The sequence below is a fragment of the Nelumbo lutea genome, chromosome 1, assembly GCF_056320005.1.
Source record: "Nelumbo lutea isolate HS-2025 chromosome 1, American lotus-T2T, whole genome shotgun sequence".
In the NCBI taxonomy this organism is placed as follows: Eukaryota; Viridiplantae; Streptophyta; class Magnoliopsida; order Proteales; family Nelumbonaceae; genus Nelumbo; species Nelumbo lutea.
In genome coordinates this window covers 105,799,351-106,063,206 of record NC_142684.1, presented here as the reverse complement: position 1 = coordinate 106,063,206, position 263,856 = coordinate 105,799,351, and the positions used below count along the sequence as shown (strand labels likewise).

At 38.4% G+C, this 263,856-nt stretch overlaps 10 protein-coding genes and 3 pseudogenes across 23 annotated transcripts; 7 read left to right on the top strand and 6 right to left on the bottom strand.

Annotated features, from left to right (window-relative positions):
- The first annotated feature begins 675 nt into the window (after positions 1-675).
- Positions 676-12,359, top strand: LOC148876613 (MADS-box protein SVP-like). Of its 10 annotated transcripts, none has more exons than XM_088975046.1 (10): positions 676-1,053; positions 1,177-1,387; positions 1,635-1,843; positions 8,748-8,826; positions 9,752-9,813; positions 9,892-9,991; positions 10,120-10,161; positions 11,156-11,197; positions 11,390-11,550; positions 12,075-12,359. In XM_088975046.1, exons 3-10 carry the CDS (start codon positions 1,662-1,664, stop codon positions 12,091-12,093), a joined length of 687 nt encoding a protein of 228 aa, XP_088831172.1. In that variant the 5' UTR covers positions 676-1,053; positions 1,177-1,387; positions 1,635-1,661; the 3' UTR covers positions 12,094-12,359. The 10 variants fall into 10 exon arrangements, with proteins under 10 accessions (XP_088831172.1, XP_088831365.1, XP_088830966.1 ...); XM_088975239.1 differs by having other exon boundaries at positions 750-1,053; positions 11,396-11,550; XM_088974840.1 differs by having other exon boundaries at positions 750-1,053; positions 11,156-11,224.
- Positions 12,360-21,743: 9,384 nt separating this feature from the next.
- Positions 21,744-29,797, top strand: LOC148876612 (guanosine nucleotide diphosphate dissociation inhibitor At5g09550-like). Its single transcript, XM_088974678.1, has 12 exons — positions 21,744-21,944; positions 23,135-23,197; positions 23,286-23,369; positions 24,444-24,551; positions 24,694-24,866; positions 25,540-25,651; positions 26,655-26,735; positions 26,804-26,866; positions 27,316-27,417; positions 27,523-27,852; positions 28,070-28,144; positions 29,465-29,797. Exons 1-12 carry the CDS (start codon positions 21,858-21,860, stop codon positions 29,516-29,518), a joined length of 1,332 nt encoding a protein of 443 aa, XP_088830804.1. The 5' UTR covers positions 21,744-21,857; the 3' UTR covers positions 29,519-29,797.
- Positions 29,798-35,325: 5,528 nt separating this feature from the next.
- On the bottom strand, positions 35,326-43,587 carry LOC148876611 (very-long-chain (3R)-3-hydroxyacyl-CoA dehydratase PASTICCINO 2A-like). The gene is made up of 9 exons (XM_088969810.1): positions 43,028-43,587; positions 42,811-42,922; positions 42,678-42,696; positions 42,495-42,583; positions 42,365-42,418; positions 41,531-41,601; positions 41,371-41,452; positions 35,731-35,827; positions 35,326-35,627 (listed from the first exon to the last, which is right to left on the bottom strand). The coding sequence occupies exons 1-9, from the start codon at positions 43,096-43,098 to the stop codon at positions 35,557-35,559; spliced, it is 666 nt and encodes a 221-aa protein (XP_088825936.1). The 5' UTR covers positions 43,099-43,587; the 3' UTR covers positions 35,326-35,556.
- Positions 43,588-53,718: 10,131 nt separating this feature from the next.
- On the top strand, positions 53,719-97,461 carry LOC148876609 (putative ubiquitin-like-specific protease 2B). 2 transcript variants are annotated; one of them, XM_088974499.1, is made up of 16 exons: positions 53,719-54,393; positions 58,465-58,805; positions 58,899-58,986; positions 59,101-59,150; positions 63,841-64,023; positions 64,119-64,194; positions 76,523-76,631; positions 79,942-80,013; positions 80,150-80,281; positions 87,532-87,732; positions 87,837-87,892; positions 87,969-88,062; positions 89,333-89,420; positions 94,259-94,378; positions 95,326-95,757; positions 96,530-97,461. In XM_088974499.1, exons 1-16 carry the CDS (start codon positions 54,237-54,239, stop codon positions 97,145-97,147), a joined length of 2,817 nt encoding a protein of 938 aa, XP_088830625.1. In that variant the 5' UTR covers positions 53,719-54,236; the 3' UTR covers positions 97,148-97,461. The 2 variants fall into 2 exon arrangements, with proteins under 2 accessions (XP_088830625.1, XP_088830697.1); XM_088974571.1 differs by having other exon boundaries at positions 53,772-54,393; positions 58,471-58,805.
- On the bottom strand, positions 84,755-86,999 carry LOC148876610 (putative UDP-glucuronate:xylan alpha-glucuronosyltransferase 4; annotated as a pseudogene).
- Positions 97,462-107,352: 9,891 nt separating the features above from the next.
- LOC148876608 (O-fucosyltransferase 31-like) lies at positions 107,353-113,378 on the top strand. The gene is made up of 10 exons (XM_088974404.1): positions 107,353-107,732; positions 108,766-108,828; positions 108,964-109,045; positions 109,182-109,252; positions 109,440-109,528; positions 109,682-109,885; positions 111,629-111,899; positions 112,023-112,250; positions 112,370-112,567; positions 113,015-113,378. The coding sequence occupies exons 1-10, from the start codon at positions 107,604-107,606 to the stop codon at positions 113,222-113,224; spliced, it is 1,545 nt and encodes a 514-aa protein (XP_088830530.1). The 5' UTR covers positions 107,353-107,603; the 3' UTR covers positions 113,225-113,378.
- A 1,429-nt stretch (positions 113,379-114,807) lies between these two features.
- LOC148876607 (mechanosensitive ion channel protein 2, chloroplastic-like) lies at positions 114,808-138,856 on the bottom strand. 2 transcript variants are annotated; one of them, XM_088974155.1, is made up of 14 exons: positions 138,561-138,856; positions 137,272-137,506; positions 137,104-137,163; positions 128,086-128,237; positions 121,682-121,805; positions 121,363-121,460; positions 121,164-121,277; positions 120,725-120,785; positions 119,237-119,386; positions 119,015-119,125; positions 118,596-118,763; positions 118,363-118,476; positions 117,691-117,747; positions 114,808-115,991 (listed from the first exon to the last, which is right to left on the bottom strand). In XM_088974155.1, the coding sequence occupies exons 2-14, from the start codon at positions 137,350-137,352 to the stop codon at positions 115,014-115,016; spliced, it is 2,268 nt and encodes a 755-aa protein (XP_088830281.1). In that variant the 5' UTR covers positions 137,353-137,506; positions 138,561-138,856; the 3' UTR covers positions 114,808-115,013. The 2 variants fall into 2 exon arrangements, with proteins under 2 accessions (XP_088830281.1, XP_088830284.1); XM_088974158.1 differs by lacking the exon at positions 138,561-138,856 and adding an exon at positions 137,807-138,255.
- A 43,734-nt stretch (positions 138,857-182,590) lies between these two features.
- On the top strand, positions 182,591-188,631 carry LOC148876606 (Haloacid dehalogenase-like hydrolase (HAD) superfamily protein). Its single transcript, XM_088973811.1, has 5 exons — positions 182,591-183,125; positions 183,711-184,327; positions 185,516-185,687; positions 188,096-188,212; positions 188,347-188,631. Exons 2-5 carry the CDS (start codon positions 184,218-184,220, stop codon positions 188,473-188,475), a joined length of 528 nt encoding a protein of 175 aa, XP_088829937.1. The 5' UTR covers positions 182,591-183,125; positions 183,711-184,217; the 3' UTR covers positions 188,476-188,631.
- Positions 188,632-190,372: 1,741 nt separating this feature from the next.
- LOC148876605 (uncharacterized) lies at positions 190,373-237,747 on the bottom strand (annotated as a pseudogene). Its single transcript, XR_016106627.1, has 17 exons — positions 237,451-237,747; positions 237,274-237,360; positions 229,204-229,301; positions 228,924-228,984; positions 225,082-225,169; positions 217,116-217,276; positions 201,896-202,012; positions 201,328-201,455; positions 199,913-199,955; positions 198,870-198,953; positions 195,155-195,196; positions 192,760-192,830; positions 192,316-192,369; positions 192,098-192,203; positions 191,907-191,975; positions 191,221-191,364; positions 190,373-190,790 (listed from the first exon to the last, which is right to left on the bottom strand). The product of XR_016106627.1 is annotated as an uncharacterized LOC148876605 (transcript).
- A 2,224-nt stretch (positions 237,748-239,971) lies between these two features.
- On the bottom strand, positions 239,972-241,357 carry LOC148876604 (putative glutathione S-transferase). The gene is made up of 2 exons (XM_088961832.1): positions 240,811-241,357; positions 239,972-240,447 (listed from the first exon to the last, which is right to left on the bottom strand). Exons 1-2 carry the CDS (start codon positions 241,117-241,119, stop codon positions 240,091-240,093), a joined length of 666 nt encoding a protein of 221 aa, XP_088817958.1. The 5' UTR covers positions 241,120-241,357; the 3' UTR covers positions 239,972-240,090.
- Positions 241,358-244,814: 3,457 nt separating this feature from the next.
- LOC148876603 (putative glutathione S-transferase) lies at positions 244,815-246,527 on the bottom strand (annotated as a pseudogene). Its single transcript, XR_016104424.1, has 2 exons — positions 246,182-246,527; positions 244,815-245,284 (listed from the first exon to the last, which is right to left on the bottom strand). The product of XR_016104424.1 is annotated as a putative glutathione S-transferase (transcript).
- A 6,667-nt stretch (positions 246,528-253,194) lies between these two features.
- Positions 253,195-254,206, top strand: LOC148876602 (glutathione transferase GST 23-like). The gene is made up of 2 exons (XM_088973610.1): positions 253,195-253,616; positions 253,732-254,206. Exons 1-2 carry the CDS (start codon positions 253,305-253,307, stop codon positions 254,083-254,085), a joined length of 666 nt encoding a protein of 221 aa, XP_088829736.1. The 5' UTR covers positions 253,195-253,304; the 3' UTR covers positions 254,086-254,206.
- A 5,101-nt stretch (positions 254,207-259,307) lies between these two features.
- LOC148876601 (glutathione transferase GST 23-like) lies at positions 259,308-260,429 on the top strand. The gene is made up of 2 exons (XM_088973716.1): positions 259,308-259,907; positions 260,028-260,429. Exons 1-2 carry the CDS (start codon positions 259,596-259,598, stop codon positions 260,352-260,354), a joined length of 639 nt encoding a protein of 212 aa, XP_088829842.1. The 5' UTR covers positions 259,308-259,595; the 3' UTR covers positions 260,355-260,429.
- Positions 260,430-263,856: the final 3,427 nt, after the last annotated feature.

Genomic DNA, 263,856 nt, shown 5'->3' with positions numbered 1-263,856 from the left:
TATCGATTAACGAAACCAAACCGATACCTTTAATTTTTTAAAACATTAAACTAAAACCGAATTATTGAACCGATGGCCTGTTGACCTAGAAGAAAAAACGGGTTTGGAGTTTTCATTAATCACCCTCGTCCATAAGAAATATCGTGGTTGAAATGGCAAAACTTTGAAAGTTTGAATCACAAAATCGTGTTACTTATTCACCATTTTTCATTTTGTTTTCAAAACTTACTTTAGAAAATTAGAACATTACTAAATGTCCATCGTTTCTGAAAATGTTGTTGCTGCAAGGGGCTCATAATGCCTAATGGGGCTCGCATGCATTCTTACGAAGTTATCCGTATTATTATTACCTGACCACCTTTGAGACTTTGACTGTTTTTGTTCCACATTGTCTCGAAATCTCCGAACACTCTGATCTTCTCTTTTATTTGTCTGGATTTTGGAGAAATAAAGTCTGTTCTCTTGTTGTTCACTGGGCGAAGGAGAATAGCATTCTTCTTTTTCTTTTGTTTTGTTGAGCGAAGGGAACGTAAAATTCTCTTAGTATATTCTTTATGCTGTTAAATCACATTAATCCAACTTGCCTAAAAGAAGAGGCGCTGTTAAATCACATTAATCCAGCGGCATGATTACAACCAGAGTGATTAATGTGCTTCACCTCCCGATTAGCTTACCAAACATCAACTGCTCAAATACCTGCTTTTTTGACCAGAAAAAGAAAAGCGGGAGAAGTCGAGAAGTTCATTCTGGTTTCTGATTTCAGAGCAAGAATTGCATCAATAATCAAATCTCCCGTGATTACAAACAATTTTGAGTAATGCTTTTGCTTTAATTGGGATTACAGAAAGAATTGTATCAAAATCATCGCCACCCCTCAAAAGCAATTTATCAGATCACAGTATTTTGGAGCACATTTTTCGCGAGAAATTTGCTCTGGGGAGCAAGATGCGTGTGGTGGTGAGGGGTACAAAATATAATAATAATTGCTTTGCACTTATGGCGGCATGGCTATACGTACGGAAAGCAAACGTCCACACACAGGAAAAAAACACAGTAAAATCGTTTCTGATAAGTTAAAAAATCCTTTTTCTTTTATTTTTTTTCTTCTGTTTCCAAATTCCAATTCAGTCTGCTTCTCCCTCACTCGCAGAGATTTTTTCCTCAACTTTTCTGCAGAGAAAGTAGAAGAGAAGAAAGTCTGTCTTGCTATAAAAAGGATTTTCTTTTCCGCCTCACTTCTCCCCTCCGGTTTGTTCATCGTCAATCAACTCCAATCCTTTCACCAAAACCAACAAGGCAACAACCCACACTGATAAACCAGAAAACCAGCCAATCTGCATCTCTCTCTCTCTCCTGTACAATAAACACATTCACAGAGCTGGTATAGGTGAGTTTTTCGTTTTTTCTTTCTTTTTTTTTTTTCCTGGGTTTCTCTGTTTAAAGAAACTAGGGTTTTGCAAGATTCTTCGCTTAATTTGGAAAAATGCCGCTCCTTTTACTCTTTTCGCTCAATACCCACTTATGTTTTATTCTTCTATGCCGCTCTGTGTACTCAACGTGTATGTTTATATATAGAGCTATGTGCATATCTTTTTCGTCAAATCTCATGCTGGTTCGGTTCATCTTGTGCGAAGGATCGTCAGATTATTCGGCGGAAGATAATGGCGAGAGAGAAAATTCAGATCAGGAAGATCGATAATGCAACTGCGAGGCAGGTGACCTTCTCGAAGAGAAGAAGAGGGCTTTTCAAGAAGGCCGAAGAGCTCTCCATCCTCTGTGACGCTGAGGTTGCTCTCATCATTTTCTCTTCTACTGGAAAGCTTTTCGAGTATTCCAGCTCAAGGTCTCTTTCTGTCCCCTTTCTGATTTTCTCTCTTCTTTGTTCAGCTCCAGTAGAGATCTAAGTGAAACGCATGTCACTCCCATGGAAGCATTTTCTATATCTGCTCCGCCGGGGGGGGGGGGTGTTGAGCTTGTGAAGTTAAACAGTCTCACCAAGTTTTGGTCTCCCAACGTTTGCTCATTTTCCGAAGCTGAAACGAGTATTTTCTCTTGTGAAGAGATCTTAATAACAGGAATAAAACAAATATCAGAAACAACGGAATTGTAGTGCACCGAATCCAACCATTATCCGACTATCCAGAACCACGAAATCTCAAAAGATCGAACTGGCTTTCGATTCTCTCATGTCGCTACTGTTAGAATAGTCTGAAGTCTGATCTGGGTTCTCTCTAACCGATGAGATGAGCTCTCTCTATATCTCTTGGCCTAAGATCGGGTACGATCCTTGCTCTATGTGGAGTAGGTAATAGCGTAGGCTCGAATGACGCATTGACGAGTGGGAAAACTGTCTCTCTCAGCTGCATTTCGTGTCGGAGCCGAAGATCCTGGGTCGCTTATGTAGAACTCTAAGTATCTTATTTGGCCGTACAGCTTTCCGTCCTTGTTATTTTTTTTCCTGGTGTCTCGCGATGTTTTGCTCTCATAATTTCATATATGTTCCTCTCGCTGTGCTGCTTTTCTCATCCATGAGATCAGGAATTCTGAGTTTTTAATTAAGGATGCTGTCGTGGTTTCACTGGAAACAGAAGAAGACCCATCAGTTTGGTCTTGTTTTCGATTCGATTACAGTAGTACTACAGTAACAGTTATTAATGTCTTTTCTACGTAATTTAATTCTATTTTATTGTCATTCATTTATTGTTAGTTCTGCTATACGTCGTCTGTTCCTTATCTGTTCCAAATACATGGAAAGGAAGAAGAGAACACGAAAAAAAAAAAAGTAATTAACATCAAGAATCAAGTGCGACTGATCCATTGAAATTCATTTGGGCTCTTCTGGCATTAACGTGTTTGTATTGGAACCTTGATCATATCTAGCTTCCTTTCTTCTTCGTGCATGAAAGCTTTCACAGTTCCTGGGAACTAACTACCATTACTTAGCATTGGAGCTGGGTAACCCATTAGCCACCTGAGTCCCTACTAAATGCAAGGCTTCTGGCCATGTTTCATACTTTCAGTCGCTACATGCTGCCACTGTACAGGTCTAGTTAACTGGAGGTGAGTTTTGAAATTGTTTCGAATTCTGATCAGGAGCTTTCATGGTCCAAATAAAGTGGATTAATTCATGCACGAGTCTGGTTATACCCAGAAGTAAAGCCATAGCTAGAACAATACCCAGGATCGTATTTTTCCCTACCTTGTTAACTATATCGAGAAGTTTCAAATTGGATTAGCCACTGGGTATGCTTTAATTTTCGAACTGAAACTTCAGGTGCTGTCATCCTTGAAGTTGCTAGCAATGATCTGTTTGTTTCAGAGATAAAGAAGTATTTTAAGTGTTTCTTTTAAAAATATAATCTAAAGTAAAACCACTTTTAAGCCCCCAAACATGGGGCTTTGAAAATGCATATCCTGAGTCTTATCCAAACGCAACCTTAATTAGTTAGACTAAATTCATAAAAAATAAAAAATAAAGGATTTTGAACACATGGAGGGCAAAAGGGGATCCAAAGAGAATTTAATCATTTAGTGATTCCGTATCGGATCATACAGGGAGATGCTTTTATATAGAGTACTGATCATATGTTTAGTTCTTATCGTGCTTTAAACATTTATTAGTACAAGCTTTACATATTTTACAATGGCTGTTGTTGAAGGTAATTATAAATTGAGCTACCTTAATGAACTAATTGATGAGGATTATTATACTATATTTTTCTCTTATTCCAATTCATTAATCAAACTTATCAAGACAACTATTGAATTAAATGCATGCGACTTCTTGTCAGGTAAATTTCTAACTTTCTAAGAAATTGAGATTAAATGCATGGAATTGCATTTCCATTGAAATTTTCTTAGTGTTCCCATTCTAAGTTCCTTAACTATATTTCTAATGGAATATGATTCAAGGATTTCCGAGGGTACTGACTACTGACATGGTATCTAAAGCATAATTGGAGTTGGTGTGTGATAATAGAATGGGGACCCCCGGCCAATTTTATTATTATTTTTAATCTTCAATCTACCCTAGGTGGGGGCTGGTCATCATTGAACTTTTGACCCCTTGTATTATGATTTCTTTTCTTTCCTGTCACGTGTTGCTTTAAGCTTTTAAATCAACTAATGGGGAAGGTGACTTTTGGAACTAATTAGGCTGTGTTTGGTTTGATAGAAAATAAGAGGAAAAAAACTGAGGGAAAGGTCCTAGTATATTTCATATTTTAACAACCTTATTTCAACTTATTGTTTCTACCCCTATTTACTAAATTACTATCACACCAAATATAGCCTTAAAAAGTTTTAAGGACCTGAAAATTCTTTTTTTTTTTTTAATGCTTTGATCGGCTGTGTTTGGTTGCAGTGCAATTTTATTTTTACTAGTACAAATGCATAGGAGCGCAAATGAAAAGACTGTAAACAAAATGACATCAGAATTTGCACCCAAAACATTTTCACTACCATAGTTCTGCATCTATTTGCACTGCAACCAAACATAGTGTATCAGTGCATTTGAAAATTAAAACCTACCCAAGCCTAATATATAGTGTATCAGTGCTTCTTGGAAACAATACTTAGCGTAGGATACACACCAATATGTTTTGATACTTTGAACCTTGATTTTATCTTTCTTTTGTGAAACATTCCCATTGAAATTTAGAACATTGAACAAATAGCGAATCATTATAGGAGTGTGGATTCCTTCCACCTTTCTCCGAAACCTTCCCACCCTGGATTTCTTCTTCTCGGTTTTCAAATATATATATTTGTTTTTTCTGATATTTCTTTCAGAATTATAGGTCCCAAAGGGTGCTCCCTGGATGTTGAATGTTGTGATATCCCATTCGGTAATGGTAAGATGGAAAGCCTTACTGCTTATATTTCAAATGCTTCTTCTTTTACCTACAATACATAACTTTCCATATCCACATCTGTGGATAACATAATGAAGGCTCATTGCATGATCCAAATTGGACGAGAAAATATTGCTTGTTATACTGGAAGGTCAGGTCCTACTTGATTACTTCCTTGGGCTGGTATGAAAATTAAAATTGACTTATCTAGTTTAGTCATCCAAGAAGATGATATGGAGATGGGCCAGGTCCTACTTGATTACTTCCTTGGGCTGGTATGAAAATTAAAATTGACTTATCTAGTTTAGTCATCCAAGAAGATGATATGGAGATGGGCCTTGAATGATCTATTAATAGCCCTCAAGTGAGTCCATGATTTATACGGGCTTACCACTGGGAACATGAGTGAATGTAGACTCCATTAGGTTGTGTTTGGTTGTGCTAGTGGAAGTTAGCAGAAATGAAGTGACAAGCCTCTAGGTGTCATTTTTCACTTTTTCTAACATGCAAATTTAGACGGTGGGAGTTTCTTGTTGAATTCTGTTATGCTGAAAAATGGATCCTTGGATGGACTTCAATGATTGGGAGAATTGCCTCTCCAACTTCTCCATGTCTAAACCATCCTCCCAAAAAAGTCTTGCATAATATAGTGTTCTAGCTCTTGTTCTAGTTATTGACTTAATGAGAATTTTTAGGAATATTCTGTACTTGAAAGAGCTACCTTCTTCGTCCTATATGAATTTTGGAGTATTTGTGTCAAGAATATTGTTGGTGCGTATCGATTGTTTCAGTACCATTATGATCACGGTAAAACAGGCGTACCGGCCACCTGCCTGCTGACACAATATTATTTGATATGCCCGATATGGGTCGTATCGTGTCAAAATTTTGAACCTTTATATTGTTGTTATGGCTGCATCCATTTGGTATGTGTGCTTGTGTATCTTTGCATATATTGCCATTTTTTTCAATTTATATTTATGTTGACTTTTTTATTGGTATTAGAAACTAATAGCCTAGAATTTAGTCTTTCTTTTTCTTACAAAATTTTATCATTGCTCTACTATTACCATTAATTGTTTATGTTGCCTTGGCAACTATATTCTCATGATTTGTACCTATTTCAGTGTTTTCTTTTTACTTAAGAATTGAAGTCTTGATTGAAGGTATCTCTGCAATAACAGTGTAGAGGGCGGGTTTATGGAGAAGAAAGTGGGTTACCCAAACTTGGGCGAGTCGTGAAGATCCATTGACTTTGGCAAAAACTATCAACCAAGATGGTCGAACCATTAAATTGTTTGAACCACTGTTATTACTTTTGACTTTTGAGACCCCAATAAAGTTTTGAAACACATTAAAACAACAACCAAGATGGTCGAACCATTAAATTGTTTGAACCACTGTTATTACTTTTGACTTTTGAGACCCCAATAAAGTTTTGAAACACATTAAAACAACAACCAAGATGGTCGAACCATTAAATTGTTTGAACCACTGTTATTACTTTTGACTTTTGAGACCTCAATAAAGTTTTGAAACACATTAAAACAAGTGTTATATACAAATTTTAGCCAATGAATTAAAAAAGAAAGGAGTGAGTACAAGCTCAAGTCCCCAACCCAACTCAGGAAATTCTTCATTATAGCAGGCACTGGCATTTGTCTTTTTTTTTTTTTTTGATAATTAACTGTGAGTTTATTAATTAAGGAAAAGAAAAATACGTTTACAACCACTTTACATGCAAATCTGTTTTTTGTTAGTCAACTTAGTCTAGAATCTTCTACCTAACGCCATCGGCCCATCTAAACACATGCCTAGCAATCATTACATGGTATGGGATGACCAGACTGTTTTCTGGGTCTTTGAGCCCATTTGAAGCTTCTACCAACTTCTCTCTCTAGTCATTTTGTTGTTCTTTTTGTGACGTGTTGACAATTTAATATTGTGACAAAATTTGACCAATATTCTTGAAATGTATAAATCAAGGGAAGAGACCAATTAATATTGTGACAGAAATGAATCAGTTTTTTTTTTTTTTTTCATTCCTACATGAATTTCAGAAATTTTGGGTGATTAGATATTGGTACTGATTCCTTTTTTTTTGTATTTTTTAGTTATAGGTGTCTTGGGAATAGAGTTTTCAAGTGTTTCAGAGATTTACTATTATTTTAAAATTACTATTTATTAGTAACTTTGATGCTTACTATTTATAGTAATTCTCGTAATTACTATTTGTAGTAAATTCATAGTTTACAGTATTTATTATTTTTTGGTTTGTTTAGATTAAGTTGGTTTATGTGGGATTTGGAAAGTGTAAAGGGACATTTCAGTTTATAAATTAATGTTGATTTGGGCCAGTTTCTTATTCCAAGTTTGGAGTTTGTAAAGGGACATTTTAGTTTATAAATTGAGTCAATAAATTGGGTCATTGCAATTGATTTGTTGAAAGTAAAGTATGGTTTAGTGAAGTTGGGTTTGAATTCTCAACTCCCACGGAGCCTTTGTTGAACCATGAACTGCTTTTGATTAAAGATTATGGCTATTATGTCACCATAGCTACTCTTGAATCCTGTACTCCAATGCAGCCATGCATACTCAATTCTTTTAACTAAGATCATAAATTTTGGCCAGAATAAACCACCAAATATTTTTTATATTGTGTCAGTTACTCTATCAAAATTTGTACGCAAGCAAAATGAAAGAATTGACTGGACATATTCCAGAGCATGTCCCCTGGTGCTTGTTGTCGAATGTTGACATATATCAGTTAATAGATAAAGAAGGATTAGATTTAAAAGAATTAGATTTATGGACACATATTGAAAATAGAGGTTTTGAATTAAGTAGGACTAGATTTGAATATATGCAATGTATACAATCTAATAAGAATTAGGGAGGAATTCTGGCTACACTTGAGACCAAGGGATGTCTCAATATGACCTCTTTATTGGTTTGAAGGAAGAGATTGAGCAGGATGTCTCCCACAGAATTAAAATAAGGATAAGAGAAAAATGGGAGTGTGCATCTAGGGTATAATGTCACAAGTGAATACCACTTAGGCTGTGAGTAAATTTCATAAAACAATTACAAGAACAAGAATGTATTATGATGCAAAGTCTTGGACAATCAAGACGTGTCTGAAAACAAATGTGGCTGAAATGCAAATGTTGAAACAAGTGAGTGGTGAAACTAGGAAGGATAGAATCAGAAACCTAGAAATTGTTCCAATAGGTGACAGAATGGGGCAAGAAGATCATCTCGAGCACTAGTAAGGAGTACTATCACATGTTGAAGGGGATAGAAGAGCTAGGGGCAGAGATCATGGATGTGCTGAGTAGTGAGAAATGATTTAGGGGATTGAACATAATAGCAGAACATGGTTCTTGTGCTTGACTCGATATGGATTGGACAAGGCTTATATGATGATGATGATGACAACTTTTTCAACAAATTTAATTTTACAAAATTCTCAAATCTTAAAAGCCATGCTTTTAACTAACCCACCCACCCCCCAACAAACAAAAAATAAAAAATAAAAGAAAAGAAAAAGAAGAAACTCTTTGGTTTGGATTTCTTCCTGATTTTGACACTTGTAACATTAACCCTCCATTTATTTTTTATGCAGTTGTGTAGGCATTTTACATCTTGTAACCACTTAAATTCGGTATTCTATAAAAATGTGTTTTTTGATCATATTGGTCGCTCTGAATTTGGCATGATGCACGGATCCTGGTGCTACTTGAATTTATTTTGTCATATATTTAATATCTCTCGTTATTTCCCTCAAAAAAAAATTATAATAGTTGGTTCCTGTTTAAAATTGTGATGTAAAAGTGATTTGTCATCTTTGCACCATTACGGCCAATAACTTTGTCATTGGTTTGTCTTCTGAAGTATGAAGGAGATACTTGAAAGACATAATCTACACTCAAAGAACCTTCACAAACTGGATCAACCTTCTCTTGAGCTACAGGTATCCTGATCTAAGTTATCTTAATCTGGTGTTTTATACATCAAAATGGAACAAAATATGCATGGAAAGTTGACCTCCTTGTAGTATTATATCCGGGAGAGAAATAATATCATTCTTAGGTGCATGGAAATGGGTGGTAGATGCATCTCTTGACAGGATATTAGTGTAGCTTGATCTTTGTCTTCGAATAATTCTGCCAATTATGGATTCTAGCAGATGAAAATGCATGATAATTTTCCATTTTGAATAGCAATTACTTAGACTGACTCTCAACTCTCCCTGAACCATTAACCTAGAAGCTTAAGCTGTTAGTTGAGGTCCCTGAACAGGTTTTCATCCCTTCACGGGACACAAGCCCATCCATACCTTGTGCTGAAATTTAATTGTTATGGGGGTGATGAGGATCTAACACTAGCCATTTGGTCTAAAAAGGTCAGATACCATCTCAAGGAAACCGCTCAACCTAAACGCTTAAGCTATCAGGTGAGGTCCCTGAAATGTGTCTAAAAGCCTAACCGATTTCTGGCACGTGTAGATGCAGTGCAGAGATCTAGGCCCAGTAATTTGTAATTTGCTCCTTCTTAGGGGGAACTAGACATTTTTTCGTGTGTCGCCGCTGGAAACTTCTTGGCCAGAAATGTGCTTGAAACATGAAACATGCAAGCATCTATGTACATAGAAAATTCAGGGAAAGAATAACATGAAGAAGATGGCTGTAAGCTATGCAAGCATGCTTTGCCTATAGTAGCTGGAATCGATAAGTCTTGGTAGGAGAGGACTGTTCTCTGATTGGATTTGTCATATTGGTTATTCCTTATCACTGAAGCATGGTGCAATAACATTCTCGTTATAGCTCCCCACTTCTATCATAAACCATAAATATGAAATGTAAGATTTAATTGGCTGTTTCATTTCGTTCTTTTAGCTAGAGAACAACAACTATGCGAGATTGAGCAAGGAAGTTGCAGAGAAAAGCCATCAACTGAGGTGCTAATCTTTCTCTGTTGATTTAACCTCCTTGGCTATTCATGTTCAAATGTTGATTGATCACCTTTTACATGTTAGGCAAATGAGGGGAGAAAACCTGCAAGGGTTAAATATAGAAAAACTTCAGCAACTAGAGAAGTCCCTGGAAACTGGTTTGAGCCGTGTGCTAGAAACAAAGGTTTCTATTTTTCTACCTGTAGATTGTAGTATTACCATCAAGTCAAATACAATTTTAGCTGTAATTTTTCGTAAACAATGCAATTTAAGCTATTCTCATGATGCATGCTTTATTTTATTGGTTTTCAGGGTGAACGAATTATGAAAGAGATCAGTACACTACAGAGAAAGGTTAAATGACTGAACTTCAACTTCAATATTACGAGGATTTACAAATTACTAGTAATTTCTACTCCTAGGCATGTTTCAAAGTACCGATATGCATTATAAGTAATTTTTGCCTGTCTGCCCCCTGAACCAGGTCAGAGCCCGACACACCCCCTGTAGGGGTGTATCGGGAAGCCACCGAAGTCGAAATTTTGATCCTTGCCCACAATTTCAAGGGGTGATACCCATCATAAAATCCTTGTTGCAACTATATGGGATCGCGTGCATGAATCCTTTTTCACCATTCTGTTCTGTTTAGTGTTATTTCCATTGGTTACATTACGAGTGCTTAAATCTTTTTTTTTTGGCTACTTGCATCCAAGTCATTCTTGGTCTGCCTTCTTCTCCCTGAATGGGCAATGCTCTCTCTGGTTACAAATTGTTTCCGAATTAAGAATTGAGGCAGGCAATCTCTAGGAAGGATATTGAGTTATTGACTATTGAAAATGTTCTTTCCTCCTAAATCCTAAGTCCAGATCTGCTACCAACACTGTTCCGACAAACCGCGGCAGTCACACATCGGGAACATCTCCCCATGAATGATAAGGGAGATATTCCGAATGTGCAGCTGCAGTGGCATGTTGGGAACGTTTTGTTGGTTGCAGATCCCTAAACCTTGAATCCTAATATTTGGAGTCTCTGTGGGTTACAAAACTGATGTGAAACACTGCAACATCTTGAACGTACAGATATCCTATGATACTACAGCTGCAGATTGGGAACATCTCCCCTTCCCGCACTTGTACGTACGTTGTCAATTGTCATTCATGGGGAGATGTGTTCCTCCTGATTTGCGGCTGTGGTGTCCTGTGGGAGTGATATTGTGAACCTTACTTGAATGGAATGGCTGAGTTTTCTTTTAATTTCTCTAGGAAAATACCTAAAATCATAATTGTACCTTGTCTATATAGCTTTTTATCAATCATATCTTACACCTAAAATATTAATAAACTTGCAGGGGATGGAATTGTTGGAGGAGAATGAGCGATTGAAACAGCAAGTGAGAGCTTCCAGTACAGTTTCCCTTGTACTTTTTCTTTGCTTCTTAGACTCAGTTTGGAAAGAGTAGAGAATACAGATGCATACAAAATAATACAAAATTAAAGGTTTTGCACTCTACATATTTGTATCGGTACTCCTTCCAAACAGAGCCTAATATATATGCTATATTATTGGTTGGTGAAATTTTTAGTTGCAGATTATGGAGATGTCCAAGGGACAAAGACATATTAGTGCTGAATCTGAGAACTTGGTATATGAAGATGGCCAGTCATCCGACTCCGTCACCAATGTCTGCAGCTCCATTGGTCCGCCTCAAGATTATGACAGCTCTGATACCTCACTTAAGTTGGGGTAAGCATCTGCTTTGTTTCTCTCCGAGATTTCTGATGGCAATTTGACTCGTCCCAGTGCCGCCTTGCCCTTCCCCAGTTGGTGTGGAATTATTTACTGCTGATTGGGGTTCAAGGCAAGTGTCGAGAAACCCGAAACTCCCGGGTTTGGGGATGGTATTTGTTCACCCGGCCCCAACTATATTATAAAACATAATAAATAAATTTGTAAATATACAAACAGGAATGACGGGGGTGGGGAAAATTTGGGGGATCCCTAATCTACAGGGATGGAGATGGGGATGGGGTTGGGATTTGTAGCCCCGATGTGGTTTGGGATATGATATGTATCACATTTAGAACCATGTGCGTCATTTTTTAGTTTTTTATTTAACAGCAAGGTTATTTTTATGTTATTTAATTAAAAATGAGTCTTTTCTAGTAAGGCCTTAAAAAAAGTATGGGTGCCATAAAATACAATACAATAATCGTATCGATACTTTCAATCTTGCTAATAACGTATTTTTTATTTGTATTTCCTCGCAGTCTACCCTATTCAAGCTGAAGGTTAAGGGACGGATGGTAGAAGAGATGATTAGCTGCAAAGAAGAGGAAGTTTTAAATTATTATATATCATATATTGGAATATGTCACCTTATAAAATTCAGATACAAAACTGTCCCAAATTGTACCTACGGTGTTATAAGTTCAGTTGAGGAGCTCAAAATACTCCTGGACAAACATCTCTATGGGCGGGCCCTTTTGTTCTTCTAAATTTCTAATCTCTCTGCATTAATCAGTTCAATCAATATATTGAGCTTAACTTGGGAATTTCGTGTGTTAAATATTCCTGAGTTCCTAAATTATATAGTTTTATATTCTAAAATCTAAGCTAATGTCTACAGATGAATAGTGACCCAAAATAAAGATGTACTTATTATTATATGACATAACTATGTTGACGCGCATGATGCATCCAAAATTAAATAAATATATTATGCCATGAATTGAAAAACATTTTTAAATTAATATATAGTTATCGTGCATTTAATTTGTGGTTGGAATTGGAAACCCATTGATCAATTGAGTTTGCTATATATGGTTATTATTTCTTTTACGAGGATCATATATCAATAGATAATTTTGTAACTGGCTTTATAATATATATATGAATGATATCTTACCCATTTATAAAAATGAAGAAACAGATGAATGGGTTTCCAACACACTCTGATTTTGTATTTCTTGGATTATCCTCTTAAAATGGCTAAAATTGTCAAGACATCTTATTTTATATTTCTAGGTTTTGCCTTTGTTGAAATTGCCCCTCACATGCCTTGTCAGCACCCTTTGTATTGGGAAGAGTGTACAATTATATTTTCAGGTTCGAGTCCAATTATATTTTGACATGTTACTGGGTGCTTTCAACCAGGAGTTCTAAAACCCCCCATTGAAAATGGCATCTGAAAATTGAAGTGCTAATAACGAAGAACACTCAATGCTCTTTACAAATATCGTTAGATTCTGCAATAATAAAGCTCATATGTTGGTTCTTCTTGGTCAAGTTTATCATTCCTGTGCAGGTGTTGACGAAGTTATTCAAATTTTGAGGGTAATCAGGGACAGAGCTAGGATTTTCTTTTGGGGTGGCCAAAAAGCAATAAACATTGAAAGGGGGAGCCAAAAGTTAGTAAATATAGGTAGGAGGACCAAAATATAGGTAAGGTTAAAATGGATATTGTAGAGATTTTCAAGACATAGGGGGGGCATGACCTCCATCCGCCCCTAGCTCCGCCTCTGAGGGTAATTTAACTTTTATTTCATGTTTTGTTTTCTCTTTTTTTTTTAATTTTTATTTTTGTTAAAGATCAAGCTGAAATGCATTAATCACTTCAAGGGGATTGTCCATTACATAATCAGAGATATTAAGGGGGAAGCTATTAACTAGACTCATTAAAAAGGAAAAGGCCTGCTTTCGTTTTGCATGTCACCTCATGAGCTCTGCTATTGAACCTTCTTGGGAATGAAGGAAAGTTGAGTCTTTGAAATGGCTGCTTTCGGTCAAACACTTCATGCCAATAACAAAGAAAAGGATGAACAATGTCTGCTCCATGTGGAAAATGGGTTCAATGGCATGTTTGGCATCTGATTTTACCCAAGTTCTTGTTGTGGTTACTCACCATATTGACCAACTTCCTATTGTAGTCACAACTCAAGCCATGGCAAGAGCTCTAGTGTATTACTGTAGCACGAATTGTAGTTGGCCTTAAGCCACCGGGAAGGAGGAAGAATCCAACTCCAATTACCATCATTATGATCACTCTGGAATCCAGGATGAGGATGGCGTACTGCATTGTTTCTCCAAAGTAGCTATTTTGAGATTGCTCTGGTTGCCCTTGTTCTATTTGTTTTTTCTTCTTTTAAATGTACATTTTTTTTTCATAGAAAATGGGTTTTCATTTAGCCAGTTGCAGATTTACTCCAACTCAGAACCTAATGACGTGTCAAAATATGATTGAATTCAAAGAGAAAATCCATTCGAGTCTAAATGTTTTGGATTCGGAGTGGAAAGTGATTCTTTAAACAGATCTAATAGAAAAATCTTTGTATTTTTTGACACTTGGTAGAGATGAAGTGCAAAGTGTTCATCTAGTTTGAGTTCAATGATTGTGAGAGGACGGGAAATGTTCAGAGTAATCAAACGAATTTGGTTTTCTATAAAAAAAAAAAAAAAAAAAAAAAAAAAAAAAAAAAAAAACCTTGTTCTCTCTCACATCCTCATGTTCTCGTTGTTGGAGAATACATCCCATAAGACAAATCAAAGACCATTGAGATTGTTAAATCTTAGTTCAACACTTGTCTATATATAGAAGACGACTATGGGGCCTTTCGTGATAAGGAAGATGGAAAAGCTTCTCCTAGTGCTCTTCTTTGCTAGCTTCTTGCATTTTCTAGTCTTCTGCATAATGGAATTGAATCACCCAAATTCATAGTGGTCCGTTCTGAATCCAATTTTGAGACCAGATTGTACAGGGAGTCTTCGTGGATTTCAGCTCCCATTCGAGGAATTTCTTTCGAGAAGACGACCAAAGAAGGCTTTCACATGTTATTTTGAATGCTATTTGAGTCTATTATTTTGGTTTACTATTCTGTGATAATCCGTAGTTGTGTCTATTTTTAAATATATTGTTATGTTGGGAAATTCATGGTTAGATTTCTTATTGTTATCATGGACACTTAATTCAGGTTAAAATTGACCATTATTACTAGATTGAGTAGGTTATGTGGGGACTCAATTACTAATTTTATATAATTTTCTTTACAGAGATTGTGTGGGATCATTTCCACGTTCTTGATGTGCTTATTTGAAAATTTTTCTCTTTTCTTTTATTCAGTTTTGTATGATTACTTTCTATTGGTGGAATGATTTGATGGGATTCTTTTGGTTTTATTTTGGGGTCTTAAAAATATGAAGTTTGGTCGGGTTAGAAGAATTCGTTGACCCTTTTGTGGTGTCTGAAAACATTTCCTTGGGACCAAAGAAATGGCAATAGTTACATTAAATTTTTTGTCATTTTTGTTTTCTTTTATTATTTTAATTTATTGTTAGTTGTTTTCTCTTTATTTTATCTGATAGTGAAAATCTAATGCAAATTGTTTTAAGTGGAACATACCAAAACAATCAAAATTAGTTCCATACAACTATAGTCTCTTCTATTTAGAGATGAGTTGAAGTGCTCAACCTCTTGTGCTACCAAATTTAATTGCTTTACTTCCTATTATGTTGAGCTAAAGGGAAAAAAGAATATGCCTTGTAGATATAATTATAAGACTATTTTCAAACTTACTCCTTCACTTATTAGATTCTTGTATTCTTGATTTATTATTGTATGCCTATTTTGTTATAATATTTCATTACAGAACTTTTCTCTTCTTGTAGTAAATAGAATTTCTGGATTCTAATTAATTAATTATTTTTTAAGAAGTTTCCATGAGAATATTTTTTCTTGGATCTTATTAGGGAAATTTCCACTTACTAGCTCATGACAAAGATGTTGCATGTTGCTACTTCAATGTCAATTACTTGTCATTGCCTCATTATATGTATATTTTTCTTTCTTGATGAAAAGAATATATGCTTAAGGTCTTTGAAAACCTTTTCTAATACTGTAACCAATGAATGGTCTCCATATACTGCTTTTGTACCTTATAATGATGAGAAAACACAACTGTAAATCATTTTAAAGGTTTTGAAATCGAGCTTTATTATGTGTGGTGCAAAAATTGGTAATGGATGGTTAACATGTGTGATGAAATTTAGATAAACTATATCTATGTAGTCTATGGTGTCCAAGGAGTTGTTTGATAATAGTTGAAGTTGTTGATCTCCCGAAAATCTTATTCACTAAAAGGCACAAGTATAAGCTTTTCAGTTCAACCACTTCAATTGTTGTTGAATGGGCCCTAAGCTAGGGAATGAAATCTATTATTTGAAAATTGGTGGATAGGCTTTCTGAATCAGTTTGTAATCTATTATAGGTGTCTTTCTGATCCACTCTCCCAAGACCTTAGATAGATGGAACCAACATTTGGTAAGCTATCGGATGGAATTTTTTTTTTTTAAAAACCAATCTAAGCTTGAGAATGATGTTTGAGTCTGAGAGTGGCCACTTTTTGTCAGAAAATTTGCCAAATGTTAGTTCCATATCTAATCCACCCTCCCAAGACCTCAGATAAATGGGATCAACATTAGGTAATGGCCATTTTTAATGCTTTGTGTTTTAGGACTGATGCACTAAAATTATGTAGTCTTTTTGCAATGCATGTTGAGGATTGAATTCTGTCACTTGTCAAATGTTGAAAAAAAATGGATTATCCAATGTTCTGGATAATCTGCCTTTATTTTAAACAAGTGGTGGTTCCTTTTGAATATGCCCTATCAGCCCCTTCCCTTGAATGATAGTCTATCTGTTTATTTATCCATGGTTCAAATATCCCATGCATTGCAAAGGCCATTCTATTAGTATCTACAAAAGTAAAAATGTATAATACAAGGTAAAACCACATTTTTACTGGAAATTGTGTCATAAGATCAAGGTTCAAAATATGAGGGCGTATCAGTATTGTTTTTTATATGTTTTTTTTATAATGGATTTAGAGGGATTGGTTTAAGATTGGTCTATTCTCTGAACCACTTGCTGACCCGAAACACCCCCTATAGGGGTGTATTGAGAAGGTTTTGATATACATTTTGGCCAATATGAACCGATACATGACAAAATTTTGATCCTTGCATAAGACTTAACTTCCTAGTGGAACCTATTAAATTGGTGGTTCTTAACATGCAAGCCCATAATGGCAATATAGTATCAAGGTTTTAATTGGTTAAAACTTAAAAGGTCTCAATCTCATACAATAATTTGAAGCCCAACCTTCATTAAAATCAGCCATCTAGGACCTAGTTTCAAAGTGTTTTATACGTGCTTATAGTGTTTTCTATATTAAGATTTTCACTTTTATCCAATGAAATGAGGGTGATTTCCCAACATCATGAGTGACAGTAAAAGACAAAAGACACCCATTTACATGGATAAATTTATTTTTAAACATACTAGTGTAGGAACATATACTATACACGCATGTGTACAAGTAAATATTAACCATATATGCTACATTATATGATATATGATATTAGTTGGATAAGGCAAAGGCTTGAATGATGATGATGATGACCTGCATGAAATCCAAGACAAATATCTACTTTATATATTATAAATATTTTTTACCAACTAATTAGAAGACATGATTCATCTTAGGTTTCACTTCTTCAAAAGTTTTATATACATTTTATTTTTGGAATAGACTAGCCCATGGGCTATCTCGCTAAATGGAGTCTTCCTTTGAGGCTTGAGAGAGAGAGAGAGAGAGAGACATTGGATCTATTGAATCATATGTGATTCAAGTGCCAAAATTTAAGGTATTGTTTTGTCAAATTCTTACTTAACGTCGATATGCTTAGTATTCCATGTATCACCTTAGAGTAGTGTAGGTGAGTTTGGATTTGTTGAGCACAATGTGCCAATCACATGCGGGCCACAAGGTACTATAACCGCACATGCTTTAGAATCCTAATTTGTGCAAATAGTTAACGACTGTTATTGCCCTTCCATTAGACATCTTTTCCTAAAAAATTCTTTTTTTGTGCATGATTTTTTTGTAATTCCTCTCACCCCCTCCTTTCTGGTGTTACCGGAATTTGCTATATTCATTTGACAACAAATTTTTGTCACCTAACATCATAATTTTTCTCAGTGCAATCATCTCATTATATATATGCTAATCAGGACGATCCCGACTCAAATGCCCTATAAACCTCTCAAAAGCCTTCAAACATAAGTCAATCTCTTATTCAAGATGTAAGGAAATCCCAGCTCTAATTCATGTTGAATATGCACCAATCTTGTTAACAACTTGTTTTGAACATGTTAGAAAAGGTAGACATCTCCTTATTTTTCTTGCTTTTACTTCCATTTTCATCCACTTTGCTTTTGCAACTCAGTCGAGTATAAACACTACTGCTCTATTTTCTACAACTGAAACAAGGCAAACTAGTTCCTTGTCAATCATCCCAAACTTCACTCCTCCTTTGAATGGAAATCTACCGCTGTATATGGAGGCTAGTAGACAACTGATTCCAAGCCTATAATGCAAACCAGAACAGTTCTATTATGAGACTTGTTTTACTCACTTTTAGACCAAAACCTCCCTTAATCGATCTTTGATGGTGGTTTGCCTTTCCATTGAGTAGATCTTGGAATGCAATTATGATTCCATTGAGTTCACAATTAGGTCAAGAACACCCATATTCACTTTAGTTTTGTCCTTAGTATACCATGGGCCGAAGATAACACCGAGCAGAGAAGAGAGAGGTAAAATCATGCAAATTTTTTTAAGAATACATGTAACACAGTCTATGTTACTTGCAAAGTTAAAGATTCAAAAGGTGTTTAGGTACAGGTGTTTGTTTTATTGGGCTAGTAGAGAAGATTGTAGAATTGAGTTAGTAGGAAATCCGGACTGGAAAAACTTATGATCAATCAACCGATATCATAAAGATAGGAACCAATCAGGTAGGTTTTAACCAAAATTCATGGGGGTTGTAATTAGTCAAAATCTTTTCGGTATTATGTCTTTTCGGCATCATAGATTTTTGCCAAATCTTTTGATAGTCACCATGTAAAGAAGATTTACTTGCTAGTAATTACCACACCAATACATTTTTCAAATTGTCATACCTTTTTGCATATCCTGTTTAACAATTTCTTTTTTATTTTATAATTTATAATAAATATATCTGTATTGATATTAATGTCTAAATCCAATCTTTGTATTAAACCATTGAGCAAGGTAGTCCAAAATAGGGCATGGATTAAGTTATGAAAATTGATTCATAGGTCATAATTCAAGAACTCGACAATTGATACAACACCAAAAAAAGTATATTGGTTAACCTAATTATAAGGGAAAATCTTTTATACCAAAAAGACATAGCACCAAAAGAGCTTTATCCAATCAAAGCATCCCAGCCATGAATTTTCATGAATACCATTTGATTGGTCACCTCTTTTATGATATTGGTTAAGTTGTTCTTGTAAATCAAGCGCTAATTATCAATACAACTTCCATCCCAAAGGATTTAGAGTTTATTTTCTTTTTCTTTTTTGCTTTTTGGGTCGTACTACCCCCCCCCCTCCCCCTCCTTCTCCCGGCTTGTGTAGCACCTTTTTGTTTTTATCAAAAAAAAGGGGGGGGGGGGGGGGGGAAATACTTTGAGCTCACTATAGAATTCTGAATTATAGCCCCCCATAGTCTACTAATAACCCCCCTCCCCAATAAACCATATCACGCCCGTGGATTTGGCATCATTCCATGGTCAAGATTCATCCCCCTTTAAGGTAGGGCTAAAGTATTCTAAGCTAGGTTGATCAGTCATTCTCCCCCAAAAAAAATCACATGAAAACTAAGAAGTAAAATAAAGCAAAGCACAACTATGAAAGGGGAAGGTATGATACTGAAAAGTTTATAATTCAAAAACCCAAGCCATGTGAATTTGGTTGAATAATAGTTGATTTGTAGCTAGTTGTTGATGTTGGACATACCTTTTGGGTTTCAACTCCAAATCACCTGCCAAGAAAATATGTTCCAACATGATCTAACACCACACATCTCAGAATGGTGGGTCACACTTTTATGATGGGTCCCAGTTTCATGGCATGATGTGCAATGTAAAATTATGTTAAGAAGGTGTTGGAATGTGTTTTGTTGGCAGGTGATCAATTGGATTCTAGGGTTTGACTATGATGTTGGAAAGACATGATATTGGAAAAAGCTTGCAACCAATCAACATGCATCATAAAAGTGGTAAACCAATCAAGTGGATTATCATCAAAATTTATGGAGTTTTGATTGGTCAAAGCCTTTCCGGAATCATTATCATGTCTTTTTGCCATCTAGATTTTTCTTTTTACCAATAATAAACCTATATTTCATTCAAAAATGCCTACTCTACCTTTTTGCGAAAATTGAAATTGCCCTACAAAATCATCATCATCTCCATGCCTTATCCCAAATATATGGGGTCAGCTACATGAATCCTATTTCAACAATCCATTCTATTTAAAATTTTGTCCACGGTTAAACTATTAGTGTTCAAATCATTTCTTACCACTTTTACCCATGTTTTTGTAGTCTACCACTAACTTTTTAGCCTCTTCCGCTTGTAACAAACGACGTCTTCCAATCTTCCAATTGGAGCTGCTGGTGTCTTCTATGCATTTGACTAAACTATCTTATTCTATTCTTTTTCATTTTATTAAAATTTCTTTTTTATTTTTCTTATTGTTTTATTTTTAGAATTAAAAAATAAATAATAATTAATTATATTTTATTATATAGTCACAAAATTTTAATATATTATAATTCTATGGATAATTTATCATATCCATAGACCAATTGAAATTTCTTCTTTAATAATATTTTATTTTTATATTTTTAGAATTAAAAATTAACTAATTAATTAATTAATTAGTTATATTTTATCATTGATCACAATGATTGAATATATTATAATTCTATGGATGATCTATCATATCCACAAAGCAATTGAAATTTCTTCTTTAATAACTATTTTTTGAATATATTATATAATATTTATTTATTTTTTATAATTTTTTAAATGAATAATAAATAATTATTAATTATATTTTCACATAGAAGTGTCAATGCATGTTTTATGGTTGGATAGGAGAGTTGGGTTTTTATCATCCCATAAAACAATTAAAATTTAAGAATTATAATTTATAAATTATAGTTAAGCATAGGATTTTTAATGAAATTATAATTAAGTATAATATATTTCTTCATAAAACTATTAAAATATATTAATTTAATGTATATACACCTCATTGAGGTCTTATATTTAGTGTTGTTGATGTATTTATATGATTTATTAAAGTATTTATAGTGTTTCCAGTGTATGTATGCGTATCTTAGTTTTTCTCCAATACGCATGCATATCCAAGATGTATCCTAATATCTTTCTTAAAATTGTCTTTTTGATATACTTGATACTTTGAACCTTGGTTGTTAACTTAGGGGTGGATTTAAGCCGAGCCGAGCCGAATAGTTTGAGGCTCGAGCTCGGATCGCCTAGGAAGTATAAGGCTCAAGCTCGGTTCGAGCTAAAACCTTGAGTCGAGTTCGGCTCGAGTTGAAATCTCATAAACTCAAGCTCGGCTCGGCTAAGCTCGATTTCAAAAAAAAATATATTTCATAAAAATTAAAAATTATATATAAAAAATATTTTTTTATTTGATATTTAAAAAATAAGAATTATAATATTTTTATTATATATTTATTTTCTATAATTATATATATATTCGAGTTAGCTTGCGAGCCTCATGAATCGAGCTTTATTAAGTTCGAGTTCAGCTCATTTATTAATCGAACCTATAATATGGGCTCGAATTAGATGGTAAAGAGTTCTTCTCGTAGCCATCCCTACTTGCCGTAGATAAAAAATCCGGACTCAACACTTGGATGTGGGTACTAATATCATCATTTTATGTAGGCGTGCCACGTGTAATTTGTTGAAAATGAGAGCGGTAAGCTCGCTACGTCCCGCTAGAGACCTGTTCTCACTTAAAAAGGAGTCTCGTTTCTCGCACTGTTCTCGTTTCTTCCATCATCTCTCTCGCTTGTTATACCTGCTTCTCTTATTTCACTTTCGAGCTCTGAACCTCTCTCTTTCTCTGTACAGCTTGTGCCACCATGGATGAAGAATACGATGTTATTGTTCTCGGAACAGGTCTCAAGGAATGCATTCTCAGTGGTCTTCTCTCTGTCAATGGACTCAAAGTAAGCCCCCCTCTCTCTCTCTCTGTTTATTATTGTCTTCTTGTGTTCATAGATTTGCAGTCTCGAATCCGAAATCTTCATTGATCAATGATGAAGGATATAAGTCACTTGTGCCAGAACATTGCTGGAGCAGGTCTCAAGGAATGCATTCTAACGTCTTTTTTATTCTTTGGTGTTTATTGCTCTGAACATTAATTGCTGGAGCAAGATTTGAATGATCATGTTATAAAGACCTACCTCTTGTTCTTGGTTTTGACTTTGTTTCTTAATTGCTTGACGTATTGCCTTCCTGCAATGAGGTGACATTCATGAGTCCAGCTTCTCCACTAAAAGAAATGTTGCAATAAGGACGCCTTTCGTTCATTGTTTTTAACTTGCTTTCCTTAGTGGTCATCATTCTTTTATTTTCTCTGTTTCGAATATGCATTCCATGGTTTTATAAGTGTTTCCGTGTTTGAATTTAGAAATTGACAGGGTTTCATCATGGCTCTAAATTAAAAAGATTAATTGCTCAGTTATTGCAATAGACATCCTCACAACAAAGCCCATATCCCACAACCAACCCAAACCAACAATTCCAAAAATAAACTCAATATATCACACTTCAGCCCAGCAAACTCAAAAAACAACCTCAACCAGTTAGAGCAAGTACAACATAAACAACCCCACCCCCTAAAAGGCTAAAACTATGACCTCCAAACTGGTTACTTCTTCTTTGAGGCTTTCTTAAGCTTCATCATCTTCTTGTTTGATCCTAACCCAAATAGACCTCCATTCCATCGAGGCAAAATGCATTTTGAATATGATAAACCATCTTTTAATGGATGTGATTCTTTTTTTAATGAAATTTTTCTTTTTACTCTTCAAAAATAAATGGATGTGATTCTTTTCCTTTTTCTTTTTTCCATTATTTGGTTGCATGATACATTATTAACAGGGATATAGCTAAATTTTTCATACGTAACAGAAAACCTTCACTAAAAGAAGATAGATTAAATTGTCTGCGAGAGAGGAAGGGGGCAGGGGAAGGAGAGAGGAACCTAGTGAGGATTTATCATAAAGCACTATTAACCAAAATCTATTTGGAGTCAATCTTTATCTGCATCTAAGTTGTACCAGTTATCTTTTTTTTTTGGAGGTTCATATGATATAAATGGTTTAACCCTTTATATCCTATTCATTTGAAACAGGTATTGCACATGGACAGGAATGACTACTATGGAGGAGAATCAACCTCACTTAATCTCATCCAGGCAAATTTTAATGTTTTTATGTAAAAGTTACCTGAGAAATACAACTATCTGTGTATTCATATCATTTTTCTTTTGGTTGGTTTTGTAGCTTTGGAAGCGATTCAGGGGTAATGACAAGCCACCAGAACATCTGGGCTCAAGCAGAGAGTACAATGTTGATATGATTCCTAAGGTATTCAGAGATTTTCGTAATTTATATTATATGAATAAGATAATTTCCTGAATTTTTTGTGCTACAATTATGTTTTTTATATTACACAAATTTTCATATACTTTCCTCGTAAACATTAAAAACTTAATCAGATATCTTACACCTCCCATCCTATGGCTTCTGAAGTGACGTTGTAGGAAATAAAATTTGGGCTAAATCTAGGAAAAATGGAACACAGCAATGACCTTAAATTTTGAGGAAAATATCTCAATCTTCTTCCACTGAACGTTTTATGAGGTAATTGTAGCCTGTTAAATATTTTCTCTACAGTGATGCAATAAATGTGAAGTACTCAAAATAAGTATATGAAATACTTTTAGTAGAGTAATTTGTAATTAATTAATTAATTAATCAATCTCTGGGAGGAACTATGTAGTTGATGAAGGATGTCTGAACCACAGATCTTAGCGGTAAAAGCTGGAGTCTTTTTTCCTTGTATTCATTCATCCGATGATTTGATTAATATGGGAAAAGTTGGACCCTTTGTGATAAAGATTCTCAAAGCACAACATCTTTGTTTGGTGACAAATTTATCGACCTATAAAATTATTATAAATTGAGAACGTGAGGAGTCAACAAAGTCAAAAGTCTCAGGATATCAGTGAAAATCTAATGGTCTGTTAACAATCTCGAGCTCATCCGGATCACACACAACTTTTCCCTCTGATGTTATGATTTCAATGAAACACATCCATTTGGGCAAACCACTAGGTATAGACTCTAGACTTTCCTCAAAAACTTGTCTTTTGTGTTCTTGCATGCAATTAAATTTTTCTGAACATTTACTCTTGTTCAGGAATTGCATGTCAAATGAAATGCAAAAGAAAATTATATTACTGATTGCTGGATTATCCTTTCCATTTTCTAGCAATAGGCTACTCTACAAAATGCTACAATCCAATAATATGTTATGAAACCAATTATTATCAAGTCCACAAACTTGATGCAGTGAAACTTCTGGAACTTGGTCTGGATTTGTCTCCAATTAGTTCCATGCTTTCTTCTGAAAAAAAGTAACTCTGTCTGTTTTGGCAGTTTATGATGGCCAATGGTGCTTTGGTACGAGTCCTCATCCACACTGATGTCACTAAATATCTAAACTTTAAGGCTGTTGATGGTAGTTTTGTGTACAATAAAGGACAGGTATGTTGCCCTGTTTCTAAATTTTTTTTCTTTTAAATTGTCTTCAGTTGAACATTTGATCTGTCATTCAGATATTTTGCAATTTACCACTTTCTCTTTTATAGATCCACCTTACAAAATAAAACTTCCTTGTAATTTCCAGATTCATAAAGTACCAGCTACTGACGTGGAAGCATTGAAATCCCAACTCATGGGATTATTTGAAAAGCGTCGGGCACGGAAGTTCTTTATTTATGTGCAAGATTATGAAGAGAATGATCCAAAGTCTCATGAAGGGCTGGACCTCAACAAAGTTACAGCAAGAGATGTTATTTCGTAACTATCTCATTCTAATGTCTCTTTCAGTTTTATGTTGATTCAGTAGCCACTTAACCTAAACTCTGATGTTCCTATGCTTTGTTCCTGCCTTGGTCAATCTTGCAACATTTGATTCATGATAAGTATTTTTCTTTTTGCATTATTTAGAAATATTTACTTATCCTAGAAATCTCTCAACCCTGATGGATTTAAATGTAAGACAGGAAATCACAGGCTGATTTCTACTGATTATGTAGTGGAATTTCAGTTTATGTTTATGAACTGATTTATCCTCCTCTCTTTGTCAGAGTGGATTATAGTCAGTTATTATAAAGTAATACAGGATTTGGACCTCATTAGGGAATTAATACCTACAAACTTTTCCAACTACTGTTTTTTTGCATCAAGTAACTTGCAACCCTAAACATAGGCTGCATGGTTCCTTTTGGTGCACTAGAGCAAGTAGGATGGATTTAAAGTTGGTTAACCAATTTTTAAAACTAAATACATGCTCCATTGATTGGTTTTCCTTTTCAACTGTTATCCCTTGTTATTTTAACAATATTGGCATGCAACCCTTCTAAAGAAATTCATTGCAAATACATCTTACAGCCATTTGTTCTTTCCTCTGAGTGTGAAACTGTGGATTGCAGGATCTATTATTTGACATTTAAATGTTCCTTTTATGTAGAAAATATGGACTAGAAGACAATACGGTTGACTTTATTGGTCATGCTTTGGCATTGCATATAGATGATAAATACTTGGATGAGCCTGCAATGGATTTTGTAAAGAGAATTAGGGTAATGATCTTCCCACACTTCCCTTTCATCCTAGTAATGTTCTTTAATAGTTTCTCATTTATTTAGTGCATTATTCAATTCAACTTTTGATGCTTGTAGTGTCCATGTATTTTATTCCAATACAAATATTTTATCATAGCCAACAATTGGTAGGATAGAAAATATTCAGGAAACAAAGACCAAATTTTGAATTACTATAATCAAGAAATTATGGCCTTTCTGGTCATAGAATTGTGTTCACTTGGAGTAGTTCATCTCTTGAGGGACTGAAGGGAAATGCATATTTGATTTTGTAAAGCAATTGATTTTCATGTATCTCCAAAGTTGACAACAAAGACCCAAAGCATTTCTATTTTAGAAATGGATACAGAAAATATATTGGGCTTTTAAAAATCTCATCAGATGATTATGAAATGGTAATTCTGATATGCATCATAGGACCATTTTACAACAGTACTCATGGTCTATGGCTAGTGGACCACAGAAAGGATCCATAATAGGTATTGTGGCAGAAGATATCACCCCATTTTGTCCCTCTTATTATTTGACATTATGTTTTAAAGATGATTATAGAATATTTATCTTCTTGCTTTTTTCTAATTAAGAAAGCTTAGGGGGAGAAAATTCCAGCAAAAGAATTTCTTACATAAAAATTATCCCTAATTATATAGCCAAGGAAAATCAGCCAGCTCGTTTCCATTTTTTAGGCCGTGGAGAAAGCAGCAGAAATTAGGATATGATAAATGGGCCTGCAATATGATACTGAGTGAACCTAAATTATTTTACCCAAAAAATGAACCTTAAATAGGGACATAAAATTATTTATACCAAAAAAACAATACCATCAAAGCTTCAAAAAGACATGAATTTATCCTCAATCAGAACCTTTTGGCCATTGGACTGGATATTTTGAGAAGCCAACTTTAAAGATGTTGTTTCACTTCTTTGTTGCTGGGCAGTTGGATTCTGTTCATCTTACTCTTTTTTTTTTTTTTTTGAAAAGCTGTATGCAGAGTCTCTGGCACGCTTTCAAGGAGGATCCCCATATATCTATCCGCTATATGGATTAGGAGAACTGCCCCAGGTTAGTTTTCATCTGTAACTGTTTGAATCTTCTCAGTTTCTTTGACACAGTGTGTGTCACATTTGCAGGCTTTTGCTCGATTAAGTGCTGTATATGGTGGCACCTACATGCTCAACAAGCCAGAATGCAAGGTAACATAAAGCTCTAGAATAAAGCAACTCTTTCATTGTATATTCAGGAATGCATTCCCTTTTCTGGTAAAATTATAATTGCTCCCTATCATTTCAAATTTAATGTCACTTAACTCAGATAAAGGGCTGAAAAGTGGCACAATACTGTATTCATTTGTGCCAGAATATGTTTCACTGAAGATCTAGGGCAAGGTTATGATAATGCAGGCTCTTTTTTGGCTACTAATTTAGAGACCTTATAAATAGTTTAACTACATGATTTCAACTCCGAATAACTCTAAGTTGAACGAACTACTTGTAGTTTGTTGCTGGTTTAAATATCCTTGTGTGTCATTTCTACTTTTGCTAATGAGACCAAAATTGTGACTTTAGCATTGGCTGCCCTGTTATGGAGTCATAAGTTATTATTCTACTAGGATCAGGTCAATATCTAATACTTGGGCTGGCAGGTAGAGTTTGATGAAAATGGAAAAGCATTTGGTGTCACATCTGAAGGAGAAACTGCTAGATGTAAGAAGGTTGTCTGTGATCCTTCTTATTTGCCTGACAAGGTAGATATGACCAGTCTATTATCTACAAGCACTGATACTTTAAGGTTGGATTTTACAAGTCTTTTATAACATATTTTTGAGTTGCAAATCCCCTCATTGCAACAGGTTCAAAAGGTTGGAAGAGTTGCTCGTGCTATATGTATTATGAGCCATCCTATCCCAAACACCAGTGACTCTCACTCAGTTCAGGTTATCTTGCCACAAAAACAACTTGGGCGTAAATCAGATATGTACTGCTGCTCCTATGCGCACAATGTAGCTCCAAAAGGGAAATACATTGCTTTTGTTTTAGCAGAAGCAGAAACTAACGAACCAGAAGTAGAATTGAAGCCTGGCATAGAACTACTCGGGCCTGTAGAGGAGATGTTTTTTGATATTTATGACCGATATGAACCCATCAACAAGCAAGATGTTGACAATTGTTACATATCCACTGTAAGTATAAACTTGTATGGCATAGTGATGATGACTGTCCTTTTATTTTTTTCCTAGTTGAGATTGATTGAACACTGAAGATTCAAATAACATGTGTCACAAGTTTGATAGATGACTTGCCATTCTAATGCACTAAATAAGCAAAACCACCTCTCTTTCTATTTCCTTTTTGAGACTTTAGCATTGTAATCAAACATTGAATGGGGATTCATTGCAGAGTTATGATGCCACAACGCACTTTGAGTCTACAGTAAAAGATGTAATTTCCATGTACAGCCGGATAACTGGAAAGGTAATCCTTTAACTCTACAGTTACACATTATCTAAATATGTGGGTGCCTATTCTCTTTTAAGAAAAACAAAATAAATAGAGGTACATTACAGCTAAAGTTGCATGTATATTTTAAAGTAGTTCTCTTTGGGGATAATTGAAAATGATAGTTGAACATAATTGTGATGAGAAAGGCTCCTTAGACTGTTAACGGGGAAGATCCCTACATCAAATATTGGTCTGAGTATTTCTTTTTTATTGATAATTGATTATAAGAATTATATTCAGTACGTAAAAAAAGAGCCTTAAACCATTATGTGGTTCATGTGACAGAACCATGAATACCATATACGTATGCATGTTTTGTAAACATCAGTAGGATCATCAAGAAATATCTTCTCCCAATTTTTGCAGAAGTTCTCAAACTTGAGGCAATGAAAATCCTTCAATATCTGGTCAATATGGAGAATATAAAGTGGTGACTTCTGATGGGGATAAAAGGCTGATCAGTTGTACTTGAATTAGGATTTTCTTTAGATAATATCTTGGTACTTGATAATCAAGCTTTTTCTATAAGTAAGAAAATGAAGTCTTGTCTATAAATTTACTTTCATCAGCCTTGTTGCCTAGAAATGTACAATGGACCAACCAAAGCAATAGTAGTTGGGTCTATTATCTTGAATGGAATTAAGTTCTATTCCTCCTTAAAGATGGTATTGCTGATCACACAGGTTTTCTTAAGAGCTCTGTAGATCTTCTATAGTCACTCTTGAATATCTTCACATGAAGTATGGCTTTAGTTTATTAACAAGTTTACTCCTCAATCTACTTTAGAGGAACAACAATTACAGGAGGTTTAGCAAAATATGAATCACATTAGAAGTCTTTCATACAACAAAAACCATAGGCCAAAGATGCTCCAAAACATTTGGCTTCCTTTTAACATTTGTTGTTAACCATGGGAAGCAAAAGGTTTAACATGCAGAGGAGATTGAATGCATCAGAAACTTTAATACCTTCAAAATATGTGAAACCCGTCATCATAATTTGACACAATCATACTTTTTAGAAAATATAGCTCTAAATATAAACATTTATCTCAGGTATTGTTTTCATGGAAGTCCAAGAAAGTACATGTCCAGTGTAATGGTTCTCCTAGTTTAGTTCCAATTTGGTTGAATGTTGCTCTTTGGATAACTAATTTACCATTGTCAGACCGTCCAAGTAGACACAGTATTTCCAATCCCCAATTCTTGATTACCAAAAGTAAATTAATCATGGCATGATCCAAGTTTCCATCAAGTGAAATATTTTATCAATTTCCACTGCCTCATGTTTCAGGATCTTGATCTTTCTGTGGATCTGAGTGCTGCCAGTGCTGCTGCTGAAGAATGAAAGTTGATGTCTTTCTTACATCCTAGAAGCATTACTGGAGGAGCTCTAAAGGCTTTTTTTGTTGCTTTTTCTTTTATTTAAGTTTTGATTCTTCACTGCATTGCCCTTGAATTGATTTATCATTTCCTATGTTCAAGAACGGATACCTTATTTGGCAATGTAATTATGAGATCTCTGTAGTTGATTCAACAGATTTCTATTTCCAGCTCCTGCTGGAAGTTTGTCAGTACAGAAAACAAGTGGCAGATAAAAGTTCATGTGGGTGTTTTTGTCTCAAAATTGATCTTCTCCGGAAACTCATGTCTTTAAATTGCCAATGCTGTCTTCTGAGCACTGTAGTTTTCTTTATAAACCTTCTTTTTATTTTTTGCAGAGAAAAATACATTATTTATTTTTCCTTTTGATTTCTGGGCTTATTTTCTACAACTTCTAGCCAAATTAATTATTGAATAAAACAGTTTTATAGGAAAACGCCTTTGTTGCCCATAAGAACAGTTTTACTTGGATATTTGTCTTTTGCAAATTTCAATACATTCAAATGCATGTATTATGATATTAATATTCTTTGAATTCAGTGCTTGAGTTAAAGATTCCCAGAATAAGAGATCCACTAGTTTCATGGATGGAATCCTTATGTTTAATTGAATAAAAATAAGGTAATGCTTTTGCTGATGTACTAGCAAGCAAGGGGTGGGAAGAAATAAAATATTTTGGGCAAAATTGTAATCTGTAATATATTTATTTATTTTTGGTGAGGAAAGGTAAGGTAAGAAAGGTTACCTCTCCTCTATTGTGTATTTTTTTTCCTAAATTAATGAAATTCTGTTATTGATAAAAAAAGGTAATGCTTAAACGGTAGTGGTGATTGAGATGCCAATGGTAATAAACAGTCTTCAATGGTTTTTGGAAAAGCATTTGATGAGGAGAATTCAAGCAAAGAAAATAAAAGGAAAAAAAAAAAAAGCTCTAGGCTGTTTGGATGCAGTGCAAATGTAAAAAATGCAAATTCTTGTTTAATTTTGTTTTGGATTTTACTTTATTCTACTCCATGTCTTAATTTACTTCATTTGTACTGCAATCGAACAAAATAAGTTAAATTTTGAAATGAAAATAGGTCAAAATTTACACACAAACCATTTGCACTTCTATGGTTTTGCATCAGTGCAAATTTATTTGCATTGCAACCAAACACAACCTTAAGATAGAAGTGTGCTTTTGTACACCACGATCGACTTTAATGAAAACACGTAAAAGTAATAATAAAAGTGTTTTCATAAAAGTGCTTTCGTAAAAGTAATAATGTTTCTAAAAAGTAATAATATTGAAAGAGTATAATTGATATCCTAAAAATTTACTGAGAGGACCTATGGGAGAAAAGTTGGAAATTTGGACTTAAAAAATAAGTCCTTATTTTTAAAATAAGCACTTATTTTTAGGCACTCCCAAACATGACCTTAGCGTCAAATATAAATAAATTATACTTAAGAGAGAGAGAGAGAGAGAGAGAGAGAGAGAGAGAGAGTAGTAATAATATAAATAGGTTGAGATTAAACAATTTAAAAATCCACTAAACTTTCACTAAAAATAAATATTAACAAAATTTAGTAAATATTAAAAATTTTTTCAATTCCACTTAAAAATCAAACTTAAATAAATGCTAATAAAAATAAGAAATTTAAATATAAAAATATCAATTGATAGTTTTTAACTTTTAATAATAATATTAGATAACTTATGAGTTGAGACCTTTATTGTGCATAAAGAACTCATTAAAAGTGAAGATTAATGAAAATTTAAAATGCATAACAAATTTTATTGCAAAAATTATTGAATAATAATGAAAAAATACCAACAATTAATTAAAAATAAGAAATTTAAATATAAAAAATATTAATTGATAGTTTTAATAATATTATTAGATAACATTGTATAAATGAATTTTTAATTAATTAATAATTTCTATGAGTTGAGACCTTTATTGTGCATAATGAACTCATTACAAATGATAAAAATTAAAGAAAATTTAAAATGTATAACATGTTTTGTTAACGGTATTTCATTGCAAAATTACTCATATGAAAAAATTACAGAATAATAATGAAAAAATACCAATAATTAATTAAAAATCTAAAAAATTCTGAAAAACCTAAACATAATTAAAATACTAAAAATAATTAAAAATATTGAAAATTAACAATATATTATATTAATAAGGGTATTTAATGAAAATACTTAAAAAGTACGATTAATAGTATTTTATTGAAAATTAGTTGTATTTTTTATTAACTATGGTATTTATTTAGTTATTTATTTTATTTTTACTGAAAGCAAATGCAAATTAATTTTGTAGTGACTAATATGCAAAAATAAATGCTGAAAATACTGAAAATTATTAAAAAATACTCATATGCAAAAATTACTGAATAATAATGAAAAAACACCAAAAATTAATTAAAAATCCTAAAATTCTGAAAAACCTAAAGCTTAATTAAAATACTAAAAATAATTAAAAAATTAAATTAATTGTATTTTATTGCAAAAAATTACTGAATACTAATGAAAAAAATAATGCATTTTAATTATTGATATGAATATAATTAACAATAATTATTTTTACATTGTAATTAATAGTAATTACAATTTAAGATATAAATAGTAGAAAATTACATTTAATTACCAAAAAATTGTATTTAATTACAAGAAAGTTATAGTTAATTAGAATTAGCCAAGAAATTAGCACTATTTATGAAAATATGATAATTTCCATAAATTATTGTATTTTAAATAAATACAATAATTTAATAGTTACAATATTTTAATAGCTAACAATATTTTAATAATTAATAAAAAATAACAAATCGTTTATAACTCAAGCAACTATTAGATCTATAAATTTTCAAGCTCAAGCAACTATTTTCTTTTGAGTTAGGTCCAACTAAGATATGCACCATGCCCACACATTATCAGGGATAATCAGATTCAAAGTTTAATTAGGTATCAAACTTTTGGAGTCCAATGATGGCTTTAGTGGACATGACCCAAGCTAAATAACTCCTAATAAGCTCAACTCGGAAGCTATATGCATATATGGTAAATTTTATTATATAATATTTAAATAACAAATTTTATATTAATATATACAATTTTAATTTATAAAAAATCATAGTTTTATAATTAACATGGGTCTCTTTATCAACAGAAAATGTGCAAGCCCAAGCTCGAGCCCAGCCCGACCATCGGGTCTAAGATCTTGAGCCCAAGCCCAACCCTTATATAAAGCCCGAAGCTCGAGCTCGAGCCCGAGCCCGATCTATACACAAAATGTCTTATTTTCAATATACTTTTATAAACTAAAATTATATTAATTTAGTAATAATTTAATAAACTAAAAACTAATTTATATTTCCTAATAGTAAATTAATATTTACTAATAATTTAAGAAGCATATATATATTATATTTATTATATATAACATAAGTACTTTTTTTATATATGTAATAGTATCAGGCCGTACTTATTTAAGAAAGCTCAAACTCAAGCCCACGGGCTTGAAATTTTGTCCAAGCTTGAAAATAATGGGTCAGGCTAGGCCTAGCCGTCGGGCTACTCGGCCCATGAATAGGTCTAATTGTATATATAAACAATTGTATACATCAAAGATCATATGAAATAAAAATTTAAGCATCTTTTTCACTTTTTTTTAAATGGACCTCTCATAGCTTGGCCTGGTCTGCGGACTGGCTTGGCCCAAAGCTCGGCACATGAATAGGTCTAATTGCATATATAAACAATTGTATACATCAAAGATCATATGAAATAAAAATTTAAGCATCTTTTTCACTGTTTTTTTAAATGAACCTCTCATAGCTTGCCCTGATCTGCGGTCTGGCCTGGCCCAAAGCTCGGCACATGAACCAACTCGACCCACGGCACGGCACGGGCCTGTGCGGGCTCGAGTCGTGGGCTGTGACAAACCGACCCCACAAATTAACCTAAGGGAGGAAGGCATGGTCGAGGACGCCCCGTGGGCTAGCACGACATAGCCGACACTTTGTGCGAGCCTCATGCAGGTCGTGTTGTGCCGACCCAGCATGACCTGATTTATACCTCTACTTGAACCCACCCAATACTAGGGACGGGGCGAGAAAATTCGAGGATTCCCAATCTTTGATGAAGATTGGGGTGCCTTGCCCCTAAACTCGCCCAACATTGGAGAGTGGCTGCCTTGCCCTAAACCCGCCTGACACTGAGGATGGGGCGGGGATGGAGTAGAGTGTCTTGACTATGGGGCAAGGACAAGGATGGGGTGCCCCGCCCTGAACCTAGCGGTGGCAATTGGGCGAGTTGGGTTGGGTTTGGTTTGGTTTGGTTTGGGTTGAGCTTCAATCCAACCCATCTAACCCGCCAACCCATTAATGACCCAATTATATAAAATTAAATGGATTGGGTTCAACCCAAACCCGCTTTAACCTAATCCAATATGCCCAAACCCATTAATCTTATATTTATGTACTTAAAAAAACTTTCTCTTAACAAATAAGTTTGTCATAGCTTAGTGGTAATGGTAGTTGCTATTTACACAAGTGGTGAAGGTTCAAATCACATTACATGTTGTTTTTACACAAATGGAGAAGCCATGTAACTATGTTCGGGTTTCAAGTTTGACTAAATCACTTAGGTTCAAACCGATCAAACCAACTTGAACTATCTAATTGGATTGTCTTCGAGCTATCACATCAAGGGTGGTTGAACCGTTTATATCTAGATTAGATTGGTTGGACCATACCAAACCGATTCAGTCAATCGCAAAAACGGCATATATTGGGTTAGGTCAATTATGGTCGAGCTGAACGACCAAGACAAACCGAATCAAGGTGATCGGTTCTATTCATATTTAGACCAAGTTGAGCTGGTCCAGACTCGAGTCAAGTTTATTTGGATTTATGTTGAATTGGGTGAAGTGTGTTGATTCAAGACAAAACTAATTTTAGTCAATAATTAATAAAAAATTAATGCATTAGTTATAAATTATTTCATTCAAATGAAGAAAATTAAAAAAAAAAAAAAACTAAGGAATTAATACTTATATTTGTAGTGGTTAACCCAATGGTTATCCACAACCCAACCCAATCCAACCCATTTAAATAGACCCAATGGGTGATCAACCCATTTCCAACCTGCCAAGTATATGAGCGAGTTGGGTGGATTCAGCGGGTTGAGTGAAAAATTGCCACCCCTATCTGAACCCACCCCGTTGTCATTCCCATATAATTATTAATTATTAATGAAATTAATAAAAATATTAGCTTCTGTAATTATTTTTATTTATATAAAGTTAATCAAAATTTCATTTAAAAATAATAACAATTATTAAAATTACTACAAATTATTAAGAAAACTAAATTTATTATAATATATTTATTCATTTTAAATTAACAATAATTATTTTTTGTAAATCAACATTAAATGAAAAATACAATTATTAAAATTTTAAATATTAACAGTAACGTTGAATACTTAATTGATAATATATTTTAATTATTAATTTAATATTAATTAATAGTAAATAAAATATTAAATCTTTCAAATTCACGGGTCCCCGCTAGTAATAGTAGGTCAGTTGTGGGAACAACTGAATGGTGCATTGAGATCATCCCATGCTAGGTCCTAACTCAAATCATATGGAATCCCAACCATGCTAAAATTTCTCATGTAGATTTTATGACAATTGGATGCAAGCGCATTCTCTGCAGATATGATTAGATGGCTGCCAAGATTTGACTTTTATGCACTTTTAGACTTTAGCATTTGATGGTCTAGTTGTGTATTCAAACATCACTTCGGAGAAAAAAGATGGCAGCTGTCAATCTAACAGGCTAGATGTTGGAGCATCTGATGCTCATAATGAACTCAGATAGGTAAATAATTTTTGAAACCTTATATCCTTTAGATGGGGGAGAAGATTACAACAACAACAACAACTAGAAAAAGGGAAAGGAAAAGGAAAAAAAAAAAAAAAAGTCCTACTAGATTTCATTCTATTCTCTCTTAGACTTGGAGAGAGCTTTATTCCTCTGCCCAAGCATATGTCGGTACATGTGTGGGCTGCCTGCATTAAGGTCATGACAAAAAGCAGTTAACAAACCAGCAAAACAGTAAGACAATTAAGAAGTTAACATGTCGATGTGTCAAAGAGGAAAGAAAGTCCATGCCTGGGACATAGATTCCAAGGGCAATGATGGCAGCATAGAAGTAATCAAAAGAGAAATTCCATTTGTTTGGCATTCTTATGCAATATTTCTCAGATGCCTGCAAGATTTGGAATGGAAGGTCAGATCCATCTTCAGAAAAAGAGAACAGCATACACTCCTTGGGAACCTAGCAAACAATTGATTACCACATGAAATCCATGAATAGCAAGTGCTAACCCCCTTAACAGGTGCCAATCTAAGTTTCTTTCATATACCATAGGGAAAAAAAGCAAGCTTTCTTATTTACCCACTCTAAACTGAGTAGGGGTAGGGGTGTTCACGGTGGGTTTTTTTTTGTGAACCGAACCGGTAGTACCGGTTTTTGGAAAACCAGTAACCGAAACCAGTCGGTTAACCATTGGTTCGTTTCGTGGTTTTTCGGTTTTTTAGTTTTTATAATATTTATTATAAAAATATATATAAATATATAATAAAATTATAAATATATAAAATATTATATTTTAAATAATATATAATATATTATATATTATAAACATATATTTATATATAATGCATATTTATTAATTTATAATATACATAAACATATAGAAAATATATAGAAAAACATGTATACCGGTCGGTTCATTTAACCACCGGTTTTTTATATTGGTTAACCAAAACCGAACCAGTACCTTCGGTTTTTTAAAAACACCGAACTGACTGGTTCAGCTAACCGATTTTTCGGTTCAGTTTCAGTCGGTTTTGTTTTGCTCGGCCCTAAAACTGAGTAGTTCCCTATCTGTAATATTAATCTGTGCAAATGATTTTTCCTTTTTTTTTCTTGAACCTGTTAATCCATGCAAACGATAGATTCATGTAACTGGCTTAATCTTATTTTTCTTTTTATTTTCTTCTCTTTTCTCCTTTTTATGGATACAAGATCAAAAGAAATTCATTACCAGAGAAGATACAAGTCTACAAGAACATAATTTTTGGACCCCCAAAACAACGGAGAAGTCCCAAAATATCCTCTAAAAGAGACCAGAGAAGTAGCAAACAACATTGCCAATACTGCAGACCGTAGCAAGGGAAAGGATTACAAGGATTCACTTGTTTTGGGGGGCACCTGGTCCAGGGACTAACTTGTAAGATTTTAGATTGCTATGCCAGTATGGGTAGCAAAGCACTATTTGTGCTTTTCACTCATTCCTTATCACTTTTGAAAGAGGGATTTTTATATTTCCAACTCAATGAAATCTCCAGTTCACTGTTGCTGATTAAAAAACAGATGTAGTCTTTTTTTGATAGTAAATGTAAAAGAAATTTATTAAAGAAAAAAATGGAACAAGCTGATTGCAATCATCTCCAAGGTGTCAAGATACTACCCAATCAACAAAATAAAACAACACAAATCAACAAAGACAACACAGACCAAGAAAAACAACCACAACCCCCTTCTTGATAGCATCATAAATAATCTCCTTCGGAAATCTCTTCCTGCCCGTCTCCATCCTCATTCCAAGCCTCTCTTCCTTCCCCAACTATGGTCTTCTTCATTTTCTCTTTCTTCAGGTGAAGTCAACAGCTGAAGCTCTGTCCCAAACTGGAGCTTGAGATTCAAATCCCTGCCCTTCAGCACTCTCCTTCGAAACCTTGATCTTTTTACCCTTATTCTTATAAACTCTCTTGTTTTTACTAGTTGGACCAGCGCCAACCAAACCTTCTTTCAACCTAGAAAAAATTTTAAAAACATGAATCACATGAGACTTACATACGCCTCAGGCTTTCTTCAATGCCCCTGAGCCACCATCGTCTCCTTCCTTAATTGTACTTTTTCTCTTCTTGCCTTGATCCACTCCGAGTCTAACAGCTGACACTTTGACTTTCAGGAACTCCGCATAACCTTCCACTTAAGGGTGTCAATGGATCGGTCCAGTCCAAAACCAATTTCAATGAATTGGATGGACCAAAAAGACAGTGGATTAGACCAATCCGGTCCAAAATATTTATTAGATTGGACCGGACCTGGTCCGTCCATAATAAATTTATATTGGATTTGGTCGGATTAAGCCAATATCCGGTCCATTGATATAAGATAAGAATATAGGTGTCAATGGACTGGGTTTGGGTTGAAACCAATCTAAATTAAAATGAATTTGAACAAATTGGACGGTCCGAACGTTGAATTGGACCGGTCCAAATTATTCATTGGATTGGATTGAACCTGGTCCATTTGTAATGGACTCACATTGGACCAAATCCAGTGCAATCAACATCCCTACTTCCACTGAGCCATTCTCACCCTCCTTGCCCATATCCTTTGAAAAGACAGTGACTTCCAAGATTTTGTCTTCACCCTTTTTAGTGAGCTCCCCTCCTCCTCTTCCCTTCTCGATGCCCCTGTCCCCCCTAACCACTTCCTCCACTCCAGCTCCCAATCGTGTCTCCTTCTCCTCCTCCCTCCCCTCTAACCTTACAACAACCAGGTCATTCGAAGCTAAGTACCCCTCCTGTACCACACTACCACTTCCTTTTGAATTTCGACCAGAAAGGACCCAAAATAAATAACTTTACCTTCCTGCCAATCGGATTCCTCCCTTTCCTTCTCACAATTCTCATTGCACTGGTTACCTGAATAATACTCACAACAATTGGATCTTCAAAGTTTCCATCTCAATCTTCTACAACCTTTGAAACCAGGCTCTTCTTTCCATTACTATCATATCCTGCCACCACCCAAACCCAATCTTCAACCTCTCCTCCATTTTTCAAACCACCTTTTCTTCTTCTCCTTGGGACTAAAGGCTTAGATTTAATGCCTCTTCCTTTAATGACCTTTGATTTTTTAAGACAACCATCATTCTTAAAAACCTTTTTTTTTCAAAAACAACAAGTGGACCCCACTACCAATGCCTTTATCACCTAATATCAATTGTGACCCATCAAAAGCCTCTCTTAATCTCCCCATCTTCTAAAACACAATCATCTGAACTTTCCTCACCATCTTCATCCACGTATCTCATACTTAACACCCCAATCCCTCTCAAAATTACCTCTTTACCCCTTGCCATTTCCTTTCCATCATTTTCAACCTTTGAGCGATTGTTTGCTTCCCCCAACTCGCTAGGCCTGAGAAACTGTGACTTCACCCCCTATCAACTCTCTTCTCTCCCCTACCATCACCTCTTTGCTCACCACTGTGCTCTACCCTGAAAAAATGCATGTCCACTCCCTCTACTTAGATTCTTAGCTCATATTCTTCTCCTGCAAATAGGAGACTAACAAACTTGGAATAGCAGAAATCTCCTCTACTTCCACTAAGATTCTTGCAACATCAACTTTCTCCCACCTTCTGTTCCTAACATCAGAGCTCAGATACTTACCACAGTACTCCCCAATCATCATTTTAAAAAAGAATAGGCACCACGTATGCAGGGGAATTCCCAGAACTCTGATCCAAATTGCTCTCCTTCTCCAACATTCTTGAATCAGACCAGCCGCCAGAAGCCACCTACTAAATCTAAGATCCCAGGATCTTCTCTCTTTTCTTCCAACTTCTGTGGAACATGAACAAAAACAAGCCGCCATTCAACTTTCTTGCTCCCAAGACTCTCCTTTCCCCATTTGAAGGTCACCCAGGCTTGCACATCCTCCTCCAAATCTGCCCCACTCCATTTCAATCATCCTGTGTCTCCAACTCGGTTTTCATCTTTACGCAGCCTTCTGAGATGTATCATTACTTGAATGATGCAGATGAATAACTGTAGAAGCAACAATTTGGATGCCAAAACAAGGTTAAAGTAGTATCTACAACGATAAGGGAAAATACACCACTGCATGGTGTATTAGAAAGCTGATGCAGAGACCACGAAAATAAAACTTCTTAAATGGAGAGTATAGATTAAACATCCATGGTAAATTGTTAGAAATATCCTCTCGATATTAGCAACAACATTTGCAATTTTCATGTGAACTTTCCTTTTTGGTAAATCAAAGAGTTAGTTTCCCATTCCTCAATAAATATAAGACTTTGCCAAGTACAAAATCACCCTGACAATGCTGTCTACAAGTACAGTTGCTGAGTTGCACAATGGCATGAAACTGCAAAATCAGCAACAGTGCCAAGGACAATGTGAGAACGAAGTCACTGGGTGAGATTAAGAACATCAAATAACCACCACATTCCATCCAAGTACTTTGCCCAGTCCTAAAAGCGTGCGCCCTATAATCTATGTTTACCAGACACTTTAATTCTTTAAAGTGGGTTCAGTATTGATGAGAGATACTTCAATGTTCAGCATAAAATCCAAACAACCATCACTATGGGATGTTCATGCAGTACATGGGTAAAATAGACTGCAATTTCTGGTCTTTGAGCCAGACTCATAAGAAACCAAAAACCTCATTGGTTATGGACCAGCTAATTGCCTCATTCAAGATCAGTATTTTAGGATCCATGGCATTGGATCCTGTCAGATAATCTAAAATGATGTCTAGAAAACTAAAATATCAGGCATTTTGACTGTAGCAATTTGATTAATTGAAAAATTGATGAATAATTACTTCTTCCACAATTCCACTTATGATTTTCTGAAAATTGTTGTTTTAAGATAGTTTCAGAAACTTAAGAAATTTCCAGTTGCGACATGCATTTAGGGGGCGTTCTTTTTTGGGATTTTGAGATGGGAAAAGTTGGTCAATGGGATTGTTGTTCTTTTTCCAGATTTATGTGGGGACCATCTCCTAGGTGGGTAAATTAACTTTCTCATCTAAGGGAAAGTTGCCAACACTTGGATGGGACAAAAATGCCCCTTTTGATGATGGAACTTTTATGGCTAAAATGGTCATTATTTTATTTACCTGGGAAATAAAAGAATATGGGTAAGTAACTTACCAAAAAGTGAACGGGGCCTTAGTGGTAAATAACTAATAATTAGAAACATTTTTTTATGAAACCTAACGAGGTAAAGGAAAACAGAATTTGGGACCAAACCACCTTCAATAAGAGTTCGCTCAATCAATACATAGCTCTAAAATATCCTAGACTATAGAGGTTCTTCCCTTCCAACGGCATTATTATGAACCAATCTTTTGAATTGAAAAACAAGGTGGATGCCTTTTCTTGTCCGTACACTTGAGGGAGCCTAATATTGGTTATAAGACTGCATTTGTGTGCTTGGAAGGAAGAAGCTGAGCATCTTGGTAAGTTCTTGCTACAATTCTTTAAATATACAGTTCATCCATCCAAATCCTATCCAATTGAGAAGATTTGGAGGAACCCCATTTTTCCAAGCGTTGAGAAGTATTTTGGTTAGTGGGGCTTGTTAGGGCACTTATATTAGACCATCCATAGAGCACCTGGCTAACTGATTCCTTGTGCTTAAGATGGGGAACCATGTGCAGTCATCATTTCCTTCATTATGACTTGTCTCTGGATATGTGGAGTTTCTTTCTTTCTTCTTGGTTTAGTGGTGGCTCTTAAAGAGTTTATGAGATCTTGGCCTCACGGTATTGTGTGAAGATGAGTGGATGCCTCCACCTACCATTTTTGTGGGGATTATGGAAAGAGAAGAATAGGCAAACTTCTGATAAAAAGATGCAAAAAACAGAACAGTTAATAGCAAAATAGAACATAGTCTTTTGCCTCACTAACTTCATTACCTTGATGTATGGCAGAGCAATATATATTAGACCAACTTCACTGGAAATACCAGTTGGATACAATATCAAAAAGGTGCTGTACCTGCAAATTATCAATTTGACTTTAACAAGAGAGCTTCTAGGAATTCAATCACTACAATGTCAATTGAACAAGTTATACCTGAGCCACAAGAGCCAGGATGGTGCATAACCGAATGCTTCCTTCATGCCAAAGAAAGAATATCGAATAATCTGCAAGAACAAGAAATACAAAACTATTATCATGTTGAGAACCACAGGCATGAAACCAGAAAAAAAATGTTAGGCTTCTATAATTATGAAAGATGACATGTAAAAGCAAAACTAAAATATGGACTTCATGAGCAAATTATTGTAGTTATCCTATATCTCTTCAGCTTTGTACCCTGAACATAGAAATGTCAAAAAATAACTATATGTAACCAAGGGCCAACTTGATTTTGATGTTCACACTATTCCATAAGAAATGGTACTATGTTATTGATATGCTTTCCCCTGTCAGGCTCCCAATATTTTCCTATGCAAGGATATGTGAAAAAAAATGGATATTTTGCATAAGACACAATATAGGGAATCATATCCCCCTGAGTCACGATAATAAATAGTAAACCAATCTCTCACCATCTTATGGATTAGTTAAACACTACTACCATCTTAGTTTTGAATTACATAAAAGAAAAAAGAATAGAAGGTAGGAAATAAAACAGTAAAAGAAACAAAAATAAGAAGGAATATAATTTTCAATGTATGTGGAAGGAAAAACACAAATGGGCACACATAAGCTTAAACTCAATAGCATGATCTTACATAAGTAACTTAACAGGCAGCGGAATTTAATGCTATTTTTGAAGTAATTCAACCTCAATACCTCGGACTATACAAAGAGTCACAAGAGACTATATTACAAGATAATTTTTCAAAAAAAATAAAAAGTAATTGAATTTATAAATGAAATAAAATCAGTAAACACTGGTACCTCCGTGACCGACCAGCTGATGACCAGAGAGCTAACAAGAATATGAGTCCGAGTCTGTGAACAGAAGACTCACATTGTTGGTGAAAACTCTCGTATTGTCGAACATAAACTAAATGGCAGTAGTAATTACCTCGGGAAAACTATATAAGATACCCCAAGTCAAATACAACCTTGAACCAATCTGCGGCAATGTTGCCGTAATTGGAGATCTCACCAACCCTTTTTCAGAGCAAAAAGAAAAGGGGGAAAGAAGATCATTTCTCAGATCAAAACAGCATTATGAAAAGAAGATAAGATATGATAGACTTCATACCTATGAGACCATGAAAAATCTGTGTAAAAATTAAAAGCACAAGCAAAAAAGGAAAAAATATATATATATTAGTCACAGAAAATATGGAACAATCACTTACAAACCACTACGTTGAAAGGTGGATTTACAGTACCTCCAAAATTGCCGCCGTTTGAGCGAGCTGAAGAGGCCTTTCAACTGCATCATAGACACGTTCATGGCCAGACTCCCTCAAAGTCTTCAAAGCAAAATACAGAACTTGGCACCTAAATCCATATAGAGAAATGCAAATAAATAGGCAAATCATGCAGAGATTCAACAATTCAGAAGCACACAGGAGAACTCTGAAAACTGGTAAGAATTGAACTTGCCATCCAACGCAGACAGCCCAGTTGTAGGCAGTAAAGTAGAGGCGTCTGAGGACTGATAAGAACCCCGCCATATAGCTCTCTCTTTAAGCCTAAACACTCCTTCCGCCGCGAACGCGAGAAACTGAAGACCTAGGGTTATATAGAGATCGAAACTGGACTTTCTGATGACCTTACAAATCGTAGGCGATTACTGAGTAGATCAACCAGCAGTAGCAGCTTGTGCGCTCAACGGTTTTCTGATAAACAACAACAGAGAAGTGTGATGCAACCATGCAAGTGCAATTGAACACGGAAGAGCACACTTCAGAATTCGCAGTCGTATAGTTCGTCGGAAAAAAAATTACCGGTACCTCTAAAATTACACATTCCCCCTTCTTGACTATAAACGTCACAAGATCAGTTGATGTCCGTGGAGGCCTCAATTCGAACCGGGTTGGCTCGGGTTGAGCCCAACCTGGTGTGTAAAAACCCTCAGCTCTAACCCTTCATCAACTTTATTACCAAAAAAACCTTCATCAACCCAATCATGATTTATTTTTAGGTAAAGGCCCAATCATGATGTTGGAACCTCGTCAACAAAACAAAATTTATAAGGGAAATACTTTGGTTGGAGTGATAATTTGGTTCTTTACTTTAAAATGCGACAAAATAGCCAAGCTTTAAAATATGACAATTCATTGTCCGAACTTTTAAAATGTAACAATTTAGTATCTGCCATTAATTAATCTATTAATCAGTCATTAAGTGACATTTTAAAATTCAAAAATGTCTTTCGAATGCCATCTAATTCTTTTTATCAACCATGAACATTGACAAAAGGTTGAACATTCCCAAATTCTAGCTTCTTCTATTCAAAAATGTTGGTGACTATACATAGTGGTCACTAAGGCCACCATAGTAAAGAAGGTGTCAAACTATCACTACACGGATGCCTGCAATGGATCCATAACCCATTGCACGTTTGCGATGAGTTCACCCATCGCAAATCTGCGATGAACTCTTACCCAAAGCAGGTTGTGATGAGCTTTGGCCTATACAAATCTATGTTGAATCTTAGACACGTGAATTTGCGATGAGCTTTAGACACGTGCAGACCCATGATGAACTTTGAACAGGTACGAAATTACTGTAGATGGGGAATAAATATCAGAAACACGTGTGTCTTTTAAATACATGCATGATAGGACGCCCTGTGGGCCTAGTAAAGGCAAGCAATACAAACAATGACGTCGCCCACACCGCGTTAGTATAAAAGAATAAAAAATAGCATACATAGAGAGTCTTTAAAGGAAATATCTCATTTCCTAACAAGAAAGATATACTTTCCTAATAGAAAAGATTTCCTTTTAAATCCTTTTCTTTATAGCTTTGGCTTTCTCTCTATAAAAGGGGAGAACAACTCTTCCCTAGGGAGACATGAAGATCATAACTTCGACCTAGGGTTTTTCATAAGGAGACTCTCCCTTCTCTCCTCTCTCATTCTCTCTTCCTCGCGTCCTCTCTCTTTTTGCCGCCATCTCCGGACCTTTGGATATTGGAACAACCTCCCTAGCCTTAACTCCCTACTTACATTAAAATCTTTGGTTTTGATTTTCGATCTCCGATTTTGGCATGAAAGGTAATTTAGCATCAAAAGTAGTAGCAACAGCAACAGGGTACATAGAGGTTTCTAGGTATACGAAGAAGACCATTGGGATGACACAACAGCAGAGCAACAGAACCAACGGCGATCTCCTCTCCCCCACCTCTCCCGCTCATACCCTGTTTCACTTCCGTCATCCGGGTTCGAGATAAGGCTCCTTGTTCCTTACCTCGCCAACGACATTCTGGTTTATCTCACCCTTCGCTGCCTCTGACATAGGACTGGGGTTTCCCATGAAATTAATACTCTCACATCCCTGCTTCTGAAATGGTTCCTCTCATGCTCTGTTGTAGTCGTCTTGATGAGGAATCATCGAAGGATACCAGCAACATTTAAGCCAGGTGCATAGGTACAACTCATGAGCTTCGGACCTGATGTGATGGAGAAAGTTTAGGCTTTGGATAAGGCCCCATGGCATTATTGGCAGCAATGTTCTTGATTTGACTGACGGTAGCCATAAGGGGATGCTAATGAAAGTTGTCTATGGTTTGGCAGAAGGGGATCCTGCACTTCACCATTAAGATATCTACTGTTTGGGGGATGATCGGAGACACAAGTTCAATAGTTTTCTAGGTCTTCTCCATTGCATTTATGTATGGAAAGTTTTGGGGAAGCCGATATGTATCCCCATGGAATTGAACTGCACAAGTTTTAGAACCCAGCTATGTATCCTTCGGTATTGATAAGTTTGATTGTGTGTTTGCACGTTATTTTACGAATTATGAAGTTGAATGGTGACTTCTTCCTTTTGCAATTTCTATAAATAAATATTCAATTTCCTATAACTACTTTATTTGATTTGTTGTTTATCGTTGTGATCCTGGTGGGGTTTTTTGTCATACCGATACATGAAACAATTAAGTTTAAGCCTTGTTAAGATTCTCCTTTGTTCCCTTGTTTTAGTGGGTCCAGTAGGCACACACACCTTTGGCATATCTCTAAAGATAATTGCCTGAACGATCAAATCTAATTTCCGTTTTGGTTTTACCCTTCAATCCTACAATCAAATTACAAACAAACCACATACATCAGTTCTTCCTCTTTGATAATTTTGATAACCTTGCCTAGAATCCTTTTTCGGTTCTATTTAGAGCATAGTCTATGTATTCTGTTTGTTTTCATAATAAATGTGAAAAAAAACTATGATCATCTGAGGCTAGCCTTTAGATGAATCACCAATGAATAACAAAAGTATTGAGGAAACTGGTTAATTTAAAAAAAAAAAAAAAGAAAGAAAAAAAGAAAAAAAAAAGAAAACTAACATGTTGATTTAAGAAGTTGGGTATAGGGTTCAGTTTAGAATTTTTGTTCAAAACTTGATCACGAACTTCCCTAGTCGTAATTGTAGCCATAGAGGTATCTGAACCCAAGTTGACCATTGCTTTACTATTGATTCAATATTTTGTATGGTGTTACTGGTTAACTTTTAGAATGCTTAATGGGTGTGTAATGTTGTTGGAATTCCCTTATGGGATAATTTAACCAGTATGACGTGTTCGAATTATTCTTTTGACCTCAGACTTTATCACTCATTCTAATTAAATCAACTTGTTAAATTTGGCAGGATAGTACACACATATATAATTTAGTCTTTGATAAACCACCTCATGTTCTTCTTTCTTTGATTAACTTAAACCTACTTTGACTAATTTGAGGTTCAGATCAATCCATAATAAATGAGGGTAGTTTCATAGCTTCATGCACCCAAATAACCTCAAACATTGCTGAGATTATCTCTTGGAGTGTGTTTTTTGGGGCTCCCTTCAACCTCATCAGTTCCCAAGTCGGATTTCCAGCAAATAACGATGAGACCTTACAATTACACGACATCAGTTCTCTAGGAACCATTCTCCTAGCTCCTTATTTGTTTTCTTGTTCTTCATACTCATGTGATATCTAACTTGATCCTTGGCTCCAATTAATAGCAAAATTTGGATATGTAGTGAATAGTGGTGGTTTCACTTAATGTCATGTTGCTTAGCACTAGAGTTGAAAGGGGAAGAAGGAAATCAATAAAGATACCAAAATCAATAAGGGCACATCCGAGCATCTCACATCATAACCATGTTTATTTTCTTTGGATTTCTCTTGAACACCACTTACCGAATATAGCCTTGTCTACTCGCGCATGCCAACAATATTATACTCAAAAGGGTAAGTCCTAAAATCTTTTTGTCTATTTTAATTTTCTTTGTAAAATCTGCTATATTTAATTTTACTTTATAATATTCATGCTACGGTAGTGTGGTCAAGATTCATCACATGATAAGAAAATTTTGCAATTACATGGGCAACCCTATTACCTATATGATGGATAAAGGAGATTCAAACATAATGAAATTCTTGTAAAAGATTCCTACAATCAGCACAAACTGTGTAAAGTCACAAAGGGACATCTTGAGAGGCATCCAACAAGATATCTGTTATCTTTTGCACATCTCCTTCAATGTGAATATGAGAGAGGTGGAGTTCCTTCACCATTTGGAGTCTAGCTCTGAAAGCTCACACCTCAGTAATGTTAGGATCTGTCCTTTCCATGCAAATGACTCTACTAAACACAAAACTTCCAATGTGATCTCTCAAAATAATGCCAAGCCCCAAAAAATAATCTGCATTTGCACCATCGACATTAATCTTTAAGAATGAGTGAGAGGGAGGAGACCATCTACAATGGTTGTTGATCATTTGGTTGTTTTGAGAGGCGAGAATGCTCCCCCTCCTTTTTAGTGAAGCCAACTCCTCAATCTATGCAAGGGCCGATGAAATAGTTTCAATTGGGTTGAAATCTTTATTCTCTATTGCCTTTTTGCATCTACTCTTCCAATAGTGCCAAAGGATTATAGGAAATTTATTGAAAAGACTAAGATCATCCGTTGGATTATCTCTAATCTATTCCCACTAAAAGGACATCCAATCGAGAAGAGGCTAGTCCAGTTTTTCCTCCGTGTGCATAGCTAAGCAAGATCCAAACCAAAGTGGTCTCACAGCAATTTATCATGCCAACTATAATTTGCCAAACTTATCTTTTTAATGTTTTGAATTATGGTTTAAGGGAAGAGTTGGAATAAGATGTCCAACCTCTGATTTTTGCTATATGCATCAATTAATCATCCACAAATTCCGCTTCATGGGATGTTAGCCAAGGACCCATAAGTTTAAAAACAAAATAAATAACACTTGACAACCATGAATCACTTCACACTCTAACTTCTTTCCACTCATTTTATAGCCTAACATCCTCGTTGTTTTAGAATCTCTTACTAGTTATCCCCCAATTTTTGCTTGGTCCCTTCACCCTACACATCTTTGTACTCCCCATTTCCACTCAAAAAACTTGAAACACAACTAGATCAATTTGCGACTTTTCAAACCTGAAAAAAACCCTCATTTGACACAATCTACAGGATAAACAAGAACATTGATTAGACATCATCCTCAGACTTGAAAAACTATAACTTAGTTATACATTAATTTTCAGGACTATATTCTAAAGATCCACTGTTCATCATGCCAACTTCCTTTCTAACAACCCCGATCTATGCGATATCCAAATACCAATTCCTCCAAAATTAAATCCAACTAAGAAATAATAAAGTAGAAAATCCTACCATGAGTCTCCAACAACCAACCGCAAAAACATCAAGATCCCGTTCAGATGGCATTGAATGATTACCAAGATCGACCATATATTTCTCAGATCAGAACCATCCATTTGACTCTTCACCCTAATCCATGCCTACCTATCAAATTATAGCTCGAAATTCCCTCATTTACCCCCCCCCCATCAAGCCTAAATCATATTCCAAATCTCATTAGTGAGAGCCTACCATCCACTATCCCAACTTCACATGACAAATCATACCTTACCACTGCATTCAGAGACATAGAAAACCATAGCATGTCAAATCTCACGACCAAACACCTCCATTTGACCATTGAAAAAGTAAGATTCCATTTTGAACCCTCTCGTTGATTGGAAAACCATAAGCTAAGACCGTGATCTGAACTAAATCAATCTGAAATCCTGATCAAAGATCCATCACTTCCATTAGATTCAGGATGATCAAAAGTGTCAACCCACCAAATTTCATCCCCAAATATCTCAATTTGACCCTTTATCAAATAAAGATTATATTTAAGCAAATCTCATAAATCCGAATTTGTCAACCATAGATTTCAATCATCCCTACCCCATTTGTCCGATCAGACCTCACCATTGTGTTCAAAGACCCCAAAACCCCAAGGCGCTAAATTTCATGACCAGACTCATTCATTTTACTATTAAACGAGAAAGACACCATTTTGACACACCAGATTAAATTGCCACATCATATGGCCCAACTTGAAGCCTTAAAAGGGTGATGGCTGGTTTCATTCTTGATTCATTAAAATACTCATACCAATCAACAGAGCCTAATAGACCCAAAAAGCTCAAAATACCAAACAAACCCCTACTTAAGACCAAGAAAAGACAAAACAGTTTTAAAAGTTCATCAAATTTATATTTTTTTGCCACTGATAGCCCCAAATACGAGACTGCAACATCTGACATGCCCTCAGCTCCCATTGGCCGCACAAAACCCATAAAACCACCCCTAAATCAAAGAAAACCTTTCACCAAACAGGAAAGCTTGACTGAATACTTATTTCTTTGAAGAATCTTTGCCTATTTCAGTGAAAGAACTTTGCTTAGTCGCAAACACTGTAGCTGAGCGAATTTCAGACCCATCTCCCTCCAGTTTCTCTATAAATAGAGGCCCAACTCGAGCTTGAAAGGGAGGACTGAAGAGAGGGAGGAAAGGAAACCTAAGGGAGGCCCGAGAAAAGAGAAGAAGATGATAGTTTTTCAACTTATGTAACCCACCTGCTCTACTTGAAATCTCGAAGTCCCTGAAGCCAAGCTGAAGCCTCGTTTCTTGTCTTCCAAACTTAACACCAAAAAGCTCAACTCAGTTCTATGCCTTACTCAAGTTTCGTTTGAAGTCCTTTTAGTTGTTGAAAATCTTTCGACAAGGTACATACAAAAAGGTGAGTCTTTTTTTTTCAGTTTTTTTGGGTTGCTTAAGGTTCTGAAATGTTGGAGAAACTTGGCTTGCAATTCCTTATTGATTAAGAGTAAAGGCATAGAGGTGAGGGTCTTAGGGAAATCAGTACCTAAGACCCAATAACATCCCCTCAAAACCAGTCATAGGAGAAATTAAAAGCATATTTATCTAGATTTAAGAAATTCTTGCAACCATTTTTGTTTTTCCCCAAAAGAAGTTGAGTTTGAATAACTCCCGTATCGGACTGTTACAATAGATTGGAGAGAGGGGTGCCTAATACCTTCCCTCTCCCAATCTTTAGAACCCGAAATCTCTTGGTTGTGTGCCTTTCCCATGGAAAACGGAGTCACTACTAAAGACTTAGATTGATTTTTCATAGTTGAAAATGATGGCTCATTTCCTCTAAAAAATAGGTGGCGACTCCAACTCTTTTAAGCCGCCATGAGCTTCCCAGAGCTCACACTAGCTATTAAACTTTTCCAACCTTAAGAACAATTTTTAGGGAGGAGAATAATCTAGGAACTCTTGGACCCTCTATGTTTAGCTATAAAGATCTCAACCTAGAGAGAGATAGTCTTTGAACAAAATATCTATTCAAGCATAGGCAAGGACAACCAAATTAAAGCAATGAATATCCCGAAAACCCAACCCTTCTTCAAGTTTGTTCATATTTAGTTGATCCCATCCCATCCAAGGGTTTTTCCTATTACCATTCCAAAATTTTCTCATAACTTTAGCCACGAAGCATGACATAGTATATGTAGGGATAGCAGACAAAACTACTTTAATTAAGGTATCCTTGCCAACAGGTGAAAAGAATAGTTCCTTCCACTTTTTATTATCAAAACTCCATTCTATTCCATAGGTAGGAGAAAGCCTTGTTCTTTTACCTTCCTATCTTTTAGGGGAGCCCTAGATACAATGAGGACATGCTCACCTTCTTTTATACCCAAAACTCTTACCACCAAATTTTGTAGCCTAAGGTGAAAATTCTTATTAAATTAAACTTTTGATTTCTGGAAGTTACCTATTGCCCAAATTCTTCCCCATACTCCAAAATAGCTTCCTTAATTTGACTAGCTTCAACCAGGTCATATTTTGACAAGACATAATAATCATCTTCAAAGAATAATTGAGTTACATAAGGACAACTATTAGCATACGAAACTTTAATGCATGTTATTCTACCTTTGCTTTGTCACTTTTTAAGCATTTTTCTGTAAAACATATGAATGGATTAGAAAAAAAACAAAAAAAAAGATAGGGGAGAGTGGATCTCTTTATCAAAATCCTATAGACATGGTAACTCTCTTAATGGAGCTTCCATTCACCAAAATTCAACTTTTGAGCCCATAAAACCTATTATCTCTTCATTTTTCTATTGGGATTATGCTCTAGCTCCACAGCCTTCTCATTATTAAGTTTTCTATTAGAACCCTCATTAGCCATTTCCATCCTATCTTGTAGCTTTCCAAAATCTTTTATATTCCATTTCTCAAGAACATGTTGAAGATTCCTACATTTTCCTTTTTTTTTTTTTGGGGGGGGGGATCTGTGTCTATAGCTATTGATAGATGATCAAACCCACCATAAGAGTAATGAGAAACTCTAGCCTATTCAAATCGAGAGCCATATGAATTTTCTTCATAAAATTATCATGACCATCGTTCTTATCTATACATGTAAATATTGGACCATAAAAGAGAAGACAACTAAGCTTTCAAAATCCACAAGATGCCTCTAATTAGAGAGAATTTGAACTCTACTAACAAATATACCTCTTTTTATCTTCACAAGATAATATAGACCCAAGGCTGTCTATAAGAGTCAACTAACCTTCTCCAATTGCTATAAAACATCTATCTTCTCCTTTATTAGGCTCTCCATAGATGAAAGTGCACAACCAATCTCCCTTGTTTGAATCTATGATTAAAGTATGGAGCCATCTCTTAGAAGCTTGAAGAACAGCTAAATTATAATTACTATCTCAAAAAAAGAGCAGAATTAGGCATGACTCCCCTATTCAATATGGGGTCACTAATATGAACTATTTTAAAATTTCAATTTTTTTAAATCATTTACATTAAAAATTTAGGTTAGGTTTTTCATTTATTGTTTTGATAGTTTTCTATTTGATTTAAGAAACTTACCATATTTTATCTAGTACGTGACCTTGTTATGGGGCAGTCACACATATTTATTATTTTGGTTTTTACTCTTTTTTTTTTATAGTAATATTATTTTATTTGAGTTTTTTTTGAGAAGATTTTATTTGAGCTTCACTATTTGTCTAATAATTATATTTATATTTGAAATTTAAATAAAACTAATTATTGAAATTGCAAGTGTAGACTGAAGTGGTTGTGGATAACCACTTACATTTCCTATATTTTTTTAGGAATGGATGAGAATGGGAGTTTCCCACCATCTCATGTATTTCTAAAGAACTATTATTGAATGTATGACACCTGTCTTATAATGCCACATGTTTGAGTTCAAAAATTTAAATGTGGTTAAAAGCAACTTATGTATATGAGGAGTGGGTTTTCTCTTTGAAAATGTGAACAACCAACTTCTGAGATGATTTTTCTATAAAGTTGAGGTTGCCACGTGTCTTAATGGTGGGGGCTATGGCCTTAAGTCCTTCCTTTAATATATCAAAGCTTTGACTATAAAGGGAGAGCCCATCCCTTAATAGTTTCAAGCTTTCAGCCTTGGATGATCATTGGTGGAGGCGGGGCTGTTGCGGAACAATCTCCTCAACTCATTTATTTGTTTGGGTTTTTGGGAGAAGGAACTTGATAGTGATGAACTGCCATCTTCATATTTCTTCTCTTCCAATTTCTAATTTTCAGTTTTCTTTTTCTTGGACATTATATCCTTTAAAATTGCCCATAGATTTTATAGAATGAGAGCAACAAATAAGTCAACTTGGACCAAAACCCTTGTTACCCCTTCCTTTAGTATTACCCTATAACAACTAATGCAAGGAATGCATTGTTTTCAGCATTTAACTTTTTGCCTCCAACCCCGTGAAGTTTTCCCACCCATTATCGTCAAAACTTTTCGATTTTAGGATTACAAATTTACAATGAACATAAGATAAATTTAAAGTGTTAGATAAAAGAGGATAAAAAGAAAAATTAACATGTATTACCTCCTTAATCGCACTAAAATCCTCAGAAAACTCGACGGCAATTGTGTCAATATCCTCAACACCCTCTATGTCAAGGTCACCATCTTCATTATTGTTTATGACGTAGTCCTTTACCATCTTGTTTGAGCACACTGGTTGTTGTTTTCTTGTACTTGTCAGGTTGTGACGGGGAGGTGTCCTATTGCATTGTTGGGATATGTTATGGGGCGCACGTTGGGCTCACTGTGTGGAGAGCCAATTTAAAAAAAGAAGAATTTTATTCTAGTTTTGTCAAGGTTTTAAAAAACGAATCAGTTAGGGGTATGATTTTCAGGTCAAACGATTTGATCACTCAAACAAAATAGATGGCCCGTTCTGACAGAACAATTTAAAAATAAAACTGATCAAATCGTTAAACGGTTCAAATGTCCGAATCAGCAATTTATTAACCAAATCAACGATTTTTGAAAAAATAACCGTACTAAAATAAAACTAAACCGATCCGATCCGGTTTTGAAAACCACGATTTTTGTAAATATATTATCTCATTATCCAAATAAAAATCATCAGACCTGATATAGTGATATCCATCGATCTTCGGATTCCACCGGCAGTCGTACTACCAAGTACCAAACAACCCTAAATTTTGTCGTTTTGTAATTTGTAATCGAAAAGTCGAAGGTCCGTATACTGCGCTGCTCCTTCGTAGCTTGTCCACTTCTACATATTCAGGAAGAGAGCCCAATCGACCCATCCAATCCCACCCGTGGGCCGTGGTTAGGCTATAGTAGTCATGGGCCTCATGGACTTGGGCCATCGACAGCCAAAGTCTTCAGGCTATTACCGAAAAAAGAAAGCCCAACCAAACGATTTCTTCGTTACTCGGTCATCATATAAATTAGGGCACACCAATGGGCTCGACCCCTCGCCGGGTTACCTTTCCCGTCACATCTGGGACTTCATTTCCGGTGATTTCGTATTTGTGGAACCTCCACAGTCTGGTCTGAATTTAATACAGATCGTCGATTTCCGGAGTGGAGGGGCACTTATAGGTGAACGACCAATCCTTTTTCAGTGGTTTAACAGCATAGTTTGATTCTATTATGCGTGATGAAAGGCTCTTCTAGTTCTCGCAAAGACCTTACGGTTCTTCGTTACTCGGTCATCATATAAATTAGGGCACACCAATGGGCTCGACCCGTCGCCGGGTTACCTTTCCCGTCACATCTGGGACTTCATTTCCGGTGATTTCGTATTTGTGGAACCTCCACAGTCTGGTCTGAATTTAATACAGATCGTCGATTTCCGGAGTGGAGGGGCACTTATAGGTGAACGACCAATCCTTTTCCAGTGGTTTAACAGCATAGTTTGATTCTATTATGCGTGATGAAAAGCTCTTCTAGTTCTCGCAAAGACCTTACGGTTTTCGATTTCAAAGAAGAAGACGAGGTCATTGAATCGTTATCTGGACGATTCATGGGGAAATTTAATAACTCCGACACCGTGACTCCTCCAGTTACGAAGTATCAGTTCCTCCAATGCTGTAAGTTCCAAATTCTAACCCCTTGTATTTCCACTGTATTTGGATTTTCGCTCCCATATTATGTTTCTATCCGCTTGTCATAATCGATCGGTTTCTGCTCCTCTTACCTTGAATAGGGGTAGGTTGTTCACCAATATATTTTTATGAATACATATAAAAGATCGTGGGTGTCTTATACATGTCCATTTGCCTTACTTTTGGGTTGTTGTTTGGAATACGATCGGAATACTGTCCCAAATCAGTTCAGATATCGTTCATTATAAAGAGAGTGCTTGTGGAAAACTTTATTGTATCCTTGAAGAAGCCCGCCAGCGGGGTTGGCTAACTCTTCAGGTATTTGTTACGATCCATTTGTCCCATGTTGGTAGTATGGGATGCTAATGTGAGGTATCCCACATCGGTGGAATGGGATGCTGTTGTGGGTATATATGTGCTTGGGTTCCCTCCCTCTAACAGCTAGCTTTTAGGGGTGAGTTCTCCTAAGGCAAATAACAGTATTATTCCCCACAGAACAAAAAGCAATACAGCTCCCGTTTGGAGAATAGAAGGAACTCAGAACGACTCACTTCTCCCAGGCTAACTTGGGTGTTTAGGATCCCCAATACAATTATCCTCTCGCACCAGCTAATCTTGGATTACAATTCAATATGTTCTTAATGTTTAGGCTAATGATTGATGAATGATGAAAAGTCCATAGGCTCTCTCCTCCACTCCTCATCCAACCTATCACCACTTTGAGAATCTCTTTCCACCTCAAAATCTCAAGCCTATAGGGAACATAAAAAGCTCAGAAATAAAAATATGTTCTTTACTATTATGAAGTCTCCTGTGCCTGTGGGGCATGAGTAAGCAAAAATAATGCCCCTGGTTTCTGAAGGTACCTTGTACTCTTGATGCTCCTAGATTCTCCATTGAGCATTTCTTGAGGTTCAGCTTTATTGTTCCTTGAGAGGGCAGAGACGAATTCCCAATCACCACTTCTCTCCTTGAGTCCTTGTATGCTGGTCTTTCTATAATCTTTCCAGTATCTTAAATGTAATGCCTAGGTTCATGTGTAAGGATGAATTACTGGGGTGCATCTCAGATCCTAGGTGCAACTCACCCAAGTTTCAAAATATCAATACACCCCGATACGCTGGAATGTGCGTATTGGGGGTTTTACCAACACACATGCTATTCTTTTTTAATTTGTTTTCAAGGTTCAAAATTTCATCACATATTTGGGTGTATCATATCTTATTGGCCTTGTCTTGATACTTGAAATATTAGCTCTTTTAAAATTTTAATGTTTTCAGGGGATAGGCTTTACTAAGACCGGCCCCTTGTAAAATTATAAAATTCTAAAAAGAAATAGCAAGAGTGTTGATCAAAACTCCATATATGCATGTTCTGGCATATCGGGGTGTATCGATATTTTGAGCCTTGTGTTTTTTTTTTTCTCAAAATTTTACAGGGGATGTGGTATTAGCAAGGCCTACCCCATGAAGACATTAATATTTTAAGATATTTAATATTTCACGTATTGAGGTGGGAGCTGATACAATACAATAAACCTGCTATGTTTTGTGAAATTTTGAACCGTGGACTCACCTGGCCTGTTGATATGTTTTGATGAATTGAGTCAATTGACCTTAAATTTGTTGTTGAATGGGTAATTTACTGTATTTTTTTTTGTTGTGCTCATGATGTTTAAACTTTAAATAATTCAGCCTATCTAGGGCTTATAGGGCTACAGCATTCATGTTGATAAGGCAATCATCTAACCTATAGTCTATGTTTATTGAATTCTAACATCATATACCCATAAAAATGGTCTAAAACGTTGTCTTTGTTACTAAAAAACATTTTATAGGAAAATGACATTCAACATGTACATTACATGTTCTTTTATTTCAAATAAATTTGAGAAAGAGGAAAATGTTATGTATAAGTGTCCTTTAATAATTTGATAAAAAAAGTGTCCTTTAATAAGCCATGGAGTGTCAGTATCTGATGTAGGCATGCAATCGAACTGAGCCAAGCCGAACTTCAGCTTGTATTGTCTCGGTTTGACTAAAATGCTCCTATCTTTGAGTTCAAGTTAGATTAAAACTATATTTTCCAGTTTGAGTTTGGTTCGACTAAATATTTGATAAGTTTGAGTTTGGTTCAAAAGCTTGAAAAACTAATATATTTTTATATTTTATAAAAACTAATATGTAATGTATTTTTACAATATATATATATTATAAGATATATTTTTATAGTCTATATATATATGTTCATGAGCTTTCGAGCCAAATATTTTATTGGCAGAATTCAAGTTCTAGTAACCAATTGAACTTACCCTAAGATTTGAACTCGGGTCTGCACTGTTTGTTAAAGCTTGATTCAATTGCACCCCTAATCTGATGTATGTCCATCAATCATGAACAATTAATTCCTTTAAGAGAGTCCATGTAACACTTGCCATGGGAAGAAATATAGGCACTAACGCTACTGCAGGAGCTGATGTTATTAGAGATGCAAGTGTTCAAATTGTAAGGGTGAAAGGAGAATAAATGGCCAGCCCAGTGCACAAGGGTGCCTAGGTGCCCGCTTAGGCGACTAGGTGCCCGCTTAGGCGACTAGGTGCCCGCTTAGGCGACTAGGCGCCCTTGGCTGGGCGCCTTGCCCAAACGTCTTGACTTTTAGCAACTAGGCGCCCTTCAAGGCGACTAAGCACCCACCTAGGTGACAAAAACGACAAGGCGGGCGCCTTGTATAATATCATTTGTATTGCTGTATCTTATTAATGTATGTGTTGATACATTTTATTATATGCTATATATCAATTATACTTTGTTTTAATGTTTTACTATTGGATTTTAAAAGATCAAAGGGTTTTGAGAAGAGAAAAAGAAGAAAGAAAAGAAAGAGGAAAGAAAGAATAGAATAATAAAGTTCTTTTTTTCTAGTCTCTCTCTCTAATTAAATAAAACAAAAACTCATGTTTTTTTTTTTCTATTTTGCTTTCCATCTTGAATATTTATCATATAAAGTTAATAACCTTCTTTAGCTGCTAATTAATATGAATTTGCTCTATTAAATACTTATTATAGTAGTATTATTTTTGAAAATAATGAAACTAATATATGTAAAATATTTCTCTCTTTTAGATGTGATGATTTGCCACATTTTTAGAGGAAATTTAATGTTCTTAATAAAGAGAATTGCTATTTTTTTTTTCAATTAACATACATGCTGAATGGTATATAAAACTAGGAAACTAGCCAAAAGTCAGTTTTTTTATATTATAAAATTTTTATTGCCTAGGCGACTAGGTGACTAGGCACCCCCAGTGTTGCCCAGAGTCGCCTAGACGCCTTGAAAACTATGCTGTAAGATAATAGTGGAGACTCTTAGGTGGTAATTGGCTGGGTGAGATATAATAGTGAAGGTCCATGGTGGTTTAAACACTGTGAGAGGTCAGACCATCAGAGTTCTGGCTTCTAATGTGAACATCTCATTCATGTGGATCTGGAGGTTGGCAAATTCCATAAGTGATGGCATTGCAAGATATGGTGTGGGGATTTGTATTGGAGTGCAACCTTCCCAGGTTAGATAAGCTGCATTGCATCTCTGTACATGTGTTATTAACCTTTCTCTTTGGAAGTTTTTGAGTCTAACAATGCTGATTCTTGGGTGATTGTACTTCTCTGCTTATTTTCTCCATTTGGTCCAATAAAGCTCTATTGATCTTGTTAATGATAAAAAAAGGTAAAATACAAAGTGCAGAAGAACATGCATACAGACCTTCCTACTGACATGATATGCCTCTGTATATACAGCCATGTCTACTTTTATAGATTTTGGGGGCTTGTTGTGGCCGACTCCCTGTGTCTGTATGTGTCGGAATGTGAAACCTGTATCCATGTCCAATCGTCCACTGAACATAGGTCTGAGTTATGTAAGAAGAGGTTACTCTTAGCTGTAAAGGAAGCAAAGCTTTATATCCATATGAGTATATTTTTTAATGCCAGCATCTTAATGTGTATCAGTTGTATGCTTTGTTCTTTTCTGATATTGTTATATCTATGAACCTTTCTTTAGTTGCAGGAGGAACTAATACCGAACAGACAGAAATCAGTAATGCTTCATGTGTAGAAGTTGATGCAAGTGATAGTGATCGAAAATGCAGCAATGGCATTTCACATGTTTTGGATGTAGCTGAAGTTGACTGTGCCATTGGAAGAGAAAGTTCTGGCTTGGATGGTCTTCTGGCGTCGAATTCTATGAATTATGAACCACCTAATTGCAATAATACAGATAATGATGAACCCAAAAGTCTTTCTGTTGGTTTAAACTCCCTTCCAGTGAGACCTTTGAGTCTGGGGTTACCTTCATCTGGAAACAAACTGTTTGATTCCACACATTTGAAGCCTTTATCCAATGTATTTGATTTTCCTTCTCTCCTTAGTTGTAAGATGAATCTAGATGTCAATTTTGGAGGTCCTCACTATCTAATCTATTTGGAACTTCTGCAGGGTGAGCCAGTTGATGTGTTATCAGATGATGATAATAGCATGAAATCTTGTTCACCACCAACTTCCCCTGATCTTGTTGAGAATGAAGGTTTTTATCTCTTTATTTTATCCCGGTTGACATTATTGCAGTTCGTTTGCTTATCCTTTGGTATGTATTTTACTGGATCTCATCATTCTTACTATACATATTTCTAAATTGCAGTTTCCTGTGAGGAGCCAGTTTCAGATCATTGTTCTGGTGGTTGGGAAATGGTAAATGTTTTCTTGTTTGCGTTTTTAGACGTAGAGAAAAGGGAAAATCTAATTAGCTTGTACCCAACATCAGTATACACCTGTTGTACCTTATATATGTATGTATGAGATAAACATTAGGCAATTTCTATGATTCTGAAAAGGTATGATACCAGAATTTTGACCAATCAAAGCTCCTTGAATTTTGATGAATATGACCTGATTTGTTACCACTTTTATGATTTCAGTTGATTTGGTTGTAACTTGTAAGTTTTTTGGATATCATGCCTTTTTGGTATCATAGTCAGACTCTAAACATTATTAACTAAAATGAGAGATAAACATTGTTCAGGTGAGTTGAGGACCTCGAATGGAAAGTTTCAAATCACAGTCCAGTGTGATATTTGCCTCCTTGTCTCACCTTTTATGCCACTATCTTTACTCTGTTTCCATGTCTCATTATATGGACGTATACATAAAAAAGGCCATTACCCAATGTTAGTCACAGCTATGTGTTAAGGGAACATGGTCATGCAGAAATGTGTTAAGGGTAGTTAATAAGCTGGCTGCAGAAATGATGGTCACATTCCAATGGGTGCCTAGGAATGCAAACAGCATGGCTGATGCTTTGGCTAGGCAAGGGGTTAATAGATCTCAAATGTTGTAGGGGAGGTTCCTAGGGAACCTACCATATAAAACAACTAGGGTATAGGTGTAGCTTTGCTATTCTACACAGATTTCTCTTATACCATACTTTATACACATTGTTTATAGAAATCAATAAAACTTTGATTGTTACTGATAAAAAGACAAAAAAAGAGTTGGTCCCAGCTATTTGAGGTCTTGGGAGGGGTGGAGTGGAGACAGACCTAACCTTTGACATTTTCTTTTTGCACAAAGTGGCTGCTCTCAGACTGAAATCCATGTTCTCTCTCTCTCTCTAAAAGGAAAAATACAATTCGAGAGGTGACAAGATGACACCTCACCAATACAAACCACAACATACTAAGGAATTTCAAGGACATTCCAAAATTTTCTCCATATCTGATTAACTACTTCGATCAAATTCTAAAAGCACTTATAGTTTGTTACCATATTCCAACCAGGGCTGCAAGCACCTCAAAACTTTTGACTTATCTTTGAAGCATCTTCTATTTCTTTCATTCCAAAAGACCCAGCATAGAAAATAGAGAAACCACTCCAACCTATCCTTCCTTTCCTGCTACCTTGATACCTCCTCACCATTGTCCTTACCTCCTCTTCCTAGTTCCTTTACAAAATTTGGGCTTCGACCCTTCACGATTCCTCACCCAGCACCTCTTCTCCCCCTTCTTCGTTCCAACCTCTACTCTTCTCAATTCGCTCCTCCCTTTTGTTTTTCTCTTCCCTTCTAACTTTCTCAAACTGCTCAAAAGCTTTCCTCGCAATATATTCTCCTCCCCAGAAGAAAAGCCCCAGGGATTTCCCCACTGTCACCTGTCTCTTTACCAACTTGCTTGCTTCCACTTATCCATTCTGGATTATGCCCATTTCTTCTTGTACCTTACTCCCTCTCTTCTTGTCCTCCTTCCTGCTCTAATTCTTTTCCTCTAGACACTTCTCCCGACCCCCTACCTCAACCCCACTAAAACCCATGTTCTCATTCTTGTCAGCCCAAGATTTACCATTGAACATATTGATAAAAAAAAAAGATTTATCATTGAACCAAGTAATGGCTCCTGTTATATGTGTGTCTATATATGTATAAGTATAATCAAGCATACCCTCTAAACCTTCTTGTGAATATCAGTGGTATATCTGAGCATGTGATAAGGGAAAAATTCTCATGCTTCATGTGTCGCAAGTTTTAATTGAAATGGGGATATGAATAAAACAATAAAAAAAGGGACATGAACAATGTTGAAACTTATAAAAAATTTTATAGTGAGACAAAGAAGGTTATTTTCGTTTTATGATCAATAACTGAGCATTTTATTAATATAGATTAGAAGGTACAGATTACGAGTATTTATGGGAGAGATAGCAAGCCTTTATCTCTCCCTGCAACTGTCCTTACAATTGTGCCAAAACCATGCTGTTGGCTACCCTTTGAACCCACTGAAATCTCACTTCCATCTCTCAAGTATTCCATTGGAACTTATTTAGCTCGTTTCTATACTGCAATAGTGCTGCCTTCCCACTCCTCAACCACTCCACCGCCAATTTAGAATCTCCCTCAATAATTAACTTATTTATATTCATCATTTTTGCTCTTCGTACCCCTTCCATAACAGCCATGACCTCCTCTCTTAAGGAATCGCCTACTCCAGTAGGAGCTGAGAAAAGTGCCACAATAGTGCCTCTCTCATCCCTAAAAATTCCTCCAATTCCTAAAGGTCCTGGATTTCCCCTACCACTACCATCAAAATTGAGCTTGATAAAAAGGACTGCAAATGGGATGGCCGTCTCATTAGCCAAGCAGGGGGTCTATAGACGGCAGTTACTTTAGGCTTTATTGTAATTCTCTCTTGGGCATTGGTTGTCAATGTTGCGCTTTACCTTTAACTCTGTAACTTGTTCTCAGTTCTCTCAATTATTAATAAAATTACTCTTTTCTTGCTGATGAAAAAAAGCTTGATAAAGCCTTCCATTGTCATGTCCTGATTTTGTTTCTTGATAAATTCTCTAATTAACTCCCTTTTCCTAGTGCTGCCAAGACCTCTAATATTCCAGCTTATTATTTTCATTTTCAACTTTTATTACAAGCCCTACTTCCCTTCTACCTTTCTTCACTCACTACCTATTCTCTCTCCTCTCCCACTGAATTCCTTGTGCCCATCTACATCTAGCTTCAATCTCTCCACCTCGCTCAATTTCCCTCTTTCTTTCTTTTACCTTCCCCACCACTTACATATACATTTGCTTGTTTGGGTGTGTTTACCTAAACCCCAATGCTTGCTGCAAACTCCTGGACTGCTTTACTTAGTTACTCTCATTATTCCCCTTTCTGCCAACCTGGGGCAGAACCTGACCAGCCTGATCCATTCCTTCTATGAATGCTCTCTCTTGTTCCTCCACAGCCTCCACTTCCTTACTCTTCAGTTCTTGAAAATGTGTCAAAATTAGTTGCCACAATCTCTCCCCCTCCTTGTTATTCTTTTGAATCTCTTTATTCTCTACATCCCCTCCAAACTCACACTTGGCCTTCCTAGGCAAATAGTGACATCAAGTGATTGGGATGCTGGATCGCACCAGGAAAGAGAAGGCAATCAGTACCCAAAAATGAAATCACATTCATACCTGACTGTAGAAGGGTTTGGATATTTGCAGACAACAGAACAGAGATGTTAAAGCACTCATCAAATCCCTGATCAGAACTTTGGTGTAGACCACTTTAAGATATAGCTTGTTGGGTGGGAGGTCCCAAAAGAAGCATAACACTGTGAGTATCAGAGGAACCTAGTTGTTTTTTGCTACTAAGTTTACTTCACTATGCAGTCTGCTCCTGGCGAGTAGATACTACTTTCTTGCCGACACCCTGTGTTTGTTCTCAATTTAGCATTGGGATTCCCACATCAGGTTTCAATTGATCTGCTTCCTCCTGCTTGTCTCGATCTCCATTGCAAAATGCATTACTGTTTTCCTTGCTGGTTGTTGAAGCTTTACCACATAGCTTGACAGTTTCAACTGCTTCATCCCCACTTTCTCCAATAAAAAGGACCTTCGTTCCCAACATTTCGTCACCATCTAGAAAATCCTTGCTATGTAGATCCACATTTCCAATACTTAAACTCTCATCTGAGTTGACATCAGAGTCATAATCACAGCTTACCCAGCCTTCATCACTTTTGGCATCCTAATCATGAATTCCTTGGGTTTTGTTTTTCAAAGATAATGGTACTCTGGTTTTGGTATGGAATCCAATGAAAGGTAGATGATCTCGTTCATCTCAACAAGGAAGATGATAGACTTGGATTTTGTTTTAAAGGCTTTTGATTCTCAGCCAAGATCACATGAGTGTTTAAGTTATCTTGCGCTGAGCTAATAGGGCCATGGTTTGAACTCGAGCCAGTAGGTTTAAAAGCCAGTTTGCAAACCCCAGGGTTTTGCATGCTTCTCAAGCCATTTAGAGTCAAATTCCTCTCTGATTGTTGCTGACTCTTCGACTTTTGTGCCACAACTTCTGCAAAGGATTTAAATTCAGCGCTCATAATTTGCACAACCATCTTTGCAGGGATGGGATATTGTCAGTGAGATAATAAAGCACTCTGCAAATTGAAGGTAGAATAGAGAGGCTGCCTATAAGAAATGCTCAAGTCAAATAGGGTGGCTACATGGTAATTAACATAAGAAAGGATCTATATCCCCAATGTACCAATGGTTGTGTTTACTGCTTTTATTGAATTGTGTTTTAGGCTCAGCTTGTGAAAAGTGTAAATACAAACATGTATTTGCACTCTTCCCAGACTGAGCCTTAGGTTTCATCCAGTACCAATGAGAATATAGGCTCCCATTTTCTCTAAGGGAATGGAATAAGCTAATTATAGTATATTAAAGTTAATATTTGATGTGCTTGTATAATGGTTTCCTTATTTTTTGCACTTGCTTTTGATTATTTTATTGCTATGCATTGTATTCTATAACCTTTTATGTCTATCCTTCCCATCTTGGAAAGGTTTAGATGGTGTTTTGATTTTCGTTTTTGTTTTCTCAATTCTGGTGTCATTTGCAGGATCCTATAAATATGGATGTTGTTATTTCCCCTGACTATGTTACATATGGGGATGCATATTGTACAGAATCTGTGTTAATTTTTTCTTGCAGTTGCATCAAGTTTGAGAGCTCAACTGCATATGGCAACAAAGAATGGGCAATTGATGACATCATTGATATTGAGTCTCATTGGTGTGGAAGGGTAGGTTTGAGACAATAAATTGGGAGTTCATTGTTCTGTTATGCTATGTATACTTACAGTAAATAATTTGTTGCTTCTTACATGGGTGGTTTCAGGTTGAAACAGCTATGGTTAAGCTCTGTCTAAAATCAACTGGTTCACTAGGAGATGAAAGTGGACGTGAAACTCCAGGTCAATCCAGCTTTACAGTTTCCACTTTGCCACCACTCCATTCAATTGAATGAAATAAAGTCTGCTCTATGTTCTTAGCTTTTTCTTGATTGACCTTTCTTTTTTGTTGAAGGATAAAGAAAAGCACTTTCGTTAAAATAAAATAAAGATACATTTTATAGCAGTTGTTTGTCAAGATGACACACCAAATTAGAAAAAAGCAACAACTCATACTGTATATAAATCCACATTGTTGCAGTTCGAGAACACTCCAGAAATTCTCTAACAAATCAGATCTGTTGGCTTGGCCAAAATCCAGAAGGGCTAAAACCCAATCTGTTACAAGTTTACCTACTTCTGCTACCAAAAGATCAATGCTCTTCGACTTATCCTTACAGTCTTATATTATTTATTCTCATTCCATAGGCATAGAGATCAGCAGGCCGCAAATGGGATGCAGCTCCACAAGATTCTGGTTTTCTTGCTTCCTCTAAGTTTTGGCCACCTGGAGAAAATTTCTGCCAGAAATGATGGTTGAAGAAAATTCACTCCAAAAAAGAAGGATTAGAACTTCCATATAAAGTACGCCACATTGCAAGAACAGAACAAGTGAAGAACTGTCTCCTCATCCATGTTGCACCAGTAACAGTAGCATGTCAAGTTGAAACCTCTGATCTTCAAGTGATCAGTGGTGAGAATACTGTCATGAGCAACCAGCCAAGCAAATGCTTCCACCTTTGGAGGTACCGGGTTACCCGCCACACCATTTATCTGCCCTGAACCCAGATTATCTCTAACTAACGCCGTGTAAAATGACTTCACTGAGAACATTCCATCTTTGCACTCTTTCTACCAGAGGCCATCACCTGTAGATATAGAAATGCTGGAACTTTCTAAATTTTCCGACAGAAAAATACACTCTTCCACTTCTTGATCAAGTAAAGGTCTTCTAAATTTTGGAGTCCAAACCAGCTGCGCTACTCTCCATTTCATAGCACTGATATATTTAAACTTGCTATTCAGGCAATCTATATAGTCTTGGGCAAATGTCACATAGTTTACCCACTCCAATCCATTCATCCTCCCAAAACCTTACTTTAGGTCCATCTCCCTCTTTGAACTTTATCAAGCCCCCAAATTCCTGATTAAACTTCATAATTCCTTTCCAAACACTTACCCCATAAGAGCTTCTTACTTTGCTTGATTCCCACTCAAGCCTCACCACTCCATATTTCACAACCACCACCCTCCTCCAAAGTTTAAAATGTTGATGTCGGTGGAAATGTCGGTCATCCAAATATAGGAAACATGTTGGAAATGTCAAAAGTATTGTATGGATATATTGTAAAAATTATAGGCATGGTGGAAACATTGTAAAATATGCAAAAATAAAGAATGATATTTTATAATAAAAGAAGTATATGCACACCTTTTTATCTTGTTCCAAATCCTTAAACAAAGCTAAGAAACTAAGGCTATAGATGAAAGATTTACGTTCTGAAGTTGTCCTCTAAACTTATAGACTCAAAACTTCATGATATAATGATTTAAAGCAAAAATTGAACTCATAGAAAATGTAAATGGTCATAATAGATCAATCAAATATCCATTACACTAATAAAGACTAATATATAACTTCATGTTTCATGTTCAAAACAAATATTGAGCTAGCTCAAAACTTCATGTTTCATGTTCAAAACAAATATTGAGCTAGCTCAAAGTGGTAGTCATGTAAGTTAGGCAGACAATAACATTGTTACTCCACATATTTACAATATTGAAACCAACTTGTATTATAAAACTATCTCTTGTTCTCTGCATAGTGCTGGTAGTGTTCACTAGGGAATATGTTAATTCCAGTAAAAATTTCATGTCACTACCCATGGAAGTGGAGATAGAAATTTGTCGTTGAAGCTATCTCTTATACTCTACATAGTTCTGGTAGTGTTCATTGGGGGATATGTCGATTCTGGTAAAACTTCGTGTCGCTATCCATGGAAATGGAAATATGTCGTGGAAATATTAGGGAAATTAGGGACATTTAAACCATGCCCTCCTCCATAGAGCTTCCCTTTCTCTCTCCTGTCCAAATCACCACAACCATTTCCCTAATAAAGCTTTGTTGAATTTTTTTTGAAAGGTAAGATAAAGATTTATTAGAACTAACAGGCAATAGTACAATATCTCCCTAGCCGCTCTGAGATTGGCCAGGAAAGCAGATCAGATTACAGACTTCAAAGGGAATGGGATCTTAACAACTCGGTTATATTCAGATTTTTGAACTCAGCTTTCACAGAGACCCAAGAAATCAGTTTATTAACAGAGTGTATAAGGTCCTCCGAAATCTTCACTTCGTTACAGAAGATTCTATTGTTTCTTGCAGTCCAGATAGACCAAAGAACAACAGCAAGGACAGACTTCCAGAACTTGCACATTCCAACAGCATAGCAATTCCTTGACTGATTTCGGCATTACCCAAGCTTTGTTGAATGTTTTTTATCCTTCTCAACCCCAAACCTCCCCTCTCCTTTGATCTACACACCTTAGACCCCCATCCCTTCCCATAAGAAATCCCTTTGAACCTTTTCAATTTTCCTAGTCACCTCCTTAGGAACCTTTAATAGTGAAAGGTAATAAGTTGGTGGGCTTGAAAGAACACTCCTTATAAGTGATTCTACCTCCCAATGAGAGGTACTTAGCCTCCCATCTATGCAACCTCGTTTCCACTCTCTCTAAAGGAGGCCCCCAAATGCTTTCAACAGATGGATTAGGCCCAACTGGAAGCCCAAGATAAAGAAAGGTAGCGCCCCAACCTTACAATCTAGCACGGCTGTAAACTGCTCCATATCCTCCCTACTCAAATCTCCAACTCCAATCAAGAGGCTTTTTCTAGATTCACTTTCATCCCTGTCTACATCTCAAAATTTGCCAAAATAGCTCTTGGATTTAACACCTGATTTATTAATTTATTCAGAAAAATGAGTTTATCATCTGCATATTGAAGGTGAGAAATATACAGACCAGCTAAACCCACTTTCGAGCCTTCTAACCAGCCTCTTTGAACTCCTTTCTTCATAAGAAGGTTCAGCACTTCCATTGCTAATACAAATAGCAAGGGGGGAAATTGGATCCCCTTGTTTGAACCCTCTAGAGGCTTGGAAATTCAGATGAGACTCCATTACGTAGAATGGAAAAGAATACTCTTATGATATAAACCCATACTTCCAGCTCCTTCGCTTCTCCCCAAACCTGATCAGCCTTTGTACTTTCCAGAAAACCCTCTCCCATCTCTGCCTTAGCTCTCCCAGTTCCTCTCAAAACTCCACTCTCTCTCTCCCTTCTCATTCGAACCATACACATTTGTTATACCCCACCTCTAGTCTCTGTTAACTTCTTGCAAGCACACTGACACCGAGTATACCCCAATCTCTTCCTCTACTTTCCTGGAAACTCCTGGATCCCAGAGAATTACTACACTCCCTGAGAGCCCCAACTCTTTAAGAACTACCCACTCTCCTCCCCCTTCTCCCCAAATTTCATTCTTCAGTTTTAAATCGAAGTTCTCCAGCTTTGTTTCCTGCAGCAAAACCACTTCTGGTTTATGGCTTCTAATCAAATTCCTGACCAGAGACCTTCTTCTCCCCTTCCTCAGATCTCTTATGTTCCAATTGAGTAACTTCATCTCCCTCCCCCTTGGTCTTACTATACACCTCCTTGCTTTAGAACCTCAATCGTTCTCTTCCAAAACTCTCCTTTCTTCTTTTCTCTCCTCCCCTTTTTTTTTTTTCAAACTTTTCAAAGGCTAACTCTACTGATTTTTTCCCTCCCCATAAATCCAGTTTTCCTGAGGTCCTTCTGAATTTCTTAATCTCCCCTCTTTACTTTATTTTTTCTGATTATACCCCTTTTTGTCACTCCTAAAGCTTTCAAACAAGACTTAGAATTAACACCTGTTTGACTCATGCTATGAGCCCCATTTTCTTTTAACGACAACTCACCACTTAAACCTTCCAACTTCATTCCACCTCCTCCTCCTCCCTTAATACGTGGTTTGTCCATTTTCCTTTTCCCTTCATCCTTATTCTCCATGTGTCCCCCTTTCCACCCTTTTCTTCCCACCACCCTAAAAAAATACTTTTTCTTACCCTTTTGAGTCTTCGTCTCCAACTCTCGATCCTCCTGATCTTGTTCTTTCATCTGCCTATCCTCTGTTCCAGTCCTCTCCTCCACTTGAAACTCTCCTCTCCTTGGTTTTTTTTGATCTCCCTCTTTTCTTATATCTTCCTGCACCATGGTCAGAAACGTAACATCTTCTCCCTCGACCACCAGCCTCAATTCGTATTTTTCTCCTGCAAAGATCATATTCAGCTTGGTTGGAATATTAACAGTTCCACCTCCACTAACAGCCTTGCCATGTCCAGTCTATCCCAAGCTCTATTTCTATCATCAAATTTCAAGAACTTTGGTTTCTGATTTCCTCAAATATGAGAATACTCCAACCATGTAGAGGTATTCCCACCACATCCACCCACACTGCTCTCTTCCTTTTATGCTCTATTAACACTCCTACTACCGGATACCACCAACCAATCCTCAGATCAAACTCCCTCTCTGTCTTCATTTCTGTTTTTAAAATCCTCTCTGCCATCTCCCAGCTATGAGACATAAACAAGAATAAACCTCCATTTAGCTTTCTCACTCCCATTACCTTCTCCTTTCTCCATTTGAGTGATGCTTACTTGACGTTGTCCACATCCAGTTTGATGCCCACGAATTGTCCTACCTGATTTTCCGTCAGTACTCTGATCCTTTCCTCCATCTTCCCTACCTTGTTTGCATTAACGCAGATTGATGACATCTCCATAAGTTTCAGTAGTTCAAACCTTGCCTACTTTCATATCCACCTGTTTCAATACTCGCCCTTCTATCAGATGACTACTATATATATATATTTGTTTTTTTAATAAGCAACAGTAAGTTTTGTTGATTATAAAACACGAGTACATCTGTACAGAAGGTGTCAAGCACCACCAAAATCCAAGTACCCCTGTAGCCCTGAAATCCACTGGTTCTACATTGGTTACCCCCGGTACAAATTAATTCTCTTTATCCCTTATTTAGCCAATGCATGGGCTATGTTTTTTTCCTCCCATGAGATCCACCACACCTGAATTCTCATCTCCCTGATGTCCCTCAATAAGTACCTGTACTTTCATGGACCTGGATTTCTGTTTGTTCAGCCCCCAACTGTTATTTGGAGATTGAAGGAGATCTCTGAATGCTTGGACCATAAGATTTTCTTTTGTAATTTCCACTTCTTTTCTAAATCATGACATAAAGATCTTTTATTATAGAGAAAATTGAATAGAAGAATGCAGGCCTCTCTATCCTGCAAAGGAGGATGAAATCCAAATGACCTGAAGACTACATTACATTGGTTTGGGTATGGGAGTTTGATCTGTCTAACCTCAAAGTCCTGGGTTCTTATCTGTTAACTGGTACTAATATATGGTCAAATTGTACATTGGTTGACAAATATTTAATTTCCAATAATGTAAATTAGTCATTTTTTGACTTGGGTCATGCTCCTCCTTTTGCCTGTTCGGCTATTTGAAAAGAAAGGAATAGAAGAGTCATGAGATGTGGAATTTGGTAGTCTGCTGATAAATTGGTTTGTATCCTACTTTTTTTTTTGATCAATTTGGTTTTGTATCTTACTGAGTACAAGGACTTCGCATGAAGAGATTTTGTTTATGATTGGCGTACCGTTTTGGGTGTAGAGGGTGGTATATTGCAAGAGATTCTGTTTATTTTTTCTTATACTCCTCTACACTGTAAAATTGGTGTCTGAGATCTCGGTGGGGGGTGGAAATGAAGAAGACTACTCTGGTGTGAGGGGACAAAACCGCAGATCAAATGGTCTTACACTGCTTCCTGGGGCTCCACAATCTCAGGAGGATTGAAATAAAGAAGTGAGCTCTCTTTTATGTAAGAACAGAGGTACACCAATAAGGGGTCCAAGTGTTTCTCAGGGTCAAGTTCCTCAAGTCTTTTTGCCCACTTCCAGTCCTTTGGGAAGTGGGAACTTAAGGTTGAAATTCAATCCAGGCTCTTCTGCCCCTAACATTCTTTCTGAAACCAACTCTCCAGGTATGAATTTCATTCGGTTTAAGGCTATTTATGGTCTCTCTGTGCCTGTGATAGATACTATACAGCTTCAACCATTGCCTATGACACACCCAGAAGATAAGTGGTTGGGAGTAGAGAGGAGGGGTGAGGGAAAAGACAGTGCTGATGAAGAGTGGGGTCAAGGGGTGAGGACTTGGAAGATGGTTTGTGAGTGGTTTGAAGATCTTAAGTGAAACGGAAAGGTATATGGAGAATGATAATGAATTTTTGACAGAATAAGAAGTTGTAGAAATTGTAGGGTTGAAATTGAAGGAAGTGGCAAATGTTAAAGTTCGCTAAAGGAAGGAGGGGGGAAGAAGAAAAAAAGAAAGAAAAAAAATGACAGAGGTAGAGAGATTGAAATATGATGTGGGGGAAAGTAGGGAGGGATTAAAATAGAAGTTCCAATTTTGGTTTGGGTTGACCAGATACTAAGCTGTCATGAAGATCATTAGTTGGAAATTGGAATGTTAAAGGACTGTGTAGTGCTAGGGAGAGACCAAATATAGTGTTGCTGTAAGCGACTAAATCGGAAGAAATGGATAGAAGGTAGGTGAGGAGTGTTTGGAGCTCCAAAGATATCAGTTGGACTGTGGTACTTTCTTGGGGAGCATTCGGGGGTGGGGGGGTAGTCACATTGTGGAGAAATGAAGTGGTGGCATCTATAGAAGAACTAATAGTCTACTGCTTGATTTTAGTGAAGTTTAAGAATGTCAGGGATGGCTTTACTTGGGTCTTGACCAATGTGTATGGGCCAAACAATTGTAGAGAGAAAGGATATGTGGGAGGAACTCTTTTACATAAAAGGTCTTTGGGATGATGCATGGTGCATAGGGGGGATTTTAATGTGATTAGGTTTACTTATGAAACAAAACACTCCAATCAACAGATCTTTAGCAATTACTAGCATAAGGAAGTTTAATGAGTTTGTTGACACTTGTGAGCTAAAAGAGATCCCACTTAAATAGAGCTTGTTTACTTGGTCCAATGTACAAGCCTCCTTTATTTGCTCAAAGTTGGATAGATTTATTTTTAGCACTAAATGAGAAGATTATTGGATGTTGATGGCTAGGGCTTTGCCAAGATTACTTCTGATCACTGCTCATTTAGGATTGGAACAAAGGATTTTTTAAGTGGTCCTACCTTGTTTAAATTTGAAAACATGTGGTTTACTCACCTGGAATTCTTTCATAAGGTGGAGATATGGTGGAGAGAGGATTTGTGAGGAGTATAGTGGAAAGGAGTTAGATTCCATAGGAAAGTACAAAGGCTAAAAGAAAGAATCAAGGCATGGAATAGAGATCACTTTGGAAGAATAGAGGAGAAAAACTGAGCATGACTTCTCTAATTAAGCAATGTGGCAACAAGGGAAGTTAGGGCCTTATAAATGAGGAGGATAGGAGGATGAGATGGAACCTATAGAAGGAGCTGGAAGAAATGCTTTTAAGGGAAGAGATCTGTTGGAGACAAAAATCAAGGCAGAAATGGATAAAGGAGGGGGTTGATAATTCTAAGTTCTTCGATGCGATTGCAAATGGTAGAAGGAGAAACAAAGGCCAACTATACTAGAACTTCGGTTATTTATCAAAAAGAATGGTAGAAGGAGAAAGAATTTTTTGACAAAATTGGTAGTGAATAAGGAAACTGTGATGGATCAGGAGGAGATTGCTATGTGTTTTGTGCATCATTTTATGGTAGTTTATAGAAGGTAGGAAGATAGTAGGATTAGTGTGGAGGGTTTGGAATGGATGAGGTTGGAGGACGAAGTGGCATGATGTCTAGAGAGGGATTTTGGTTTGGAAGAAATTAGGAGGGTTGTGTTCTCAATGAACAAACCAAAAGTTTCAGGCCCAAATGTATTTACTATGGACTTCTACCAAGATTGTTGGGAAATTATTAAATTTGATCTTTTGGTCAATGTTTGAGGAGTTTGCTGACGAGCATTTTATTAGCCCGGGTATTAATGCTACTTTCTTAGCCTTGATACCTAAGACGGAGGATGGCTCTTTGCCTAAAGACTTCAAACTCATTAGTTTGGTGATGAGCATTTATAAAATTTTGGCAAAAGTGCTTTCATTAAGATTGAAAGCAGCCCTTCCTCTCTTTGATTAGCCAGTTCCAAAGGGCTTTCATTCAAGGTAGACAGATCATTGATCAAATCTTAATAGCTAATGGGTGTGGGGAGGATTTGAAGAGGAGAAGAAAGAAAGGTTTTGTGTAAGATGGATCTTGAGAAAGCCTATGACATGGTAGATTCATCTTTCTTACTTTAGATAATTAGAAACTGTGGGTAGGTGGTGTGGATGGATTGAAGGATGTCTGGAAACCTATCACTACTTGGTTTTCGTGAATGTTGAATGGTGTGGTTTAGGATTTCTTTCGAGATAGCAGAGGGCTAAGGCAATGGGACCCCCTCTCACCTTTTCTTTATACCTTGGTGGCAGATGCACTTAGTAGGTTAATGATGAGAGCTGATAGGATGGGGTTGTGTAGAGGGTGCATGACTGGTTGGAACAACACAATAGTAACTCACATTCAGTTTGTGGATGATATGATCATTTTCTGTGAGGAGGGGACCCCAAAAAGCAAGAAATCTAAAATGGGTACTTGGGTAGTGAAACTGTTTTGAGTGTCTCTCAAAGTTGAAGATTAACTTTGAGAAAAGCTGTGTTGCTGGGATAAATCTAAATGAGGAAAAGTTGAGTGCAAAAATCGGACTCCTTAGGTTGCCCCACTTCAGGAAACCCACGAGCAGTATGGAAGAGAAGTTATATCTGTTTAGGAGGAAGAATAACCTTGACTACTCTGTGGCTTTGGCATGAGGTAGTGGAAAGTATACATTGAAGTGATAACAAGGGTTGGGATGCTGGTGTATCTTAGTGCACTACTTTGACTACTCTGTGGAAAGCTACATATGACATTCTTACTCAATTTCTAGCATTTTTAGGTATATGATGCATGTACTAGAGATAGTGAGTTTAGGGTTTGGACTCTTCACCCAAAGGACAACTTCTCTTGTGCTTCCATTTTTTTTTCCTCTTTGTGCTTGGCTTCCTCCCTTTGTTGTTCCCATCTAAAAAAGTTTGGTCAAAACCTGTCCCACCCAAGGTTGGTGCTCTTTGTTTGGAATTCCATCATGGAAAATTAAATGCGATAGACACTCTGCAAAAAAGAAGACTATTCCTTTGTCTCTCCCCAAATTGGTTTGTCCTTTGCAAAACTAATGCTGAGAGTTGTTACCAATTGCTAATCTCCTGCCTGATTGTTGCAAGCTTTTGGGAAAGGTTGTTTATTCTATTTGGTTGTAGGTGGTCTTTGCCTTTGTAGGTCAGTAGCCTTTTTAACCCTACAACCTTCAGATGATCTAAGAGGAGGGCAGGATCCTGTAGAGATGGGCTAGGGCTGCGATGGTGTGGACAGTATGGGAACAGAGATGCCAGAATTTTTAATGATAAGCATAGGAATGACTTGAGGAGGCTATTTGGGAATCCATCTTAACTCTTAAGTAGGGCTAGTGGGGTTATACACTAGGCTAAGACCTTGAATTTATTTTCCCAATTCTCCTTTGATGATATCTGGCAGAATTGGGAAGCTATAGCAAAAAGTTCAGAGGTCAAAGTTAGGCCTTGCTCTACTTGGGTACCTCCTGAAATAATGCTAAATTTTGACGGAAGCAGCCTTGGCAATTCAGGGCCTTAAGGAATAGGGGGTGTGTTTAGGAATGCATAAGGGCATATAATTGCATTATACTCAGGTCCTGTATTAGTCGGGGACTTCACCCATGCTGAGTTTCGAGTTGTATGACGGAGCACAGTTTGCCAGAGAGCTGAAGTGCTGAACATGGACAGCTTGATAATTGAGGGGGACCAAAGCTGGTAGTCGGGTGGCTGACAGATCAGGAAACTGTAATTTGGACTTATAGGGAAGCTGTAAAAAGGTTTAAATGGTTAACCACTAACATGACTATAAGGGTGAATTGGCAAAGGAGATCAGCCAATGGGATAGCTGATTACTTAGCTAAGAAAGGAGTGCATAGGGAACAATGGAGCATCTATTTTGGGCCGAATTGTAACTGAGGCTGCATCTTGTGCCTCTCTATGGGAAGCATCATTCTATAAGTTACTATTATGGTTATGTATTCTGATCTGTTGCAGATATAAATGAAAGAACTATAGTTTACCTTTTCAAAGGAGAAGAAAAACACTCTACCAGTCCCTGAAGAGCCCATGTTTACTAATGAACAACTGTTGAAGATGAGCTTGATCATTCTTTTTGGGGGAGCACTAGGGAGCAATGGAGCATCTATTTTGGGCTGAATTGTAACTGAGGCTGCATCTTGTGCCTCTCTATGGGAAGCATCATTCTATAAGTTACTATTATGGTTATGTATTCTGATCTGTTGCATATATAAATGAAAGAACTATAGTTTACCTTTTCAAAAGAGAAGAAAAACACTCTACGAATCCCTGAAGAGCCCATATTTCCTAATGAACAATTGTTGAAGATGAGCTTGATCATTTTTTTTGGGGGAGCACCCCTAATTTTAGTGGAATTACTCTTATGATAGTAGGAACCATCTCCCATTTACTAATCTCCTGCCCTTCTGTACGTTTTTTTTGGGAGTACTTTTGCTCTTTCTTTGGGTGCAGGTGGATCCCCCTTCAAGATGTGGTAAGTCTTCTTAGCTCAAGTTTTTTGAGGCAGCTGAAGAAAAGAGAGAGAATTATGTGGAAGGCAGTTAGGGCAGCAATGGTGTGAACTATATGGGAAGAAAGGAATGGAGGAATGTTTAATGAAATTAGTAGATCGAAGGAGAAAGTAATAGACATTATAAAGATCAAAGTGGCACAGTGGGTAAAGACAATGGAAAATCTTCAAGCTTTCCCGGTGAATGATATAATAACATGGGTTGAAGTGGTACAATCTTCTAAGGAATAAGACAGATTGGTTATGGAATGGAAATCTCCACTAAGCAATACATTAATGCTGAATTTTGATGGGAATTCTATGGGCAATTCAGGGCTGGCAGGTATAGGGGATGTATTCGGAGATTCCTCGGGAAGGGTGGTGGCTATGTAATCAGGACCTATTGGAGTGGGAGACTGTGAAAGCTGATTTGATGGTCTTTTTACAAAGCCTAAGATTAGCAAAGCAATCTGGCTTCCGCTTCTTGGCAGTAGAGGGGAACTCAAAACTGGTCATCACTTGGGAAAAAGGCATTTGCCAAGTCCCTTGGATGTACAGGCGTTCTTTTGGGGCAAATAAAATGTCTCTCAAAGGAATTAAACACCCAGAATTGGGTTAGAAGAATTGCAAATGGGTTGGCGGATTCATTAGTAAAGCAAGGGATTAATAGACATTTGGTTGTTTTTGGCTTTACTATGAATGTTTTGTATTTAGTGCTGTTGGAAAATCCCAAGCTGTTGTACTACACATTTTCATTGAACTAATAAAATCTTCTATGCTGATAAAAAGAAAGTAGATAAGTTCACAAAATTTTGATCTCTGACTGTATCTTCGATGCTGAAATTTCTAAACATCTCTAGTATGCATTTAATGTGGTGATAAGCTCTATTAATATGTTTGATTCCTTCTTTTTGTTGAGGAAGCTTCTCAATTCCCCTTCTTCCGAGGTCTACCTAGGAATTGCTACTTTCAAGCATCTTAGACTATCCTTTCCCTAACTGTTTTATGTTCAGACCAGGCTTGTTCTTTTTGAGGAAGACCAATTGTGACAGATACCATTCTAGGAACTTTCCTGGATCCCCCACCCAAAAAATAACAGTTTCTTTTGTGTTATTATATTGTTTCTACTGCCACATTGTATTGAGATTTTACTCTGTTTTCCTTATTATTGTTTAAAAAGTTCAACATCATTTTTCATGTATTACAAATTAGTGATTTCTTCTTACGTTCTAATTCTCCCTCCTTATTAGATACAAGGATTAGGACTATTTCCAAGTTGGTCTAAGCAACATTATGCTGTCATCATATTGGCTGAGTTGCTGCCACATTGATACGAAATTATGAAATATACTGATAAAAATATGAAATTATGATATGCTATTTTCAGGGTCCTATTAAGACCATTTTGGAACTTATTTCATTTCTTCTCATTCAGAATTTCACTTCTCAGTTAGTATTTGTCAAATACTAAATTTGTGCTATATGTTGCATCCAGACATCTTGGAGTTGGTTTTTGTGCTCTCTGACCCTAACTGGTCTGAGAAACAGGAAAAGATCACTTCATTAAATGAAAGATACAAGGCTATCTGGAACGTTGTGCTTGAGTGAGTTCTTTGTGTTGACTGGTTATTAATGTGCAAGTATGGTCTTGTTGCATTTTTCCACAAAGAACAACTTATAATTTGATTTGTTTTAACTCCTGTAAAGAACTAGCAAAGATAATTTGAAAATTAACATAACTTATACATAAAGGTTAAAATTTTGTATTAATATGCACTGAGAAAGGGAGCAAGTCCCTTTTGCATTTGTCTTTGTGGTCAAAATTTGTGATGATTTACAAGGATCTATAGATTATGCATGAAGAAGTGGACTAAAGAAATTTTTCTTTTTTCTTAAGTAGATTAAAGAATTTCTTTGCCCAATCATTATGAAAATTTGCTATGTTAATTCCTTTAAAAAGGAAGACCAAAGGAATTTACATGTGGACAATATGGATGAATTCTCTGGCTAAAGCTCTTCTTTGGCCATACTGGGATAAGGGAGGGCATACTTCCTAGAACAACTCAAATAAAATCTGTACTACTATTAAAAGTTCGAATGAGAGTGTGGAATTTTTGTTTGACTAAAATACCGCAATTTTTATTCATCCGAAAATACCCCAATTTTTTGAATTTGGTCTCTCTCTAATTGCAAGGACAGAATGTAATTTGAACAACCACTTTTCTCATTCAAATCTATCTCATTAAGTCTTATATTTGAGGTATTAACTCCCATTAACATAATTGTAGAAAAAATTGGGCACTTTTCTAATATCATATATTCATAATATTAAACAAAAATAAGTGTGAAAAATAAGAATAATTTTTATAGACATTGGAATATAAGAAATTGTAGAAAATTTTGGAAACATATTATTTACTATCATCATTAGGGGTGCAACTTGGGCAGCTCCAAGGGCGGGTCCAACTCGAGCCTGACTCGACCCAACTCGAGTTTTTTTTGCATGGGTTGGGCCTGAGTTTTCGGGCTACAGGGTGCACCTGGGCCATAAAACTTGGGCCCGACCCGACCTTAGTCCACCCGAAAAAAATACATACCTATATCTATTGTATTTATATAAAATCATTTTTTTTCTATTTATCTATGTGTGTATATGTATAAAATATGTAAATGCTCATTTGTAAATGAAATTTGTACATATTTTCAATTGATTATACTTTTAAATTGGGTCATAAAGCCCGTTAAAAGATGAATTGTAAAAATATGTACATAAATTCTTTCAAACCCGCCCAAGCCCAACTAACCCAACCCGGCCCAGCCTGAACCTAAGCCCAACCTAATGACTTGGGTTAAGCTCAGGTTGGGCCTGGGTTGATAAACATAGGCTTAACCTTGGGTTGGGCCTTGCCTGAGCCTGAGGTTTGCACTTTTAGGGTTGATCCTGGGTTGACCTTCAACCTGACCCAACCTGCTAAAGTTGCACCCCTAATCATCATCAGCATCCAAAATTGCCATGTGCAAAGCACGTGCACACTTACTAGTATGAGAAAAAAGCAGACAAAATGACATAATATACTCAGCAAGTAATCACACTGTAGCAATAAACAAGGGGGTGGCTTTTTATGAGATTTACATAAGGAGCATAAGTTCTGTATATTTCCTTGCCTGATTATTGCTCCACTTAAAGATATTTATATTCCGAGGATACTGTTCCAAATAGTAGATGCATTTCCAGTGATGGGTGCAGCTGCTAATCCTTCTCCAAACAATGGTAACTGCTTGCTATAAACTCTCCATAGTGTGTTTTATTCATTGTCAAACATCAACAACCACTTGATCACTGAAGCCTTGTTCATTAAAGAATGGCCTTCAAGCCACTCCATCCTTGTCCTTGGATGTAAAACTTTGACCTTAATGCACTTAATGAGGCACTCACTCCCACCCTCATTAGAGAAATACCCAAGAAAATCATTCCCAAGGCATTGCAGCTACTGACACTAGGATTGAGAACAAAGACAAATCAATCGGAAGGTTTTAATTAGAAATTCCTAGTAGATTTACTTATGTCCTTTGAATGGGTAAACCTTTTCTTTAACAGCCAGTTTCTTCCCAAACTTCTATGCAACTGAATTCCACATGGCCACAATGCTTGAGATGGAAAGATGTTAGCCCTATGCCCTTATAAAAATTGTGTTTCTTCTTTTTGAGCAATATGTTTCTTCTTTTGAACTTGGTTTTATATTCAGTTGCTACAGGCATAACATTTACACCCTGGAATTTACATGTGGACAATGCATAAAACAGATCATATTGTTGATCAATGTGTAATAGATCTTATTCCAATACCTGCACTCTATGAATGTCCTTTAAAGTTTTTTAGTCATTTATATCATGAAGTTATATTCTTAGTTTCAATCTTTCCTGCAGAATTCTGGCAACCAGTTGCTGAATAAAACTAGCTGGGTTATTATCTTTTTATGAATAATAATGTACAAAATAAGGGAAGAAGTATACAAGATGGCCAATGATTTAAAAGGCGTGCCTAGGCGCACAGGCGAGGCGCATTTTAGGGTAGGCGCCTCACTCAGGGCCTAGGCGCATCCCATTCAAAAGGCGCACGCCTGGTGCACCTTGCACCTTAACCTAGGCATGCACCTTTTGAAAATTTGCCGCTTTTTCCATTTTTTTGAGTCTGGCCGTTGGGCCAGGGGCTCCGCCTCTGGACCCCCGTGCCACGTCCCTCGAGGCCAGCCCAAACAAGGCCATGTTAGGGTCTTAAATTCTTAGTTTTTCGAGAATTCCCTATTTGGTAATGTTGTCCATTCATTCATCCTAATAAAATATCTTCTTAAGAGCAATTAAAACTATAAAATTATTATTTTTTTGTGTGAAAACTAAGAATTTAAGACCCTAACATGGCCTTGTTTGGGCTTGCCTCGAGGGGCGTGGCACAAAGGTGGCTCATAGAATTAGGAATGTAATATGTCACATTAGCTACTTGATGCAATTGAAAAAAAAAGTGTGGGTTTTATATGTTTGATTTCATTTTTAAATTCTCATTTGTATATGCTTTATATATTATATTTATGTATTTTAATTTTAGATAATATGTTTTTTAAAACATTTATTTTAAAACTTAAGTTTATATTTTTATTAATATTATGTTTTATAATTTTTTGATTTTTTTGCTTTTTTTTGCTTTTTAGCTTTTTTTTTTAATATCGCACCTTGCCTTGCGCCTTGTGCCTCAGGCGCAAAATGGCCTTTGCGCCTTGTGCTTTTAAAACACTGAAGATGGCACACAGGGATATTGTCTTTGCAATTCCTTGTTCCTTGTGCCAGAATTGTAATTCTTGAGCTACAGTTCTTTTGTCTATTTTTTAATTAATTTTGGTTAAATTAATTTCTTTGCAGTACTGATTTAGTGAGGGAAGAAGATTTTGCAGAGCAAAACAGCATGATATCTTCAAAACACTACTTTCCTAAGTAAGTGAAAGTATGACATTATTCTGCACTCTTCCTATACCAATGGCATTAAAATATGTGATGTTTAGTTGACTTTTTCTTAGATTGCTTTTATACTATTGTGTGAATGTATGTACTGATAGATCTGAATGTCCAGTTTTGATGAACCTTTTGAAGATGTTATCTATCCAAAAGGGGATCCTGATGCTGTTTCTATTAGTAAGAGAGATGTTGAACTATTACAACCAGAGACTTTCATCAATGATACTATAATCGACTTCTATATTAAGTGAGTACAAGTGTGTAATCTCCATTAGTTCATTTGTTTGATGCACACTATTTGTTTCAACCTGCAAATAATCCATTTCACCATAAAAGAAACCCCGTTATAGTTAATGTTGTTTGTTTCTTGCAGTATGATCCTTTTGATTCTGGGACATAATTGAAGTCTGCATTGAAACTTATTTGTGTTCTATACCATCTACTTCTTTCATATCAAGACATTAAATATTTCTTAGTAATGCTATGTTTCACTCTCTCTCTCTCTACATATTTCTTAGTAGGCTTTACTTTCAATGTCTCTCTATAATTGCAGTCATTGGTAAATTCTTGGTTTATTTATTGTCAGGAACTCCCAAGCACATGATTTATCATTTATCTATACATAAAAATAGATAATTGAAGAGTTATTATTGAACAATATATCACGACTTGTTTTGCTCATCAAAACAATATAATATGACTTACTAGGCAAATGGTACTGGAGATTTGGGTAACAAGGGAATAGTTTGTGGAAGAGTAATTCAAGCAAAATATGGTTTAAGAAATGAGGGATGTGAAGCAGGTGAAACAAATCTGGATAAGATTTTGGAAGGATTGTTGGTGCAGAAATGATCTCTTGAATGATGAATTCCTGGAGCTATTTGTGATCAGTGATTTAAAAGGCGCACAGGCAAGGCACATTTTAGGGTATGCACCTCACCTAGCTCCCAGGCGCAGCACTTTCAAGAGGCGCATGCCTGGTGCACTTGATGTGCCTACTGCTCTTTTCTATATAAGGATATTTTTAGAGGATAATTAAAATTGTAAAATCATTCTTTTGTAGGGTTTAAGAATTTAAGACCATTACATGAGCTTGCCTCAAGGGTCTTGGTTGGTACAAAGGTGGCTTGTAGAATTAGGAATGAAAGATGTTTAATATCACATTAGCTATTTGAAATAGTGTAATTGGGAAAGAAATAATGAAATTAAAGGTTTTGACATGCTTGAATATGTTTTGTATGCTATTTTTTATTTTATTTTTGCATTTTTTCACTTTGAACGTGTTTTATAGGTTATGTTTATGTATTTTAATTTGAGCTAACAGGCTTTTCAAAACATTTAGTTTAAAATTAAAGTTTGATTTTTTAATTAATACTATTTTTTCAATATTTCTTAATTTATTATATTTTTTTGCCTTTTTGCAATTTTGTTTGTTTTTTTAATATTTTGCACCTTGCTTCAAAAAGGAACACATCTCACCTTGCACCTTGTGCCTAGGATGCAAAATGGCCTTTGCGCTTTTTTCTCCCTGTGCTTTTAAAACATTGTTTGTGATAGCAGTTAATAAGGAAGTGAGAGTGGCGGACCATGCAGAATTCTAATGATGAATGTGTATGGATTCTGCTTCTCAGAAGATATTTGAATGATTGGGATATAGAACCATTCACAGGCTTGCTTCAGAAGCTTCGTAATATGCAAATTGATCCTAGCAGAAAGACATAAGACAGTGGTTGGAAGAGAGGTCCAGGAAGTTTACCGTAAAATCCTTTTATAACAAGTTGACCCAGGAAGAAGAGAAGTTTCCTATGGGTATAATATGATGCGAATAAATTCCCTCAAAGCTATCTTTTTTTGTTTGGTCTTCCTACTTAAATAAGATTGTCACTAAGGATAACCTGTTGAATAGAGGTGTGGGGATTGATTCAGCAGAATGTGTCCTTTGCAATAGGGTTCAAGAATCTGTGAATCACTTGTTGTTGCATTGCAGCTTCACTGTAACATCTGGGTGAAAGTGTTTAGGCTGTTTGCTTTTTGAAATGGTGGCACCTCCAGGGCCTGAGCAAAAGGGAAAGCCATTTGGAAAATTATTCAGGAACAATGTTTTTGGATATTATGGCCAGGGGGGAATTTAAGAGTCTTTCAGGACAATGTCTGTGAAATTGAGGATGTGCGGCCAAAAATGGTGGGCAAACTGTTTTCCTAGTGAGCAGCTTGGATAAGAATGGTTGGATCAGATTATAGCTCTCTATTTGATTATGAAAATCTTTTTGTAAACACGAAAGGGGTAGTAGTCCATTTTATTGATTATTGTAATTTCCTGTTGTACAGCCACCAGTTATGTGTGGGCCCTTCTATTTTAATGAAATTATACGTTACCACATATCTCCTATCATAAAAAAAGGAAAAATAATGACATACACTTGTGTGAACCAAGGTATCAACATCAATGGATGGATATTTATTATCTATATAGCTCGATCCAATGGAGTAATTTGCGAATGAAGTGAAATTCAACAAAGGAATGGAATACTATAAGACTAGAAATTAATAACTATTTAAGAATTCAAACTTAAAACTTTGAAAATGGAATTATTATCATTCATTTAAAATGAACCATTCTAAAAATTAAGTTAATTAACTCAAATTCAATATATTTATTTAACAATGGATATGACACTTTCATCTGAAATTGTCCACAACATCACATCTTTTAAGATCGGGGTAAATCAAAGAGTTAATCAATAACGTCTCCTTAAGGTGGTCCATTAGCTAAAAACCTTTGATCTGTTGAAGGATTTCTCCTTTCATGATTTTAGGAGGAATGATAAGAGATAAATTTTGATGGGACTTCTCAAGGCAATCGAGGCCCTTTGGGATAAGTGGAATGGTAAGAGATAGAGAAGGAAGGTTGTTGCTTTATAATTTGTGCCTATAAAAGAGGATGACTCTCTTAAGTGCTGAAGTGCTAGCTATTTATCAAAAAAAAAAAGGCTCAAGTGTTAGCCCTATTATAAGGGTTGAGATTGACAAGACAATTGTGCCTTTAGCGAATTGAAGTGGAAGGGAGCTCCAAATTGGTTATAGTGTGGCTTCAAAGTTCAAATAGGTAGCATGTGGATTTGGACTCATAGGCAAGCTATGAGGGAAATTAGATGTCTTTCAAGGGACTTGAGTGTAACTATTAGATAGGTGAGAAGATAAGCCAATAGTTTGGCAGGTGCTTTAAGCCAAACAAGGGGTTAATAGGAGTGGTGAAGCTGGTAGTCCTTGAACAATGTTCGTTTCACCGAAGACAATTAATGACAACAAAACATTGAAACAACAAGAGATGAAATAGTGCCAACACCAGCCTTTCGGTTTTACAACCCGCAAAGGAGATGACGTTGGACCTTTGCTCTAGAAGGAGGTGAAAGAATTTTGGGGGATCTGTGGCTTGAAACAAGCACAACAAGAGAAATGAAAAGAGGAAAAAGACAATAGGAATGCCAAGAGAGATTCTATTTGATTCAAAGCTTGTTTGTTACAATATTATAAATGAACAAACTCTGATGGTAGTCTCTGGGAAGAAACTTGTTTGTTACAAAGAGAAATTCTAACGGATCAAGTCAACAAGCATTGTAGGGTGAAGAAATCACAAGGCGAATGGAAGAGCTTCATGATTTGGTCTAGTAGGAGCCTCATAGATTAGTCTCGCGAACTCAAAGCTTAGAGTCTAGAATCTTGACCTAGCAACCTCACGAGGCAGTAGCCTCACAGGCTTTATGATCTCGCATGGTTGTTATGCTTTGAGTGAAATGAGGTCCTACAATCTGGCAGCTTCATGGGATGTGAATGTTCTGGCCTCACTTGTCTCTGTCTCGCCTCTTCCTGCCACGCAACACCAAGACTCATTCACCTGGACTTGGGTCAAACTCTTTTGGGCTGAATTTTAAGAATGAAGTCTTTTGGGGGTCAGTTTCCATTTTCTTGGGAACTAGAGCTATGTACTAATTCTTTATAAGTTGATTAAAGTTACCGTTCCTATACAAAAACAATGGATATGACATTGAACAAAATGGGTTAGCAAAATGGGATTCAACTAGCTAATCACATATAGTTGGGACAAGGCTTAGATGATGGTTGATGATGGTGTTTCTTTATTGAAATTTCATATTCCATATGATATAATAATTGGTTGCGTAGAACTCAATCCCATTCTCTTATCCCTCATTGAACTGCCATTTCTTTAAAGATGTTAAATTGGCTACCTTTTAATAAGGAAAAATTCTCGATAGGTACCATGTACTTTAGGCCGAGTGCCAATTTAGTACCCAAACTTTAAAACGCGACAGTCTAGTACCTGAACGTTCAGAATACGACAATCTAGTACCTGCTATTAACCAACCATTAAGTATCATGGGAAAAGACACAAATGCCCTTCAAGTGTAACCTAATTTTCTTTATCAACCATATGTTAAAAGGTGATCCCAGGTGTTCCATTACTGGTTGATAAAGCAACAACTGTGTAACAAATGCCCTTCAAGTTAAACGCATTTCAGCACTAATAAGTCTTCGAAGGGAAAACCAGGGGTCCTTTGTTAATAGACAAAGTGGTGTGGGTACCCTTTCACATGATTGATATTTCACCTGTTAATTACTTATGAGAAAAAATAATAATCCACCTATTAGGTGTTACTTTAAAAGTTAAGGGAAAAGCGAGCTTCTTCAATCTATCTATCCATCAATGGTGTTGCCTAGGATCCTTAACCTTGATCTTCCAGTGCCTATCGGGGAAATTGCCATTCTTCGCCCATTCTCCCCACTTGTTTATCTTTGCATTCATTTTCTTAGTGAGGCTGCAATAAGGTCGCAACCTCTTTGGCATTGCATTGAACACTTGCCACCACTTTCTGTAAGGCGAGTCACTCGCAAATATACGACATTTCCCCATATCCTAGTTACAGTCGTAGTCACTATAACACATCCATGGCTTCAACCCCAAATAATGAGCACGTACAGAGACTCCGACAGCTTCTCTCTTTCACTAGTTTTAGTCTCTTTGAAAACTTTTAGATAATTCAGTCGACGACCACCAGTGCCACCACGCAAACACTTCATTTAGAAAGCCCTGGTCTCCTCCATTTTATGAAGCCACATTTTGCTTCCTATCCATCAACTTCCTGAATGTACACTCCGATGGCTCAATCAACATGATCCCATAATTGAAGAGAACTTGGTTGTTTCCTATGGCCGATAACTGGGGGTATCAGAAAAATTCATCGATGTTCCTGAGTGTGACCAAATTAGATTCTATGAAGATGAACTTGCCATACTCGGTAAGCTGCCATATCAGTAGCTTACTATGGTTCCACTCATTGTAGGCATTTCTCCTGGCGTTGGGGCTTCAAATGCGATTGATTTGCTTGATCTTCCATCTGGTAGCCTGGAGGGCTTGCCGACTTGTCTTCGTTATGGATTCGTTGGCAAGTAAGACCAAATCTTTGGTAGAGTTTGACTGAATTATGCTCTAGGCCAAGACTATGGCACCACAGATGTAAGCTTCTGAAGAGTGGAGGATTGTTACGTAAGCTTCTGAAGTTTGGATTTTAAAAACATGGGTTTGTAGCTTCCTTTATTTTGGGCACTTGGAGGATAGCGAGCGGCGAGCCCTTTATTTTGAGCTCTTGGGTTTTCGTCATGAAATGATGGTCTGGACTGTTGAGAGCTTGGGCTCTGCTTAATTTTCTTGAGAAAGAAGATGATGAACAATGTGTTTTATTTCCAAGGGTAATTTTGACATTTTCAAAAGTTTTAAATCACACGAGGTCACATGATATATATAATTGATGGTCCATTAATGGTAGGTACTAGATTGTCGCATTTCGAAAGTTCGGGTACTAGATTGTCGCGTTTCAAAGTTCGAGTACTAAATTGGCACTCGACCTAAAGTACTGGGTACCTATCGGGAATTTTCCCTTTTAATAATTATTATTAACTTTTTTTGTGTATGTTTTGGCCTTGGGGGAGGAGGCATCTCCTTGGATTTTTTTTTTTATTTTTTATGAATAACTAGAGCATTTTATTCATGAAAATCAGAAAAAGTGGAAATATTACAAACAACCCTACGGTAGGGTAGTTTCTCTTTGGACTCTTCATATGCATTCTTTGGTCCCGTAGTTGTCAAGGTGACTAGGTGAGGCTGGGCGACCATATGGCGCCCAGGCGATGGAATCTATAACTGTAAAATCTATAGATTTCAGCCATATAATCATATTCATATATATTAATGATAGGTTCGTCTGTTAGAAACTGAAGTGAGAAGTGAGAACAATGACTGAATAGTGAAGGGAGGAGAGGAGCTGATTTGAAAAAAAAAGGAAAAAATGTCTGAATCATGAAGTAGCTGAGGTGCGATGGAGTTGGGCTGGGGCTTGAAGTCTTCGGTTCTCCTCCCTCTCCAATCGAACCAAAAAAAACCCTTATGACATAAAGAAAAAAAAGGCTGTATACTTGGTCTTAATACTAAAATGATATCATGTAACCAGATTTATTTTAAAAGAATAAAACATCCAATAAAAATAATAAATTAAAAAAACATTTTTTTAGATGAATGTAGGCGCTCGCCCAGGCGCTTAGTCTATAACTCTTCTGTCACAAGTTCCAACCAGGGTGGGCTATAAATGATCGCCGCTAGTTGTATTGTGAGACATCAAGGACTTCAAACCCAAGTTTTTGTGACTCAACTCTACCCTTTGTCTCTCTGAGTTCTTCTTAACAACCTTTGAATCTATGCTGTTTACTTTGTGCCTTTGTGTACACTAGATCTGTTTGGCATGATATCTTTTGTCTCATTGTATCTTGTGCATAAGGCCAAATTATCTTATTATACCTTCTGATTTTATCATATATTGGGTCTATTCTTAAGTTCTGAAAGATTTATTCATTTGTAATTGTTTGTTTGTATTCCTTTGAGTCTTACCGCTCATTCATATGAAAACCTTTGTTTCTACTACCCTCATTTTAGGATGTGTTGTGTCTTGATTACTCAAGATTTCTACTGCACTCATTTTAGGATGTGTTGTGTTTTGATTACTCAAGACCCTGATTCATACAAAGCTCCCAGTCTTATAGCTGTTTTTCATTTTAGTATTCTTGATATTGTAATGACACAGCTGTAATTGTATTTCTAACAAAAATGGTAGAAATAGACAATAACCACTGATATGAACGCCTTTGGTATTTGTTTTGATTTATAGAACCTGTCTTTGGATTGTATATTACGTTGAAATTGATGCACTTAGGATTATTTTGTTTGTTCAATGAATATTAACATTATAAATTTAACAAATTTGATTGATTAGTTATACCTTTTTTGTTACTATTTTAGCAACTTCTGCAGTCACATTGTTTTCTTGTAATGCATGTTATTACATTTATCTATGCTTTTTTTTGTGGCTTTAGCTTCAACTTTTAGGTTTGGAAAGTACATTTCTTAACAACTTTGTAAATTACTTGCAGATATTTGAAGAATAAAATCAAACCTGAGAGCAAACATAGGTTCCACTTTTTTAATAGTTTTTTCTTTCGAAAGCTGGCTGATATGGACAAAGATCCATCTAGTGCTTCTGAAGGCAGGGCAGCTTTTCAACGTGTTCGTAAATGGACAAGGAAAGTGAATCTCTTTGAAAAAGATTACATCTTCATTCCTGTAAACTTCAAGTAAGAAATTAGTAGTGCATATCTTTTTCTTGCCATAAAAGTGATTTCAACTGTAAAAAAGTTTTGCCATTGATGTAACATATTTATTGCATCTTGATCAACAGTCTTCATTGGAGCTTGATAGTCATCTGCCATCCTGGTGAAATAGTCAATTTTGAAGGCAAGTTCATTTGAAGTTGCAATATGAATTTTAGTAAACCAAGGTTTATGCTTCATGACCTTGTTTTTCCCCCCAGATGAAGATCTTATCAAGGCCACGAAGGTACCATGCATATTGCACATGGATTCTATCAAAGGAAGTCATAAAGGCCTCAAGAATCTTGTTCAAAGGTTATCTTTAATTTTTGTTTTTGCCTATTTCTTGTAGAGTTTGAAGCTAATCTTGGACCTTTCTCCAGATTTTGTGATGATCTGATTCAAAATGCAGGCTTGTATGGCATTCCTTGTAGAAAATGTCTTCCCCTTGGTTGAGTGTAAGGGCTTTAGAGAATTTGGATAAAATCTTTGAGGAGCCTATAATGTTGTACACCCCCTCCCCCACCCAAAAAAATAGAGATCATGCTGTCTTCAAGTTATTAAGAATAATTTTTGTTTAGTTGTACCATGCTTTATACCCAAAGTATGCCCTCTCTATTAGAGTAGTTGTTTGTAGATACAAGTCTACTTCCTGTTGTTGGTTGGATGGATTTGGGGTTCTATAGGCATATTTCCTTGTTGCTCTGTTCCTCCCAGGTGTTAACTCCTTTCTTCTCAATATGCATGTATATGTGAGATAACGAGAAACCTTGGAACCCTCAAAAGTTACGTTTGTTCCCCATATTGAAAAGAATTTTCTTGGGATAGTTTGCCAGTAACCATGTTTATAAATTTTTTTCACTTGTAAGTTACTTAATGGAGATTAGTACAAGCCACCTATCCTTTATAAAGTAATGAATGGGAAGAAACAAAAAAATATTGAAATGGAAGATGAAAAGTAATGGAGAATTAGGGGTAAAAAGAAGATTTTGGTTTGTAATTTTGGTGTATTTTGAATATTTGATCATTGTATTTTGGTTTAGTGACTGTGTCACCTAAGAAGTTGTACCATTGTTTATTTTCAATAATTTTTCTTCTTTATTTATCTTCAAAAAAAAGTTATAAACTAAAAGCATACAACATATACACTTATGTAGTTTTAGTCCATAATTTGGACTTCTCCAACTGACTTAAATAGTTTGATAGCATTCAATTTGGGGCCCTTTTTATCATGGTATTCCAAAGTCCTTTTGGAATTTAGTATGTTGGTTCTAAAATCTAGGTTCTAAAATTCATCCTCATAAAATCCAATAAAAACTTGGATTACTTTGTTGTGATCATTCTACCAAGTTTTCTCCTAGAATCTGCTTGCATGTGGATTCTGAAATCTGACCTGGTTGTAAAATTATATTTTCTGCATTCTAAATTGGATAGAAGTGGTGATTTTATATGATGTAGGCCCTTGCTTAAAGATTAATCATCATTTATTTTTTAATTCTTAAAGCATTGTTAGAAACTTATATTTGTCATTTTTAAGCTTTCATTGACAATTGTTCATTGACCTTTTCTTATCTTGAGGGAACAGCTACCTTTGGGAAGAGTGGAAAGAAAAGCAAAAGGCACTTGAAGATGTTTCAGAAAAATTCCTTAATTTGCGGTTTATTCCACTGGAGGTATTTCAGTTTACTGTTTTAGCTTCTATAGCATGTAATTACATGGATAAACAATATTTAGACTTCAAACAGTGTCCTCTTATCTGAAATTTAGTTCTGGAGATGACCATGAATGTTGAATGTGTATTTTAGTTAATCATAATTGATGCCTTGTGCCAATTATATGGGGTGAGCTATTTGAACCTTGTTCAACCATTCTGTTCTATTCAGTACCACATCTAATTGGTTATTAACAGAATTTTCATTAATTATCAAAAAGCAAGCCAGAGAAGCAGGTGGCTAGAGTAACATCTTCTTCAGCTGGTCATAAGGATTTCTGGACTTGGTTGGGGCCTTCCCCCAAAGGTTTGTTTAAGAGTGGCCCTTTAGGTCTGCCATAGTTTGTTGTATCATTTCTTTTTGTTCAGCATCTTTTGTGTCTTTCTTTACTTTTCAAAAAAAAGTATTTTATATTTATCTCTTTCTCCTTGTGCATTTTTCTCCTTTAGTCATTAAAAGGCAGCACAGTGCATGAGGCTTCCGCCAATGTGGGGTCTGGGGAGGGACAGATGTATGCAGCCTTACTCATGCAGGCTGTTTCCAAAATTTGAACCCTTGTCACCCAAGTCGCAATGGAAACCCAACCATTGCACCAAGGCCCACCTTCTCCTTTAGTCATTCTTTAATGAAATTTACTTAATCGAAAAGAAAAAAAAAAGGGAAAGTGTCAGCTGGCTTAGCTGAAGCCAATGGAGGCAGTGCCCACTGACCTGGGAACCCCTTCCTCCTAAACCAAGGTTTGCTTAAAAAAGTGAGGAATAGAAGTACAAACATCCTTCTACATGAGAGAGTGTGGGAATATGATAGTCTCAACTATTGATTGGTTATTTGATGTGAGAAAATGAGGTCATGGAGGTAAGTGTTATTTTTTTATGTTGTTGCTATCCTTGCATCTTCTGATGTAGCATTTAGTTCAATTCCAGAAACGGCCCATAAAGGGAGATTATACCTAGGGGTACATATACTTCTCAGCACCTAACAATTAGTTAGCCCTTGTGGTTGATACACCATTTTAGAGGTCATTTAGAGTTTTATGGCACTGTATCCAAATTTAGTTCTTTTGACACCCAAAATGTCACACAAAATGGTGGATGAAGTGCACTTCAATGGATGCCTACAGGGCACTCATTAAATCACTATTTTGGCATTCTGGGTATTGGAGCATTTTTAGAGGATTTGTAGGGGTTCTGAAAATATGTGGGGGAATCATATTTCAATTAATTTTTCCATTGCTTGCCAATGTCACTATTTTGGCATTCAGGGTGTCACTCTTTTGACACTCAAAATCTCACACAAAATGGTGGATCAAGTGCACTTCAATGGGTGCCTACAGGGCACTCATTAAATCACTATTTTGGCAATTAGGGTATTGGAGCAATTTTAGAGGATTTGTAGGGGTTCTGAAAATATGTGGGGGATCATATTTCAATTAATTTTTCCATTGCTTGCCAATGTGGAAAGAGAATAGTTAGTCTAACTAACGAAAAAGTGTTCTATCTCTAATTTGACAAGCCAATTATGAAGTTGTTAACCCACAAGTTCCCTTTAAAGTAATGTAGACCTCTATCACAAGAGCCTTGTTTAGGTGAAAGTAAGCAGCTGCAACCTGCTCCAAGGGAAATTAAGAGACTTGGAGCCGTGCATGGACTCTTCTAAATGGAGCAAATGTGTGTCAGATATATACTGTATTCCAACATTACAGATTCTTGAAGGGCACCTTGACATATCCTTTTCCTTCATGTCTTTGCTTATTTAACATAAATGAGCATCTGATGTAATGATAATTACCATGTCTTTCCCATATTACTTTCTTAGGTAATGAAGACAACATTTTTATTTTTTATGCCCTTTTGTGTGGTATCTGATTTTAGAATACGCAAGATATTGACTTTAGTAGTAGTTATTATTTTCTAGATGTGTCTCCGAGTCTATGTTTTTCATCTTGCTGAAGCAGACTCCTAGACACGTTTGAGATTCCAACATCCCTGTCTATGTTCAGACAGCACTGTTGAGGCATTTTTCCTCATGCTTGCATCTTATGCTTTGAAGATAAGGAATCCACAAACCACTTATTTTCTCAATGTAAGTATGTCTTCTTGGTTCAGGCCTTCAAGGAAATTTTCTGTCTTTATAGAAGTAATTCTTAAAGACATGCTGGATTTTCTTTGGAGATGGCACTGGTGTGCATTTAGTTCTAGGGGAAATTTTTTTATCAGTAACTGAAAATTTTATAATAAATCATAAAGAATGTATTATTTACAATAATCCATCAGCAGTGTTGTTGTTCACCCTCAATGGATGCAGCATGGGCAATCCAACCCCATATGGAGGAGTGTTCAGGAACACCAATGAAGACATTTTAACAATTTTTTTAGGCCAGAAGGCCATGGAAACTCAACCAAAGCTGAAATATTGGCAGTGCTACAGGGATTGAGGTTTGTAAAAAGGATGAATTATGTCAATGTGATAATAGAGGGAGTACTCCAGAGTGGTTGTGGGTTGGGTCTGAGATGGTGAAAGATGTCCTTGGCAGTACAATAACTTATTAAGGGAGATAAAAAGAGCTTAGAATAAATGAGGAGGTCTTAGCGCACTGTGTTTACAGGGCTGCTAATGGTTGTCAAAACAAGGGGTGGAGAGAGGGAATCTCTTTTAGGGGGAAGGTAGTAACCCTTTGATGTATATATTCTGTAACCAGGCGATATCAACCTCTGGGATACCTGTCTTTTGTACTTTCTGATATTTCATTAATAACATTGCTTCATGTTACTCATAAATGTAATATTTACAATATGCAACAGCATCCCCAAACATAGCCAGTTTCCAATGCCCCCTCCGTTCTATTTACATTACATTTGAGCCCAAAACAGATGTGCCTTCTGAACCCCTTGCTTAGCCAATTTGTCAGCTAAGTAATCTGCTGATGGGAAACTGGGGAATTTTGGAGAAAAATTACAAGATATTTCATAAAGTATAAGACTCTTACATGAAAATCTTGGATGTAGTAAAGAGGTGGACTAATGGTAATTAAGCAACATATAGAAATTAGAGGCATGGGTTCTGGACTTACTAAAAATATTTGTATTTGGGTTCTAGGGCAAGGCGGGCTACGTCCTCCCCTGTATCTATTTATTTTACTGATCATCAATAATAAAATATTAACGTGGCCACCCTTCCACCTGGAGTAAATTTTGGGGCTATTAAAAAAAACATCTTGGATCTACCTCTTGGTCTCTGGGATAGGAGTCCCCAAGTAGCAGATATGATGTAATTCTTCCTGTGCTGATCATCTAGGACATGGGGACTTAATGAGGATGTAGTTTTCCCTTCTTCAGGATCTCAGGTTCTCCCTCATGGTTTTTGATCGGATTAGTTATCATATAGGATTCTCATATTGTCATAAGTTGGATGTCTAACTCTTAAGGAGGCCCTTGGTGACTAGCCATCATATAAGAGCCTGAGCATCAAAGCTCACTCCATTCTTTTGGATCCTTGACATCTGCCATATAAGCGATTAGCATATTTTCTTAAACGTGAGTAGGCAATCCTAGTATTGGGTTCTTCCTTACTGGCACAAGTTCCAATTTTTGTATTGCATAGGATTTCCCCTTTTCTGTGGTCTCTTTTAGATTCGTGGTTTTGCATTCATACTGAAACATGTTGGCAGAGCCCCTGCTGAAACTTCCTTTCCTTACCTTCCCTTTCCTTTCCATTTTTTCCTTTTTTCTTTCTTTCTGTCTTTTTGTATGAGCTGTGCATGAGGCGTACTAGCATGCCTCATGCAAAATGCATGTGAGACAAACGCCTGTTGCACCTGAGGTGTATGCCTCATAGGTATTAATGCCTCCAGCATATACCTCAATGCATTTTGGGGGCATCTTGCCTGGAGGAGGTGCACCTTTAGGTGTACGTTTCCCACACCTTTTAAAACACAGTGAAAGTAAACTTTGATGGCTGCAACATTGGTAACATGGGTCTTTCCAGAGTAGGGGGAGTTATCAGGGACTATTCAGGTTTAATTATTGTCTTATTCTCAGGACCAATAGGCATGGGTGACCGCAGAATAGCTGAACTACATACTGTGCCCCAAGGATTAAAATTATACAAGACCGAATTTGAGAAATGCAGTAGTGGAAGTTGATTACATGGTGTAATGGTAAAATCTAGGGCTGACAAGTGTGAGAATGCAAGTTCAAGTCTGAGAGAAGCCACTTGAGCAAAAATAAAGTCAAAGATTAAGTTTGTATCCTGTTCACTCCTCCCAAGACCCCAGATAGCTAGGACCAACATTGGGTGATGACCTGTTCTAGTAGTGGAAGGTGATTCCAGAACAGTGATCAAATGGTTTAAAGTTGGAAGTTGAAGGAACCTGGAAGCGCTGGCAAATTATAAGTTAAGCAATTGGTCATGGAGATAGGGTGTGTTGGTTATGGACTATGGTCACATAGAGCAGATAACAGAATTTTTGACTCACTTGCTAAATGAGGGGTTAACAGGGAACAATTGTTTTGGGGGGGCTACTTTCTAGTTTCAACTTTCAAGTTGTATTTATAAACATGGGGTTAGGTAGCTTTGTCTAGCCTAACTGCTAAGAGCCCTCAACTATTGTACATATTATAGTTCTTTTCCATAATCAACAAAACTTACTGTTATATATATATAGATATAGCAATTATGAGGTAAAAATGCATCTTTCTTGAAGCTTTCTGTTTCATCTTATTTATAATGATTTATGATATTCTAGCTGATTCTTGTTGGTATTTACATGTTACCTTCTCAAATTTTCAATGTATTTCCAGCTGCCACAGCAGGAAAATTCATTCGATTGTGGCTTGTTCCTGCTCCACTATGTGGAACTGTTTTTGGAGGACGCTCCAGTCAACTTTAACCCTTTCAGGATAACAAGGTTCTCCAGCTTTGTAAGTAAACTCTTTATTCTGCAAATACACTTGAAGGAATTTTTTTTTTCTAAATTTGTTATCATATCTTGGTTTCAGAGTTTCAGTAGTTGTCATGCATTGGTCTAGTTTCACTTCTTATAGTTTGGGTATCTACTTTATATAGGAAAAACTGAGCTAATGTAAATAGCACTTTGGGTGGAAAGGCTAGTTCTGTACTTCTCTTAGGGTGCATGGCATTTTTTTATATAAAATTATAAATCACTTTTTTATAAGATCTAATGAATATCTTACATGTATTTTCAGTCTAAGGGAATAGGATTAATCTCCTCCTGGGCTTTGGTCTACCATCTAAAATTTATTAGCCACCCTCAAATAACTGTTGTAATCCAGAGTTTAATAATTTTTTACTTTTTTTGAAAAGTGTAGAGACGCAAAAAGGTGGAGGGTGGTTACCTGTCAAAAAAAAAAGGTGGGAGTGTGGTTAGCTTACAACTCATATCTTTCCTACATATTAGGAGAGCTAGTAGACATTACATAAACGCTGGGGTGGATTTATGTTAATCTTGAGCATGGTCTTCTCTCATTAATCATGAAATATACTTGTATAGAAGTTACTTTTTGCAGTTCATATCTAATACAATTGCCTTTCCTAGAAAAATCTTTTGAGCATGTACATAATAAACATTTATGTTAAGAATTGCATACAATCTCCATTCCAGTCACTTCCAGACAAATCCACATATTTCCCTCTAAATTTGTCCACCACATCCTCCAAGGATAATAAGCAGCCCAAAAAATGAAATTAATCAATTCCTTTATCTGTGCTGTGCCTTGGAGAGGGGATACATCAGTAATTTCATTTTGAGGTGGGACTTAAAGTGCATTTATCAATATTGACTGTTAATTTGGCTGTCTGCCTTTTTTTATTGTTATATATATTTATGTTGGTGAGCTTCCTTTTTCAGCTTAGCATGGACTGGTTTCCACCTTCCGAGGCTTCTCTCAAGCGTGCACATATCCAGAAATTGATTCATGAAATCCTTGAAGATCAATCTCAGAAAGCACCTTCAACTTTTTGTGGTGATGAGCATCAATCCTTCAAGTTCATCGGGAAAAATGACACTGAAAATACAATGGAATTTGTCACTGAGAAACACAGTCCAGCAAAGACATTTCATGGTAATTCATCTTGTTCCACTGCTGAACAAGGAATTGAAATCAAGTTGTTGGCTTCGCCATCTCTTGGTGGTGTTCAATGCAGCAAAGATTCAGGATTAGTTTTCAGGGAGTTGTTTGAGCCAGGAGCCATCTCTGGATCATATCCTGGTGGGCAATATCGACCTCTTGATCAGATGGACACTTTTCAGAGATTCAAATCTTCTATGCCGTCAATAGAGGTATGTAGTCTTTTTTAATATCACAAAAAATTTCTAGTTAATTGACTTATCTAGTCAACATTTGTGAGCATGACTGGCTTGACATTGTGAAAGAGGGGCAGAATACTATGAATGTGCAAGCTTCCCTTTCCCTAATTTAAGGAAAAAATAATGAATTCCTCATTGAAATTTGGAGAAGAAGATTGCTGGATGCAGTCTTGTCCCATCAGAACTCCTGGCTGAGATATCCAGTACAGCTCAGTTTGGTTGCTTTTAATTAGTCATGGTGCAAAAACAAAATAGCAGTGGTGTTACAGCTCACCGGCAAGTACCCTTCATGGCAATCCTAACCGCCGTCCAAGTTGTTGCTGTCCTTTTGAGACTCGTAAGTCGTAAGCAGTGGTGCACCAAAAAGAGGTTCTGGTTCACTGCCAAGCTCTGCATGCCAAGTGCACCACTGTGTCATAAGGTCCTTAGGGAAACCAGTTATTCATGCAGGCTCACAGTGTGGCTAGCCAAATCACCTTGAGAAATCACAATGTTGACAGTCTTCTTACAAAAAGGCAGATCTTTCAAGTTCATCCTTAAATCTAGTGGCTCTGGCAACATATAACTCAGTTTTTATTAGCTTTACTTGGGTAGTGAGATGAGATTTTGATTTAACTTTTCCTGGGATTATGAAAAATATTTCCTTTTCTGTGTGAAAAGAAAAAATTCATAATACTTGATGAAGTATCTTTTAGGAAATTTAATTGACTGATATTTTTCCATTCCATTTTGGGTTTGGAAACAGGAGGATGCTGAAACTGGCAAACAGTTTATGTATGCACCATCAGGTGAAGCTTGTCACCCACTGGCAGGAATGACAAATGAAGCTTGTTCTACGTCATATTTCTCAAAAGATTTTGAAACATCAGAGACACTTTGGAACCCAAGAATCTGCATGCAATTGGATGAAGAGGAAGATGGAGGCTCATCCCCTGATTCTTCTGGTTGTATATCACAATATTCATCAGAAATAGGTGTGGATGATGAGCATTGTCAAATTAGGGATTTTGTTGGTCTAAATCAGCCAGAGGGGACAGAAGTAGAGAGGCCAAGATCAGTCTCGCCAGAAAACATTGGGTGTGTCACAGGAAGCCCAGGTTCAGACTCTAGTGGGAGGTTGGAGGCTTGTGCTGTTGAGGATTCTCAAGAGGTGGTGGATAGAATGGATGATAGCTATGAGAGCAAAGGATCCCTCCCCTGCCAAGAAAATCCCCTTGACCCACCCCACCAAGAGGTTGCGTCAGCTGAACAACTGGGTTTCATAGGCAATGATGTGGAAACGAGTGCTGATGATTCAGATTCAAATGAAAAGCAATCTGCAAAAAGGCCTAGGCTCATGCTTCCCGTCGAAGAGGAACGGTGATGATCAAGTTACCTGTCTTGTGTAGCATTCATGATAAAAAGTCCAAGGTTCCTTTGTTAATTGTTGGGGGTTTGGCATTCTAGATTTCTGGTGGGGTCATTGATATGCCGTCTTGTGAATTTATCTGGTGCGGCTCTATGTTGAGGAGGGTCGGAGGGAGTTAGTCTAAGATATTAAAATGGCTAATTAGGTTAAAAAAATAGACAGAAGCAGTTGCGTGTGTAGCATTTGCACTTTGAAGTTGTAGGGTGGGGGGTGGTAATATTTCTTGTACAGTTTTATTCAGTGGGCCACTGTAATTTCGTCTTTTTACATACGTTCCTTGAATGATCCAGTCACTTTCGAGCCGGGCGCTACTTCTCTTTCGAATCAGCTGGGTGAACAGAGAGAGAGAGAGAGCGCCCTAGTGAGTAGTGACTGTCTCGGGCCTCTAGGCTGTCGAACGTGGACAGCCAAAGTTTTTTCTCGATTCTGATAACCAAACTGGCCACCTGTCCCATGAAAGAACCAAGACTAAATCATTAAGGGGGGGTGTTCAACAGCAAAAACAAAACCAACCATGCGGTCGAGCGAGGGTCCTATATTGCAAAATTATGGCTGTACCAATTTTGCTATTAACGAATTAAACTAGGAGGCACATCATACGTTTATGTGTATGCTACCTGTCGAGCAACAGGCATGTCTACTCGTTGCTTTTCACCCCTCTGTTCCAATAACCAATTTAATAGAAAGTAGAAACTCAATCTGCGTTCAAAAGTGTTTTCATGGGTGAACAGTTTTTCGCTTTTTAGCTGACAGGACAAAAAATAGGCCTATGATAATAGTTGAGATGGTCACTTGTCTCTCTCCATGAAAGGAGGCACGGGATCAAATCCATATATAATTAAAGAGTCTGGATCTTCCACTCACAATGCTCCCAAAAGCTTGCCGAGAAGACAAAGGTTTGGATCTGTTCCCAATGCACGGTTATAGTGTCCTGTGGGTACGTGTGTGTAGCGTCTATTGGTAGGAGAAGAGATGAGTTGATCCAAGTTGAATGTTAGATTATTTGAGCTCAGCTCGGAAGAAAAGTCCAATGCTCAACCACCTATTCGTTATCCATCTGATTGTTTCTTCTATACTAAATTCAAAAGGTGACCTGGCACACTAGGTTATAAGGTAAGATACAACTATTATACTACTACTTGACCAGTAAGGAGTTGTAAAAATAACTGAAACTCGTGTGTACCGTAACCCTCTCTTTGGCTACTGGCCATCCTTTCCTAATCTAGAGAGAAGTTTATCAGTGTTATACTTAGTAGATGACTAGACGATAGACACTATGGGGGATTTGAGCACAAATTTTAAAGGAAAAATGGTGTCAAGAGCTTTGGATGTTATGAACCTTAATCAATTGGTCATGATTGATGGAAAGCAACCTCTTCATTCTATGCAAGGAAAAAAGTGGTGATTTGGTTGGTTACGCAAGCTATTCTTGCTTATTGAGTGTTATTAAAAAGGGATTATAGCTAATAAGTGCAATTTTTGGGCCTAATGTCAATAAAAAGAATGCTTTTAATATAATTTTTAAAATAGGTTAATTTAAAAAAATATATATATCAAAGGCAAAAACATTGTTCATCTTCTTCCTCCTACAAACCATCCGTCAGCACCGCCGCCTTTGGCAACCTCCAGCAACGCCTCCACCCACCACCGCTTCAGTCGTGCGAATCTCAATGACTATCATCCACCAACGTTGTCACTGCCACCTCTCCCTCTGCCCACCTCCGCCCCAGCTATGCGAATCTAAATGACTATCATCCATTAGCGTTGTCGTTGCTGCCTCCGACTCCGCCCACCTTTGCCCCAGCCTTGCAAATCTCAATGACTACCATCCACCAGCATCGTCGCCGCCGCTACCTCTACCTTTGCCCAGCTTCGTTAACGCCAATCAGACAACATGAGGTGGCCAACGACGTTGTCAAAGGTGGGCGGAGGCATTGCTAGAGGCGGCGTTGGAGGATAGTGGCCATTGAAGTTTGTAGGGCTAGTGGTTTGGAAGAGGAAGAAGATGACTAGTGTTTTTGCCCTTATTTGATATATTTTTTAAAAGGTTAATCTATTTTAGAAATTATATTAAAAAAATAATTTTTAATGATATTAGGACCCAAAAGTTCAGAGAGTTTTGGTGCAATGAGGGAGAAGGTAGGACTTAGGAGAAAATTGAAGTGAGCCAATTGGAAGAATATCTATCTATCTAGAACTATAGAAGGTTTAAATTAAAAATTAGCACGAGGGTTCATCAATGAAAAGAATAACCTTTGGGTCAAGTTGTTGGAAAGTAAATACCTTCCCAATTCCCATTGTGTTGTCAAGAAGAATTTCAACATTTTTTGATCTTCGAGTTATAGTTCAGTCCAAGGTTTTAAAAATCGACTTGGAAATGGAACCATTTTGATCATCGGTTTCCAGGTTAGTGGTTCGACCAGGAGAAAGGTCAAAGGCCTGAGGAGTTATTCCTTGGGTAGGTGCTTCGACGCTCAAGTCAATTCGGTAGAGAAAGAGGTGGTCGAGCTGAGAAAGAGGAGTTATTCACAGAGTGTTCTTCTCAAAAATTAAAGGTCCCTTAATGCTTACAGGGTTGTTTGGATGAGGTCGTCTATCGAGATCTTCGGGAGGTTTCCTCTTCCCCAACGGAATCCTCTTCCTTGTCCATGTAGGACACTCCTTCTTAGTCATGCTCTTCCATTACATGTGGTACTGAAGTGGCTAGAGAGAGAGAGGATGGCCATGGAGATTGTTGTGTGGCATCCTTAGCCAACTCAAACATCACCCTAACACCACTCGCCCAGTTATGAAGTCAAGGAGTATTATGCTTGGTTGCGACTAGATGTGGAAGAGCTTTGCGGTCCTCGGATGAGGAACTTTAATTTCTTTGAGTTGACTAGCTCAGAGTTAGACCGGTTTGTTGGGTGAACTGGTCGGTTCAACGCTAGTGTGATTTCTGAGGTTGGTAGGCAGAAGCGCTATTTCATCTTCATGAGCTCACGCGCGTGTGAAGGGTGGCATGAATCGGTGTTGTTGATCTGGTTTGATATGAACCGTTGGCTGCCTTTATAAAAAAGGGGTAGGCGAGCCACTTCACTTTGTCATTTGAGAAGAGTTTGTTTCTTGGAGTTCGGTTGAAGTCCCTTGCTTGATATATTGGGTGTCCCGAACTTTTTTCTTTGGTAAGATGTCTTTTTCTTTGTCTTCCTTGTCTTCCCTTTTCATTGGATACACTTCGGGGGGTGAGAGCGAGGGTAGTCCTCGGCATGAGGTAACCGATGTTAGGGTGTCAGAGATTGATGCCAATGTGGCCGAGGTCAATGACGAGGGCGGTAATGAGGTCAAGAAATTGGTGCCAATGAGGCGATTGAGGCCGATGTAGAGCCTAAAGAGCGGTTTGCCTCGGCTTCGTGTAGCCTTTCCTCGACCAACCTGGCTCGGATCCAGCAAGTATATCATATTCCCGAGGAGTATGAACTGAGGTGTCCTAGGATCAGGGAAAGGGCCACTTCGGCCCGTCTTGGGAAAATTTGTGTATATGTCCACAATTTGATAGCTTTCCTTAGGTTCCCTTTAGATCCCAAGGTAGTGGCCATCCTGAGGTGGTATTAGGTTCTACATGTTCAGTTGATGTCGAACTTGTTTTAGTACCTAGTTGGGCTGCTTTGCTACTGCACTCTCAGGGGCATCAAGATCACCCTACTGATGTTTAGATATTTTCTCCACTAGAAGAAGCACAAGCAAGGGTACTACTACTTGTCGACCAAACCAAACACCAAAGTGCTTTTTGGGGCTCCCTCTTCCATTAAACACTGGAAAGAGGGTTTTTTCTTTGTGAAGTGCTGAGGAGGTTGGTCGTTCTCCCTCGCCCTGTCCGTTCCGAGGACCAAGGATAAGGGTCCTTCCCAAACTGAGCTATCGAAGGAGGAGCTAGCTGTTGTGAGGAGGATAGTGTATGTTCACATTTGGGAATACACATTATCCCGATTGTTGACCATGGACGTGTTGAGTGATGGGATCTATGATGGGCATCGTGTGCGTGAGGATGGGTTGGGGAGTCAGATCCTTTGGATGGTTGTGGTCATTCGTGGCCAAACTGGGCCTCATGCCTATCTTCGTGGCACCCTTTTGGGTCTTTGGCACGAGGATCATAGTAGGCACCTGCGCGATAGGGCATCTAGCTTGGGGAGGATAAGTTGGTTGCCCCAACATCTCCACCAAGGCTAGGATGCGGTTGACTTTTTGCTACATGGCTTGGAATTGCGTGGGGTCGACTACAACCTAATGTTGGGGCTACCGAGGTGGAGAGTTGTGAAGTAAGCGGGATCTCCGAGATGGGGAACAAGATCTAGAGTGGTTGGATGTGTTTTGGGGTGTAATTACTTTGAGTGCATAGAAAGGTGTTTGGAAAATGGCTTTTTGTACGTTTTCCACAAACGTTGCCAATCTGATGTTGTCTGATCCGAGGTGTTTTGAACCGCGAACACAATCAGATAATCCTACCAACTAGACGAAGCTGATATGGAAGGACGAAGCTGCGCACTAGGATCTACAACCAGGAGAAAGGTCAAAAACCTGAGGAGTTATTCCCTAGGTAGGTACTTCGATGCTCAAGTTAGTTTGGTAGAGAAAGAGGTGGCCGGGCCGAATAGGTTGGAATAATGTTGGTCCGAGCCTAAGAGATAGTGTAGAGATATTCACAGAGTGTTCTTCCCAAAAATTAAAAGGTCCCATACCTATTTATAGTTGGGTATCCATGTCCTAGATGGATAGGGCTTCTAGGGTTGTTGGGATGAGGTTGTCTATCGAGGTCTTCAGGAGGTTTCATCTTCCCGACGGAGTATGCTTCCTTGTCCATGTAGGACACTCTTTAGTCGTACTCTTTCGTTACATGTGGTTTCGACATAGCTAGAGAGAGGATGGCCCCTGAGACTATCATGTGGCATCCTTACTAATTCAACCATCACCCAAACATAAAGAAAGAAAGAAAAAGAAGAAGAAGAAGAAGAAGAAGAAGAAGAAGAGTGATGATGATGATGATGTTCACTTGTGACAGCAATTGTGATGACACTTTCTAAGATATAAGATCTCGTTTCTCTTTCTCTCTCTCACACACACAAATCTTAGTGATCTCATATATGAGATCATGTCTCAATCATTCCCCATCTCTCAATCTCTTCATTCCTTTTTATTAATAATCTTTAAAAATATTAAATATTTTTTATTAAACCACAAACTGCTGCCCAAGTCAACAATTTAGCAATTTGATCGTTTGGGTTAGCACTTCTCTGACCAATTCAACGTTTTTTTTAGAAAATCAGTCCAACCTAAAAATGAACTTGGATATATAACTGGTTCTTCGATCGAATGGTTTAACTATTTGGTCCAATCCAGTTTTTAAAACAATGGTTCAGTTAATAAGGTTTCAAATTCATGGCCAAACAGATCTGAGTATTTGGGAGTGTCCTTGGATAAAATCTAAACAAGATTTTTGTTGCCTTATGGGTCCCCCTCCCCTTGAGATGAAGCATCTTAGTAAGAGATTTGATATGTCATGAATCAAGAAATTAGAATCTTCAATTGGTCTCTAATTTGTTTCAACAGGTGAGATTGAGAAGATTCTATGTAAACATATTTTTAACAAGTGTTTAGATAAAGACTTAGGCTTAGTATGGAAAGAGTACAAATACAAATATGTGCAGTATAAATGTATAAAATATAATACAAAATATAAGGTTTTGCACTTACGTATTTGTGTTTATATTCCTTTCAAACTAAGCATTAAGAAGATTTGGAGATTAAAAATCCCTCCTAGTTTTAAATTCTTCTTGTAGAGAATAGATAAATGGTATATTATAAATAAGGATATGAGTTGTCCATTTTGTCAAAATGAATCTAAGTTGTTTCATTTGTTTATTTCTTGTCCTTTGACTAGAGATTTTGTTTTTCAAGCATGTAGCCTACTATGTTTAGAAGAATGGTGCAATTTAACTAAATGGATAATCTTTTGATTTAGTTTTCTTTGGATCTCTTGCTGAACCTCATATGACTGAGTTGCTAAGTTAGATCTTAGTAGCTTGCTAATCCAAAAAAAAAAAATATTGTTGACAAAGTAATTTCTCTATTTGAAATTAAAAGGAAAATAAACAATGTATTGTGCTTAAATGTTTAAGGGGATGTTATGTGTAAATTTTGAGAAAATAGTTGATTTTTTGTCTCTATTTGACAAAGAAGTTAAACCAATTCTATGTAATGGCAATGTATTGAATGGAGTATTATATTTTTATGGCTTTGTGTGCTAAGTGATGATAAATCATTTTTTTTTGGTGGCTACAGGAAGGAGCTTAGGAGTCATTGGTATTCTAGAATTAGAACTGGGAGTCATTCTAGGAGCTCTTCTTTTTTCAAGGGAAAATGATGGAAGGATTTGGTTATAGTTTCATACTCAAAAGTAATTGTTGTTGGATGTCGAAAAAGGGAGAATGAATTTTTTAGGTCTTGTCAGGAGAAGTTGGATATTATTTTGAGCCTCTTGAACAATTTCTCTCCAATATCTTTTGTCCATAAGGATAAATCTACTACTATTGCAACCCACTCTATAGCTCTGAGGGCTAAATATTTTGTTAGATGATAAATACTAGTAGTCTGTTCCACCAATCTGGATGGAACAATGCATTTGTAATTTTTTGGGTTAATATGGTAGTCTATCCCACCAATCAAAAGGATTCACAAAAAACAGGCACTGTTATCAACTTCTAGATGGAACTCATCTACCAAACTTTGAGCCCCATAAAGTATTAATATTTGACAATAAGGGATCATCAAAGTGAAATGATGTAATAGTGTTACACAATGCGAAAATCCACCCTTTTATACCCCACAAAGCGCACCCTCCAAAACTAAATTTTACCAACGTAGCCCTGATCCCAAAGCAACAAAATTCTTTCTTAGTAAAGCATTTTAGATCGATATCCTTATGCAATGTGCTTTATAAAATTTTTGCTAAATCCTTGGCAAACCGTTTGAAGTTGGTGTTAAGCAATATAATAGATGACTCTCAAAGTGCTTTTGTGGACAACAAGAACATCTTAGACAATATCAAAATTTCTCATGAGGCATTTCATTATTTGAGAAAGAAGAAAGGGAAGTCTTTCACCATGGCAATAAAGTTGGATATGAGAAAAGCATACGACTGTGGATTGAAAAGCTTTAGAATTGACTCTTTTGGCTATGGGGTTTGTATAAAGACGCATGGCTGATGTTTCTTAGGTGTTTTACGCTCTCCCATTGAATGAGATTGTGTGAGGTTTCATAGAACCTCTAAATGGCCTCCGCTAGGGAGACCAACTCTCGCCATATCTCTTTGTATGCATCATGCAATGCCTCACAAGTATTATGAAAAGAAAAATTGGAAATCAAGAATTCCAGGGCCTTATTTTAGGTTATCGGGGCCTAGTTATTTTCCACCTCCTATACATAGATGATTGTATCCTTTTTGAGAAAGCAGACCTAGACCATTGTCATGCATTCAACCGGATTGTCCAAAATTTTAACTCATGTACAGGTATGAACATTAACTTAAGAAAATTAACAATTTTCTTTAACTCAAACACCTCTCCGCAGTTAAGGAAAATGATGGCCAGAGTAGTCAAAGTTCCATAAGGAAACTACTCCAATTACCTCGGGGTTCCAACATCGATGGAAACAATTCAGAGTTGTTTTATAAAATTCTAGAATTAGTTCAGCCCGAAGTATATTCATGAAAATGGGCCCTTTTAACCCCAGTAGACAAAGAAATCTTGATTAAGGCCTTAGCCTCAACGTCCTTAATCTTTTTCAATGATGCATTTTCGTCTCCCAAAAGAAATTTGCAGGAAGATGAATAGTGTCATGGAAAACTTCATGTGGGGATAAAAGAAAATTCACTGGATACCATAGAGAGACCTCTGCCATCCGAAGTTAAAGGGCGGCTTGAGCTTTAGAAAATTTCACATCTTCGGCATAGCCCTCCTAGTGAAAGTAGCATGGAACCTTCTAAAAAATCAAGAAGCCATGTTAAAAAGATCCTTAGAAACGTTTACTTTTCAAGGGTCCCTTTCCTGGAGGCCGCTCTTGGGTCCCACCCATCGTGGGCGTGGTGAAGCCTTGTTGATGGAAGAAACCTATTGAAAAAAGGCATTATTTGGAGATTTGAATAAGGAGAAAGCATCGACACTTGGGAGGAGCCATGTGTTCCGTCCCTTCCCCACTACAAGATCTAGTCAAAGAAACCAACCCAATCATAGTTCATGAAATTGTTTTACCTTACCAACTCAAACTCAAGATCGTGGAAGATGGAAGTTCTTAGAGGCCTGTTTATAGAAGTGGAGGTGAAGGCAATCTTACAAATTCCTTTAAGTTGGACCCCCCGATAAGACAAGCTAGCATGGAAACTTTCAAAGGACAATAATTTTTTGGTGAAATCAGCTTAGTAGCTGGTTTTACGGGAAGGGTCGCCAATGCCTAGCCTCAACCCCTTCCCAAACCAATCAGCCGACATATGGCAATACATATAGAAGCTCAAGATTCTCCCCAAAATTCAGTTTTCCCACTAGAGATGCTTAAATGGAGCTCTACCAACCCTTGTCAAGATGAAGTAAAGACATATTATAAATGATGACACCTGCCCAAGGTGGAGAGAGTAGCCAGAGTCGTTGATCCATATGCTTATCACCTACCCTTTTGTGAGGGTTGTTTGGTTTGGCCTAAACGTTCCTATTCAAGCCCCTACAAATTAGGAAGATCCAGCAGGTTGGCTAGCTAATTGGATAAATGACTCAAACTTAAAGGTTGGGCAAGCAAGGAAGACCAGAGTGGCAAAAACATACTAGCTATTATGGAAATCAAGGAACGACTTGGTCCACCAAGGTGAGAAAGATCATCCCTAGAAGATCATTGAAAATGTCTTCATTATCACCCATGAGCAACTTGAGACTTACATATCCCCTTCCCCCATCTCCTCCCTAGTTTCTCCCCCTCAAACTTGGAGTTCCCCCCTCTGAGAGTTGTTAAGTCAAACTCGGGTGCAGCTTGTAACTCCCAAGCTCAAAAGGTGATAATCATTTTTTTTCTAAGGTCCTCTTCTAGTAAACTAATTGCAGCAGGGCATAATAAGGTTCTCCCTCTTCGATCCTTTCTCTAGAAGCTAAGGCTCTTAGAAGGGGTTTGGGCGAGGCTTTAAGTTGCAGGGTGACTTCCCTAGTTGTTGAATCGGACTCCCAGGATCTAATCGCAGCTATTCTCCAAGAAAGGGATGTGTCCCTATCAAAGGTTTAGCTAGTTATCTCAAATATTCTAGGACCTTGCCCATAGATTTCAAGTGGGTAACCCACAATGTTACAGCCTTTTCTTCCATTTCTAGTGGTTGGCACGAATGTTCTACCAATTGTCCTCCTTGGTTGGAGAATTACCTAGAAGCAGATATTCGATCCTTATAACCAATTTTCCTCATTTTCCATCCGGGTAAGTGTTATCTAGGAAAATGTTATTCAAGTAAATACATTCACCCATGTTTTTTTGTTAGATGGTTAAAGTGAGCAAATTTGATCCCTAATTTTTTTTTTTTTTTGTTTTAGTAGGTATATTTTACTCCTTACATAGTTTGACCAATTTCCCCCATTCATAGGCAAGTAATTTATTAACAGCCCGAGTGGATAAAATTTTCTCAAATAAGTTGTCAAAAATTTATCTAAGAAAAAATTTTATTTTTATGGAACCCATATTTCACCAATTAAAAGAACATAGGAAAGTTGACCAAAGGTTCTAAGTATCAATACAAGCTAATATGTAGGATGGGGAATATTGGCTTGTATCTTTGGACACTTTTACCTTTTTAATTTATTTTTCAAACCTGTTCAGGGGTTGTTTAAGCCTTTAAGGAGCATTTGCCCCCTGAAACAGGTCAAACCCCCAAACACTTGCTATAGGGGTGTATTGGAGGGTCATTGATACATTTCAAAATTTTAATACTTTTGACCAAGTTTTAAAAACCAACCCAAAAACAGAACCGGTTTGGCCATTAGTTTTTGGGTCAACGGTTCTAACGTCTAGGTTGAATGGTTTAAGCAGTTTGTTAAATTTAACCCTTAGATTGGAATATTAGGGTAAAAAGGATCATACATATATATATATATATATATATGTATGTATGTATCTAATAACTCTTTTGTGAACGTTCAGCATTCAGAACCACCCCCCTGTGAACGTTCAGCATTCAGCAAAGCCTCTCTAAAGTCTAAACTAAACTCTCTTCTTGTTGCTCTCTCGATCTTCCTTTGATGAGGAATTCTTCTTTTCTTCTCCTCTGCTTCTACGATTAGGGCTTCCACCACCAGCAGTACAACATCGGTTTCATTCAGATCCCAGAGCGAGACTAGGGGGCTTGCCGACTATGAGATTCTACCACCACCTCCTCCAATCTCAGAGAGGAGCATTTGCAGGTCTCTTAGTGCTGCTCCTCCCCGTTTTCTTTCCTCGTCTCTTTAGCCCCCTGGGCCACGCCTCGCCTTCTCTTTTCTCGGTACGTTCTTCTCCATCAAACATTCAAGCTTTGCTTTTGTTCGGCCTTCCCGTGTTTCTCTGTGTTTGCGTCTGTGTTGTTAAGTTAGCACGCGCGGGTGGTCGTGTTTGTGTATCAGGGCGGGCGGGTGTCTTCTGTAATTGGCAATGGCGGGCGGGATTTCATGTATTTGATGACTTTGGGGATTATTACTCTGGTACTTTGTGGGTGATTCGGAAGTCAGAGCGATTTTTGTCGAACAACTGATTTATTCTATGATTTCTTCTATAATTGGGAAGAGAAGTTTTGGGCCTTCTGGCTTTTGGTTTTGGGGACACAAATACGTCAATCCTAAATAACCGTCTGGCTGAACGCTGAAAGGAGTGGACCCGGTGGGTTAGTGAGTTGAATGGGTGTGCTCTGCGACCCACCTATGGTTGTACTAAACTGGTGCACCGAGTTTTCAAGCATGGAAACTCCGGTCAACCTGATGCATTGGCTTCAACCAGAATGATTTCTGGCTCTTATTCACGACTCATACCTCCTTTTTGTAAAAGGGGATTGTGCTGGTGGTTACCTTACCTGATTGTTTCATTTTTTTTTCTCTTTCCTTAAGTAAATTAATTGTTATTCGAAAGAAAAATCTTATTAAAAGTGCGTTTAAGTTTACTGTTATTTGGTTTCTTTTGTCGTGTTAATGTGCTTATTATCAAATTCAATGCATAATGGGATCCCTGACCATTGATTCCTCCATTGTATTTCACAAAGTAGAAATACGTGCATTTGAGTTCACTATTATTGCTTGCTTAAAATTATTTATTTCTAGTATGTCTCTCTCGGTATAGCTTATCAACTAAACTTTATGGTACTAGCTATTATTGTTAGTCATGGGAATTATGAATAGCATGCAGATGCATTCCATGGATGGGTGTTACACCACTGTTAACATTTACTTTTGTTGGCTACTTTTATAGCAGATGTACATATCTTAAAAGTATGCAGTTGATTTTTTTTTTTTTTTTTCATTTAATGGAATGTCTTCCCTATTTTGCAGGAGTGGAATGCTCCTAAACCCAAGCATCTGCCACTATTGAAGGGTGCTTTACAACGCCAACCTGTGAGTATAAGGGACTATATTTTTCTTTGAAATGTTTCTTCTTAAGGTCAAGTATTGTCTGCTGATTGTCTTCTTCTTGTTTTTTTTATTTTTTTATTTTTTAATTTTTTTTCCTATGTTGCTTCTTACACCCAGTCAGGTAGACAACAATCTGAGCTCTGGTCTCCTTTGGTTGATCAAGGATGGAAACCTTGTCTTAAGTCTGCAAGTTCCTCTGGTGAGTAATTAAAGTGGAGCAAATGAAAATTGCATACAGTTAATCTGCTGCATGAAGTAATGGAACAGGGATTCTTGAATCCAATGCAGGATCTGTTTTCTGATATCCATTGTCTTTGTTTCTAATTTTCTAACAGTGCTACCAAAGAAGTCTCAGGGATATATCCAGGTGTTTCTGGATGGAGGCCTGAACCAACAAAGAATGGGGGTGGGTAATCTAATCTTTTTTCAAGGAAGAACATTAATATGGGGAACAAATAGACTGAACATGATGCTTAAAAGTATACATCTTGTTCATTTTGCACTTATTTGTTTGTGTGAACAAATAAAACTAATTACTTAAGATGCTCTTTTTTATTTACCCAAAGAATGATTTTTTAGTTTTTATTTTGCAGATTTGTGATGCTGTAGCTGTTGCTAAAATTCTAAATGCAACACTTGTGATCCCACATTTTGAAGTAAATCCTGTTTGGCAGGATTCAAGGTAGTTATAGAAAATACTTTTACTCTCTTATGTTGTCTAGATTATTATAAGTTTTGGGTTATTTCCCCTTGAGTATATATTAACAATACACAATACACCAGTTGTAAGAAAATGTTGGAGACTGCACCACTGATTATTGGTTTTCATTTGCAGCTCATTCTCAGAAATATTTGATGTAGATCACTTTATTGATGTCCTCAAGGATGAAATTTCTATAGTTAAAGATCTACCTAAAGAATACTCATGGAGCACTAGAGAGTATTATGCAACAGCCATTCGAGCTACAAGAATAAAAACAGCACCTGTTCATGCTTCACCTAATTGGTATCTAGAGAATGTCTTGCCTGTATTACAGGGGTTGGTAAATACATCGCTTTTTATTATTTGCAAATTAAAATTATGTTCTGTTTTTTTTTCTTTTGGTAAATAGACTACACCAACAGGAGGTAGCCCTCCCCCAAAACCCCTACACCCCCCTACCCTGGCGAAGGCAGAAATTATGTTGTCTGGAATCTTGAGATTTGAATCATCTATTCAGTTTCCCAACTTAATCTTTCTCTTCTGAATGAGTTTTTGTGAACTGAATTAAATGCAATGTGGCGAACTGGTGATTACCTTCTCTTTATCTCTGATTGATTAGTGGCATGGGCATTGTCATATTTGGGAGCCTTAGGGAGATTGGTTCAATTGTTGATTAATTAGAATGAAATTTGTTCTAGCATTATCTCCATTTCATTCTCACCCCATGTGGTTAATTCTAACCAAGAAGCACTTTACCACATGGCAAAAGAGGAGTCAGTTTCTCATCCCGGTCTGTTCCCTCCACTCCACCTCGCCCCTTTTCCTCCAAAACTTTGAGAACAATAGCATTTAGAAGCAATCGTGTGTTTTTTTTTTTTTAATTGACAGTATTCATGTTTTATTTATAGTGTTGAAATAAAAAGCCATACCCAGCATTTCAAGGTTTTGAAATGGATGGTAAATGGTAATACCAGCTGAATGAAGGAGATCAAAAACAACCACAAGCTGGCAAATAGAAACCCATCAGATCAACCACTATATACTAGCAAACATGTCGAATTTACTGGTTCTTTTCAGGGAATTAGGCTTAAGGAAAAATAATTTTCCTCTTCTTTTGTCCTACTTTAGCTAAAAAAAATTGCTTTTTCTGAAAGACTGTTCTGTTTTTTATTAGATAGTATGGATATCTGTTTACTTGTTTAGAAAACACCTCCTTTACATAGAGAAGGAAAATCAAAACCACTCCAAAGAACTTGAGGAAGGAGGGCCTTCTTTTGCAAGTACTTACCGTTTCCATGGAAACCCTTTTAGGTGAATGCTGCTTTGAGGAATTTGTGCAAGAACAAGTGCTTCTGTGTTTGGTCCAACCATTGAGAAGAATGAGCTAGGAGGCAATTTTGGTTTGTTTCAAGACTCTGAAATTTCTTCTAGTTATCAAATTAGGTTCCCTCTTTAAAAGAAAAACTCATCCAAAATCTTGCTTCCAATACTCAACCCACCTGTTTCCAGAGCCATTTCATTCTCCACTTTATCAAATAATATTTCTTCATGCAACCACATTCTCATTATCAGTTCCTGAAGTACCAATTAAATATTTGCCAATTTTTGCAGTGTATCCGGGTTTCTGGGGTACCTAAATACAGAGTAAAACCAACATTTTCTTTTATCAGCAGAGTAAAACCAAGAACCAACATTTATCTGCATATTTTTATAACTTGCTTTGGTGCTTTCATACAAAGAGATCCCATGCTTACTAATGGCATCCCATTCTTAAAACTAAGATTTGCATTAGATCTTTATCTTTGCTCCAAATTTATTCAAGGAGCCAGTTATTCATTGTTTTACATCTTGAAACCTGAGATGCGGTTGCCACTAGCTTAATTTAAATGGTACATTTTTCTTTGTGGTACCAATAGATCATTTTGAAATCAATGTATCACCAAGTATTTCCAGCTGTGTATTCTTAGGTTGCCACGACATCACATATAAGATTAATTGGTAATGTGCATTTTAATCAGAAATTTTATTTTATCAAGCAAAAAATGTTAATAATGATTTTACACTTGGTGATTGGCCCAGTTATGGTATTGCTGCTATTGCACCATTTTCTCACCGTTTAGCTTTTGATAACTTGCCTATGGACATTCAACGCCTTCGCTGTAAAGTCAACTTTAAGGCATTAGCCTTCGTTCCTCACATCAGAGAATTGGGAGAGGTCCTTGTCAATCACCTTAGGCGTCCAGCAGGTAAAAGTGCACTAGGAGATAATCAGTTCTTGAGGGAGACAACTGATGATGGAAAGAAATGGGGAGATGGAAAGTTTGTTGTACTACACCTTCGGTTTGATAAGGTATGGTGTACTTCTGTTGACAATCATTTGTAGAACCATTTAATTTACTGCATTCAGATTCTCATTGTTTACAAGTCTTTTTTTTTTTTTTTGCACCGTATTCTCTAACTACTTATCATGCAGGATATGGCTGCTCATTCGGCCTGTGATTTTGGTGGGGGTAAAGCAGAAAAAATGGCTTTGGCCAAATACAGACAAGTGATTTGGCAGGGAAGGGTCATGAACTCTCAGTTTACTGATGAGGAGTTAAGGAGTCAAGGACGCTGCCCATTGACTCCAGAAGAGATTGGATTGTTGCTGGCAGCTTTGGGCTTTGACAATAGTACCCGACTCTATCTTGCATCCCACAAGGTTTATTACATATCTTATCTGCACATAGGAAAGCCCCTGCATTTATGTAGAATTTGAAATCAATGAAGTATCTGTGTCATATCTAGAGTTTAAAAACCTTGTTTTTCCATATTATCCAGGTCTATGGTGGGGAAGCAAGGATACAAGCTTTGCGTAATCTGTTCCCCTTGATGGAAGACAAGAAAAGCCTGGCTTCTGAAGAGGAACGGGCTAAAATTGAAGGGAAAGCTTCTTTATTAGCTGCGGTTGATTACTATGTCAGCATGCACAGTGATATTTTTATCTCAGCATCTCCTGGAAATATGCATAATGCATTGGTAAGTATCTCCCTTTAACACAAGACCATGTCTGATAGAATTTAAGTGTTGCTAAAATAAAATTTATAGAAGTGACGGAGCAGCAAAGCCACTTTGTGCAAAAAAAAAAAAAAAACAAAACCAAAAGGTCCATATCTAGTCCACCCCTCCCACGACCCCCAGATAGCAAGGATCAACATTAGGTGGTGGTCCTTAAAGAGCACCAAGCCCTATCTTTCCAGTCAACAGCCAAAATGGAAAGGAATGATTCATTGTTAGGTGTGGTTCAGTGGTTCACGACATATTTGGCATCCATGAAATGGTTTGTGCTCCTAATTCCAAGTTTGTCAACCGTAGTTCTCAATTCAGTTCTTATGTTTAAAATATATGCACGAGTTTATATGAAGATCCAAAAAAAAAAAGATTGTAATGCCACACTGTTGATGTTGATTTTGGTCATATCATTAGGTGGGTCATCGAACCTATGAGAATTTGAAGACTATTAGGCCAAGCATGGCATTGTTGGGTCAGCTGCTCCTGAACAAGAGTATAGAATGGTCCGAGTTTCAGCAGGCAGTTCTGGAGGGGCACAAAAACAGACAAGGACAAATCCGACTGAGGAAAGAGAAGCAATCCATTTATACATATCCTGCACCTGATTGTATGTGTCACGTTTAGCGCAAGTTTTAATGTTTTACAGCCATGATTATTTGTGGCTTATAGCGTTGTATAGGGCAGAATCCATTTTCTTTATTAAGTTTCAAGCTTCAATCTCTTGTTTGTACGAATAACAATACCTGTTATTAGAAAATCTAATATTTATCCTGACCAAGTGCTTCCTGGGGCTTCTGAGTAAACATTGTGCAAATGCTAATCTCCGCAAGTCTGAACCAAGTTATATGCTTCAATAGAATCAGTTTAGAGGAACTCTCCAAAGAAAACTTGTGATTTGTCGCAACTCCTAAATTAGCTCAGTGCGATTTGGTGCGAGTATCCAAAACTGCTGTTGCAGTCAGAAACTTCCGATTGTAGAAACATGGTTCCACTTAACATTTTACATCCGGTGGTCAATGGTAGAGCCTAGTACCCAACTTCGAAGCAATTACCAAAGAGATCAATTTTGGGAGCGACAGATTGGTGAAAGTCCTTTGGTGTCATGTCTTTCTGGCAGATAAAGTCAGAACGTGTGCACATAATTCGTTTTATTCGGTTAAAAACCATTTTAAACTAATAAACCAGAACTGAATTAACAAAAGTTATTATTAGAGGTAGGATAAATTGCTGAAACCTCTCCTTTGAAACTGTTGCTAAAACCTCATTGAAGTTGGTAATTATCACTTCCTCTTAACTTTCTGACACAGTTGTAAGTAGATCTCTTCTCTTAGAATCTATGAAAATGTTAAAAAATACTCTGCAGTTACTATTAAGGCTGGGTTTTATAGAAAAATAATACAAACTTCATGAAAAAAGATAATTTAGAGTTGCAACTTTACCTTTGAGCGGTTGATATGAAGAGTAAATTTGGAAAATAAATCAATTTCAGAAAAAGAGATTATAAGGATTTGGGATAAGGAATTAGAGAACTTGGAAAAAATATTTTGGTTAAAATAACTATACGAGTATTTTGGACATTTTCATGCCTCCTTTTAGAGAATTCTAATAAAAGGGATCTACTTGCAAGTTGCAACTATGTCAAAATGTCCAGGGAAGGTGATTCCAAATTTGCAATTACCAAATTTCAGGAAAGATTTCAGCAACAACCACAAACTTCAGGGATGTTTCAGCAATTTACCTTTGAGGAAAAACCAAACCGACACTAAATTGAGGCAATACCAATATAGATGAACCAAAATTTGGTTCAATTTTTTCAATTAGCCTAGTTTTTTAATCTAAAAACCAATAACCAATAACCAAAATCACTGAATCGGAAAAAAAAATAAAACCAAAATTTTCGGTTACATGAAGCCATGCATTCGAAACATCTCCCCATGGATGAAAACATAGAGTACAGGAGTTGTTCTGATGTAAAGTGGGTGAGGAATATTCTGTGAGGAAATCGGTACTCAAATTCACCTATCCACCCATCAACAATTCATTTTGGTCCAACTTCCAAAGGCGAGGTCGGGATTTTGAACCATTCCTTCCATCTCTCCAGAATAAACTCACATTACCACTACCGGTTGACTGGTTCAGTTAAAAAATACAGTTCCAAAGAAAGCGAAAAAGCAACCGGCTCAAAATAGAGTAAATGGTGGTAAGGGTGTTCCACAATGAATTGCTTTCATATATAACAGAGAATTTACTGATTTGGCCAAGATCAATGAATTTTACAATTGGTGATGATTTTGACATCATTAACAATATACACTTTCGTCATGCCAGCCTTCAAAAACACAGCTCCATGCATGTTCCCTCAAAACAAAATGGAAAAGAAAACCTACACTGCTGAAAATATAATCTGAATCAATCACCTCCCATGATCCCGCTGATCTCCAGCTGCTGCACCAGGAACATTCGGAATCTGGCCTTCTTTCTTATCCTTCCCAGCCGATGAAGACCCACTCCCATTCCGGCAAGCTGCCAGTTTGGATTCTGCAGAAGCTGGAGGCAAATGCATCCCCTCCTCAATAGGTAGGGTTCTCTTTGAGCCCTCTAGAGCAACACCAAGAACAATGTTATCCTCCACCACAGTCCTGGCAATTGATGGTGGTGGAACTGACAACGTCTCATTTTCTTGCTTTGGTTGTGAAGAGTGGGGAACACCTTCTACCCTTTCATCGCTGGTCTCTGACAAGCTGACTGGAGGCTTCTCAAAAGCAGCTCCCAGAAGGGTAATGTCCTTGGAACTTAGTCCCATTGAATCTAGGCCTCCAAGCTGTGTCTTCGAGGGCGGAGTGGATACACCTGTTCCCATTTGAATACTGTCAACCTCAGATTGCTTGTCAGGACTAGTTTGGACTGAACTATCCCTCACTGAACTCAGGGCCTTGGATTTGGATGGTTCTGACATTGCGGCTACCTTTTCTTCTAACTTTGAATCAGATATTGAGGTCGCTGCAACTGTAGGTTCTGCCTTAGAGTCAGACGTAGGCATGGCTCCAATCTTGGCATCTACCTTGGAGTCAAACGTTGATGCTGCCTCAACCCTGGCTTCTGCATTGGTGTCAGATGTTTGCCTTTCTGTGCCTTTTGCATCCTGTTCTTCATTTGCGTGTACTGACCGACCTTGAGGTTTTATTTTATCATCACCATTAATTTTATATGGGGGTTCAATGAGTAAGAATGGACGATTAGAATCTGGACGAGTACGAGTGAAGATGGTATCCGCAAACGGTATATTTTCTACATCTGCATCACTATATACTTTCTGAACTGTACGGATAGGAGTGGCAAGCCGTGCACGGTGATGGCGGACGACCCTGAGGAGATCCAGTAAAATGGCTTCCTGTTTCCTCAAAAAAAACAGCTAGTGTCAGTTAAATTCCCATTCACTGGTGTTGCATAGAGTCTCCTAAGATCACATCTGCATGCTGTAACCACAGTTGCAACACTTGCAAGTTGCAACCCCCCAGTTAAACATGGATACACCAGTCCTTTGTTAAAATTCAAAACACCATGCAATTTATATGTGTCCATTGCTGGTGTATCTGTATTTAATTTGGAGGGGGGGAGGTTGCTGTGACCATGGTTGCAACAGTTATGAACTCATAAGTAGATGAAGCATTCATATCGGATATGCATCAAATCACACTCCATAGATTATTGGACACTTCAACAATAACATGTTCCTTTATCTACTTGCTTATTCCACATAAATGAATAGCTAATATACACAACAAGTGACATCTTTTTCAAGAAACCATTGTTTAAGTAACAGAGTCCTAGATCTTATAGATATTTAAGAATTAAAAAAGAATGGATTATTCTAATAGTTTATACTAATATTTATACTTTTTCCTTGTTTTTTCTTGCCAAATCAGGTTCCTGGACATGCATTGCATTCTGATTCTTGTATCCGTGTCCATGCAACACTGTTACGAACATGTTCATGAATGTCACCAACATAAACAAATTAACCACCATTTCCCCCCTTTTCATCTTTTGCATCAAGAACTGCTTTTATTTTTTTCTCTTTTATTCTTTTGGTTCAATAACTGCTTTTTATGATACTATATGATTGACCATCAGATGGGAGCACTCACACGAGAAACAGCCATGTGAAATTCTCGTATTTTTCAGCCACTGGCTGAACATATCATACAAATCAAAAGAAATCTATTTTCAGTTTTTGAAAGTGGACAAAGGACTCATTGCTTTTCCCCGTTTCAGTCCCACATCAGCAGTCACTATATAAGAATTGGTAAATGGTTAGGGAATGCCAATACAAAAAAAAGGGCAAATAATGTTATGCAGTAAAAAGATTGGCCAACTATGCATGTGTTTAATGCCATTTTCATTTAAAACAGAGTAAAAAATTGGCACATTTTATATGTAAATGTTAAATATGTGCATATAAAAAAATATAATGGATATATGCATATGTAAAAATGAAAATAATTTTAATTTATAATATATAATTAAAATTTCCCCAAGATTTATCCTACATATTTCAAATTCATATTATTCATATAGTATACATCTTCCTATATTACTTTAATATTCTTCCATATTCTTGAAAACCATGCAATTTGGCATTTTTCTTCAGAATAACCTTAGTACAAGAATTTGCTAAGTATGGTCATTATTTTAACAGGTCAAATTAAAAAAGGAACCCATGCTAAATTGTTTATTGTTTTTTTTTTTCTTTCAATAAGTAGTTTGATTGAGTTTGGTTCAAATGCACTATACCTATCAAAACAACAACGTTTCATATAGACCCGACCATCCAACATTTTTGAATTTCAGTCTTTCATCAACGCTAGAAAAGTACCAATCGTCCAACAACGAGTGTTCAAAAAAGTAATTTAATTTTTTGATGGTGGGATTATATACCATAGATAGCACCATAATTGCCATAGGTTCATGGCAGAAGGAGAGGTGCACCATCTGTAATAGCTGCATTAAGTTCCTATAAATTTATAAAGAAGCAAGAATTCCATTTTCTTGATATACAAGCTGAACATTAAATAATGATTTATTCTCACCTTGACACAAAGGTACTCTTCAAAATGGGAAGTTTTCACAAAGCAGGAAACCATAATCTGCAATTCCACCCATGCCAAAGAACACAAGTTAGTTAAGACTCTTAAAACTTTATCCTAAAGTAATGATTTATACATAACCACTACAACTGCCATTAATGCATTTCTAATTTCATAAAAGAAATAAGATCAAGCGACAGTTGGAAGATGACCAACCTGATACTTCAGGGTCACATGCTCCAAACAAAGTACAGAATTGTCAGGACTAGGGACACCAGTAAATTCCCTCTTATTGTTTGTTAATTATGTAATCCATCAGTCATGGAATTGTCTCTATTTAAAATGTCTATTTACCACTAGCAACAAAATTAGCAAACAGTGTAGACTACCAGAGAACAGCCTAAATGTGGTGGCATATTTCTAACATGTAATTAACAGAAATTTTTAGCTTCAATAAACCTAATGATTCATCTAATGCATAATAATATACCATGAAATAAAATACGTAATGGGCATTCCTTCCATTCTTCCATGCTAAATTTCAGGGTATTGAAACAATCTTATAGCAAATGTACAACCTCCCTCAACCAACTAGTATATCATACAAAAAGCAAATAGAAATAACAAATTATACAATGAAATTTTCATTTAGAAAAGATCAGCATCAAAGCTTACCAAAAGGGCCTGATTCTCTGGATCAATATTGTCTAGAAATACTCTCCTATGCAACCTTTGTTGCTCTACTTGTGGATTTTTGGCCAAGACCTTGCGCATATCTGCTACAATATTCTGAACATGGAAAAGTTGTACCCAAATATATATGGGAAGCATTAGCATGTTCTTGTCCATATGTGCATAGAACATGTCTCATTTGTCAACAAGTATATGGAATCCAAATTGGTCCTTACATTAATTTTGTTAACATCCAGGTGACTAATGGCAAGGTGGGTTTTGATACGCCAATGACTCTTCTGACTGAGATTCCTCACAACGCTCACCGTAAACTTGTGGTTTGGAATGTGAACAGCTTCACGATCATCACCTCGAATAATTGTTGGCGACCACCATCCAACATGCTGAGAGAATAAAAGATAAAAATGTGCAATAAAGAAACACAAGGGCTGTACTAAAAATCCTATATTTATACCTGTGCTGACTTAGTAAGAAAAAGATGCAGCCCCAGCCCAAACCCAACCCTGAGTAAAGAATAAACCAGATGCACTCCCTTATCCAGCCCAACCCAACCCAAAAAGGGGCACACACTAACAGTATCCACACATGTCGTTTTTGTACTTTTCTTAGTTAGTGTTTGACACTTAATACGAACCTCAACAGTACCAGAAACTTCATAGCCTTCGATCTTAGTTTGAATCCATTCATTCAGAACAAACGGTCGTGTTGCATGAATCATCACACTAGAGAGGAAGTTTGTGAATATCTGAACACAATGAACTATGTTAATTAAGGTTTTGCAGTTATCTAACAGCATTATACTTCATCAAAACTACAACCATTTCAATAGACCTAATACACAGAAAATGGGGATCACCTCACGACCAGCAAGGGTCAGCAATACTGTTCCAAGACCTCCAGCTGTAAGCCACTTCTGCGTGGAGAAACCCAGCAACTCCATGAACAAAGAAACAGCAGCAACCCAAACTGCAGTATATATAGCTTTTCCAGCAAAGTTGAAACCCATCTGCCAGAAACCAAGAAATATTAGTTGCAAAATGACAAATCAGAGCTGACTATGTGTTTAAGATAAATAAAGTTAATATCTCAAGTCAGTGCGATAAAATGCTGGGTAAAAGTTTAAGGAGACAGTCTGTTCTGATTGGCTGGTATGGTCAAGAAGCCCAACCTGATTAAGAGAAACAAACAGACCAATGAAGACTAATCAACACTTGTGAACATGTAAAAAGACAATTGGCAAGGCATAGTTGCCTAGCCTCCTAGGTTAACTCTCTAGTTTTACATACCAATCAGTATGCATAAATTGAAAAATGGCGATTCTCTTTGCTAAATAACAATGAATTTAATATTAGGACAGGACAAATCATCATATCTAGAAAAACAATAGCATCTTAATCTTTCAATAATTCAGATTTCAAAGATAGTATTATAAATAATATGTCAAATAGAGCAATTGCATATCCATAAAAGTAATAAATCAGCAACTAAAGAAAGCTGTAACTTTACAATAACAATAACAATAACAATAAAAGAAATTTAAAAAAAGGTAATAAAAAGGAGAAAAAAAAAGCAGCTGAGCCTCTGTTGTATATAATGCGTGTGCAAGAGAGTTAAAAAAGTGTGCATTACGCCATTACACCATGCTTCTAAGCCCAAAATCTTACCATAACACCACGCAATGGCCCCCATTTGTGTGAGAGAGTAATTAAGAAAATAAAAGAGAAATAAAAAGAGAAAGGGAAACTCCTCTTTTATCCCCTTTTCTTTCTTTCTCTATTCTCAAAACCCTTTAATATCTTTATGTTGTAATAATAAAACTACTAAATCAGAAATTATATTTAATGCATCATAAGATGTATCAGACACATAAAATAAGATCCACACATTAGTAATAAAACAAAAACTTGTATGCAAAGAAAAAAAAGTAGGAAACTGTACATATTTATAACCTGAGTTACCATCAGAAATTCCCTAGGTTAGTAAACCAGCATCAGGTCTTTCAGCCTCCTTTACAGAATATATTAAATTTAACCATTTGGTTTTGTCACTAGTTACAGACTTAAGACTGGAATGCAAAGAAATAAGTAGGAAAGAGATCTACATATCCACCAAAAAAAGAAATCTACATATCCGTAACCTAAGTTTCTGCCATTAATTCTACAGGTTAGATACTGGCAATAGGTCTTTCAACCTCATTGACAGGATGTGCTAAATTATACCATTTGGTTCTGTTACTAGTTGCACACTTAGTGAGAACTACAGCAATAGTCATCTAAAGACTAAATGATAAAACAAGATGGCATGCCAGCAAGCAAAGAGATTGTTAAAGCAATAAAAAGCATACATTTCTCGTATCACTAGAGTCTGTTGCCTCCATAAAGAATTTCTGAGTTTGTTGAATCAAGCTGCATTTAAAAAAAAGGCCATGTTAAGTCATTTTGAGGAAATTCCTTAACATCTAATCTAAGAACACATGCAGAGAAATGCCAGATACAGTATCCAACCACAAAAATAAGTACACTGCAGATTAATAAGGATAAATCATTGAAAGCAAATATAAGAAAGTGAAATGTGATCATTTCTATGTGCAGGGAACGTGGCTGACAAATGTGGGATTTGCATCCAGAAGGCAATATCGTGGATATAAATATAGATATTCAATAATTGACAGCTATAGTTTTTACATTACCTTACAATGGGAATGGCTACTCAAATAAAAACAGAGCATGGACTCAATTCAACGATTCCAAGAAAATTATGATTGTGATAGTAACCATACTCACCTTGATAGACAATAGGCAAAGGCCATGACAGTTGACAATGATCTAACAAAATTCAGAAAACGATGCTTAACAGCCTGGCTAGCTTCTGACGGTAGAATAACTGGATCAAATGCCCTGCAAAACACAAGGGTATTAGTTTGTCAAGAATTTTTTGAGTGAAAAAGATTTTCAAATTCTCATCTCTCAAAATCCAGAAGACCTGCAGATAAGTGTTGCTCCAGCCCACAGCAGCATAGGTTGAAGATAAGAGGTCATAACATAATGTGTGCTACTCTTTTTCCAGCAACTATCACTCCTCTGTAGTAAATTAAAAAAAAAAAGTGTGTCAGAATGCCTTTAAAAATCGGGACACAACTTCAAAAGGAACCATAGTAAAGAACCAACAGAAAGAAAGAAAGTCACATGGGAAAATTTTGTTGTTCCTTTCCTCCCTCATACTCCTGCCTTTTCTTGAAAAAATAATCATGAACTAAGGGATGTGTAGGCACCTATCCCACATGGCAGGGGTGGCAACTTACATGCAGCAAAAGGTTTCTTGTCATACGCAAGAGCGGCGGAAGCCCCCAAATTGTGAAGACAATGATACCTACTGCCGGAACCAACTGAATTACAAGAGGACTTCCATTTAAAGCACTACATGACCTGCACAATATTAGGAAATTGAAGATAGAACAGCAAACAAGTAAAAAACAATTGACTCCAATCCAAACTCCTCTTGGAGATCTAAACCCATTGATGTAGCTGTTCACTTATCTATACTCTCAATGCATAGGCATTTTTTTGTTTCCAGTTTACTAAGCCACTTTAGTATTAAGGTAGCATTTGATAACTGCTGAAGTAATTGCTGAAAGTGGGACACAGAAAATATTCTAAACTTAAAAACAGCTTAAATCCAGGGCGTTGTTGATATATGTTAAATCTTTTAGGCGTAAAGTAATCACCCCTACACCAATGTTCCATCATTCCACAAATAAGTAGGTCATCGGTTTCTGATACGCTGAATGGGGCATTATTAAATTTGGAATTGTTTCCATGTTCAGTTTTCATCACCCAATTTCATCAGTAATGAAACACCACCTAAAGGCATGATTAATTTGGCATTTAAATTGACTAGAGTTTCTGGCATACTATTTCAAATATATGGTGTATCTTGTGATCTACTTAGCAAATTTCATGCACAGATTTTCCAAGAACAAGGTAATGTACTATTACTATCTTTTTTTTTTTTTGCGAAAAAATAACTATTATATTCAAAAGGGGCAGGGGGGGGATGTACATGAGAAGATGTACAAACAACCATCAGGATTTCACAACTATAAAACCACCCCACTTAAGGGGGCAAAATATTAGCACCATACAAAAAACTTCTATCCACCCCAGATTTAGCCAAAAGATCCACAATTGAGTTCAGCTCCCTTGGAATCCATCTAAAGCCGCAACGCAGAGAAGATAAAGTATATGACCTACTTTAGGAATCCACTCTACATGAAATAGCAATTACCATCATCTATTATAGATAGCACTTCTAAATGTCTTATTCTAAAAGCGAGAATAAGACAAATAGTGCTTCCGGTTGTACTGAAGTCACAAACCAGCAAGCATATGATGGTTAAAGCCATGCATACTTAAACTGGAACATAAACCAGTACTACTATTTGCCAACACTCTAAAAGACAATAAAACAGGTCAAGCTGAAGTCACAAACAAGCAAGCATATGATGGTTAAAGCCAACGCATACTTAAACTGGAATGCATAAACTAGTACTACTATTTGCCAACACTCTAAAAGGCAATAAAACAGGTCAAGATCACTAACATAGAGCCAATAATTTCCTAATATAGTTTGTATCTGTGCATACGATGGCGCATGTATTAAGCATTCACTGAAATGAATAGCTTAGCAAGCCGATTGCCCCTTGACACAAAAAGCAATTCCAAGAGAACATGGGATGCAGTCCTAGAGAGGTTTGATAAGAAGCTGCCATGTGGAAATCTAAAACATTTATCAAAAGGTGGAAAGCTTACTTTGATAAAAAGGGTCAGGGTCCCATCCCCACTTTCAATATACTACTCATCTTTGTTCTTGTTAGCATAGGGGTATTTCTGTCTTTATACTTAGATTAAGGTTGCTGATCTGTAATATTATGTTAGAACCAGTGCTCCTTACTTAAATAAGGGCACATATGTCTTTTCCATTATTTTAAAAATAAAAGCACATGTTTGGCCGAATGGGAGTTAGGTTTTTTACTTCCAGTTCGAACCAGACTTTCTCCTTTTCTCTCTCTCTTTCTTCCACCTTTCTACCTCTCTCTACGTGACTGATCTCAGACAAATAGAACTCCAAGGCAGGCCAAATCATAACATGATATCAGAGCAACTCGAATCTGCCTAGATTTCTATTCTCTGCGCACCCAATCTAGGGTTTCTCTTGATTTTTCTGCATTCAACTGGAGATAAGGGAAAGGGCTGAAAAGGAGTGATCGCCCTCTCCCCTTGGAGGTTTCTATGCCTCTAGTCGTGTCTTGTGTGGTCGGTTGCTGTGGTTTCTAAGAAGCCCTCCCCTAATCGATGAAGAGAAGAGGGTCGATCTGTATTACCTTGACGGTGGTGGAAAAACTTAGTCATCCCTTTCTCCTCTCTAGTGGCACTATTGATTTGGTCATCCGTCGCTGAAAATTTTGAAGCCTTTGGTTCCACCTTTGAGTCAACTTTTTGTTTTGGATTGTGAGTCGTGTCAGTTTAGGAAACACCATCTTGTTCCCTTTAGTTCTAGGGTTGATAACCGTGTGTCGAATCCTTTTTCTTTGATTCACTCCGATGTTTGGGGTCCTTATAAAGTGATGTCATATAATGGATACAGATATTTTGTCATTTTTGTAGATGCTTTTTCAAGGATGACGTGACTCTATCTAATGAAAGAAAGAAGTGAATTGTTTACCATTTTTCAAAAATTTTATGCTGAGATTCGTAATCAATTTGGTATTCATATTAAAGTTTTCCATTCTGATAATGGCCGTGAATATTTATCCTCATCATTTCAATAATACCTGGACCAACACGGCATTATACATCAGACCTTATGTACCTACACCCCACAACAAAATAGGGTGGCTGAGAGAAAGAATCGCCATCTCTTGGAAACAGCACGATCCCTCATGCATCACATGAATGTTCCCAAACATTTTTGGAGTGATGCGGTGCTTACCTCTTGCTTTCTGATTAATCGGATGCCCGCGTCCATCCTTGGGTGTGTCTGCTTCGTCCATAATCTGGGTCCCGGGAACGAAAGTTCGATGCCCATTCTCTCAAGTGCATTTTCCTTGGCTATTCTCGGACCCATAAAGAGTATAAGTGTTACCATCCTAGTTCTCAACGGTCCTTTGTGTGTCCTGATGTCACCTTCTTTGAGTCTACTCCGTTCTTTTTGGGGTCCGGTGATGCTTCTTCCTCCTCGTCACCTCCTCCTCTTCCACCTCCCGTTGCCGACCCTCTTCCCCTTGTTCCAACCGTGACCAAATCCTTGCCTCCAGTGCCACTACCTGTTGAATGCCCACCTATCCGTCACGTGTATACACATCACCCACGCATACCCACTTCTACTCCTCCGGCTACATCACCGTCGACAGATCCGGCTCTAGACCCAAACCCAGCATCTGAGCTTGATCTTCCCATTGCCTTGCGGAAAGGTAAACGCACTTGCACCCTTCATCCTATTTCTAATTATGTTTCACTTACTCACCTTTCCGCCTCCCATCGCCAGTTTGTCACCTTGTTATCATTAGTTGTTGTCCCTAAGGATGTCCAGGAAGCCCTTGCCTCTCCAGGGTGGTGTTGTGCGATGGAAGAACTTTCAACCCTTCATCGAGACCTCACTGTTCTTCCTCCTGGGAAGCAAGTTGTTGGTTGTAAATGGGTTTATACAGTCAAGTATCTATCTGATGGTAGTGTTGAACGCCTGAAAGTGCGATTGGTTGCAAAAGGGTACTCCCAAACCTATGGTATTGACTACACAGAGACCTCACCAGTTGCTAAGATAGGGTCAGTTCGTGTTGTGATCTCTCTTGCAGTTATGTATGGTTGGCCGCTATATCAGCTTGATATCAAGAATGCCTTTTTGCATGGCGACTTACTCGAGAAGGTCTACATGGAGCAACCTCCAGGGTTTGTTGCTCAGGGGGAGGATGGTAAGGTATGCTGACTAAAGAAGGCTATATATGGGCTTAAACAGTATCCTCGAGCATGGTTTGGTAGGTTCAGTGAGGTGGTAAAGAAGTTTGGTATGAAAAAGTGCCAAGTGATCATTCCGTCTTCAATCATGTCTCTCCGATAGAAAAAATACTATTGGTGGTGTATGTAGATGATATTGTTATTACCGGGAATGATAAAATGGGCATTGACGGGTTGAAGACTTTTCTACAAGAACATATTCAAACAAAGGATCTTGGTAAATTGAAATATTTCTTGGGGATAGAAGTAACAAGGTCTAAGCACGGTATTAATTTCTGTCAGAGGAAATATGTGCTTGATTTGTTGGAGGAAACGGGTTTGTTAGGTGTTAAACCAGCTGAAACACCTATGGAAACAAATACTAAGTTGAGCAGTGATATGGGTGAAGTGTTTGAAGACCCTGATAGATACCGACAACTTGTAGGTAAACTAAACTACCTAACTATTACTCGGCCATATATTTCATTTGTGGTTAGTGTGGTAAGTCAGTTCATGCAGAAACCTCTGGTTCCTCATTAGAATGTAGTTCTGAGAATTGTGAGGTATTTAAAAGGGGCTCCAGGTCGCAGTTTGATATACAAAAGTGGCGGAAAACTTGAAATAGAAGGGTATTCTGATGCTGACTAGGCCGGTTCTATGTCTGATAGGCGGTCTACCACAGGCTATTGCACTTTCTTGGGGGGTAACCTAGTGACATGGAAAAGTAAGAAGCAGACAGTCGTAGCAAGAAGTAGTGCAAAAGCAGAATATAGGGCTATGGCGCATACTGCTTGTGAACTAGTGTGGCTAAGGAACCTTCTACAGGAAGTAGGGTACAACATCAATACTCCAATGAAGCTCTATTGTGACAATTAGGCTGCAATTCATATTTCTTCTAATCCGGTGTTTCATGAAAGAACCAAGCACATTGAGGTTGACTGTTACTTTGTGAGGGATAAGGTGCTGAATGGAGAGCTAGACACTGCATACATTAATACAAGAAACCAGTGGGCAGACTTATTTACAAAAGGGTTGAGTCGGGGAAGAGTGGACTACATATGTAACAAGTTGGGATTATATGATATATACTCACCAGCTTGAGGGGGAGTGTTAGCGTAGGGGTATTTCTGTCTTTATACTTATATTAAGGTTGTTGATCTGTAATATTATGTTAGAACCAGTGCTCCTTACTTAAATAAGGGCACATATGTCTTTTCCATTATTTTAATAATAAAAGCACATGTCTGGCCGAATGGGAGTTAGGTTTTTTGACTTCCAATTCGAACCAGACTTTCTCATTTTCTCTCTCTCTCTCTCTTTCTTCCACCTTTCTACCTCTCTCTACGTGACTGATCTCAGACAAATAGAACTCCAAGGCAGGCTGAATCATAACAGTTCTAATCCCTGCTGGGGTGGTTAAACAGCTAGAGAAGAAGATGAGGACTTTCTAATGGGTTGGTTGGAGAAACAATTTCAAATTTCACTTAGTAAATTGGAACAATGTGTGCCAACCTAGGAAAATGGTGACCTTAGCATCAGAAACATCAGGAAAACCAACAAATCTCTTCTTGGTAAATGGAGCTGGAGATTTAACAAGGAAAGAGGAAATTTGTGGAGAAGAGAGAAGAGTTATAGCAGGAAAATATGTGCTCTCAATCCTAGGGTGGGATTCTAGGTCTGGCCTTTCACCTTTAGGGTGTGCAGTCTGGAGCAATATTCTCAAAATCCTCCCTGATTTCCTGAAAGGGATCAACTTCAGGGTAGACAAATGCTAGCAGACCAAGATTTGGCAATGATATATGGTGTGGAGACTTCACTCTAAGAGAAAAATTCCCCTTCATTTACAATATTGACCAAGACAAAGATGTTGTGGTGGAGGATTGCTATGACCAGGTGAGTGAGGAGATTATTTAGGGCCTAGATTTTAGAAGAAATCAAAATGACTGGGAATATTTGCTAATATTGCTCAGTCATTCATCCTAATAAAAGATGTTTTTAAAAGACAATTAAAGTTATAAAAACTTTTTTATAGGGATTAAGAATTTAAGGCCCTGACATGGACTTGTTTGGACTTGCCTCGAGGGGCTTGGCCAAGGCATAGAAAAACAGAAAAAAAAAATGCACAAATTTTTAAAAGTTGCACGCTTGGGCTGAAGTGCAAAGCGCACCAGGCGCATGCCTTTTGAAAGTTCTGTGCTTGGGACTAAGGTGAGGAGCATACCCTAAAATGTGCATCGACTTGCGCCTAGGCGTGCCTTTAAATCACTGTAGAAAGGGAAGTTGGGTGGATGCAGTCAAATAACTTGAGGGTCTGGACACATAGACAGCTAAAAAGGGAAACCATTTGCTTAATAAGGGGGGTCGGGATTTTGTTTAGGTGGACAAGGAGATAAGCAAATGGACTAGTTGATACACTGGTAAAGCAACGAACCTTCGGGGACAATTTGTTTTGGGCTGTTTTGTAATCTTGAAGTAAATCCCTTGAGGTCAACACCATTGTTTGGGTGGTGACAGTGTACTCCCTTCACAGTTGCATTCCAATCAAGAGTATCCAAATGCCTGAACATGAGAAGTTTATCAATGCAGAAAAACTCGATGACACACCTCACAGGCTTACAAACAGAAGCTTCATAGACGGATAAGTTGATTATGTATTAATGGAGAATGTGGATCTATTCACATACTCAGAATGTTCATAACTTAACATGCATTATACCTTGTCAAAGCTACAGCAGCAGTTTTCAGAATGGGAATCCCATCTCCTTGTCCTGGCATTAGAACAGACCGACACGTAATAACATTATATCTGGAGTGTAAAGAACGTTTTGGTCTGTATGCACTGTTTGAGAGGCTCAAGCTCCAAGAATCCTGCCATGAAAAGGTAATCCAAAGCTTGATCTTGTTACCACTCAGAAAATTTCTTCATGATCCAATTAATGATACAAGTATTAAAGAAACAAGAAGAGTTGCAACATGTAGAAAGTAATACAACACAACCACATAGCAATTTGTCGAGCAAAAGAAATTAGCATTAACAGAGATCCTTATGTAGGTTTTTTTTTTTATCAATAACAAGTGACTTTTCATTAAGAAGAATTAAGGATTGAGTACAGGAAAGGGGAAATAAACTTTCTTAACTCTCCCATCGAAATAGAAGGCCACCCAAAAGGTGAAAAATACAGATACAATTGAGCCCAAAATAAGGAGCCCCGATTCACCCCTTGTTTAGCTAACCCAACACCAAAGGAATTGGCACTTCCTTTTCGATAAGAATTGGCACTTCTTTTAACCCATAAAAGTATTACATCAATGTCCTTTTTCAGCCAATTGAACTTCTTCTTTTCATTACTGTAGTTCCAAAGCCCATTCATTTCTTCCTTTATCCAGCCCACTACCACCTTAGAATCTCCTTCTATGACCAGTTTTCTAATATTCAGCTCTTTAGCTCTTAGGTCAAATTTTGCCATTTGACATTCTGAAAACAAAAGAAAGAAATCACAATTGACTTTTATTTTAAGCCCTGGAAAACCAAATTCCTTAACACCTCCAAAGTCCAAATTAAGCAGACAAGCAGTATGGATAAGCCTAAAAATGGCCCCCACTCAGGCCTACAATTAGGGCTCAAGATGAGCTTGATGTTTGGGCTCAATATGGACCTTGAGGTGGACCAAAAATTTGTTGCAGTAGGCCCGCATCCAACAAGTGCATGCAATAGGGTGGATTTGATATCACAGGCCCAGTAGGATCCTATAGAATTGGTAGCTTTAAAGATAGCGCAATCTTATTACATTTCCTAGATGGACTCCGATTTCTCTTCACAAAGGTTCTGTTGTGATGGTGTGATTCCATACCTCAATGTTAGGATGACATTGAGCTTTTCCTGCCCAAGACTAGTGAGTCTTGTCCAGGATTTGGAGGCAAGATTCATCAATCATCTTCTTTACCTTAACTGCCCTTTTTTATTGGTTATCTTCTTTATCTCAACCATTCCCTTTTATTGTTATGTTTTCCCCCTTATGCTAACTTTGTTTACTCCATTCCGATTCAACCTTAAGCAGAACCTCTCCATGAAACCTAAATCACCAATCATCCAATCACACTTTTTCATCTCTTCCCATTGATAGCACCCGTGCACCTTTATTGACTCCTATTCTAACCTTTCTAAAATCCTACTCCTTTGTCTTCTCGAATATCCATTTTCTCTTTTCGGTTCAGCCAGCATAGTTCTTTCCCTTGAAACCCTAGCCTCTACAACCTTTTTATGGGTAACTTAAAGCTTTAATGGTTACAAGCTTAGAGAATGGAATATATACAGCATGCCAAGCATCCCAAGAGAGGCTAGCAAGCAACCTATCCCAAATCCTGAGTTAGCTACCTTATCTCTCTCAAGGTGTGCCAAGGTCCTTCACACAACCACCTTTGAGTCATCTTCCACCACTACATTGTCTAAGTTGAGTGACATCCTCAGACGCAATCCTTGTAGAACTGCTAACAATTAAGTTTTTAAGGTAACACCATAGCCTTTAGGGCCTTCATACATGGAAATTATGGCCCCATACTCATCATTGATCCCCCCCCAAATCCCTGATGGACCCAGATTTCCTATGTTGCAACAATCAAAAGCTTCAACAGCCTTTTGAGATGCTATTTGACACTTAATGCATCCAACCATTTTCTCAGTAGTCTTATGTCAAAGACTAGACAGCTGGCCTTAAAATCCAGTTAAGATATGATGATTACAAAATAAAAACATGTTAAATAAAAAATGAGGAACTTATTTTGGAACACAGATAGTGAAGAGGATCCAATCTTCTAATTTTATTGACATTATCCTAGAATGTCATCACTAACCACCAAACATTACATTTTATTTTCTTTCCCTAAGTTTCCACATTGACTTGCATTGATTAATATTAATATACCTCCATAAACAAGTCAGACGCCGCTGAATATACACTCAACATCAACTTTAATGACACTAAGCATTTTCATTGTTTAAATTATTTGGTAGTCTTTGTTGAATAACTTAGTTTATTTCAGTTTAGTGCCGCAAGGGCACCTTTGTAATTGTACCTCTTTTTAATTTCTGAATGGTCACCCTAGTATAAATATTAAAAAGGCTGGCACCGCCAGCTGACTTTCTTCCTCTCCAATCTTTTTCTCTTTCCTCTCTTCTCTCTTCTCTCTTCTCCTTCTCCTCTCACTATTCTGGGATCGTACTGCCCCTTTACCAAGAAAACATGGTATCAGAGCGACAGATCCAATCTTAGGAGCAGGGCAAACTGTGTTTTTACTTCCTCCAACTACTGTATTTGTCTATTGATGATCAAATCAAAGAATCTGGTGGACATGTGAGGAAGCTTGCTGTGAAATTTTTTTTCTCTTGGTCATGAGCCCAGAAATCTTCAAGGGAGGGAAGCCGAATGCTGTGACATTTTTTTCTTATTTCCTCAGCCTTGTGGATCAAACTGATCCTTTTTTGTACCCAGGCAAGTAGGTTATGTGGATCTAATGACCTGCGGCTGGTGTGAGAGTGTTTTCTCTCATTATATGTGGATCAAGTGATCCTTCTTATGCCCTGAAAGGTGGGCTGTTCAGGTCTGCAGTTCTGTAACTGCTGTGACAGCAGTTTGTTTTCTTCTTCAGTTCATATTGAAACTTAAACTGTTGTGTGGAAAGCTGGTGAATTATTGCTGGAGGGACTGGTCAGACCTGTTTTTGATATGTTTTACACATCTAAACTGGTTTAGTAGGGTTGAAATCTGAGAACAAGTAATGGTGTGTGATCAGTTTTGATTATTCTATGTGAGAACAAGTTCTCTTTGTGCCCAGAATTGTGGCTGAACTAAGACTTCAACCTTGTTTGACTGAACAGTGAGTCTGAACTGAACTGAGAACGTGTTCTCTGACTGAATTGTGACTGAACCGAAACCAAGTTCTATGTCTTTTGAGGATTCTAGTATGTTTGGTGTGACCTCTAGTCAGAGTGGGATGAGTGGAGGTTTTGACATGAGTTTCCCCATGGCTGTGATTCCCTTTGATGGCCTCAATTACCCAAGGTTTAAAATGTCAATGTTGATGGAAATGTCGCTCACCAAAATATAGGATATATGTCAGAAATGTCAAGGGGAAATATTGTAAAAATTAGAGACATTGTGGAAATATTATGAAATATGTGGAAATATGCAATGGTATTTTGTAAAATGATAAAAGAAGCATTAATACATATTTCTAGACTATTATTATCTTATTCCCAACCATTATATAAAGCTAAGAAACTAAGATCAATACCAAATTAGTAAATGACGATTTACTGATTTATTATGCATTTTGATGTTTTTACAAGGTTATCTAATATTTTCTTTTCTTATTTTTAATTCTGATTTATTAGAAATTCTAAAATATTTATTTCACACTAGTAAATAGAAATACATTTATTCTGATTTTTTAAATATTGAAGTTATAATACATTATGTTTTATTAGAAATTTAATAAACTGATTCTCCTTTTTGTAGTATTAGGATTATGATAAATTCTGAGTTCTTATAAAACTTAATGAATTTATTATGATTTTTAATAATAAATTTATAATAAATTTTTATTTAGTATAAAATTTAATAAATTTATTCTGATTTTTATATTAAATGTAGAATATGATTTATTATAAAATTTAATAAACATTTTCTGATTTTAATAAATATTTTAAACAATACTAACTAATTGATATTTTACGTTTTATATTATAAAGTAATTAATTTATTCTTTTGTTTTTATATTTTGTTAATTCTTTTTTATAAATATTTTATTTGAAATATTAAATAGAAATTATTAATGGAACAATTTATATTAATATATTGTATCATATTGATATACTAATATATTATATTATTAATGTACATTAGTCGACATCCTGTCGACATAATAGGAAAAACTGTCTTTTTTTGGTTATTTGGACCGATTTGGTCGACATTTCCAAAATATAGGAAATTTCAACTGAAATAATGTAATTTTTATATTACCATCCATTTTCATGTTGGTGAGCCTCGACATCGACATATGTTGGGCGACATCAGCGACATTTGAAATCATGCAATTACCTAGAATGGTCAAGGGGGATCAAGCTCTACATAACTACAAGGGGGAAAGTGGGGTATATCAATGATAGAATTAGAGAACCCCAGTTTGGAAGTGTGGAACAAGATAGGTGGGACCAAGAAAACAGCATGGTGATGTCATGGCTGTTATTGTCTATGCTGCCACAAGTGAGAAATACCTTCATGTGGGCAGAAACAACTTATGAGATATTGGAGCAGGCTAAGTCTACATTTTCAAAACAACGGCATTATGCCAAAATATATCAGTTCCAGGTTGCCTCCTCAACTTGCAAGCAGGGAGAGAGGAGTCTCTCCGTCTACTATTCAAACATGACTTCTATTTGGAAGGAACTAGATCACTATGAGAATATAGACTGGAAATGTGATTCAGATGCCAAAGCATACAAGTCTCTGGTTTCCCAACAACGAGTGTTTGCCTTCCTCTGAGGGTTGAATTCCACATATGAATCTATCAAGGTTCAGATATTGGGGAGTAAAGATCTCCCATCAATGCAAGAAGTATATGCTCTAGTACAATCAGAAGAAAGCAGACAAAATGTGATGAATAATCCTAAGGGAGAGCAGATTGCATTAGTAGTTAAAGGGAGTGTTGGTATAGGTGGTGGTCATTCCTTCAAGAAGAGCAACTTCCCAAAGAAAGTTGATGACAAAGATAAACTATGGTATACACATGGTCAGAAATCTAGACATACTCGAGAGACATGTTGGGAGCTTCATGGGGAGCCAAAGTGGGCTCAGGAGCTCAATAAAAAGTCAGACAAAAAATAAGAAGCAAGAACAACAAGGTTAGAGGAAGTTTAATGCAGCAAACTTAACCTCTCAAGAGCCTCAATCATTTACCACTACTATGAGTCCTCCCGTGACTTATCCCAAGAAAAATATCATTAATTCTTTCTGTAACCATTTGGAATTGTATGGGAGGGCAATCCACCAGATGGATTCTGCTTCTCCCCCCTCAACTTCCTTTGCATCTACATCAGGTAACGGTAATTCTGCCACAGCTTTCCATGTGTCCTCTCGTTCCCCATACTCTCCTTGGATAATAGATTCTGGAGTCTCGAACCATATGACGGGCAAGCCTAATTGTTGGGATAAGGTGAGACTTGTTGATGGTTCTTTCTCCACCATAGCTTGTCAAGGAACCATCTCCCTTCCTCTTGGACTCACCCTTTCTAATGTTCTACATGTTCCTAAACTGCCCATAAATTTGTTCTCTATTAGTAGTATGACAAATTCGTTAAACTACTCAATAACCTTTTTTCCTTCCTCTTGTATGATACAAGATTGGCCTTGGGGAAGATGATTGCTAGAGGTCATATGGCAGATGGTCTTTACATGCTAGAGAATAAAGCTAGTCTTGCGGCTATTTTGTCTAAAAGCCTGTCTAGTAAGAGTCAAGTCCATTTATAGCACAGTCGTTTGGGTCATTTATCTTTTGAATCAATGAAAGTTTTGTTACCATTATTTAAATCAGTGTCAGTGTCAGATTTCACATGTCAAACTTGTCAATTAAGCAAACATTGTATAAATCATTTTACTTCAGGAAATAATAAATCTGAATTTCCTTTCCATATTGTTTATTCTGATGTTTGGAGCCCTACTCTTTAACATCCGAGTCTGGCTATAAGTATTTCATTACACTTCTTAATGACTACTCCCGATATACATGGGTGTATCCTATGCGATCCAAAGATGAAGTATCAAAAATCATTAAAGATTTCCAGCACTTGATATTCACTCAGTTTCAAACGAAAATCCAAATTTTCCAATCAAACAATGCCAAAGAATATTTTCATAGTGATCTCATGGAGTTTTTCGCTTCGTGTGGATCCATACATCGCAGCTCTTGTGCTAGAATTCCCCAATAGAATAGTGTTGTTGAAAGAAAAAACCGTCATCTCCTTGAAGTTGCTGTGGGTTACACATGAATGTTCCTAAATGTTTTTGGTTGGATGTTGTGTTGTGTGCCGCCTATCTCATCAACCATATGTCATCTCGCTTGTTAAGGTACAAGGCCCCCCAAACTTCTTTCTCCCAAGGCTCCCCTCTTCACTATTCCTATTCGTGTGTTTGGTTGTCGTTGTTTTGTCCAAGACCTATCTCCTACTTGTGGTAAACTTGATTCCCGTACCATTCCCTGTGTATTCTTGGGTTATCTTTCTTCCCAAAAAGGTTATCGATGCTTTGACCCCGTTTCCAAGGAATACTATGTCTTTATAGATGTGTCTTTCTTTGAAAGTATTCATTTTTTCCCGGTTTCTCCTCAAGGGGAGAGTAAGGTGAAGGAGAAACCAGTTCAAGTTCTCCCTCCTCTACCTGACCCCCCCCTCCATTATGTGTTTTTTGTCATCACAAGGGCCAGCTAAATTCAAGAGTTGTGGAGCAACTTGAAACTGTACCGCCAACATCATCAATTCACTGGGGACAGGTCATATCCAACCAGGTACTATCATTCCTGTTGATGTTTTTGATCCTCTTGCTATTGATACTTCATTTGTTGATGACCTAGACATTCCCATTGCAAAAAGGAAGGGAGCTAGGTCTTGTACCACTAAGTATCCTATTTCCCATTTTGTTTCCTATGAGAACATCTCACTCTCTTTTCGTGCTTTCATTTCTTCCATTGACAGTGTCCCTATCACTAAAAATGTGGCAGAAACTGTCTTGGTACCTGAATGGACAGATGCAATGAAAGAAGAGATAAATGCCCTACATAAAAATGATACGTGAGTATTATTGGATCTTCCTGAGGGTAAAGAACCAGTAGGGTGCAAGTGGGTGTTCATAGTGAAGCATAAGGCCAATGGCAAAATAGAAAGGTACAAGGCTAGGTTGGTGGCAAAAGGGTTTACCCAGGTATATGGTGTACATTATGCAGAGCCTTTTGCTCCAATAGTCAAGATGAACTCCATTAGAGTTCTTTTCTCCCTTGTGGAAAATCTTGATTGGGATCTTCTTCAGCTAGACATTAAAAATGCCTTCCTGACTGGAGACCTTGAGGAAGAGGTGTACATGGTACAACCTCCTGGCTTTAGTGCCCTAGGTAAAGAGCAAAAGGTATGCAGGTTAAAGAAGTCTTTGTATGGTCTAAAACAATCACCAAGAGCCTGGTTCAACAAGTTTCATCTAGCTATACAGTAGATTACAAACAGTGTCAGACTGACCATACTCTATTTGTGAAAAGAGGGGAAAGAAAGATTGCAACATTGATAGTGTATGTTGATGACATAGTGATCACAGGTGACTAGAAGGTTGAAATTCAGAGGATTAAGGATTTCTTAGCCACTCAGTTTAAGGTGAAGGATCTAAGTCCCTTTGGTATTTCCTTGGAATTGAAGTGGCCCGCTCATAAAAGGGGATTTTCATTTCTCAAAGGAAATACATCCTAGATCTGTTACAGGATTCAGGAAAATTAGGGGTTAAGCCAACTGGCTCTCCCATTGATCCCAATCACAGATTGTGTGACTATTGTAGCGAAGTTGTCAAGGATGTAAAACAATTCCAGAGACTTGTGGGAAAGTTCCTGTATTTGTCCATGACCAGGTCAAATATTTCTTATGCAGTGGGTCTTCTTAGTCAGTTCACGCATGCTCCTAGGACCACACACTTAGAGGCAGCAAAGAAAATCCTCAGATATCTAAAGAAGTTTTCAGGAGCAGGTTTATAAATCCACTAGTGGGTATTGTTCCTCTGTAGGAGGAAATCTAGTCACATGGAGAAGCAAGAAACAAAGTGTGGTGGCTAGGTCTAGTGCTAAAGCTGAGTATAGAGCAATGTCCCATGGAGTTGTTGAAGCTATGTGGATAAAAAAATTGTTAAGCAAATTGGGTTTTCCTGTTGATAGCCCTATGTCCTTGTATTGTAATAACAAGGCTGCCATCAATATTGCAGCCAACCCAGTTCTTCATGATAGAACTAAACATATAGAGGTTCACAAACATTTTATTAGAGAAAAATTTGTTAATGGGAAGTGTGCACCTCATATGTTAGTTTTAAGGAGCAACTTGCAGATATATTTACAAAAGGCTTGCATCACTCGCGGCACAATGACTTCTGTGACAAGTTGGGCATGATTGACATCTATGTCCAAACTTGAGGAGGAGTGTTGAATAACTTAGTTTATTTCAATTTAGTGCCGCAAGGGCACCTTTGCAAGCTGACTTTCTTCCTCTCCAATCTTTTTCTCCTTTCTCTCTTCTCTCTTCTCCTTCTCCTCTCACTATTTTGAGATCGTACTGCCCCTTTCCCAAGAAAACAGTCTTCAAGTTGAACATGAAATCTATATTAGTATGAATACCTACAAATGCACAACTATGGGGCAAAAAGCTGTAGAGCAAAAAAAAGACTATGGAGCAAAAAGCAACTTTAGAAACTACGTCAAATTGATGAAAAATAACCCCTAATTAGAATATAAATTATAATTCAAGCTCTCAAACTCTACAATACATCTCTGATGCTATAAAATGTAAAGCTTTTAAGTGGTCCAGTCCTAGAAAAATATAGAAACAATATACTAGGGGAACCTTGAGGCAGAAAACAGAGGAAAATGGAACTTAACATGCTGGCAGTCACATAAGATGAGATATAAAAACCATCAACAAAGAGGAAGAGGACCATACTGAAGAGTACGATGAAAGGGAAATACTTAATAAATGTAATCTGCCACCACCCACCATGGTCTGGGGAGAAAATGAACAAAAAAATCAATATATAATGAGTTCATGCAGAAATATGAAAAATAAATATTAAGCAACATGATAAAATTCAAGAAGTACAAAGACATCTACCTTAATTCGATTACCGCATTCATGGCTCTTGCAAAGTCCCAATTCATTGGACAATTGCAAAGAACCAGCAATCACCATCATCAGGCAGAGTTTGGATATTTAGTTATTAGCATAAAATCATTAAGCTACCCCAATTTCATCTGATCCCTAGCCTCTAAATAAGTATTTTAACAAGGAGCTCAAAGACCGTGTAGATTTGATATTGTTGCACCAAGCAGCTCCAAAAGCCCAAAACCTGTCAAAGTAACCGAAATTGTCAGCTTGTAGCAAAGGATTGTTGAAATTAGTTGAAGAGCACCATGTCTAGAATATCCATAAGTAGGATATTGAAGAGGAAAAGTTACCCCATGAATCACACCATTTTGTTGTAAATAAGGTTGTATATCATAATAACAATAACAACGACAATAAAGAAAGAAATTATCCAATTTATGCCCAAGGAATTGGGACACAAACCAGCATGCAGGGCAGAGAAAAATCAATGTTCATAGTTGTATCTACAGAGCAACAGGAAAGTATGGGATTAAGTCCAAACCTAAGTCTCCATAAGCCTCTATGTAAACCAACTTTTTCCTTGAACCAACAAAGGCATTTGTTCTAAACAGGAAGATACCAAAAACAACCAAACAAAACGGCCATCCATCAGTGTCATAGGTCAGCAATATCAATGAGTTCAAAGCGGGTAGGTTGGCAATCAAGCATATGAAATCCATCAAAACAGAACTAAGCAAAAGCCGCGCGACTTCACCATCGTAGGTTTCCTTCACTTCGGTTTCCTAATTTTCTTCCCAAAAACAACTAAGCCTGCCCTAAGTCAGGTAAGTATGTCCTTCGTGATTCCAAAAAAAAAAAAGAGTAAGTCAAGGTAATAAGCTCCAATCGTGAAGTAAATTCATAAGTTTAAGCAAATTTGACCGAGGGAAAAATAATAGAAGTGAACTTCAAACCGAAAAATGGGCATCAAGGAAAGGCAACAAACCCATCATCTGAACTGGAACCCTAAATTTGCAGCATTAATTAACTAATCAAACACTGTTGCATTAGAGTTCATCAAGGCTTAAAAAAAACAACGCAACTTTTTCATTAATGCGTACCCCTAAAAGGGAAAACATCAAGTCATCCAATAAAAAAAAAACAAAAAACTCCATTAATCAAATCAATTTTCACTTCCTTAAATGCAATTAAAAAAAAGAACTCGAGAATTGGTCCCGTAAAGAAACTAAACTCGATATCTTTCCTCACAGAATTAGATGAAGTATTGAAGAAAGAAAACCAAATCAACAATTCACCTTACAACTTGAAAATTTTCGTGACGAAAAAGTGGAGACCCCCAATTGTTTGGAACCTTTCAATAAAAAAAAAAAAAAAGGAATGTTTTCTGCTGATAGAGGTGATGAGAGAGAGAAGGGGGACAATGAGAGAGAGAGAGAGAAAGAGAGAGAGAGAGAGAGCAACTGGCTGGAAATTTCGATGCAAGTGAGCGAAGCCAGAACGGGAGAGAGGAGGGAGAAGGGAGTGACGTTGGTTGCCTCGTTATCAAAATAGCACTGTTTCCAACCTTTTTGGGTTGCGTTTTCGTGGTCCCGCGTTTTTTGTTTTCCACAACGTGCACTTTTCTAACATGAGCTTAGAAAACTATCCCAATATTGATCCAATTCAACCTAAAAAAACAGGGTTAGGGTCTCATATTTAAGTATCCGAATGTGAAAATGACCTGATCGATCCAACTCGAAGAAAATTGGATTGGATTGGGTTATGAATCAACCCGTTGACCCGAATCTTATGTATTGTTAGAAGTTTTCACTATTTAATTTTTCTATTTAGTCTCTATTTTTTATTTTTTACTCTTTAAATTGTTAAATGTTCAAGTTTTTATTTTATATTTGGAATTTTAAGGTTAATTCTTTTAATTTTACAATTTTTTTTTATTTTTTAAATTTCAATTATTTTTTGAGATGACCCAAATTGACTCATGGGTCAACCCTAACCTGGATATTTAGGGTTAGGGTCTAGCATTTAACAACCCAACCTGAAATTCAACTCGAAGTACATTGACCCAACCCGAACCCGACCCACCCAACCCAATTGCCAGGTCTACTTATGAGCTATATCCATAATAGATAACGGATTGGGTCAAATCCGATTTAACACATCCAGATTTGATTCATTTAGAATTCGGATCGAAACATATCCGATGGATATCTATCATATTTGAATCGAATTCGGATTATAATATGATATTAAATATATACTATTTATACTTTTATCCTATCTATAAAAGAGTGAATGCCTCTTTTTTTTAGAATTTTACTGGATTTTTTCTGTCCTCTTATTTAAGTATACAGTGGATATAAAAAAGGGCATATATGTTTTTTATTCTCACTTTAGAAATTACCCACTTATAACTGTTTAGAAATTATCCACTTATAATGTTCAGAAACAATTCACATGATTCAAAAACTGTCCATAATTTATAAATAATTTTATCTTAAAGATACAATGCAAATATACATTGACTAGTAATATAAAAAATCAAAGATCAAAATAGTATATTCATTAATAAAATATTCAAACCAATTTTAATAATTAATATAATATAAAATTTAAATATACATGTATATATATGCATATATATTTTAATCGAATGAAATTGAATTATATCGATTGGGTCGGAGTGCATATTTGATTCAATTATTAACAAAAAGATCGAATTCGGATCACCCCTTAATGCTATTGAATTCAAATTCGGATTCGGATAACTTAGAAGCCCTAATGCCCATTACTTCTACCGTCCACTCACCCGTCACCGCTCCGCCGGCTCCCGCTGACTCAGGACTCGGGACGCGGGACACATGTCGCGTTGCGCTATCGTTGACGATTCGGACCTTCGATGATTTCAGGATCTATCTACTGATACATGAAGCAACCGGTGCATGTGGTCCAGTTTTTTCGGAGACCCGTTTATAGTGTTTTACGAGATTAAAATGTGCTTGCCATGCGTCACAATCTGAATGGTCTAAGGGATTGACTCTCCTACAAAAATCTTCTCCAAAGAGGCTTTTTTTTGTTTGCACGAGGGCAATTGAGAGAGAAATTTGCGCAATAATGAGTGCGATGGTCGAGAAAACTCAAAACTTTAGAAGAGTATTCCATAAAAAAAAAAAAAAAAAACTGAAGAAAAGTAAGACGCCACGTCATCCTCGGGTTGGATTGGGGTCAGAACTACGTCTACATGAAAAACGGACACGGCACCTTCTCTTCCTTTTGTCGTGACTGTAGGTCGGCAAGGTACGTACAATGGTGTGCCGTGTCTACCAGGATCATAAATTTTCGGATAAATTACAAAAACACTCTGTACTATGCGTCTGTGACAAAGAACCCTGTATTTTGTTTTGCGACAAAAATCAGTTTATATTATGACCGAGAGACAAAACCCTTTTTCGTTAACTTTTCGTTGAAATCCGCTATTGCATTATTTTTTAATCTTTATATTACCCTTATAATAACTATTTGGGTAATCACTATATTACCCTTATATATTCATCTTTTCCAATCTCACGATACACAAACAGCAGCGATATTAGCTGTAGCAGCGGTAATAGCTGTTGCAGCGGCAGCAGACTTTTAAAGTCCTCCCTCTCTCTCCTTCCCCCGATCTCTCTTCTTTCCCTTCCCCTTTCTCTCCTCCCTTTTCTTTTTCCCATTTTCCTTTGTTTTCACCTTTGTCCAGAATTCCGTTGTATACAAAGCCAAAACTACCCGTACCAAGCAAGTTTAACTGAACAAAATCCTCTAGTTGCTTTCACAAGTGCCTCATAAGAGATCATCAAATGACAATACAGAAGAAGGTTCTTCTTTTCTTTGCATTTCTTCTCCAGTAGAGAATAACAAAAGCCATGAAAGAAGAAATGCATACAAAAGCACCACTACTACGGATAGCGATTATTATCTTTTTATGACGAGACATTTCTTTTTCCTTAAACTCCTTAATGGGACATGGCGACAATTGCAACCGAGGAATAGCCCCACATAGCTTAACTGCAACAAAAACAATGCTAGCATTTTGAAAAACTCTATTGGTACCTCACCTTCGAGGTTGTTGAAGGAAAGATTCAAACTCTATAATGAGTGGAATTGCGGCAAGAAAGGTTATTCTGCGAAAGATCCACATTTATAAGACCTCTTAAGGAACTCAAAGATGAAGGAATTGAGCCATTGAACAAGTTTCCCTTTGAAACAAGGTTTTCCATGCTCGCACAACTACTAAGACTAGACGGAATTCCGCCAGACAACTTGTTCTCTGAAACATCTAATTGTTTAAGATTTCTCAACCGACCTACTTCCTGAGGTAGGGAACCTACTAAATGATTTTGGGCTAGATCAAGATCCAAAGTAAGGGAGGAGATACCAAAGATTTCTCTTGGTATGACGCCACTAAGACTATTACCAGAAAGTTGGAATAGAAACAACTTTCTACAATTTCCAAGAGATGGAGGTATGCTACCTGTTAAGTTGCTCACCTGTAAACAAAGTGTATTCAAAGATGTGTTAAGTTTCCCGAAGATGAAGGGGTCCGCCCCACTAATCTATTTATAGCAAATGTTAGATCATACAGCTTTTGAAACTTCCCCATGGAAGTGGGAATGGTTCCTGTCAATTCATTTATCTCTAATGCAAGAACATTCAAGTTCACGAGGTTTTCAATCCCTATTGGGATGCTTCCATATATGAAATTTCTTTCCAAAGTTAACGCTGTAAGTTGGGTCGAGAGGTTAGCCACAGACTTTGGAAGCATGCCTCCAAGACAATTTTCTTCAACGCCTAGCACCTGTAAATTGCTGCAATTGGTCATGGTGTCAATAAAATTCAAGTCATCCATTTCCATATTTCCTAGATGGTTACTACCTGATCGTGTGCGATTTGGATACTCCTAGTTGGAAGATGACCTATACCCTAGTCGCGTGGTGAGCTGGACCAAGCTACAAGATAAAGGATTAGAGAACCCGGGGTGACTAACCCGACGAGGTCACTCCAATGCTTAAGTCAGTATTGTATTATGGATGCGAACTGAATACTTAAGTGCTAGAGTGCTAATGAGCAAATAATCGCGCATACCTTTGCCTTGAGGTTCGATGCCCTTATATAGTGGAGTAGTTGTGAATCTTACAAAAAGGCTCCGGGATCTCCAGGCTGCATAGATAAGATCTATTTTGTTTTTGAAGGAAAGCAATGTGTCAGTTGATAAGGTTTATCGCTTTCCTCCAATTCGGGCGGATTGAGGACGAGCCCTATTATTAGATGTCGTGATCCCAGGAAATTTGGAGTCCGTTGGGAAAGCTTCTGGAGTTTATTACGTGGCACTTTGATTCTTTAGCCCCAAACTGGCACTTCGGTTCTTTGGCTCTGAACTAAATTGGGTGCCAATGTGCCTTTATGCCGAGGTGACCGAATACCCGAGCTCTAACTGTTGTTGACTGAGTTCTTTTCGCTGATTTGTCATCCTTCGAGCAAATCACGTCCATATGACCTCTACTTACTAGGTCATGCCAAATCATGCTTCATCAATTGCCCCCCACTCCTCGTGCCAGGGGTCCTGACCCGGTGGGGGGAGTTCATAACGAGCCCAGGTGGATTTGGCATGAAGTCTAGGTGACATGGAGGGCGGACCGTTGGTCGGACCTGTTCAATCATTTGGCTCAACCAGGAAATGACCCAGATTGCGTCTTGGCTATGTGTAGACGTCACACCGTTTATAAATTTTGCGGACGTCAAAGGGCGCGCTCAATTGATTTCGTCCACGGGTAGCGTGTAGCCAGTTTTCATGGGATCCGTCAGATCACACAGATCTCGACCGTCGATTGCCGGATGTGGTGGATTATATATAGGGGCCGAAGGGCCCATTATTTGCGCCATAAATCATGTAACTGAGCTTTCTTGAAATCGCGTCAGAGTCCTTCAGCTCACCATTTTCTTCCCTTGTGTTTGAGGTCATTACCGCCTTCTTTGGTGAGTTCGTCTTCTTGCACTGGTTGTCCCATTTTTCCTTTTTCTTTTCCTTTTTTCTATCCAATATGTCTAGTGCTAGCATAGATAGGTTACTTAGTGATTCTAGTGAGCCTGGGGGGTGCCAAGGTGCAGTCCTCAAGTCCCGCTGGTGAGGCTAGCTCTTCGCTAGAGAGCTCCTCTTTGAACCTTTTAGGAGAAGTGCCTTTACCTAACATCAGGCCAGCTCAGTTTGAGGAACTCGAACCTCGGGCAGAGCGGCCAACCTCTGGAGAGGGGGTCTCATCTTCTACTCGAGGTTGGGATCCGGACAACTTCGGCCCTTCCACGATGACCTCGGACAGATTGTTGTCCTTAATAACTCGTTATCGTATCCCCGATACTCTCGTCTTTAGCATTCCTTTGGGTCAGTACCCTTGGTTATCCCGAACTACCAAGCTAACGAGCTTGATTCCAAGTAGGAATAACCTTGTATTGTTGTACGCCAAGGTGGACGGACACTGTAGGGTATATACCCGACCTGTCTATGCATGGGCTACTCACTTGCCTAAGTGTTGGTGTGCCGAGCTAACAAGCTGGGGTCCAAGTAGGAATAGCCTTGTATTGTTGTACGCCGAGGTAGATGGACACTGTAGGGTATATACCCGACCTGCCTATGCACAGGCTTCTCACTTGCCCAAGCCGAATAGGCGATTGAGACTCGTTGTGCCTATGCCGAGGAGGTGACTAAAACTTATCTACCCATGCCGAAGAGGCGATTGGGACTTGTATGCCTATGTCGAGGAGGCGACTAGGACTGATATGCCCATGCCGAAGAGGCGACTAGGACTTATCTGCCCATGCCGAAGAGGCGAGTAGGATTTATTGTAGTACCGAGATCTCCTGTCAGCTCGGCACCGTGGCCCTTAGGCTTCTAGGAGTGACTTACAGTTCTCTCTCCACCATGTCGTCTTTTTGACTAGTTCAGTGGTCTTCATGGGCTTAAAGGAATTCTACCATGGAGTCGTGGATTCATAAGTAGTACCTTCTTAGGTTATTGATGTTCCATGCTCAAGGTACATGCTTCCCTTCCAAAGTCTCGAGTTCATATGTGCCTTCTCCGAACACCTGCCTTACACGGTACAGACCTTCCTAGTTCGGTCCAAGTTTACTTACGCCGGGCTCAGGTACCATAACTTTTCAGAGAACCAGGTCGCTGACATGAAACTGCCACTTTTTGACCCGGGCGTTATAGTACCGAGCTACTCCCTACTATTACGCCGGGCTCAGGTACCGTAACTTTTCGGAGAACCATGTCGCTGACATGAAACTGCCGCTTTTTGACCCGGGCATTATAGTATTGAGCTAATCCCTACTATTATGCCACCGTCTGGATGTAGGCCAGGTCTTGCACCTCCTCTACCAGGTCCAGCTTGGTACAGAGCTCGTCGTCGTTTGTTTTCTCATCATAGGCCTCAAATCGCAATGTGGGTACCTCGATCTCTTTCGGGATCACCGCCTCCGTACCATACGTAAGGTTGAAGGGGGTCTCACCCGTCGCAGTCTTGATAGTAGTTCAGTAGGCCCAAAGAACACTGGGTAGCTCGTCCACCCATAATCCTTTTGCTCGAGCTAGCCTAGCTTTCAATCCATGAAGTATCGCTCTGTTAGTTACTTTTTCTTGTCCGTTCGCTTGAGGTTGTGCCACCGAGGTGAAGCTTTCCTGAATCCCCATCTCAGCACACCAGTTTTGAAACTTAATATCTTCGAAATGCTTCCCATTGTCGGATATCAGCACCCGGGGTAGTCCAAAACAACATACTATGGTCCTCTAGAAGAAATTTTGTATGTTATGAGCTGTGATGGTTACCAGGAGTTTGGCTTCCACCCACTTCGTAAAATAATCTACTGCTACAACCAAGAACCTCTTCTACCTTGTTGCTGGCGAGAAAGGACTGAATATGTCGATTCCCCACTACACGAAAGGCCACGGGATGGTAAGGTACTTCAAATCAACAGTAGGTTGGTGGTCGATATTGGCATGCCTATGACATTTGTCACACTTCTTGACGAGCTCAAGTGCATCTGTCTTCATTGTGGGCCAATAATAGCCCTGCCTTAACACTTTCTGTGTGAGGGCTCTACCCCCAAGTGTCCACCGCACAAACCTTCATGGGGGTCGTGAAGTACGAGGTCATCTTTTGAGGGTCGCATGCAACGTAGGTAGGGGAGCGTGAAGGATCTCCTGTACAACCGTCCGTCTATGATGATGTACTTGACTGACTAACCCTCTACCCTCTGTGCCGCATTGCGTTCTACAGGCAGGGTCCCATAGAGCAGGCAATTGGCAAGTGGGTCGATCCAGCTCGGTTCTGCTTGCAACACGGGAGCGACCTCTTCCCCCCCCCCCCCCCCCCCGAGAATGTTAGGCCGAGGTAAGTCCTCTATGTACATAGTTCGCATAGTGTTGTCGCTCGTACTTGCTAGACGTGATAAGGCATTGGCCTCAACATTCTCGGACCTTGGAATTTGCTTGATAAAGCAAGAGATGAAGATATGCAAGATCTCTCTAACTTTGGTCAGGTAAGCTACCATAGTTGGGTTACGAGCTTTGTAATCTCAAATGACTTGGTTAACCACCAGTTGTGAATCACTACATACTATAAGGTGTTTTGCTTTCATTTCTTTTACTAAGTTTAGCCTGGTGAACGGCGCTTCATACTCTGCCTCATTGTTCGACGCCTTGAATCCAAACCAGAGAGCATACTCTAGCTTCACTTTGCTTGGGCCGTACAGTATCATTCCTGCACCGCTTCCTCGCTGGTTGGATGAGATGTCAATGTGGAGGATCTAGGGCTCCTCGTCCCAAGTTGGTACTACTCTGATTGGGTCTAGTGCTGCACTGGTTGATGCCTCCGCATGTGAGCGAGCTCGGTTAATTCAATGGTCACTGCGCCGAACGTGCACTCTGCTACGAAGTCTGCCAAGACTTGGGCTTTGATTGCTAGTCGTGGTTCAAATTGGATATCGTATTCACTCAACTCGATGGACCACTTCGTTAATCTTCCAGATGCCTCGGGCTTAAGCAGAATCTGCCTCAGTGGTCAATTGGTGAGAACAACGATAGTGTGGGCCTGGAAGTATGGGCGTAGTTTTTGAGCTGCTATGACCAGCATGTATGCTAGTTTCTCGATCTCCGGATACCTAGTCTCTGCACCCTGCAAAAATTTACAAACATAGTAGATGGGTCGTTGGACCCGATCTACTTCTCTGATCAATACCGAACTAATTACTTCATTACTTGTGGAGAGGTATAGTTTTAACTCGTCCCCTTTTCAGGTCGAGTTAAAACTGGTGCGGTACTTAGGTACCTTTTAAGCTCGTCAAAGGCGAGCCGTCACTCTTTGGTCCATTCAAAGTTCTTGCTCTTTTTTATAGCTTTATAAAAGGGTAGGCATCGGCCCGCCGATTTAGACATGAAGCGGCTTAGGGTAGCTATCCGGCCAGTCAGCCTCTGGACTTCTTTTATTTTTTGGGGTGGTCTCATATCTAGGATTGCCTTTATTTTTTTCGGGTTGGCCTCGATGCCACGTCAATTGACTATATAGCCTAAGAATTTACCTGAAGTAACTCCGAAGACACATTTATTCGGATTTAATTTCATATTATATCTTCTTAAAATTTGAAAAAAATCAGTTAAATCATCTAACAAAGAGTTCAAAAGTTGGGTCTTCAAGACCATGTCATCAACATAACATTCTATTTTATTACTGATCAACGGCTCAAAAACCTTATTTACAAGGCGCTGGAATGTGCCCCTGTGTTTTTCAATCCAAAGGGCATGACCTTATAACAATATAGCCCGAGCTTAGTTATGAATGCAGTCTTGTCCTCGTCAATAGGATCCATCATAATCTGGTTGTAGCCAGAATAGGCATCCAGAAAACTCAGCAACTCGTGCCCTGAGGACGCGTCCACTAGGCAGTCAATCTTGGGCAGTGGGAAGCAATCTTTCGGGCAAGCTCTATTCAGGTCGGTGTAGTCGACGCACATGCGCCACTTGCCATTGACCTTCTTCACCAGAACTGGGTTGGCCACCCAGCTTGGGTAATGGACTTCCCTAATGAAGTCTACTGCGAGGAGCTTCCCGACCTCCTCATCGACTACCCTCCAATGTTCCAGGGCAAGGTTGGATTTTTTTGTCTTACTGGCTTGACTAAAGGGTCGGCATTAAGCTTATGAGTTATTATTTTTGGATCAATCCCAGACATTTCTGTTGTAGACCAAGCAACAATATCTAAATTTTTAAGCAAAAAACTTACTAGCTAAGTTTGAAGTAGCTCGTTGATCGATGCACCGATCTAAAGAGTTCTGGCTAGTTCGGCGTCAAAGACTAGTATATAGACTATTTCTTCTTTTGGGGAAGCTTGTCCGTCGGTGTACTCCGCTGGTTGTTCGAGCTCGACGTCCTCCGCTAGCTTTTCTTTTCCTCTCAAAGTGGCCACGTAACACTTGCAGGATTCGTGCTGGTTACCTCACATGACCCCCACTCTGTAGTCAGTTGGGAATTTCATCGCTAAGTAGTAAGTGGACACTATCGCATGCAAAACGTGCGTGATAGGTCGACCTACTATCACATTGTAGGGGGAGGGAGTCGTGACCACCAAGAACGTGTGCTCAAATCGTACAATACGTGCCTGTATCCACGGGTACTATGACTCGACCAAGAGGCTTGACCTCCTCGCCACTGAACCCTATCAAGGGTGTATCTGTGGTCTTAGGTCGCTCTATTGTGATTGTAATTTGCCGATGGTTTCCTAAAAGAGTATGTATGCTAAACTGCCTGAGTCTACTAAGATGTGTTTCACGTCGAAGTCGTTAATCCTTAGCTTCACTACTAAAGCATCATCATGTGGGTACTAGATCCCGCATGCGTCGTCCTCTGTGAAGTAGATTGGCTCTTCGAGCCGAGGTCGCTTTGGCGAGTTTCTGTTTTCATTCTCCAATTCACAGACCAAAGTCCTCCTAGCTGCTAATGTACATCCCGTAATGATGGGCCCGCTTGTGATCATATTGATCATTTCGCGAACTGGCCTCTCTTCTGGGAGCTGCTGAGGTGGCTGCTCATTCTGTCTACTAGTCTTGGGGGCATTTCTCCTTTGGTCCCCCCATCGGTCTGCTTGCCCCCTCTCTTCTCGTAGGATGTAATTCTTCAAGTACCCGTGGTGGATAAGTTCTTCAATCTCATCGTGGAGATTCCTACAATTTTTCATGTTGTGTCCATGATCTCAGTGAAAGTGGCAATAGACATTCGGGTTTCTTTTTGCCGGGTCTCCCCTTAACCTGGGAGGCCATTTGACAAAGGAGGAGTCCTTAATAGCCATTAAGATCTCTCCTTGCTTAGCATTCAGAGGTGTATAGTTCGTTCTTTCTACGGGCCTGACTTGTGGCCGCACGAGGGGGACCTGCTTCTTGACTTGCTTCTTCCCCTTCTTGGGGATTTGCTCTTCTTTCTTTTCTACCCATTGTTGGTCATCCCTTTATTCTCTCTCTTCCTCTTTTCAGCCGGTGGATTGTCAGTCTTCTGGTGAATCTCCTCCTCGGTACGGATGGATTGGTCTGCCAACTTAAGGAACTCGGTGATATCTTTTGGTTTGTTGACTACCACATGCCACTTGAACTCTTTGTGGGTGATCCCTTTCTTTGTTGTGGTGAGATGCACCACTGGATTGAAGTTGGGTATCTGCAAGCAAGTATCATTGAAGCGCTTAATGTGGCTTTTGATTGATTCTCTTTCCCTCAGCACTGCGTTCAGAAGGCTTTCTTGCGAGTTCGGGCATTTCTTGATGGTAATGAAATGCATAGTGAACAGGTCGGCAAACTGCGCCCAACTTTTGATGGAGCCCGGTGCGAGGTTCCTATACCAGGTTTGAAATACCCCCTTGGTGCAGAAGGCTACACACATACAGGATTTGTCAGCCCCAGCTTGGTGCATTTGAGACTGGAAAGAATCCACGTAATCGTTGGGGTCAAACGACCCATCAGACTAATCTAATGGAGGAACCATGAAGTCTTTCGGCATTGGGGTTGCTAGGAGCTCGGGAGATAGAGGAGATGACCGACTAAGGAAGGGAAGCATAGTCTTCATTTCCATCGAGCTCACTTCTTCCCTTTCTTTAGCTCGCTGCTTGTTGGCTTGGCTTTGCTGGTGGGCTATTTCTGGTCGAGCAGTGGCTTGTCTTGCGGCGTCGCCATTGTTCCTTCTTCACCGGTTCAACATCGGTGCTGTTGACCTCGATCTGGTCTAGTATCTCAGCATCATTGCGGACATTGTCGCGAGGTGGATCCTGGATCCTTCTTGCCAAGTTCTCTTGGTTGTGGAGTTTGCACCGGCTATCACAAGGCACCGAAGGGTCTGGCCTCGAGTTCGCACATCGAGCTTCGGGCTGGTTGTTATCTACCCGCGATCCATTGTTTTTCTGCTAAGAGTGCCGCAGTGGGTTGGCCATATAGACCTGGCTATCCTTAGGCCTATTTCTAAAGTTTCCTTGTGAGACTAGAGGGGTGTGTTGACCGTCTCTCCTCCCACGAGGTGAAGTATGACCCCTATGAGGGACTGACACCTACGAGTTCCCCTCACTCCGATGGGGGGATCGGTGGACATTCTGGCTAGTTCCAGGCTGGTTCTAGTTCTGGCCTTGGCGCAACCCTGGGTGCCAGGGTGGAATTGGCTATTGGTTCGGCTGTAGTGGTGGGAACTGCTGCTGATACTACTGGTACATGTAGTACTGGTGGTATTGTTGAAGCTGTTGGACCTATTGCATATGGATCTGCATCGTCTAGATGCACTGAACGAGGTCATAGAATTGGGAGTGCTCGATTCTAGGGGGGACCACGGATGGCTCAGAGAAATTCATGCCCACTGGGGGAAGCAGGACTCTCACTTGCATGGTGCCCTGTGATACAGATAGTGATAGAACCCCTGGAGTCGTAAGGGGAATAGTAAATTGGTCGATGCACACTGTGGGGCCTTGGGGTAAGGTTGATTGCTGATCTTGCCCCCTGGTGACGTTCATCTCGATGCTTTTCCTAGTGTTGCTAGAAGAATCCATTGAGATAGATCAAAAGCTAGAATTGCAACTGAGATTGGGATGACCTTTTGATCGGTTCGCACAGACGACTCCAATTGGTCATGCGCAATCTGTTACTCCTAGCTGGAAGATAACCTGGACCCTAGTCGCGTGGCGAGCGAGACCAAACTGCAAGATAAAAGATCAGAGAACCTGGGGTGGCTAACCTGGCGATGTCGCTCCGTTGCTTAAGTTAGTATTGTATTATGGATGCGAGTTGAATACTTAAGTGCTAGAGTGCTAATGAGCAAATAATCGCATGTACCTTCGCCTTGAGGTTCGATGCCCTTATATAGTGAAATACTCGTGACTCTTACGAAAATGCTCCAGGATCTCCGGGCTGCATAGATAAAATCTGTTCCGTTTTTGAAGGAGAGCAATGCATCAGTTGATAAGGTTTATCGCTTTCCTCCGATTCGGGCAGAGTGAGGATGAGCCCTATTATTGGATGTCATGATCCCGAAAAATTCAAAGTCCGTTAGGGAAGTTTCTGGAGTCGATTGTGTGGCGCTTCGGTTCTTTAGCCCCAAACTAGCACTTTGGTTCTTTGGCTCTGAACTAAATTGGGTGCCGAGGTGGTTTTGAGCCAAAGTGACTGAACATCCGAATTCTAACTGTTGCTGATTAGGCTCTTTTCGCTAAATTATCATCCTTCAAGCAGATCGCGTCCACGTGACCTTTACTTACTAGGTCGTGCCAAATCACTCCACCACTAGATATCGGGTAGGCCCTTGAAATGAAATGAAACTTTACCACTGAATGCATTAATCTTGGTGGCTAAAATCTCAACTTTCGAAGTGTTTGATAATGAAACTGGAATCGTTCCATTGAAGTGGTTCTATGCGACGATAAAGAGTGAAGCCTAGTCAGGTGGAAGAGTCCCCTCCATCTGATTAGCACCCACATCAAAAACAGTGAGGGATGAGAGATTGAGTTACTAGGAACCATACCGATAGTCTATTTCCACGCAATCCAAGAGTTGTCAACTTTGTTAAGCGGTGTAGATTAGGAATGCTTCCCTCCAACATATTGTATGCTGCAGAGAGACGGAGAAGGGATGAAAGATTCCCAAAAGAATGTGGCATCTCTCCTGCTAGGTTGTTACCATGTATTGTGAGGGCTACTAGCTTCAACAGAGAGCCGAGTTCTTCTGGAATTTTGCATGTTAGTCTATTTCCAGCTAAAACAATGTTTGTGATGTTGGAACAGTGAGACGGATTGGCAGGAATCTCCCCTTCCAATGAATTATTGCCTCTAGCTTGAGCAAACGGCCGATTTGTCGAGGGATTTCACCATGGAAACTATTGTTTAGCAGCCATAACTCCCCAAGCAAGCTAAGGTTTCCTATTTCCTGCGGTATAGTTCCGACCAATCCCTTTGACTCCAGAGCAAACAATATGACCCTCCTGGGCTGTCGCCGAGCACATGTAATGCCTTCCCATTTGCAGTGGTGGTGAGAATTATTCCACGACGACATGACCCCTAGAGGATCCTGTGTTATTCGACCCTTGAAGGCTAGCAAGGCCAGCAGGTCTGTTTCATTTCCACCGAGACCGGTGCCGGTACCGGCAACGGCAACGGTGGCTGTGGTAACATCTCCGGGACGTAATATCGCATTCATGCATAGACATGAGAGAAGAACAACTGCACGGACTGTAAATGACGAATGCATCACAGACATAGAGAGCACGTCTAAGAGCGGCTGCCCCATCGCAGGTTGTTTAATGGGGTTGAGGATTTCTTTCTTTTCAAAGTCTCGATGGGTCTGGATTCAAGCTACGGAGAGAGGGATTTATCAGAAAAAAAAATTTGCTAAAAACCATAATCTCGTTGTTGTGACCGGTGACGAAGCTACTGCAACTGAATTCACACATGCGCCCCACAGAGGGCGTATGGAGTTTAGGAAAAAGCAGCGTCTCATCATTAGAAGCTAATACTTGTTGCGTGTAGTAGTGGTGCTTATGTATGCATTTCTTCTGTCATAGCTTTTGTTATTCTTTACTGGAGAAGAATGCATAGAAAAGAAAAACCTTCTTCTGCATCTTCAGTTCTGCATTGTTCACTTAACTTGCTTGGTACGGGTAGTTTTGGCTCTGTATACAAAGGAATTCTGAAAACATTGGAAATCGAGAAGAAGAAAGGGGAAAGGGAAGGAGAGAGATCGGGAGAGGGAGAGATTGGGAGGATTTCGGAAGTCCGTAGTGAGGTCGGGGGAAAATAAACAGTGTTTTTTTTTTCTAATTGTCGGAATAGTTATCATAAGAATAGTATAGGGATTAAAAAATATTGGACAAGTAGATTTCAACGGAAAACTAACGAAAGGGAGTATTTGTCTTACAGTCATAGTATAGGGGTGTTTGTTGTAAAACAAAATATAGGGGGTTTTGTCATAGACCCTATAGTACAGGGGATCTTTTATAATTTACCCAAAATTTTCTTTTGTCAGTTGTCAAACAGTTACAGTTTCACATTGCGACTTCTTGATAGCAGGTATCTACGCTGGTTGAGCCCTCAGTGGGCAGATGCGTGTCAAATCGTAGATGGCTCATGGCTGTATGTTGATCAAAATTTTTTCACCATACATTGCTTATAGGCTTTCTGGCTGCCTTTCATCTTTGTATAGCCGAAAGCCGCAACAAGAGATAGTGCATTTGGCTGGTTTCATCTTTGTCATCTTTCTCCCAAATATGAAAAACTTCGGAAACGTTTTTGAATGTGACATGTTACCATTGGATGTGAGGTAAAAGAGAACATCTGTCTGTAATTTTATCCATTTTCTGCAAGTTATTATTTCTGCGTTTTATCTGAAAATTTTCTATGGTATTCTGCATATTTTTATAATTATTCTGTGATTTTTTTTTAATAATTTTCTGTTGTTTCTTTGCCATTTTCCCCATAATTTCTGATTTTTTTATATTTTATATATTATTTTGCAATTGGGACCATATGATAAATGTGGAGTTTTTACACCGTTGGATGTAAGAGAATACAAAGGCCTTAGAAGTATTGGATATAAGTACCAGTGCTGAAAAGTTTATAGAGCATTGGTACCAAACAAATGACAACGTTGTTTTCCCATAAAACGTATTAGGTGGCAGCACTAATGCCAAACAAAAAAATGATCCATTTTCTCAAAAAACAGTGTAACATAAAACGGCATCGATATCAAATACCTACCAAACAAGACAAAAAAAGGGATTGAATAAGTCGACATGTAAAATTGCCTACAGTACCAACAAGTTCTAGAATTAATGATGAGATTCCGCGCTTATAATAAATTCATGAGCCCCGCTGTAAAAAATATGGGCCCCATATATTTTATTAATGACAATTTAATTTTACAGCCCGCTTAATAACCAAAACGTTCAACCCAACCTTGTTCGAATTGATCAGAGTTGTCATCAGCTCAAATTCAAATTGGAATATCCAAATTCAATAGTGGTCCTATCAACAGGTATTAAGCATAGAACCAAATCCTGTTCATTGGATATAGACCATCTGTTTCATGTTGTTTCATGGTATACGGATATTTGATAATGGTGATATAATGAGCCGATAATGATTATGACGTCTTGGACCATTTGACAATGACCGGAGTAGTTAAACTTGTAGGTTTATCCTTTTAATAGATAAACAATTATAATCAAATAATAAAATATCCAAATGTGTGGTAATCAACGAAACATCAGCTGCTCACAACCTCCTTTGTCTTGTTGGCCTTGTCTGGATAAGCTTTTGTTTTTGAGGTTTGGGGTATAGAAATAAAAATTGAACCAATAAGGAATCCGGTAAGAATTGTTCTCAACACACTATAAATTGGAGCCAAAATAAATTTAAACCCCCAAAATATAAAAGCATAAAATGGAAGTTAGGCCCCTCCAAATGCAATCCATTCAATAAAATACAATGTAATAAGTCATTCAATTCTGCACATTAGATTTAGGCCCCTTTCCCTCATCACTATATTGGGTGGGAAAGTTGGTCAATTGGAAAGTTGACTAAGGTGGCGTTTGATAAATCTGAAAATTCAGATATGAAAAGTTAAAAAGATATTAAATATGTCTGAAATCTGAAAAGAGGAATAGTTGTTTTTCTACTTTTTAGAGGATCTGGATCCATAAGTTTGTTTGTATTGAATCAACCCTTTACCATATGAAATTTGTTGATTTTACTATTTTACCCCTAAAACATACAATTTGGAAATATTGAATTCAATTTACATTATCTCATAAAAAATAATTCTCAACCTCAAAATAATATTGAAACAATACAAATAAAAAATAAAAAATTAATAATTACTGATTAATAAATGAAACAATTAAAATTAAAAAAATTAATGATTATAAAAATATTAAAATAATTACTAATTACTAATTAATAATTTACACAAATAAAAAACAGAATAATTTTTAAAAATTAATGAAATAATTAAAAATTACTAGTTAATAAAAATAATTAATAATTAATAAATAACACAAGTAAATTTAATAAAAAATAATTAATGTTTAATAAAAATATTAAAATAATTTATAATTAATAATTAATAAAAGCATTATTATTATTCACCGAACCACCACTACTGCTTGTTGCAACGGCAATGGCGGTGGGGGGAAGATGGGGGAGGGAGAGCGAGAGAGAGAGAGAGAGAGAGAGCGAGAGAGAGAGAGAGAGAGAGGAGGGAGGGAGAGAAAGTCGCCGCTAGGGGAGAGAGAGAGAAGACAATGGTGGTGGCAGTGGTGGGAAGACAGGGGAGGGAGTGAGGAGGAGAGAGAGAGAGAGTAAGAGAAGACAGGGGAGAGAGAGAGCCACCACTACAACTTTGCAACGGTAGTAGCGGGAATACAAGGCAAAGAGAGAGAGAGAGAGAGAGCGAGAGAGAGAGGGGGGAGAGAGCTGCCACTGCAAATTGCAGCAATGGTGGTGGGAAGACAGGGTGGAGAGAGAGAGAGAGAGAGAGAGAGAGTCGCTGCAACTTGCAGCGATAGTGGCAGGAAGGCAGGGCAGAGAGAGAAAGACCGAGAGAGAGAGAGAGCCAGAGAGACAAAGAGGTCGAACGTTTAGGTTTTCTGAGTTTGGGGGTATTCGGGGTAACTTGGGACATTTATGAAAAAATTGTTAGGATACTTTGGACATTGGGCCAGCTTTGAAACGTGTCTGAGTGCATTAAGAGCCGACCTAAGGTTTATGATTTTGAGATCTGAAAATCAGTTTAAGAGGTACAACCAAACAAGGGGTGAGGTTTGAAAAGTAGCATTTCCACATTCATACCTCTAAAAAGTGCAATTAAATGGCAGCTAACTTTCCCATGTTCTTTTACAAATGTATGTAGGGCCCACAAAAAAGATACATTCTCCTAGGTAAATAATTTGGCTATTTACCTGAAAAAATCTTACCCACCTTAGAGGTGAGAAAGTTACTTTCCCATCGTGGAGAGCAATTGACCAACTTTAATCAAACAAAAATACCCATCAGCTATGGAAGATTGCCAAGTTACAATAAATTTTTAGGGCAAATTTCTTAAAGTACCCTTATGATTTAGGAAATTGACTAGCTCTACCCCTATTGTTAGCATCCGTTAATGTTCCTTCAAAATTTGTACATATGTGACATCATGTGATGTATAAATATTTTTAAAACCCAATATTACCCTTCATCCCTCTTCTATAAGTCGAATAAGAATCACTGCCCATGAGTGGAACAACCCTCAATCTCATATCCATCATTGTCTTGGGAGGTTCCTCCATTTTCAATTGATTCATTATCTATGTCACTTTGTCCATTTTCAGTCGGCCCATTGTCTAAGGAGGTTTCTCCACTTTCAATCGATTTATTATTTTCTCCATTTTCAACCAATTCATTTGTTTCTCCATTATGGGGCTTTCTGTATAGGGTTTTAGACTTTGTCCTCTCTTTACAAGTAACAACATTTGGTGGCTCCTCCTCAACAAAATCGTCCTGATCGAGAGGAGTCTTGATTAACAATTTGTTCCCTACTAGCTTATTGTACTTTTGTCGTGACTTACGAAGCTTGTCTCATTTTTTGTTTATTGTACTTCTGTCACAATTTTCCTACTGGGTTATATGTTTAAGTAGCTTGTCTCATTTTTTGTTGGGAGAATGACCGATCAGCTCAGGATTAGAATTTATAGGCTCAAAGTATTATCGGGATAGGTGCCAACTTGAAATTGATGCCAATTTACAAGCGGGCATTGATGCAAAAAATATAAATTATCGATCTTTTGAATGTTTATAGCTTTGCAGTAGAAATCAAAAATCTGTATTGAGCAAATCCATATTTCTCCGTTTTTTGTTTATATGTTTAATTATGTGTATGTTTGTTGTATACCTAAGGGTTTCTACTATGCTTGGAAGGCAACGCTTCATCCCACAGCCCCGCTATTTGATCAAGAAACATAGACCCTAAAGCCTCGGTGTGTTAGGGCTTTGAAACGTATATTTATTTTATGTGATCATGATAGGGATGATGTTCTTAGTGATGTAGAGTTGAATAATTTTAGCCGCCTTTGGTGCTGTCATGGAAGGCAGTCGAGATATGGATCTCGTCTTCCTCTCAGAAAAGTCACGTGAATGGGCTTTTCTTGGCAACGAAGGCTGGTTTTTCCTCTTGGACAAGGGTTTAAGGGCGTTAGTGGCTCGGTGTGCATTGTCGTTTCATCTTTGAGTTGCTTTGGAGATTCAAACTACAGAGGCCCCTTATTCAAGTCAGATTCTAGTTATTAGTTCCTTTATCTCTTGGATTTTATCGCTTGAAAAGCCACCGGGTGCACCCAGACTTAAATTTTCATCAAATGGGTTTTATTTTAAAAATTTGAGAAATAGTGGACTGTAAGTTTGATATTTGTTTTTTCCATTTGTATTTATGACAATATCAATTGTCAAAAAATTTAGGAATACTTTAAGACAACATGTAAATAGTAAGGGTAGAATTAGTCAATTTCCTAAACCATAAGATAACTTTAAGAAATTTTCCCATTTTTTATTAATGAACACTCAGTTAGTCTATTTTGTAGTTGAAATTTGAAAAAACAGAAATTGTTGACATAGTTGCAAGCATAATGACAATAATCCTTGAGGACGATTGGTTTATTGGATAAGGTTTTATTTAGAATAGACCCATTGTTAGCTCATAAGCCATATGCTTCTAAAACAAAAGGTCCAAAATTTTTCATTTAAATGGAAAATATTGGTTGAGAAAAAAACGGTAATCTTACCCAAGAAAGTGGGTGAGGTTGGCAAAATGACATGGATAAGTTGGGGTTTCTCATTTATCTGGATAAATTTTAACAAAAGGAATATGGATAAATAAACTTACCTAGGTAAATTTTATCTAGGAAATACTTGGTTAAATGAATCTACCTAGGGAAGTAAGATAGTAGTAAACGAATGGGGCTTTAGTCAAAGCAATTCTTTAAACTTAGGCCTGTTTGAGAGGGCGGAAGCTTTGGAGGTTAAAGATAGCTAACTTGGGTTTTCCTTCAAACATTGCTTATAGGCTATCAGTACCCCTCTCAATTAGGCACTTATTTAATTATTCATAGCTTTCCTTGGTGGAGTTTGGAGGACAGGCCTAAGTGGATTATCACGCATATGATTGCTTGCTTATTGTGTATTAAGGGTAGTCTCCACTCTTGTATATAAGTTCATTGTAAGTTTTATAAAAAAAAAGGAGGTAAATTACAAATACCCCCTTGTATTGTGGGGTTATGGCAAATACTCCCTAAACTTTTATTTGCAACAAAAATTCCCCTGAACTTTCACTTTGCAACAAATACCCCTTGACCATTAAGCTAGATGATGGAATGTGTTAAATTATCAAAATGTCCACATAAACTTTCATTATTTTCTTTATCTCACCTTTTTCTCTTAAATCCTAATTGACCAAGATACCTCCATTTTCTCCAAATGAATGCCCATTGTTGTTTTGGCCCATAGTGGCTGTTTAGCCAATTAAGGCATTTTATTTGCCTTTGTTGGCCTATTTTTCTTGGATGAAATGGGCTTTCATAGGCCAAAACACACCAATGGGCTGAAAACAATATGGGGAATGGGCCTCAGTGGGTTGGGTGGTAGTAAGTGCAACAAGTATATGTATAGAGGCAGGCTGGTTTAAACTGGTTCAACAGGTTTGAACTGCTAAAACTGATTGAATCACTTTATTCTTCGTATGGAAATGGGAAAGAGCATGGTAAGATAGGCAGCTGGGGAGATTAAAAAAGTACACGCCCGGGTGGATCAAGTGGAGCCTCATCTTTAATAGATCTGATGTCAGAAGTAGTGTGGCAAACGTGGGGTGCATCCAAAAACTAGTGCTTTATGTAAGAACTAGGGAAAGTTTATTTTCTTGGGCATTACTTACTGGTAAGTAGGTTGATAAATAACTTTTCCACCTGGGGGAAAAGTCACTAACACTTGAATTGGACAAAAATGCCCCTTTTAATAATAAATTTTTATGGCTAAAATGGTCATTACCTTATTTATCCGGGAAATAAAAGATGAATAGAATGCACTTACCCGCGTAATTGGATAAGAAACTTACTGGGGCCTTAACAGAATATGGGGAAGCATGAGTGGTGAGATCAATTAAGAGACAATGAAGATGTGAGATTATGAAAAAGATGGAACTAATTTCTTGTAGTAGAGCTATAATGGTAACCTGACATGAACACCAGTGCACATAGAGCAAAGACAATGACTAGGAGATACTGATAGTGATGAGGTTGGAGAAGATGGAGGAGAAAAGTGGCAGAAGATGCAAATAGAATGCTTAGACTTTCTGTCCAAAGCTCCAGCGAGCAAACACCAGTGGTGTAACTAGACGAGAAGACAGGTCTAGAACAAACAGGAATTGCTTTGTAGAGATGAATCCAACACCATTTCGATCAGTTGAGTTAACAGAATCTCTGGTAAAGCGAAACTTGTGGTGTGGTGTTGTAGATAACATTGGTGTAGACAAGAATGCATAAAAAACTTGTCCTAGTCGTCCATTCCTGTTTAAACCAAACAGACTATGGGAGTGGATCATTCCGATTTCAATTTTGGAGGATTTTGATTCGGATTCCGACTACGAGCCAAGACCCTAAGTCACTAACCATTGTTGAAGAAAGTCCCAAGATCAAGTGTTGAATCACTATTGATCAGTAGCGACTGTTGTGAAGAAAAACCTCTGAATTGTCTAAATCATCCATGAAGACCAAACTGTAACTGTAGATCGGTGGTGTTTTTGCTTTGATATATATATATCTTCTCTGGTGAGAACTCAAGAACTAGAAAGAAGTTTGTGTGATTATGGATCAAGGTGGCACAAATATGTATCGTTGATAAGATGAACTGGAGGCTAGAACAAAGAGACAAGGTGATGATAAATCTGAAATAACATAGAACCATAGAGAATGTTAAAAGAAACAAAAGCAAAGGAGCACATCCAGCAGGTGGTGAAGATGTTGACTACCCAACATCAGTCAACCTTTGGCTCTTATCATTAAACTCGACCAATTTAGTTCTTTATCCCTAATACTCCTAATCCAAGGATTAACCGGTGATGCATCTACTTTACCTTTCAAATATAAGATCAATTTTCTACCAATAAAATAGTGCAATGGCTTTTTTTCCCTCATGTTCTTTTCATTTCTCTTTGACTATGTAGTTTCATAGATGAGAGTTTCATAAGCCATTTGGTAACAAATGAAGTGGAAACTTTTGATTAAGAAGAAAAATAATGGTTTAACTGAATAAACACTTGATGGATTATTGCTTTGCCTTTTATCAAATGAATCATTAAGGATGGCATGATTTCATGGCTGAAAATGAAGTTAGGTGCATTGTTATACACTTGAATTATTTTATTATTTAAAATTTCTATTTATTAAAATACAAAATAATAAGTCATTCAGTTCCATAAATCATTTGGTTCAGCGTGTTTAAAAGTTGTCAAATGTATGAGTGTTTATGGTTCAGTTTGGTTTGATTTAGAGAATATATTAGACAAAACCAGTAAATTATGGTTCAGACCAAACCAAATCATTTTAGTATATAAACCAAACCAGATCAAACCATAACAGAGTGGTTTGATCCAATTTCTAATACGATTTTGGCCATTCTATTGGGCATAGCACAATTAGAATTAGAAAACCCAAATAGCATGCTTTCCTACATAAATAACAAATATGATTCAAATATCAAATTGAAATGTTAGCATGTGTCACCTATTACTATTATATAAATTACATTCACACTTTCTCAAATATAAACAACTCTTTGAGCATCAATTTAAAGTTAAACTTTGAAACAAACAACAACAATGTATGAAATGTTAAATGAATTTATACATACACTTGTATATTTAAAATTCAATAATTCAGTTTAATTTGGTTTATAGTTTTCTTTGGTTTGTGAAATTTAGACAACCAAACCAAATTAGAAAATTACAACTCGAGAAATTCTGAAACTAAACCAAACTATTTTAAGGCTAGTCCAAATCAAACCACCAACTTTGGTTTGATTCAGTGTGGTTTTGGAGGCTTGGACCATATAATGAACACTACTTATCAAACAGTCCCTTGGTAGTTGTTGCTTGTGAAGAATACACAACAAGAGTAAATAGGAAAAAAAAAAAAACCAAATTGGAAGATCATGCATGTCTTTCAGATGATCATGGAACTTTTACAAAGAAGGTGGCAAATCCACCTTCAACACTCTATAGGAAGCAAACCAATGTATATTGACAACTTAGCTAATAAGGCAATTTTATAGGATGAAATAGTCAAATTTTGCAAAAGGTTCAACTATGATGTTAGAAATACTTGATACTATAAAAACTTATAGCCAATCAATTAGTATTCACTATGGATTGGTCAAAGCACTTTTGGTACCATAGGTTTTCCCTTTTGCAAATCCTTCATATATGATATATGTCAAATTTAATGGGAGGATTGATTCGGTAATAGTAGCTTTAGACAATGCATGTAATATTATATACGAGCATTTAATATGTTATCAATTTTGATAAAATTAAAAAAAAAAAAGAGATTATACTATGGTTGTCATGCCAATGTTAAACATTTTAAGCTCCTAAACAAATTATTAAACAATTTTGTATAAAATTGATAAAATACAACCAAAAACTTTAAAAAAAGAAAAGAAAAGTAAGGAATTGCAAAAAATACAGGGAATAGAATAAAAATGAAGAAAAAAAAGATTATACTATGGCTGTCATGCCAATGTTAAACATTTTAAGCTCCTAAAAAAATATGAAACAATTTTGTAGAAAACTGATAAAATACAACCAAAAACTTAAAAATAAAGGAAAAGTAGGGAATTGCAAAAAAAAAAAAAGGGAATACAATAAAAATAAAGAAAAAAAGGAAAATAGAACAAAATACAAAAAAAGAATAAATTACATAAAAGTTACAACAAAATACATAAATCTGAAAATAAAGAAACAAAAAAAAAATGAAAGTACAAAAAGATACATATACAAAAGAAAATAGAACTTTAAATGAGCATTTTTGTAATTTTATCTTTGTTGTCGAACCCATTAGGAGCGACAAGAAAAAAAAAAGTTGAATTGAAGGAGATTCAAAGTTGGTTCTCATCTATCTTGCTGGTAAAGGAGTAGAGGCAATTCTATATATGGATCTATGTGACACTTCTTGAAGACCGCAAAAGGACGGCTCAAGATTTAGATATATGCTATTCTCACACCTATTGACAAGGAAACCAGGTAACTAATTTATTAGAGCATTAGGGTCATTTTGGTTCTATCACTCCACACTTGTTGGGATTTACATGTGAGTAGTGTATGGCATGAAGACACTCCCATGTTGGAAAGAAATGAAAGGTACAAATGACTTATATACAAGAACGACCCATTACCCAAAAGCTTAGGCTTTTAGTTGTAAGTGGTGTTCATCTATTGTGTGTAAGTCCTACATGCATTTACGTGTATAAGCACCCAGTTTTGACGAGTCCCCTCAATGTACAATATTAGAGTCGAAGGTTTGGTTGGGCACAAATATTGATAGATGCATATAGTGACTCCCATTGCTTTGTGGGCTTTGGCATGGTTCAATAGTTGGCAAGAGCGGTTGATCTCCCATAATCAAGGTTTAAAATTTTGATACGATATGCCCGATACGGGGCGTGTTGTATCGTATCTTTTAAAAACCAATACAGGATACGCATGGAAATCAGGTGTTTCGTCTTTTTTCATGCATATCGGGGCGTATCGGGGGTGTATCAGGGCGTATCGTGGGTGTATCGGTAGCGTATCAACGAAAAAGAAACGACCAAGAACTAAAAAAAAATTAAAGGGGGAAAGCAAGTCTCTTGTCTCCGAAATAAGCCTTTTTTCACCCCCAAATGACTCTAAAACTCTAAACTTCATTCATAGAGTGCTAGATTTGCAAAATTTTACAAGAAACAAGTGTGAATCGTTAATTTTTTTAAAGATTTTTCAAATTTTGAAAAAAATATGGCAAAAATAGGTAAAGTTTTTCAAACTTTTATAATATCTTGTGATTCCTTTTTTTCTTGAATGCTTAAATTTATGTTGAAATACATTTCTTACATTCAAAATCACAATTTATTTTTTGTGCTATTAGTAGATTTATGGAAATCATGAAGATATTTGGGAAAAATATAAATTAACAAAAAATTTGAAAATATAAGTTTTTTCTCTTCCTATAAAGACTAAATATGTTTTAGATCTGTGGATTTATCTATCATATCCATAAAGCAATTGAAATTTCTTCTTTAATTTATATTTATATTTTTTATATTTTTAGAATTAAAAAAATAAATAATAAGTAATTATATTTTATCATTTGATAATAACAGTTGAATATATTATAATTCTATGGATGATCTATCATATCCATAGACCAATTGAAATTTCTTCTTTAATAATTATTTTTTTTTAGAATTAAAAAATAAATAAATAAATAATTATATTTGATCATTTGATCAGAATGATTGAATATATTATAATTCTATGGATGATCTATCATATCCACAATTGAAATTTCTTCTTTAATAACTATTTTTTGAATATATTATATAATGTTTATTTATTTTTTATAAAATTTGAAAATAAATAATAAATAATAATTATTTAAACAATAAATAATTATTAATTATATTTTCACATAGAAGTTGCGCCAATGCATGTTTTGTGGTTGAATAGGAGAGTTGGGTTTCTTCTTATCCCATAAAACATTAAAACTTAAGAATTATAATTTATAAATTATAGTTAAGCATAGGAGTTTTAATGAAATTATAATTAGATATAATATATTTATTCATAAAACCATTAAAATATATTAATTTAATGTATATACACCTCATCGAGGTGTTAAATTTAGTATTTTTGATGTATTTTTATGATTTATTAAAGTATTTATAGTGGTTCCAAGCGTATCTATGTATATCTTATTTTTTCTCCGATACACATGCGCATCCAAGGCATATCCTGATACGTGTCTTAAAATTATTTATCCGATACACTTAGTGTTTTCAATACTTTGAACCTTGCCCATAATGATTCCACTCATGGAAATGTGCTCCCATAGTTGACCCCCTATGATCGTAATGGGATTCACATATGAATAATGTATGAAATGAAGAGAACTCTCACATTGAAAAAGAATGAAAGATTCAAAGGGAAAGTAGTCCATAATCCAATAATTTAAACTTTTGGGATTGTAAGTGGTGTCTATCTCTTACACAAGCCCCTAATTTTCGCAAGTCCCCTCGATTCACAACAATATTAGATAAGATGGGTAGTATTGGAACCACCACCATTATAGTGGTTGAATGTGGGATGTGTTGGAAGCCCCATAAACTTGCGCTACAAATTAATGGACCAATAACTATCGTTGAAGGAGACTTGTTGCTCGTAGTAAAGACTCTTCGACGATGCTCACATATAGCATGGAAATGCTCGTCGATGATAGAAGAATGCCATTGGGTCAGTTGTCATGGAGGATCGTCTACTCACACACTAGAAGGGAAGGAAACAACACGACGAACTAGTTAGGAAATAAAAGGCAATATCGAGAAAAGTGCTATATGTTTATTGTTTTCCTTGAAGCTGATGATGGCAGGGGTTGCCCTTAATGCTACTAATTGTCTTGTATTAAAAGAGGGGGGATAAAGACTTAAAAGATACCATGAAGTTTCAGAAATTGACTTAAACATATCTTGAACCTTGTCATTGTGGCCGTTAAAAGACTCCTTTACCCTTCATATCTTTCAAACTTTTCAAAAGGAAACCATGAAGAAAAAAAAAAAAAAAAATTAAAGAGAGATTGAAACTTGATTCTGCAGTTAAACTTATGAGTTAATACATTGAGAAAGACCTGTAGTCATCACAATAATATTGTCCCTTTTACTATTAATTGCATATTTAGTAGTACAGGGGTGTAGATATTTTCTCTCTTTTCTTAATCAATGTCTTGATGTTTTTCTCTTATGAAGGTATTATTTGTTCATGTACCAATTATAGGTGTACTTTCTGTTGACATTCATTTAAAAAATGTTGGTAAGGAAACAACAAGTCGTACACGGATTGGTTCTTGTCATTATGCAATGGGGTTCTACGATCAAACCTCTAAATATATAGGTAGGAGACCTTGATGTCATGGGCATAAAAACCTGGATGAGTGGCAATGTGCTTAAAATGATTGGATTTGCCTTGTCAGGATTCAAGAAAAAAAAAAAAAACTGATTGGATTGGGCTTACATAAGGAGCTTTTGACATATGACGATGCAAGATATTTTCCATCCCCTCTTACCTCCACTCTTTAACATCTTAGTTATGCATTCAAGAAGGAAGAAAAAGAAACCCCCCCCCCCCCCCCCCCCATGTGGGTTTATAAACAACCCGAAAACCCTATAAAAGCCTCTAAATTAATGCAAAAATGCCAAATTATCACTACTGGGTGCACTTCCATTTAGGCATGAACTTGATGGATTGGAGCAAGATTCTAAGTTTACCAAGAGTTTTACTCTCTTTCATAAAATTTTGTTGCTTTTCATTTGCATTTATATGGTTGGTTGAGCAGGGAGTGTTTCTTGTCTCTAGTTATCTATTGGCATAGTGTAGGTGTTGGCATATTATCTTGAATAGAGAGTGTTTCAATTTCCAATTCGGTACATTTCTCTCTTTTTTATGGTTTGGATTAGGTTCCTCTCATTTTCTCTTCTTTATAAGACGCCTAGAAAAACGAGGCAGATAGAGATGCCTCTTGATTGAATTTAGAAGTGTTTCGAAGGGCATACTAGGGTTTCTTCAAATATTTAAAAGACCACATAACGTCACATGCTAACATTTCATCAAAGAAGGGTAGTTTAAGTCTAATTGGGCCATCCCAATTAGACCCACAAGTTGTATGTGGGTCTCCATCACAAATAAAAGTTTGAGTGCCAAATATACGGTGGCAGTGTAATTTCCTACAAGTACAAGGCACCAAACCAATTAGGTGAGGTGTTTGCTGCTAATCCCTATGCATTGTTAGTTATGAGTTGGGATTTCCTGCACTTAGTTTTGTGTATGCTAGCGTGCACTTCCTATCACAACATTTCATGCCACAATTCACATGGCACTCAACTATACATGTACGAGCCTCGTTAAACGACAACTTTTTCCTGTAGGATAGATTTTCCCTTTTCTTTATTATTTAAAATTTAACAAAATAAAGAAAAGGGAAAATCTATCCAATAGGAAAGATATGATATCAGAACAGACTAAACAAAACAAAGTCTCCCATGAATTTAGATAAATACAAACTTATTGGTTATTACTCTTATGATACCGATTGATTGATTACAAATTATTGCATTATGGTGTATTTTTTATATCATAGTCAAGTCCTGAAGAAAAATTGAAAAACATTAAGTACCTCATATTCAAGAGATATGATGGTGATGAAGATATTGCATAAGTTCAAGCATAAGATCATCTCTCTGATGTCATCTTCAAGAAAAAAAGAACATATGGGCACTTGATATTCTTGAATTCATAGACGCTTGGCTTATGTCAAGCAAAAGTTTCTCTTTGGTTGTTCAGCCTCTTAAGTAAACCATTCATGATTCCCCAAATCAACGAGGATATTGAGAAGAAGATATCATTGCCGAAGATAATCAATATCTCAGGTTTACGGATTTTCACCCTTAAGAATAGAACTAGAGAATCAAACATTGCCGGAAGCACTGCAAGAAAGGAAAGGAGGTGGCTTTGGATACCTATCGCAAGACAAACACTTCAGTGGTTGTGGTTTGCTAGTAGAGAAAAAGTCATTACAACGACAATCTCAAGTTCTCAACACAAGACAAGAAAAGACAACCTTCAAAATGGGGGTTTGCCATTTTTTCAACAACCATTGATGTGTGCTTTCTTAAATATATCATCCAAAGGATCTTAGTATTTTTGAATTTTGGCAAATAGACAATGCATTCATGCCTTTCAAGACCTTTCATGAACCCCTTAAGCAATGAAAATATGAAGAATGGAAGCGATTCCATTATGGTTTAATCGATCTTGGCTAAAGATTGAAGAAGAGATGGTATTCATGTATAAAATCTGAAAAGTGAAGTATCTCGTATGCCTTGAACTTCTCTCTCTGAACAAATAACTTCCACCCTTTTTTAGTACGTCTTTCAATCTTTGATCCTTTGGCTAAAGAAGAAAATAAGAACAGTGGAGACTCCTGCTGTTTTTATTTTTATTTTTTATTTTGTATTCTCAATGACTCGTTTCAAATTTTATTTTATTGTTTTAAAGAATTAAAGTTGAAAAAAATAAATAAAAGAAGAAATGACGGAAGAAGTTGTTTAAGAATGCTCGCACATGTATGCCAGGGTGGTGTGCGAAGTGTGGTGTGCAACGTTGTAATTGGGAGTACACCTCGACATACAGGAAGCTGAGAGTCCAGATCACCTGCACTCGACTTCCTATATGTGGTGTACTCCCAATTATAAATAGTTCAGTTAACTGAACCATTGGGTATTTTCTTGAATTGAACCGGTAGTATCGGTTTTTAGAAAACCAGTAATTGGAACCGAATTGAAACCAGTTGGTTAATCGATTGATCGGTTCGGTTCATCAGTTTTTTACTTTTTATAATATATATTATAAATACATATATAAATATATAATAAAATTTTATTAATATATATATAATATTATATTTTAAATAATAAATAATATATTGCATATTTATTAATTTATAATATATAAAATATATAGAGAAAAGTACGGAAACACACGATGCAGAATTCTGAATTCCAGCCCCCCTACAACTAGCCCTCTCCCCCCTATAAATCGCACTCTGCCCGTGAATTTGGCATCAATTCACGGCCAAGATGCATTCCCCCTATACTTTGGGCCTAGTAAATTCTGATATGGGCTGATTGGTACTTCTTCCAAATATATAATATACATAAATATATATAAAATATATAAAAATATATGTATATCGATCGGTTCGGTTAATCGCCGGTTTTCTATATTGGTTAACCAAAACCGAACCGATACCTTTGATTTTTTAAAAACACTAAACCGACCAATTCGATTAACCGATTTTACAGTTCGGTTCAATTTTTTTGATTTTTTCTCACCCCTAATTACAACGTTACACGTCACACTTCGCACAACACCTTGGCATACATGCATGAGCAATCTTAAACAACTTCTTCCATCATTTCTTATTTTTTTCAACTTTCATTCTTTAAAACAATAACAAAATTTAAACGAGCCTTATAAAATAAAAAACAGCGGGAGTTTTTTCTTTTTTTTTTTTCCACTATTCTTATTTTCTCTTCAGACAAGAGATCAAAGACTGAAAGACGCACTGAAAAAGGGTGGGAGTTTTTTGTTCAAAGAGAGGAGTTCAAGGGATATGAGATACTTCATTCTTCATATTTTACACATGAATATCATCTCTTCTTCAATCTTCAGCCATGATCAATTAAACCATAATGGAATCGCTTCCATTTTTTATATTTTCATTGTTCAAAGGGTTCACAGAAGGATCTTGAAAGGCATGAATGTGTGTATGTTTGTCAAATTTCAAAAATACTGAGATTCTCCGAATGAAATTAAGTTTGTGTTTGTTCTTTCCCCCAACCTGAATTTTCGAGTCACCATTTCTATAAACTGCGAAATCACCATTGCAGAACTTGAGGGACTTCGAAGCACACATCAATGGTTGCTGAAAAAACGGGAAACCCCCATTTAAAGAATGAAAATCTACGAAGCTTAACAACCAACAAGTTTGTATTTATTTAAATTCATAGGGGACTTTGATTTGTTAAAGCTCTTTTGATATCATATGTTTCTTGTATGACAGATTTTCTGATGATAATGAAGAAAATTGCCGTTTAAGAAGGCTCACACATGTATACTCAGGTGCCATGTGAACTGTCGTCCCTATGATACGATCTATTCATCAGTAACAATATATAGAGATGTAAACTGATCGGGTCGGATTTGAATCAGGGTATATTTGAATATGATTCGAAGATTTGGTCGGGATTTGAATTCAAATCTGATCAAGATGTTGGATATCTGAATATGATTTGATCCAAATTAATTTAAAAAAAATAATAATAAATTATTAAAAGAAAAAATATAACTATTTAAAGAAATAAAAACAAAAAAATACAAGTATTTTTTAAACTATTTTCATCAATATTATATACATACATGTTTTCATAAAAAAACAACATAGAAAGTTTACAAAAATGTGATATAAATAAAATATTTATGAATAAATAAATAACATATATACATATATATTATATATAAATAAGTAATCACATAACATAGATATCAAATCAAATAGGGGATCAAACCCAATCCGGAAACCTGGACTAGATATATTCGAATACGACAATATATGATCGGACTTTGGATTTCATTGGATCATGTTCCGATCCATTTGCACCCTTATAAAAGTGTGAATCATCTTTGAGATGTGTGGCTATAAACCATGTTGGTAGCAGATCCAATGTCGATGATTTATATTTTGGGTAAATTACAAGGACCTCCTGTACTTTTCTTTGTGACAAAGACCCCTTTGAACTTTGGCAGTTAGACAAAGACCCCTTTAATCGTTAAGTCAAAAATATCCATATGAACTTTCTTTATTTTATTTTTATTGCCCTTTTTCTTTTAAACCTTAATTTGACCTACCTTCATCTGTTAAATTACCAAAATCGGCTATAATGACATTGATTTTCACAGAAGGAATTAAACCCATATTTTTGTCTTCTATTTTTTTTTGTTTTTTTTTTCTTTCTTTTCTTTTCTCCCCACAATCCCTCACTTCTCTTACTGGAAAAATGTTTTCTTAGCCGAAGTGATAGAAGATAAATCGTAAGGTTGCAACTTGGGTCGGGTTGGCCTGAACCCAACCCTAACCCAACCTTGATGCTCGGGTTAGGGTTAGGGTTGAAATTCATGAACCCGACTTTATTTTGGGTTAGTTAGGGTTGACCTATTGGACAACTTGACACAACCCGAACCCGACTCTATACTATATGTCATATATAAATATATTATATATTATATGTCATACATTGATTTGTTTAGATGTATGATAGTTGTATAGCCCTTACTACATACCATCATGTTTTTATTTTAAGATAATCACTTCACTTAATCCTAAATGAAAAAACTAAAACCTTAATAACATATTTTATGTTTTTTGAATATTTTATTTTTGATCTCCTCTCTAATGTTTTCCACCCATAAAAGATCTATCATAAGTATAACTCATAATAAACTATAGTCATTTCGAACACTTTTTTTTTTTCAAATTTTGTACTAAAAAACCAATAAAAACATCAAAAAAACAAATACTAATAAAACATAGGATTATATATATATATAGATATAGATATAGTGGAAATCAAGTTAAGATTTGAGATTAAATGGTTTTATGAAATTTTAAGGGATGGGAAAAAGGTTGGGTTGAGCCCAATCTCAGCCTAGTCCAACTCGAAGTTGACTTCGGGTTGGGTTGGATTGGATTAGGGTTAAAGGAATTTAGTTAGGGTTGGGGGTTTAGAAGTTAGGGTTGGGCTAGGGTTGGCCGCAACGCAACCTAAACCTGGCCTGACTTGCAACCCTAATATTAAATCGGGTAAGTCATAGTCAGTTCATTGGGCTGGTTGAATGAAAATGAATTTCATTTTCAATGCAGTCCCAAAAAAGAAAGAACAAAGACTCACTCAAGCCCTAGAAAGAATACAGACTCACTCATTTCTGGATGAGGCCTGGTGTCATTCAAAGGATATTAAAATGGGAATTGAAATGAATTCCATTTCATCCATGAATGGGATTATAAAATGGTAAACATAGGGGTGGAAGCCCCATTCCAACCTTATTTCAGTATGTGAGCCCTGGCATCATTCAGGCCCTAGAAAGAAGAGAGAAGAGAGAAACCCTTTACTGTTCTACTTTTCCTTTGGTGAACCGTCACTACGTACACTTAGAAAATGATTAAATAATCAATAAAATCTGAAGAAAAAAGGATTTAAAATAGTAGGTTAAGGACTGAATATGATAAACAACTTGTTTACAATCAAACCTCCATGATCGCCCCACAAATTCAGATGGAAACAAACAAGCAGCTTAAGCAGACAAATATAGCAAAAGAAATTTTAACTTTTTCTATATTTTTGTCATTACAACGACAATCTCAACACAACACAAGACAACCTTTTTCAATATTTTTCTATGGGCCCTTACTATGGTGAAGGGCCCAAAAGAAGGAAACCATAAGCTACCCTTATGGTTTATCTAATTGACCAAGTATACCCCTACTGTTTGACTATTGTCTAGCACTACCCCTATTGTTTCAAAAAATTACCATTGTCGTTAAATATTGACAGAAGGGCTGAAATCTCAATTTTATCCTTCTGTTAAATATCTCTCTCTCTTTCTGCCAATACACTTTGTTTTCTAACCCGCTCAAATCCTACCCAAGAGGATCGAAGGTAGGCTCTTGAAGAAGAGCCAACACTGCTCGGATATGCTTGGAGGGAGAGATGGTGGTGGAAAAGGCCTCTTAAAGAACCTCCTTCACATAGAATTAGAGCTCAAAGCTGGAGATTTCTTAGAGAGCAAATAATGAAGCCGTAAAAAGGGAAAATTAGGAGTTTTTTTCCTACTTCTACCTCTACTTTTTGCTACTGTCGTTGTTTTTGGTGGCGATGCTTGCTACTTCTACTTTTTGCAAATAGAGCTCAGCTTGCTACTTCTGCCTCTGCTTTATCATTTCCCCCATTAACAGAATTCTCAAAAGGCTTAGGTTTCCTGCAAATGCTCATCTTCTCTGTTGGCATAAAGATCAAGTCTTGGGGATGGTTTCGAAGTGTAGAGCCCCATTTCCCCTACCTAAACCCTAATCTAATACATCTCTCCCCAAATCAAACCAGATCAATCAAAGGCCTCTCTCTCTCTCTGCTACTTTTGACTTTTTTCTCTTAGAGAGAGAGAGGGGAAGAGGGAAATGGTGAGAAAATAGTAAAATGGACGACGAAGAAGAGATTCGGGGTTTTAAAGATCTAGGGTTAAGATCATGGAGAAGAGAAGTGATCTCATCTAGGGTTTACAGAGATGAAGAAAAGGAAAGAGGGTTGAGAGAATATCTCAATGGGAGAGGATTTTTCCAGCTCGGACATGGTCTTCACAATTTCTTCTCTACAGTCATCGATCTCTCTGGTGGCTCCATCTACTATGGTTGCTATGAGAGTTGTTGTTGTTCTCCTATCCTACATAAGCATACAGAGGGAAGAGAGGTCGAAGGAGAAAAGGAAGAAAGATAATGAAAGAGGGAAGAGAAAGAGGGGTCAAAGGAGGAAGGGGGTGCCAGACCTACCAGTTGAGAGGAAGGGATGAGGGTAAAATTGGGTTTTAAAAAATTTTAAATGTCACGTAGTGTCATGTGCATACGGGTTTTGACGGAATATTGATGGATGTTAACAATAAGGGTAGAGCTAGTCAATTGTCAGAAACGGTAAGAGTAGCGCTAGACAATAGTCAAACAATAGGGTATTATTAACTAAACCATAATGATTGTTTAAGAAAATTTCCCTCAATAGATGGATTACTATAGTGTTTAGATTTCCTTATTCCAAGCCCTTACAGAAAAAAAAAATAGATGTGAGATTTCAATTAGAAACGAAAAAGACAAAAAAATTAAAGCAAATATTAGACAAAATTTATTATTTTTCTTTCAGGATGGAAGCTAAAACCGTAACGACTTTGGTTCCACCCTAATAACTCTTTGGTTTGACTACCAGCATTTGCCATGGTAAGAACTTAACCTTGTCCTCTTCCTCAGGAATTTCTTGGGTATAAAACGAAGAAGCGTCGGACACCATTTCCCTCAGCGAATTCTCCCCAAAAAGAAGCTTCAATTCACTAGATGAATTCAATAGCTTTCTTCCTTTTGGCAACACTCGCACAAGGCACCAAACTCTGTACAAGAAAGGGGGGCGTTTTTTCATTTAGAAATGAAAATAGTAGCTTTCTTCCTTTCATTTCATCATATTATTAAAAATACTTATTGTAGGTACATACAACTTACTTAGACCCTCAAAGAATACTCAGACACCAAGAACACCACCATAGAAATATTTACGAACAATCAACAATCAGCCTCGCGCTGCGATTAACTTACATTCTAATTGCAATCACTACGATAAACCTGCAACATGCTAAACAAACCTCAGAAAGATTTGCCCACAAGACCTGAGAACGCTCGACTATGCGATGAAGTCACACCCACAACGAATTGGGAGGACAACGAACCAAACCCATGGTGAGACCCGAGTGTGTACCCAAACACACAGAACCGTTACAAAGAAGTGCCTCGCAAATCATCACATGATGCCAATGAACATCGACTTTCAGACGATGACATCAGTATCCCCACATAGGATTAGTGATGGTGCGTGGAAAAGGTAGTAGCCCATGTGAGTAATGAAGATCTTGGGGACAAGGAAAGATGATCCCTGAGGATATCTTCATGAAACACATGGCAACACCCAATAGCGTACCCAATGATTGCCAACAAGTAGTATATTTCCTTTCCGGATATAGAGTGAATGTCCCCATCTCCTACCTTTTGGGGTCCCAGGGATTCCTCCATAAATATGAGAGTCCTCTTTGTGGTTAGGAGATAGAAATCTTAGGTGGCTCGTTACCGACATCTCCAAGCACTCACAACTCACTTACTCCCTTTCGAGCCCACTTTCCCTCACAGACCTTCCTTCATTCTTCAAAGAAAGAGACTGCCTTCCCCTACTTCTTACAGTAGAATCTCTGGTTATGTCTTCGATCACAAAGGATGGCCTTAAGGAGAATTAACCTCACTGCCATCCCTGAGGAACAAAGTGACGTCCCAGAAAATGTTAACCTTGGGGTCGAGAACCAACCAGAAATAGAGACGACCATTCAAGCCAATATTGAAATCTTGTCAAACAAGATCTATGGGTTCGAGGCTTCTCTTCCACTCCTCGAAGAGTGCTTCAAAAGGATGGAGGAAACAAGAAGGACCCTCCATATATTGCTGAATCGCTCGGCCCATGTGGATCAAACACCCTCTGCTACTATCCCTGGCGTTTCAAATCCCAACCCCAATCAGCATGCTCCTAATGTAACACCTGCTTTCCCCGGTGTGCCCGAACAACATCAAGGGAGCAACCTGGCCCCATCCCAAGCGGGATCCCGCGCCCACCTACCAACCCCACACTTCACCCAGAGTTAACCCATCATTTGAAATTCCCCTCAACAGAGATGAATTAAAAGAATACGTTCAGGGGCTGGTGGTCGAAAGCCGTGAACGGGTGCATGATTCAGCAGTTTTATAGAAGCATTATTCTGATTGCATCCTATACAAGTCGTATCCCAACCGGTACACCTCTCCTCAGCAATGGCCATAATATGACGGGCAAAGAGGCAGCCCAGAAGAACGCATCAGTAAGTTTGAAGATTCCCTCAGTCCATTTGCTCTAGATGGAGACCTCAAAGTGCGAGAATTCTCAAAATCGTTAATAGGGTTAGCATACACATGGTTCATAAGCCTTATTCTCGGGAGCATCAATTCATGGGATGAGTTAGCAAAGAAATTCCTATCGAAATGGTTCACACTATGAATTTGATCTAATATAATATTAATAGAAAATTAGGATTTTTTTCTATTTTATTTCAATCAAGTTCGAAGCTGATCGCGTAGAAGGAGGAGATTTCTCATATTAGGGTTTCGCCATCTGTGATTTGTAGTTTGAGAAACTGCAAACTGTAATCTAACATCTGTTTTGCAGGTAGCAGATCTGCGAACAACTCTAGTACCGATTCTTGATTGTCTTTAATCAGTAATTTAATTTTAGATCAAATCTTGAATTAATTCTTGAATTAAAAATCAAACCCTAGACCCATTTGAACCAGATTGGACCAAACTGGTTGGACCGAATCTGTGGTTCAGTGGGGGCTGTTCTCAACCCTAATTTTTCACTCTTGGGTCACGGGATTGATAGCTAATTGCAAGACCTAATTCGGCCCACACCTATGAAACCCAGCTTTAATGTCTTAAAACTACTTCAGCCATCAACTGCATAAAAGCTATATGGGCCGAGCTATTCTTTGCAATTCAGCCCATATACCTAGATAATATTAATCAGTAATTGTATGGATAATTATGGGCTTTAATAATGGGTTTTACAGATGTTAATTGATTGGATCAATTTTATCTTTGCATGTGATGTATGGATGTGTGATGTGCAACGTTCATGGGCCATAAGTGTTTGGCCCATGTTGATATGATAGTGGCTCTTGTGCACACCATGGCTGAATGCACATCATTGTCATGGTGTCCCTAAAGATCATTGGATGATCCTCCCTTCGTGGTGGGCCCCACACCTCCCCAAGAGGAATCGTGCGGAACCCTAGTCATTTGGGGACCATCAAAATCTGACTTTATGAAAGTCAGTGGGAGCCACTTTGGTTTGACCTAAAATAAACTAGGGCGTAACTTTTGTTCCCTCCTAAAATATGGGTGCATGTGATAGGGAGATTCATATGATGAACTCTCTAAAGTCCTTCCATCGTTAGCATGAAGATGGGTCCTTCAGTAATGAGGAAACACACCATAAAATTGGGTTATCCATTTGTTGCTGGATCTGTTGGAATGTTTCATAAGATGATAAGGGCATCATAGACTGATGTGGGAGGGGCCTATCCTAAAATGGAAGACTCTCTCATGGTACCTTAGCGTTCACGAATATGATGGGTGCACTCACTAAACAAAAATGTTTAACCTAAAATGCCAATGAACCTTGTCTGACAGAGGCCAAAAGGAAAGCTCATACGGTGAGTGGATATAATCCTTTACAGAAAGGTGGTGGGGTTATGCAGCTGAAACAGTTGACTCCATGCACCCTATGTGATTTCCTACATTTCCAGAGACATAATTCGTAGTTTTCGTCACTAAGATAAGAGGGAAATCTCATAGATGAACAAATGGGAATGAAACATAGATTAAAAGTCATATCTATGTAGATAACATGAATCAAATTAGGTTGTGGACTAATGTTTACTTTTTATCAGAAATGGCAAATGGACAATTCGTTAAACTGTTGAACGACAACAAACTTAAGGGCCCAAGCTATGCTGACTGGTACCGTAACCTTATGCTGGTCCGTAGGAGGGACTACTAGGAATGGGAAGAGAAAAATTCCCTAGCCTGCTGCTACATCATTGCCTCCTTGGATAATCCGATACAGCGACAGTTCGATCAGATCGAATTGTCCAAGGATATATTAGATAGTCTGAGGGTGATGTACGAAGAGCAGAATCATTCTACTAGGTCTTGAAGCAGTTCATGACCACACAGATGTCCAAGAACCAACAAGTTCATGACCATTGTTTCAAGATGATGGGTTACATTAATGAACCTTAGGCTCTTGGGTCCGGGCTTGACCATGTCATGAAGGTGGGCACCATCCTGAATTCTTTGCCTCCTTCCTTCAATCAGTTCATCATGAATTACAACATGAACAAGCTAAATGTTAGCATCCAGAAACTCAACAATATGTTGTAGATGGTCGAGGAACTGATTAAGAAGGATGAGCCCATTGCCATGCTTGTTGAAGCCAGCAAATCGGGCAAAAAGAAGAGAAAGGCAAAGAGAATGCCTCAAAAGAAAGCTATTAAGTCTAAGAAGCAGAAGAAAGATAGAGCATCAGATGCTTGTCACTTCTGCAAGCAAGTCGGCCATTGGAGGAGGAACTGTCCTCAGTACCTGTAATCCAAGAAACAAGGTAATTTCGAATCCTGTGTCATAGAAACAAATTTGTTGGTAACTTCTACTTCCTGGTGTATTGATTCTGAGGCTTCGACTCATGTGTGTAACTCACTGTAGGGGTTCAGAATAAACAGAAGACTGAGTGATGGAAAAGTAACTCTATACTTGGGGACTTCTGCAAGTGTTGCAGTTACAGTCATAGGAACTGTAGAGTTAATTTTTTAGAGAATGAACCATTGTACTAAAAGATTGTCTTTATGTACAGAATTTGAGAAGAAATTTGATTTCTGTTTCAAAACTGTGTGCAGATGGATATTCTGTTATTTTTAGTAATATGATTACTATTAAAAGAAATAGCAAATTCCTCGCATACGGAGAACTTGAGAATGGTCTCTATGTTCTCTATCCTTCTCTGGAAACTAACATAGTCGAAACTACGTCGGATGACATCCCCAAGAAAAGAACCCTTGATACAGTTAATCCCACGTGCTTGTGACATTACCGACTTGGCCATATTAACATAGATCGTATCACAAGGTTGGTAAATGATGGTCCTTTGGATTTTCTAACTGTAGAAGATCTTCCAACCTATGAACCTTGCATTCAGGGTAAGATGACAAAACGACTATTTAACAATAAGCCTAAGAGATGTACAGGCATGCTTGACCTTATACATATTGATGTATGTGGTCCCATGAGTGTTAGGACACATAACTAGCACATTTATTTCATAACATTCACCAATGATTACTCTTGGTATTGTTACGTATACCTAATGAGACAGAAGTCTAAATCATTTGAAAAGTTCAAAGAGTTCAGACAAGAGGTTGAGAAGCAGTTAGGGAGAGAAATTAAGACCCTTTGATCGGATCGAGGTGGCGAGTATCTCTCTGACGAATTCATGGACTACGTAAAGGTCAATGGGATAGTATCACAGCTAGTTCCTCTTGCTACACCTCAGCTAAACGGTGTTTCAGAAAGGAGGAATCGGACTTTATTGGATATGGTCCGATCACTTCTCGTACACTCAGAGTTGCCCACATCCTTTTGAGGTTACGCATTAGAGACTACGATATACGTGCTGAACCAGGTTTCAACCAAATTAGTTCTGAAGAATCCCTATGAGCTTTGGACCGAAAAGAAACCAAGTGTGAGACACTTAAAGATTTGGGGTTGCCCGACACATGTTAAAAGAACGAGTGTGGACAAATTGGAATCCAAGACCAGCCATTGCCTATTCGTAGGCTACCCCAAAGGCTCGGTGGGTTACCTATTCTATGACCCGGGAGAATAGAAGGTGTTCTGTAGTCGAAATGCCCATTTTTGTATGATGATTACATCCTGAACAATCATCTTCAAGAAGTTGTTCCTGATGAGGAGAGCTCAGGGATAGTGGAAGGTGTCCCACAAGTTCCAGGTAATGACCAACCTAGAAGATCTACCCGGGTTTCCAGGCCACCAGTTCGTTTTGGCTATGACCAGGATAGTTACCTGGTGAAAGCTACGACTAGTGAGGAGGATCCCGTGACTTATACGGAAGCTATGTTGGACATAGATTCCTTGAAGTGGGTAGATGCAATGAGAGCTAAGATGGACTCAATGGAGACCAATGGAGTATGGACTCTAGTAGATCCACCCCCTGGGGTAAAAGCAATTGGTTGCAAATGGATCTATAAGAGGAAGAAGGGCTCTGATGGTAAGGTTGAGACCTATAAGGCTCGTCTTGTGGTGAAAGGGTACACACAGAAAGAGGGCATCGATTATGAGGAAACCTTTTCGCCAGTGGCTATGCTTAAATCCATTAGGATCCTACTAGCTGTAGCAGCATATCATGATTATGAGATTTTGGCAAATGGATGTCAAAACTGCATTCTTGAATGGAGATCTTAGTGAAGATATCTACATGCAGCAACTACAAGGTTTCATAGCTGCAGGTCAGAAACACATGGTATGTAAATTAAATAGATCCATATACCATGATTATAAGATTTGGCAAATGGATGTCAAAACTGCATTCCTGAATGGAGATCTTAGTGAAGATATCTACATGCAGCAACCGCAAGGTTTCATAGCCACAGGTCAAAAACACATGGTATGTAAATTAAATAGATCCATATATGGACTTAAGCAAGCTTCTAGGAGTTGGAACATCCAGTTTGACTCTACCATCAAAAGGTTTGACTTTGAGCAAAATCCGGATGAACCCTGTGTTTACAGGAAATCTAGTGGGGATAAGATTACATTCTTGGTTCTGTATGTATATGACATTCTACTCATTAGGAATGTTGACTACAGTGAAAGTGTGGCTTTCACAGCAATTCCCCATGAAAGATCTTAGAGAAGCCTCCTATATACTGGGTCTTCGACTCTATAGAGATAGATCGAAGAGGATAATAGGATTATATTAATCTGCTTATATTGACAAGATAGTCAAGAGATACAACATGGAGAACTCCAAGAACTCTACCCACAAGACACCCGAGGAGATTGAGAGCATGAAGGACGTTCCCTATGCCTCAGCCGCAGGGAGCATCATGTAAGCCATGCTATGCACTCGTCCTGACATCGCTCAGGCAGTGAGTGTGGTAAGCAGATTCCAGGCCAACCTAGGGCAGGAGTATTGGAATGCTGTGAAAAACATACTAAAGTACATTCGAAGGAAAAAAAGAGTTTTGTCTGGTATTCGATGATAGTTCACTATAGATCCAGGGGTATACTGATGCCGACTTACAGCCAGATCCAAATGATAGAAAGTTTACATCTGGGTATGTTTTCACAATAGGATCGTGTGTTGTTTGCTGGAAAAGCAGCAAACAGGGGTCCACGACGGATTCCACAACCAAAGCCGAACACATTGCCGTATGGATGAAGAAGTTCATTCATGAATTGGGAGTAGTTCCATCCAGCACATCACCCATTCCACTGTTGTGTGACGACACTGGAGCTATCACTCAGGCTAAGGAGCCACGAGCCCAATCAAAGTCGAAGCACATCGAGAGGAAGTACTATGTACTGTGGGAGATAGTTGGAAGAGGGGACGTCCTAATTCAGAAGGTAGCATCAACAGAGAATGTAGCAGACCCATTGACTAAGCCACTAACACAAAATGTGTTTGAGAAACACGTGGAAAGTATGAGACTCTGGCTTATACCAGATTGGACCTAAGTGCAAGTGGGAGTTGTTAGACAGTGTATGCCCTTAGCTCCAAATAACAGAAAGTGTGTGCCCGTTTTTTATTTATTTTTTCTTTTTCATTACAAATAACAAACCTTTAAAGGTTAGAATTTTTAATTTTCTCTCTTATTTTGTTATATAGGGTTGTTTAGGGGCTTTAGATGGAACATATATTAGGGTTTGAGTGTTTGAAAATGATTAGCCTAGATATTGAACGAGGAAGAATGAAATTGCAACAAACGTATTGGGTGTTTGCTCTCTAGATATGTAGTTCATTTACATCTTATTTGGCTAGGAGGGATCTATTCATGACAATAGAGTCCTTCGTGATGCCATTTCAAGGAGAAATGGCTTAAAAATACCATAAGGTAAAAAATGAACTTTGAGAATTAGGACACTATAACAAAAATTCTAATATTGATGTTTAAGAAACTAATATGTATTGTCATATTTGTTTAGGCTATTATTACTTATGTGATGTTGGATACCCCAACAGTGAGGGATTCCTAACACTTTATACGTAGGGGTGGCAACAAGCCGAGTTTTTCACGAGCTGCTCAAGCTTAGCTTGTAAAAAACTCGGCTCGACTCAATTTTAACCGAGCTTTAAGTCGAGCTTGAGCCCAATTTATAGGCTCGATTAATAAACAAGCCAAGCCCGAGCCTAATAGAGCTCGACTCATGAGGTTCACGAGCCGATATATATATATATATATATATATATATATATATATATATATATATATATATATATATATATATATATATATATATATATATATATATATATATAATAAAATTATAGAAAATAATATATATAATAAAAATATTATAATACTTAATTATTATAATTCTTATTTTTTAAATATCAAACAAAAAATATTTTTTATATATAATTTTTTATTTGTATAAAATAATTTTCCTCAAATCGAGCTCGAGCCAATGTAAGGAAGAAGTCTTCAATGGGTGGGTTAAGGTAATTGTGGATTATTGTATTTTATATTTTAGACAAATGTATACATCTATTTTACATGACATCCAATTTATTAATATATTTTTGTTTTGATAAATGTAGAGCCATCCATATGTTGAAGGATTAAGGAACAAGCATTTTTCATTTCTTGATGAACTTTCTATCATCTTTGGAAGAGACAGAACCACTGAGGAGCATGCAGAAACCCCTTTTGATGCTGCAGAACTTGTTGATAGGGAAGAACAATCTAATTACCAACCCATGGAAGATAAACCAATTAATGAAGGAGAAGCTCAACAAGTTGGGTTAGAGTTTTTTCAAGAGGATAGCATGACTTCATCAACCTCTTGCCCTCATAGAGCAAGTAAGAGGTCAAAGAGTTGCATGGATGATGACCTGTTGGTTAAGGTGCTTTTAGAAAAGATAGATATGGTTGAACAACAGTTTATTGAATACAATGATAGGGTTACACAAGTGACATATGCGTTAAATATAGATAAGGAGGGTAGGGAGATGAGAATGAAAGTGTTTGAAGAGATAAGGAAGATCCCTAGATTAAGTTAAGATGAGATGGTCAAAGTGAGTAAAAAGTTAATTAGTGACATGGGAGAGGTTGAATACTTTTTTAGCCTACCACCTGACTTTAGAAATGCATACATTTTCTCTTACATCCTCTCTGATTAGTAACTCAATAGAACAATAGTTATCTTTTTTTAGTATTTTGATTATCAAAAAAGATATAGTTAATGAATAGAAAACAAAAACATATTATCTTTTTTTCCTTCTTTTTTTGTTTTAACATAGCAACTTCTACTTATTGATTTGATTGATTTGATAGGATGAACCTCTAGTTTGTTTTAAAGTCTAGATCTTTCTATGATTAGTAGTATTAAGAAAGCAAACTTACATGATTTGCTCACTTTATAAGGATTCTTCTTAACTTCCCTTTATTTCCCTTTGACCATCTACTCTTTCTTAATTATTTAATGCATTCATTCTAGGATTTTTCCATGGATTCAGCCCTATGTTCACTCACTCTCTACATGTAAGCGGGGTTTTATAATCTATATGTTGGTGGTCATAGGATGGTAATTTGGACCAAGCTAAATGTGAATGAATTGAAACTCAATTTGGATGGGGCAAATGGTAATGGAGTCTAGTGTTGGTTTGTGATTAATTGGGTTCCTTTTGATATGGCATGGACTTATAAAATAAAACCTCCAAAAAAAATTTTCATTTAAGCCAAAAGGATAATGTTGGCAATAATGTAATATATGAGTCTCTTATCCAAGAAAGTTGGTGAGACAAAAGAACATGTAAATTTGAGTGTCTTATCTACATGGGTAAATTTCAACAAAAAGAACATGAATAAATCAATTTACTTGGATAAATTTTACTTAGGAAATACTTACCTGGATTAGTGAATTTACCCAGATAAATAAGATAGCGATAAACAAACGAGGCATAAGAATAAAATTGTTTGAATGACACTTTAAGAATTCAAACTCTTATAACAACGAAATGAGAATCTTTTTTTATGATAATGGATAGAACGTTAACGGAAGGGTCTTTATCTAATCGCCAAAGCTCGGGCTTTATGGCAAAAAAAAGTATAAAGGTCTGACCGTATGAGGTAATTTAAGAAATTTACCTTAAATAAATTTTTTAAATTAATGTTACCCTACTGTTTTTGACAATTGACTAAGTTTATGAAGGTTTTATTTCCACACAATACATATCTTTTTATTTTTTAACCCAATTTTACCCTCCACTTCTCTCCCCTCTTTCTTTCTCTCTCCCCATGCTGAGAGGAGACGATGACTTTGTCCGTTGCAACAGCATGGAGTTCACTGCCAAATCATGACTTTGAACAGATCATTGGAGGAGTTCCTTATTGAAACTTTGAAAAAAACAGGACAAAAGTGGACTTGGGTTTTCGATTGGGCACCGGAGGTTCTAGCGGTGGAGATTGGCAGTGGTGATTCCAGCAGCGAACCCAGGGGATCTTCACGAACTAAAGCATCAGGAGATAAAAGAGGCGAGTGAGTGACTTGCCGTAAGCGAACATAGATCTGCAACTCCATCTCCGCCTTCAGAATCATAACAGGAAGCTGGGCTTTCTCCTATGCTTTTCAACACTATAGGTTATTGTTTGATGTGCTGGATAGGAGTCATCGGCTTTGACAATGGGAAGGGAAAGAGGGGTTTTCAAGGTTCTGGGATTCTGGCAGGTGTTGCTGCAGGGTCCGATGCCTGAGACAAATGGTAACAAGAACATCTTTTCTTATGCTTCTTAGAAACCCATTATACAAAAACAAATTCGGAAGAGAACCCAAATACAAAAAGTCCAAAAGTTCGTACCTATCTTCAACTAAAATAAACATATAGTGAAAGAAATACAAGGCCCCAACAGGAATTTAGCGTGTTGATGGTTGGCTTTTTTATCAAATTCTTCCATGGATTCTTAATTTCATTATGGCTCTTGAACTATCTTTCTATCTCTCGCCGCCTCTCTACTTTAATATTTGTTATCTGAAATTAAACTCAAGATCTAAGATGCAACAATTCAATTCAAAATTCCAGGGATCTTGTTCGGAGATGTTTTTGACGATTTTGTGGCATACACTTCCTTCGACTCGTTTTTTCTGATTTCTGCAGTTTTATTTTATTGTACCTTAGCTGTAATGTATGGTGTATGGTGTATGGTTTTCTGTTTTCCCCCTCTTTTGCTGTTACTTGAAATATCTGAACCTTACAATCAATGTTTCAGATTGACCTTATATTTAGCTTGCTTTCTATTAGATTGGTTTAATTTCTCTGTCTTCTTATCACACCCCTTAATCCTATCAGATCTAGGAGGAAGGAGGAGGCGAACGATATGATTATCTTCTGTCTTCGTTCTCAAATCCAGCTTGATTCCAGTCATCAACCATCACTTTGAGAACAAGCAGCTGTAGTTGTCTCTGTTCTTGCAACCTTAGATGATTCTTCTCGTAATGCTGTGTTCGAAGGGACCTATAGTTTGTTTACAATGAATTGGGGAGAAAAAAAGGGAAATGGGAGGAAGAAATGGTTTAGACTGATGAAGGGCTGGGAGGGTGGAAGAGTGGATGGCTGTCTCAGTGCCCGTTCCCAGTAATCGGAGAACATAGGACAGACAAAGAGGGGATGAGGAAGATGATAAGAAATGGCCATAACATTGTGGCGGAAAAAACGCAAAGGGTAATATTGGATTTAAAAAAAATTATAAGAAATTTACCCTAAAAACAATTCCACGTGGCATGAAGGAGTTAAAAACAATTCGTACACTGGGAGATTCGAGACGAAGGCGGCCAGGACAGAACGACCGAGGAGAAGATGGGAGACGAGAAGGTGAAAGACGACGCCTTGAAGATGCTCGGTCTCTTCCAAGTTCTTCCTCGTCTAGTCGTTTTCGATCTCGATTACACTCTCTGGCCATTTTACTGGTACCTTCTCCACCATTTTTATTCTTTAGGGCTTATCTTCTCTTGTGTTCTTTTTCTTTTTCCTCTAGAAAATTGGAAAGCCTGGAGTTTTGCTATAGTTTCTTTTTCAGTTATTTTTTTATTTATTTTGATTTTTTTTTGAGATGTCTTAGTTGATCTCTTTAAATTGCAGTCGGTGAGAATTAGCCGTATTTGTCTCTGCTGGTTCTTTAGCGAATTCTAATATCGTTATATTGGCTAAAAGAATCCTAAATTTCGGGAAATTAGGCTTTATCACGTTCGTATCGATTATTATTTTGAGGGGACTTCGTTTAGTACCTTATCCCTGTTAGATGTTTTTCCCCTTCTTCCAGAAACGGCGGTTCTGCGTGCACCATATTTAAGTTATGTCTAGACTGCATTCCTTGCTTGGAGATTTGGTTTATGAAAATCCTTGTAGCAGACTCTATAATCATCTGAGATAGTCATGCATGTATCGATATGGCTAGGAATGCCATCCCCCCCCCCCCCCCCCCCCCCCCCCCCCGTTCTTTTGACTGAGCCATATGATGATTCAGTTAATTCTCTCAGTACATCTCCAGCAAGAAGCTCAAACTTATTCCACGTGAATGCATCTTTTCTCTTTCTTACCCAGTGGCTGTATATCAATGATTAGTCAATCACATTCAATCTATGTAATTTATTGTTCAGTCTCAGATTGCATGTTGTTGAATTGCTTTGTGCTGCTTGTAGTGTATGTGTTGTAGTTGTATCCTCTTCTCTTGCACAGTTCTTCATTTTATTTGTTAATCATTTGCATATTAAATACAACTAACTCATTTTGAACATTAGGAACAAGTGTTGTCATTGCTCATTGCACTCTTATGCATTTTTTTATGCATGGAAATGTTCATAGTAGCTAGGAGCAGGATGAGATTATTATAGGACTACAATGATAACAAAATCCGAACAAATGTTTTAAAGAGGCTTTAGCTATCATATTCCAAGTTTTGTCAAAGCTAAGTGGGGTTGGACTCTTTTCCTTCTCATTTTACCCTAGGGGCATATCTTCTGTTAAAACATCAAGGTATTTTTGCACTACCCAGTCTAACTCCTTATTGGCATCCCTCTTGTCTTTGTGGAGGCTTTAAGTGTCTTTTACAAATGCTTAATGAACTTTGTGTCTGATACTAATTACTCATTTTTCAGTGAATGTCGCTCCAAACGTGAGATGCCATCTCTTTATCCACATGCTAAAGGTATATTGCATGCACTCAAGGACAAAGGAATTGATGTAGCAGTTGCTTCTAGATCACCTACCCCTGATATAGCAAAGACATTTCTGGACAAATTGGGGATTCAATCCATGTTTGTGGCCCAGGTGAGCCGATCATAAAGCTTCATTTGTTTCCCATGTTCTAGATTTTATTTGCTTTCTTGCAGTGGAAGCCTTCTCCACTAGCTATTTTATTTGGTATTTACATTTATTGCAGATTTTGTGTTTTCATTGAGATTTAACCATAAGAGTTTCTTAATTCTAAACTTATCTAGCCATCTTTATGCTTATTTTAGTACTTGAAGAACATTGTTGATTTTAAACTACTATATCTAGAATCTGAGAATCTTAGATCATGCTTGATGATTCTTAAATGTAGGCTACATAATTATACAATGAGCTTAATATGTTTGTGTTTAATGAAACATTGGTGTACTTTTCTTGAGACCTTTGTCTGAGTCATTGACTTAATTCTTCCCTGATCTGCATCCAAGGATATTTGTTGCATATTTATCTCAATCAAGGGTATAAATGAATCATTTTTCTAAGTGCTTTGGCTCCTTTTATCAATGTAGTGCTTTAGTGGAAGTCTAGAATGGCCAACTAGTGGCTATGTTTATTCAAGGATGCAGTTACTAATTCATCTGGTCTAGGAAAGGCTTGCTTGTTTCTTGTGATTATGCAAAGAACAGGATATCATATTCATAATAAAAAAAAGTCATCATGTTCTTAGGAGCTGTGGGCTGTTAGGTTTGGGCTTTATTGTGCTGAGCTGTTGGAGTGCTCCTACTTGTAATATGCAAAATATGGATACCCTCATTAAAAGGTAAAGTGTCCATTCTTTCATTGGATCAGTTCATGACGGGGCATGAATTGTGAACCAGATTGTGGACTGTTGGGCTCAGGCTTTATTGTGCTGAGCTGTTGGAGTGCTCCTACTTGTAATGTGCAAAGTACGGATACCTTCATTAAAAGGTAAAGTTTCCATTCTATCATTGGATCAGATCATGAAAGGACATGATTTGTGAACCAGATTATGGATTTTAGCAGGTCTCCACTTTAGTGACAATCAAAGGGGAGGCTGAGGCAAGTTAAAAGGTGCAGCAGGGGTAAATGTGGAGGAGTTATCAGTATATGCATACGTAAAACAAGTAGGTTTGTTTAGCGAAGAAGCATAAACATCTCAAATCTCTGATATATAATAAGTATAGAGCCAAAGAGAACCGTTGTGTTCCTCTTCTCCACCCTATATTTGTAGAATAAGTTTCGGCATAGAAGACATTGCTTTGTTGCAAAAATGCATTTTAGTGGTATTTTTAAATCAAAAAATGAAAATTTGGAGGATTATTATTAATCAAATGAGACTGCAACACAAGATGGGGCATAATAGGCATGACTGATCCCAAGAGTCATCCATCCGATGGACTATCTGAATTGGCCACAGGAATCCAGACATGACTAATAGGGTCATCCATCTGATGGACAGTCTGGGCTGGCCACAGGAATCCTACATGTGAAAGAAATTGGTTGGCTTAAGTCATTTAGGGAACTTCTGTACTTGACTGGATCAGGAGACCTTTTGCATATATTAGACACACACATATGAAATATATGTGCTTTGCACATGATAGTGTCTCCTATGGTCACCCATAGGACTAGACAATGTTTCAATGAACAAGTAGTGCCTGAGTAGACATCAGAGAGAGATGGGGTGCAAAAGGAAGACATAGACTTCATTGACTTGTAGAAAAGTGATGTCTATAATACAGTAAAGGGCTCGTTTTCAGCCTTCTAGTTTGTCTTCTTTAAGTTCATGCCGTGAGGATCTCATTCAAGTAAGGGCTTCGGTTTGGATGTCCGATCCATGTAAAACATAGGGGAATATCATGGGCCTTAGATTTGGGAGGGAGTTTAGTTTTTACAGTGAAATCTAGAATTTTCAGTACACATTTTAATGCTATTTGCTTCGGTGTTTGTGAACCTGTGCACTTGGGGTGGGGGTTTTACCCCATCTGCACAGACAAGGGAATCAAGACGTCAGGCCTTGATTCGTCTGAACTTTTGGTTGGTTATTGGGAAGAGTTGAGCATTGCATTTCTTCAGCCCTTCTAGTTGCATATTATAAAGGTTATGTTTTATATGTTTTTTGGTCTATAATACATTTGACCTTGAATGATAGGTCTGCTTTGATTTTATTTTCTTCCTTCACCCATTTATGTTTGTTTGCTTAGTTTCTGTACATGTATAGTGGTCTCTATGTCTAAACACTTTTTCTGGGTGTGGGTGTGGGGGAGGCCTTGCTGGTGTTTCCTCTAAGCTGTTGGCTCTGACCCTCTTAAGTTCATCTTTATATGTTTTTTTTTTCTGTAATATATTTGACTGTGAATTCTAGGATTTCTTTAATTTCATCTTCTTCCTTCATATTTGTTAGTTTAGGTTTCACATAATCTGAAGTTTCCTCTCTCCCCGTCTAATTTTGAGTAATCATTGCTGTTGATGCTTTGATGGTGCAGGAGATCTTCTCCAGTTGGACCCACAAGACAGAGCATTTCCAAAGAATCCATAGAAGGACCGGGGTTCCCTTTAGTTCAATGCTATTTTTCGATGATGAGGATAGAAACATTGATGCGGTAAGGAAAAATAAAACTCTTGTTGTCTTTAGTATGTCCTGAGCTTATGTTTTACATATATAGAGAAAATTGCAAATTCTCATCTGGAGGAGGATACTTCTCAGACATTTAAATTATGTATTGGTTAATTTCAGGTTTCAAAAATGGGTGTGACAAGCATTTTTGTTGGCAATGGGGTAAACCTTGGAGCACTGAGACAGGGGCTCGCTACATTTACTCAAAATTCAGTTCCATCTGAGACCGAGAGGAGCAAGAGAAAATGATTAGTTTTTCTTTATTTTGCTTTTGAAAGGTTGTGGAGTTTGTGCACATTGTCTGAGATTGTGCTATTGTAGTTCTCATTCAAATGGGAAAATCAATACAATACAACTGTTACAGAAATTATTTGCAATCTATTGCTATCAGTGAGTTCATAGTAATTCAGGAAAGTCAACCAAATCATTTCTACTTAACAGGGATGCAGGATGTATCCCCTTTTGTCACGTTATATGCACTTGCATGCTCAATGCAAGGTTCAAAGTATCGACACGTATCAATTGATTTGTATCGTTCCAGCACCCCACTGATACACCCCTGGTCTGTCCAGTTCAGGGTGTGGCGAAGACCTAAACCGGTTCCTCTGAAAGTTGGCAAAAAAAAAAAAAAAAAACACCAAAAGGAGTATTGATTCACCCAATACGCCTATACTGGCATATCAGGCGTATCGATATTTTGAACCTTGCACTAATGTCTGGATTTCCATAGCAAGTCCCAGTGATCCATATGATCTGATCAACCGATCTTCATTTATCATTTTACACAATTTTGTTGGATATCCAAAACAAGGGTTTGATCTGTGTTGTTTATCATTTCCTTGTTATGTGCTTTCCTCAAGCTCTCATGCAGTTCTGTCATGATCCAATGGTCTGCTTGAGTTTCTCTATTGCAGTTTTAATTTCATCTAGTTCATCTTTATGGAAGCCGTCCATTTCCTATTCTTGAGAGCAGAAACGGAGATGGCATGTTAAAAATTAAAATGGAGAACTGGGTTAATATAACTATCAGGTCTTGACATGTAAAAGAAAATCCACAAGATAGCATGTTTCTTAAAGAAGGCAACAAGAATTGTTTCTCAAAACTCTAATAACATGAAGATATTTCACCGAAAGTTACAAACATGTCATGCCCTACAATTTTTAGACACAAATATAGCTAGCTATTCGAGATGCTTTATTGATAATGCAGATTGAGTGACATAATTTAACACAAACTCAAGCATTTCAAGAAAGACATGGAGTTGTAAAAGAATGTTCATTGGAAGAAAAACTGAAAATCTGCCATCAGATTGGAATCTAATCAACTAAGGGGCGGAACATAATAAAGGGGTCCCCACGTGAGGAGAGCGCTTCTGACTTTGGATTGTAATATAATCAACCATAATACCATATCCCACTCTGACTGACCCTACATTGTCATCTCTGTCCAAAAATCTAAATACACTTGCAATCCATCATGTAATGGTGGAAGGTCTAATCGGCAACGATGGGCCCAGCATCACATCAAACCGTTTGTCCTTGTCGAGGAATGTCAACAAAGTACGTCAAGTGCGACACTTTGCCGCTTTGGATCAAGGAGGATTCGAGGGGAGAAATGATAGACAGGAAATTGGAAAATCACCTTTTCTTTTGCCTCTTCTGGTATAAACTCGACAATAATTTGTGCCTAGTGCGGATACATCCGATGCAGAATTCTGAATTTCAGGCCCCCGCCCTCTCTAATTACATCCTGCCCGTGAATTTGACATCAATTCACGGTCACGATGCACTCCCTCTATATTATGGGGCTATAAAATTTTGATCTGGGCTGATTGGTCATTCTCCCTAATTTGTGGAGAAATAGAGAAAGATCCAATGTAGATTTCTGATTTTCTACGGACAGGCCCAATGTAGATTTCTAATTTTCACGGCAAAACTATAAACATTCAAAAGATCAAAACCCACATTCTATACACCTTATCGGCCCGTGAATTAGTATCAATTCCAAACTGACACCTACCCAAAATGTACTTCGAGTCTATAAATACTGACCCTGAGCTGAACCGTCATTCTCCCTAATTTGTGCTGGTGGTCTACTAAAACATGCTAATCTTTTCCTTTCCTTGTTGCCCATTACAGCTTTCCATGCAAAGAAAAGGAATGCTCAAATTAACAGTAAGAAATAAAACAGAATGCCTCCGGATCCAGAATCCAAGAAAAAAGTATCACACAACAGTTGCAAAAAAGATTTGGTGGCTGATACAACTTCAATATTGCGTCAAGGGGTTCAGCTTGCTACTCGGTAGTAGTGAGAGTTCCCTCCGATGTTGAGGATGAAATTTCACTCTTCTCCGATAGGGCAGTTGCTGATTCTTCCTCCAGTGTCGCAGATGAAAGGCCCATTTTAGGATCTTCCTTTGATGTTGTAGATGAAAGGCCAGTATTCTGATATTTCAAGATTGTTTCATTGTCCAAAGGCCAGGATGCTCCTGCCATGACGGCTTCAATTTCCCATGCTTCTCGAGGCAGGTGGTGAGGTTTTCACATCCATTAGATGTTACACGCTGAACAAACAGAAACTTATATTAAGGTTCCATTTGATGAATTTCTTCAAACTACTAAATGTGGTTTCACCAATTCTCCTAGCTGCTAGTCCCAAACAAAAAGATTTTATCCAGTATTGTCAGACTCAAATCAGACCCAGTTTCAAGGCGACAGATGAAAATTCCATGCCCCTGTTTTTTTAATTATTTTCCTAGGCTGAATGATCTAACAAACGGTTAAACTGTCAACCCATGACCCAGTGAGTTTTCTGGTTTTTGTCAGGCCTGAGTCTGACAACATTAATTTTATTTTTCTATTTTTTGTATTCATCTGTCAACCAATGCTTGAAACCATATTCAATCTTGCTATTTTTTCATTCTTATATCTGTTAATCCAACCTATAAAACGCCAGTGAGATTGATCATAGATTCAGTTAAGAGAGATACATACTACACTACTTTCAATTCGGACACCACCAAATTGTCTAAACCGTGCAATCACGTCACTATTGATGAACTTAGACATGTTCTGATTATTCATTGCTGATATTAGGAGAGCATCATTAAAATAGCAATCTGGTGAAACTGTAACCACCTGCAGTTAAAGTAAAGCAAAAGAATAAGCAATTTCAACTTGATGCTCTTTTGCTTGTGATTGTAATGAGTAGTGTGGTGCAGTGTAATGATTCACAGGCAAGGCATTATGTAATTTGGCCTATATATAGGTCCCGATAAAATTTTATACACAAACACATTGGGAAATTTTGGCATATTTATCTGCAATTACATCACATCAGGACAGAGTTCATAGTGGAAAAGTCACTAATCAAAATATGCATCTCTGAATTTATTAACACTTTAACCATGTATAACATCATAACCACAAGTTTTGTAATTCATGTGGATAGAATCTGACTTGGTATCTAGGAGATTTGCTCCTAAACTTAAGATATTTTCAACCCCAGAGGAATCATAAAAAACATGATGGTGCCTAGAGGTGTATAAAACTTGGCAAATGGGAACTGGCCATATGTATATTCAGTAAAGATGTTCTAGATTACACTGCACTTCTTTTTAAGTGTTAAAAGAGACCAAAGAATACTAGATATCAATAAAAAATCTTATTATATGACTAACCATGCCTTCTTTGAGTTGTCTAGCTGTCCGCAATGCCCTGAGCCCAGGTTCTGTTGGCCTCTCTATCCCCTAAAAGAGTGAGAAAAAAACAGTTCAGATCATCAATTGGATGAAGGCAAAAACATTACAAGCTAACATTAAGACTCTCTTGTGTCATACCACACAACACCTCAATCAAAGAAATGACTGACCTGAGGATAACCTCCTGGATCATGAGCATCAATCCCAAGGAAATGTCCTATGCCATGGGGCATGAAGATGGCACCCAATCTTTCTTCCATCATATCATCAGCCTTCCTGGAAGGAATATCAATTTTATGCTTCTATTACATGCTTACCAATAAAAAAAAATTCTATTACATGCTGATACTTGATCATTCTAAGTATTTCTCATGCAAAAGACTCATACCCGATGAGAATTCCTCCCTCTACCAAGGACTCCAAAATATGCCGCTCAGCTAATCTGTTTTGCATTGGAATTAAATATGGAATATCATTAACAAAACATTAATTTACGCAGCTAAACTCAAAATTATGGTAACTATGATGTTCCACTCAAAATGATAATGCAATCACAGGCAGATGAACCAAGGTTCCTAATGATAGAGATCTCAAACTCCATACGTGTGCAAACTAGCATTCATTTTATATCATAAATGTAAATATCACCACTCTGCAACTCTGATGCTTGATAACCTTGACCCAAAAAAATGATAAAAGATACTCAACAATTTTACAAAGAAAAAGGGAAGCATCAGAGCAAAGAATGCAAGTATCATTTGTAAGCACTTATATTATACTTGTAGATACTATAAAGATGAAGGATGAAAAATTAAGATGTACAAAACCATACTTGTGCATGTCTATCCAGCTTACTCCGTCTTTTATTGGAGACATAACCTCATTATGAACCTTCAGAACTGCCTGAGAAATTGTGAATAAGACATTTAACTTTTTGAACAGAACAAAATAAATAAGAAATGACTTAGTATACCTAAACCCAGGTGCTTTAGTTTCTCATTCACTAATCTAATTGTGACCAAATGGTGATAGGAGGTTAGGCAACCAATGTGCTAGCAAAATGATATTTTCCAACTTGTCATAACTTAGGCAATACCTTTCCATCGCCATCTGAATCTAATTGGAAAAGAATACAAAACCCAAACAGAAAATATAAATCAACTAATTAGAAGCATTGGATAACTACCAAATAAAGCATCTAACTTGAAACAAAAAAGTTATTCTTCTGAAAAAATGGTAGGATCCATCTAATGGATGCCATGAAGGGTGCAGAATGGGTGGGCGAATTTCAAAAAAATTTCCTATCTTAACTGGGAATCATATTCCCTAAATTTAGAATACATTATTCAAGGATTCTACTTGAACCATAATCAAACCAGATCTGAACCAAAAGGAAACAGGAAGGATTATAGTTGATCCGGAGAAACAATATCTCCCAAAGTTGGTGTTCACGCCCAAAGAAGAAACCAAGATCCGCTCCTGCTGAAGATGACACAGCTGTGGATGGAACAGAACCAGCAGAGTGCATCCTACATACTGAATTCTTCACAAGAACCCTCTAGAAACCTTGAACACCGAATCTTTTTGTCTTTCTTGCAAGAGTGTTGTCAAGAACTAATTTCTTGACTTCCTGTTGCTGCAAAAATCCAATCTTCCAACAGGGAGTGGAGGCGGATGAAGGAGGAGAAATCCAGGGACAAAGAGGGTAGAACTATCTCTTCATTCTGGAGCCTGTGAGAGATCCGATTTCAATTCGTAGGATGTGTTTCTTGCTTACTCAAACCCCTAGTTCAAAATCTAATATTTCTGCTAGGATTTTCTCCTCTTTCTTCTTGATTAAGAAATCTCCCAATATTTTGGGAGTTATCCCAATCTAAATCAGTATTTGGATAGGGGTTAATCTTAATCCTATCTGCAAATTAAGTTAGTTAACTCCTGATCTTATCAGGAGGTTACCAGATTCAAATCTAATTTGAATTTGGTCTCTTAGAGTGGATAAGGTTAAAGACCCAATCATTTTACTAACATTAATCTCAAATTCGCCCCATGAACAAGTGATCATATTAGTCCAGTTCAAAATGGGCTTTTGGCCCATTAAATGTTCAGTGTTTAACCAGTTTCCAATCTGCTGCCCAGTTGGGCTTCTTTGTATGGCATGAGACCCAAGCATTGATCTACACACCAGCCACATGGGTTCGGCCCAGCTTTTATTACAAGGCCCAGCCGAATTCACTAAAAGACTCAGTGACCCCCTTGAGCCCATCACATAAACCCTATGGGCCCAACACTTACATTAAGTGGTCCCTACGCCAAGCCATCTCATAAAAACCCAAGGATTGTGGGCAAGTGCAAGATTAGCCCATCAGGTATTATCCTAAATGGTCTTACACTCAACCTCTCAACCCTTAATGATCAAGCACTGCCCGACAAGAGAAGACATCTCCCTCGACTACAAGGAACAGTGCCGCACTCTCCACTCACATGGATCCCGGGAATTAAAACCTTTTGCAAATCTTTTGAAACCGTACATATACATATATATATTAATTTTGCAAAACAAAATTCCAACGATTGAAATCAACTGCTGGCAGTTTGGTTTCCATCAGAGATAGTGCATTCCCGATCATTACCATTGTCCGACAAAAGGGCTGATCCTGTCACTATGACCACTCACTCAGATGAATTCTCAGACTGCCCCAACATGTCTAGGTTTTGACCCCCACTAAGGATCTCACTGATTGACACATCAAAGACAGCCCGATCCGATACCTAGTGATGTGTCATAATCGAGTCTAGGGGTCAGGTGTAACTTTCCAGTTTTTGCCCATCTGTCTCCAAGGTCTAGGGTAATACTGGAATTCTAGTCCGATTCAAGGGTTCAAGCAATCCCATACTGCATGTGCCTTGGGTTTTACCCTGATGGCCGAAACAAACCATCCCAACACTTGGTGGCACATCAGTATCAACAGTGGTAGGATAAATCTCCCCAGACTTATCCAATGGCTGCGAACATTTAAAACTAACACAAGTTTCCATAAGTGTCCAGTTTTAGGGCCTTGTACAAAATTATACCAAACAACATGAATCAAACATGCACTTTAATTTATTTCCACTAAATAACAAATTATATCAAATCTGATTGAAGCTAAGGACATACAAGACTGTCTAACATCTTCATGTTCTGTAATACACAACATTAACAACTGGACTAGAAGCATTGCACTTACATTATATACGAGACGTTGATCATCATTGAATTTTCCATTTACCTACATGAAGATAGAATGTAACCAGTTATGATTGTTAGCCAGTAAATTTATCAATCTTGGTAGTACATTGAATTGGACTGAGTGAGCAATAAGTTATCAGGAACAAATTTAATATGGCAAAGCAGGTCTCACATTTTCCCAGTGCACATTTTACCAACCCAGATATTAAATCCTAAAATCGAAAAATTTTTCTAGCCCATCAGGATTATGGTTACTCCATTACAATAACCCCAATATAGTTGTAATTATTAATGAAGCTTATTAATTTATCATGTAACTCGAGATTTCTTAGATTAGCCATGACATGCTTGGAGTGGTTTCAGATTAGCAGTGGTGATTAAGTCAAAGGAAGATTCATTTGATATGGACCTAGCAAGATTATACACGGAAGAGAGCTATTCAAGATCAACTTTATCCAAAACTATAACCAGACCCCATAGTTCAACTCGTCAATGCACTATTGCAACCATAAATTATTAACATAGTCTATATTTTTTCAAATTCTGATATTATATACCTATAAAAAAGGTCTAGAATTTTATATTTGTTATTTTTCTGAGTAAGATAAGGTAAATTTATTAAAAAGAAAACAGAGTATACAAGATGTATACGAAAAGAAAAAGAAAAAAACAGGGGCAAAACAGAACCCACAAGCCACTCCAACAAAACAAACGAGCGGGCCTGAGAATGCACGAACAAGACCTCCCACAGCACCCCAACCTAGAGACCTCAGCTAACCTACCTACAGAGGCCCAAAAACACCCCGTGAACCATGACAAAGCAAAAACTCACTAGTGAACACTAAAACCTTCTGCGGTTCTGCCTCTGCCTCTTCTACCTCTCCCTCTGGCGCAACGAGTCCCACAGGAAGGAGGATCAGCAACCGGCAGGTGGTAGCAGTCCACAGAAACTTGGACTTTCTAACCCCGAGCGGAAATGACGAAGAATCAGACATGTAGTCCGACCACGAGCTTTCTGACCCCACTTCTGTATCAGTCTCGAGAGAAGGATCAAGCCCAGAGGGGTGAATCTTCAACTCCTCAGAAAACTTATCTTTAAGCCAATCTCGGACGCTGGTCTCTTGGTCCCCTAGGATAGACACCCCAAGAAACTCCCAAAGCGCATCGCTTTTTCCACCTGCTCATCAACGCCCACCTGTGCCGATACAACATCCTCTTCTTGAACTTCCGATAGGGGTCCACTCACCCGAGCCCCATCATTAAGAGGCTCTCTTGTGGCCGGAGAGCTTGTGGAGACTGAAAACCTAACCGAGAAATTGGTAAGCATGGACTTTGCAATGGTGTCGTTACTGGTTTGAGCTTCACAACTGCCACCTCCACATGCAGTATCTTTGATGGCCTCAAATCTATACCAAATGGAGCTCAAAGGGACAAGCCCTTGAGAGCCCATCGGAAATTTGGGCTTTAGAGCGGCCAGAGGCAGGCCCAGCCCATGATTAGGTTAACCCATAAAGGTTGGCCCACGCTCCAAGTCGGGAATCGAAATTTGAGGCTTCCCTGCTCACCGAACACACTCAAAAGACTTTTGAAAATTGAATCACCCGCCCAGTCTTGAACAGAAACCTTTGTTGTTCCTGGATTCACCGGCGCCCTTACCTCCGATGGCACCATATCCAGCGAGACTCCGTCTGGGGCCAGAAACAACAAAGGAATCCCGCCTCCCGTTTCTGATTGACTTGGGGCGCAAACCTCTGTTTCAGAAATTAAAGGCACCGGCACCGACAGTCTCCCTTCCCTTTTCCTCTGTACCAGTCCCCCGCGCTCAAACCCGCCGCTTCTTTCTATTTCTCCTCCTTTTATGGTGTTTCCGCTTGGGGAGAACCTCTCAAACCCCGCCCCTGAGGGAACGCCCACCCTCACCCCAATACCAGTCTCACATGTCGGAGCAGGGTATGACTTTCTCCCAGAGATGGACATAGTATACGGCTGCGGGTTAGAATCCCAATTGTTTTCCTCTTCTTCCATCGCTGCCCACCTAATGGGTCTCCTCGGTTTCGCTACTAACGACTCTGGCCCTTCCACCACGAAGTTTACCACAAAAACTTCCCCCAAAATCTCCACCGTCAAAGATTTTGGTATCTCGTGCGAGACTTCCGCCCATATCAGCAACCTCATTGCTTCGAGGTCCGTCCAACAGAGGTTATCCTCTGCCACACCTGCAAAGCAGCCACCAACGGCGTTTCCGTGCTCCCTAAACATTTCCAAGCTCCAGGCTTGGAGTGGGAGCCCAAATACCTGGATTCGCGACCGCTGGGATCCCCACACAGCTTTTTCCTTCTCCAGCCCTGGATCCCACCGAAAAAGTGCTAAGGTTCTTCCTCCGAGCCGGAACGGGCTCTTTCCCACCAACCGGATAACCTCAAGTTCCGATTCTAGGATAACCAAAACGCGGCCACCTGCTAACTGCCTGAACTCCGGTTCTGTACTGCAGTTGCACAATCTCGAAACCTGAAGCTGCAAATCCTTCGACCAGAGAAATTCCCCTTCAATTTCCCCGACCAAACACCTCCTCAGATAACACTCCCTTTCCTTTACTCCGAGCTCACCAGCACAAACACGTCAACCCGTCAGAGTTATCCGAACTGTCGCTTCGCCCAACTCTGAGAAGCCAAACATCGTGAACTATCAGAAGCCTTAACACTTTTTCGGTGGGTATTGGTCTCCCCGGACTCGCTCGATCGAGTTTAGGATGGAGACTGTCTTGTCAGAGACAAGGACGAGAAGGGAGAGTGAAGTTACTCACTAGACCCATCATCATATTTAATTTTATATTTGTTATTTAATTTATGTCAAATGACCAAGTAAGGAAAATGTCATGTTGAAGCATCAAGAATTCATGAATTGTCAGAATCAGGAACATGCCTGACATGGATATTTCATCCACTTAGGGGAGCTCATGCAACAGTAGTTAATAAACAAAAAAAGAAGTGCATTAGGGCTTGATCCCCTGGGTTAGTGGCTGTTTTTTTGGGGGGGGGGGGCGGGGGGGGGGGGGGGATGTATGTATATTTTGGTGGAGGATAGGATGCTAGGTGCACTCAGTTGATATTATTGTGGAAGAATCTTTCTTTACTTCATTGTCTTCTTACTCTATTATTTTCTATTTAGTAAGACCTCAAGAACAGTTGATCAAGAAAATGTGTAGGGCATAAGATATGTTTTGAGATGGGCTAGATGCTGATCAAGCACTTGCTTAATAAGTTTCCAGATATGTATACTTTTTATTTCCAAAATCAGTTTACTTAAAGCTAGATATTACCAATTAACAAGTCTTACATTATGAGTATAGAGGTTTTATCTCACAGATGATCCTCCAATTTGTCTCATCCCAAATTTATACGCTGTATGTGTTGGGTTTCTTTCCAACTAGAGATTGTTTTAAATTTGTCAGAAAATATCCTTGCATGGGTTCAAATTTTGCATCACTTCGTCTTACATGGGTACATTATTGACCGCTGAAAAATCCAATAAGGGCCACTAGTTCTCTTGCTATAACGTTTTAGGATTATGAAGATGTAAGGAAAGGTATTAATGAACATATACAAGGATTTCACCCCTTACATCAAAACAAAATGTCAGGCATGCCTTTGATTGATAATTTATATATTAGAGAAGACAGTATAGAGGAATAATGAAAGAAGACAAGAACTCACAGGGAATGAGCATGAGATATCAGAAGCAAACAAATGGTATTCTGCTTCCATATCCATAAGGGCCATGTCACCATCCTCCAGAGTCTGCCATTAGAAAAAGGCAAGCTAAATCAAAGATGAAACTAAGAGGATAAAGCTTTCAGTGTTCTGAATATAAAATGGTATGCATGACCAATTTTACCATTGTTTTGTCCAGTCTATTCAAAATATGATGTAACATATATGATATAACACCCCCTGGTTGGGACTGATTTAATGTTCTCATGTTTGTTTTTTCAGAAAAATTAGGAAAATGAAAAAGAACAGAAGTCAAACCACTTTAGTTCACAAGTAAAAATAGCAGAATCCAGATCTGTAAAAGGATCAAGGAAAAGAGTGAGCCATATAAGAGAGAGAGAGAGAACTGCTTTGACATGTTAAGAGGATACTACCAAAAATGTAGGCCAAACAAATGCTATCACAAAATACTGCATCATAAGCAGTCAGTAATTGTCCAAACATTAAATGCCATTTAAGGCCAATAACCTTTTCTATGCATAAAAAAGAACACAAGGTTTAGAGTTATTCTTTTGCACGTTTTTACATGTAGCAACTAAAGGTAGCACCCAAAAATATTTATAAGATCTCCAACTCACCCCTTTAATGTGGAAAGTTTGCCATATGGCATGAAAAAGTCATTTTTGCTCTCATATCTGCTTAAAATTTCGGAAAAGTTAACTGGTAGAAGTGCAAAAATAGAAGTTTAGATGCACAAGGGCATCTAATAAGCATGTTTACATGTGGCTAATTGTTAATCTGGACTGCCAATTTGGCAGAACACCCCTGTGCAGCTGACTTAAAGACCCTTAGAAGCATAATAGAATAACTTTGCCAAGGTTTTACATTCATGGATTCCATGAAGAACAGTTATCAATATGATTTATTTGGGAACAGAAAACAAAGAATATCATAAAATGGAACTGAGATTTGAGGACATTATGGAGTTGATCATGAATATCAGAAACAATAGTCAAGGTGTACAAAGAATATTTTAATCTGCATACCCTGTCATTTGGAGCAGCAGCATGGCCATAGTGAATAATGGAGCTGAAATAGAACACCCAAAAAGTGAAACCTCACATTAGTTCTCCTTCTACATGCAACCAAATTTGTCTTTTATGCAAAAATTATGGCATACTGGCATCAACAAAACATGCATTGGCAATGTCATCTGCGAGCTACTACATAGACATGTATAACAGAGACTAGATGAGATTAAGAAATGTCAAAAGAAAAGTTAGATTGGTATTTCTCAAAACGTAAGTTTCTAAATAAATCAAAGTTTCACTTTAATGGTTTTGTCAACACTAGAACCATTTCTCTTAACCAGCACAGACTGCATGTTTATAAACTTGTGTTTTTTATGTAGAGCCAAAGCAACATAAGTCAGACAAATTCAAATTGCAGCCTGGCATAGTTTCTTATTCATGAGTCATCAAAAGAATTGGCATAGTTCACCTTATTGAACCTTTCATGCAATATAATCACATTGATGTAAAACTTCGTTTGTCGTGAACTTTCTTCAGAAAGTAGTTAGGCCACACATGTGGACATTCAGAACCCAATGCCCTGCTAACCATGTGGTGCAGAATGGTGCCCGCATATAACCCCCATTAAATGACATTTAGTTGTTCTCAGCTCCCACTGTTTACTTGTTCAGCAATCATGCAAAGATGGAGCAGTGATTGGATAGGAGAAAATGGGGGTTATTTTGTGCCTCTGTCTGTGTGTATGTGTGTGCCTTCATAAAATTCACAAAATTAAAGGATTACTCGTTATAGGAGTGCCACATGCACCAGTCTCAAGTGCTCCCTCCAAGTCTACTGGCTTGTCTTGTTTAAAGAAGCACCAAATCTCACCAGTGACAAGGGCTCCATCATCTCGAATATCTATTAGAGGTAGTGTGTCCACAATACCTGTCAAAGATACCACTTAGTTGCACCTGTCTGTACCTTGGCCCTGGATAGTAAGAATTCTTCTCTAGATGGTCCAAAGTCTACTTTTTGCTGATCGACTCCGATGCCCATGAGTCATGAGAATTTCAATGATCACTATTCAATATGAATATTTTAGTTGTTACTGCCAATGTGAATTTCCAATGGTTTTGTAGGAGGCTAAATTTACAATTCTTCTTTAAACTTTATACTGAGTTTTTTTTTTTTTTTTTTTTTTTTAATACAAACTGACTGTCAGGCATGAGTGTAGGGTATTCCTCCTCCTGTGAAGCTTTTTAACCACATTCTCTAAATTAACAAGTGAAGTGCATAAAAGGGCCACTACCCAAGGGAAGTGAATCTGTAATGCAAACCATTTACTAAGGAAAGTGCTTTGTCTACAAATCAGAGATAAAACTCTCTGCCCAAAATACTTCATACTATATGATAAGGGCATCTATAAAATGAATGAAATTGGAAGGCACCTGTTTTCTCCTGTAGCACATATACAAGTATAGGAACACTGTCTACAACCACCGTGCATGTATATATGATGTAGAAATATCATCTCCAGTTGATATTCTTTCATGCCAACTTTTGTCTTCTGCATAACCTGTGCAAAAATTGCAAGCTTAATAAGCCTAAGTGCCTAACATCATAATCAATAATTGAATATTATGGGCTTAATACGAGGGGTTACTTGATTTCAATTTACCCTCTTTACCTTAAAAAGTGAAATTAGATTAACTACAGTTAGGGCATGAATGAAGAGGGCTAAGATTCAGCCCAACCCTTAAATCTGTTCACTAAGTTATGTTTTCCTGGGTTGGTGTTGACTTGGATGTGTAGAATGGATTTGGCATTGGAGTGAAACCAATCCTTAATGCATGAGTTGATAAAATGGAAGAAACTTGACATAGATGTCAAGATAGAAGGCCTGATATGAATCCAAGCAGAACCCGTCTCAGATCCGATATAGAATGCCTCGTTCAAATCAAACCTGGACCCAAACCCACAAAGATCCAATACAAAGAACTTTATTCATGCTCTAACCATGGTAATACTCCATGTTGTTACATTAGGCCCATTGGCTATAATAACTTCATTAACAACAAATATAACTGAATGATGATTTCCACAGTTCCTAAGATTTCCTGCAAATGCTTCCCTCTGTGTTTTTAGCATATCAGTGAAATAAAGTATAGAATTATTTTTGTTAGGAACCCAAAGGAATGGTTTTTAACATTAAAAATACCGTGGAATATAGAGTTAAAAGGGGACGACATGAAAAATTATCAAGCTAGACTACTAACTGGGAAGGGAAATAAGAGCAGAATATGCTGAAACAGGAGAGGCTGATATGAAGGATCAAGTTTGAGAGTATTTGTTGAGACAAGGATGTTCACGTGGATACATAACAAGACTAGGATAGAACTAGTAATGGGAAGCATGGGAACATGGTTGTTGATGGAGTGCAATCCGGCCAGTCTTAGCTATCAACGATTTTGCCTCTGACTAGAGCAACGGAGTGCCTGAAATGGAGAAGATGAGGGAACTCCAGGGGGAACCCGGTGAGATAACTCCGAAGCTCAAGTTAGTATTCTCTCAAAGGCAAAATGAAGACCAGATGGCACAATAATTCACATACCTTGTTGTTGGGGGTAGGGGGCCTTTTATAACCACTTCGCGCACTCACTCCGAGGCCTCTGTCAGGTCGGGTATGAGTATCTTTGTTTCTGCCAGTTCGGGTGTCATCTTTTCTATTGGGACAGAACCGCCACTACTCCTTGTCGGAGCCGTCTCTGTAACTGAAGATGGCGGTGTCAGGTGGCGGTGGCAGGTGGCCGTTTGAAGTGCGGCCGTCAAGCGTCAGATCCCAAGTCAGTCAGGTGTGCCACCCCTGGGTACGAACTTCCTTGGTGTCAGGCATGGTACGGTTTGGCGTCCTGGAGGCGAAGTCTTAGAGTGGTGAGTGAGGTGAAGTCTTGAGTTCGGAGGTATGTCCTGTACTGCCATAATGCAGGCCAGCTCAGTGAGGTGGGCCTCGAACTTCTACAAGGCAGGCCAGTTCGGCGAGGTGTGTCCCGAACTGCTATAAGGCAGGCCAGTTCGGTGAGGTGTGTCTCGAACTGCTATAAGGCAGGCCTGTTCGGTGAGGTGTGTCCCGAACTGCTGTAAAGCAGGCCAGTTCAGCGAGGTGTGTCCCGAACTGCTATAAGGCAGGCCAGTTCGGTGAGGTGTGTCTCGAACTACTATAAGGTAGGCCAGTTCGGTGAGGTGTGTCCCGAATTGCTATAAGGCAGGCCAGTTCGGGTTACTGTCCCTTGAGTGGCTTGGGGCCTAAGGGAGAGTTTGGGCTCCTAGTAGGGAGTTCGAACTGCTGGTAGGGGAGTTCGGTCCGCTACTGGTTCCTCCTTAGTGCTCACGCCTTAGGCGTGCTTTTGTGTCGATCTGTCGCCTTTGCCACGTGTCACGTAACTATGAGGTCGGGCCAAATCTTCCTTCATCAATTGCCCCCCACTCCTCGCGCCAAGGGTCTTGCCCTAGTGCGGGGAGTTTGAGAGGTGGTAGGTGGATTTGTCCCGTTCTTTGAATCTTGATAGCGTGAAGTGCTTTGTCAGGGTTCTTCGGTTTTCTAGGGTGTCCAAAAAAGGCGAGAGACGTGCCTACCTGCTTACAAATAATGACAAACGTGGCAGCGTGCGCTCATTTCAAATTTCAAAAAAGCGCGCCACTGGGAGACATGACAAGTCTTTTGATTTTGAAAAAAGCGTGCCGCTACCACTTGAAAGGTGAGGAGACGTGCGCTGGAAGTTGTCAGTTACAGAAAGACGTGCCCGACGTGTCGTCAGTTTCAGAAAGACGTGCGCCAGTGCATCGTTAGTTTCAGAAAGACGTGCGCCGATGTTTCATCATTTTCAGAAAGACGTGCGCCAACCACGTATCGGTCTCAGGGGATGTGCGGTCAGCGCGAATGCGGGCCATCGGATTGGCTCTGATATGCACTATTGGTTCTCAGTTACTGTGGCTATAAATAGTAGGGGACGCTAGTCGATTTGTCACTTCTGCGATTTGCTTCTTGAGCTCGCGTCCAACTTTTTAGCTCACATCCAGGCCTTTCAGTTCACGTCTAGGCTTATTATTTCGCCTTCAAGGTTTTTTGCTTGTTCCAGTTTCCGGAGCCTTCAAAACTTTCTTCCGGTGAGTACTTTCCTGAATCCACCTTTTCTCCTCAATGTCTAGCTTTGATAGCTCAGACGATTCTTCAAGTAGGACTGATGTAGGTTCTACGAACCAAGTCGTATCCCCCGATTAGTGATCCTGAGGTGTAACTTGAGGATGACCTCGAACCCATAGGCCAAGCCGCTTCAGGCAGTTTGGCATTTACCTCTCGACGAGGTCATATGCTAGATAGGTTTGGTCCTTCGACCATGATGCCCGAGGGGCTTCAATCTCTACCTATCTCTTACAATCTGCCTGGGGGTACACCTATTTCATTCCCTCGGGTAGCTTTCTTTGGGAACACGGTCCTGATGAGATCATGATTTTTTGGGAGCAGCTTGCTGTGGGGCTGCGATTGCCTTTCCACCCCCTTCTCGTCGAGGTCATAAACCACTTCGGCGTTACCGTTGGCCAACTTTCTTTGGGAACATAGTCTCCCTTTTTTGCGAACAGAACTTCCCTTTAGACTTGGAGATATTCTCCTCTTAATGCTCAAGAAACAAGCGAGTTCTCTTCCCGGAGGTAGGCGGGTGTATTACCTGTCTCCTCGCCCGGGTTTTAAGCTTCTGCATGAACTTCCCAACAAGGTCCCGACGTGGAAGCGGGACTACTTCGGGGTGCGAAGTGCACAGGGGTGACCTTTTCAGACCGGGTGGGGGGAGGCCACCCCTAACTTTGGTGTCACTCTCGATAAAGAGACGGTGAAGGGCCTCCGACAATGGGCACGACAAGGGTTAAAATGCCATCAGTACCTAACGAAGGCCAAGCTTATTGTGGCTGACCTGAGTTCGGGTAGGTTCCTTGCTCAAAGGTTTTTTGTTCGCTTTGTTCCTTCATTTTTCTGATGCCGAACTCTTTTCTGTAGGTGTGATGGACTCGGAGAGGACTCGTGGGGGGCGCCTGTTCCAAGGCATGAAGAGGAGGAAGCGGGTCGCCAAGCGAACTCGTACCAAGATGCCCCAGGATGAGGATCCTCAAGTTCCAGACCACACATCGGAGGATCTGCCTAGGGAGCCGAAGGTGGCTCCTTCAATGCAGGAAGCGGCAGGTGCCCCTTACGCCGAGACCACTCACACGGGTGTTCCTGCCTACTCTAGTGCTCCTGCTTATTCTGGGTATGCTCATACGCGAGTTGGGCCCTCGGGCTCGAGAGCTCAAGGGGAGTTCAGGAGCATTTTGTCACCGAACTACGCTCTTCAGAAGAGTAGGGAGGCCACTTTCCCCAAGGAGATCGTGGCGTGGACCGATCTTCCCTTGAATCAGGTCGTCTGTCGTGCCGTAACTCATGCTATGGTGGTGAGTCAGATTTCGTCTACCCCTCTTTGTTTTCTATCCATTTTGCTGTTGTTAATCACTTGTTTCTTTTGGTAGGTGAACTCTTCTATTCACGCCTTAGCGGCCCAAGTGGAGAGGAGCTCGAGGCAGGCACGAGCTACCGAAGAGGCTTTTCGTGCTGCCGAGGCAAATACCCGAGCTGCTGAGGCGACCGTTCATGCTGCCGAAGAGGCTGCTCGCGTTGCTATGGTCAGGCAGGCGATGTCTCAATGGGATGCCGAGGCCATGGGGGTAGCCGTGAAGCAAATGGCAGACCTGAGGCTGGACCTATAGCATCAGGTCAAATATCTTCAGGAGGACACCAGGGAGAAAATGTAAATCTTTTCTCAAGGTATCGAAGATGTCAAGAAGAAGGCCGTTGAGGACTACATCGCCTCGCCGCGTTTTGACGACCTGATGGTGGATTCTTACAGAAGGGGATTCAAACTGAGTCGGTGGATGATTCAAAACACGTACCCCGACCTCGATATTAGTGTCATATCCACTTCGCGTATAACTCAGGAGATGGCCAACGTTGCTGATGGCGAGCCGGATTCCGAGGGTGAGGCAGGGCCTTCGGGTGTCGTTGAAGTGCCTTCTGATGGGGAAGAAGTAGCTCCGGGCTTGTAATTTTTTTTTTATGTACTCTTCCTTTTCTTGCAATGGAATAGACAATCTTTTCGGTAGTGTTGTTCTTTTTTCCGAACTGATATTTTGCCAAACTGATAATATGCCCGATCTGTTTCTTGCCCGGGTTATTACACTCGCGTGACCTATTTCGGTGTTTAATACTTAGTCTCTGCTCGCTTTACTCTTTTGACCAATATTTTTCCGAACTGATAATATGCCCGACTTTTCTATGCTTGCCTATGACGAGGTTCCTCTTCTTAGCTCGACATCTTGGCCCTAAGGCTCTTGTAGCGATTTCGTCCACTTCGCTTGGCGGTCTATAGGTAGTATCGCCTTAAGTTAACGATGTTCCACGCTTGGGGTACTTGTTTGCCTTCTAAGGTTTCGAGCTCGTATGCTCCCCCGAGCGCTCTCTTTAGTCTATAGAGCCCTTCCCAATTTGGTCCAAGTTTGCCCATGCCGGGTTCGAACACCATAATCTTACGGAGAACCAGGTCGCCGACTCGGAAGCTTCGCTTCTTTACTTTGGCGTTGTAGTACCGAGCTACTTGCTGCTGGTAGGCCGCTGTCCGGATATGCGCAAGGTCTCTTACCTCATCCAGTAGGTCGAGGTTGGTACGTAACTCATCTTCATTTGTCTGATCATCATATGTTTCTAGTCGCAGTGTAGGTACTTCGATTTCCGCTGGGATTACTACTTTAGTGTCGTAGGTGAGGTTGAAGGGGGTCTCTCCCGTGGCGGTTTTTTCTGTAGTTTGATGAGCCCATAAAACACTTGGTAGCTCTTCCGCACACAACCCCTTAGCTCGGTCTAGACGTGCTTTCAGTCCGCGCAGGATGGCTCTGTTCATTACTTCTGTCTGACCATTTGCCTGCGGGTGTGCAACCGATGTGAAGTTCTACCGAATTCTCATACTCTGGCACCATTCTTAGAACTTGATATCCTCGAACTGTTTGCCATTTTCGGAGATCAGTACCCAAGGTAACCCGAAGCCACATACTATGCTCTTCCAAAAGAAGTTCAGTATGTTTCGGGATGTAACTATTGCTAGAGGTTTGGCTTCTATCCACTTTGTGAAGTAATCTACTGCCACCACTAGGAACTTTCTCCCACCTATTGCTGGCAGGAATGGCCCCAGGAGGTCGATGCCCCATTGTGCAAAGGGCCATGGGCTGGCGAGGTATTTGAGGTCAGAAGCAGGCTGATGGTGGATATTGGCGTGTTTCTGACACCTATCGCATTTTCTGACGAGCTCGGCGGCTTCTGCCTTCATCGTTGGCCAGTAGTATCCTTGTCGAAGTACTTTTTGGGCGAGTGCTCTGCCCCCAGGTGTCTGCCGCACAGACCTTCACGAGTGTCACGGAGTACGAGCTCGGCTTCGGCAGGTCGCAGGCAACGCAAGTAGGGGAGTGTGTAGGACCGTCGGTATAACCGTTCGTCTATTATGACGTATTTGGCTGCCTGGCGCTGCACCCTCTTGGCTGCATTGCGGTCCGCAGGGAGGGGTTCCATCTAGCAAGAAGCTCGCGAGTGGGTCAATCCAGCTCGGCTCTGCTTCAAGGACGGGAGCGACCTCCTCTGCCCCACCGAGAATGCTAGGCCGAGGTAAGTCCTCTATGTACACGGTTCTCATGGTGTTGTGACTCATGCTGGCTAACCGGGACAAAGCGTCGGCCTTAGTGTTCTCTGACCTCGGGATTTGCTTGATGAAGTGTGACTGGAAGTTGAGCAGGGCCTCTTTTACTTTCGCTAAGTATGCGATCATGGAGAGCTTGCGTGCTTCGTACTCGCCCGTAATCTGGTTGACCACGAGCTGAGAATCGCTGCAGACGACTATGTGCTTTGCTCTTACCTTTTGCGCTAGGTTCAGCCCGACTATCAGTGATTCATACTCTGCCTCGTTGTTGGATGCCGCGAACTCAAAGCGTAGTGCGTATTCCAATTTTGTGCCACCCGGGCCGCATAAGACTATTCCAGCCCTGTTGCCCTGCTGGTTCGATGAGCCATCTACGTGAAGGATCCAGGGCTCCTCATCCCAGTTTGCGCTTGGCTTGACCAAGAGAGATGCCACACTGGCTGCTACTTCACGGGGTTCAGACTCTATTGGCTTGGGAGCTCCAGGTTCACCTGAACTCGGGCTCAACCTGCTCAAGGGCTTCGAGGCTAAATGTGCACTCGGCGATAAAATCCGCCAAGGCTTGGGCCTTAATGGCAGTTCGTGGTTTGTATTGGAGGTCGTACTCGCTGAGCTCGATGGCCCAATTCGTCAACCGACCAAAAACCTCGGGCTTGAGCAAGACTTGTCTCAAGGGTTTGTCAGTCAAGATGATGACGGTGTGAGCCTGGAAATACAGGTGGAGTTTTCGAGCTGAAATTACCAGTGCGTACGCTATTTTTTCTATCTATGGGTATCTCGTCTATGCTCCCTACAGAATTTTACTAACATAATAGACGGGCCGCTAGACCCGATCTACTTCTTTTATTAGTACCGAACTGACCACCTCGTCACTCGCCGAGAGGTACAGTTCTAAGACCTCTCCCTCCTTGGGTTTGGCTAAGGTTGGCACAGTAGCAAGGTAGCTCTTTAGCTCGTCAAACGCGAGCTGGCAGTCTCAGGTCCATTCAAACATTTGCCTTTGATTGCCTTAAAGAAAGGAAAACAACGGTCTGCCGATTTGGACATGAAGCGGCTCAAAGCGGCTATGCGGCCGTTTAGCCTCTGAACCTCTTTTACTTTTCGGGGTGGTCTGATATCTAGGATGGCCTTTATCTTGTCCGGGTTGGCCTCAATACCGCGCCGGTTGACAATGTACCCTAGGAACTTACCCGAGGTGACACCGAAGACACACTTGTTTGGGTTCAGTCTCATTCTATATTGACACAAAATTTGGAAGACAGAATTTAAGTATTTTATTAATTCCTGTGAGAACTGTGTTTTGACGACCATGTCGTCTACATAACATTCTATTTTCATGCCAATTAAGGGCCGAAAAAGCTTATTTACAAGTCTTTGGAAGGTCGCCCCAACGTTCTTTAGTCCGAAGGGCATGACCTTGTAATAGTACAGGCCTAACTCGGTTATGAAGCTGGTTTTTTCCTCGTCAGACTGATCCATCTTGATTTGGTTGTAGCCTGAGTAGGCGTCCAGGAAGCTTAGCAGCTCATGTCCCGAGGTCGCGTCCACTAGGCGGTCAATTCGGGGCAGGGGGAAGTAGTCTTTTGGGCAAGCTCGGTTCATGTCGGTGTAGTTGACGTACATGCGCTACTTGCCGTTTGCTTTTTTCACCAGCACTGGGTTGGCTACCCAGCTCGGGTAATGAACTTCCCTTATGAAGTCTGCTGCGAGGAGCTTTTTGACTTCTTCGTCGACCGCCCTCCAGCGCTCCGGGGCTAAGTTGCGTTTCTTCTGTCTAATGGGTCTAACTACAGGGTCAGTGTTGAGTTTGTGAGTTATAAGGTCAGGGTCAATACCGAGCATATCCGCCACAGACCATACAAAAATATCTAAATTTTGAAGTAAGAAACTCACCAGTTCAATTCGTAGAGGCTCCTTGACCGAAGCACCGATCTGTAGTGTTCACGCTGGATTTGTAGCCAAGGTCGGGACCGCGACTGTTTCCTCAGTGGATGAAGCTCGTTCCTCGCCCTGCCCCGTAGGCCGCTTCAGTTCAAGGTCATCAACTGCCTTGTTTTTTCCCTTTAGGGCAGCAACATAGCATTTGCGGGACTCAAGCTGGTCGCCCTACGCTACCCCCACACCGAAGTCCGTGGGGAACTTCATTGCCAGATAGTAGGTGGAGACCATTATGCGTAATTGGTCGCCCTATTATGGCATTGTATGGGGAGGGGGTCGCGACCACTAGGAAATCGTGGTTGAGTCTTACTGCACAAGGCCATGTGCCGACTTCCACAGGTACTGTTATCTTCCCCAGGGGCCTGACTTCCTCTCTGTTGAAGCCCACCAAAGGAGTGTGTGCGGGCTTCAACTCGCTTCTCTGCAACTGTAGTTGGTCGAACGCCGATTTGAAGAGGATGTCCGCCGAACTGCCTGAGTCCACAAGTACGCGCCAGACTTCGAAGTTGTTGATCCTTAGTTTTATGACGAGCGCATCATCGTGGGGATAGTGAACACCTCGCGTGTTGTCTTCTGTGAAAAAAGATCGGTTCTTTCGTCTTCGGCCTTTTTGGAGGGTTCTGCTCCTCTTGGGCCACCTCGCAAACTGACGTCCGTGCTGCTGCCGAAGTGCAACCTGCTACCACCGAACCGCCCACTATCACATGGATGATTCCCCGAACTGGCCTCTCTTCTGGGGAGGTCGCTGCAAGACTTCGGCCGATCTGCTGCTGGACTCGGGGGCATCCTTTCCGTGCTCCCCTTAACGACCTACTTTATTATTATTGTCATTATGTACAAAATTTCTCAAGTATCCGCGATGGATGAGTCTCTCTATCTCGTCCCGAAGATTGTTACATTGTTCGGTATTATGACCGTGATCTTTATGAAAACTACAATATAGATTTTTATTTCTCTCATCTGGGTTACTCTTTAGGCGAAGTGGCCACTTTATGTAGGGGGCGTCCTTGATCATCATCAAGATCTCGGTCCGCCTTGTGTTCAACGATGTGTAATCTGTCCGAACTGCTAAGGGAGCTCGGGACGGCTGGCTTGGCTTTGCCTCTCGAGCCTGGCTTCTTCTGTCGCCTGGGTTGGAGGGCTCGCCTTCTCTTTTTCTTTTCTCGACCCTGCCTTCGGTTCTTTGGGTGATTTCTTCCTCTGTACTCATGAACTTATCCGCGAGCTTGAGGAAATCGGCCACGGTTGATGGCTAGCTGGCCACCATGTGCCATTTGAATTCTTTATGCGTTACCCCTCTTTTGGCCGTTGCGAGCTGTACAGCGGGGTCTAACCGTGGTGTCTGCAAGCATGCTTCATTGAACCGCTTGATGTAACTTCAGATGGATTCTCCTTCCCTCTGGATTACCCCGAAGATACTTTCCTTGGTTCTAGGGCACCGCTTGCTGGTAACAAAGTGTGCGGTGAAGATCTGCACAAACTGGGCCCAGCTTCATATTGACCCAGAAGCTAGGTTCCGGTACCAGGTGTGGGCCACCCCCCTGAAGGTGGTGTTGAAGGCCACGCACATGAATGAATCACTAGCCCTAGTAAGGTGCATTTGTGACTGGAATGCATCGACGTGTTCGTTGGGGTCAAAGGACCCATCATACTTGTCCAGAGACGGAAGTTTGAAGTCTCTAGGCATGGGGACTGCTAGAAGTTCTGATGAAAGGGGGGAAGGAACTAAGAGAATTGGGACAGTTTTTACCTCGTCCGAGCTCATCTTTTCCTTGCCTTTGAGCTCGGGTAGGACACAGGTAGCAGTTCGGCGACTTCGTCGGCACCTTCTTTGAGCGGGCCTGGTGCTGGCGCTGCTGGCCTCCGTGTTGCCAAGCTCGATGGGCCCGGATTTTGGTTTGCTGCTAGGGCACTGAACCGGTTCTCCGTGAGTGGGAACTCGGGCTTGGAGTGCCGAGGTGACTTCTTGGGTGAGGTTCCTAACCCGCCTGTGAGCTTCGAGGCGGGGGTAATTTTTCTCTACTTTCGGCCTAGGGATGAGGCCTGGCTATTAGGGGGGTTTTGGGGTTGGGAAACTTCTCCTAGGTGAGGTCATCCACCTCGAGGGGAGGCCTTAACCGGCTTCGAAATAGGGTGCCGGGGGGGAAGCAATGACTGGTTTAGGGGTAGCTGAGGGAACTACTGTTGATAATGGTGTTGGGAGCCAAACGAGGAGAAACTCTAATGGCCATTAAGGACTCCACCTTCGTCAAATGGCCTCCCAGGTTGAGGGGAGATCCTACAACAAGGAACATGAACGTCTGTTGTCATTTCCATAGAGACCACGGGCACAGCATGGAGAACTGCGGGAACCTCCGTGACGAGATCGAAGAGCTCATCCACCACGGATACTTAAAAAACTTTATACAGCGAGAAGAGAGAGGATAGGCAAGCAAATCGACAGGGGGACCAGAGAAGGAATGCCCCCGAGACCAGTAGGCAAAACGAGCATCCGCCATGATAGCTGCCCGAACAAAGACCGATCCGCGGGGTAATCAACATAATTACTGGCGGGTCTATCATCATGGGGTGTACATCGGCAGCAGGACGGACCTCAGTCTGTGAGCTAGAAATTGAAGAGGAAAACCCGCCAAAGCAACTTCGTCTTGAAGAACCGATATACTTCACAAAGAATGCTGCACGCAGGATCCAATATCCTCATGATGACACTCTAGTGATAAAACTGAGGCTCAACGACTTCAAAGTCAAGCACATCCTGGTGGACTTGAGTAGCTCGATGGATATACTGTTCAAGGACACTTTCGACAAGCTGCAGCTACAACAAAGTGACCTAAAGCCAACAGACACTCCCCTGTTAGGCTTCAGCGGCGAGGAGGTCAAACCTTTCAGACGAGTGACAGTACCCGTAGAGGCCGGCACGTGGCCAAATATCGCGAGGTTCGAGCACATGTTTCTGGTGGCCGCAACTCCCTCTCCCTATAATGCCATAGTAGGTCGACCCATTATGTATGTCCTACGTGCGGTAGTATCGACCTACTATCTAGCGATGAAGTTCCCAATAGACTATGGAGTAGGAGTCGTGTGAGGTGACCAACTCAAATCTTGCATGTGCTACGTAGCTTTCCTCAAGGGGGAATCAAAGCTAGCGGCAGATTTCGAGCTCAAGCGACCAGCAGAGTATGCCGATGAGTGAGCTGCCCCAATAGAGGAGACGGTCCACATCCCAGTCTCAACCGATGACCCGACCAAGACTCTCCAGATCGGTGCTTCGATCGACGAGCCACTTTGCTCCTAGCTATAAAGCTTCTTACTCAAAAATTTAGATATATTTGCTTGGTCTGCAATAGAGATGCCTGGAATAGACTCCAAAATTCTAACTCATAAATTGAATATGGACCCCTTAGTTTGGCCAGTTAGAAAGAAGAAACACAACCTCACCCCGGAACGCTGGAGGGTAGTCAATAAAGAGGTCGGGAATCTCCTAGCGGCAGACTTCATTAGGGAAGTCCATTACCCGACCTAGGTAGCTAACCCAGTTCTAGTAAAAAAGGCCAACGGCAAGTGCCGCATGTGCATCAATTACACCGACCTGAATAGAGCCTACTCGAAAGACTGCTTCCCATTGCTCAAGATCGACTGCCTAGTGGACACGACCTCAGGGCATGAGTTGCTGAGCTTCCTGGATGCCTATTCCGGTTACAACCAAATTAGGATGGACCCCGTCGATGAAGAAAAAAACTACCTTTATAACTAAGCTCGGGTTGTATTGCTACAAGGTCATGCCCTTTGGACTAAAAACTACCTTTATAAAATCGAATGTTATGTTGATGACATGGTCGTGAAGACCCAATTTTCAAATTTTTTGTTGGATGATTTACAAAGTGTTTTTCAAATTTTGTGAAAATACAATATGAAATTGAATCCCAACAAGTGTGTCTTCGGAGTCTCCTCGGGTAAATTTCTAGGCTATATAGTCAACCGACATTACATTGAAGCCAACCCAGAAAAAATAAAGGCCATCTTAGATATGAGACCACCTCGCAAAAGAAAAGAGGTTCAGAGGCTAACTAGCCAGATAGCTGCCCTGAGCCACTTTATGTCCAAGTCGGTAGATCGCTGCCTACCCTTTTTTAAAGCCATAAAAAAGAGTAAGGACTTCGAATGGACTGCAGAATGTTAGCTCACCTTCAAAAAGCTAAAAAGATACTTAGATTCCACCCCCGTTCTGATCCGACCCGAGGAAGGGGATGTATTAAAGTTGTACCTCTCCGCGAGTGACGAGGTGGTCAGCTCGGTACTAATTAAAGAGGTAGATCGGGTCCAACGACCCATCTAATATGTTAGCAAAGTTTTATAGGATGCGGAGACCAGGTACCCTGAGATCGAGAAATTAGCATACGCACTAATCATAGCAACTTGCAAGCTTCGCCTATACTTCCAAGCTCACACTATCGTCGTCCTCACCAACAAGCCTCTGAGACAGATTCTGCTCCAGCCCGAGGTGTCTAGAAGATTGACGAAGTGGGCTAACGAACTAAGTGAGTACGACATCCAGTATGAACCTCGAACAACCCAAGCCTTGGCTGATTTTGTGGTAGAATGCACATTCAGTACCGCAACTCCCGAGCTAGACGAGCTTGAACACATGATAAAAGCTTCAACCAGTGCGGCGCCGGTCCCAATCAGAGTAGTTCCGGCCTGGGACGAGGAGCCCTGAATTCTCCACGTTGACGGCTCGTCCAACCAGCAAGGAAGCGGTGCAAGAATGATTTTGTATGGCCCAAGAGAAGAGAAGCTGGAAGCATCGGTTGTCAGCAGTTGGAACTGGTCAGAGTTTATGGGACCCATGAAGGCTTGTGTGGCAGACACTTAGGGTGTAGGGCTCTCGCACAGAAGTGCAACAAGTGTCAAAGGCACACCAACATCCACCACTAACCTGCTGCCGATCTAAAATACCTCACTAGCCCATGGCCCTTTGCGCAGTGGGGAATCAATATCCTTGGCCCATTCCCGCCAGCGACAGAACAGAGGAAGTTCCCGGTCGTAGCAATAGACTACTTAATGAAGTGGGCAGAAGCTGAACCTTTAGCAACAATCACAACCCGCAACATACAAAATTACTTTTGGAAGAACATAATATGTCGCTTCGGGCTATCTCGAGTACTCATCTCCGACAACGGGAAGCAGTTCGAGGACATCAAGTTTCAAAATTGGTGTGCCGAAATGAGAAAACAAAATTTCACCTTGGTGGCACACCCCCAGACCAATAGACAAGCAAAAGTTACTAACAGAGCCATACTTCGCAGACTGAAAGCTCACTTAGCCCGAGCCAAGGGGTTGTGGGTAGGCGAACTACCTAGTGTCCTCTAGGCCTACTGGACTACCATTAAAACTGCCACAAGTGAGACTCCTTTCAACCTCACTTACGGCACAGAAGCGGTGATCCCAACAGAAATCGAGGTGCCCACACTACGCTTGGAAGAGGTACGAGACCTGGCCTAGATCCGGACCGCAGCTTACCAACAGAGAATAGCTTGATACTATAACGCCCGGGTCAGAAAGCAACACTTCCGCGTCGGTGGCCTAGTTCTTCGGAAGGTTATGGTACCGGATCCCGGTGTTAGTAAGCTCGAACCGAATTGAGAAGGTCCATACCGAGTAAGACGGGTGTTCGGGAAGGTACGTACAAGCTCGAAACTTTGGAAGGGAAGCAAGTACCTCAAGCATGGAACATCGGAAACCTAATTAGGTACTACTCGTGACCACCGAACTGGTCAAAAAGGATTACTAAACTGGAGAGAGGACTGCGAGTCACTCCCAAAAGCCCAAAGGCCATGATGTCGAGCTGACATAAGACCTCGGCACTAAGATAAGTCCTAGTCGCCTCCTCGGCATAGGAAGATAATCCCAAATCGCCTCTTCGGCATGGGCGGGCAAGTCCTTGTCGCTTCTTCGGCATAGGCAGATAAGCCCCAGTCGCCTCTTTGGCATGGGCAGACAAGTCCTAGTCGCCTCTTCAGCATAGGCAGACAAGTCCTGGTCGCCTCTTCGGCAAAGACAGACCAGTTTTCACACCTGAGGCATAGACAGTTCGAGTACAAACCCTACTATGTCTATCCCACCTCGACATATAACAACAGGTTGATCCCATTTGAAGTCAGGCCTAATGGCTCGACACTAAGGGATAACTGACAGCTAAGCGAGTAGCCCGTGTGCATATAGGTCGGGTATATACCCTATAGTGTTTGCCCACCTCGGCATACAACGATGCGAAGTTATCCCTACTCGTAGTCCAGCTCGTTTGCTCGATAGTTCGGGGTAACCAACACTTACAAGAAAAATCTACTCCTACTTGGGGTCGGCGCACTATGATGCAAAGTTATCCATATTCATAGTCCAGCTCGTTAGCTCGACAACTCGGGGTGACCAAAAAAAATGTACTATTTTTAGTTTAGTTTGTCAGTTCGGGAGTTATTTATACTTAGAAATTTTTTTACACAAAGATTGCCAAAATACTTGTTTTTCATTAATGTGAAGCTTTGAGTACAAAAGAGAAAGAAGAAACTATCACTATGAACCGAACTTGGAGGCTCGGGGTGTACATCATAAAGGTCCAAGAAAAGATGCAAGAATCATACGTCCGAACTACCGTGTAGGTCAGTCTCCATGCGATCCTCCTCCGCGTCCTCTCGACCTAACAGGCCCGCCTCGGGGACTTCATTGTCGCTTTCCTCTTCGAAGGAGTCAGGTTCTTCGTTGCCTGCCTTCACCATCTCGGGTGTGAGGTCAGACATGGAAACAACTCTGAGGTCTAGTTCGGGAAACTTCTGCCGCAAGAGTCATTTGCATAGCTTGAAGCCAGACCGATAAGGGCTTGATCTGTACTCGACCTGGAGATTGTGGAACTCCAGAGACTCTTTGAAGCCTTCGATGGTGTGCTCTCTCTCCTCAGCTCGCACCTCTTGGATGGCAGTCTTGAAGATCTCAGTGTGCTTTTTAATCATCGCATCGAGGTTCTCGTTCTCGCATTGGAGCTTCTCCTTCTCCTCAGTTAGTGCCATGATCAGCTCCCATTGACTCCAAGCTCCTTTCTTAGCCCGAAGAACCTCACCTCGAGCTAAGTCTAACTCATGGTAAAATTTCCATGCATTCTCCTCGGCTTCTCAAGCTCGCTTCAGGCGGACCTCGGACTGGTAGACTAGCGAGTGAATGGTGGAGTTCACCTGGCAAAAAGAAAGCATATCTAAGTACCTTTAAAAAACGAACAAGGAAATGAAGTGTAAAGGTAAAGTACTCACCACCATACAATAACTGGCAGCCCGGCCTCCGAGCTGGCTTGTAGGCATGTCAGCCCACTTCGCGACTTCGGTGGGAAATACTGCGTCCTTACTTTTGAGGAGCCCGAGCCGAGGGGTCATTATGCTCTCCTTCGAGAGCTAAGGCTTGGGCACGAAAGTGTTCTCTGGCTCGTGAAGCAGAGCTCCTTCATTCTGGTCTTCATCCAGGTCCACGATAGGAGGTCAGGGACGGACCTCCTCCTCTGGAAGCTCAGCAGAGATCGGTTCTGATGCAGTGACCTCGGCCGGGACGGGGGTAGAAGGACTGGCCTCCCGACGAGACTTCTTTGAGGCCTTCCTCTTTTTCCTTCTACAAAAGCTCCTCAAAAGTTTCTCTGCATCAACCTTCGACATGGCTATTGCAAGAGAAAAATGAAAATGTTAATCACAAACTGAAGAAAATTCAAAATAAAAAAGAATATGACCGCCTAGGTGGAGGCCTACTTGGAGGGCTCAGCCCAGCTCGCACAAGCTTCTCCTCGACCAAGAAATCTCTCATCTCTAGGCTGAGGTCCCTCCAAGAGTTAATGACCACCCGAGTCTCCGCATCTAGCCTCACCTCAGGGTCTTTAATAGCCACCTGCTAGTGAGTCGGGAAGGGCCACCCCTCAGGGTTCCGGACAAAAAAGTATCTCCTCTTCCAAGCTAGTATTTTGTTCGGGCTGTCGAACAGGATTTAGAACCTGAGGTGAAGAGAGATGTAGTAACTCTATCGAATGGCCCCGCGCAGGCAAGCAGAGTTCTTTTTTATCGAACTAATCGAGCTAAAAATGTCTAAGGACTGAGGTTGGTTATACTAATGGAATAGGGAGATTGTACCTACTATAGTTCGGATGGAGTTCGGGTGTAATTGGTCAATGGTGATATCAAAGAACTTAATTATTTCTACAATGAATGAGTGGAGCGGGAAGCGCAGCCCAGCTATGAGCTGCTCTTCGAAAACCACGAGCTCATGGTGACCATGAACCCAGGGGTACCAACCCAAAAGAATACTATAAACTAGGTTATCGGGAAGACCATAACGGGCTACCAAGGACAGTAACCCATCCGAGGTCATAGTGGAAGGACAAAATTCATCTGGATCCTGACCCTGAGAAGAAGACGGGACCCCCTTTCTGGAGGTTGGTCCCTCCTCCCGAGCTATAGGCTCCTTAGGCCGAGATGGCCCAACTTCAGGTAAAGAGGTTTCTCCTAAGGGGTGAGGAGAGGAACCGCCTGGTGAGGAGCTGACCTCGCCAGTGGGAGCCGAGGACTGCACCTCGGCACCCTTAGGCTCACTAGAGTCACTAAGAAGCCTATCTATACTAGCACTAGACATTGAAACTGGAACAAGAAAGGAGAACAAACCAACGAAAAAAGAAGAACTCACAAAAAAAGATGAAAAACGACCTCGAAACACAAGGGAAGAAGTGGCAAGCTGAAAGACTCCGACGCGACCTCGGGAGAGCTCAATCACAAGATTTTTTGTGAAGAAGAGGGGCCCCTTAGCCCCTATTTATAGCTCACTGCATGGCAATCAACGGCTGAGACCCGCTCGATCCAACAGTTCTCATGAAAACTGGTTGCACGACACCCGAGGACGAAATCGGTTAAGCACGCTCTTTGACGTCTGCGGAGTCTATAAACAGCGCGACGCTCGCGCATACTTGGGATGCGATTTGGGTCATTTTGTGGTTGAGATAGACGGTTGAACATGCCCGACCAGCAGTTTACCCTTCAGATTGTCCAGACCCCGTGCCAAATCCACTTAGATCATCCATGAACTCCTCGCACCGGGTTGGAACCCTAGCATGAGGAGTGGCGAGCAATTGATGAAGGGTGATTTGGTGCGACCTAGCGAGAAGGGGACACATGGACATGACCTGACTAAAGAATGATTGCTCAGCCTAGCAAGCCTAGTTCGCAACGTTCAAGCTCGGGTGTTCGGTCACATCGGCATAGAGTCACCTCGGCACAAAATCACCTCGGCGTTGGGGTACCTCGACATTCAATCCAGTTTGGAACTAAAGAACCGAAGTATCAACTCGAGGCTACCAACCCAAACCACCACGTAACAACTCCAGAAGTTTCTCCAGTATACTCCAAACCTCACAGGATCACGCCGTGTAACAACAGGCCTAATCTTCTACCCTCTCGGATTGGGCAGAATTGATAAACTTTATTAAATGATGCGTTAATCCCCAATTAAAGCGGAAACGGATCCCTTTAGGACGAAGATCCCGAAACCGATCCGCGAAACCCACAAGAGCTCAACTATATAAGAGCAACAACCCCTCTAGGGCCTAGGTACTTGTGATTTCTCTACTTTCTAACTCTCCAGCTATCAAATTCTCAAAGCATTCAGCTCGCACCATAGTACACTAACTTAAGCATCGGAGTGACCTCGCCGGGTTAGCCACCCCAAGTTCTCTGATCCGTTGTCTTGCAGATTCACCTAGCTCGTTGCTAGATTGGAGGCTAGATCATCCTCCAGAAGGGAGTAGTCATTTCGCGCTACATCAAATTCCATTTGACAATCATACAATCAAAAAGTTCAAGGACTTTTGGAATTGCAGTCGTTAAAAACACTAATGAGGTTACACACACACGCACCCTCTAATAATTCATGGTTGTAGAGATACCAGAAATGAATGAAATGTGGGTGACACCATTAGACAAACATATGGTTGAATTCATTACTTGGACCTTTATGTGTAATGTAGGCAAAATGTTGTGCTACTTCCATTTGGTTTACATGCCTGGGGTGTCTGGAAGCGTGTCGTTAATCATTTCGGAACATTAGTTTCAATATTTATAAATTTTTCGATTCTCAAAATAACTACAAAACGCATTTAGTGGTGAGAAAGGGGTTATATCCACAGGGAAGCGAGGGAAAATTTGTTACGTACTTCAATCCGAACAAAATAATTAGATTTGAGAGTGCAGAAACATAAAATTTAATTAACTGAACAAGAATCTATTAAATTAAAATTCTAACAATGCTAAAAGTAAAAATTGAAAAAAAAAATAATAGAAATTAAAAAACTAAATAAAAAATCTACAACTCGGTCAAAGGTATCGGTCTCCAAATCTATCCTTTGACCAGCGAACTCCTCGAACTGGGCCTTTCGTCTTACCTGGCCGAATTCCAGATTTGTAGGAAGAAAGACAAAAATTAAATTTGATAAATATAAATTTTAGAAATAAAATAAAAACTGGAGATTAAAGAACAAAAAATAAAAATACGCGTAAAAAGTAATCTAAAACTATGGAAAACTGGTTGGGATCTGAATCTAGAGGTGGCAGTAGTGGCTAGGCAAACTACAAATAGGAACCCCTACTCTTGTCAGGGCATTCTCCTCTTTCTCTACCCTTGAACTTCTTAAGAACAGCCTTTCGTCTTACGTAGGGGCAGATTCCAACCTAAAAGAAAAAAAAAATAAAAAAAAAATGAAAGGGATGGTTGATCAAATCAAGTGGCAGTAGTTACAGATTGGCTGGACTGCTTACAGGAACCCCTCCTGACAAGATATGGGCGTCCTTCCCTTCTACAGCCCTTAAACTCATCAAGAAACCTTAGCCTTGAACTGGGTGAATTGACCAACCCCTTCTCAAGGGCCCCTTAGGTCCTTTTTATAGACAAGGGTGGACATAACTGGGACTAGAGAGGAAGAGATGGGCAGCTCTTGGGTTTATGCAAAAATACGAGCACCCTAGGGTTTGAGAATGGAGGGTTAGGATTGTTCTAAGGAGATCCTAAGGATGAAAAGCGGAGGAGAGGGCACCTAATATTATGTAGGATTGAGATTTGGGCACCCAGAATGGAGGGTGCAGATTTGAGCGCCTATAGCTAGAGAATTGTGATTGGTTGGTGTGATGTTGTGCCCTAAGGTGATTAGTTGAGGTTTAAGGAGTGAGGTATAAGGCTAGGATGCTGTCAAGGGAGAGATCTAAGGGTATAAGGGTTTTCTAAGTCTTGAATGGTTGAGATTACTGGTTAAGAGAGAGTGAAGGGTGGAGATTTGATAGCCTAGGGCGGCTAGGGTTTGTTAGAGGTGAAAAGAATGAGTGGGGAAGCGCCTTAGGGTTTGCTAAGGAGAGGGGAGTATCCTAATACAGTAGGAGGGGCACCTATCCGGGTTTGGCAGATAGGAGGAGTCCTCTTGTGCTCAGTTTTTCACAAAAACACCCCCTCGCTTAGTTAGAATTATCACCAGCTTCCCAAAAATTGCATTTCTGCCCTAAAACTTCCCTAGTTTTTCCCAAGATTTGCACAGGGACCTTCAGAGGTCACAATATTGAATTTAAATGAGAAAATGGCAAGATCATCTTTGACAAAATCAGCCAAGTATCTACATTCCAGAATTCTCAAACTTTGTACAGATTTGTATTGGGCTTAAGGGTTAAAACTGTCTTGCTTTGAATATTTCAAAAACTTAGCTTAAAAATCTTGTATACTCTTCCATTTGCAATTTGTCAAGAAAATTTGAGATTGATTTCAAAATCGGACAGGTATTCTTCTTACCATTTTTGACAATGGATTTTTACCCTTGAACTTTAAGATGCACACTTATTTTTATTGCTACCGTCTATCGTTTGATGCGAATCTTGACACTTGCCTTACGTGAGGAGACCCGGCTACTAAGTCCAAGGTGTCCATTGACCTTTTATTCTTTTTTTTTGAAACACTATTCAGGGTAGTCCGTTGTCTCTAATGACTTGAAGAATTTTTGTCTAATTTCTCAATCTTTCTCTTTTTATCCTGCCAGGGGAAAGCGTGGGAATCTCTTTCCCAATTTCTACAAAATTCAATATTCTTCTATCAGTTTCCTCAACTTTTTCTGTTTGGGAATCTCTTTTAATAGAAAAGCTTAAAAATTTCTCAGTAAAATTTTTGGTTCTACATTTCTAAAGGCTTAGCTCTTCTTCTTCTTCTTATTATTATTATTATTTTTTTTTTTTTTTTAACTTTTCTCTCTCTTTCCTCACCCCCAACTTAACTACCATTGCTTCCAATGGCATGACTAGAATGATGCAAAAGGGACTTATGCCAAAGGGAACAATCAAGAGGTAAGGATTCAATAAGGGTTCAGGATCTACCAAATGGTCTTGAATCAAGAAAACAAAAACTCTAACCCTAAAAGCAAAAGCAACTAAAAACTATGTTGGGTAGCCTCCCAACCAGTACTAGGTTTAACGTCTTTAGCCAAACGCATTCGCACACTTCTCACATCTGTAGTTCCAAACTCACTCTCTTCTTTACACAGACAGGGCTCAGATTGGGCTAACCAAAGGGTAGACACGCATCTGCAAGGTCATCCACTACACCTACCTTGAACTCATCTTCCCCTAGGTTTGGATACTTAGTGGCACTAAATACATTTAATCAGACTTTCTGCTCCCCAAATGAAATGTCCATTTCTCCCGATTTATAGTTAATGTTTGCATTGGCAATTGCTAGAAATGGATGCCCTAAGATTATCGAGTTATGGATCAGTTCATCGGTTAGGGTCATGTCTAGGACGACAAAATCCACTAGGAAGTAACAATCCTCTACTCTAACAATGACCTCCGTAATAACACCTCGAGGAGTCTTGACTGACCAATCAGTGAGTTGCAAAATTATCGGGGTAGGTTTTAATTCGCCGATCCTGAACCTTTCATAAATAATAGAGGGGGGCAGATTTACAATGTCCCCAAGATCCAATAGGGCTCGATTGAAAGTGATTCGAGAGATGACACGACTTATTAGAGGAGCATCAGGGTCTTTAATTTTCCGAGGGAGTTGGTTTAGGAGAACCGCACTAACATCTACCGAGAGCATCACTTTTTGTAGGGCTGATTGTGGTCCCCTTTTTTAGTACACGGCTCTTTCAAGAACTTGGCGTAGGCCAGGACATGTTGGATTGCGTCAAGGAGAGGGATGTTAATATAGACTCGCTTGAATAACTCCTTGATCTCATCATTGTGAGTCTCTTTCGTCTTTCACAACGGCACGACTGTGAGTGTGGTTGGAAAGAGAACTATAGGTCGGTTCACTATAGGCTCTTCTAAATTTTCCTTTCCTTTTTCTTCTTCCCCCCAACTTATGGTCTTCATTGAGTTAGAATCAGTTGTTGAAGCTGCATGAATTTGCCATCAACTGTACTGGTCTGAGGAGGTTGTGGGTAAACTTGAGAAGGTTGGACCAACTGGTTCCTAGGGTAAGTCTGTTGGAATTGGCTCCACACGTGGCCTCTTAAATTGCTGGGCCATGGAGTTAGATGGAAGGTACTGTTGGGACTGCATGTTAGGTTGATATGTCCTCCAAGAAAAGTTAGGGTGATTTCTCTACCTAGGGCTGTAAGTATTTGAAAATGGGTCAATATTAGGCCTCGAGAAACTCTGGGCTGCCTGAACTTGTTCTTGGATAAACGGCAAAAACCGGGCCGCCGTTGGACAATCATCAACTTGGTGGGCCGGACTAGCACAAATGGAATAAGGTGTAAATGGGCCCGGTTGCTAGTTATAGGTGAAGAATTGATCAAGCTTTTGGGCTATCCCATTAATCTTATCCAGTTGTTGAGACACATGGTTCCAATCTATTCGTGGCTGAGGTTGGAAGTAGTTTCTCATTCCACAAACTCCGGCCATAGAACTCATTTTGTTTTAAAGTTTTTCTTTATTTGAAATTTCAAATTTAAATTTTTGAAATTTAAATTCAAATTTAGATTTTGAAATTTAAATTCCCGAAATTTAAATTCAAATTTGAATTTTTAAATTTAAAAAAAATGCAAGCATTTCACACATGGCCTAGGGGCTGACATAAGGTTTCCTAAACTAGTGGTTCAACAAATGTGAATCCTCTTAGGTTCACTTGGAATTACACCATAGTGGGGATGTGGGAGGCTCTCCTTGCTCTCATAAGGACCTAATTAACCACAAAACCCACTTAGAATTAGCCGGTTAACCTCTTTTCATAAACACCAACCGCCGGTTATGGTAAGTAATCACAAGCTTCTCTAAAATTCATCACACTTTTGAACCAAATGTGTGGGGCCCCCTAAAGGATCTTGCTATTGAATCCCCACTTTTGGCCAAGGAAGGGTGATGGAATCCCCACTTTATCTTATTTAAATTGGATTGCCCTTAAATGGATTAACGGGAAAACACAATAAAAATAAAGAAATGCAACTAATTACAATGCATGAACAGTTATCTCTAATATGCAATTTAGTAATAAAATAATAAAACAAATTAATTCAGCAAAGAGAGCAATTAAAAAAATGAAAAACCCTAACACATTAACAACTAACAAGATGATTTCAGTAATTAAATAATCCTATATGATGCATGCTCTAGAACATATCAAACCCTAAATGAAGGAATGCAAATACAAAAATTTTAAAAAAAATTTCTTTTTTTTTCTGAAATACGAAATTTTAAATTTAAATTCAAATTCAAATTCAAATTCAAATTTTGAAATTTAAACTCAAATTCGAAATTTTGAATAATTCCTAATTAACAATTAATTATTCAATTAAACCACTAATTAAGGGAGCAAATAATTGTAGCAACAATTAATCACATAAAATAGAAAAATAAAGGAGCTAATTTTGCAAAAAAAAAATTAATACTATAGAAATGAAGATTAAGAAGGGAGTTCACTACTCTAAAGATTAAACAAAAAAAAAAAGAGTATGCAGCAATAAAAATCTAAGAAATGAAATGAGTTTCTAATCTGAAAATAAAGAAAAAAATAGTACCTAACAATCCTAGAAAAAAATCTAGTTCGCTCAAGAAATTAAAACAAAGATAAAAACTAGATCTAAGAAAAAAAAATAACTCACACCTACTAATTCAGAAATTAAAGAACACAGAAATCAATAAAAAAAAGAAAAATTAAGAAAACAACAACTAAGGAAATAATGCACCAAGTACTAAAAGTAAAAGATCAAAGAAACGAAAAGTTACATGAGTGATTGATTCTATATAAACAAAAAATGAAAAACCCAATTCGAACCCATAAATAAATAGAAAAAAAAAATAGATCTAAGAACGAAACAATAAATAATCCTAAAAAAATAAATCGGATCTATCAAGAAATAAAAATAATTAATCTAAAAGTTCGAAAAACCTACTTTACCAAAAAGAATTCAAAAATAAAAACAAAAAAAAAATAGGATTAAATTGGGACGACTACACTTGAATCGCAATCCCAATTTCTTTTCTCTTCTCTTTTTTTCAGCAGTCCGACAACGCTCCAATACCCCACCTTTTGCTATTACGTCCTGTGAAATCAAAGAGAAACAATAATTAAAATGAGGTTACAGATCAAGTAATCAAACAAAAATAAAAAATTAATGAAACAGATCCAAACATAGCCAATAAAAATTTTCTCCGTTGCTTCCTCGACAACGACGCCAAAAACTTGGTGTGTTCAGAAGCGTGTCATTAACCATTTTGGAAGACCAGTTTCAATATTTATAAATTTTTTATTCTCAAAATAACTACAAAACGCAGTTAGTGGTGAGAAAGGGGTTGTATCCACAGGGAAGTGAGGGAAAAATTGTTACGTACTTCAATCCAGACAAAATAACAAGATTTGAGATTGTAGAAACATAAAATTCAATTAACTGAACTAGAATTCATTAAAATAAAATTCTAACAATGCTGAAAGTAAAAATTGCAGAAAAAATAAATAAATAAATAATAGAAATAAAAAAACTAAATAAAAAATCTGCAACTCGATCAGAGGTAGCAATCTTTGGATCTATCCTTTGATCCTCGAATTCCTCGAACTGGGCCTTCCATCTTACCTGGCTGAATTTCAAATATGTAGAAAGGAAGACAAAAATTAAATTTGATAAAACTAAATTGCATAAATAAAATAAAAATTGAAATTTAAAGAACAGAAAATAAAAACACACATAAAAAGTAAATTTAAAACTATGGGAAACTGGTCGGGATCTAGATCCAGAGGTGGCAGTAATAGCAGTAATGGGTGGACATAACTGGGATTAGAGAGGAAGAAATGGGCAGCTCTTGGATTTATGCAAATATATGGGCACCCTAGGGTTTGAAAATGGAGGGTTAGGATTGTTCTAAGGAGATCCTAAGGCTGAAAAGAGGAGGAGAGGGCGCCCAATATTATGTAGGGCTGAGATTTGGGTACCCATAATGGAGGGTGCGGATTTGGGCGCCTATAGCTGGAGAAATGTGATTGGTTGGTGTGATGTTGTGCCCTAAAGTGATTGGTTGAGGTTTAAGGAGTGAGGTATAAGGCTAGGATGCTGTCAAGGGAGAGATCTTAGGGTATGAGGGGCTGCTAAGTATTGGATAGTTGAGATTAGTGGTTAAGAGAGAGTGGAGGGTGGAGATTTGATAGCCTAGGGCGGCTAGGGTTTGTTAGAGGTGAAAAGATTGAGTGGGGAAGCACCTTAGGGTTTGCTAAGGAGAGGGGAGTATGCTAATATAGTAGGAGTGGCGCCTATCTGGGTTTGGCAGATAGGAGGCACCGACTTGTGCTCAGTTTTTCACAGAAACACCCCCTCTTTCAGTTAGAATTCACGCTAGCTTCCCAAAAATTGCATTTCAGCCCTGAAACTTCCCTAGTTTTTCCCATGATTTGCACAGGGACCGTCAGAAGTCACAATATTGAATTTAAATAGGAAAATGACACATTTTCTAAAGCCTAAAATACCCATGAAATGATGCCCTTAAGGCATCAAAATACAGAGTTATCAATGCCCATGTCATACTTGTATGGCAAACCCACACTTACCCACAAGACATTACAGCTATACATTGAGAATATCTCACTATGAAAGGTTAACATGCAAATATAGTAGATGTTCCCAATGTGTGGTTGTAATAATATGTGGGTAGGGTTTGTGGGTAGAACATCCAGAGTTGTGCTTACATTCACTTAAATGAGTATAAGAAAGGAAGTTTGTTGATAATTAATATGTCTTCCTTTTGCAAGCAGCTTATCAATGCCTACATCAAATCTCATTTGCTTTTTATTCATTTTATGAAGGATGTTTCCAATTGATTGTCATTCAAGAGGATCTCTACTACCCATATCCCCTAGTGCAGGATATGTTGTGAGCATTCCTTTACAAAGTTGGGGAGCCTATTCTGACACGTTGGCCCTTTTCCCTGCTAAGAGAGAAGGCTCTAAAAGTAGCAATTGAACATGGTCACAATGAAGGGATGAGAGGTCCATCACATAGACGCCCAAAACTTGTAGAATAGGATGGGCGAATTTCAAAAATTTTCCCTTCCTTCAACTGTAAATCATATTCCCTATTTTAGAAAAATCATATTTTTCAAGGATCAATCTTGAACCATAAACTGAACCAGATTTGAAACGAAACAGTAGGAGAGGGATATACTTGATACAGAGAAATAATATCTCTCAATGGAGGTGTTCATTTCCAAAGAAGATCACTAAAGACTGCTCCCACTGAAGATGGCACAGTGGATGGAGGAGCAGAATCAGCAAAGTTCGTCTCACGAACCGAATTCTTCAGTAATAATCCAATGGAGGCAGTGAGCACAACTTCCTTTTAGCCTTTCAGCAAAGACTGATGTCAAGATCCAATCTTAACCACTCCTACAAGGTTGGAGAATGAACTGGCAGTATGGCGGCGGCAAGAAGGGACCACAGGGAGAAAGTGCAGTCACACTGTGTATTCTTCTCTCTATAATTCGAGATCTGGTATCTCTGGAATTTATGGGATGGTTTGGATGGTTCGCCCCCTCTTGCTTTTATAGGTTTAAAGAGATCAGCCCCTGATCCTATTAGGAGTTTCCTAATTCAGATCATTATCTGAATTTGGACTCTCTTTAAGTGATAAGGATAAGACCCTTATCGTATCTGTAGATTAGATCAGCCTTCTCCTGATCTTATCAGGAGGTTTCCAGATCTGAATTCAGATCTGGTCTCTCTAAGTAGACAGGATAGGACTCTATCCTATCTATTGATTTAATCCCAGATCCGCTCCATCTATTTAACTAATCAAATTAGGCCAGTTCGAAATGAGCTTCAGGCCCAATAAGTCTATGTGCTCAAAATGCTTCCAAACGGCTTCCCAGTTGGGCTTCCTTGTATGGCGTGGGACCCAAGCATTGATCTACACATCAGTCACATGGGTTCGACCCAGTCTTTGTTGGCCGAATACACTGTTGTAGACAGTGCACCCCCTGAAAACCCATCACATGGGCTTCTATTGGGCCCAACACTTACATTAAGTGGTCCCTGGGCCAAGCCACCTTATAAAAACCCAGGACTGTGGGAAAATGCAAGATTAGCCCATCAGGCATTACCCTCAGTGGCCTTACACTTAATCTATCAACCCATAATGATCAAACATTGCCCGACAAGAGAGGACCTCTCCCTCGGCTGCAAGGAATAATGTTGCACTCTCTGCTTATATGGATCCCGGGAATTAAAACATTTTGCAAACATTTTAGAAACCGTAATATATATACTTTTATATCTCATATAAAATATATTTTGCAAAACAAATCTCAACGATTGAAATCGGCTGCCGGCAGTCTTGGTTTCCATCAGAGAGAGTGCATCCCCGATTATTACCTTTGTCCGACAAAAGGGCTGATCCTATCACTATGATCACCCACTCAAATGAATTCTCAGACTGTCCCAACATACACAGGTTTTGACCCCCGCTAAGGATCTCACTGATTGGCATATCAAAGACAGCTCAATCCGACACCTAGTGCAGTATCATAATCGAGTGTAGGGTTCAGGTGTAACTTTCCAGTTTTGCCCATCAATCTCCAAGGTCCAGGGCAATACTGGAAATCTGGTCTGGTTCAAAGATTTAATTAATCTTACACTACATGCGCCTTGGGTCTCACCTTGGTGGCTGAGACAGGCCACCCCAACCGACTTGGTGGCACATCAATGTCAGCCTTGTCAAAATAGGTCTCCCCAGACCGACCCACAGACTGTGAACATTCTAAACTAATATGAGTCTCATTAAGTGTCCAGTTTAAGGGTATAACACAGAAACAAACCACAAGAGCATGAATCAAAAGTACATCATTCTGATTGGAGCTAAGGGCATACAAAGACTGTCTAACACACAATGAAGACAAAAACAGCAGATACTATACCATTGGATGTGTAGAAAAGGTAAATTCTGTGGTAACTAATTTGAGTAATAGTTGAAAGTTGGTTAAAAACTGGCCATTACCCTACCCAATATTGGTCCTGACCGTCGTGTAAGGATCTTCTACTAACCTATTAACATGATTCATTGCCGGATCTAAGTTGATTCAAGATCTTCTGAATTACCTATTATCAGGATCCATTAATGCACCTTCAAGCATATAAATATGGTAGTCATTACTTGCACACTCAATGGCGTGCTCCCAGATATCCAGTAATGGAACCTGCTAATAGGTAACCAGCAGATCAAAGTGATCCAAACTTGGGAGGGGTGGATTGGACACGGTAGTCCTAACCTCAAGCATTTTCTTGTATGAAGTAACATTATTAGACTTGATACTCCCTTCTCACACTTGCTAGGTCAGCTTTTCAACATTTGTATTTGTAATTTTGTACTCCTATCCATGAATCTAGACTTCTCTTTACCAAAAAGAAAAAAGAAGAAGAATCTAGACGTCTAACGCCAAGATGACAGACAAAATGAACATCAAACACTAAGATGCACTATTCATTTTTTTGTAAAACTTCATCCTCATGATTGGTTGCATTACAGGTTATATGCTTACTTGCCTTCTGGGTGGAGGATCCAAATTCATCTCGCTAGAATCCCAGATTACCTATGGTTTGCTGAAGATGGCATGAAAATGCAGGTTAATAAGATCATGTGACGCTTCTATTACTTCCAAGGAAGGGTCTTTTATTTGTGTTTTATTTATTTCATAGTCCAATTGGATATTGAAATAAAACAGTGGAGGGTTTACAAGTAAAATAGATTAATCCATTCCAAACCCCAAAAGTAATCTAACCTAAATCCATGTACATTGCATTCAACTCCCGTAGGAGTCTGCAATGCAACCTTCAAAAATACAGAGATCTACGATCTGTATAAAGCTTCTCTACCCAATTTCCAGCAATTACTCGAAAGCATTCACTTCCCAATGGAGAAGCTTTAGACCAATCTTCTAAAAGAATGCTAATGACAAGGACAAAGTGTTGGAATCCAAAAGTTGAAGGTTGTCTTAGTCACAAAACAAAGTTCGGAGGGCTAAAGTGTCATACACCCCAAGTACAGGGTGCCAGGGTGGCTGCCTGCAACTGGAACAAAACATCATTAGACTAACAAGGAATCAATCACCCTGTAGAGGTGTTTTAGAAATAATTCACTCTCTCATGTGTAGGAGACTTTCTTTAATCCTGTCATCACTTGTGGTATGTCCACTAGGACCGAAACCAGAACCAACACTACTTTCATTGCCATTTTACAATTTTTTCTAGTAATTGATTTAATCGTATCTCTAAGACTCTAGCTTTGCATTTTCCTGAAATCAATTTTCAACATGATGCAAGGTTGAAATCCAGAAGGCCTCCATTTGTTAAATCTATCAATTTACTTGCTTTCAGACATAGTGTGGATCAATTAAATAAATCGTATCCAATGGTTCTAAAAGACTGATATTTATAAGACAATATTTGTCACTCTAACTACTTGTCTCAAAAACTTGAGAAAAAGATACAATCATATGTCTCTCTATGGTTCCACCTATTACTGGTTTTCTCTTCTATTGAACAATCACATGTCTACTGATTAAAGGGAAGTAGGGAGGGAGTGACTGTCATTGGTCCATTTTCCATGTTAATCTGGAAATAATAAATTGGTAGCAACTTATGCTATTTTTGTTAGACAGTTTTGTATGCCCTTAGCTTCAATCAAATTGATGTACTTTATGAGTTTATTGTAAATGAATAAAAGTGCATATTTGATTCATGTTCCCTTGGTATGTTTCTGTGTAATACCCTTAAACTGGACACTTATTGAGACTCGCGTTAGTTTAGAATGTTCACAGCCAGTGGGTCGGTCTGGGGAGACCTATCCTGACAAGGCTGACACTGTGGTGCCACCAAGTCGGTTGGGGTGGCTTGTCTCAGCTACCGGGGTGAAACCCTAGGCACATACAGTGTGGGATTAATTGAATCTTTGAACTGGACCAGATTTCCAGTATTGCCATGGACCTTGGAGATTGATGGGCAAAACTGGAAAGTTACACCCAACCCCTAGACTCGATTATGATATTGCACTAGGTGTCGGATCGGGTTGTGTTTGATGTAATCAAAACCTAGGTATGTTGGGACAATCCGAGAATTCATCTGAGTGGGTGATCATAGTGACAGGATCAGCCCCTTTATCGGACAAAGGTAATGATCGGGGATGCACTCTCACTGTTAGAAACCAAGACTGCCGGCAGCCGATTTCAACCGTTGAGATTTGTTTTGCAAAGTATATTTTATATGAGATATAAAAGTATATATATTATGGTTTCCAAATGTTTGCAAAAAGGTTTTAATTCTCGGGATCCATATAAGTGAAGAGTGCAACACTGTTCCTTGCAACCGAGGCAGAGGCCCTCTTTTGTCGGGCAGTGTATGATCATTAAGGGCTGAGAGGTTAAGTGTAAGACCATTGAGGATAATACCTAATGGGCTAATCTTGCATCTACCCACAGTCCCTGGGTGTTACAAGGTGGCTTGGCCCAGGGACCACTTAGGGTAAGTGTTGGGCCCATAGATCCCATTCGATGGGTTTCAGGGGGTGCACTGTCTTTAACAGTGTATTCGACCAGGCCTTGTAACAAAGGCTGGGTCGAACCCATGTGGTTGATATGTAGATCAATGCTTGGGTCCCACGCCATACAAGGAAGCCCAACTGGGCAGCAGTTAGGAAGGTTAAGTGAGCACATAAGCTTAATGGGCCTAAAGCCCATTTCGAACTGGGCTATTTATTTAGTTAATTAAAGGGGCGAATTCTGAGATGGATTAGCAGATAGGATAGGGTCTTAATCCTATCCACTCAGAGAGTCCAGATCTGAATGTGATTCAGATCTAGAAACCTCCTAATGGGATTAGGAGAAAGCTGATCTAATCTACAGATAAGATAAGGGTTTATCCTTATCACTAGAAGAGAAGGCTGATCCAAATATGATTTGGATAAGCAGCTCCTAATGGGATTAGAAGCTGATCTTTTAAGTTAACAAAAAGAAGGAGGGGGCGGCAGCCTTTAGGAGATATACATCATATCCTCTTTAGTGCTGAAATCAAGAAGAGAGAATTCTACACCCTACGAATACTCTTTTACCGCCTCCCTGTTCTTGTCGCCCTGTTTGCCAGTTCGATCTCCAGTTGTGGAAGAAGTCAAGATTGGATCTTGACATCAGTTCTTTAAGAAATGATTGAAAGGAAGTTGTGCTCACGTACCATTCTACTGATTCTTGCGAAGGACAGAGTTCTTAGGGAAGAACACTACTGATTCTGCTCCATCCTGCACTGCGCCATATTCAGTGGGAGTAGTCTTTGGATCCTTCCTTGGGCGTGAACACCTTCGTTGGGAGATATTACTTCTCCGTATCAGGTATAATTCTCTCCTATTCCTTTTGGTTCAGATCTAGTTCAGTTTAAGGTTCAAGAATGATCATTGAAAATATGATTTTCTAAATAGGGAATGTGATTCCCAGTTGAAGGGAGAGAAAAATTTTGGAAATCCGCCCCCTTATTCCGCAATCTTTGGGCGTCCATGGGATGGATCTCTCATCCCTTCAATTTTCACATGACTGACAGAGAAGTATCATTTAGAAAGAAAAGTGAAATTGTGAACTAATAAATCCAGGGTTTACATTTTGAACCTTTAATTTAACTGATTATTTACTGTCAACATCTTCTCAAGACTGAGCTAGAAATTATCACCCAAGTTAAAATGAAGCCCTTCTAGGTATTGGTTCACAGTCTTGAGAGTTCAACTGTCAGGTTAGATTCAGTCTTGAAAAACAGTAATATATATAGGCTCATTAACCATCCATCAACAGTTACTGCCAAAGCTGTTAAATCTATTCCTTGTCCTCTAATAGCAACATTCAAACAGAATTGTAAAATAATCAACATTTAAAGAAAAGTGATTGCAGTGATATGCTTGGAATCCTTTTCCTACTCATGGAATTATTATGGAAGAGTGGTTATATTGGCAATTTGGCATTGTACTTTGTTTGGACAAAAGCTGGAAGTATAGACCAACATAGTGAAGTAATTAAAAATCTCCAAATCATCAGTATATAGAAATCATGTTACACAAAATCAACAATGGGAATGGTTGTTTACTAACTATCTGAAAACTTCTATTTGGCACCATATGAATAAACTAACTATCTGGAAACTTCTAAACAACCTCACCCAGCATGTTGGTTAAGCACAGATGAAATGGTATCAAAGCCTACCAAGTTCGGACCATAGTGAGGGCTACCTGGGAGAAGGCCTCCTTAGAGCGGAGTGAAAGCTTTCACAAAAAGGGCTACCTATTGCTAGAGTGAGAGCTGCCCAAGCAATACAAAGTTGCAAACTACAAAGCATCTTGTTTACACTAAAGTTATCTGTTAAATGGAAATGGGTTTTTGAAAAGAAAATTGGTAGAGCAGAAACAGATTGGACCAAATCCAGTCCAATTGACACCCCTACTCTCTAAATCAGGTGAGAACTATTAAATATACAACCATAAACTTGTATGCTGTCCTAGAAAAAATAAATAGTGAAAGCACACAAAATAGTCCATTTGTAGCAAAGATATAATATCTATTATGTAAGATCTTTCTCTAGTTATCTATCTCTCATCCATCTATTATTAATCTATTATTAGATCCAAAGATATAATATTATATCTAGTTTTTATTAACAATATGTATTTGTTTTTTCAGGAAATTGTTAGCATGGAGGATATTGAAGATGTATACTTTGGGATTTGACGAAGACTTTTGGACATCATAGAGCGAAATGATTTTTTTTTGTTATATTTTTTGTTGGTTTTTGGACTATCCATTATTGATCTATGATCTGAAAGTGACAGTTGTATATATAAACATTTTATGACAATTTTGTTTTATATGAAAATAGTTTATTTGGTTAAATTTCATAATTATTTGATTATTTTAATTAAATATATAGTATGCATTTGATTTAAAGGGCGCACACGATGAAATTAATATTTATCATTATAAAATAAGCAACAACTTTTTTGTTGCTTCATTTTATTACTTTTTAGCATGCATGTATGACATTTAGTGGCGCTTGTAAATGCCACTAAATCCTAAATGAATAGAATGATTAAGACTTTTAGTGGCAATTATAAATGCCACTATACCAGTTGCTATTTAGTGGCACTACAAATTGCCAATAAATGTCATTACTAAATTTTAAAATGGTATTTATAACTGCCACTAAAGCATGAATAAAATGCCACTAAAAATAGTTTTTATGGGCGTTAATACAAATGCCACTAAAATTTGGATAAACGCCACTGAAAGTAAGTTTTATTGGCATTTATTTAAATGCCATTAAAAATCGAATAAATGTCACTAAAACTTTTACCGACTCAGATATCAATGGCGTAATTTGTAAATGCCGCAATAGGCTTTAGTAGTGTGGGGGAAATGGTACAGTCCTTACATGTTCATAAAAGAAGGAGATAATCTGAAAGATCAAATGAAGAGATCAATGTTTTTACGAGGTAACACTTGAGCAACAGTGGGAACAGATTTATGCTTGTGAGAATATTCTTAGTGAAAGCAATGCAGTGGCTATCGATGTATACGTTCAGAAAGAAGGAAGAACCCGGATTTCCTGCACTTGGTACGGTGTGGGACGTGGTACACTTCCAATGAGACTACTGAAGCTTTTTCAAATCCATATGCCATTAACAACCAATTTTTAGAAAAGTGAGAGAAGAGAATTGTTTCTTCTTTGGGCGGCATTGAGAGAAGAGATTTGCTAAGAACGGCGGAGAGTGGTTCTTTGGGCAGCATTGCCAAGAAATTTGCGGTTGTTTGAACAGTACACATGACGAATCACAGGTAACTTCCCACCAAAATTGTGACATCTCACTCCTTTTTTATAGACTGATTCTGTATACATCTCTACTTTAACCCCACCAAACCACTGCTATTAAGTTTGAATTATTTTAACCGCACTAAATCTCAGTTACTGTGATAAACAGTTCAGAGAGTTGAAATTTCAGCCCATATTCTTAACCATTTGATGGGACATGCTTAGAATCAATTTTGTATTAAATAGGTACAACTGTATGGCTACTATCACTTGAAATTCTTGATGCGGTACGATCCGGGCACTCCTAATTGACTGTTGACTGGCTCCTAACTGGCAACGGATAGTACTTGAGAGGAAGAAGGTGAAGGATTCTTGGGGGATTTGTTCGGCGGGAATACTCCAAAGCTTAAGTTAGAACACTGAGGGAGAAAGTAAATAGTGTAAAGAGACTATGAGTGTAGGTTGTGCTAGATCACTGAATTCTCAAGATTAGCTCGAGAGCAAGTAAGATGACTCAAAATTAGATTACATCAGAGATCAGAGATCCCTTTCCCCTTCGACAAAGGGGCTTTTATAGGGGCATTCTTATCAAATCGGGCGTAGCCGCCACTGGGCTTCTATCGCAACCATTACTTGCCAGGGCTGCGCAGGTGACCGTTGTAGAGTACTACCCAATTGGATGGGTGACACGTCCCAGGAGGACAGGCACGCCACCATCTGTTGAGAGGCGTGGGCACAGTCTGTCAAATGGGCAAAAACTGCATCGTCAGTCAAGAGGCGTGGCGCAATCTGACGGGTACGGTCTTGTCAGATAGAAGCTTCCTGAGAGCATCGCGTCGCTTAGTCGTGAGCTACCCTATCACGCAGCGAGCTATCTTATCGCGAGCTACTTCATAGCGAGCTCCCAAGGGTACTTCGAGGTGATCCTCATCGAGATTGTCTTTGGGGCAGCCTTTCTGCCTAAGTGTTGGAGCAAGCTGGTTACCCTACCTCGCAAGTTGGGATAGTCTTGGAGTATTCCCTTTCAGTAGCTCAGGGGACCTCGAGTTCACGTTGTAGCGAGCTCCCCCTATAGCGAGCTGTCCTACAGGCTCGTTACTTAGTCGCAGTCAGGCTTTGGTGGTGAACTGTTGCTCGTGCTGAGTCAAGTCCACGTGTCATTGTCTCGAGGGGTCGGGTCAAATCATCATCCATCAAGTCTTTTTACCAAAAAAGAACTCAACCAAGGAATAGAGATTCGTCAATAGCGACATTTTAAAAAACGATCCGAAAACAGAACCGTTCTAACCACTGGTTTTTGGGTCGATAATCCAATCATTCAATGGGTCGATGGGTCAACGGTTCGACTGCTTGGATCAATAGGTTATTAACATTTTCAACAATGTTTTAACCAAAAATTGGGTTTGAGGTAAAACGGAACCATTTTCCTGTACGGTTCTTGAGCCAAACAGTTCGACCGTTGGGGTCAATTGCGGTCCGAAAACCTTGGTGAATAGTAACTATGTTGCAAAGCATCCATGCCCTTAATTGTCAAAGAAATCTTTGTTTGTTTCATGCACGTCTCTCTGTCACCGTCAAAACATCCAATGCTCTTAAACTATGCATTGAAAAAACATGTTTTGTAACGATCATTTAATGGATGGTAAAATGGGTCAAACGGTCGGACCGTTTAACCCCGTAATAGGACCCTGACTGGTTTGATATCCGAATCGATTTTAAAAACCATGCATATAACAGTTCACTCAAGCAGATTAAGTTATATGCCAATCAACAATGTTAGCCTTTAAAAATCAATAACATTCGTAAAACAAAAGAAAAAGAAAAGAAAATTTGAAGTTGGTAATCAACTTGTTGCTAAGAAGACAAATACTCTTGCAAGTTGAATAAAACATACATTTTTACCATTTTTGATAGATTCTACCTATTAAAACCAAAATAAATACTTTAATGCATTGTAAAAAGAAAATCGTTTAATGTGAATCATTGTTCATGTGTTTGACTTCTTTGGTGGGTCCACATTGATAGTTTCTGCACTGTGTAATCCCCAAGGGAAATTCAACTTGAAAGCCAAAAGTTAATAAAATCAAATTAGTGGTCCAATAGTTTAAAACATAGGAAATTTGAGAAAAAAAAAATATTCCAACTTTCAAATTGCTAGAGGTCATTACTTGTGAATATTCTACAATCCCTACTAATCCCTGTCAAATAATTATGTTATTACACTCGTGACTAGAAACTAAAAGATAATTCTTTGAGAATTGTGCCTATAAAAACACATATGAATGAATAATTTAATCAAAACAATAAAACACATTCACAATTTAATCAAAGCAATACCTGTCCAGATCGGGGAGGTTCATCAACTTCTTTTGACTTTGTTAGTTTTGTCCTCCTCTTATTTATATCACCTCCACCTCCAAATTTCTACATTGTCATAATTTAATTAGCGATCACAAGCAAAAAGTAAAATAAAAGTAAACTTTTCTAAAACATTCTTTGGCCTCTTTGAATAACATGTATTAGGCACCTTTTGTTTATTTCCTTTCGCTGTTTTAATGCAACTCCTTCGGTGATAATGGCATTATTGCTACCATTAAGATTTGTGAAAGAAGAGCTGATAGTATCATTGATTTCTACTCCCAAACTATTTGATGCATCACATAGCTGATCAATTTTTGAGTATTTTAAACATTCAGTAACATCTTTCAAAAGCTTTTCTGCAACCTCCGTGGCAACATTATATGCATCCTCAGCATGTATAGCTCTACTTGATATTTGGGTAAACAAATGATTCAACTCTTTGTAACGCATTTTTGTTCTTATGCTTTGATCCAAACTTTTAGTAGAGCTACATGAAATTCCAATAGATGTCACCTTTGCATCAATAGTCCATTTTTTCAGACACGCTCACTATAAATTCAGTTATTGTTTCAGACAAAACATGATCTTCATCAATTCTACAATTTAATTGTTGCAATACTTCAGTATAAAACACAGAAAAAATAGGCGGAGTATATATGCAAGCAACCTGTTTCAATATATCTAATTACACTGGCAATGTTGGAAAGCTTTGTTTTGCTGCAAATTCCACTTTTAACGCTTCATATCGCTTATTAACAACTACTCTTTCAAAATTTCGAAAAAATCTGGACAAATTGTGCTTGATGTTGAGATAGTTCTTCAAACAATTATTTAAACTCTCACTTTTTTGTGTAGTGCTCATGCCAGCAGAAAATGTTTGACACCCAAACACTAAAGCCCATCTATGTCTTTTGTTGTACAACTTTTACAACCAATCGTTGTCTTGAAGATTGTATTTCTCAATCACACTTTCCCATGCATTTTCAAATCCATCAACTTCTTCGTATTCATACACACATTTGCTAAAATCCTTAAAGAATGACTTAAATTTCTCAAATATATTGCTAAGGTGTTTAGCAGCATTTTGGAACATATTCCATACGCATAATCAATGATGTGATTCAAGTAACACCAAAGAGATTGCCTTTGCCATGGCTGCATCATCATTAGTTAAAATTGTCTTTGGTCTTTTCTCACCCAGTGTTTTTACAAAAGTCTTGAACAACCACTCAAATGTTTCTGCAGTTTCATCATATAGTAATGCAGCACCAAAAATGAGTGATTACTTATAATTATTCATTCCAACAAAAACTGCAAATGGTCTATTTTCATTGTTTGTTCTATATGTTGTGTCAAAACACACAACATCACCAAATTGACCATAATCAATTACCACTCGTGCATCAGCCCAAAATATGTTTGTTACTAATTCAGCTTGATCAAATTGGATTGCATAGACAAAAGATGAATCTTGCTTGGTTACCAAGTTTTTCGTTTGAATGTTCAACTTTTGTTAGAAGCTAGAAATCCACTTGTTCTGTTTCCCTTCCACAAAAAAGAAAGAAGTCAGAAGTAATTTCAACTTTGTCATTCTCCATAGGTATTCAATCTTCAATCCTAGACCCGTTCGCACTAGCCAGTTTGGCTGACCGACACCGGTTCATTTCTGCAACACTTGCTGCACTTCGGTTCAGAAATCAAGTTCCGTTCTCCCTTCTCATCATTAATTTTACAACAGAGAAAAGTTTGCCCAGTATAGTATATGAAATTGAATCGAAAATGAGAGTATCATCAACAGGCGAATAAGATGTGATCTAACGTGGTTAAATTAGTTGCCACGTGGCAAGTGAAAAGGTTGGCCTTCTCTCCCCTTTATTATTGCTATCCTGTCAGCAAGTAGCTACGGTTGAAATTCTGCACAAACGGGCTTCTTTGTTATTGGCTGATGTACAAGTAATCTCTGATTGGACCCAAATTGTACAGGTGGCATATCAGAATTTCTCACAGTTGTGACTGAGCCACTGAGGGACTCCAATTGTATAGCATGGACTCTTTTTTATTATTGATATTACAGGGGATAATCAAGAGTAGGGACAGAACAGGGTGCATGTAATGCCCACTGAACCTGCAGTTTCAAGGGTGTTCTATTATCCATCACTTAGTTAGATGGTGTTTGGAAGCGTGGGCGTTTATTGGGATTGATTTTCAAGAAAAAAAACTTTTATTTTCAAGATCCATTTTTCAAAAAAAAAATGTTTTAATTTTGTTTGGGAGTATTTCTGCCACATAGGCAGTGAGCAACACTATGCTGTTTGGTAAGGTGATTTTAATCACCGTTTTTCATATATGTGCTAACAAGTAAACACCACATAAGATACACGTAATCGTCAATCAGTCAACCGTTGAGGGAAACGGTTCATTGATGCTTGAAACGCCAAATTTGACGTTTCATACATCGGTGGGGTCCTGATTACGAGACATGCACAATTTTTCAATAAACACCTAAACCAAACAAAAAGGCATTTGTTGAAACACCTATATAGATCCAACGTGATACCATTTTTTGAAAAACGGCCACAGTTCCAAACATCTCCTTAGAGGGATGTAGACTGACCATCTCAATTACTGGGTCATCAGCCAGTTATTTATTCTTTTTTGTTGATGGAATAATAAATTTTAGCCTTAAAACAACCAAGAGTCCTCTTTATTATGAATAAATAAACATAGACAATGGAGAACATAAAATTAAAGGAACCCATATGAGTTGAGCAGTTGAACTACACAGCACTGTAGTCATGCAGATGCCAGGATCATCTCCCTCTTGCGTTTGATAAAGGCAACCATCTTCTCAGGATCAGGCAGGTTTTCTTTGATCACACCCACTTCCTTGATATCATGAATCCATGCAACCAGTCGAGGGAATTTATGAGCTTCCAACAGCTTCACGCCTCTTACATCTTCAATCACTCCCAACCAGTGAGCAACAACAAAGAAGGCCAGGTCAGCCAATCCAATTGTGTCACCACCCAAAAATTTCTTCTCTCCAAGCCCATGCTCTTCTATGCTTCTCAGCATTTCCAAGATTTCTTTTTCGTCTTCCTCTTCTTGTTCTTCACCCCTAAAACGGAAGAGTTTCCATACGCATATGCCCTACATTAAATAAATAAAACCCCAACACATCAGGCATTATATGCTAATTAATAAAGTCATCCTGGGTCATGAACTTAGGTTAACGTTGCGTTTGGATAAGCTTCAGGCTTTAAACTATTATGTGTTTCTGCTTTCAATCTTTGGGCTGTTGTAAACAAAATGTGATGACAAGAAGTCTTGGAAGCGTTTTCAAGTTTTTTCTTTGAAAACACAAATTCTGAAAGGTGAAAATTATCCAAACGCAAACTTAGTTTGACCCGATTTCAATAAATTGCAAAGTGAATGTAAGCAGAGCTTGAAAGCTTGCAATTTCAGCTTAATTCATTGCTTTTTAAATGAAGAAGCTAGTATGTATATAATTACCTTGTCCTCAGCAAATTTTGCCCAGAATCGTGCTGTGGCTCTCTCCTGTGCATCTTTTGGTAGTAATGGATGCTCCGGCCATGTCTCGTCGATGTATTCCAGGATAATCATCGACTCTGCAACTGGTTTTCCATTGTGAACAAGCACAGGGATCTTCTTGTGAACTGGGTTATATTTCAAAAGCAATTCACTCTTGTTGGACAGATCTTCTTCTATGTATTCGTACTCTATCCCCTTCGATTTCAGAGCCCAAATGACTTTGTAAAGAAATGGGCTAGGCCAAAATCCCAACAACTTCACTTCTCCCATTTTAAGATATCTTGAGCTGGATATGGATGGCCTTCTAGTTCACTACAGCATTGCTTTATAGGGATTCATGGGGTTGTTTTTTCTTGTGTTCCAAGCTTCTTTCTTGAAACTCTCTGATTGTCAAATTTTCTTTTCAAAGTTTGGTGTGATTGATTTTTGACTGTGGGTCTAGTTGATCTTGGAGTATTACATTTGATGTAAATATAATAGTTGGAAATTGATGTTGATTTTTGACTGTGGATTAGAACAAATGGGCGCAGGTTATAATATATTGACGAGATCGAGTTTCTTTACACTGTGATTAGAGTAAGTAAAGGAAGATGCTTACCCAGTCCCTGACGTCTGTTGAGGCAGACGTCTTCCAGGGCAGTTTAATTACATGAGAGGAATAACTAAGACTAGAGAGCGGGAGAGACCTGACAGAGCTAAGTACGAGAGCTCCCAGGGTAGGAGCCAGAGAAGTCTTCATTTTTGGTCTTGACCTTTGTTTTGTTTGCAAGCTAGTCAGCTGCAGAGTTGCCTTCATTTTGGGTCTGGATACTTCCAGGGCATTTAATTAATCACCAACAATGACTCTCTTTAAAATTTAGGGGCGGCCACCAGTTAAGTCTTTCATGACTTATTAAGCTCGGTTTGTCAAAAGTTCAGTTCAATTTTGTTTAAATCAAATTTTAAGCCGAATTCAAGTTTAATATATAGGATCGTTTATTAATCGAGTCAAGTTCAAGCCTGATAAAGCTTAACTTATAAATCTTACGAGCATGATATTAAATAAATAATTTTTATTATATATATAATTTATTATATAAAAATATTTTTATTTTTTATATAATAATAAATAATTTTTATAATGGATATGAATATGGATATGGATAACCTTCAACACTATACCCACTTGCTTTTATGGTGATTCATGGGAGAGTTTCCTTGCTTGGGCCCTAAGCTTTTCTTTTAATTTATGAATTGTTGACAAAGTCTGCTCTGAGCAGAAAAGAACTCAACCCGGCCCAAAGTGTCATGAGGGTGAGTCTAGATCTTCCTGTATTGATCCTTGACTTTGGACAATTCGACTAGAGTATGTAGCAGTTGGCACGCGTGCTTACGTTTAATTAACTAATAATTTAAGTTTCTTGACACTGTGATAACTGATAAGGTTTGTGCTTGTTGTTTAGATATATTGTAGTTCATAGATAACCGTCTTTCTATTTAAATACCATACCTCAGGTCCTATTTTGCATTTTTTTCTGTTTTATCAACCATAAGCCTGATTTGATCATTTTGGTCATCACGATTTGCAGGTATTTTAAATTTAGGGATCAATTCGAGCCGAGATTTATCAACTATAAGCTTAATTTGATCATTTTGGTCATCACGATTTGCAGGTAGTTGCCAATAGGGGTAGATTCGAGCCAAGCCGAGCTCAACTCATTGAAATTGTATTAGGTTTGAGCTCGAGTTCGATTCAAGCTAGATATTTGAGTTAGAGGTAGGCTCAGTTTAAAGCTCGCAAGTTCAAGCTTGGCTTGGCTCTCGCTCGACCGCAAGCTAATTTTTTCTAAAAAATAAAAATTATACATATAATAATACTTATTTTATTTTATATTCAAAAATTTAAAAATTTAAAAATTATAAAAATTATTCACTATTATACATAAAAAATAAAAATATTATATATATATATATATATATAATAAAACTAATTTATTATATATATATATATTTATATGTATGTATGTATTATATTAGATTTGATTAGCCTTGTGAGCCTCACGAGTCGAGCTTTATTGGGCTCGAGCTCAGTTCAATTAGCAAACGAGCCTATATATCAGGCTCGAGTTCAACTCGAAGCTTAGTTTAAAACAAGCTGAGCTGAGCTCGAAAAGCTCATGAGAAGCTCTTGGTTCATGGTCACCCCTATTTGCCATTCCACTCGATGTTCCCATAAGGAATCACTTGTATTGATGAGATATGACTTTGGACCTAGACTTGTGCCCATTTTAAGTTAGGCTTGGACATAAATTTAGGCTTGTGGGTTAAGGTTTGGGCCTAAAATATTGGGTCCAACCTTTTTTTTTTTGGATGGGCTCAGGCTTTCTCAAAAAATCCCAGCCTAAGCCTGAGTTTGAGCTCGACTTGATAATATATATTAAATATAAAATCATATTTTGTTTAATATATATATATATATATATATATATATATATACAATTTTTAAAATACTTTTTTACTGAACAAAAAAAGAAAAAAAAATCTCTTTTCAATTTTTTGATTGGGCTTGGGCCCAGGCTTCGGACTTTTATATGAGGGTCGGGTTCAGCGGCGGTGGTGATGTTCTTGGTCTTGGTAGTGATTGCGAGACTATGCAGATTCTTTTCCTCTTCGGCTAGGAGGTCAGGAGGTCCTCAGCGGCTGGCTGGCTGGCACGTCAAACTCTAAGGGGTCGGCCCTGTTGGATCTAACTAGGTCGTGGAGCCCCAGGTTACCAACGGGGTGGCTGCCCTGAGGGTGGCCTCCTACCAGACGCCCCACCTTGTCCAGCCTCTGCACGAGGTTGTCAAGCCAGTCGAGGACCACTTGAAATTGGTCCATTGTGACCAAGTTCTGGGTGTTCCTGGTGTTTCTTTCCATATCAGCTAAAGCTTAGGAGTTAATTATTGAGTTTCTTAGAGTAAATTAAGGGAAGTCTTAGCGACATTCCCACAAACGATGCCAATTGTTGCTGCTTAGAATGGGTTGAGGGCAACACTATCAATTTGCTTCCGATTTGAGGAGCGGCTGAGTGGTTCGAAGCCTAGAGTGGTCGAGGGTTGGTAGGTTGATCCTACAAGGAGCAAAGGAGAGATAATGTTAGAGGCCTCGAGTTGATACCTGAGGCAAAGACTTCGACAATCAAGTTAGTGTGGGTGCAATGCAAGGTGGATGAGGCCTAAGGTGGAAACACTCAAATGAGGCCACGGGGGGAATTGGAGAGTTCTAGGTAGTCTTGAGTCTAGATTCCAGATGTTTACCTTAAGGGGGTTGCTCCCTATTTATACTTGAGAACCAAATGTTAACAAGAAAATAAGAACATGATAGCAAAGGAGAACCAAATGTAATAATGTGCCATCTCTTTTGTCGATAGGTTAGGCATGTCCTTGCAAATAAAAATCTGCCAATAACTAAAGTTGTGTTTGGTATGATTGTTGCTTTTGCTAGAAAATGTTTGGGGTTTATCAATACATATATTTGATAAAATAGGCCATTGTTTACATAAAAAAAAATGTATTTCTATTTGGTACCATTGCCACTTCTTCATGAAACACCAAATTTGATGTTTCTTTTATAAATGTCAACACCAATTCAATGCATACATTTTTTTTAGTGAAAGTGGTTATCTGATGTGATGTGTGACATGGGTGTCAAAGATGTTTTCAATATGTATAATTGGAACTTTGCAATTATAAGCACTTGATATGAAATTGGGTAGTTCAGTGCTTGTGAAAGTATGGGGGTACTTTAACCCTTATGCTAGTTTGGAAAGAATACAAATACAAATATGTACGGTACAAATACATATACGATAATGCAAAATATAAGGTTTTGCGCTCTACAAATTTATATTTATACTCTATCAAAACTAAGCCTTAATGGGATTGAATTCAAATTTGAATTTGGACAATGAGATACCGTTTAGAACCCTAATAAGAAATGGGATGTGCTACAATTACATCTCTTATTCAAAATGAAACCTCAAATACACTAAATATATGGGGAGTCCTTATTCAAAGGGAAAAGCCAAAGTAATAGACTAATTAAGGAGAACATAGATGTATGCAACCCATAAATATGGTGAAGATTATGCGGATGCCAAAAGAATTTCTCTCCTGTGTTTGAAAAACACAAACATCTTCTCACGATCAGGCAGGTTCTCTTTGATCACACCCACTTGGTTGAAATTGTGAATCCATGCATACAAACGAGGGAAGGTATACTATATCCTCCATCACTCCCAACCAGCAAGCAATCCCACCAAAGGCCAAGTCAGCCAATCCAATTGTGTCACCACCAAAAAACTTCTTCTCTCGAAGCCCACCGTATTCTTCTACCATTCTCAGCATTTCCAAGCATTCTTTCCTTGCCTTCTCTTGTTCTTCACCACAGGAACGGAAGAATGTCATAAAACATGCTCCCTACATAAGAATGGTTATTTGTACATCAGCCACCATTTTCTAAATAAATTCTCTTGTGAGCATGAATTTAGCAGTGGAATTTGGGCAGGCTCGAGTCCGGATCTGCTCCTCACACCGATCTGATAGCATGTACCAGCCACAAAGATGTTCTCAATACATGTTGGGATGTGGCTGATGAGGTCAGTGTGAGGAGTGCTTTCTGTGAGAGCAGATCCCAATTCGGCAGGTGATGACGGAGGATTTGTTAAAATTTGAAGGAGCCTGGTCCGAAAGTTAGGGGCATAACTTGGGCAGGCTCAATCCGAGCCTGGACCGACCCAGGCCAGAATTCTTCTCATGATGGGTTTGGTCTCAAGAGTATGTCTTTTTATTTTTCATAATTTTTGGATTGGGCCCGGGCCTAGCTCATAGGTAGCCCAAACCTGGTCCAACCCTATCCATACATGAATCTATTTCCACTATATACATGCATTTATGCATATAATGACATATATGTACATATATACAAACATTTGTACGCATGCATATGTATTTATATCAAATTTTAGTTTGGGTTAATTGACCAACCCAAACCCAGTCCAGGCCTGAATCTAACCCAAGTGCATCAAATTTTAGTTTGGGTTAAGCCTAGGTTAGACAAATTAGGCTTGCCATCAGGCTCAGTCCGGACTCAGAACTTAAACCCAATTCTTAGGGTTGGGCCTCAGCTTGAAGCTGACGCAGCCCATCTGACTTGCACCCCTTAGTCTGGTTCAAATTTCTATTGCAAAGTGTATATTTGACTAAGGCTCAGCTAATTAGTGCAAGCGAGGATTGAAAACTTGCATTTTCAATTGAACCCTTGTATTCGATTACAACTAAAAACAAGATCTTCAACTACTTATATTTTATACTTGCCTTATCCTCAGCAAATTTTGCCCAGAATCGTGCTGTGGCTCTCTCCTGTGCACCTTTGGGTAGTAATGGATGCTCCGGCCATGTCTCGTCGATGTATTTCAGGATAATCATCGACTCTGCAACTGGTTTTCCCGTGAACAAGCACAGGAATCTTCTTGTGAACTGGGTTATACTTCAAAAGCAATTCACTCTTGTTGGACAGATCTTCTTCTATGTATTCGTACTCTATCCCCTTCAGTTTCAGAGCCCAAATGACTCTGTAAACATTTGAGCTAGCCCAAAGGCCAAACAACTTCACTTCCCCCATTTTAAGTTATCTTGAGCTGGATATGGATGAACTTCTAGTTCACTACAGCATTGCTTTATAGTGATTCGTGGGGTTACTTTTTCTTGTGTTCCAAGCTTCTTTCTTGAAACTTTCTCTGATTGTCAAATTTTCTTTTCAAAGTTTGGTGCGATCGACTTTTGACTGTGGGTCTAGTTGATCTTGGAGTATTAAATTTGATGTAAATATAATAGTTGGAAATTGATGTTGATTTTTGACTGTGGATTAGAACAAATGGGGGCAGGTTATAATATATTGACGAGATCGAGTTTCTTTACACTGTAATTAGAGTAAGTAAAGGAAGATGCTTACCCAGTCCCTGACATCTGTTGAGGCAGACGTCTTCCAGGGCAGTTTAATTACATGAGAGGAATAACTAAGACTAGAGAGCGGGAGAGACCTGACAGAGCTAAGTAGGAGAGAGCCAGAGAAGTCTTCATTTTTGGTCTTGACCTTTGTTTTGTTTGCAAGCTAGTCAGCTGCAGAGTTTCCTTCATTTCGGGTCTGGACAGTTCCAGGGCATTTAATTAATCACCAACAATGAGTCTCCTTAGAATTTAGGGGTGGCCACCAGTTAAGCCTTTCATGAGTTATTTAAGTTCGATTCAATTTTGCTTAAATCAAATTTTAAGTCGAATTCGAGTCTAATATATAGCATCGTTTACTAATCGAGCCAAGTTCAAGCCTGATAAATCTCAACTCGTGAAACTCACTATCCTGATATTAAATAAATAACTTTTATTATATATACATGTAATAAATAATTTTTATAATGGATATGGATATAGATATGGATGACCTTCAACACTATACCCACTTGCTTTTATGGTGATTCATGGGAGAGTTTTCTTGCTTGGACCCTAGGCTTCTTTATTCACAAACTTTTTCCTTAAGTTTCTATTTTAATGTATGAATTGTTGACAAAGTCTGTGTAGAAAACTATTCAACCCGGCCAAAGTGTCATGACAGTGAGTCTAGATCTTCCTGTAAAATTTGATGTATAGGTTTTTGAGTTTTTCTATTGTATAGGTTAGTGCTTATTGTTTGGATAGATTGTAGTTCATAGATAACCGTTTTTCTATTTAAATACCATACCTCAGGTCCTATTTTGCTTTTTTTCTGTTTTATCAACCATAAGCATGATTTGCTCATTTTAGTCATCACGATTTGCAGGTATTTTAAATTTAGGGGTCAATTCGAGCCGAGCTTTATCAACCATAAGCCTAATTTGATCATTGTGGTCATCACGATATAGTTGCCAATAGGGGTAGATTCAAGCAAAGCTGAGCTCGGCTCACTGAAGGTTCGAGCTCGAGTTTGATTCGAGCTAGATACTTGAGTTTGAGCTCGGCTTGGTTCAAAGCTCGCAAGTTCGAGCTTGGTTAGACTCGAGCTTGACTGCAAGTTAATATTTTCTAAAAAAATAAAAATTATACATATAATAATATTTATTTTATTTTATATACAAAAATTTAAAAATTATAAAAATTATTTACTATTATAAAATATAAAAATATTATTTACATAATAAAACTGATTTATTATATATATATATATATATATATATTTATTTATTTATATTTATATGTATGTATGTATTATATTAGACTCGATTAGGCTAGTGAGCCTCACAAGTCGAGCTTTATTGGGCTCGAGTTCGGCTCAATTAGCAAACGAGCCTATATATCAAGCTCGAGTTCAGCTCAAAGCTCGGTTTAAAACAAGCTGAGGTGAGCTCGAAAAGCTTGTGAGAAGCTCTTGGATCATGGCCACCCCTATTTGCCACTCCACTCGATGTTCCCATAAGGAATCACTTGTATTGATGAGATATGGCTTTAGACCTAGACTTGTGCCCATTTTAAGTTAGGCTTGGACATAAATTTAGGACTGTGGGTTCTTGTTTGGGCCTAAAATATTGGGTCCAACCTTTTTTTTTTTTGGATGAACTTAGGCTTTCTCAAAAAAGCCCAGCCTAAGCCTGAGTTTGAGCTTGACTTGATAATATATATTAAATAATAAAAAATATATTTTGTTTAATAAATATGTATACAATATTTAAAATATTTTTTTATTGAATAAAAAAAGAAGAAAAAAAATATGTTTTCAATTTTCTGATTGGGCTTCGGCCCAAGCTTCGGACTTTTATATAAGGATTGGGTTCAGCGGTGGTGGTGATGTTCTTGGTCTTGGCGATGATTGCAACACTATGGAAATTCTTCCCCTCTTCGGCTAGGAGGTCGGGAGGTCTTCGACGGTTGGCTGGCACGTCGGCTACTATCGGACTTTGAGGGGTCGGCCCTGTTGGATCTGACTGGGCCGATGGCCAACGAGTCCGGAGACACGTGCTCGTCATGGTGCCCCAGGTTACCAACGGGGTGGCTGCCCTAAGGGTAGCCTCCTACCGGACGCCCCACCTCATCTAGCCTCTACGCGAGGTTGTCAAGCCGGTCGAGGACCACTTGAAATTGGTCCATCATGACCAAGTTCTCAGTGTTCCGGGTGTTTCTTTCCATATTAGTTGAAGCTTAGGAGTTAATTCTTGAGTTTCTTAGAGTAAATTAAGGGAAGTCTTAGCAATCAGATTGATGTACTTATAGTGGATTTCAAATGTGTTTGAAATTTGGTTTTGCAAAATATATTTATATAGAGATATACTTATATATTATGGTTTCAAATTGTTTGCAAAAAGGTTTTAATTCCCGGGATCCATGTGAGTAGAAAGTGTAATATTGTACCTTGCAATCGAGGGAGAGGTCCTCTCTTGTTGGGCAATGTTTGATCATTATGGGCTAAGAGGTTAAGTGTAAGGCCATTGAGGATAATACCTGATGGACTAATCTTACATCTGCCCACAGTCCTTGGGTTTTCACAAGATGGCTCGACCCAATGACCACTTAGTGTAAGTGTTGGGCCCCTTAAGAGCCCATGGTAATGGACTCAGGGGTTCACTGCCCATAATAGTGAATCCGGCCAGGCCTTGTAACAAAGGCTAGGCTAAACCCATGTGGCTGATGTGTAGATCGATGCTAGGGTCTCATGCCATACAAAGAGAACCAAACCATCCAGCACTTAAAGGGTAAAGTAAGCAATATGACTTAATGGGCCTAAAGCCCATTTCGAACTAGGCTTAAAAAGTTTAATTAAATTGGGTCATTCTAGGTTTATAATCTGATTGGGATTAGCAATTGGATAAGATAAGTCTTATCAACTTGAGAGTCCAGATCTAATACAAGATTTAGATTAGGAAATCTCATTCCTAATCAGATTAGGAAGTTGATCCTAAAAAGATTATAAATATGGGGCGAATTCCACAGAAAATACACAATTCTTTCTGTAGTCTTTTCGCTCCCTCAACTCTTGGTGCCATCCCAGTTTGATCTCCACCTATTGGAGTGATCAAGAATTGTTCTTATATTGTTTCTTGGTGAATAAACAATCAAAAATTGTGCTCACACCACCCTACTCGTTTTTTGGTGAAGAATCCCAGGTTTTTGCTGAAGAACCATTCTTGATAATCCTATCTCAACATATGTTGTGTTATCTTTAGTGGAAACGGATTTGGCATTCTCTTTGGGCGTGAAAACCTACTTTGGGAGTTCATTTTACTTCGTATCAGGTATATCCCTCACTTTCCTTTTGGTTTTAGATCTGGTCCGGTTTTGATTCAAGAACGAACCATGAAAATACAGTTTTCTAAATTAGGGAATATGATTCCCGGATGGGAGAGAAAGAAATTTTTTGAAATTTTGCCCAACATTCCTGTAGGGTTCGGCCATCCATATGATGGATCTCCCATCCCTTCACAATTTGCTTTTGAGCCAAGGAGTGGCTGAGTGGTTTGAGGCCTAGAGTGGCCGAGGGCTGATAGGCCGGTCCTACGAGGAGCAAAGGAGAGAGAATGTCAGAGGCCCCAGGTTGATACCCGAGGCGGAGACTCCGACAATCAAGTTAGTGTGGGTGCAATACAAGGTGGACGAAGCCTGAGATGGGAACACTTAGACGAGGCCACAAGGGGAACTAGAGAGTTCTAAGTAGTTTTGAGTCTAGATTCCAGATGTTTACCTGGAGAGGGTTGCTCCCTATTTATACTTGAGACCGTCTGGAGGTAGGTGGTCAAATATTATTTCAAACAAATTAGTGTTGTGGCTCTCTCCTGTGCATCTTTGGGTAGTAATGGATGCTTCGGCCATGTCTCGTCGATGTATTCCAGGATAATCATCAACTCTGCAACTGGTTTTCCATTGTGAACAAGCATAGGGATCTTCTTGGGAACCGGGTTATACTTCAAAAGCAATTCACTCTTGTTGGACAGATCCTCTTCTATGTATTCATACTCTATCTCCTTCGATTTCAGAGCCCAAATGACTCTGTAAAGAAATGGGCTAGGCCAAGCTCCCAACAACTTCACTTCTCCCATTTTAAGATATCTTGAGCTGGATATGGATGGCCTTCTAGTTCACTACAGCATTGCTTTATAGTGAGCTGTATATGGGCTAGGCCAGTCCTACAAGGAGCAAAGGAGAGAGAATGTTAGAGGCCCTGGCTTGATACCCGAGGCGGAGACTCCGATAGTCAAGTTAGTGTGGGTGCAATACAAGGTGGACGAGGCCAGAGGGGGAATTAGAGAGTTCTAGGTAGTTTTGAGTCTAGATTCCAGATGTTTACCTTGAGAAGGTTGCTCCCTATTTATACTTGAGTCCGCTTGGAGGTAGGTGGGCTTGGACGGTCAGGATGTAGTCCTTTCCTAAGGAGCGTATCCATCCAAGGCCGCCGCATGCAGCCGTGCCATTGGTTCCAGATCGCACGTTTGGAAAGACAATGATCTCTCTGCCTCCACCTCCCAGTTCCATCCGAAGCATTGATGTGGGTAGGGAAATGGTGTCACAATCAGCCAAGGCAATGGGTGACGGAGTTTGGAAAGAAAAACATTAGTTATTCATAAATAACTGAAGCACAAATCAAAAAAGAGAGAGAAGCAGTATTGGTCCATGATGAACAAATTTAAATCCTTTAGAACCTTAAAAGAGGAAATGAGGAAGATATAACAAGTAGTAAGGGAAAAAAGGCTAAACCCTTTGTGCCTCCCGTGTGCTTTTATGACATAGTATAGATTGGAAAACAGCAGCTAGTTAAGAACTGGGGTGAAGTAGGCATCGTCATGTCTCTCCGAGCTGTACTCCCCAGCCCAGCCCCTGTTACACATCGAACTGTAATCATCTTGTTCTGAGGGAATGGCAGATCTCGAAATTTGTAGTCCTTACACAATCCGATACAACATGTATCCACAGACTCCTCATCTTGAATAACAATGTAACCCGAATTGGGTCTTTGTGGTGGAGGCAGAGAGAGGGAACTGGGAGGCTGCTGTATAGTGAAAGATGCCTTGTTCACATACATTATGTTTTCAATCCAATGATCTCCTTCTAACCTTTTCGGAATTGTCTCATTAAGTAGATGATAAGGCAATCTGATTAAGTGAATGATGGAAATTTTGACAAGTAACCCATTAGCTTCTAGCCAACGTTGGTGTCTCTGCAACTACGAAACTCAGATCATTCACCTGCAAGCAATGAAATACAGAGGAAATCGGGAAGAAGAAAGGGGAAAGGGAAGAAGAGAGATCGGGAGAAAGAGGGAAAGGACTTGGAAGTCGTTGACGCTACAACTATTGTTGTTCGTGTATCATGAGGTTGGGGAAGATGAACAGTCTTTTTCTCCGAATAATTATTACAAAGTTAATATAAGGATTAAAAAATATCGAAACAGCAGATTTCAATAAAAGGCTAACGAAAAGGGGTCTTAATCGCAAAATAAAATATAGGGGGTCCTTATCACAGACCCTATAATACAGGAGGTCTTTATAATTTACCCTATAAAAAATAACACCAAAAAATTTCTGCTTGGCTGAGATAGAGATAGAAAGATTGATCTAGCAGAAGATCCGTACGGGTAAAGATCAACAAATTCAATTAGGTTTAACTTGTAATTTGATTTGAACTTCAATGGGCTACACATGCCCAATTAACATCACAAAAAATAATCGGACATCTTTAAGTTTCTGGCAATCATAATTACCTTTCCAGAGTTTTACTTTAATAAAAACCTCCCCTCTAATTTCACAAAAGCCTGTGTTACCTCCCTTCTATCTTTATAACGAAAACTTCAAAGTTATAAAATTACTCTTGCAATTTATTGAAGTATCTTTTAATATAATTCAAAATGTCAGATTTATCCTTTAGACTTCGTTAGACTTAACGTTTTTTTTTAGAGGAAAATTAATTTATTCTTTTCAATTTTATTTGGGAGATTTTTTAATTAAAAAAATCTTTTTAGAATATTTTAATAAAGTTTTATATAAATTAAAAGATATAAGAGTAAAATAGCTGTTTTTGAAAAACTAATGGATTTGGCTAACATTTTTGGTGCAAGACAACAATAAAAGCGAGGTAACTGCTGGTTTTTCAACAAGAACCTCAGGGGTGATTGTCAGAAATCTCAGGGAGGTATACCCAAAATCATAAAGGAGAGGGGTTATTGGGATTTGAGTGCCTGACATTTCAGGCTCGCCACGTGGTAACCAATTTAGCCACCTCAGACCACGTGTAATTCAATTCCCATGAGGATGCCTGCTGTACATGCAAATGTTCGCAGCAGATCCCGAGTGGCTTTGACGCCTGAACAAGTGGCTTCCCAACAAAAGCTGAACTCCATTCAAATAGCCAAATCTTTGATGTTTGATCAACATCAATGAGCATGACAGGGTAGAAGAACCTCCATATCGATCAGATCCGAGAATGGAACAAGTGAAGCTATTTGGAGCTTTTCCAAGCCCATACGTTTACAGAGTAATCTGGGCTCTGAAACTCAAGGGTGTGAAACATGAGTACATAGAAGAGGATCTCTCCAACAAGAGTGCTTTGGTCTTGGAGTACAACCCAGTTCACAAGAAGGTTCCCGTTCTCGTTCATGGTGGAAAGCCAATTGCAGAGTCCACCGTTATCCTCGAATACATCGAAGAAACATGGCCGAGTAACCCTCTGCTGCTTCCACAAGATCCTTATGAGAGAGCCCAAGCTCGGTTCTGGATCAAATTTGGAGAAGACAAGGTAAATCACTTTTTACTTATTGCGCACAGACACTCGTAGCCCGGATGTTTGATTTAAAAACTTTGAAACGATCCTCTGTTTGCGTTTTCTGAAGTTTTTGGTTTTGGTCACGAAGGGAGCAACCTTCATTGCAGTGTTTTGGTCTGTTGGGGAACAACAGGAGAAGGCATTCAGAGAGGCCTCGGAAGTGTTGAGAACCATTGAAGAGCGTGCTCTTGGAGAGAAGAAGTTCTTCTGTGGAGATAGAATTGGAATGGTGGATATAGCATTCGGGTGGATTGCTCTCTGGATGGAAGTGATGGAAGAGCTCAAAGGGGTGAAGTTGATGGAACCCCATGCGTTTCCTCGCCTGCATGCATGGATGGAGAATTTTAAGGGGATCCCTGAAATCAGAGACAACCTTCCTGATCGCCATAGAATGTTGGTCCATTTGAAACGTAGAATGGAGATGGTGGCCAAATCGCAGTAATGAAAAAACTAGATTCTTGGGTGGTCTTTGGTCTTTTGTGGTTGGAATATATTATATATGTAATATATTTTAGATATTATATATATATATATATATATATAGGCATTCGGCCTTTGTTTTTTAAGACTTAATTTTTTTTAGAGAATCATTCACAAAATCGATCCAAACCGATTCAATAACAAGAAGGTGAAAGAGAGATCTTGTATGTATGTAGGGTGAAACCGGCTAAGCTGTTGGCTGGTTGATTCATCGTTGGTCCAGTTTTCTTCCCCTGAACTGATCACTTGAAACAAAAAACTGCTGATTCAGTCCACAATCTTGTGACCCAACTAGTTGATCTATTGAACCATTTAACCCAAAGTCCCAATAAATGGCTTACCTTTTTTTTTATTTTTCAGTTTAATTATTTGGGAGGTATTTTATGTTTACACGAAACCCCCCTAATCCTTTGTGTACAGATATAAGACCAATTTGCCACCCCCAAATACCCGTGATCTCCTCATATATATCCTAGTAAATATATGAAAGTGACAATTGATTCAACCAGTAAAATATTTTGATTGTATTGGTTCTCGCACAAATGGGATTGAATCAATGAAAACGAGACTCCCTAAAATTTTCGCTTCATCAGAAAGGAGTCACACATGAAAAGGGGTTTGGTTATTTCGATTCCGATTGTTTGGTTGGGCAGAATCGGAATTCTATTCTCATTTTTTTTTTAATGAAATTCATTACAAAGAATCGTTCCGATTCTAACTATGAACCAAACGGACTCTAAGTTCTTTTGTATTAAAAAAATGATTGTGGCTGAGAGGGCGACTAACCAAATAACCAAATAGTGCAATAGGAACTGGTAAGGAAATGAGAATTATAGGGTCACCTCCGGGTGAGTCACCTGTGATCTGACGTGGCCAAATGCTTGAATTTATGACTAATGACAGATCACACCACCTGTAAAATTTGGGTTTTAACTATATGTCATTTATATATCATCCAAAAGCAAATAAGCCGATTTTTATAATATTTCAATAGATACAATTTTTTGGGTTACACGTGGTTAATTAATAGGATAAAAATACTATTTAAAATTCACCAAAACTTTTTTACATTTCTTTTAAATTCATCATAACTTTTATTAATAAATAATAATCATGGTGATCTTTGAGGTTTAGAAAATTTAGTGATTGTTTGGTATCAATGGCGTTTATAAAATAAATGTTTGGTATAATTTTGCCTTGAAAAAAATGAGACAAAATCTGTTTTAAATATTTTGTGCGATTTTTTTTAAGCGCTATTAAATATTATTAGGCATCATATAAGCGTTTTTCAGCACAATAACATTACTAGGCATCATATAAGCCAAACAGTAAAAATAAAAGGTCTTGAAAATGAAACATCAGATTTGATATTTTTTTGATAAACGGCTCACAATTTTCAAGAAAGCCATTTATCTGATAAACAAATCAACCAATAACTTTTTTGTTGCTCCGAAAAACTACATGGATACCAAACACCATTTTAGTGAATGGTCATTAGGAAATGGAATCTACTCGTGCGAGTAGGTCGCACGTGCAAGCACCCATTTCCAGTAATTAATTATAATAATTCATTACTAATTAATTATTAATTAATAATAATAATTAATTAATTACTAACTAATAATAATTATTATTAATTAATTACAGTAATTAATAGTGTAGTAACATGAATCCATTTCTAGTAATTAATTAATAATTAATTATTATTGTATTAATAATTACTGATTATTACAATAATTTAATAAATATATAATTAGTGATTATAATTAATAATTACTGTTATTATAAATATTATTAATAAATAGATATTTATTTAAATCTTACTTTAAATTAAAATTATAAATACTGTTAATAAATATAGTAATTACTGTTATATTCAAAATAATTAAAAATGTTATTAAAAGTATTATTATTGAGTATTTAATAAAATATTATAACTAGTGACTATTACTAATAAATACCATTAATTTAATTTAATTTTTGTATTTATTAATTTAATGAATATTGTTAATAAATCCTATTCATAAATTTAATAATTATTGTTATATTAAAAACAACTAAATAATATTATTAAAACTATCATTAATGACTATTTAATTAAATAGTATAGTTACTTACTATTATTGATAAATGTTGTTAATAACGTTCTGACAACCGACAGTTCGACCGTTTAGTTCAAAAAGATGGTCCGTTCTGATAACAAAAATTACAAGTAAAAAATTACGGAACCATTCTAGCCACCGGTTTTCAGGTTGACGGTTTGATCATCCGGTTTGAACAGATAATATGTTCTGACAACAAAAACTATAGGCAAAAAATTGAGTGTGAGGTCCATTGAGCAGTATCATATATGTTATGTCATTCGAGCGTGTGACTCATACGACCTAAAAATAGTCAGTTTTCGGGTCGATGATTCAACCGTTCGGTTCGAACAAATGACCCATTTTAACAATAAAAATTAAAAAAAAATAAAAAACAACTGAAACCATTGAACGGGTCAATTGGTTGATGGCTCAACCATTCATGTCAATGGGTCATTGACCGATTCAATGGTTTTTGGCCAGGGACTAGGATTGGGGTAAAACGAAATTGGTTGCTTAGATAGTTTTCAATTAAAAAAAATAAAATAAACGATCCATTCTGACAACAAAAATTACATGCAAAATATTGAGTGTGTGAGGTCCATTAAGCATTATCATATGTGTTATGTCATTGGAGTGTGACTTATACAACCTGAAAACAGAAGGTCCATTAAGCATTACACGTGTTATGTCATTAGAGCGTGTGACTTATACAACATGAAAACGGAACCATTCCGACCACCAGTTTTCGGGTCAATGGTTTGACTACTTAGTTCAATGGGTCATTGACCGATTTAACAATTTTTGGCTAAGGATCGGATCAATGGGTTGACAGATCGACGGTTTCATTCTAGCCCCTTCCAAGCAGGGCCCCTCTGCTAGTTCATCTTATTAAAACATATATTTTAATTATATATGGGTTGCAGCTGGGTTAAAGGTAATTTTATAACAAAAAAAAATAATTAATAAACACAAATGGTCATGCAAAGAGTTCAGCTTTTGTCAGGGCAATGCCCAAAAAGACTGGTGGGACGGGAGTTCACATCTCCGCCCCACAGCACATTCCTGTCATGTATTGAGAACATCTTCTGATGATAGTATCAGCCTTGATAATATCATCGGGAGATGTTCCTAACACATGGCAGAGATGTGTTGTGAGGCGTTGTGGGGCGGAAATGTGATCTCGTGGAACGGTGTAAGCAAGAACTTGAAGCCGGATCTGCCATAGACTTAAGGCAATAGACCCAATGAATGAACGTCACCTATTCTTTGCATAAGTGGTGGTGTTCCCATGTATACCTTAACACAGCCCACAGTTACTCTAATACCAATATTTAGTTACTTTTATTATTTATTTTTCAATTTATATAGCCCATAATTCATGAACCCAAAATTGCACGTTTTTTCTTTCCTTCCTATTTCCCATGGTTTTTAAAACTGACCTAGAGACCGAACCGATTAGAGGTCCGATTATTAGGTCGAATAGTCCAACTTTTGACCCGAATGGTTGACCCGTTCTGACAAAAATTTAATATTTTAAAAAAAATAAATAATAATAAATGGTCAACGATTTGCTGACCAAAATTAATGATTTTTATGAAAAATCCGATTTTAAGGGAAACTGGAACCAGTCGCCTGACCGATTCCCAGTTTTTCCAATCCAACCATCTAGTCCAGTCTGATTTTAAAAACCATGCTATTTTCACTTTCATCTTTTCCTCGTTCTCTCTTCCTTAAATCCTAATTTACTCGGTTTAGGATGAGTCTTCATTCTATTTTAATTACTAAGTAGATTTCAACAATATAAGTTAAATGGTTTGATTTATTTGAATCCGATTTTCCCCTGTTTTGGCAAAAGATAAATAATTATTATGTGAGTTTTTTTGGTAAAAAAGGATAGTCATTAAGGAAGAATAAATTATAATATGATTGTGCTAAGATTTCTGAAGCTGTTATGTGATTTGGGTAGAAATTGAAGGTAAAAGTCGTAAGAAAGAATTCGTACCAGAAATTATCGTAAACAAAACCCGTTATTAACGTGTAAACGGGGGGCTGCAAAGTCAATATCCGTAAGCTTACAGCAGAACAAACTTTGTTTTGGATATTGATGAATCAAGTTTTTGGACTTACTACCTCGTTATTTGGTCTTCTTTCAAGTGGCTGATGATTCAGAGGCCGAAATGAACTTTTGCTGGATGAGGATCAGGATGCCGAGTTGACCAAGCCGAGCTGGGGGTAGATTAGGTGCCGAGTTAACTGGGCTGAGCTAGGCAGGTTAGGTGTCGAACTGACTGGGCCGAGCTAGGCAGGTTAGATGACGAGCTGACCAGAGTGTCGAGCTGCCTATTAGGTGCCGAACTGACCAGAGGGCCGAATTGCCTATTAGTTGCCAAGCTGACCAAAGGGCTGAGCTGCCTGGTGGCAAACTGGATTGATTGTTGAGCTTCGTAGTTCTTTAGAGACTTGTAAGGAATCAATGTCAAAGGACCCGGGGTGGCTAACCCGGCAAGGTTGCTCCGATGCTCAAGTCAGTACTCTCATAGTAGACTGCAAGCTAAAAATCACAAAGTATGAGAGCTAGAATATGCTTACTTGCCCCCCTATGCCATTGAGGTTGGTGCCTTTATATAGGCATTTTTTAGCGTGGGCTTCACGCATCGCATCCGAGATTTCCGAGAAGTCGTCTAAGTGGTCTGAGATTCCCTGAGGCAACTGCCATGCACGTTGATCACCCTCCGGATCGTTCAGCACGTGGGCCAACTTCTAAGGATCGTAGGAGTGTTAGGATATGCATGCCAAATTTGTTAGTGAGCACGTCTCGCAGGTTGCCAGGTCGGCGCCTGTGCTAGGCCGCTAGGTTGGCACCTGAGCCAGACCGCCAGGTCATGCCTGGGACAGGCCGCCAGGTGGAACACCATCAACTTAGCTAAGACAAGTTGTTGCCTAAATAGTTTCGGGTGTCGCCTACTTGTTCCGAGGTGTCATGTGTCACAATATCACTCTACGGCCAAATCCGCCCTCATCCGATATTATCCTAAAGAATGAGCTCAAACCAACGAACCTTTTCTACTTTCAACCTCGCAAGTAATGAAGAAGTGGTCAGAACAACGAACCTCCTCAAAAATGGTCAAGAATGGATGTCGTCGATCAGTCACACTGGTCAGCACATGGGTCGAAATCGGATTGAAGCTTCAATACCACTAGAGATTACCAAAGTTGATATTACTTTTGTCTGTGGCAATAAAACAGAACAAGTGGCCCTCTAAATTCTTCCAAGAGTTGAACATTCAAACGATAATCTTGGTATCCAAAATAGCACCTCGATCGATTTTGATCAGTTTAAATGAACATAACAGGGTAGAAGACCTTCCATATCGATCTGATCCAAGAAATGGAACAAGTGAAGCTATTTGGAGCTTTTCCAAGCCCATTTGTTTACAGAGTAATCTGGGCTCTGAAGCTCAAGGGTGTACAATTTGAGTACATGGAAGAGGATCTCTCCAACAAGAGTTCTTTGCTCTTGGAGTACAACCCAGTTCACAAGAAGGTTCCTGTTCTTGTACATGGTGGAGTTCCAATTGCAGAGTCCATCGTTATCCTCGAATACATCGAGGAGATATGGCCGAATGATCATCCGCTGCTGCCACAAGATCCTTATGAGAGAGCCCAAGCTCGGTTCTGGATTAAATATCTGGAAGGCAAGGTAATTTATTTCTCACTTCTTGCACAGACTGACACACGTAGACCACTAGGTGTTTGATTTAAAAACGTTGAGATGATCCTCTGTTTGCGTTCTTATTTTCTGATGTTTTTGGTCATGTAGCAAGCAACCTTCTTTGCAGCGTTTTGGACTGTTGGGGAAGAACAGGAGAAGGCACTCAAAGAGACGCCAGAAACGTTGAAAACCATTGAAGAGCGTGCTCTTGGAGAGAAGAAGTTTTTCGGCGGAGACAGAGTTGGAATGGTGGATATAGCATTCGGGTGGCTTGCTCACTGGATCGGACCGATGGAAGAGCTCTCAGGCGTGAAGGTGGTGGAAGCCCATGCGTTCCCTCGCCTGTATGCATGGATGGAGAATTTCAAGGAGGTCTCAGAAATAAGAGACAACCTTGATCTCCATAGAATGTTGGCCTGTTTGAAATGTAGATAGAGACGATTGAGATGATGGACTAATCGCTGTAATAATGAGAAAAAAAGTCAAAATCATGGCTTCCCCTTTCTTGAAATTCTCTGCTCTCACCAGGGCTTGAGATAGTTTCGACTTTCGATGTTTATTTTTTATTTTATCCATTTTTATCATTAATAATAATAATAATTTTCAATTATAAACATTTTTGTTTATATAAAATATAATATTAAATACATAATAAACTTTTCTGCAATTTTTTATAATTGTATTTGGTTTTAATTCAAGATACGTTTTCACTTTTCACCCATCAATTGCAACGGCTCAATCAAGAATTATCATGGTATTTCCAACGGCAAGGTAAGGCGGCAGCGGCAGCTGCAGATGCAGATACAGAGATTACCAGTGGTGAATGAAGATCAGCCGAGGAATAATGAGTCGGCGATGGTGAGGCGGCAACAATGAAGGGACGATGAACGGATAATAGCCGGTAGGTGGCAGATAGACCTGTTCATGGGCCGGGTTGCCCAATGGTCCGGCCCGCATTTCGGTCGGGCTTGGTCATGTAATTAGGCCTATGGGCCTGACCTCGGGCCTGTTCGACTGTGTTACGGGATGTGCTCGGGATTTGTCAAAAAAGCCCAGCCCAGTCCGACTCAGCATTGTATATTGATGTAACCGTTTTCGGGCATGTACCAATGCTTTGTGATGTGAAATTTTTTGGTTAAGTACCTCATTATTTGACCCGGTGGTGGTGTGCCTTAGTGATGAGCTACTTGGTGGTGAACTGCCTAGTGGCGAACTGCTTGGTGGAGAACTGCCTAGGGGCGAACTGCCTAGTGGCGAACTACCCGGTGGCGAACTGTCTAGTGGTGAATTGCTTGGTGGCGAACTGCTTGGTGGTGAGCTCCCTGGTGGTGAACTGCCTGGTGGCGAACTGCTTGGTGGCGAGCTTCCTGGTGGTGAATTGCCTAGTGGCAAACTACCTGGTGGCAAGCTCCCTGGTGGCGAACTGCTTGGTGGCGAGCTGCCTGGTGGTGAACTACCTAGTGCCGAGCTCCCTGGTGGCAAACTGCCTGGAAGAGAGCTACCTAATGGCGAACTCCCTACTAGGCGGCCGGTGACTTAGAGAATGGTGGAGCTCCCTGGTGCGGCGCAATCCGACTGCCCTCAGCATGAGGTGGTCTTCTTTCCTTTGTAGGTAGTGGGAGCTGAGGGACCTGCGAGAACTCCCATCTTTTCCTCCTCTTTGTAGATGGCGGGAGCTAAGGGACCTGCGAGAACTCCATCTTTTCCTCCTCTTTGTAGGCGGCGGGAGCTGAGGGACCTATGAGAACTGAATCAGAGGTCCCGGGGGTATTTTCCTAGTGGGGGCTCTCCGACGCTTAAGTTAGCACTCTGATTGTAGAGAGCTTTGAAGATAATATTGGAGAAACGAGAGAGCTAGAGAGCAGGGGTTACTTCCCTTTTTTCATCCCCTTCCCCTTTGGGGGGTGAGGTCTTTATATATCGGAGTCCTCGTGGGTTAGGTGGGTGAAAAGCCTCCAAACGGTAAGACTCATCACATCCTGTCAGAACCGGGGTACGGTGGTGAACTCCTCGAGGTCGTCAGGCTGGCGCTTGTGTCAGGCGGCCAGGTCGGCGCCTGGGCCGGGTTGTCACGGCAGCGCCTGCGTCAGTCGTCAGGTCGGTGTCTGGGCCAGGTTGTCTGGTTGGAGCATGTGTCAATCGGCGGGTTAGTGTCTAGGCCATGTCGTCAGGCAGGAGATCTTCCTGCGATACGCCAAACTACTCCTGTACCGAACTTCTCTACAAGTGGCGAGCTGCCTATAGCGAGCTGTCTGGGGGCGAACTGCCTGGGGGCAAACTCCCTGTGGCGAGTCTGCCAAACTATTTGTGGCAAGCTCTGCCGAGCTGCCTTGGCTCTTTGGCAAGCTCCCTGGTGAGCTACCGAGCTCGTGGGGTATGTATGCCGTCGAGTTTATCGGTGGGCGTCTTATGGGCGGCTTGGCCGGATCATGTGCTAGGCTGGTCCAGGTTGCGCAGGCCGCGCGCAGGTCATGCGTGCCACGCGTCAGGCAGTGCGCAGGTCACGCAGGCCGCGCGTCAAGCCGTGCGCAGGTCGCGCCAAGCTGGCCAGACTGGTGCCCGGGTGGGTCACCAACTTCATAAGTTTGTTGGCTGGGTGTTTACCTAGTTGTCACAAGGTGTCATGTGTCACAATTCCATTGGAGGGCCAAATCTGCCCTCATCATATATTTTATAAAATATATAATATGTATGTTATATATTATATAAAATATACAAATAATATAATATTTATTGAAATATATATATTTATAATTTAATATATACATTTTTTAGGGGTGTTCACGGGTCGGGTTGGGTCGGTTTATTGGGGTTTTCCCAACCGACCCGACCTGATTGGGTTACCTGAGGTGGAAACCGAAACCAACCCACTGATAGGCCAAATCGACCTGGTCGGTTTGAGTCGGGTTGGATCGGTTTGGGTCAGTTTCGGTTTTGCTCCTGTACAAAAAGACACCTAATTGAATTCTAATTGTAATTGCCTAATGGGTTGCCTATTTGGTGTAAAAGATTATAGAAAGTTAGAAACTAAAATAGATTGCCTATTCTAATTGTAACTGCCTAATGGGTCTTCTAGTTCTAGTAGAAGACTAGTTATGGTTAAGTAAGAAACTACTCAAACTAGGAACTACCGAACTAGTAGAAGACTAGTTCGGGTCGGGTCGGGTCGGTTTGGCTTCGGTTTTCACACAAAAAAACCGAAACCAACCCGATATATCGGTTTATATATTTGCCCAATCCGAAACCAACCGATACTGATGAAAACCCGACTGACTTGAGTTGGATCGGTCTGGGTTGGGCATTCTTATGAACAGCCCTACATTTTTTTTATTTTTTCTTTATAATTTCTCTCTCTCACTCTCTCTCTCTCTCTATTCAGCCACTTCAGCAGTAGTAACAACATGGGATAAATTTCGGGTTCATGCTCAGGTCTGGACTTCGGGCTTTTTATGAGGGCCGGGCTCAAGCCCAAGTTATAGGCCCGATGGTCGGGCCGGACTCGAACTCGGGCCTTAAAAAAATCTGTTAATACAGAGTGAAAGCCCGACCCAACCTGGCCCATGAACAAGTCTAGTGGTAGAAGAGTTGTTCAGAGAGTAAAAGGGGCTAGGGCTTTTATATAGTTCGACTTCCCACTCGAGGTGGAGAGTTAGACGGTTAAGTAAAAATTAAAACTAAAAGACAAAATTTAAAAATTAGGGTAAATTGTATATTAGCTTGTATCATCCGAACTTCAAAATGTGTATCCGTTGATATGTATCAATAATTTTATTTTTAAAAATATTTTTAAATAAAATAAATAGGCGGCAAGTCTAAAACCATGACAACCGCAATAATTACTCGTCTTCACAGTGGATGTTAAAAGTTAAAATTACTCGATCAGAAAGTGCACAAATATTCAGAAATAAGGCGGCAAGTCATAAGCCTGTTTTGTCTC

Excerpts from the sequence above, each read along its gene's own strand:
- LOC148876606 (XM_088973811.1), top strand. The coding sequence starts at position 184,218 with ATGGGAGACGAGAAGGTGAAAGACGACGCCTTGAAGATGCTCGGTCTC. Across the intron at positions 185,688-188,095 it reads AATCCATGTTTGTGGCCCAG|GAGATCTTCTCCAGTTGGAC; the intron begins GTGAGCCGATCA and ends TTGATGGTGCAG. Across the intron at positions 188,213-188,346 it reads AGGATAGAAACATTGATGCG|GTTTCAAAAATGGGTGTGAC; the intron begins GTAAGGAAAAAT and ends GGTTAATTTCAG.
- LOC148876601 (XM_088973716.1), top strand. The coding sequence starts at position 259,596 with ATGGAACAAGTGAAGCTATTTGGAGCTTTTCCAAGCCCATTTGTTTAC. Across the intron at positions 259,908-260,027 it reads TTAAATATCTGGAAGGCAAG|CAAGCAACCTTCTTTGCAGC; the intron begins GTAATTTATTTC and ends TTGGTCATGTAG.
- LOC148876613 (XM_088974840.1), top strand. The coding sequence starts at position 1,662 with ATGGCGAGAGAGAAAATTCAGATCAGGAAGATCGATAATGCAACTGCG. Across the intron at positions 1,844-8,747 it reads TTCGAGTATTCCAGCTCAAG|TATGAAGGAGATACTTGAAA; the intron begins GTCTCTTTCTGT and ends TGTCTTCTGAAG. Across the intron at positions 9,992-10,119 it reads GCCGTGTGCTAGAAACAAAG|GGTGAACGAATTATGAAAGA; the intron begins GTTTCTATTTTT and ends ATTGGTTTTCAG.
- LOC148876609 (XM_088974499.1), top strand. The coding sequence starts at position 54,237 with ATGAAAAGCTCTTCTAGTTCTCGCAAAGACCTTACGGTTTTCGATTTC. Across the intron at positions 58,806-58,898 it reads ATTTGAAGCCTTTATCCAAT|GGTGAGCCAGTTGATGTGTT; the intron begins GTATTTGATTTT and ends GAACTTCTGCAG. Across the intron at positions 87,893-87,968 it reads TGAAATAGTCAATTTTGAAG|ATGAAGATCTTATCAAGGCC; the intron begins GCAAGTTCATTT and ends TTTTCCCCCCAG.
- LOC148876602 (XM_088973610.1), top strand. The coding sequence starts at position 253,305 with ATGGAACAAGTGAAGCTATTTGGAGCTTTTCCAAGCCCATACGTTTAC. Across the intron at positions 253,617-253,731 it reads TCAAATTTGGAGAAGACAAG|GGAGCAACCTTCATTGCAGT; the intron begins GTAAATCACTTT and ends TTGGTCACGAAG.
- LOC148876611 (XM_088969810.1), bottom strand. The coding sequence starts at position 43,098 with ATGGCGGGGTTCTTATCAGTCCTCAGACGCCTCTACTTTACTGCCTAC. Across the intron at positions 42,419-42,494 it reads TCTTATATAGTTTTCCCGAG|ACTCGGACTCATATTCTTGT; the intron begins GTAATTACTACT and ends TTCTGTTCACAG. Across the intron at positions 35,828-41,370 it reads TTGCTCTGCCATACATCAAG|GCATCTGAGAAATATTGCAT; the intron begins GTAATGAAGTTA and ends CAAATCTTGCAG.
- LOC148876612 (XM_088974678.1), top strand. The coding sequence starts at position 21,858 with ATGGATGAAGAATACGATGTTATTGTTCTCGGAACAGGTCTCAAGGAA. Across the intron at positions 24,867-25,539 it reads ACAGCAAGAGATGTTATTTC|AAAATATGGACTAGAAGACA; the intron begins GTAACTATCTCA and ends CCTTTTATGTAG. Across the intron at positions 26,867-27,315 it reads TCAACAAGCCAGAATGCAAG|GTAGAGTTTGATGAAAATGG; the intron begins GTAACATAAAGC and ends TTGGGCTGGCAG.
- LOC148876607 (XM_088974155.1), bottom strand. The coding sequence starts at position 137,352 with ATGATGGTGATTGCTGGTTCTTTGCAATTGTCCAATGAATTGGGACTT. Across the intron at positions 137,164-137,271 it reads AATGCGGTAATCGAATTAAG|ACCATGGTGGGTGGTGGCAG; the intron begins GTAGATGTCTTT and ends TTTTCTCCCCAG. Across the intron at positions 121,806-128,085 it reads GCTGCTGTAGCTTTGACAAG|GTCATGTAGTGCTTTAAATG; the intron begins GTATAATGCATG and ends AATATTGTGCAG.
- LOC148876604 (XM_088961832.1), bottom strand. The coding sequence starts at position 241,119 with ATGGGAGAAGTGAAGTTGTTGGGATTTTGGCCTAGCCCATTTCTTTAC. Across the intron at positions 240,448-240,810 it reads CAAAATTTGCTGAGGACAAG|GGCATATGCGTATGGAAACT; the intron begins GTAATTATATAC and ends TATTTAATGTAG.
- LOC148876608 (XM_088974404.1), top strand. The coding sequence starts at position 107,604 with ATGAGATTCTACCACCACCTCCTCCAATCTCAGAGAGGAGCATTTGCA. Across the intron at positions 109,253-109,439 it reads TGAACCAACAAAGAATGGGG|ATTTGTGATGCTGTAGCTGT; the intron begins GTGGGTAATCTA and ends TTTATTTTGCAG. Across the intron at positions 111,900-112,022 it reads TACACCTTCGGTTTGATAAG|GATATGGCTGCTCATTCGGC; the intron begins GTATGGTGTACT and ends CTTATCATGCAG.